This window comes from Tetrao urogallus (assembly GCF_951394365.1).
Source record: "Tetrao urogallus genome assembly, chromosome: 1".
NCBI classification, from domain to species: Eukaryota; Metazoa; Chordata; class Aves; order Galliformes; family Phasianidae; genus Tetrao; species Tetrao urogallus.
In genome coordinates, this window is record NC_136813.1 from 160,521,293 (window position 1) to 160,809,650 (window position 288,358).

Below are 288,358 nucleotides of genomic sequence, written 5' to 3' on the forward strand. Positions count from 1 at the left end.
TTGCATCTCTCTCAGAACACGTGCCAAAAATCATGAGATTTTACATTCATTGAGAACCTGGCTGTGTGAGTTTCTGAACTGAAAATGTAATGGCAAGTAACTGAAGAATTTTTGTTTTAAAATGGTAAAAAAATTGGTCCACGGTATTTATGTAGTCCCACTACCGATGATGCTGGTTTTGGACTTCTATGCGCTGTGATGGCTAGTCTCCTTCCAACACTAAAAGACAAAAATAATGGGGAGAAAAAAACCTTCAACATCCAAAAAATTTTAAACATGGCAGCTCTCAGTTCCCAATCTGAAAACAAAGCATTTACTCTAGTGCCCTCTATTGCTGAACACCCGAAACACAGAGTATAAAGTTAATTCACAAATTATCATTTTCTTTCGGCTTCCCTTCTCCTTAGCAGAAACCTGACAAAAAAATATTCATCAGTATGAAAAGTACGGCTTACGTGTAGCTACCCAGCCTGCTAAAGAGCTGTGAGCTCACAGCCAGATCCAAGTTACTTAACTCCCTCTACTTGGTTCAGTTGGTGCAATGTGAATTCGGGAAAAGGAGAAATCAAACCCTTCAAACTACAGAAAGCTCAACTGAACAACATTTGTGCTTGTTCAGTTGTACAGAATGCTGTGCAGAGCATTCTGTAGTGGTCATTTCTTAACACTGAGCTCAGCCCAGCTCCAAGCATGCTTCTGGATGCTAAGGTACTGGGCTACAGTGTTACATTCTCTCTTTAAAAGAGTTAATTCCACACTACTAATTTACTGATGTTCTTCTGCATAAATGACCAACTCATAGCTTTTATTTCAGTTGTTATGAGACATCATTCCCACCTTGATAATGGAGACCTTGAGACATGTATCTTGGGGAGGTGCTGAGTTTAATGGCATCCTCTTCTCTTTTGGTTGTCTTCCTACAAGCTACCAGGGCAGCAAAAAAGAAGCAGCAAAGAGCAGTGACATCTTCCTACTGCTATTATTTGACATTGGCAAAGGAAAGAAATGTGGCAGTAAAAAAGCAGAAAGTAAAATTGAATTTTACTTTTGAATTGAATTGAATGATTGTAACAGTAGTTCCTGGTGACCTTAACCCCTCATGTGTTGCAGATATTCACATCAGCAGTGCTGATCCACACAGAGGCTAGGCCTGTGAGATGAAGTTCAGTCTTTGAACAGTTTTGGTTTTTTTTACCTTGCATTTGTAACAGACATACGAAGCTTTTAGTAAGGGTACCAATCAGGACCTTTCTTTGGAAGAGAAATAAGAGTTATGGAAAGAGGTTTCTCTTGTTCCATTTAAAACTGGCAGAGCTAAGCAAAAGACATTTTAGTGGGATGCCACACTCACTTCATCTAATCATCTGATAATTGGGATAAAACAATGTGTGATGCAATTAGTAAAAGCTGTGTGACTGCTATGTGCTGTGACTGGTGACCACTACCGATAAAAACAGACATTATTATCTGGAGCCTAACAGAATGGGTCTTGCCTGGAAAAATACAGACTTACAAATATGAGGCAAACTGAACAACTATTTAATAGATGTTGGAAAACCCAGAAATCAGCAATAGTGAGAGGGGCTCTCCTATTTTGCAGCTTGTATTAGTATTTCAGTTGAAAAACACAAGAACAGCTGGGTTAGAGCAAGGAGCCACCCAGGCCACTATCCTGTCCTGGGAAGAACCTGTGAGCAGGTGCACAAGGAGCACGCATGACAAATAAAGTGAATTTTGAATGATATTTCCCCTTTATGACCTCCTTTCCTCTGGCACTCTGCAACTTAAATGAGCCAACGGCTGAATCTGCATCTGTTTATTTAATATCCCTTTGTGGCTCTCTCCTCCATGAATTTATCTAATCCTTCCTTGAATACACTTACACTTTAGTCTCTCAAACATCCTGTTAGTCAGCTCTCCAATTGAATTACGTCTGTGTGCATGTATGTGAAAAAGCTCTAAGCCTGTCGTATGTCCAGTTCATGGTGGGGTGGGTAATGACTTCTTATGCCCACCTCCCTGGGCAATCTGTTGCAGTGCCTGACCACTCTCTTAGAGAAGAAACGTTTCCTAACATCTGACCTGAAACTCCCCTGGCAGAACTTGAGGTCATTTCCTCTTGCTCTATTGCTAGTTGTACAGGAGAAAAGGCCAACCTCCAGCTCAACACAACTTTCCTTCAGGTACCTGTAGAGAGCAATAAGATCTCCCCTGAGTCTCCTCCAGACTGAACGATCCCAGCTCCCTCAGCTGCTCCTCGTAAGATTTGTGCTCCAGACCCTTTGCAGCTTCGTTGCTCTTCTTTGGACACGCTCCAGGCCTCAATGTCTTTCTTGCAGTGAGGGGCCCAAAACTGAACACAATACTCGAAGTGCGGCCTCACCAGTGCTGAGTACAGAAGGATGATCACTTCTCTGCTCCTGCTTTCTGATACAAGCCAGGATGCCACTGGCCTTCTTGGCCACCTGGGTACATTCAGCCGAGTGTCAACCAAGTTTTCCAAGTGATGAATACTAAACTAAAAGCCACTGTTCTGTATATGCAGTTATAGTGTTTTCCTCATATTTTTTGTACATATTTGTCAACAATGAATTAAGTTTCACTGACCCATCACTCAGCATGATGTGTTTCTTCCACAGCCTTTTTCAGCCATCTCTAAAGTACCCAGATGACCTGCAACCACCAACATCTGGCATCCATCCTCTTTTTCACTTTGCTAATATGCATTAAGTATTTTGTACAAAATAGAGCTTGGAACAGTTTCCTCTAAAGCCAGATAAATGCACTTTTATGCAATTTGTACAAGAAAAATTACACACATACTTAAAATAAAAAGAGGTAGCAAAAGTATGTACATGTTTTTGAAAAGAGGACCAGAAATTAAAACCATGTTTTCACAACACAAGTGATTTCTAAATGGCATATTTCCATTAATAATCTGTGTATAGTTATATGAACTTAAATGAACACATTAAATGATGACTGGGAATCTTCAAATCTAATGAGCTGAAATGTCCAAAGCAGATGAACAAATAGGAACTGAAAGAATTGCATCCAGTCCTAACACTGACAGAAAATCTGTCTGTATGATCCAACTGTAAAAGGCTAATGTATTCTACCTGTTTCCAACCTGCTACAGTGCCATACTCATCCCTAGCACTAGGTGGGTAGTAGCCTTGAAGTAAGCATTTAGGAAACAAATACAGCAGTCCAGACAAGCTGGTTCCAAAGTTTTGATCGCCCACTCTAGTAGGTCCCAAGGAGATACGGCCTTTTGTTACTGGATTCATGCTGCAGAAGTGCACCTTGTCTGCTGCTTCATTAGTTTTCAATATAACTGATTTGCAACCACATAGGTGTCCACTGAGACAGTGTCTTTCTGCCCTCTCTCCCAGATACAGTTAATTAACCCTTCAAATTATACTCAACTGCTGGCAAACATCCACCTATTTGAGCACGAATGCTTCAGAGCTGCAGCTCCCAAATGTTCCCACACCCCATTCACCATCCACCCTGGGACAAAACGCTCTCCATCAGCCTGGAGACAGAGACTTTCCCTTCAAACTCTGCAAGCACCCTAAGCCCTGACTTGGCCTCACGATTCCACCAGATCATGAAGAATTGTCCCCAAGCACAGAGCAGCTGATCCTAAGAGGAGTCTTGATGAACTACGGGCTCATAGGAATGAATCTTCTTACAAAAAGCACAGGACATGTGATGTAAAGCTCCAAGGTCAGCTGCAGGCATCCGCCAGGGAGGCTGGGAGCAGACACTGAAAGGCTCAAAGCTGCCCAGTCTCAGCCACTCCCAGCAGACACAGGCAGAGCACGCTGATAAACACACAACCCATGGCTGACCAGAGGAGTCCCAGCTTCTACAGCTCTAGGACCTCACCTTCATCCTCTGTGAGGTTTTGTTTGAGAAGGCACTGCTCAGTTAGCTCCAAAATTTCAGACAGATCGCTCACGTTGGGTAAGTGTGATGCAGACTGCATCAGGCAGTGAGCTTGCCCTGACACCAGCATGCACTGGCCATGACAACCAGAGCCAAGCAGCATGCCAGCACCATCAGCAGTAGCCACCCCTGTAACATGTACAACAGGATCCAAAAAAGAGTCACTATATCCATTAAAAAATCCACTGCTTGCATGCAGCAAGCCATTATCTTCTACACACTACTCCATAATGAGCTTTTAAATGTGAAAAAATGTCTAGCTCTACTAACATTAGAGAAGAACTAAAAGGCTAAAACACTACAGCAGAAAGATCATGCAAAAAAAAAAAAATAGTGAAGAGTAAAAATCAACTTCCGACTATGGGAAATCGGGTTAGTTCAAGATCTTGTCAAGAAGGTCTCTCTTTCTGCCCTCTGAAAGAGCTTTCCTATATGCCCAGAGGGACAGTAGCTCAAAAACTAGAGAATCATCACTATCCAACAGCTGAGAATAAAGATTTTCATGAGTCAGTTGCCTTTGGAAAGAAATGGCCACCAAAATCGTCTGTGTCAGACTACTTTATCTAAAAAAATGATAGGAAGCATTGTGTTTTTCATCTTCTCATGTTCATTATCACAGGATATTATGGGATGGGTTTTTTTTTTTCTGAATCTGATTTTTTCTGTACAGAACTGAAAAAGATTGTAAGGGTTTAAATCATTGCATATCATAAGGCTGTCTCTGCTAGGAGTAGGCATCTGTTGCTTCCAAAGAAACTACAGAAAACAATTGTGGGGTCTGAGCCAGAAATTATGTCAAACTAATCTGTAATTGGTAAAAATTAACTTAAACACTGAAGCAAGATGATTTACATCTCTTTCAAAGCTTTTCTTACAGCTTCAATTGTCATATGATTGAATATTCTTATTCTTCCAGATCCTCTTTAAATCTGGTTACATTCTTGACCTCAGCAGCATCCCCTGGTAATGAGCTCTACAATTTAATTACATTCTGAATTAGAAAAAAGAAAAAAAGTAAAGAAATTTCCTTTTACCTACTTTCAATTTGTCACCCATCACTTCAATGCTCTGCTATAAGATAGGGAAAATAGAAGCCATTTGTCTGTTGTGTCTTCATTGACCATAAGTTTCCGTAGTTTTATCTAGGCTCTCTCCAACCCATTTTTCTAATTCCTTTGTATTTCAGTTCTCCTCCATGACTGCTCATTATGTACTGGAAGATTTTTAATCATACAACTTGTCAATACAAATTCTATGAGGATGTTTAAGGAAAAAAAATTCAAACGCATTTCAAAGAAATAAATGCTGGAGAACACTAAATTAAAACTACAACAAAGAGTACAGTAACACTGTTTGATAGAAAAGATTCTCAGCTACAGAACAGCGTTTTTCCACACAGTCACCAATATCAGTTACTCATTTTCACCAGCGATGAACGAGAGCCTGCATGCAGTGCTTGTAAAAACCTGCAGCAGCAGAGGTGCCCCACTGTCACTGTCGTCACTGCAGGAACACACCACCTACTGCCTCACTGTGCTCACATCCACTGCTTGGTCTCCAGAAGCATTCAGCAAACGTCAATGAATATCAGTGGGTGCCATTTCTTCTGCATGCAGGAATTCAGTGACCTACTGTTGCTTCCTATGCACTTCCATGTCAGACACCATTGTGTCAGACTGCTCCTCTGCTGCCATCGGTCACATAGCAACGTGTAGTGGACACTGGTGGGAAGGCTCTACTGCAGTACCACCAGCACCCACCTCTGATGCTGTGGGCCAACATAACAAAATAGGAGGCATTACTCTCGCGGCAGCCCTTGCAGTATACTCTGAACTACATCTAAGATATTATTTTAATCTTTGGTATGTAATTTAACCAAAAATAGTTACTGAGCATTATCCTAGAATTTTTTTTCCATCTTTAATGATGCAAAAAGGGGTATCTTAGCTGCAGGCAATAATCCACAGCCAAAGCATCCATCCAAAGAGGGGCTGGAAAACAAAGGACTAACTAGATTAGAAATCTAGTTATGCTCTCACAGATAAAAAATGCACGAAATACAGCTTTCTGAAAACAACCATATACAGTAGTACTAAACTCACTCTCATACTTAAAATCTGTTTTTGTACTTCTGCAGATTTTGTTTCTGGACAGGAAAAGAGGACAAGGACCCCTGAGACATGGAGTGACCAAAGTAGAATGAAAGCAAGTCTGTTCAGAGGCACAGCGCCCACCTCTCGACTCAGATGACAGAAGATATCACAATGTCTATGGTAAAGCATACTACAGAATGCCATCTCCACTCTTTGTCACACATCCAAATCATGAAAGTTTCTTTCTTGTTGTTAAAACATTATTTGTTAAAACACATCTAAAAACTATCAGTGAGTCTTATAGCAAGCTTTAATTATCAGCTGAGTTTTTCATCCACGGAACAAGGCTAACAGCACACAATTATTTTGCTGGCTCATCCTGGCTGACCTAACCAGAAAATCCTGTTAGTGCCAATACAGGAACAAACGCTGGCAGAAAAACACAGAGGCGGAGATAAAGCTGAAAAATCTAGAATTATGCATAGTGAAGCACTTTGTTCACTGTGCAGGTGATGGAGCACTGGCACAGGCTGCCCAGAGGCGTCTCCCTCTTGGGGATCTTCAGAAGCCCTGGCACCCTGCTCTGGTGACCCTGCTTGGCGGGGGTTGGAGCAGATGGACCCAGAGGGCGCTGCCAATCTCAGCCACTCTGTGATTCTATGATTTATGAGGGTAAGTTTCCCTGTATAAGAATGTAAATAGATGGTAATTCTGCTTGGACTTACGTACTAGAGAACTTTCTCAGTAGGATGGAAGAGCAGCTTGGTTAAAAGAATTTTTAAAATGTGGTATTTCAGAATTAAAGAAGCATGTGAGTAATTTTGGTACTTACAGAATCAAGAATCACAGAATCACAGAATGTGCTGCTAGCCTTGTTCCATGAATTAAATGATCCTTGGAAGGGACCTCAAGGACCATGAATCTCCAACCCCCCTTGCCCCATGCAAGGCCACCAACCTCCCCATTTAATACCAGACCAGGCTGCCCAGGGCCCCATGCAATCTGGCCTTGAACACCTCCAGGGACGGGGCATCCACAACCTCTCTGGGCAGCCTGTTCCAGCACCTCACCACTCTCTCTGTAAAGAACTTCCCCCTGACATCCTACCTAAATCTTCCCTCCCTCAACTTAAAACCATTTCCCCTTGTCTTGAAGTTATCAACCCTTTCAAAGAGTTGTTTCTCCTCCTGTTTGTAGTCTCCTTTTAAGTACTGAAAGGCTGCAGTGAGGTCACCCTGCAGCCTTCTTTTCTCCAGGCTAAACAAGCCCAGCTCCCTCAGCCTGTCTTCATAGGCAGCCCCCTGATCATCTTTGTGGCTCTCCTCTGGACCCTCTCCAACTGCTCCCTGTCTTTCTTGTACCGGGAACTGCAGACCCGGACACAGTACTCCAGATGGGGCCTCACAAGAGCAGAGGGGGACAATCACCTCCCTGTCCCTACTGGCCACCCCTCTTCTGATGGAGCCCAGGATACCATTTGCTTTCCAAGCTAATTAGATGTGTCATTTAGACATGTAGTCCAACAGCATTTCTGTGACAGATTTCACATTGTTCAACTTGTCCTTCCTGTCTCAGATTCGTAAATCTGTTATCTGGAGCACAACACTACAACCAGAAATTGTTCAGCTGCAGAACTGATCTGAATCCCTCACAAACCGAAATGTGGTATTAATGCCGTAATACTTGCAGAATAGACAAGTTGAGCCATTTCAGTCAAAACAGTCCTTGTCAAAAGAAATTCTGTCTTGTATAATTAGACCTTTAAAAATAACAGACTAAATGCAGCTTCCTAAACTGCAGAAGTGCACATTTCTCCAAACTCCCTGAGAACACGCCTCAACCCCAGTTTTAGGCAATTCTGAAAGGACGCAACCATCTTTGGGCTTTACAACTATTTAAGAGGATGCAAACACTTCCCCATTAGGAGCGGACAAGGATCAAGGATAAATTGTCTTTAGAAGTAATAACTTTTACTAACTGATGAGCTGACTGGTACTTTATTTCAGCTGATAAAACGGATATTTAAGGACAGAGTATCACTGCCAAACACAAGCCCTCCCCCCATTCCTCATTGCTTTCTGTGAACAACACAAAGAGCCAAGGTATTTAGTCACCTTTACCTTCACAAAGCCTTCGAGATAAATGAACAGGTAAGGCAATTTGAAATAATTTTCTGGCAAGTATTTGAGGTGTATCAGAGCTCCTGTGTAAGAGAGAAAAAAGGTCTGTAAAACCGGGATGCCAAATATCTCCAACATGACTGCTAATATGAATAAATCACAAGGCTGCAAGAGGGTTCTCCATCTGAGGAAGCCTAACTAACCTTCTGTTGCATCTGCAAAATGCAAAAAATTTTTACAGTTTTACCTAATGAGCCTCAGAGAATGGAAAAATGCAGAACAATGCTGGTCCGGGAAAGCTAACCAGCTGAATGGGAATACATCATTTTTCTCTTTGAATTTCTTTTTAGCAGGAAAAAAATAAACATCTTAAGAATATACCAGCAGACTTACCAGTAGACTTCCAAAGAAGTTTTACTGTCCTCCTCCTCGAGCTGCCCAGTGATTTGGGAAACCGGTAAAAGAAACGTGCTATCCTTCTGATGGTTTTGCTGAAGTCGCTTCTTATTGCCATGTCTGAAAGGGCTCCACAGCTTCACATCAGGAAGAGCAGGAGCACATACCCAGACTGCGAGGGGAAAGCCCACGAATGCCCGCACACAGCCGGCTCTGAGCTCAGCCTCAGCCAGTGCGTCTCGAGACCACCTGTTAGTCCTAAATCCCCTCCCTCCCTCCCAGTCACTCAGTTTAGAGCCCTTTAGACCTCCCTCTTTACGACAAGCAGAGCTATATTAATAGATGCTCTGGCTAAAGAAAGACTAATGCTTCAGAGCCTTAACCTGGTGCTGTGTTTTCAGTGATGTTAAAAGAAGACTTCTTTTCCACACAGGGTTTTTGGAAGGTTCATCTCCAGCTACCTCTTCTAGTCTGTGAGCAAATCAATTCCAAAACTGATAGCTTAAGTCCCCTTTCAAATGCCCTTTATTTAAACTGACAAGATTTTATCTAAATATCTCAGAAACTCTCTTTCAAAAGTTCTTAGCAATACACTGAACAGATTTCTATAAATACACAGGTTTTCAAAAAGCAACTTTTACTCGTAATAGATTCTAAGGTAATTCAGATAATTCACTGCCACAGTCTGAATCAAGCATCTATTAACATTCAGCTATCCAAAGAAACTACTTGCATGTCAGTAGTCACTAGACTACATGCTTCAAGCAAGACACATATTGAATTGTAAACCCAGAGATGCAATGAACTACTATACCCCCAATTGCTTTAAAACAAATAAAACATACATTTATTTGTAGAATTCTAGCATATGCATTCGAACAGCAAGACAATTCAACCATTTCCCAAGCCTAGTACGATCTCCTCAGCTGTGTCACAAGCTTCTCCTCAGCTTCTCACATTTAATTTGATTTTTTTTTTCTTCTGCTGAATCTGGACAGCAGAAAACACTGAATACCAAAACTAATGTCATTACTAAACAAAGATCCTTCTATCCTAACCTTTAAATGACAGTAAGGAAGGGCTCTGTTACATGAGCTACGCTCACAGCATGCAGTTAATAACTCTTCTAGAATTCACTGTGTATTTCTCTATGCTAAAATACGTGAAGTATTTAGCCCCATTTTATATGTTGGACATTTTTAACATACTGCTAACTTCTTGGGTCCAAGTTAGATAGACGGCATTTCCTCTGTTTAGGTTTAGTATGTCTCAGAAAACAAACATTTCCACTTCTACTGGATCTGCCACAATTCTTCAGTCAGCGTCAACAGAAGAGCAGACGTCGGGGCTGAAGCTGCCAGACTCATCTCCTCACTGAACTCCACCCCACCATGCCAGCAGGAATTTCACAGCAAAGTGAGGGTTTCAGCACAAGAGCTCTGACACCCGGCTCGGCAAACAGCAGAGCTAGGGCCCAACAGCTAACTCACAGCTTTGAGAACTGGAATGGTTCTGAGCTCTTAAGAGCAGCTGCCAAATACTGAGTTGAATGATTGAGGCTTTTTTTCCTGAAATGGGTCTGCACAAAATGTAATGAAAACCAAAATGGCTTATATAAAAATACTTGATATTTCAGACTAGAAGTGAATATATGTTAGGACTAGTGGGTCTATAAATTGATGAAGAAGTATTATTATCTTTAGCAGGATGTGAAGGGCTGGGGAATATACTCATCATCCAAACAAAAAATATCTATACTGTATTTTTGTTACAGTGGTATTTTATAAGGCTTAAAAGAGCACTCAGTAAAATACATCAGGGTATAAAAACATAAAGAGGCAAACTGACTTTGCTGGTAGGCACAACAAACCTATGGAGGATTACGCCTTGCAGTGTTCCGTGCCTTACTGGAACAACACAGAATTCAATTAGCACACAAAATCCTCAGTTAAATAAACCAGACAATTGCGCTGTGTGACAAACCAGCTTGCTGAACAGTGGGTAAGCCTCACCCCCGACCCCAGCAAAGCTTCTCCCTGCAGCATACTGACATCCAGCTCGCATACCTCAAGCCCTGTGGGCGCACAGACCTGGCTCCACGGCCCTGGGTGCTCTCTAGGCCAAGAACTAGAGCCAGGCATACACATTATCCCCCACAGCGCCCACCCTGCACAGGGAAACCTGCGCCTGCCAGACAGAAAGCAGCCCTAGTGAGCTCCCAGCAGGTCCCCCAGGCTCTAAGGGCTGCAGGCAAATCCCCTGAAGCTGAGATGTGTCACTGTCGATGCCGACACGCATAGTCCTGCAGGCTGGTTCTGAGCAGGGCTACACAGGGTGTAGTGGCTGCTGCGCCAAAGCCATTCCCATGCTTACTGCTCGAGATGCAAAGCTGGAACAAAAAAGCATAAAAAAACCCTCACTATTATGTAACATACTTCATGGAAAACAAGGAAATGTAAATAACCAGTGGTGTCTGTCTGGGAATCACAGAGTCATAAAATTATTAAGGTAGGAAGACCTCTAAGATCATACTCTCCAACCACCAATCAATCCCCTCCATGCCCACTAACCACGTCCCTCAGTGCCACATCTCCACATTTCTTCAACACCTCCAGGGACTGTAACTCTATCACCTCCTTGGGCAGCCTGTGTCAATGCCTCACTGCTCCTTCTGAGAATTGCATAAGAAAAGGTAAGCATTTTAACGAGATACTAACATATGCTTGCCTCCATTAGCAAATACCTCAGTAGCTGAGCTCAAAAGCAAGTTTCTATCTTTTTTTTGTAGTTAGAATAATACGGTTGGAAAATTATTTTTTATGCCAATGGAGCTTGAACTTCCAGAGAAGGACAAAGGCTTCCAGAGCTCTGTAGTCCCATGCTTCAGCACTGCTGCGTTTACACAAGTGTCAAGACACAATGTCACAGATTTCATACTACAACATAATCATAACATTATCATGTGTTGTCACATTTTTCACACAGAGGGTGGTGACGCACTGGAACAGGCTGCCCAAGGAGGTTGTGGATGCCCCGTCCCTGGAGGCATTCAAGGCCAGGCTGGATGTGGCTCTGGGCAGCCTGGTCTGCTGGTTGGTGCACATAGCAGGGGGGCTGAAACTAGATGATCATTGTGGTCCTTTTCAACCCAGGCCATTCTATGATTCTGTTATATGATTCTATGTGTGACAATGCTGTACTGTTGCTGGGAAGCTCATGAAGAACACAGTGCATTTCCTGTGATAAAGAAACAAAAATCTGCTGCACTTGAGCTTTGTTCAGCAAAACTGACATAATACTTCCGATTTCCAGCTCAGCTGTTCATCCATCCATAATCCAAATAAGGACCTATATTTTGAGCTTTCTAAAAAAACATCTGATTCTCAGCAGCTGCGCATACACAAAAAGAAGGGATTAAAAATGGACAGTGAATGACAATCTGCAGCTTCCAAAATCTTGCCTCAGCTTGCAAGATGGAAATTGAAGAACTGCAGCGCTCAAACTGATGTAAAACACATTCATGTTCAGATATCGTGATCTATTCTTTTGCAAATAAATCAGTAAAGTTAAAATAGGTTGTACAGCCCTTTAGCTGTCAATGGCATTTTGCATCTAATCCTTTCTTATGAATTTTTCCAGTCATTTCTACACCAGCAGGTAATATACAACAACATGTGATACAGAAATAAAGAAAAACAACAAAGAGAAGGGGAAAGATACTGAAAATCTTACATAACACATTACAGATGCATGAAAGGCATAAAAATGGAATAAAAACATAACGCAACCAAAACCCAAAACCTCACCTGACAGTCACTGCACATCAAAGCGAACCACTCCCAGATCTATATCACTAGACATTCCCATCCAACAGTCTTTTTCTGCATAAGAATAAAAAGTGCTTCTTGACCAGACACATTCCTGTGATGAGAATGACTCTTAAGTAAAACACCACGGAATTGGGACTAAGCCTCTCCAAAGCAAGCGAGCATTAGACAAGCAGGAGCAGTTTCAACCCTTTTTGCTAGCCCTACGGAAATCTCTCTGGATGAGCAGGTAGTTGGGATTTGTCTAATTGAATCCAGCTGTCTGCCGCTGCAATGGTTGTCATGGCTCCCATCTTTTTGGCAGAGAAAGAATAGTGCCTCTTGGGCATACTTATTCCCATCCTGCAGTGAATTTATAAAACAGTTCATGAGATGAACTGTGGTCTGCACAGCTTCTGAAGAAGCCAGGAAACTGCTGTGGAAAGCATGTGAGGGGCTGTGAGAGCCTCCTTGGAGCTGGCTGTAAGGAGACAAGCAGTGCTCTGCCTTCTCTGTGGGACATTGAGAACATCTTAATTGAAAAACCTTGAGAACTGTCTACTTCTACAGGCTCTGCTGGAGAACATCTGGATTTCTGACCTTAGGGAGTGAGGAGCAGGAAGTTCAGAGAAATACTTCCAATGAAGCACATCCTGGACAGAAATCTAAGGAGAGAAATTCGGGTGTCAAAGCACATTTAGTCACATCTTAGTTAGTCCTTACTGCATTTCAAAATGAAATGCAAGGTGCTGCACGTGGGTCAGAGTAATTCCAGACATGTACAGACTGAGAGCAGCCCTGAGGAGAAGGACTTTAAGGTTTGGTCAGTGAGAAGCTCAGTGTGAACTGGCGGCGTGCATTTGCAGCCCAGAGGGCCAACCATATCCTGGGCTCTCATGAGGTCCCATCTGGAGTACTGAATCCAGGCCTGAGGCCCACAGTGCAAGAAGGACATGGAGCTGTTGGAGTGTGTCTGGAGGAGGGCCACAAGGATGATCAGAAGGCTGGAGCACTTCTGCTGCTGAGAAAGGTTGAGGTAGCTGGGCTTGTTCAGTTTAGAGAAAAGAAGGCTGCAGGGAGATCTCATTGTAGCCTTCCAGTACTTAAAGGGAGCTTATAAATGGGAAGGAGATCAACTTTTTACATGGCCTCCTAGTGACAGGGCAAAGGGAAACTGTTCAAAACTAAAAAGAGAGGCTTAGTTTAGATATTAGGAAGAAATTTTTTACTCAAGAGGGTGGTGAGGTGCTGGCACAGCTGCCCAGAGAAGCTGTGGACGCCCCATGCCTGGAGGTGTTTAAGGCCAGGCTGGATGGGGCCATGGTCAGCCTGAGCTGGTAGGGGGCAGACAGCCCATGGCAAGGGGTGGGAGCTGGGTAGGCTTTAAGGTCCCTTCCAATCCAAACTGTTCAATGATTCTGCAATTCTATGGAAATATATGGCACTACTGTGAAATATCGTAATACTCTGTTGCATAAAAAGTGTTGGTTTTTTTTGTGTTTTGTTTTGTTTTTTTTTTCCATATTTCAGCAATATATCTGCAAGATTTTTTTTAGCATTGCTCATTCGCCTGGGCAACGGTCGTTCCCTGTTTCATTTTGAATACTTCAGCCTGTAACATTTGTTGTAATTTCTTTATGTCCTTTTCCTGATGGTGCAAATGCGCAGAGACAGATGTGCCTGATCCTGTACCACGGGTGAGCTTTTATACACATAGATTTTCACTTCAGAATATAGAGAAAATAAAACTCTAAGCTAGAACTGAAGAGAAGATACTGAGTTGCCTTGTAACTCATTTTGACACATTGGAGTTGACTCAGCGGATGACAGACAAACATGCCTGTGGGCTTTGGGTGACTGTGCCAAAATTAGTAGACTTCTCATTGAGAGTTTGCACAGAACCATCTCTAAGGGAAATCAGAATTCAGAAAACAAAAATGTGCATTAGATGTTGCTAAAAGAACACATTTATTCATGCATCTTAGCATGGTCTATTTACATCAAGAGTAGCCTGATTTTTAGGTTACAGTAAAGCTTAGAGAATCCTTCATTAGATCTCTGCACACTGTACAAGTGATCACATGCTGTTTGCACCTGAGATTGACGGTGTCCCTTATACACATGTTCTCAGAAGAGTAGGATGTTTCTCATTCCCACTTTCTTATTTTAGCCATGGCAGCTAATGGAGCACAGAAACTGGAGTGCAATAGAAAGAGATGTTGCAGCGCTCGACTTTCACTGTATCACTTTATACTTTCTGTGCTCCTGTGCTCACTGTCAGGGCATTGCACCCAAGCTACTACACAAGATGTGCTCTTCCTTTATGGAGAAAAATCAAAAAGGCATTTGTCTCTGTGCTGCACTGACTACTGACAACAGACATGCCTTGCAGCTCATAAAGCCATCCAGCTAAAAGTAGCATAACTCCTTCCGTTCTGCACACTGCTGACCTGCATTTAACTGTCTGGATACAGAGCTCCATCCAGTCATGCCGGGGGTTCTGGTAAATGCTGCTTAGCTGCAGAAGGAAGGGATGACTGTGAGTGCTGGACATGAGCTAAGGTCTGATTGAGGCTTGGCCAGTGCCCTCTTTGATGACAAAGAAAGCCAGTTCTCCTCTTGGTGCTTTCCTTGGCATCTGGTTCACTCACAGCACTTCAGAGCAGGGTCTGCTTCTTCCAGATGAGGAATTACTGTTCTCTGCAAATGAGAGGAAAATGGGCTCAGAACAGCAAACCCATGGGAACACAAACCCTGGGCTGCAGCGTGCTACCATTCCTGCCCATACAGAGCCTGAGAAATCCTGGTAATCTTGGACTTCAAACAAAATAAAGGAAAATCTGAGAATGGCAAGTCATTAAACAACTACCCAAGAAAGAAGGGGAAACAAAGAAGAGCTCCACCTCCAATCTGCTCCACAGTACTCACTCATTAAATGAAACTTCAAGAAGACCCTGGAACACAGATTGTTTGGTAATACAAATGGTAACTCTAGGCATAGATCCAGCAGTACAACCCTTCATCACACGTGATTAAATACCAGTGAACTCCTACTGCTGGGATAGCTGACAAGGTCTATTCTCTTTTGAAAAGCATTAAAACGTATGTTCCAGAAATTGCTCGCCAATAAAATATCCTTTGAAGGAAAAAAATCACCAACACCTGCACTTTCTTCTTTTCTCCATGTTTTACCTCTCTTTCTGTAAGGAGAAATAGATTTCTTTAAAAATGCCGCTAATTAGGAGCCATTTAGATAACATACTGTAATTTGTTCTAAGAGGCTTTGTGGGTTTTTAAAAGATGATTTAGAATGCTTGTAATAAAGAAGATACATCACACGTGATTGTAAAGCCTCCATCCTTCACTTTCTTCGCAAGCTGGCACCCAGAAGATACCCACTTACCTGCATTCTCATTTTGTCTTTAGAAGAGACTGTGTCCATCAAAATTCTGATGGAAATACTGCAGTTTTTCCTTTAGTAACTTCACAAATACTTGTGAGCTTCTGTGCTTCCCAAGGTCCCTACAGAGTTGACCATCAGCCCTGCCACACAAACCTGACCCACACACCAGCACACAGAGCACTACTTGGGTGACTATAGCTGCTAAGGGCAGTAAGTATCACTGTGTCAGTCTCACACTTCAGCGTAAGTATGACCTCCCCATCCTGTCTCATCACTTAAAATTGAAAATAAATGACCTATTTTGCATGGTACCTCTAAATTCCATCTGATTAAATAACTTCAGAAAGTTTGAACCGGAAGTCATGCAAGCACTATAATTTCTCTGTGTCCTCTTAAATGAAGAGCAAAACTCCTGGAAAGGCAAAGCAGCATTTCTATCTGGCTCAGTGAAAAAGTGAATCTGAAATGAAAGCGTCAATATTCAAGAGAAAAGAAAAGCTACAGAACTGAGCTAGGAAGCATAGGGCAGGCGTGCACAGAGGTGTTACTTTTACACCCCTGCCGCCTTTACAAACACAGCCCACTGACCAGGCAGGTTGGAAGGAAAAGCTGCTGAGGAGCAGTATTCCAAAGGCTGGCAGCATCAACATTTATCTAAAACTCTTAGAAATGCCTCACTTTCCAAATGCCAAATGATAAGGCGAAACAACACAGCTACTTCAGGGCTTCTGTGCGACATAATGCTACATACCATCAAACCATCGGTGTGATATAAGACACTGACAACTATCACTACATAATACTCTCAGACTCCAAGAAAATTTGAATACTAGGAGAGAAAATTGCTCTTTCTGCACATCATTTCATTGGTTTAAACCAGAATAAGCTGGACTGTTTCTGCTGCCACCTGCTCTGTAAGGAGCAGTCAGACTGGGCAGCAGCACTCTGCACCTGCACAAATGAATGTTTTTTCCCCCAAAAATAGAGGTGAAAAGGTGAAGGGCCAAGAAAGCCAGGAGCGCTACTCCAATTAAAGTCCCTTTGGAAAGTAATCCAGAATAACAGCAAGAGCTCAGATACTACCAAGCATCTTTTTCAGAGGTATCTCATTACACTCGGCTTTCTTCCTGGGCTGAGGTCCAGAAATTCTGGTATTGCCTTATTTTTTCCAAGAAATATATTGCTTGAATAATGTGCACCTTGTGCACTGCATTTAACAGATGGTCATTGATCTCCTTGAACTCTTTTTTTCCACTCTGATCATTCTTCCCTGAGTTATATGAAAGTATTTTTCCAATTTTTAGCAGAAGCTGGAAATCCAACTGATGAATTCCACACCAAAATAGCACGAGAAGCAGAAGGATCCTTTTCTTGGTGGTTCCTCATTCACTGCACTTTATCACACGTATCAAGAAGCACATGGAACCCCAGAGATGACCACAGCCCCCCCCCCCTCTGTGAAACGAGGATGGCAAAGCCCAGCCCTGCCATAATGCTGTGCCACCACCCCTTAGGGACATCGCAGCTCTTTCCTCTGAGACAGAGCTCTGCTCATCTCAACTTCCACATTCTCCCCCTAGCATCCCCTCTGACTGTCCCCATGTCCCAGGAGGAACTCCTCACTGCTTTCAGTGCTTACCATCCTGGTCAGCACCTCTGACTCCGGTCTCATCTGAGGGCAGCTGGCTACTGAGTGCTGACTCAAACAGGGTGATCTAAGTACAAGTAATACCTCCATCTCTCTGACTCAGAATCCTTCTGACAATTCAGTGCGCAGTTTCTTCTTTATCTGCTGCAGGCTGCCAGGAAGATGCTGACGTTCTGCTTTTTAGATGAGGCAGCGAAGCTCCCTACCACTGCCCAGAACTACCTGGAGACCTCCCAGCACTGCCGCACCTGCCAAGCAGCTCAAAGCCTCTGCCAGGAATCGGCATTGCATCTCCTGCAGTGGCTTCTGCTTCTCAAGGGGTGCTGACGAGCACCACGGCTTCTCCAGCAGGTGTCACCAGCCTTGCTGCAGCCCTGCAGCCTGCTACCACCCCTACAGCCGGGTTAGATGAAGAGCCTTTGAACTGGGCTGGTACAGGTGGGGATTTGTTGCTCTGCACCAATTTTTCAGCCATTTGGGTCCACCCACTCAGAACACGGGGTGCCAGCAAGCACTCGGGCTCAAGCAGCGGTCTATGCGTGACTTCGCTCCCGCTCCCTCTCTTCTCCGTACCACTTTATGGCTTTTAAATGTTATATTCATGCTAGGCTATAAATGTTGAATGCTCCCTCTGCTACTTCACCAGAGAGCAGCCGCAAGGACTACGGCTGATAAAAATGGAGCTTGTCACGGAGGAGAAAGAAAAGCAGTGTGAGCCGTAATCGTGCTGAGAAAACACTGCTGGAAGATGCATAATCCAACGTGACACTTGAGGGCTCTTGCCACAGAACAGTCAACCGTAAAAGAAAATAATAGGATTCTTAAGGTCTACTTTCACATAAGTGTACTCACACATCCTGTCAGAACGATGCGAGAACTTGAATAATAATACATTTTTTAAAATTGTATTTTCACATCACTAGTATTTCCTTTCAGAGTATTAACTGTAAGAACAGAGCTGCAGAGGGTAATGATAGGAACCTTGTAAGAGGAATGTTGTACCTTAGCAGAGGACAACCTGAAGTTGCCACATCTCCTTAAGCCAGAGCATGCAGCCTCTTGCCCTGGGCCAGGTGTCAGCGCCCACCTCTAACAGTGAGGACAGAAGGCAAAGCCCACCCCCTGTCACAGCACTCTGCTATGGGCAGTGCTCGGTTATCCTCAAACACGTCCTTACGGAGCTCTGGGGGGGACTGAAGCTATGAAGAACGTCTCACAGAGCCCTCAACATGGGAAGGTCTTTTCCCGCTGGACTTTTTCCTTACGCTTGGCGAAAGCACCAAAAACAAAACAAGGTGCGTTTGGCTGACAGGTAGATGGCTGCAAAACAGGAAAGTTGCCTTCTGAGAGGTGAAAAAAATGCCCACCTTTGCCCGCCGCGCATCCCAACGGAAGGAAATACCCCGCCGAGGCGCGGCCCGAGGCACCTCACGGCGGGGCAGGACGCGGCCACCGCCGCTCCGTTCCCGCCCACGAAGCACGCGAGCCCCCACCCGGTATCGCAGGGACGGGACGGGACGGGAGAGAAGGGAGCGAGGGGTCGGGGGCCGCTCACCCGCACAGCGCAGGCCCTGCGAGACGACGAAGCGGCAGCAGAGGTCGCACCACGCTCCCGCCGCCGCCGGCACGAAGCGGTGCGGGGCGCTCGGCGGAGCCGGACCGCCGCAGGAGGTGCCGGGGTCGGAGCCGAGGTCGGGGCCGGGTCCCCCCGGGGCCGCCGCCATGCGCGCTCCTCCGGAGAGCCGTCGAGCGGAGCGGCCCGGCAGCGCGGCTCTGCCCGCCGTCCCCGGTGCACGGCTGCGTGCGGGAGGCGCGGCGCCGCGCCCGGCGCTCCTCAGCCCGTTACAAGTGACACCGCGCGCGGCGCGCAGGGGGCGGCTGCGGAGCATCGCGAACATCCCATAATACGCCGCTTTTAGCGAAGGCGTTTTTCGAACCCGGGTTCCCTTAGGAGGGTTCCGGAGAGTCGGGAGCGGTCCGGCCCCGCAGCCCTCTCTCTCCGCTCCGCAATGCCGCAGCGGTACCGCTGCTGTGCCCAGAGCAGGGGGAGGCGAAGGAGCCCGGAGGGGCCCGCACGGACGCCTGGGAGCCGGTGCCGAAGGAACGAGGAGCACCGGGGGTGCGGCGATTGCTGCGGCCAGCGGAATAAATACGCAGAAGTAAGATTAACGCACCTCCCCTCTTCTAGATTTAGAATTCTCTTCAGGATTTAAAAAGAACGAACAAAAAAACCGCCCACCCTTTTCCATTCAGCCTTTTAAACCCTTATCGTAGCACTATAGCCGATGTTACTCTGATGACCGCTATTACAGCGCTTTAGTCCAATTAGAGCTGACAAGAGGACTTCACAGCCTAAGAATTTTGCCGCTCTCACAGAGAGCTCATTTTCATCAGAACACGTGTTAGCAGAGCAGTTATAAAGTACAAGGCATGACTGGCTCTCCTAGCAGCCCTGCTAGTCATTCTGTTGTTTGGGACACCACTTCAGGACAGCCGACTAATGCCAGCTCTATGCTGCACTTCGCTACGTCAGACTTGAGGCTTATGAGGATACGGGGAAATAAACATTAGAAGGTAACACTGAAATGGAGAAGAAGCAAAATTATGGAAAGACAAAGAAGGACACGCTCCACGGTAAGAGGCTGATGATGTATTTAAGTCATTCACTCATGCATTTTCACAATTCATATGACGACAGATTTGTTTGAGTAACAGATAATTAATATACTATGCTAAACCCCCCAAAAAGCAAACCAGCTTCAGGAGGAAGAACCATATATTACTTTCTATTACTTCTTTTGGCAAATCAGTAGCATGGCTGATAGCATCAGGACACTTAGTATGAGCCAAGAGTTCCATGGTATCATATGCCACACCTCAACAGGAAAAGTATATTGATTTCATAAGAAGGTAATCAGTAAATCATGAACTGATTACTTCTTTAGCTAGTGCTTAGTTAAAATTACTTTATCTAAAGTAATTTTAACAAGATTAAGATCACCAATGTATTTAGCAACACTAAAACCAGCCATGTTTAAAATGAACATAGTAGAACATAAATCAGTTTCAACCATAAAAAAGAATGCTGCATGTATTTCAATATACAGACAATATTGTTATCACAATGAGCTTTCCTATTCAGATTGCTTCAGTATAAAGGACGTTGAGAATCACATATCCAACTAACGCTCAGTTTCTTTCAAAATTAAGAGCCTTTGAAACTGCAAGGGGTTATCAATGTAATGTTGAAAAATACATAAGTTGGCAGTGGGTGGGTTCATTTTTCCAAGATCTGGACTGGTTACGTTATTTTTTTCTAACGTTCAGTTGCCACTGAGGCATAATGCTCTCTATTCTACTCACCACCTAAAAAATCTCTGTAATACCTGTTTTTAACCTTTAAAAATTATGTCTACAAAGAGGATCCTGAAAAAAAAATATATCTTATTTTAAGAACCCACTTCTCTTGTAGTGAGCAACAAGATTTCAGGAACACTCAAAGTACTGTACTCTACAAAAGGAGTTTCTACATTCAGTCTGACACCTGCAGTATCAAACTTCCACATACAGAGCAGACAACGTGGCACTGAATATGGGTAAGGACTTAAAAACAAAAAATACTGTGAATTTATTTTCCCATAGAAGAGAACTAATATGCACATGAAGACAAATGTGTTTCCACTCTGTCCTGTCTTGCTTTTAGTCTCCATTCACACTTTTTAAAGAGAGATAATTTAGAACAGCTCTCCTGTTTTGGGATGATTAGAGTCATTCAGCTAGTTTCCAAAGTAACAGAATCACAGAATCATAGAATCCCCAAAGTTGGAAAAGACCTCTAAGATCATCCAGTCCAACCGTCCACTTATCAGCAGTATTTCCCACTAACCATGTCCCTCAGTACAACATCTAAAATGCTTCTTGAACACCTCCAGGGACGTTGACTCCACCACCCAGCAGGGCAGCCTGTGCCAATGCCTCACCGCTCTCTCACAGAAGTATTTCCTAATGTCCAACCTGAACCTCTCCAAGCACAACTTGAGGCCATTCCCTCTCATCCTATCACTGTTACATGGGAGAAGAGGTTGATCCCCACTACATCACAGCCTCCCTTCAGGCAATTGTAGAGAGCAATAAGGTCTCCCTGAGCCTCCTCTTCTTCAAACTGAACAATCCCAGTTCCCTCAGCCTCTCCCCCTAAGACTTGTGTACCAGACACTTCACAGCTTCACTGCTCTTCTCTGGACACACTCCAGGGTCTCTATGTCTTTCTTGTGAGTGGTTAAAGGAAATCCAAGACACCCTTTAAAGATTAATCATGATTTTTAGACTTCTATAGGTTACTCTTGCAATAACGAGTAAACTGCATTCTGAAAAAGGGGCAATATTAAAACCAAACAAATGTCAACTTCACCAACAATACTTTAGCCCTCTGGACTACGTCAGAAATCCTCCAAGAATTAAATTCCCTGCCAGAATTAATTCTACCCTAAACGCTGACAAAAAAAGATATATATTTCTTCTATATTTACATATTATACATATTTACATTTTTTTTTAATACTACAGTTGCAGAGAAAAAAAACTGGATACAGATTTATTATCTGCTTTAAAATGTCCCAACAGTATTTTTTCCCTTTGAAAAATGTACAAATCTTCTTCAGGTCCTTCGAAAGTTAGATACAGTCCACATTCCTCAGGCCACCATCTGCAGTCAAAGCACCAAATCTAAAAGGAAAAAGCAGTGTGTTCTTAGGTGATTGAATAGATCAGAATACAGAATCAGTTAATCCTTACTTCATTGTAATTTACTTATGGGCTTTTCCTCTCCCTTGTCACATGCTGACACACGCATTTGTATCTAACTTTTGTCCCTGACAACAAGACAGAGAAAGGCTACTATGCTCCAAGTACAGGACTTGGGTAGGGAACAAAAAAATTCATCTTGAAGCTAAGCTCAGCTCTACCAACAATTTAACCTGAAACTTTTAAGAGATCATTATTTTTCATATATTTTATCACCAGTTAAAAAAAAAGCACAAGCATTCTGTACATGATGATGAAAACTCCTCATTATATTTAAGCAATCTGAAAACTGCTAAATCATTGAGTCACATTGGTAGAATTTCACAGCTGTTAAAAATGGTATCTAAAAGGGAAAAGTTAAAAGAACATACTGGGCTGCTGCAAAAACACTACGTTTACATTTGGAAATAACCTCTGTGCAACACGTATTTCTATTAGCTAAACCTGTGTGACATTAAAAAATGTCCTGGTTGCTATGTCAGAATGTTTTCACAGCTATGTTTCAAAGTTGTGAAGAATGGCTTTTGTTGCACTTCAGATCAGCAGGTGAACATTTATTTACTGTTAGATTAGGGGACAGAACTGCCCCTTAGTCTGCATTTTTGATCTACAAACTGTACCAAATTAAGCTTGCTCCTACTAACAGCCCCAAAATGAAAAACAATTGCTTGCCTTTCCAAAATATGATTGTTCTCAGCCAGCTCTTTAACAACCCCTTCCATTTCCTCCTTTAGTTTCTTCATCCTGTAGTAAGAATAAGCAAAAGGTTACAATTTATATTTATAGAGACAGCTGTCTAGTACAATCACTCATCATCACAAAACTCTCAGCAACTTGTCATTACATACAAAACAAGAGACACAGATCAGGTTGGTTATTTACTAAAAGTAATGGATGATTATTAATGTTGTCCTTTACTCATTTCCAAATCCATACTGCTGCTTCAGCAATACAGTTATTTTTTCTGCAACAACTGAATAATTGTATCATTCTTAGCCTTAGCAGAGCAATCACACAGCCAACTGTAAGCATTCTTTTCAATCTATCTGTCTAATAGGTACGGAATATGATGGCCATTCAATTAATAAATTCTCACCCAAGAGTCATTTCTACTAATGTATTTGAACTTGGATAAACTGTATTCATGGTATGTTTCATCCCAGTGGAAGCTGCAAACATTTTCTGAGGCAGAGCATCTTGTAACTGCAATAGATAAAAAGGAAGTGTAAGTTAAAATACAAGTTGTGATATGTTTCTTGATATTCTCCATTTTTCAATTCTCTGTTGCTGAGATACTTCACAAAATCACTGCAGCAGTAAGGCATGAGATCATTGTGGCAAGATCTTTATAGACATGACCTTCAGTTTTCTGATTTGTTCCATCTTCTTAAGAGCCTCAAGCTTTTGTAATAAACTCATAAGGAAGAATTATTTATTTGTTATGTTCTTAGATATCCTAAGGGAAGAGGATTCTAATGAATAACTGGCTTCCTTCTTCTTGATTGCAAGAAGGTACTCTTTTAGGTTAGACTGAGATTAGGTTTTGATATGGGAACATGATACTAAGTCTGATTTTCACATCTCATGAAAGTTACACAGAAAAGAGTAAAGGTTTTTCTCATTCTTTCAGTTTTGAGGTAATTCTGGTAAGTTTGCATCCAACAGAGCCACTGTCCAAATTTTAATGGAACTTTTTCTTCCATGACACCAGCAGCATTACATTAGCATGAGTCCTTGAGTGTGTATTCCCTGATCTTGAATGAGAGTAGTGTTTTCATAGAATTATGGAATCACAAGGTTGGAAACAGCCTATAAGATCATCCAGTCCAGCCGTCTCCTCATCACCATTGCCACCACAAGCACTAAGCCACATCACGCAGCACGTCGTCCAGACGCCTCTTGAGCACTGCCAGAGACGGCGACTCCACCACCTCCCTGGGCAGCCATTCCAGTGCCTGACCACTCTCTGAGAGAAGAAGTTCTTCCTTATGTCCAACCTGAACCTCCTCTGATACAACTTGTGGCCATTTCCCCGTGTCCTGCTTGTTGCCTGGGAGAAGAGGCCAAATCCCTCTTCACCACAACCTCCCTTCAGGAAGTTGCAGAGTGCAGTGAGGTCTCCCCTGTGCCTCCTCTTCTCCAGACTGAACAATCCCAGCTCCCTCAGCCACTCCTCATAAGCCCTGTGCTCCAGACCCCTCACCAGTTTCGTTGCCCTTCTCTGCACACGCTCCAGCACCTCAACGTCTTTCCTGTAGTGAGGGGCCCAAAACTGAACACAGCACTCGAGGTGCGGCCTCACCAGTGCTGAGTAGAGGGGGATGATCACCTCCCTGCTCCTGCTCGCCACACTATTTCTAATGCAGGCCAGGATGCCGTTGGCCCTCTTGGCCACCTGGGCACACTGTTGGCTCATGTTCAGCCGAGCATCAACCATCAAGCCTATATTTTAATGCAACTGCATTAAGTACAACTCGCTATAAACAGCATTAATATTAAACAATGTAAAATAATCTTATTTTTGCAAAGCCTTTCCATAATTTAGAAGAATTTTTACCTCATTTATATAATCCTGGTATTTGGATACTTCTTCTTCAATATCAAAACACTGGTTGGTGAGAGCTAGCAACTGCTTTCTTGTGTGAAGCATTTTCCTAAATGACAAAAGTAGTAGTTTTCTTTTAATATACATATATATATACATATATACATATATATACATATATATATATACACACATATACATATACACACACACATATATACATATATATATAAAAAAAGGAAAAATATATATATGCATATGTATATGTATATATTTTTTTAAAAAAAACTGACGCACTTTACCAAATACTAAAGAAATTAAAAAAACTTGCCTTGTCCAGTCCTCAGCCTTGTCCAGAAATGCATCATACTTGCTGACACACTCATCTTTGAACAGAGCTATGGCTTTGGTAGCATGCAGATACAGCTTCTGCCTGCAACACAGAAACGATTAAGACTGCCATACTGCTTTCAGAACTTCCTTCAAAACAACAACCAACAAGAAGTATGCAGACTTAAAATCCCTTCAGATCAACTTTATTCATGCCACTGTAATGTATGAGAACTCAAAAAGCAGCATGAACTGACAGATTATCTCAGAAACATTCCTTGGCAGGGAGAAATTGCAAGTATTTGCATATGAATAATTGATCAAATGTGTTTTTGCAGTCAGCATTTATCTGAGCAGGTATATTCAAGGGAAAGGGACTCTGAATGGAAAGAACAGAATCCCTTATTATTTAGTTGCCTTCTACAGATACTTGGAACATCCAACATTTGTAAATAATCCTTTGTGCTGAGTGATATCCTTGGAATAAATAAGTTGGAGTTCTGTATTAGCTTAAGGTAATGACAAGAAAAAAAACATCACATAAAGACAGGAGAACAAAACAAACCTGAATACTGGTTAGCACTGCAGACAGTAGTTCCAGTGGAACTGCCATACTATCCTAGGCATTGCACCGGGAAGTAAAACTAAGGGATACTGGAATACTGAGGGGTACAGTCTAACAGCTGCTTCTATTGCTTCATTAACTGTTGCATGATAACCATTGGAATATTTTCATCTCAATAGCAAACAGGACAAAAACGAGTTCTCTATAAAGCAATTATGCTCTGATAAAGAACATCTGCATTCAAAAGGAACGTATGTGAAGGAACTCCATGCCAGAAAGCATCACACTGAAGTATGCTGGCATTCCATGTATTTAAGATATTTAAAAAATACGTATCTTTTTTAAGGAAGAAATTTTAAAGAGGATATAACGTGCAGCAATAATCCACAGGAGAAGTTATCACCAAGAACACCTGAAAGCAATTATTTCCCAAAGTTAACTTCAGAACTTACTTGTCAAACTTGTGAATTTGTTCTTCATTATAGGGAAGCCCTAGGATCAGAGCAGACAAGAGACATTACTAGTTTAGTTCCGTTAGTTGTATTTACGTAAAACTTCACTTAGTTTATCCACTTTCGGTATGTTTTTCTTTTGTTTTGATAAGTAAAAGCAATACTTTACTTTTTTTTTCCTCCTCCTTTGTTGGAATTCAAATCTCTAAGATTAAAAGCAGCGTTTCATTCATATGGGCATTAAGAAGATAACTAAAAAAGGCCTACACACACATTTACTGTTGCTGACTAACTCCTTATTGTTACCACAAATATCCAAGTAGAACAAGGACTGACCTGCTATTTATATTACAGCTTACATTAAAAATGAATCAAATCAATTACTTACTTCGTTCTTGTTTGTCTTTTTTGAACTGATAGTAAATTTCTGTGATGGAAGATAGCAGCGTCTGCAGCCTTTCAGGACTAGAATGACAAAAATAACAAAATATTCGATCTACAAACTCAAGTAGCTACTAATGAGCTTTATGGACTGCAACTCAACATAGAATTAACCTACATTAAAAGAGTCAATATAGTTACTCACTTTCTGTCTCTTGGATGTGTGCCTTCTTGATTCACCCAGGTGTCAGCTAGTAAACCACCAGGAGAAAGTTTGGTCTTGATATCTTGAAGACTTGTTTCTATTGTGCCCTGAGAGCTGGAGAGCTATGTAAGAGCAAGAAAGTTCAAGCAATCATACTCCTGGGCCAAGTGAAAAATTAATTTAGGCTGAAAACAGACCGAGTGCCTCAATATCCATTTGTTTAACTTCATTAAAGAACTACGAAGCTTTCTTCACTGAAGCTGGTGTTTCCATTAGTTAATACCTAGTTTTGTTCAGAGGCTTTAAGAATTTACCTTTCCTAAATTCCCTATTTACTTCTCCACTAGTTATTTTAGTTTGTTAAGAGTTCACATAATGACTACACGTCGTTCATACATTTCCTTCCCCACAGTTCAGAAAACCTCCAAAGTAAAAAAGTAATCACCTTTTTCTTTCTGGAATAGTGAACTTTATAGACTGACATCCTGGGGAAAAGTGTGAAGTTACTTTCAATTTTTCCTCGTCTAAAAACTTAATACAAATTTCAAAACAGAACAAACATTCTGAAGCGTGCCTGTGTGGGTATCACATCAGAAAGCCAACTAGCAGTTCAAAATCATTTAAGGAAACAGAAAAATACATTTAGTGGTTATAATTTTTCACTTAAGTGAAATGTAGCAAATGGAATTGGATTGTCAGGGATGACACTATTTTCATTACAGTGAACTAATGACAGGATTTAGTGTTTGCAGAAAGGTATCAGTATCTCAGCAGAGGCATCTTAACAATCTTCAGCAGTCCAGAAATTACTTGGAAAATACAGAAAAACCTGTGTTACTGGTTTGTAATTCTAGACCACCATTTTGAGAATAACGTGGGCTTTGTAAAATACTTACACGCAACAATTTCGTGTTTATCTCTGAAATTTCATCTACTTCTGATGATTCCAAGTTGATCTGCATCAAATTCTCATATCTGATCATAACAAACAGCATGTTTATAAAAAAAAAAATCGAATGAGTAACGGATTCACTCAAAATATTCTTTGAAATTAAATATTAAGAATAGCTATCACATCTTCTATATGAAATACAGTATTTATCAAACAACTACGAAAGACAGACAACCTAAAGCAACCATTAGAAATGAAAACGTTTCTCTTAAGAAAAAAATAATTCCTTGAATTTTTTTCTACCTTTGAATTGCTAAAAATGAATTTGAAACTTTTATTCAGAAATTCTTCATCATACTCCCATTACCTGCATTCAGAAGGCAGCAGAAAACTATTTTTATCATCAAATCACTTTTAGGAAGTCACCAAACTAAAGATTCTTAAGGTAGTCAATGGTGCAACACATCAGTGCACCAAGATGTTCTTCTGCAGAAACATATCTGGAAGGGCTGGGTTACCAAACATTAAAGGCTGGGCCAAGCAATTGATACTTTCCATATGACCATAGTTCAAGTGTTTAATAAATCGTTCAGGAGGTTATTTGTTCCTGCTGAGTCTTGATTTTATTAAGAACACCATTAGAACCAGTTCAGCTACTTTCAAACAATGCATACTTTGCTCAAGGCGAATACTGTTTACCTTTCAAACAAAAGCTCTGCATTGTCATGCTTTGTGGCAGAGCCTTGAGAAAGGAGAACAAGAGGATTTGTCTTTTGCTAGCTCTGTGAGAGTCCTCTAAAGTGAAATCGACTGAAAGCCTGCTGAAAAAACGTGCAACCACACAGCAAATTTCTATTCACAAGAACTACTCCAGTCTGCAAAAGAATGTAATTTTTGTTCAAACTGCTGCTCTGAGGTTTCACTGAATACATCACAGTCATATATCAGAAACGACAGCGATTTCTTCTGAATAGCAAGTGGCATTCACCTGCAGGACATGGCTGAATACTGGAAAACATCTGACCCAAACAGAGTAAACAGGAACCAATGCTGTTAGCTACATAAACTGGCTTGAAGGGAGTTTGCAGTACAGCCCTGTTGATTTGTAACAAGGCTACTAAGGTTTACCACGGTCTCACCAATTACCAACTTCGCTGTTGTTTTTTTTAAAGCAAGATCCTCAAAACTCATAAGTGTTTGGCACATACAGATCAAGCCTGACAAATCCTTTGGTATTCACAATTACTAATACAAGCCATTCAATTTGCAAGTGCAGAACACTCTAACATGACTGTACATGTGGGCATTAATTATCTTGTGGGCATTTCTATTTTCAGAGCAGCTGGGAAGCAAGCTTACTGAATCCTGTGGGTAAGACAGCATTCAGGGAACACTGCCAGTAGGTGGGAAAACTACTAGCCAAACTGCTAGCTTGGCAAGCTACTGCAAACTACTAATATCAAACTGCCTAGGAAGAATACATCCAACTGAAGGAGCCAAGAAAGACTGAACAAAATACTTTTAAAAGGTGTCGGAAAGAAAAGGGATAGAATTGGACACTGAGTGAGATTAAGAGATGCAACAAAAGTCTGGACAGAAAAAACGGAACTTGGAGAATTCAATGCTGCAATTCCATCTCCTGGTTACTATTTGAAAGAGGTAGGACAGAAGAGTCTTTGACCACTGGAAAACATTTGCTTCTAGAGCTTGGAAGACAAGAAAAGCAAGTGTCACAATTCTTCTGAAGTCTTTGAAACTTGGAGGTCCTGTCCCTTTTATTCTAGAAGATATCAATATATTAGCTGTCCCTTTTCATAAGCTTTGACAGTTTTAAGGATAGTGCTCTAAAGAAACCCTTGTACTACGTACACCTAAATGAAAACAATGGTGAGACTCTGATGCACGCCTCTGTCATGTGGGTTAACCAAAAGAGACAAACATGACTTAATGGTATGGCAATTAAAAAGGTGTAAGTTGTATCTCCTGTGCAATTCATTTTGGCATCCCTGTGTGCACGCTCTGATCTCATGACATCATACTGCAGCTATTCAATAGGTTTTCATATCAGCTACATGTTATATTTCAACATGAAAATTCTTTCTGAAAGATCTTAAAGCTGTGAATGTGGCAGTACTCAAAGTCATCCTTCACATACAAAACCAAACTCAATGACAAAAGCACCAGAGCACCCAGGAAAGGAGAACTACTAGATCCTTCGTTCAGGCTCTGCTATAACTCCTAAAGACAACAATAAATGAGCATGACTAGGAAGAAAGTAGAAAAAGGATGTGTGCAACTACTATTTAATAGTAGTTACTTGTACCCACTAAAATAAGGAGTAAAATTAACACTAATTTGAGTAAAACAAATTACTAAATCTGCTGAAGTGAAAGCAATGCATCGGTACAGCCATGCTAATTCAAATTTAATTTTAAATGCAAAAAACCCTGTAACTGTACATAACTTAAAATATCATTGTCATTAAAGATGAGGAAAATCAATGCATTTGGTGTACTGTTTCTACTCACATTTTCTCTGCTTTTTCAATGTTTCTGCTGCAGAAATCCAGTCTGATGACAACCTTAGTCTTTTTATGAACCATTTCATTGTAATCATCCTTGATTATCTCACTAAAAAGCAAAGCATCAGTCTATAACAAAAGGCATTCAACTGTCACCTTACCAGCAATCAAGTTATATAATAATATACCTACAGTAATTAACTGCTACTAAGAACTGCTTTCCTTTAGAGACATATTGGTATAATCCTCATACAAAACTAACTTGTACATGCATCTTAACAAAGGCTGAAGATTAACTATTCACGAAAGAAAGTGAAATTGCAAACACTTAAATATTATTGTTAAAAAAACAACAACAAAACTTTGTTTCCTTTATGATCTAAGAAGCAGAAGGATGCAAGGAGAAGAAGAAACCCCGCAGGGCAGCAGATCACAAACCAAGGTACATCACAATTAAATCACAATCACGTTCACAGCAGTTGAATCAATTGCTTACTTCAGCCATCGTATTCCTTTTCGCATCAGCTCCTGGTAAAGCAGCAAAGAACTGGCAACTCTACAGGCATAACACACGATACGTGTTACTTCCTGGTGGAAAACACAGGTAACATTAGTGCTAACCTGACATTCTCTTTACAGCTGTTTCAAGTCAATCACAACAAAGCAACATCGATTAATAAAATAAAGAGCAACGTGAAGCTGGTAGTAAAAGATGAATAATTCTGCCCAAACTTCAGCCAGGAAATAATGGAATACTGATTATAGAGGCAGAGCTAAACATAATAGTGAGTTTTTCCAGATATGCTAAAGTATTTGTTAGGGATGAAAATAAGCCTCTTACAGACAAAAATCACACCACTTCCTCTTGGGATTTACTTTCACTTCTGTAAAGGGACAAGTATATTTCCTCAGTAGTTTGGGAAATAAACTAAAAGAAACTAGTAAAAATGATTTATTTTACAATTTTAAGGCTAGGGGTTCTTTCACCTTACAATACCTTTGCTGTATCACTGAGAATTGTGAACAAAGTTTCATAATAGACAGTTTAAAATATTCTTAATCATATGAAATAATGGCCTTCTGTTTACTAATTTGAAAGATGGTTGGTTTTCAAAGAGACAGGTGCTTTTAGAATTACCATAGTGGGAAAAAAAACAACTCCTCAGCAGCCACATTTTAAAGGCATGGCACAAAAGTGTTTGTGACAAAATCAAAGCATGGTAATGCACACATTCAGTAGTTTTAGAAGACTTGAAATTGGCAAGCTCCTTTCCTCACATTACTAAATTATGCTGTAGCAAAGAATTTGAACTTTAAAAGACTTTGTTTTGTTTTTCAAATACAAAATTATTTGAATACAAACCCTGACTTTATTAAAACATATTTCTGGCACCTCTCATTAGCAAATACACTTCTGTCAGTAAGAATTCTCACTACCATGTAAGAATAGTTTTATTAACATTGTTCATCTGAGAATAAAGTAGTTTTCATTTCAGTATCGTTATGTGAGACAGCTGTACACATTAAAAATCACCATTACTCACTTTAGCCATAGTGGCATCCCCATCCAAGTCATAACGTTGATGCACTTTAGGAAGCAGAACTGAAACAGAAACGAAACATCTGTACTTCCTATCATCCATAATAGACTTCAAAAACCTTAATAAAATAACAGATATGCTAATATGTTTAAGAAATATTACTAAAACTCAAAAGCACAACTGAGTCAGAAGCAAGGAACTTCAAAAGTATCCCATTTTGTTTCCCTACATCAAGCACCTCCATACAAAAAAGCATAACTCTATTACCCAGCTCAGTATGTTTCCTCCCACAGCTGACAGCAGCAGAAGCTTAAGGAAGTGTGTAAGAATAGGACAAAAATCTAATTTCCCCTCTTATTCTCCCAGCTTCAAACTATCTGTGTTTCAAGGACTTCCTGAGATCTGATGAAATTTGTGCTTAATGAAACCCTCAATATTTTTTTCTTCCATTAATTTAACAGAAGCCTTCCAAAACCTTCTGAAAGCTTTCACATTCAAAACCTACAGCAAAAAATCTGCAGTCTAAGTATGCTTTGTGCGATTGAAGCACCTCACATACAAGTACAAAACAGCCACTGTAACAAATGAATTTGGCATTTTATGGTTCTTCTATTGGAAGAGAAAGTAAGCAATGCTTACAAAGATTCTATATGCTGCTCAGATACCTATGCAAATTGCTCAGGCTTCTTCTTCCTCTGCTCCCCCGCTGCCTCTCTCTTAGCTGAAAATTTATCTATTTTACCAATTTTTAAAGTTATCCCTGTTGCTTTTCTCAGCATATGTTTTAATGCTTCTGTACCACCACTGAAAGAGAAGGAAGGAGGGCCTAGGACTGCCCAGGAACTCAAAGGTCAAAAGTAAAGGCACGTAGTATGTCGATGCTGAGGGATTATGACTTAAGCCTCACTGAGCATTTTCAGCTTTCCTCTTGCTGTTTTGACCACTGCAAAGCACTGAGCAAATGATTGCATTGAATTCTCCATTAAAACTCTATTAAGATCTTCCTGAATAGAAAAGCAGAAAACAGTAAAGCAGAGTCCTTCCATTAAGCTCAAGCTGCTTACCCTCCTCACCCCGTCCATTATTTTCATATGCATTTACATGGAGATTCATCTAACCTGTTACTGCCAAGCCTTTAAATATTGCATGGTTTTCACACACAGCTTTAGTCTTACACACCTTAATGTGAAACTTAGAGCAAAATGCCCTTCACTACCTTTTTCAAGTTACTTTTAAACATGCTGCACAGCACAGATTTCACGCAGATCTCCACTAATGATCTCTCTCCACTGTGAAAGCCAACCACTTATTTCTGCTCTTCAGTCCCACGTTTGGCCCTGTGGGAGATCCTTCCTTCTTATCTCATGATTCACATTCATGGAGAGTCCGAAGGGCTGGGCTTTACTGAATAGCTTTTTGAAACCCAGGGTAACCTCCACCAGCTGAATCTCCTTTGTTCTCACGCTCATGGACTCTTTCAGAGAGTTCTGACACAATAAAAAGGCCCTGCTGACCCTTCTGCAGACAGCGCTCCTACCCACGCTCTTCAGCACCTCTGCATGAGCTCCAGCTGGCCCCCGCAGTCAGTATGTAGGACATAATGACAAAAGCAGCACTGATCTCTCAGCTGAAGGCATGCCCTCCAGCTCATCTCTCATAAAGAAGTGCTCTGGCACTGGGCTCACTGTGAGCCTCAATGATAGATGCAAACGTAAAAACTTTTGTTTGTTTTCTTCCTCTTCAGCATTATCTTCTAAGCAAATCTAAGTTGCTAAGACCTCCACTGTTAACAGAAAGAGTAACCACATTCATGAGGAATAAAACAGAGCAGAACTTGAATTTCCACTTGGTGAGAAGTGTAATAGAGCCAGCTGTGAATTACATTCTGTAAACTTCCTTTCAGCTTGTTACAAGCGTCATCTTCAAAAAGCTTCAGAACTCCATATGCACCACTACAGATGACCACACACACACACTCAGGTTCACAGCACTAGGTACACTGCAAGCAGCTACTCTTACTGTAAAAATGCTGGATACTCAGCTTTATTTTTAATCGGACTGCTTAATTAGAAATTCAGATATTCAAGGATAATTCTCTGAAACTCTTAGCCATCCCAGACATAAAACGATAATTAAATAACACTATTTAAGGTACTTATAAGAAGGAGGAAATAGGCATTTTATACCTTCTTCATAGACTAATCCAACAATGTTCACAGCCTCTCTGCTTACTACAAAGATAGGATTCTCCTCAGTAGTCCTGGGGAAGTGTTGTGCCAGTCTGCCAGGTTCTAGTATCAAACGCCGACCTTCGTATATAAGTTCTTGATTCTGAGATGGTATCTTCGTCTGTTTGTAGACCAAATCATGAAATATAGCAGCTCTACAATACAAGAAATATATACACTAGTAGTTGGAGTCACTACAGTACAATACTTCAACAACTCCAATTTTGTGTTACTTAAGTAAAAAAATCCTTTTTACTTCTATTGAATTAAGTACTGGTTTGATACAGAAAGCATCTGACCCGGAAGACAAAATAGCACTGCCCAAAGCTCCAGCTTGCTTTGTTACAAAAACAGATGCTGCTTCCTGCAAAACATCACACTTCTGCATTTATCTCTGATTTTCCACCACCTTTTGTGAATGTCTGCATAAACAAAACCTGCTTTGCCCTGAACTCTGAACGTTGGTAAAAGCAGAAGAATGAGCACCTCAGGCATACTGATTTCTTAGCAACATATGGATGGTCTCTCCAAGAGAAAAATCTAGTAATTTTACACATCAAAGAGCATACACCCAAAATTCAGACTTGAAGTGAAGAGACAGACAGATTTCCCTTCTGAAACAGCAGAGATTGAGATGGCCAAAAATACTCTGGTGTTTCAAATTCAGCAGTCAAAGGATACAAGACAAGAATTAAAATACAACACAAGAAGTACAACTTCAAAACAACAACAACAAAAAACAAACAAACAAAGTAGGAAGGACCAGTTTGTTGCAGTGCTGCACAGGAGGCAGTGTCACCTCTTAATACTACAGACAGCATACAAATAGTCAGAAAAGTAAGTTATAATAAAATAAGTGAAAAATAAAGTACAAATAGCAATTAGAGCTACAAGCAAGATTTCACTGCAAAAACAGTACTCAGGCAATACAGCGTACTGAATAGAAAAGAAGAATTAGAAAAGACCAGAAATTTATGTACAAATTTGATGAAATAACTGCATCTGTTCTCTTATTAAAGAATAATTCATTCTTCGCATTATCTGCAGTAAGGCAGGGAAAAGTAATTTATTTTTGCATCATTCTGTAAGTCAGACTCTATAGCTTTTAATATCAGTGCTTTGTGGTCACGAAGTGAACTCCATATCACTACTAACTTGCAGCAATACAACTCCAGAAGCCTGCAAGAGTTTTTTTTTTTACATCAGACACAGAGACTACGCGCATTTTGTTTCCTTGATGACAAGAAAAGCACAGTGAGAGCTGAACATGTTTTGTGAAAAATTATTTAGTAAATAGGATGTATGGAAAACTTAGCACAGACAAACCTGGGCTGAGTTGGTATCCACTATGAACACAAAATCACTGTAAAAAGACATAGATTAAATCTGTGCTATGTCACTGATTAAGTCCAATCTAAAATCTGCTGATTTGACCTTCAAGCATTTTATTTTTGTTAGAAATGCTTTTATGACCAACATATTTCTGTGCACTGTGAATACACACAAGAATTACAAGGTCACACTTCTCAGACACACTGACAAGGAAAGGCGACCACATATGTAACATTGCTGCTCTCGGGTCACAGTGCAGTTTGCCTGAGTAAGAGCAAAGAAATGAATAGAAATGCAAAGAAATGAAGTGGATAACACTTACGTATTGTAGCTGTGAATATAAACTTTGTGCAAGGTCATCTGCTGGAGCGAAAAGATGTGGATTATGATTCGGTGCAGTATGTCACTCGTCTCTGCAAAGAACTGATCGAAGCCCCAGCATTTCTCTTGGTCTGCTTCCAGAATATTTGCAAGGACAGGTGTGAGCAGTACTTGCAGACCCCTAGAGGACACCAGGAAGAGATAAAAACAACTTGGACCTTTCCATGTTTTACTTGCCTCATGAACATAAGTCAGTCTATTATGCCCTGAAGAATATCACAGAATCACAGAATTGTAGGGGTTGGAAGGGACCTCTCCAGAGATCATCGAGTCCAACCCCCTGCCAAAGCAGGTTCCCACTGCTTTTTTTTTTTTTTAATTTCTTCTGTATAAAAACAAAACATTTAATGGCAATGCCCATTGTTCAATTATAACACACCATTTGAGGCTTGACTATCACCTATTTTTCCTTGGTATATAACTAATTTCATACTCACTGGAAAAAAATATGACAAGCAATTTAGGAAGTCTACATCTTAGAGCTAAGTTAATGTTCTACCACTGCTGGGAATGATCTTTTACTGAGCTCTCATCAACACTTAGAGCAGCCTATCACTTCAGAGGAGGTAACTGCCAGTTAAGTTTGCTGATTGAGCTGCTTTGCACGTTGCTTTCAGTCAGAATCAGCTTGGTTAGCAAAGATTTATTATTTGAATTGTCAATTGCCAGTGCTAACAAAAACACACCTTGATTGAGATGGGGCCAAACAAGCATTTGATACATGCTGCTCACCATCTGCAGAGGAAAGTGGGAAACTTGCCTTACAGCCTTTACTATTCTATAAAAAGGCAAATGTAAGTTTCTTGGCATTTTTACTTTGAAAAATCTGACTTGTAAGGAAGATTAGGGACACTGCTTCTGTGTTATCATGGACAGCTTCTTCAAAGCTCCATTTCACTGCAGTCTAAATATGCAACAATAAATGCTGTTTAAATGCTATTTGAAAACATTCCTCTAAGTAGACATCTAGTGAAAAAAAAGGCTTCTTTTATTATTTAAAACATATCAAATTATAATGGAGTAAACAGAAAAAACAACTAAGCAATACCATGAATAAAGCGTATAAATGGTAAGTTCTGGATGCTGTAAATCAATAAATTTATCTTTATGAACTAATGAATTAATAAAAAACAGACTTCCACACTACATTCCTTGTGGATCAACATATTTGGCTTTCAGAAAGTTTGTTTCTATAGTCTGTTCACAGAAAAATTTCATTTGCCCTTCACCATGAAGAACAGCTTTGAATAAACGTTCAGCAAGGTACTTAAAAACACCTGCAATTTTACATTGCTGAAGACTCAGAAGGGTTCAGAACAGATATTAGGAAAAAGTTCTTCATCAGAGAGTGGCTGGGTACTGAAAGAGGCTCTCCAGAGCAGTAGTCACAGCCCCAAGCTGCCAGAGTTCATGGAGAACTTGGACAACACTCTCAAACACAGGTTTTTATTTTGGGGTGGTTTTATGTAGAGCTGGGAGCTGGACTCAACAATCCGTGTGTGTCAGGGTTCTTGTGAAACCCAGGATATTCTGTGACTCTATGATTCTATAAGAAATATAGGTAAGCAAGTTATGGAGATGTGAAAATCTGACCTCAACGTGATCTTAAAACATTATGCTTGCTAAAGAAATTTGTTAATCACCTATGAAACACTGAGGCATGGTTATATTGCAATGAACATGTGTCTTCCCTTTATGTACATCGGTATCAGTAAGAATTATTCTTTGTCTAAATCAGTCTTGCATTGCTCCTTCTATGAAGTATTTTGAAATAAGAAATAAAAATACCAATAAACGATTAAAAAAATAGAAGATGTAAAAAGTTCATTTTGGAACTGTTTTTCCATATCATTTTCTGTTGCCTAACCTTTGGGATTTGTTACATCACATTCTTTCAGAAAGGAAGGAACGGAGAACATCAATTCAAGGTTTATTAAGTCTTCATATTCCTTTCTGAGGGAGGATAAAAATAGTAATAATCTTTATTCTACTCATAACATTTCAGATTCTCTGGTGCTCATTTGTAAATAAGCAATAGTATAAATATTATAGAAAGATGGAAAGAAAAAACACTTGATGACCCAATCAGTACACTATGTAGAATTATACAAGAGTTCAAAGAAAACAACTGCAACCAACAGTCAGATCTCTGTTCTGAAGGACCGGTGCTGAGAAAGAACTGCAAAAACACAATTAAGTAGCCCTGAAACACTCTGAGTTCAAACTTACTTTGAAAGACTGCAAGAAATAGGCATCTCCCAGCTCCATTCAATTGGTCCATTTGCTGCTTTCTGTATTCCAGAAATAGCACCAGAAGGCTTCCCAGTGATTATTTTATACCTGCAACACATTATTAATACAACATAAACAAATTGTTACCTCTTATACACAAGTCTAGCAAACTGACCTTTAAAACAGAATCAATAACATAAATTCTGAAGCAAGAGTCAGTGTTAGGCCAGCTTATTGTTTTGAGGTGGGGCAATAATGAGGGAGCTTCACTTTCAGGCTGGCACCAAGTAGTGTTAAAATAGTGAACAGTGAAGAGGAAACGCTCTGAACTATGTTGGAAAAGAAAGCAGTTTTTTTTCTACCTTGGATTTGAGAAAAAAAAATAGAAGAAATCTCAGGTACTATTGTAAGAAACCACAGTTTGTTCACAAGCAGTAATTAATCAAAATCAGATAGCCAAGCCTCTAATGTTGGAATTCACTTGACTAACTTGTAGCATGTTCCATGGCAAGGGATGACGCTTAACTACCAAAAAGTCACCTGAGGATCAAAAAAGGAACAGAAGGTGGGCTTTGAGAAATTACTGGAACATGGAAATATTCAGCAATTTGGATGCAATTCAGCACTGTCTAACTTTGTACCTAGCAGGCTGGTATTTCTCAAACTTCTTATGAAATACATCAGGAGCAATAGGCTTTGTGCAAAACGAAATTTCAGCTGTGCTCTTTTCTCAGAGGATGAACTACACACAAAACTCCTGCCTGCTTGAAAGAGAAGCAAGAAATGAGCACGAAACAGATGAGAATGCCTGTGGGAGAAACAAAGCATGGGTAGTTCCTTAAACTAAGAAAACTGAAATCAGCCTCAACAAGCATTACCAGTACAGAGGAGCTTTACAAGTATCAGAGTCTCCAGCTACCATCTTGATTTGTTTTTTAAATGTAACATACAGAAGAACACTAGAATAAAATGAAAAATGAATCTACTCCAGCCAGCATGTTACTATCACAAGTTCTGTTGTGCATTTGGGAGCTACCTGTTATCTTTAGCTGTAGTACCTGGTTCCATGAAATAAGCAAAACAGTCTGACAAAAAAAAAAAAAAACATTAGCCTGATGTGTAGTGTATGCATTCCAGGACAGTCTGGAGAGACAATCACATAAAAAGACAACAAACTTTTGCAGCACTGAAAAAACTGAAAAAAAAAATAAATAAATAAAAATAAAAATAAAAAAATCAGAGTACTGCAACTTCATACGAATATTCAGGTTACACACACCACACTGCAACAGACCAACCTACTGCAATGGGGAAGGAAACGTGTGGAAAAACACTGGTATTCTGGAGGAGCTCTGATGCTTAATTCAAGTCTGAAGGCCTCACACATTAAAATCCTTGTTGAAGGAGAATTTTGAAGAACATTATGCCTTAAATATTTTCACTGTTTCACTGTTTACAACAAATATATAGGATTTCTTAAAAAAAAATAAAGCATTTAATGTACATATTTTTTATTTATGAACAGATAAAATTAACCTTCTAAATTACCTACATCACTTCCTTGTTTCTACGAGGCCCTTCAAAGGGTCGGAAAGGCAAACTCCCCGTTGCAGCATGGTAAAAGGTCACCCCTATACTCCACAGATCAACTGTGGCTCCATACTTTTTCTGATGCTCTTTCCTCAAAACTGCTCGCTCATACATATCAGGATGCTGGAAGGAAAAAAAAGTAGATAAAAAGAATGTTGGATCACGTTATGAACAATGTCAAGAACAAAACCACAATAATTTCACAGCAAATTCTTTAATCAAAAAAACAAAGTTAGCTGGCATCACAGAATTTGCTTAAGTTATTCCAACAGATTACCACAAAGTGCTCTTAGGTATATGATAGCTACTTCTAGTTTTGACAATAGTATGTTAAAATTCAGTCAAAACTATACTACTAGAATATAACAGCACCAAAGAAGAGAATTACAGAATAATAGAATGGCTTGGGTTGAAAAGGACAACCATGATCATCTAGTTTCAACCTCCCTGCTGTGGGAGGGTTGCCAACCACCAGACCAGGCTGCCCAGAGCCACCTCCAGCCTGGAATCATAAGGGTTAGAAGAGACTTCTGTAGATCACCCAGTGCAACCCCCTGCTAAAGCAGGTTCCCTGCAGTAGATTGCAAAGGAAAGCACCCAGCTGAGTTTTGCATATCTCCAGAGGAGTCTCCACAACATCTCAGGGCAACTTGTTCCAGTGCTCTGTCACCCTCAAAGTAAAGCAGAAAACCACTATCATCCAGGTGATAGTGAAGCAACAAAAGCTAAATTGGAAAAAAGTCCATAGCAAAGGAGAGTATCAGTTACAATGCTACACATAGAAGAAAACTTTCAGGCAACAGGAAGACTACTACATCTAAGATGCTTGAACTGGTGCTTCTCTGCTCATCTCTCTCTTTTCAACCACCATGTCAAGTAATAAATTTTAACTACACTCACCATCATGCACTTAGCTCAAATACAAACTGAGAAAATATCTACAGGAATAAAGACAAAGATATTCATAACTAGAATACTGTTGTTACTCCTTACACCTAAGGAAACCGAAAAAATTAGACCTGGAAATTCCTTAAAGTTCTGCTGCCACGTCAGAACTGGTGTGACTCAGTAAAGAAGGTGTAAAGTTCTAAACACGAGTGTAAAACAAGGATTTCATTATTAATTTCTAATAGTCTGAACTATACCTATACAACTATTGCCACAAAGGATCCCAAGCTTTAAACAGTTTTTCAGCAGAAAGTAAAATCACACAGGCTTACTAAATACTCCTCTGTGCCATAGAGAGAAACAAACTGTTCATCATCTTCAAGCTCCCTTGCAGCACCGAAGTCTGTCAGTTTGTAGACAGACTGACCATCTTCACCTATAACACGCATGATGTTGCCTGGTTTGATGTCACGGTGCACTATTCCGTTTTCCCGGAGATGATTCATCCCAGCCACTTTGATTAAAAAAAGAAAAGAAAAGAAAAGCAGAATTTGATATGCATCTCAGCACTTACTGCATAAATGCTGACGTGTAACTGAAGCTAAGAATACATGCGTGTTCACTTTCTCATTGGGAAGTGAAAACAAGAAGAGAAATAACAAAAAGACCAGAAAATTTTCTAAGCATTTTTCCTTTTTTCTTTAAATTAGAAAACTTACTTTATTTCTTGCCCTCAATAGCATCCTTTCCGTTAAGTACTGGCAGATGTTTTACTAATGACAGGCAGACACAGGTAAAACTCATTTTATTGCTAATTTCCTCTTCTGAGATTAATGATCACTAGAAATCAGTCAAATACAAAGTGACAAATAATCTTGAAACTGGCAAACAAAATGGCAATTATCTGAATAAAAATGTTTAAAGCTTTGCTTCTTAATTCAGCTACACCAACATGATGCACACTCCATGACTCCACATGGCCAATTAATTTGCTGAATTACTTAACTAATTCAAACTTCTCATCTCTCGCTATCTGACGATAAACAAAACGAGTACAAGTTTGTTTAATTCAACAAGGCTGAAGAGCAAAGGGTACATACCTACATCTCTCAACACAATTAAGAACTCTGATTCTGGCAAACCAAAGGCATTGGATGGTTCCTCTAGAACTGTATATAAACTTCCACACGGACAAAATTCCATAACTAGCACTTTGTGTCTAGTTGTTGTCTGGAAAACAATTACAAAGGACAAGTTTGTGAATACTATGAAAATAATGTCAGAAAGCACAAGCAGAACAGGAGCACACTTCCGAAAATGAAGCAAATCAGTAGCAAAATCACAAGTATCATTCTAGAGATCTTGAAAAGAAATGCAGATCACTTTTGTTTCACATGTTCTAACACAGAGATGAAGAAAGCCTTGAATTCTAAGTCGTTAAAGGGTATACAGCAGTATTAACAGGTGGGCAAACAAAAAAAACTAAGGAGCAGAAGTGCAGACAGCAGCAATTCTCCTCCTTTCTTATCTAGCAGTCTCAGTATCCGAGTCATCTCAAGCGGTCTCAAGTTTTAGCACTGTAATTCATACTGCTAGATAGAAGTACTATGTCATTATTTCAGTTGGTTATAAAACAAAATCATAAACCTGCCAGAATTACTGAAACATCTCCAATTTTTGAATTTTTACTGTATTTTATCTACATTCACCTTGCTTAATGCTTCTACATCTTATCAGTACGTATTACATATTACATGGATAACTTAAAAATGCCATTTCACCATAAGCCTTATCACAGCACCTTCTTGAGATGGCTTTGAAGAAACAAAACCTGTATCTCAACACTGAAACAAAGTGTATTGTTTTAACAGTGACAAAAAGAAAAGAAGAAAAGGGTAGTCAGAGTACCTGAGTACTCAGAATACCTGACTATTATATTATCACATAAATTACTGTTCTTAAAAATGTAACTTTATTGTATCTAAGTGAAGATAAAGCAAAAAGACAAGTTACTGTGGTTACTACTGTGTACCTTGGTTCCCAACTACAACAATTCATTACCTCTTCCTCAATAGCAAACAACTTGACAATGTTTTTATGGTTCAGTTTCTTCAATACTTCAAACTCTCGCATCTGAACATCCACAGGACGAAGGAAACTTATACTGTTAAATACTTTGACAGCATATAAATCCCCAGTTTTCTGTTAAAAACAAAACAAACAACCAATGGTTAATCAACCAGAAGCCTAAGACTGTAAATATACACATATCCATTATCCAAGCATTCTGAGATCTTCTGTTGTTTGAGCTAAACCAGATTAGAAATACCTCCAAATAGTATTTTGCTTTAAATGAAAGTTAAGATTCTCCTAAAAAAAAAAAATTATGTATTGACTTAGTTTAACGTAGGCTAGAAGTAAACAGACTAGAAAAATGGAAACCCAGATTTAACCCCACAAATCTAAGTGCTTTTAAATAAAGAATAGTCAGCATAAGAAAGGCTGCACATGGAAGAACCAACAACGAACTCCACTGAAAATAATTTGTCAGCAAGAGGTCAACCACTTGCACATCCTACAGATAAGAGTCTTCACTTTCTACAGTTAGAAGACAACTTTTTGTTTAGTGCTTTGCTTATATTAACCAAGTAATATCGTATTTTACCACAGAAGGCAGCATCAAGCACTACATATCACTCATGCAAAATCCGGAAGAGATTCAAACCCACCCAGCAAGCAAGTCTTGGGCACGGTCAGGGGCACAGTAACAGACTGAAGTTATCAGGTGGAATTAAGCCCTAGCACGCTCATGCACCCACAGCACCAGCTTACCACATAACTCCTGGGGCAAAGCAGTTCCCTGCGTGCACTCTAAGAACAAGCTTACACTGACAATGTCATTTGTGAGAGATTTAAGACTGAAGCCTTCCTGTGCTTAACCTAGGGAAGTTGTACAGCACATTTACATGCACTGCTGGTGCCTCAGTAAAGGTTTTCTGCCATTGACACAAAGCCGCAAGTCATGTTATCAGAACAGTGAGAGTGATGAGAGGTGCAACCATGAAACCATAAGCTTTACAGAGGAACCGCTGTGCTGAAATTCACTCACCCAAAAAAGTACGTAAACTGCTAAAATACTGCTCAGTGTTGCTTCACACAGATTGGGGATTGTAGCAAACTCTGTAGCTTACATATAATTTTATAGCTATTTGACAGTGTTATTACTATGTAAGTGAATGCCACTTTCACAACTAGGCTTTTCTTCATTTGGGGAGACATACCACAGAATTTATTGGAATAGAATGACCTACAGAAAGGTCATTTTAGCTCCTTGGGTTACAACACAGTAACAGAGCAGTACATCTTTTATATGGCAAAACTGCTCCAAGATGCAGTGCTTTGTGCTGATTACTCAAGGCACATCACCCCAAAAGACAGTGTCCAACATACGTTGGAAGCACTGATGTAAGGATGAATATTATAGCAACTGAATCAGATGATGTACGGGGCTCCTGAATCACGGCCTGAACCTCTGATTGATCACCTGAGGTGAGCAATGAGTCAGCCACAGGAGCACAGCTGAAGGCAATTCACCTGTGCTGCCGAAAGGGGTGGAGCCTGGCTCCATCTCTCCTAGACCCATTTAAGAGCTGGCTAGCAGTGGGGAAGGATCTCTTCTGGAGATTCACTCCACTGGAATTTACCAGGTGAGCCCAGGATATGGATGAATGTCCTACTTTCCTACTCTAGTATAATAATTACATCAGCCAAACTGCTGGATGTACCATATCATCTGTATATTCACTGATGGTACAGATGAGAACACGTTACAGATATTGTGTTGATGGTACGAGATCAGAGAAAAAAACATGAAAAGAGAATTTAAAAGCGACAAAGAAACTAAAGAAACTCAGGTAGCAGAAACTGACAAGACTTTTATTTCTATTTAAATTCTTAAGCAAGGTGGAAGGCAAATTGGTAAGTGGAGAGATTAATTTTAACCATTAGTATTTTACAAAGATATATGAATGCAAATATATAATACAAAGATATATTTAATATCACAAATCCTCAGAAGTAACTGTATAGAACTCAAATTCAGTGGAGAAACAGACAAAAAATATTAAGAACTAGGTGCAAAAAAGTTAGAAAAATGCATCTGCTCTAGGCCTAAAGATTTAACAGCTTTTTATCAGTTCCATAACACTTATGGAACTTCCATAACCATAAGGATAAAAATTTCAGTTTTATGTTTCATTTCTATTGGTAACTCTTCACAAACCTTATGTCGTCCCCGGAAAACGTTTGCGGTAGCTCCTTGTCCTAGAATGTCAGACAACAGCCAGAGATAATTCGAGGTACTCTGCATCTTTGCTTTCCTATTAGACAGCTTTGGCTTTGACCTTAAAAACAAAAAGGTTAAATATACCAAAATATACTTTAAGAAAATGCACAATGGGGACTTCATAATTACAAGAAAAAAAAAAAAAAAACCACAAAAAACACCAAAACAACTCGATAACAAAAGCCAAAAACCCACACACAAATCCAAAAACATACAAAGATAATTTAAAAGAACCAGGTAGAAAATTAAGAGGTAAAACACAGAACCAAAACCAAGCTCAACACTATCACAAATCAAAACGAATGCTTATGACACAACGCTTCTATGCATTTGAGATCCTTCCTACTCAAATACTGTTTGAAAGATCAGCTGCAAAAGCAAAACCATACAATATGCACACATGTTTTTAAATGACCCAGCAATGGAAATTAGAAGAAAGAGTCAAAATGAGCACCAAGATCAGCAGGACAATCCATTATTCACTATGTAACACCAAAGAACACACAAGACAAAAAGGGAAAGCAGATAAAGGCACATTTTGGATCAACTTGGTCCTAGTGACAACTCGATAATGGAAGCCTTGTGCTTGAGTACAGCTGTAGGGAAACTGCACTAACTACTTACAATGAGCTCCCATGAGATGAGCTAGGTAAGAGTCACAATTAATATAAATATCAGCTCTTTGCTGAGCCACTGATTATCACTGGAAGAAATCAGAGGACACTTCTCTCATTTCTGAAATTCCACATGTGGTATGCCATGTCATCTTTCAATACCACCGGGCTTCCCCACCCTCCATCGACTACAAGGTGTCAAACACATCAGCTTTCACAGATTCAAAAGAAAGAAAAAAATTTTGATTAAATAAAAATGATTAATAAAACAGAAGCACAAGCCTTCCCCCCTTGCCAAACCAGCAGGAGCTGCAGTTGAACACCTTTACCTTTCTGGTTTAATCAAAGCACTAACTTTGCTATTAAATTGAGCAAAAAGATGGAAGATTAAAGAGGCAGCTTCCCCAGACCTAAAGAATCCTAGCAGCAGGACACAGACCAGTGCAGGGGCAGGTCCCTCAGTAGCAGCCTCTCTGCACTGCCTGCAGCAGAGCATCCCAAGGGCAATGACTGAAGCCAGTCAGCAAGCAGCAGCATGCTTTGCCCCTGCTTCAGGCCACGCACCTGCTGTGCAAAGAGGCAGAAGCCTTCTCTGGCTTTGGGCACATCTTTCCATGCACAACAACTACTGATTTTATGGTTTTATTTAGCTATTGGCTCACGTAAGGTGTGGAGCTTCAGGTATAGCTGTCCCAAAACATCAAAGTAATGTCATGGAGTGCACAGAATGCAATCATACAATGTAAAGACATGCCATTACTCCACACTAAGCCCAGAATCATTCAGCGATAGCATTTCTAAACCTAGTTCTTTATGCCCAGAGAAGGAAAGAAGGGTTCTCTCCCAAATTTTAACAAGAAAATCCTGAATTTGAACAAAAAACCACACCTCTCTACACACACAAGACCTTAAAGTTCTGTTAATTCTAAGATAATCTCCAGTTCTGAGTACCAGCTTCTTCCAGAGGCAACTCCTGTAGATGAATCCTATTTAAGCAGATAGTACATAGATGAATCAAATCAACGAGTTTCTTCACTGATATCCACTCCAATACTAGAAATGTTAGTGGCCTAACAGAGTCATCACAGTGCCCAAAGTGAGAAATGAAGCAGCTTACTTATAGGCTGGCCCTCCCCCTTTACCCTGTTACTTCCTAAATAAATTTGTGTTGAGGTCACTGAGTGAAAACAACAAAAGAACAAGTTCTGTGACAGGTGAGCTTGAATATAATTCAGTGGATTAAAAAAAAAAACAAACATAAGTCTAACAGGTTCTCGATGTCTGTCTTTTTAACTTATGGAACTAAAGATATAATTACACCAGTGTTAGCACTAGGTACCTACCAGTGTCAGTGTTGCACTACTATGCCTCTTGTCAAAACAGTATGTTTATAAATAAGAACAAAGTCCTTGCTCTCTTAGCACAGTCTTCTCTTTAAGGGCATAAAGCCTCACGCAGTTTTGATCAGTCTTCAAATTATAAAAAAACAGATTTAAAAACTTATACAACATGCTAGATCTCCACTGATCTGACGCTTTTCATTTCTCAGACTGACTCAGCACGGATCTTCTCTAAAGACACGGTATTGTCAAGTTTCCTTTTCACATCTTCTGTTATCTTCCCAGGTCACTGAGCTTCACGTTCACAAAACACGTGCACATCTATCCGTAGGACTAGTCCTGTTACTAGATTCAACACCAAGTGATCTATTCCTTCAAATCTCACGGTCACTTTGTTTAAGCCTCGCACAAGATGAGTCAGAAGTTCCTCACACGGGCCTTAAAGTCTCCTATGAAGCACTGATTTATTCTCCCCACGGCTTGTTAGCAGGCTGCTGGGTCAGGGTCTGCTTTTTGGTGCCTTGAATACTTCTCAGTGTCTGGCTACTGCCTCTTTACTTGTCAGCAGCGGGGCAGTAGCAGAAAAAGCTGCACTGATGATATGGAGAACGGCTGCTGCGAACTAACGCAGAGTTACGGGACGGCTAAGCGAGCAGCAGCTCCGCCAGCAGCCGGGCACGGAGCTGAGCGGGCCGGACAGGGCAGGGCAGGCGGCGGGGCTCTCGCAGCCCGCACGCAAAGTCCCACACGCCACCAAGGCTGCCAGGCAAGGCGCCGAGGCTCTTCACAGCCCGTAAACACGTCAGCGTTCCGCCCAGTACCCCTCCTGTTATCTCTCAGGAAGGAAGTTTCCTCCCCTCAAGTTCCCGCTTCCCCTCGTCGCCTCCCGCCCCTCCGCTCGGAGCTCCCTAGCCGCGCAGCCCGCAGCGGCCCGGCGCACAGGGCTGGAGGCGGCGGCGGCCCCACCCGCAGCTAAAGCCTCCGCAGCGGGGCAGCCCTCCCGCGCCGACAGCCGCCGGGTGCCGGAGCGGCTGCCGGGCGCACACCGTTAGTTCCACAGCCGCTCGGACGGCCGGCGCCGGGGCCGCGGCCACACAGGCCGTAGGCCGCGCCCCAGACGGGGCCGCTCCGCGGGTGCCCCGCTCCGCCGCGCTCCTCGAGGTTCTCGCAGCTCCCGGGAAGGCCCCGCCACCGCCCGCGAGCGAACCGGAGCCTCCTCCCCAGAGCAGCAGCGGCCCGGTATAGATGTTCCCTCCGGGCCGCAGCCGCCCACCGGCGCGGCCTGACCTCTACCTTTCCCTTTCCCCGCCCCGCCCTGCCCTGCCCACCGGCCCCGGCCCCACGCACCCAGCGCCGTTCGCCAGCCTGCCCACCGGCCGCTTCCGGCTTCCTGGAGCCGCGCTGGGGAGGCGGGGCGGGCCGCGCCGCTGCGTGACTGACGGAGGCGCCGGTTCGGCCCTCGCCGCCGGACGGCCTGAGGAGGAGGGGCCGCGGGAACACCTCGGCGGGTGAAACGCGTCCGCACCGCTTGTGGAGTTCAGCATCGTGCTTCGGGAGCGTCACAGGTCTTATGTTTATCATAGATTCATTGTTGCTTTCACAGAATCACAGAATGGCCAGGGTTGGAAGGGACCTCAAGAATCATGAATCTCCAACCCTCCTGCCACATTTAATACTAGACCAGGCTGCCCAGGGCCCCATCCAACCTGGCCTTGAACACCTCCAGGGACCGGGCATCCACAACCTCTCTGGGCAGCCTGCTCCAGCACCTCACCACTCTCTCTGTAAAGAACTTCCCCCTGACATCCAATTTCTTGAACAGCTGGCTCGGAGGAGATAGTCAACTTCTGCTTACAAGCTGTGTTTCCAGTTATTATCTTAACTTGGGCATCATGATTCTGACACTCCGCTAGTTCTGTTGTTACAGGCACTAAGCATGTTCCAAAATACCGCTTAGTGAAACTGATAAGTCAGTGAGAACTGAGAGCAGTAAAATCTCCTCATTGTGGTCCTTTTCAACCCAAGCCATTCTGTGATGCTATGAATGAAATTGTGCTTCAACCGTCCTCAGAGAAAAGGGCCACAGGTGCATGCTCCTTCTCAGAGACATGTGATGATTCTCAGTCAGAGCTAGGGCAGGCAAAGAAGTGCTTACTGTCTGCATAGGAAGAGCACATGGGTAAGCCTTCCAAAATAGATTTTCTTTGTCTGTACCAGCTAGGTGCAAAGAACTTCGGTTTTGTGGAGCCTGGATTTTAGTAGTTTGTTACTTTCCCACAGCGTTCTTCTAGAGAAACTGGCTACTTATAGCCTGGACAGCTGTACAGTTCAGTAGGTGAAGAACTGGCTTAATGTTGGGATCAGAACAAAAAAGGAAAACTTCCTATCTTTCCATAGGAGGGTTGTGTCCTAGGCACCAGCATTTGACCTACACATTGAGGAAACTTGAGAAAGTTCTAGATTCTCTGCTAAGGCTTTCATGATTCTCTGTACAGCAGAATTGAATACACCAGTGATGGCAATGCTTGTCAATCCTTGGTGTGACCGGATTGCTGATTGGAAAATTTTGTCTGGAGTTCAAAGGTCTGCAGTTGTTAAAGTGATGAGAGCAGGGTGCGTTCCACACTGAGCATGAGAGGAATAGTTACACTGGTAGTCAAGCATGTATTGCTATTCCGAAGGACTCTTGGGAAAAATACCTCTGCCATAACCTGCCTACTGGTCACTAGGGATCCCAGAAGGGTTGGAGGTTAAGTTGTGCCTTCCACCAATGTGGATACCCAAGTAAGACCTGCTAATAATAGAGGAACTACTGAAGCTGTTCTCCAGTGTCTTTTTGACCTTTTAGTTGGGAAGGCCCAGGCAAAGGTGATATTTGCTTCTGTGGGGACATCTGTTCCTGTCCATGGCTGTTGGCCTGTTTGATGTGAAAGTGGTATCATGTTTGCAGGAGTTCCATACTCTGGCATCCTGTGGAACTTGGCTGACAGAGAGTACATCTTGGGTCTTCTTCCTGGAGAATGCTGACTGCCCATTCTGCACGTGGATCCCATTTGTGTGCTCTGTGTGTGACGCAGATTTTCTGTTTTTAAAGGCTGCACTGGAAGAAAGGAAGCAAAGAAGCAGGACTGGTTGAAATGCCCTTTGGAAGTGGCTCTGCCTCAGGAAAGGGCAAATTAGATTCTTAGCCTTGCAGACAAAGCTTTTACTGCCTGCCTTCATCGCCCACAAAGTTTTTTGTCTTGCCTGTCCTGCATATTCATTTGAAGCTTTGAGCTATTTTATTGTTATATTGTTATAGTCAAATTGTTTTCTGCATTTGATTTAAATACTTAAAAGGCACAGCAACTAAATCAGAGTAAGCACATCTATTAAGCAGTCAGCTTCACCTGGAACTACCTTTCTTTGTTCTGCATCATTTAATGCATTTCCACTTTTTGCACGTTTTGCAGAAGGGGAAGAAAAACAATTCCATGATATGTGACAGCTCTCATTAGCTCTGCCTTTTTTCCAACATGTCACCATAAAAGTCATTCAAATCAATTTATCAGAAGTACAAGTTGATGCTCCCAGGCGAATTTTAGTCCAAAAGTATGTTAAGTAGTCCACAAATTATAGTCTTCCTCTTGTTAAAAAGCCTCTAAGAGATTTCAGTGGTACAGAGGCTAGTGCTGACAGTCAATGACATTACTAGGTCAAAAAAAGAATATATAGAACTGTTCTGGAGCCTGCTATCTCCTACTTTTCTGAACTGCCTGGTATGTAGTGAATAATGAACACATTAAGCAAGAACAGAGGAAAAAAAGGTGGGAGGAAGAAGCCTTCTTACTAGAGCAATATATGCAAGAAGTGTGCCAGAGCACTCTCCTGCCATGTGCCTGTGTAACATGCATCATCCATCTCATCGACAGCAACCCACCTTGTTGCAAACAGCAAATATGAAAAGTAATACTCATTACATTACAAATGTAATCTTCCAAGACAGTCTGTGGGCACATACAGACACAAAACAAAATTGCATCTATTTTGTAGGATTAGCTTTCCACCATGAACAGTCTTGTTACAGCATCAGACAAGTGAGGGTATATGGGCAGATTGCCTTTCTGGGCAGCAACCAGTTGGTGAAGTGTCTGAACTGATCACAGCCATGCTGTCAGAGGAAGTGTCTCTCACCTCTCCTGGCATGGAATTTACTGCTGTTACTTCACACCTGGAAAAAGCCTTGCAAGCCTGAAATTGCCTTTAATAACAACACCAGCTTGTGAATAAAATATTCTATCTCTAAAATGTGCTTTTTATCTTTAAGACTTGCAACCGTGTTTCCTTACTTAATAATATTTTAGTCTGCAGTGGGAAGTACTGTTGCATACAAAAGGAAGAATTGTTACCACAGTGATGCTTATGCATTTTTAGTCTAGGCAGGCAGGTATACAGCAATCGTACATCATACATTAAAAAGCATCCTTAAAACATCACCACGCTCCACTCAAGGTTGCTGCTTGTGATCCATCTCCTCATTTGCTTTCCGTTTCAGTTAGATAAAGAACCAACTACCATAAACTATAGAGAATTACAAATTTAGTTACATTGCAGCTCAAGGAAAATATTAAATCCTATGCAAATATCCTAGCTCATTCCCCACTCTATTCCTTGAACAACAGCTTTGAATGCTGTTACATCAAAGAATAAAAACCAGAAATGCAAAGAAACAAACTGACAGATACATTTTGAAAATATCAACACACCTAAAATCTCTTCACAGACCACTAACCCCTCTGCCACTATGAAAATAGCACCTCCTATTTATTCCATGGAAACTAAAACAGATACAAAGAGCACACTAGCACTATTTGATAAAGCGAATTCTCAGCTACAAAACATTGATCTTCAATATAGTCACCACCACTAACTGCATTTTTGCCAGCAATAAGTAAGAGCCTGCATGCCATGCTCATCAACATCAGCATGGTTGTTTGGCATGTGGCTTGTCTCACCTTGCTATCCCTGCTGCTGAAACACACCACTCATTGCCTCACTGCCCTCACATCCACTGTTTGGTTTCCACAAGCGTTCAGCAAGTGTCAATGAATGCCAGCCAATGGGTGCCATTTTTTCTGTATAGATGAATTCAATGACCTGTTGTTGCTTCCTGTGCACTTTCATGTCAGACACCATTGTGTCAGAGTGCCCCTCTGCTGCCATCTGCCACACAGCAACATGGAGTGGACATTGGTGGGAAGGTTCAGGCTCTACTGCTGTACCTGCATCTGCCTCTGGCATTGTGGGCCAAGATAACAAAATAGGAGGCATTACTTTTGCAGCAGCCCTCATATTTTCACGAATGCAGTTCTTTCTTTCTGCCAGCACCTTCCACATGCAAGACTGATACAACTTACTATCCAAGCATCACTAAAATTGCCCAGTTCTATTTAAACGTAATAGCCCAAAACCTAAATGCTCTAGCTTGTTAAGATTAAGAAAATGATTCAGACTTAATATTTCACTGAATAAAATTTTATTTTTATTAAAAAAAAAAAAAAGACCAAGATGCTACTTTTAAATGAAGTCATTTATTAAACCAATCTGTTTATAGGAGGTATATATATATATTTTATCATTAAGACAACTTTAATGAAATGACTATCTACAAAAATGACTTTGATTGTTTTATTTTCATGTCACCATACATGAACAGATGAATTTTATGTCTTATGAAAACATTTTACTCAGTATCAAAAATGTACATATTTTAATAACCATTTCTATGGTCTGAAGGGAATTTTATATTTAATTTCAAAAAATAAGTGTCATTTTATTGCCATACATGTTACAGCATAAGCTTAATTCATCTTATACATAACAGAAGTGTTGTGTAGGGATACAGGCAATTTTACATGTTGTCACATACCTTCATGTTTGAGACACAGAAGTGGGGTATTTGCATTTTTCTTTTTTTTTATGCAAAGGCTGAAAGATGTACTGATGTGAGCACAAAGCAACGTTTTTTAAGAACAAAACCAGTTTGAATGGCACAAGAGTTAGCATTTTTTATAAATTAACAACCAGAGTTCTTGATTATGGAAACAGATACGTGAGATTCCAGTCCTTTCCTTAGGGTTTTGCTCTCTGGAAGAACACCTGTTAAAATGTATTATTTAAAGAAAAAAAAAAAAAAGAGGGAAATATGAATTTAAGACATGGAATGGTGTAAGATAGTTTGTCAAAGCTTACTTTCTTCTTTAACATAATGAACCAAGAGTTTCAAGGATGTGTCTTGTGCTATTTGATTAAATTCACACCTACCAAAATGAAGTCTTCTTACACACTGACTTTAATTACAGTACGTTTGTTTTTGTTGTTTCAACTAATAAGCAACACAAGCCACAACAATACTGAGCTAATGAAGAAAATGGCAGGGTGCAAAGCACATGTGTAGTTCTACTGATGTAGGGCTTTTGTTGTTACCGCTCCTTCTTTCCACGCAACTGTTTGTACAACTTGGAGATTAGCTAAAAACTTATCTAACAGTTGAGTCTGATGTTTGAGCATTCTATATTTCAGCTTTACTTCAGGTCACCACCTTGCCTGAATTAGGTGTCAATGTTCAAATGGAATTAAAAGCAATTTAAGAAACAAAATCTTTACCTTTAAGTAATTCTTAAAAACTTTAGCATCAGGCTGCTGAAGTGCTTGACAGAATTCCTGTAAGGAAGAAAAACTAAATGAAGCACTAGAGAACCTGAGATACATATATAATGTATGCTTTGTATAGTTTGTATTTTCCTTCATGTACAACCCAAGAAAAGCATAGGAAAAAATGAAAAAAAAAAAAAAAAAAAAAAAAAAAAAAAGCACATTCTGGGGTGAGAAAAGCTGTATTTTCAAATCTAGGCATCAAGTTCACTTCTAAGTGAACAGACAGAAGCAAGACTACCTAGGAGGAGAGCAGTCAAGGAGCTTTTAAACTTTTCACTTTTCTTCTAAATTTTGGTTTCTTTGAGATGAACAAGCCTAAGTAGCATTACACATCCACAGAGTGACTCTGGGTTACAGTTCAGCATTTCTGTCACTTTCAAAAAACATTATAAACTTAGACTAGAAAGCAGCACTGGCGCAAACAACAGATAGTATTTGATGCCTATATATATTTAATGCCATCTGAAAGTTCTACAGTTCAGGAGACATTTGTAATCATTAGAAAACTTAAAAAAGCAAGCCCAATTACTATTGTCTCCAAATTAATTGCAATTAAAGTTTTAAATTGTCAGAATAGAGCTAACGATCTCTTCATGGCAATGGTTACCACATGGTTAGTAATGATAAACGTTGACACAATGGTCAAGTGTAAAACTTCACTTTTCAGAGCCCTTTTACACTGTCAGCTACTTCAAAAGAAACAAAAAACCCCACCTGTTTTGATATTGTATATTATTTTGACAGCAGAGCTAGTGCTGTGGCTTAGCAATGAATATGGCCTTTATCTTCACTGTTCTTATACATTCAACATTCTTCATCTTTTACTTTTAAGTTGTTACAAGTATTTGTAGGGGAACTGTTGGATCATGGCCTGAACCTCTGACTGACCACTTGAGTCAGCCGTGAGAACACCGGTGCAGGCAATTCAGCTGTGTGACTGGAAGGGGTGGAGCCTGGCTGCACCTCTCCTAGACCCCATTTAAGGGCTGACTGCCACTGAGCAATCTCTCTGGAGATTACTGCTTGTGAGCCTACAATGCTGGTAAATACTTTCTATTTATCTCTGATTATCTTTCCCAACATGATAATCTTACTAGCCTAACTTCTCTGTATACTTACTGATCATCCAATACTTTACAGCATCACTATAGTTATTGATCTTACAGTATTCTAATACTCTGATATTTCTGGTAGTCAAGTAAAAATTAATTGCACTGGATATAAAGAGGACTTACTTGGATACACTCTTTCTTAAAAGATACTCCTGCAGTAACTTCACTCTTTATGCTAAATTAATTCTATTTCAATATGCAATATTGGAACAACTTGTACTGGGGGACAGTAAAACAGTTTTGTCAACATGCATTTTGTTCCCATTTAAAATTTCTGTGTTTTAAGTTTTCCAAACGTTCATTTGGGAATTCCTACCTGAATTATCTCAGGAGCTACTTGCAAAGAAGGCAGATAATCTTGCTGAAGATACTGAATGCACTCAGGACCCTAAAGAAAAGCAGCACACAATTTGTTCAAGTGTAGTTCTGTACTGTTTTATAGCAAGTCATAGCCCTGTACCGTATGGCACACAAGAGTTTTAAAACAGATCTGTACTTCTCAAATGTTTGTTTAGATATCTCTTCAACTCACATTTGAGAGAAATTATCCAGCAAGTTAAAGGTTGCAGTAACACAAACATAGAAACTATTTGGTTTTCCATTAAAACTGAAATATGCTGTAGTGCTTTAGGCAGTAGCCAATGAAAAATTCTTTTTTTTTTCCATAAATGTTTCTTAATCTAGTCTCTCAAAATCTGAAAAATAACCTTACTTCTTTTCAAAAGGCCTCTCTCATACATCTTTAATTGCTCTTTCATGTTAGCTGAAGTAGTACATTTAAAAAGGAGACCAAAGCTAATTGATCAGTTAAAGACAGAAATGGTAAAGTGACCAGATTTTTCTCCCTTAATTAAAGAGTCTATATTTAGCAGTGAATTATTAGTGACTTAGCAACTTAATTCTGTTCCTAACAAAGCACTATAGCCATCCTGTTAAAATACAGAAAAGCAGAACAGTTAATGAATCTTAGAAAACATCTGATTTCTAGAAACAGATAAAAGCATTAGAAAGAAACCTGCAAGAGTTACTCCCTGCAAAGTATTATGAAGCTTACCCTTTTGAGATGAATTGTCTTTAATGTCACTGCACACTCTGATAAAGCCTGTAATGTAATGCATAATATTAAGTTGTTCAATTAGTATAGTGGTTAAGTATTTCCATCCAAAGATTCTAAAATAACTTCCAAAACAAGGGCTAGTTCATGCAATTGTTCCTTCCTTTCTCCTCATCCCATTCTAAGTCAGCCTCAACATTTCCCTTCAATTTTTTGTTCCCCTCTTACCAAAGAAGCATTTGTCACAGCTAAACCCAAGACAAACCAAGGAACAGTTATCTGTGCATTTGCTTTCACTGAATATTAGTTCATAAGCAACGCAGATCAGCATCAAATTCTCAAACCTGCAATTCTATAGCTTGATTTTGAGCATAGGTGACCTAGAGAATATAGCACTATATATATATATATATAGTGTATATATATATATATATATAACATCTAAGAACAAGCTATTCAGGTAGCCCATTAAAAAATCATAAGATATCTTCTTTCTAAGAGGAGACAACCTTTAATACCAAGGGACCATTTCACTTTTCCTTTCTTCTATTGAACCTGCCACATGGCAATGCTAGGAAGAACAACAAAAAGCCCAATGGTGATACATACCAATACTGTCTGGGCATCTGCTAAGTCAAATGTTTGCTTCAAAGGTGCTAAGAAACATGCAGGGACAATGTGCTTGTAGACAAAGTCTGCAAAACCTACTGGTCCATCTTTCCCTCCTGAAAAGAGAAATAACATTGCATGTTCTACCTGTGCTTCAGAATTAGTAGCAGCTGTGAGGGAATCATGGAAAGACAGTCTTACCCCAAAGTTCCACCAACTTAGAAAGAATAATAAAACAAGTCTTCTGTGCAATAGGGTCTGGGTAATCCACTGCTCCTTGGATGACAGTGAACAACACACGCTCCACATTCTCTGCACCTTAAACACATTAAAGTGAACTTGTCATTCAAACAACACAAGAGTTTCTGTAATCTTGCACTACTGTTGATAAGAGTTAGTTAAAAACTCAGCAGCACTCAAGTAGCTCACTTCCAATACATTACAATATATTTATATCACACTTCACAAAAGCATCACAGAAGCTTGCTTATTTTTGATTTCTTTAAACTTTCTTGGCCTACTACAACTACCAAGATGCCTCTTTTAAGAAACATCTTACTACTTCTAAACATCATCCTTTCCTTTTCCACGCGTAATAGTGCATTTTAGGATGTGGAGAGTAAGTCTAAGTTCTATCTTCCACCCGAGTCACCCTGAAAATTTTCAAATCCCTGGCTATATTTGTAGAATACAGGCTAAGAGAATTATTCAGTAAAAAAACCCCACAAAACTAGACTTTTGACTTTTCATTCCTTTTATAAAAAGTGCTGATTTGTATTTGGGAAAGCCTGGTAAATGTAATAAGTTGCATGATGCATTTTAGCACAGTTATTAAGATAAGGTGAAAGTAAAAAAAAAAAAAAAAAAGTCACAGAAGTCACTGATGTTTATCTTAAAAAATGAGCAACACAGAATGAAAACAGGGAGCTGAAAATGGCTTTGCCCAGCAGTTTAAATACAGGCACCTATTTTTAAATGCTTTTCTACTTCAAAATATATGATCTCTGATTCATCAGTCAAATACATGCATGAGGCACAATCAAGAGAAAGAATACATCTACTGTATCTGGATTTCACATACCCAAATTCTTCCTTGAACAGGTAAGTGTAGTACAGTATTTCAATTAAAGAATCACGGAATAGTTTGGGTTGCAAGGAATCTTAAAGCTCATCCAATTCCAATGCCTGATGTGGGTAGAGCTGCCACCCAGCAGCTCAGGCTGCCCAGGGCCCCATCCCACCTGGCTTTGAACACCTCCAGGGATGGGGCATCCTCAGCTTCCCTTGGCAGCTGTGCCAGTGCCTCACCACTCTCTGAATAAAAAAATTCCTCCTAATATCTAATCTAAATCTCCCTTCTTTTAGTTTAAAACCATTCCACCTTGTCCTATCACTATTAGCCCATCTAAGTTTTTTTAGAACGAGCTAACATTAACAATTAATATTGCACGGCAGGAATTAGGTTAATGATTTTAGCAGAGAAAGCTTAAATGAGAGCAACTATGGTGACATCCTTTGAGAAACTGAACTACTCACCTTGATTAGCTATGACTTCACTCATTCCACTGCCAGTTACTGTCTGCAGAAAAGCAAAGTAACTCCTCCGTAACATTTGTTTTTCTAAAGCAGCAGACTGGTCGTTGTCTTCTGCTGGAAGAAGCAACACCTCAAAAATAGCATGAAGTAGTGGCATAAACATCTGTTGCAGAAAAGGTGAAACCTGTGTCTGTGGAGATTAGAAGAAGCTGTGAGCTCAAGCAGTTACAGAAAATGAATACTTGTAACGAATGAAGTTTTATGAAGACGAATGAAGCCATGAAGTTTTAATTTCCAATTCCTACCTTTCAAGATAAGCCCAATGAAGCTAGATGATTTATTTCAACATGTTGTAATAAAACAGTACAGTGCCATAAAAAGTTAAGCATTCCACTTGAACAAGTTATCAAGTCTTGTTCCTGCATATTTTGTTTAGGTTTTCTTCACTCGACACTCCTTTTAACTGTTGTGAATTGCTTGTAGTGTAACTTGTGAGAAGGACTACAGTAACAGAAATCTTCCTCCCTCATCTCTCAAATACTTCATTTTTTTTCAAAAATTCCTTGCCCCCCCCCACTACATTCCAAAGATCCACACACCAGTTTATTACAGTCATATTATGGTTCTATTTAACTGCTCACAAAACACATTTCTCCTTCCCAGAAGTAATTAAAATTTTGCATTCTGCAGAAAAATTTACTTCAACCTATTTGTAGGGCTTTTTGGCCTTCTCATACAGCAATGACTTCCTATATCACAAGAGCTGCTCCAAAAGTAATGCCTCCTATTTCATTATGTTGGCTTACAATGCCAGAGTCTGATGTTGATGGTATGGCAGTAGAGGTTGAACCTTCCCACCAGTATCCCACTGCATCTTGTTGCCAAGTGGCAGATAGCAACAGAGAGGCAGTCAAACAGAACTGTGTCTGACATGGAAGTACTTATGGAGCAAAGGCGTGCCACTGATTTCTCCATGTGGAAAAAATGGCATCCACTGAAATTCACTGACACTTGTTGAACATTTATGGAGACCAAGCAATGGATATGAGGATAGAATCATCCCAGACTTTTTTCAGTGGTGCATGGCAATAGGACGAGGGGAAATGGCCACAAACTGAAGCCTAGGAAATTCTGCACAAATGCACATAAAACCTTCTTCACAGTGAGGGTGACAGAGCACTGGAACAGGCTGCACAGGCAGGTTGTGGATTCTCCTTATCTGGAAACATTCAAGACCTGCCTGGACACCTACTTGTGTAGCCTGGTCTAGGGAGCCTGCTTTGGCAGGGAGGTTGGACTAGATGATCTCTAGAGATCCCTTTCAGCCCTACAACTCTGTGATTCTGTGACACTGAGGTAGTGAGTGGTGTTTCAACAGTGGCGACACGACATGAAAAAGAAGCCACATTCTGGTTGGCCATGCAGATTTTGATAAGCACAGCACACAGGCTCTTTGCTGGCAAAAATGCACAGCTAAGGGTGGTGACTATGTTGAAGAATAGTATTTTGTAGCTAAGAATTTGCTTTATCAAATAAGCTAGCGTGCACTTTGTATCTGGAGTAGTTTCCATGGAATAAGTAGGAGGCATTACTTTCAGAGCAACCTACATGTTTGTGACTGTGCAGTATTGTTGTGGTAATGCTGAGAAACGAACCACCGTTAATAGGTTAGTTATTTAAAGTATTTTATTGACTTCACACTCAAAATCTTTGAAATTAGGACCGGGTAACTCTTAAAGGCAGCATTTCAACCTTTGCTTGATCCTTAAGTCCCTCTTTTAAAACCTCAGTATTTTACATCTATTTTGAATAATAAGACATGATGCCTCAGTATATATTTTAGTACAGCACTCCAGTAAGATCTTGTAAATTGTAAAACTTAATATTTTTGTGCTTCAAGTAACATTTCATTTCCAAATATTAACTTTGAAAGTTTAGAAATAACTAAATTCTGAGATTGATCAAGGAAAAACACTCTTTTCAGTACTGAGTCCAGCAACGCGCTCCTGTGGTTGAAGACTTGTTTACTAGTAATACCATACCTTAAATTTAGCTGTTATTTGGTTTATAAGAGGAATGAATTCTTGAAGATCTTTTGCTTCACAATCTTTGAGCATGTGTTCGGAGGCAGAAGGTATGAATGGAAGAACTTCTTCCTCTAGGCAAATAATCATACGGTGAAGGAAAGTGCGAACGCCACTTCTCAGGACTTCCTTTTGTAATGGACAGCTGAGAGCTGGCAAAAATGTCTGTAAGCAGTCCAGATATACCTCAGAGCAGCCACACTGTTTTACAGTTTGCTTATTGCTGAAAGCCTTGCTGGTTCGGCTGTAAAAGCAACGCACCAAGTTTTATATAAGCTCGGGATAATGGAGAAGCAATAACACTGAGAACAACGTACATATGCAGCCCAGACACTTAACTAGAACATTATATTTTGTGAAGTGGGAGCCAAACAACAGAAATAGCAATTATCCATTAAGTAGTAGTTATGCTTTGACAGCTTTTAGAGAATTAAATTCTAACGTACCACAAACATCATAGGATCAGAACAGCCCCAGACAATTCTTAGAGGAAGTATGTATTACGCACTATTCTCTTCATCTACATCCTTATCATTCTTTTTTTTTTTTTTCTTTTAAAGGGACACTGAAGTTCTATAACTGCTGGGATTTTCTAGGTCAATAAATCACAGATAGATACTCAGCCTCTCCTCCCAGTAAACTCTTCAATTTAAATTCTTTAAAATAAATCCCATTTTACTCCAATCAGAAACACACATACAGACACTGCACAGTATTTACCTTGCAAACCCAACAGCATGATTGAGGCAGTCAGCCAGTGCCATCTGTCTGTCCTCATCTTGTGCCATCATCAGTTTTTCTAACAATACCTTGAACTTTTCCATCAGTGGAGTCAACAAATTCCTCATTAGAGCTTGTTTTCTTTCTGCAGAGTATTCGCTGTTAACTATTAATACTCCAGCTGTTTCATAAATGAAAAGTTGATCATCGCTACTTAACAGAGCCTGGTAACCATTCTCCTAAAATGGAACATAACAGGTATAATTCACTAAGTATCCTCTATCAAAGTCATCTTCTGATAAAAAAGTTGAAATTATTACTTTTTCTTTAATCATGCATTTCTTTTATCTTTCTAATACAGTTACAAATACTTTTATTCTTTTCCTGCCCAAGTAGCATTACTGTGTGGATGGTAAAATGTTGTTGAAGGAGCAAGTATTTTTATACAATTCAAAAAGCCTTCTATACATCTCTCTTTACACACAGAAATCCAAATATTAAAAGTTAGGCACAAATACAAGCAGGTGATCTCACTCTTTAAATAAATAAATAAATAAATAAATAATCAAGACAATTATTTGTGTTTAAATGTTTGTGTACTACTCACTATTTGGGCACACTGATGAATAAGCACAAGACTTATTTATTACAAAAAAACTGCTGTTAATACTCACAGGAGGAGAGAGTTCCAGTAGATCTTGTATCCTATTCAGAACATCTTCAATAAAGGGATTCATTTGCTTACTGAAGTAAAATACAAGAACAAAACACTATGTAGAAGTGGGTTGGGCTTTTTTTTCCTTGTTTTGGCAAAATTGCTGGCATTTTCCTTAAGTTGTAAATCTTGACATTAAACTACCTGCCCAGTAAATAACATCCCTTCAAGTATCAGAACACTGTTGTAGACAAGTCTGAGTTATGCATACGGTGCTTGCAGTGGGTAAAATAGATACACTGCAGAGTGAAAAATACACACTTCTCTGCCTAATTATTTTAAAAAATGCAAAAATAGCATCACTTTTCTGAGTATTTTCATTAAGAATTAAGAAATATGATCCTTCTGAAATCTGCACCACCTTAGAGGTTCTCCTGCCTCTACATTCAAACATGCCTGTTAAACGAGACCAGCAAGACGGGACTATTTGAAAGGCTGTAAGAGCCTGAGTAAACTCCATCAATATAAATTTTGTGAATACTCAGAATTTGGTTAGATACAGGGAAGTTACACTTGGGAGTCTTCAAATCCACTCACTATCAACTGTGCTTACTGAGGAGAAGCAATGCAGATACTTATACAGTTGATCAATTTTAACATCTTGTCAAAATAAGTTAAGAATATGCATTCAAGTTCATTATTCTATGGTGAACTTTTCCCCTACTACCTTTGATATTAAAGAGCAGGACAACTCTGTACGAACGTTAGTCTGTTTCACAGCAGTCCGCTTAAAACCCTGCCTGTTTCAAACATGCACTGAGTTTACTGCACATATGTTTTTTGCACCATATGAATACATCTGTACATCTTTTACTCACTTAAGAGACTTGACAAATCTGGAAAAAAGGTACGCTGTTCGACTTCGTACTTTTGGACTTGAATGGCGAAGACCACGATGATCTAAAAATGCCATCTGCAATTAGAAAGCATTTCAGTCTAACCAAGGAGAGAAAGCTAATCATCCAACAATACAAGATAGCCAATTTCTTTAGTGACCTTTAGAAAATAAGTTCTTAAACCTGAACAACATATCTAGACCTATCTAATTGAATATGTGAATGAGATGAAACTTACTAGAACAGTTGGAATGTGCTGAGGTTCAACAGCAAAGAATTTTTCATATCTAACCACTGTTTCAAAGAATTCCAGGGTCACTGATGTATGTTGATAGGCACTAACACCAGAAGTCACCAGCTACAAAAAAAAAAGCATTAGCAAGTTAGCACTTCAACCATTTATAACACCAAACTACAAAGCATTTGAAATGCTGGTAATTAATATAAGCCATTTGCACTGAAATGATTCAGTCAAAGTTAGCATTTTCAAATAGTTCCCAAGTAACACCTGCTTACCGTTCTCATCATGTCTTGCAAAGCTGTAGCTTTTGTAACATCACCAGAGAAGTGAGCACCATGAGATACAGGAAGAGCCTCAGCTAACATATACAACAGCCTTATTGCAACTTCTACTTCCATAAATCGTGTAGTTTGCCAGTTCCTAAAAATGAGAAGATCCTCTTAGTCACTATGGATTGTGAAATAATCACAGACCTACCATGTTAGTATTTTCTTGTGAGCATTCAGATGTATAGCACAAATGAGTAGAACTCAGCAAAGAAAATAAATGCTGTATTTCAGGATGCTTTTGAAGATCTTATCCAAAGATGTACCATCTCTCCTTCAGAGTGCCACCAATCTTCTTTCACCAATTTTAACTTGAAAGCTACAGATTTCTCCAAATGCTTATTTAGGCACTATCATGGTTTTATGGTTTTTTTTTTGGTTTTCAGTATTCTGCATCAAAACATTGTGTAGGGCACTGGGCATTAAAATGTTAATGCTCCAATTCCAGGTACCTATCCCTGTACACTACAGAAGTCACGGGATCTGGCCCTTCCGGGTTAGGCAGTCTCTTACTGCCTGGCAGTGGGTGCTGGAGGCTGCTGGAGGCTGCTTTCCTGGCCGTTCCAAGCTTTTCAGGTTTGACTCGGTTTCAGGAACTCTCTCTCTCCTCTCTGATTTATTGTGTTATCTTGCATTCCGATATCATAGTAAAATAAGTTTTCCTCCATAGATTGTTGCCGCTGTTTTTTTCTCCCTTCCTTCCTTCCCATTTTTGTGGGGCCGGGGCAGGGGGGGGAGGCCAGGGGCGTACTGTCACAGGCATAGATTGAACTAGTTAACTCCGTGACAGGCACAAAACTATCTACTTTGATGTGTTGACAAGTCATTCAGTATCACTTAAAAAGAGGGCACAAGAAAAAGCAAGGCACAAGGAAGGCACAGACAATACTAGATTTCAGCCGTTCTCTTAGTCAGGCACCTACTTTATTTACATGGTTTTCAGGATTGGTCCAGTTCTTTTTGTAAGAAGAAAAAAAAAAATCTTCACTGTTGTTTCTTTTCTGTATCCAACCTGTTTTTTTTTGTGTTTTTTTTTGTTTTGTTTTTTTCTCCCTGCTAGCAATAGTACATGAAATAACTTCCCACGTGTCATTAACATTTCCTGATGGCGTAAAGCAGCCATTCGGACAAGCGCATGTCAAGAAGGCAAGTGAAAAAGATGAAGAAACACCACCAGAAGGAAAAAACACAAACAAAAACTAGCTAATAATAAAGTTACAAAAAGAAAGCTGCTTCTTCCTAAGTAACTGGGTAAGATTTTTATCACGAAGCTATACAAAGTCACACTACCAAAGTTGTTACCAGCTTATTTTATCAGTAGGCTTTGCTGTGGTACTTCACACTTACTGTTAGTGCAACGCCTGACAGAAAGAAAGGCAAGAAAGCTATGGGTATTTACGTAAACAAGCTTAAAAAAATAATAAAAAAAACTTACTGAAGTGTAGTGTTAAAAACTCTGCGGACAGATGCCAACAGTAACTCTGGTGAGACCTGAGCAAGTCTATCCAGCAACAGCTTCAACTGTTTTCTGTACTCCACAAACATTGCTTCATCTTCACCCTGCAAAACACTCACATCAGCGAAGCACATTTTCACCCTTAAATATATCCAGAACCACTTTAGACAGCTGCATCCTAAACAAAAATGTGTATATGTAAGAACCATACTTCATGTTTGGAAAATTTAGTAATATCCTCGCAACATAGCAGCTAGCTCCCTTACTGTCTGGTTGTGATACACTGGGATGCACCGCATTCAATCCAGAAACACATGAAAAACACAAATTTTTTCCCAAACAGAAAACTAACCAAAAATACAAAAGTGTGGCTTCAAAAGTAGTGTCTCCTATCTGTTAGCTCAGGATGTCAGAGATGGATGTTGGTGCTATGGCAGCAGAGGTTGAATCCTCCCACCAGTATCCCATTACATTGTCATGTGACAGATGGCAGCAGAGGGGCACTCTGACATAACGGCATCTGACATGGAAGTGCTCAGGAAGCAAAGGTGTATCAGTAAATTCCTCCTCTATGCATAAAAAATGGCATCCATGGGCATTCATTGATGCTTGCTGAACGTTTATGGAAACCAAAACGTGGATGTGAGAACAGTGAGGCACTGGGTAATGTGGTTCCTGGTCAGACAGGAAGATTTTGATGAGTGCGGCATGCAGGCTTTTGTTCATTGCTGGCAAATATGCAGAGCTAATGGTGGTGACCATGTTTAAAAATAGCTTTGTAGCTGAGAATTTGCTTCATCAAATAGCATTATTCTGCTCTCTGTATCTGTTGTAGCTTCCATAGAAATAAATAGGAGGCTTTACTTTCAGAGTGAACTATGTACAAGAAAGAAAATGCTCTTAGAAAAGCATTTTTGACCCAGTTCTTGAAAATAGACTCATTCCTCATGAAGATGTCCCTCAGCATCTAGCTGATTTTTAAATTAATCTGACAGAAACATTTAACATGTACTACATATAGTCCAAGTTCACCTCTAAGATCACAGCTCTCTGAATAGCCCAGAGCAGAACTGCCTAACATATTCAGCCATTACTGCTGGCTAGAAGAGATGCAAGGGGAAGAAAGAAATCAAAGACTTTTAGCTTATTTTTTTGCAGAAGTTTGACCTCTTCCTAATCTAAATCTAAAACAGGTTGAGCAGTATTTCTTAAATGTTTCTCAAATGGTTTTGCATGACAGCAGAAACATGCAAACTCACTCTGAATAAGCCAGCTCAACAGCTATGCTTAGCTAACAGCACAGTCATATTTGTCCAGGAACACCTCTGCACAAAAGCAGACAGAGTTATTCTGTTAACCAAACTGCTTGAATATCCTTTTACTACGTTGCTTTGTCCTATGAAGACATGCTCTTAGGTTTAAATAAAACAAAAGTTTTCCCCACAGGAAATATTTGTCTACAGACCTTAGCTTCGCATATTCAAATCCTTAGCCTAAGAAAGGTATGAATTTTTAGAATGTGAGAAAGTTTTCTGACGTGCAATTCAAGCTGCATTTGTCTGTTTATTCATACAGTACCTCATTTTCAAAATTATATTCTTCATCGTATGTCAACTTCTTCATAACAGCCAACATGATTGCCTAAGATAAACAGAACTGTAAGTGTAAAAGCAGACAAGCAATAAGAAGCAACAGTCAAAATCCTACAGAAAAGGAAACATTACGGCAAATGTTAAAATATTTGTAAACATTTACATCCCATTTGAATTACTGTTTTCAGAAATTTTGAATTCACAGTGCATACTGAAACAGACAGATTCTATCCAAATGATACACATGCAGTTTCAGATACACAGTATAAATGACTTTGAGCCCTCCACCTAGCAGCGTTATTTGGCTTTATTCCTGCCTCTAACCTGTGCAGTTCAGTTCACACTAAAAAAGAGCAATTAGAGATGACTGAACTAGGCAGAGGAAGCTGAACAGCTCTCTGAGATTACATTTCAAAGAGGTAGGTCAGCTTAACCTTAAATTTTTTTCTCTGGTAGCTCAGCCCCTTCAAAATTGGTCGTGGGCTTTGGGTTTGTTTTTTCTTTTTTCCCAGGTTAGCAAGCTATGTTGGGTCAGCAAAAAGATGCTTCCAAACATTTTCATTTTGTGAATTGAATGAAAGAAGGAAGGTTGGTACGACTGTTTCTCAGTCTAACAAAACCCCTCAAGATGTGTTCAGTGAAGTTGAGAAATAATTACAACAGGAAGTTCAGTAGAAAAGCAAATTCAACATAATCATAGATTTCTAGATAGAAACACATTCAGATTTTAAGTGTGTTAAATGTGCTGCAGCAGTAAATTGATTTGAACACAAGATACAAAGTTTTCCATTTCTAAAACTGGATGCAAACATATTTACTTATCTTAATGCTTAATGCATAAAATTAAGCTTATAAACTTCAGCTTAATGCATTGCTTCATATAATACTTAGCACATAGCTGCTCATCTTAAGTGCAAATGTTACATCTGAGCAGCAGCTTCTTCTGTAAGTTTTACTCACGAGGGTTTATTTTATGACAACCCTTCCCATATTCCTTCCAATTCTTAGAATGAGGGAAGGTTTTAATACAGATAAAAAATTTCAGGAGAAAACATCCTCTGTGTTGGTTAAAGAACATTTCATCAAGAAGTTGTCAAGGAGCACAGCAAGACAGACTTACAGCACTGAGGTTGCTTGGGAAGACCAAGCACTTAAATCGCTTTCACCTTCATATACAATTCAACATAGGTTACATAGGTTTACTATTTAATTTTAATTACTGTCTCACGGACATCCTAAAGCATATAAATTATATACAACTTGTTGCAACAAAATGAAAAGTTCTGATAAAATGTCAATAAGAATCCTTAGTAAAAAAAAGTTAATACTTACCTCTACGTTAGCTTTTTGTTGGTCTGAAAGTGCAGAAAGCTATAAAAAAAAAATTTCAAGTGTTATTTCTTGTATAGTAACCTCTTTCCTACTAATAGCAAAATACGGGTTTGCTTTTAACAACCATATGAAGCAGGCCTCTTTTCCACTTACAAGGATTTAACTCAGTTGCTACAGATTTCTAAACAAAACTCTCTGAAAAGTACACCCACAGTCTGTGAAAATACTGAACGCTAATTAGTCAAAAGACTATTTTGCAAGGCAGCTTACATAAAGCATTAGCTTCATATATTCCCACAAAATCAAAGCAAATAATATATATAAAAAAAATGTTAAACTGAAGTCAGGCATACTTACCTGTTTCAAGATGTGAAGGTAGTCATAACAAAAGCCAATGATATTAGATGAGATGTCATCATCTTCATGAATTAGCAGTTGCAACATTAGGGACACTTTTGCTTCAATGGCTTGCAGAGCATCTTGAGCACTCTTCATATCACCACTTTTTATCAATTTAGTCCAACTAGCTATTAATGCTTGCCCCATCCCATTGACCAGCTTAGAAAATCTGGCCAGAAAATCCACATCATCTTCCTGTAAGAATCATAGAATCACCAAGGTTGGAAAAGACCCACAGGATCACCCAGTCCAACCATCCAGAAATGACACCTGATTAAAAATACTAGCAGAACTCAGGTCTACGTGGCATGAACTTAAGGAATTATGCATTCTCCATTATACAGCAGCAGCTTGTTCCATGCCCCATCTCTTCATATTTGCCCTTCATGTGACAACTTTAAAAAATAGGCAGCTGCACCTCACTTCAGAAATACTAATAACAAGCAACAGGCAGTACTGCCTGCAAAAGTGAGTGACCATTCAATATTTATGGCTTCCATTTGCAGAAATACATTGATTAGAATGGAGGGAGACTGCTAGACCAGTCATCTAAAACAAATGGTTTGCTCCCTGTCAGAATTATACTAAAGCAGAGGAATAACAAGGCTCTTAAGAGACTGAGGTAAGATTTTTAGAGAAATAACTCCTGAGTTGATGATTACACATTTTTGGCCTTCCAGTAGGAACATACATTTGATGAAGACTTCACAATAAAGAGATAACTGCCTTGCAATCCAAGAACCACAGCTTCATCAGGACTAGGTTGCTCTTTCTTCACAGCACATAGCGAACAGCTCTTCCTTAAGCACTGCTACTGCACAGGGAACATACGTTTAGTTGGTTGGTCCATTTTTCCAGTTCCCAGATCAGCATTTCAAGACTTGTGTTTGCTGGTGCAGGCAGGTATAACAACGTACATGACCTTAAGAAAGCATGTCTCCTGTCTCACCCTAAAATACTCTGTCCTGGCTACATTCTTAAAATACTTTACAATACCTGTTGCAGAGTAATTCCTGAAGAAGGATACCAAGGAACAAAACATAGGAACAGAATAAATGGTATGCAAAACACACCTTATGAAATAACCAGTGATTTAAATGAATAAAGAATATTAATAACCACCTGTTAATTTCAGTATGAGGAAAGTGCAAGCATTTAACTGTGACGAAGAAGAACAGCTGATTCTCCCTACATCTGTGCACTCACTTTCACAGTTTTCTGCGATCTGCTTGTTTGAGAACTGTTTGAAACCCATGACTCGTTGCTACTGTAAAATCAATTTACAAACCTGATCAATACTGAAGAGGCCAGCAGACTGTAACACTTGACATAAAGATTCAACCAATTTTGTTTTATCAATTGGGTCCATTCCCTTATTTACAATTTCAAACAAACAATCACAGGCTTCTTCCCGGAGAACTTCCACAGACATGTGACCTAGCAGCATATTTATAAACCTTTGGGAAAAAAGAGAAATTTATACTTGGAAGTCTGCAGTAGCATCATACAAAAGCTTTGTACTATTCATATGCAAAATTAAAAATGTCTTACAAGAATGAAATCATGATAGTCTGTTGTACTGATTAAATCCAGTATTTGATATATTTTAAGGAGAACACAGCGAATGGTACAGTGTCTGTTTTGGTCATTATATCAGCTTGCTTGCAAATTCTATTACTCCATTAAAACAAAAAACTCAATTATTTATATATAATTAAAGTCTCTATTCTAAGAAAAGTTTTCACGTGGTTTCATGGAAACACAGGCAGCATACTAACAGGTTCTGTTGATGCTTCTGTCCCACCTAAACGTTCCATCAAAAATCATACCTTTCATTGGCTATCAGGCTCAAATCAATCCAGGATACGTAAGCTCCAACAACTTCAAGGCACTGGCACGTCAACTCCGAGTTACTGTACTGATAGTTTTGTAAGATTTGGTACCACGATTCCACCAAACTTGGAATGCACTGCTCCCTCATGGTATCTTTTAATAAAGTATTCCTACGAGCCTCCTATCAACACAATAAAAACAATAAATTAATACTGTCATTCACTAATAGCATTTTTTCAGGCTAGTAGCATTCTTTTATCCACTACTAGAACTTACTTGTTCTACCAAGATGAACAATTCAAATCAAAAACCCAGAAAAAGCACCTTCATTTTTATTGCAGAAAAGAAAAAAAAATACTATAGCTTTTCCTTCTTTTTTTCTACCATGATGCCCAGACACTGAAGAAAGGCAGGCAAGGAAGAAAAAAAGTTCTCTATATAATTAAATGGATTTTTGACATTAGGACTCCTTCAAACATGCACTAGAAGATACTACCATTGTGAAATGAGTCAATCTAACACGAAGTCAGCTAACTCAGCCCATTAGTTTTTGTTTGCTAGCTATTCAAGCAAAAAAAAAAAACAAAAACGCATTAACTTGTAAGAATGAAAGCATAAAAAGCATTAAACAACATAAAGCTTTTGGATCTAAATCCCCTAATGACTCCGAGGCAGAGATGCCATAGGGAAAAAACAAACAAACAAACAAACAAAATCTCTCTGCAAATCTTGTACTGTAATTGAAGTAGAGAATTTTTTGGAACTTCAAAACAAATATTAGTGTGAAATAATAACTTGCCTCTGATGTATGAACAACATCCCGGTCTACCAGCTCAGCATCGACAGCCATCAGGATCCTGAGGTACATATCTACGCCTCGTGGATTAAGGTCAACTACTGATAGAATATCAAAAAAAAACTTGGGCCATTTTGTGAGATATTCAGTAACAAAAAGCAGTGCAAAGACTTGCGCTGCTTTGTTGCGAATGAAAGTCTTCTCAGGCTGGGGATTCAGCATCTGGTAGAAACAAGATATTATATTTGTTTATTCTTAAGTAGAGAAAAATCATACATGCTCATTGATCTCTGCAGAGTGATATGCAGTACCTCTCTTCTGCCTTACTGGTGAGACTAATAAAAAGCTTTACCTTTCTAATGATTTTGAAGAAGCTCAATTGTAACAAAGCAGGGAAAACATTCTTTCTGGGTCTTAAGTCCTAAATCTTTCATTCAAGGCAAAAATATTAACTGTGCTATTAAAAAACTAAAATAAGATTTCTTAATTTGTGGTTTGAAGTAAATAAGAACTTTTGGGAAAAAAAGCTATGGTTCTCACGTAGCTGGTTTTACCTAAGTTAGATGCTAGTAAGAATGGTATGAAGTTCTTCTAGGTCTCATTTCTTTAGGGAAAAATGGAAGCTGTTACTATCAATCATTCTCCCTCCCTTCTCTTTTACATAAATTCCTTTGAAATGGGACACCAAGGAAAAATTTAAAAAAAAAAAACCCAAAACAATGTAATCCACTTCACAATGATCTGTTCTTTTTCATGTTGCAATATATTCTATTGATTTTCAAATTTCTACAAACAAAGCAAGTATCTTAGTAGCCAGTACAGGATAGGAATAATAACTAGATAGTGGCAGGAAGAGACAAAGATTTGCACCAGTTTGCTTGAAGGTTCTACATATTGCAAACTCTTGGGTCCAACTGTTACTACAAGTTTAGCTACAGTAACTACCTCTGCAAGAAAGAGTAGCCAATGCGCTACCATAATGTTACCAGAGGGGTTAATTCAAAAGTCTTTTCCATTCGTTCCCAAATGTCTGCCGGTACTCCAAATAAGATGGATTTAGGCCAGGAGGGTTTTAAAAACAAATTACCATTCCTATTCTAGACAGTCAACAACATCGGGAATCTAGATTATATTTCACCACAGGAAAACTGTTAATGCTTCTTACTTCATACACAACTGATTAAACCACAACCATTATCTGATGTAAGAGTTTTCTATTTAGAATTAATTTCAAGCACAGACTTTCTCATAACAAACATTTGAAAGGATTTCTAATAATGATTAGCACATTAGAAGTTTTTCACCATCAGATAACGCATATCTTCAGGAAACCATCTTTAAACTCAAATGACAGATTAAACATTTAGCCTGCACTCAGAGCATTATGTCAGCCTGCAGTGCAAAACTGCTGTAAATACATTTACCTGGGCTTGCAGCCATGTTATGAGCGTTTCCCTAATTAACTGCTGCTGGACTTCAGTGAGCTCAGAGTATCTGAAACAGAGCATAAAGAGATCAAAATATGACTGCTTCTTTACAAGAGCATTTACATTCAGTAAAGAAAAAACACATTTAATAGCAACATTGCATATTAACGTCAATGAAAAATTCCAAGGAAAAGGAATTTACAAAGCTGTTTGCATGATAAAACTCTGAAGGGAAAAAAAGAAAAAAAAAAAAAAAAAAAAAAAAGATGTATTAATGAATTACATTTCCAGGCATTGAAGCCTCTCCTAAGCAACCTGAAGTTCTGTGGGAAGGCTGCCCTGCTTTAAGGACAGGATCTTAAGACCACATTAACACACATTTGACCAGAAACCATGGGACAAAGGATGGACATTTGTATATGCTGAAATCTGAGTTCTACACTCTTTGAAGATCTCAAGGAAGTTTCACTGATTTGGCCCTACGGTGCATTTACTATCAAACATATGCCAAAACAAGAAAAACAAAACAAACAAGGAACTCCACTTTACATGGTACATACACAAGCCTTGCCAGAATTCTGTGTTATCACCAGCTCAACTCTAATACTGCCCACACATATTCCATCTAAGGACTAGAAAAGTTGAGAAGAAACTTCCTGCAATTACTTCTCCAAGGTGCTATAGTCGTGGTATGGCCCCTGACAACTGCTGAGTGGGATTTCAATGTTCCTGTTACTTTATAAATAAGTAGAAGAAAAAAAGCAATTCCACTGAAAACACAGAAAAAATGAGAAGCACGAAAACAGAAAATTTTCTGCAAAAAGCAAACAGAAATGGAACGTGGACATAAAGGAGAACAGTGATGTAAAACTAAGTAAGATCTCAAAGAGCTCAGCCTCAGATTTTTGGTCCACTATGCAATTGTGAACCACAGCTGCAAAATACAGCTTATTCCTACCTACAGCTTGACTCAAACATTCAGTGCACTGCAACCAGTCGTAATGATATCCCAACAGGCAGGCAGACACCTCTGGTGAGATGTTCAAGCTCACACCAAAGGAGTCCAAAGTATGGAACAAATACAGTTCCATGCAATGAATTTTCCATTTTAGATTGTTTTTTTCCTAAAATTACCATGCTACAGAAACACAACTCAGTGAAAATACTCACTCATCACAACATCTTTGCCATGCTTATTGCACAAGCAGGGCTTTGTCTAAGTCCAGAGTGCTGTACTGAGCAAGGCTGCTATGTGCAGGACAAATTCTTCTCTGAAAATCAGTGGTAGTAGAGCAAAGCTTGAAGGAAAGTGCTAAGTTTCATCCCATACTTAGTGACCAGGTCTGTGTTGAGCCAAACAGAACTGTTGGACTAGCTGAGTAAAGTGCACTGCTTAAACACCAGCTACTTCTCTTCCAGGAAAAGCAAAAGGAATAAAATAAAGCCTTGTGAACTCAGTTAAAGCTCATCAACAACACTGAGGTACCAGTTTGGAATAAGGGTTCTGAGAAGTTTTACTCAAGAATAGTAGGAGTGACATGCCATTTTATTTGCAAGCAGAATAAAAAGGGAAAAATCAAAATAGATTTACATGGTTGGTATCAAGAAAGAATACTAACTTGAACTTAACTTGATGTTCCAGAACTTGAAAGCAAAAGAACTTGATGTGATCATCACTAGAAAAGAAGAGAAAATTCTATTAGAGGAAGCATTGCAGTACACTTCCCTGTCAATGAAAAAAATCCTCAAATATTACAACCAGGCAGTGCCTTTGGCAAATCAAGAATTATGGCACACTAGAAAAAAAGGCTAAGGAAAAATGGTGAATACTCGAGCAATTCATCTGATAAAAGTGAGAATTAATATTGATGTTCCCACTTATAATATTCTTTTCTAGGCCTGCCAGTTTATTATAGTCTGAGTTTGGTACTAAGCACACAGAACTACAATACCTATTCTACCATGTCTTTCAAAAAAAATCTACAAATTGTGTATCTTGGTCAAAAGGTGTTTTTCAAATTTCTCAGTTTTGTTAATGACTGCATACTACGGGTTGGAATCAGGGAAGCTTTGAAAAATCATCTAAGTATTCTCCATAAATCGCCACTGTTATTCCATAGATACACATCCCTGAATTTCCTTCCAGCTTGCACTATTCTACAATACAGCAATAACCTATTATTTGAGATCTGAATACACAACTTGGTGCAAAAATAGTGCTGACTGCACAATCTTTGCATATGGAACAATGGGATGGTTTGCTCAGTAGAACTATTCCTGAGCTTTCTGTATATAAAGTCTACATCACCAATGAAAATAAGTAATGATTCTTATTTACATTACCTGTATATACTCTTAGCTAATGCTTCTGCACAGACTTGCCAAGCATCCTGAGATATCTTCAGCTGCTCAAAGTAGGCCAGCGCCTGTAAGCATCCAATTAAGTTTCATGTGATAAAGAATCGACGCAGAAAATGGTAATGGAACAAGACCCAAAGCACACAGCAAAACATCTTGTTCACACTTAGACACACCTCTCCTTCAAAAAACATGGTATTTGGAAACTTCCAAGTTTTTGTTTGGCTCCCTCATTTACACAAAGCAAGTGTTCCTCCAAATCCAAACACTACAGGTGCTCGTTTCCACTTAACATTTTGTTACTTGAATAGTGAAAAAGTCACAGTCACATAACTGGCAGAGTTGGAAGTGAATTCTGGTGACAGACCAGTGCAAACTGCCTGCTCAAAGCAGGGTCAGCTATGGGAATTCGTTCAGGGCCTTGTTCACTTGGATGTTGATTACAACTTCCAGGGGTGGAAGTTCAAGTCCAAGTTATAAATTCCCTCCACAAATTCTAAAGAGCAAGAGACTTAGAGGTTTTCACTGAAACAACCCATTTTTGTTGCACTACTTTGCTTGTATTCTACATTCCAGGCAACATTCAAACACAAATCTCTCACTGACCAGCTGACAATCGTCAGTTTATGAACCCATTACAGAGGCTGCTAAGAAACGTATATTTCAGGCAGATTTTAGATGCCAAAGTTGCTTACCAAATGTTTTAAGACTCTTCTAAAAACAGTTACCTTGACATAATTGCTTTCAGATTTTGTGTGGTGTGTTATACAAAACTGTAAAATAATTTCTGAAACTCAGACGAGATTGACAACATCATTTTAAGCCTATAAAGACTTGCACTTCAAGAGGTTTCTCTAACTATCATGACTGTTTACATTCATCAAAATAATTATTCAGAGAGTTGAATTAAGTTCTTAAAACAAGAAATCACTGTAGCCTGCACTAAATTCCTTACAGTGAACAGTTTAATTAGCTAAGGTTTGATACTTAGTAAAGTCAAGTAGTATAATGTCACTTCCTGCATGAGGAGTAAAAAATTACTCACCTTTCACCACGAAGTATTTTAGAAGTATGCAGATTGCATGGTTAAAAGGTCAATAAATCTGTGAGCTTTAAATGTACGGTGACATTTTCTTGACAAAACGTTACAGTTCAGCCATACTCATCTTTTCAAGGACAAGCATCCCCAACAAACAGATTTAACAGGCTGCTTAGCAACGCCAGGATGCATCAAATTACAGTTTTAACTTCCTTACACATTTCAGGGCTGCTTTATGAACACCCAAAGAAGATGCTCGTATTCTCACTTCTGAAAGGCTTCACTGAATGTCATCTTATATGTATTTGAATCAATTTGATAAGTAAGCATTTACTCATTAAATAGTTTTAAAACTAGAAATGCCTTCCCAAGTGAGCATCTCTCATATCATCTAAGTCCCTGCTTATCATGACTTTAAATTACTCTAAGCTTTACCACAATTTAAAAACCTGTGTTTAAAGAAGGCTCTCAAGGCAGGTAATCCATTCAAAACAACAATAAACGAAGATAAATAAAAAACACAACAGCCTGCCCCCCGCCCCCAAACTGCCACCCAAGATTTAAAAGGAAATCACGAGCAATTTGGCATTTCCAGGGACTGATTTCCATCCCACAGGAATTCACTTAAAGTGCTGAACAAGGACTAGAATTGAAAGGACTGAAAAAGCCAGAGCCCAGAGAAACAAATTCTATACAAGTTAACCATAGTTTCACTGGACTGGCAACATGTCTTTCAGCTTTGATACACACTTGCAACATGGCACTCCGTACATACCACCACAAACCCTTCGTGCATAAATCAAGAAAGCAATTACAAGACTTCTTCACTGAAGCAGCACCCCAAATTATTAGAGAAATAAACAAGTCAATTACGTACTCTTTGTCTGAAGTCTGCATCAGCATTTGGATTCAGCCCCAGAAGGGCTTGCTCATCCATCTCTATTGCTATACTCTCCGTTTCCTACTCCTGCTAACAGGTTTGCCCACTTCTTCTAGAGTGGAAGCTACGATCATCTGAAAATAGAAAAAGAAGTTTTCTTCGCTCTGCACAACAATAAAAATTAAAAGCAGGACAGGAATAACCACAGAATTGTGTACACAAATCTCAAACACATTGTATGCACTGCACCAAAACATGACCATGCTTCTGATACAGATCTCAGAATCCTACATCTTTTCATCCACTTTCAGTAACAGAAAAATAGTACAATCTATACTGTTCTAAGGAAAGGTTTGAACTCAAATTTCAAGCACACAAAGGACGTTTCAATAAGACGTGACATAAGCATAGACGAGCTACTTAAGTGATAGACAGCAGCTCAGCCACTGCAAAAATAAGCATTTCTGCTCTGAAATGCTGTTAAAATGCTTCATAATGCCATTTCCTCTAAGGGAACAAAAGCATTACCAGGCCTTTCTTCTAAAGCAAGCACACATTAGAGAGGTATCAGACATTAACCACAAAATAAATCATACTGAGCTGTTAACAAAGTGGTCTGTTCCTATCAGTGGATGATAATTTAGTAGAGATGATTTCTATTTAGACACATCAGTGTAAAACTAACAAGGAAACTGGACAAGTGTTCTGAAGATCAGGTGTTTCTACAGGCCATACTGCAATACGCTGGATAAAAAAAGGGAACAAAAAAAATCTTTGTTAAATGCACGGATGCTGTTGAACAGCAAGAGAGTCCAAAAATGCACCAGGACATCAAAGCATGCCCACATGGCAACAGAGTTGCTCAGGCCCTAAGTAAGGCCTTGTTATATAAGTACGTAGGAGGTAGGGGAAAAAAAGCACACAAGAGGAAGAGACGAAACTCAAAGGAACTGCTGTTTCAAACTGCCTGCAGGTAGAATTTCCGATTTCTGAGCATTGCGTGCCTGGTGCATGTGCTGCCATCACCTCCCCCACTGGAAGAAAGGTGGCACAGCGACAGCTGAGGAAGCAAGCCTGAAAAGGACAGCTCAGCAATCAACGCGACATCAGGCAGACATTTCTGTACAATTCATTACAGAAAAATTGTAACTAAATGCAACACGAAGGGCAGCTTAGTAGGGAAAATCTAAAGAATTCATACAAAACGAAAAAAAATGCAAGTCGTGGCAGAAGAGGAACCAGAAAGTCTGGAACAAAGCGAAGAGTTGTGGCAAAACAAGCTCTGCACTCTGCCTGACAACACAGAGCCGCCCTGCTCAGGGTCAGAACCTCCAGGGATTAAAGCTGCTCTCCCCATGTTTCCATCTCTGCACCCTCAGCTTGTTTTCCCCATAACTGATATCCAGAGTAGTCAGACAAAAACAAACTCTGAAAAATACTGTAAGAATACTGTGCTTTCTTGTATGTCTTTTTCCACTTGGGGCCTGGCCCACAGTTACACAAGTAAAACCATCTTAACCAGGCCATTGTTGGTTTATTTTTCCCGCTGATTATCACCAGAATCTCTGTCCCCCAAGTAGCAATATTCTACACACTGGTGACAAGCCTCGCTATTAAAAGTACCGTGGCTCAGAGATGTGCTCCCTTCACACGTTCAGCTCACAGCAGAGCCAGCCAGCTCTGTTACCTCTGCACACACGACATGAGCACATTTAACATTTGATCTTCGACCATATAACCTGTTCTAAGGGTTTCAGCTTGACTCGCCCACTCAGAAGGCCATCACACAAGGAACAAACGCGGTCACGGCTCGGGTGGGGGAGGAGGACGTGTAACAGCATTAATGGTCAAAGGCATGCGGTCCTCAGAGCAGGCAGGGCTGAGCCATAAGCGTGCTGAGAGCACGCACTACAGGTGATGAGCATCAGAACAATTAGCGATTAAAGCCCCTCATTTACACCATTCATTCGGGGTATTTACAAGGCCGTGTCAGCAGGCAGAGCCACGTCCGCGCTGCTTTAATTCGCTGAGCTTTCTGTCCAACCCTACGCGCTCTTTCTGCTGCCTGCTCTGCTTGCCGCAAGCCTCAGGCACTCGTAGGACCCGAAGCCTTTACGCCGGCTTAACGTATGTACGAGCAGCGCCGAATGACGGCCGTTCCCACAACTTCTCCGGTAGCCTAGAAAGTTCTCCGGGCAGCACGGCGCTCCGAGCCGGCCGACAGCTCCTCGCGTCCCAGCTTTTTTCCCCTTCCCCCCACCGACGCCGCGCGGCCCTCCGGCACAGAGGCGCAGCCCCGTAGGTCTGCGGGGTACGGAGCGCTCCCCGCAGCCGGACCGGCAAACCGGCAGAGGCCGCCGCCGCCGAGGTGGCGGCCGCCACCACGGCCTCCGCCCGACAACGGCCGGCGAGTCCCGGCTCCCGCCCGGCCGCCGTTACCTTCCCGGTCACTCTTCCATCGCGGCAGTGCCGGCTCCCGCCCCGCAGCTCCGACGTCGCCACGAGCATAGGGAGCGGGCCGGGCAGCGCAGGCCGCGCCGCCTCGGCTGGCGGCGGGAGGAGCAGAGGGAGGCGGCCCGGGGGAGGTGGCGCGGCCCAAGCGCGTCCGGGAAGCGAAGGGAAGGCGCCTCCGCCCCTTCGCCGCACCGCGGGACTACAGCTCCCACAATACCCCGCGGCACCTCGGGGCAACCCGAGCGACCCGAGCACCCCGCGGCCCCTGGGAGCTGTAGTCCCGCCCCGCCCCCCTTCGAGGGCGAACGACGCGTCGCAGCGCACCCGTGCGTGTTGCTCACAGGGGTCGGGAGCGTGGTTCCACATCCCCTCCGTTAACGGGTGGAGGCAGCTTGCAGTGTCTGCCTCGCGAGTGCCGTTACCGCGGTTACCCTGTTCTGAGAATAACGTGAGAAAGTGCCCCCGGCCGCCATCCCCCCGTTACAGGACCCGGCGGCACCGACGCGATAGAGACGGGGCCGCACCCTTAGGGGCACCGACGCGCTGCCGAGGGGCGCCCGTCGGCCGGCCGCCTGGATGCGCACCGCCAGGCGGTACGGCCTCCTCCTACGGCCACGCGGACGCCGCCGCCCGGAAACCAGGGCCGACCGTCGCGGGCGGTGATTGACAGCCGCCTTGCCCAACCGCGCCGCGGGCCAATGGGAGGGCGGGACGGCGGCGGGCGGTGCCGCAGCGGGCGGATGACGTGAAGCAGCCGCGCGTGCGGCCTTTCCTTTCCTGCGGGCGGCGGTGGCGGCAGCATGAAGGCGTCGGGCACCGTGAGTGAGGGCCGTGGAGCGCTCTGACTGCGTCCGTGTCTTGCGGCGGGCCCGAGGCCGGCCCCGGGCGTTGGGAGTGCGGCTGTGCGGGCTCGTGGCGCTCGAGAGCGATCTCCGCGCTCCTGAGTGGGCCCCGCTCGGCCGCGCATGGAGGCGAGCGGCCAACATGGCGGCGGCGCTCCGGCACGATGCGTGAGGGGGGGGCCGCCATAGGCCGGGCCGGCGGGCGGCGCTGCCGGCCTTCCGGAGCTCGGCTTCTCCTCGGGCGCCGGGAGGCCCGGCTCGGTGTGGCTCCTCGCCTCCGGGACCTCTGTCCTCTGCCTTTCGCCGAGGTGCCCGTCCCGGGGAGTCGTTTCGCAGCCTCCGCATCGCGACTCACGCCGCTGTCTTTCCCTGCAGCTGCGGGAGTACAAGGTGGTCGGGCGCTGTCTGCCCACGCCGAAATGCAGGACTCCTCCGCTCTACCGGATGCGGATCTTCGCTCCCAACCACGTTGTCGCCAAGTCCCGGTTCTGGTATTTCGTTTCTCAGCTGAAGAAGATGAAGAAATCTTCTGGAGAGATTGTGTATTGTGGCCAGGTGGGGGATGACATACTCGGTAATCTGGGCGATTTCGAAGGGAATTCCTGCTGGTATATATAGGATAAAGTTACACGAAGCACTGCTGCTAGGAGTGAAGTTAAGCTCAGTTTACCTTTCAGTTGCTGTCAAGTGAACCAACGCATTCTTCTTTTCAAAATGGCAGTATATATCCAGGGAGCTTAGGAAACAACAAATGGTCAAAAAAAAACAAGATTAACTTGCTATGATGACTTAAGTCATTACTGTACTCTGCTGTTTTCAGGGTCTAGCGTTCATTATTTGGGCTTATACTTCTTAAGAGTTATGTGGATATTCATAATTCTTGGAGAGTATATGCTTACCAATCTGTTTATAGGATGTCCTTTTCCATTTATTTTCATAGTGATGTAAAGTTGAATTTAAGTATTTTCACCAAAAATTATCAGTTTGAATGCAGCTATGTTGTTGTGGGAGAAGAGACAAAATCTTTTTTCACTAAAACTGTCCACAGTGTTTTCATTAGAGCTTCAGTGTAGTTAAACTAAAATACTGATGACATATTTAACTTCTTTTGTCCCTTTCTCTAATTCCAGGTGTATGAGAAGACCCCTCTGCGGGTAAAAAATTTTGGTATTTGGCTGCGCTACGATTCTCGTAGTGGAACTCACAACATGTACAGAGAGTACAGGGATTTGACCACTGCTGGTGCTGTCACTCAGTGCTGTAAGTTTGTAATTGTTCAAGGTAGAACGTGTATATAAGCATAAGCTTAAATCTTAAACTGAGCATAAAGTCTGGGTAAGAATGCTGTCTTAAACTACGAGAAACAAAATTAATCTGTAGGAAATGAAATCAGGAAGCTGCTGGAGAGGTCTGCAGGTGTGATCTCACACTCATAATATGTTTTTGTAGATAAAGATATTCCCTTTTGATCACTATGTAACATTGAGTAACTGGTAACAAGTTTTGCTCTGTAGGCTGAGTTTCTTAGTCTTTGAGGTGCTCTAGATGTTTACAGTATATAATGTTTCAGAACGGCCTTGTTGAGGGAATGTTTCAGATTAGATCATCTCAACTTCTGTTATGTAAAGTGCTTGGGGGATACACCATTTGTATGGCTGACTCTGTTGATAGTTGAATTTGGAACTGTACGTAATGCACACAAAAACCCAAAGAATGTTGTTCTCTGTAATGATGTTCTTGTCGTGTGTGCAAATATTATATGGATCTTGTCGCCTTTCCAGAGCTGAGGTGCTCTTGAAAGTGAAACTTCAGGTTCTACATTAACTTAATAGGATATTTTCTGTTAATTAATGTATTGAAAGATTGCTTAAGAGGCCTCAGAACTCAAGTTTGCCATAATGCAATGATTGATAGCTAAGTATCTAGTCTGAATAGTTTAGGAATTTTAAGAATGTTTATCCATTAATAATACTTCAGTGTGGATTCTGAATCAACTCGCTTGTTTTAAAAAGGTAAATCCCATCTTGATTATTTCTGCAAGCGCATATTTTGAAATCAGGCAAGAGTAAGATGGCATTCTTTTGGAGACATTGAGTTATGAGTTCTCTCGTTGCAGACCGTGATATGGGAGCCCGTCATCGTGCCCGTGCTCACTCCATTCAGATAATGAAAGTTGAGCAGATTGCTGCTAGCAAGTGCCGTAGGCCAGCAGTCAAGCAGTTCCATGTGAGTAAAACTGCAGTGCCTGCTGGGTCCCAGTCTGGTAGAGGGCTGGAGGGAGGGAGCTGCGTCTGGTACAGGTTTGCTTTGCAGGCGAGAGTGTGGAGGGGGAACCAAACTTGCACTCATAGCTTCACAGATATTTTACTTTGTGGTAAAGTTCCTTTTGTTAAAGTCAAAATATAACGTGTATTACATTACAACAAATGTGCCTCTCACAGACTTCTTGTTCAAAAACAATTGCAGACCTTGTGTGTCTTTTCAGTATTGTGAAGTGTAGAGCAGTAGTGATGTAGTATCTTAACACAAATATTTTCCTTGCAGGATTCTAAAATCAAGTTCCCTCTGCCACACAGAGTTCTGCGTCGTCAGCACAAACCACGTTTCACCACCAAGAGACCAAATACTTTCTTCTAAGTACGAAAATGTGCTGTCTACTCAGTGTAATAAAGGTCTATTTGAACCTTTCATTCCAGGTTTCTTTGTAAACTGTGTCTCAAATACCCAGGAAGCCCCTGTTCATATCCTGTTTTCTGTATGTTATCTGCAGCCCAGTTGAAGAGTGTAGTAGAAATACTGGCCAGAGGCAGCTGGGAACCTTGCTGCTCTGGGACAGCAGCAGGGGAGCTCTGGAGCTCAGTGCAGAGAGAAGTGGCTGCTAATTTCAGTAGAAGGAGGTGGGTGGGACAGAGCTCTGATGTTCCCCAGGAGCTGGAACAGGCAGTGCTGTCACAGCAGCCCCCTTTCTGTGGGCTTGTGTGTCACAGCTCTGCTTTGTGCTGTACTCATCTTTCCAATCTGTTCAAGGAGTTGATCTGTCCAAAGCTTAAATTAGTCCTTTTCAGTGGGTTGAGCAATTGAGGAGCCCTAAAATGGCTGCAGAGATGTCAGGTGGGATTGGAAGCTGCAAAAGCCACGGCTTACAAGGTGGGAGATCATGCAGGAGTGGTGCTTTAGGGTCCAAGCTAACGTTGCCCAGAAGCCCTTGCGTTTGGACGCTTAATGGAGAAAACAGTGGAGCATGAAAGCGGTCTTCTGATTTAAACCAGAGAAAACAATTCAGGAGCGGAGATCCCGTGCTCTGCGCGCTCCTATTTTGCAGCGTGGCGCGGACGGCCAGCGCCTTACGCAGAGGAGCAGCCCCTCCCGGCATGCCCTGCGCCCACCTGTGCCCTCGCGCCGCATGATGGGGAGGGCCGTCGCACCTCACGTGACCGCGACCCTCCCGCCCGTCTCTCCCCGCATCACGTGACGAGGACTTCCGGGGGCTGCGGCGCGAGTGGGGCTCCTCGTTCGGCTGGGAGCGGAACCCGGAAGCGGCGGCGGCATGGGGGAGTCGATCCCGCTGGGCGCGCCCGTGCCGGTGGAGCAGGCGGTGCTGGAGACTTTCTTCTCCCACCTGGGCATCTTCTCGTACGATAAGGCCAAGGACAACGTGGAGAAGGAACGTGAGGCCAACAAGAGCGCGGGGGCCAGCTGGCTGGCCCTGCTGGCCGGGCTGGCGCACCTGGCCGCCGCCGAGAAGGCCTACCACAGCATGACCTTCCTGGGCCAGAAGCTAGGTATCGCCGTCCTCGGGCCCCCACACGGTCCCGGCGGGCCGCCACGTTGCTCCGGGTCCCGCCGTGGCGGGGTGGGGGGAAGCGGGCGGGCTCGCGGGAAGCGCAGGAGCGCAGCGCGTGAGTCGAACGCGAGCACTGGGTCCGCGCCCTCCGTGCGCTCTGACGTTCGCGTTACCCCGAAGCACGTCTTGCGGCTGGCGCAGCCAGTCCTTCCGGACCTGTGCCGGGGAATAAGCAGCCTGGCTGCGGTTCCCGAGCTGTAGCCAGCTCTGTTTCCGGGCGGGTGTGCTCTTGTCTGAGATTCTGGCAAAGGTGAGCTCAGTGGGGTCGCCAAGAGCTTCTTTCACGTTATGGTTCCAGGCCCTAAAACTAGAACAGTGTGTGTGTCAGAACGTGTGTAAGTACTCAGGGCTGAAGATTGCCTCCTGAAAGTTGTTATTCATGTAGATGCTGCACGATCTCAGGAAACCTTGGCTACAATCTTAGCTGCTTCTCTGAATACAGAAAACTAACTCATGCAGTACAAGCCATCATCATGCTGTCCTCTGGGCAGAACTCCTTGTTTTCTCTTTGGACTGCAGACTGGCATGGAAATTGAATCAAGGGATGCAAGTCTGCTGCATAATGCAGTAAAGCAACAAGAAAGTTCTGCTATGGTGTTTATGTTGAAGTGGTGACTTTAAACTATTTTATAGGAAGAATTTTACGGAGGGAAAAAGCCTACTGTAAAGCAGACTTCTAAATGTTTGTTTGGTTCTTGCAGAAAGAGCAAAATTGACAACATAAGGGACGTGCATAGTTTTATTTGCTTGCATACTTCAAGTACAGCAGCAATGGGTGACTGTTCCCCTGCCCTGATCCAGGGACAGCTCTTGGCTTGGAGCTATTTTTCCATGATAACCAATTCTGTGCTTTTCTGCTACAAATTGCTATTGAAACTTTTGAACGTTACATGTGTAAAATAGATGTGGAAACGACTGTATGCCACTATGAAAGTTATAAGCAGCTTCAAAATGGAACCTGAAGTCTCTTAAAAATAATAATAATAATAAAAGTTCTGCAGGTTCATTCTTTGTGATCCTTGTTCTGCTGCAGCTCATGAGTGCCGCAGCAGCACATAAAGCCATCTGGAAATGGAAATGAAATAAGAATAGTAGTTTTGTACAGTCTTTTGGGAACATCAATGAGGAATATCCTTTGTCTGTATCCCTGGTGGTAGTGGGGTTGGAACTAGCTAATCTTTAAGGTCCCTTCCAACCCAAACCTTTTCACAATTACTTTTTAAAAAATTATTTATTTTAAAATAATCATAATGTCAAACAAGTGGAGGGAAGCATTGACTTTGTTTTTTCTCAGTTTAATTATGAATTAGCCTGCACTGTGGTCCCACTGAGATAAACTGCAGTTGTTTTCCCTTTGAGTTCAGGTTGATGTTAAGATAGGGTAGGAACTGGAAACATTTAGTTTGTACACATAAATATCACGTTTCCCATGTAAAGGCTGCTGTCCAAGTCTGCGTGTTCTGTCTTTGAGGAGGTGTTATTAAGGGAATTCTCCATTAAAGTTTTGGAGTTATTAACAGCAGCTGAGCCTATTAAAACCTCATGTTGACTTACGACCTCCACAGATAACAGTGTATCGTAGTAGCAGAGTTAACTAAACCCTTGTTAAAAAGCCCATAGTGCAGCTAACACAGGCGTGAAGAATTTGAAGACATTTTGCAGCAGTAGTTGGCTGCTGAAATAAGAATTGGGGCAGGCAAGACTTGCATCAGATTACACAGAGTGCTTCTGTGTGCAATTCATACCTGCAAAATAATAGGCTGAAACTGATTTCTTGATGAAAAACCCATAGGAACACCTGGGGAAAAACAAACGTGGTTTTGTTCTCCAGTATTGCTGTCTATCTTTCCTCTCCCTGGAATTTGGTAATACCTCCATATTTATCTGAACAGGTGGTCAGTCATTCTTCAGCCGAAAGGACTCCATCCGAACCATCTACACATCCCTGCATAATGAGCTGAAGAAGGTGGTGGCGACGGGTCGCAATGCACTAGGAGGAACAGCTCCTCACTTGGAAGAGCTGCTTTCTCACCTGTCTGAACAGCTCTGTTTTTTTGTTCAGGCTCGGATGGAAATTGCTGACTTCTATGAAAAAATGTACACGCTCAGCACCCAAAAGTTCATTAACTCTGAGGAACTGGTAAACATTTTGGAATCCATCTTAAAGAAATATAGCTCAAGGTCAGTGCTTATTTGCTGGCAGTAAGTACTCGGGCATATGATCTGTAATAAATTATATTATGGCTGAAAGCCTAAAGATTTTGCTGTCTTTTGATTGCTGAGGAGTTCCTTACATGAATTCATGCATGAAGTGAATGTTGGTGAGCAATGACCACCCTTGAGCTGAGGGCTCAAAGTAAGGCTTATCAGAAAAACCCAGAAAATTCTATTCATTACTTTTCAGGAGCCATCTTCTCTATTCCTTAATTCATACTCAGCAGAGAGCAAAGAATGAGTGCCAGAATTCTGTTCTTATGTCCATTGCTGTGCTTGTAGGGTAAACAAGGACTTAATTCAATATGGACTTGAGTGAAAAGGGCTCGAGGCCTGGAGCACCTCTCCTATGAGGAAAGATTGAGGGAATTGGGATTGTTTAGCTTGGAGAAGAGAAGGCTCCAGGGAGACCTCATTGTAACCTTCCAGTACTTGAAGGGAGCTTATAAGCATGGAGGGGAACGGCTGCTTACAAGGGTGGATAGTGATAGGACAAGGGGGAATGGTTTTAAACTGAGACAGGGGGAGTTTAGGTTAGATATTAGGAGGAAGTTTTTCACCCAGAGGGTGGTGATGCACTGGAACAGGCTGCCCAACGAGGTTGTGGATGCCCCATCCCTGGAGGCATTCAAGGCCAGGCTGGATGTGGCTCTGGGCAGCCTGGTCTGCTGGTTGGTGACCCTGCACACAGCAGGGGGTTGAAATGCAATGATCATTGTGGTCCTTTTCAACCCAGGCCATTCTGTGACTATGAAATTGGTTTAGGAATAGAACAAATATTTGTGTACTAATTTTAGTTTTAAACTTAGAATTGAGCCAACACATTCTAAAACCCTGCGTTAGTTTGTGCCTGTATCTGAGTAAATTTCAGATTAATTTCACAATATTGTTGGCTTTTAATATAGACTATTATTGTTTCTGATCCTCCTGGAAGGGTTTTATGGTGTTCTGTTATCACTTCTTTTGAGAGCTACTGGAGTTAGCAGAAGGAGCACAAAGTCTTTGGTGGTCTTGCCTTTCTTATATTAAGATCTCTAAGTCACTCTTGGTTGAGTATTTCACAGGTAAAACATGATCTGTGCAAGTGGTGGCAGTTTAAAAAGAAAAGAAATTTTGAGTAACTTGACAGCAGGCAAAAATGGCTGTAAAAATGCTTATATTTTAAAAGCCAAACAAGGTAGCTGTTTTAGGAAGATAGTTTTCAAGTGTAGTTGGGTTCTTTTTAATCTTTGTTGGTGAAATAGCATCTAAGAAGACATTTGGGTGAAATACTGTGAGGTTTTTTTATAGTTAAGATTTTTTAAATGTACAATAAAAAAAATTCAGTGCTGCTGACAGTGTTTCTAAAATTCCAAACCTAAGCACTGCAGCTGACTCCCCTTGCTTGTGTTAATAATTTTAAGGAAATTGTTGTGTAACATTGTTATTTGGAAGTCTGATTTATATGATCTTACTAGTAATTTTTGGCAGTTCTTGGTTTGTAAACCCTTACAGTCTCAGGGTTGTTAGTCCAATGAAAGGTAAAACGATGGAGATGTTCTGAGATGCTACTAGAGCTGTGTGGGTAGCTTGGTTCTCCCCAGTGTTGTACTGGATATTTCTGAAACAAAGTCCATCCTTTATTCTTTCTTTTAGTTGTGTTGTATCTCAGCAGTTTCTGAGGGCTGCTACGTGGCGTGTGTTTGCCACGCAGCATTTCTCTGTTGTCTCTCTCAAGTGAAAGGTCAGATAAACTCACCCTGATGCTGTCTGTTCCCTCTGGGAATATATCCTCACTTATAGGTGCACCATTTTATCAACACTTCTAAGCCAAACGGGGCATCTGTTTTCCAGCAGGTTCTGGCCTTGGTTTCTTTCCTTTACATCTGAAAATCATCAATCTCTGAACAATTGGAAGCTATTTTGTTAGTGCTTATTCCTGGCTTGTGAACAGCCAGTAGAAGACATTTTCCTCTGTGTTTTCTGTAAAATACAGCTAGAAAATCACCATTGCCTGAACTTTTTGAACTTTTTTTTGTGGGGTGAAGGAGGCAGTGTGTGGGAGGAGAATGTTTATGTTTCTAATTGGAGAAAGTAAAACAGCCTCAGGTCTATAAAAGTTTAATATATAATCAATAAGTAATCCGTTTTGATGTAATTATTCTTGTGTCTTGTGGCTTGCATCTAGTCAGTGTTTTGTAGCTTTGTATGCATCTGTGATCTAGAGAAAGAAATTAAGAAGTTGAAGAAAAAATGTCGTCTTTGTAGTCTGGAGAACAGAACCATCATCCCTGTGCTCTCATGAATGATTAGGGGGGAAATAGACTGGTCTACCACATTCATCATTTAATTGTTTTTAATAAATTTGAACTTATGTCTTAGAAGCAAATCCTTTCAAAAGTGTGTGTTGTGGCTGTCAAGAAAAAAGGGGACCCTTGAAATATGATAAGGCTGTCAGACAATTTTTACAGGCTGAAGCGTTGATATTTTGGCAGCAAGCTGAGTGGAAAGTCAAAGAAAAAGCAGTGAAGAGGAAGAGGGAGAAAAGCTTAACATTCTTATCCATTCTTTTGGTCTACAACAAAATGAAATGTTTTGGTTTTGAACCAAGTATTTCCAAAATTGATTCTGTGGATTGTGACTGGAGAGTTCAGGGAGATAATGAGTGGAGCTGCTTTCACCTTGTCTGTCGATCACTTATTAGAGGTGTGAAGAATTCAGTGTAAACTTGTTTGCTTTAAAGTAGTGTCAAGGATCAACCCAGGATGTTGGAAGTGAGGGCATCAATCTGTATTGATTTCAGTCAAGTCTTGTCTTTGAAGTGTTGGTTGCTCTTTGATGACGATCTCTTTAAGAGGTCACCTAAATGCATGTTATGGGAATACACTTATTAAAAAGGCTGCTTGTCTTAGCTGAAGTTCTGTTTTTCAGAAGTTGAGTATTTACCTACTGCAACTGGAGCAGTTCCGCACAATTTGAATTAAAATGTATTTATCTCCAGTGTTACAAATCTATGAGTTTGAGTGATGAGGGGAAGGAAGTAGACTGGTTCTGAGTGAGGTTTTTTGTTGGGTGGTTTGGCTTGTTTTTTTTTTTCCCTCTGTGAAGTTAAGATAAAATAGAGAAAAGCTGGGAGGAGAAGAGAAAGCTGTAAAATGGCTCTATTAAAACTCCATTTCACTGAGACTTGTCCTAATGGTACAATCACTCTAGTGAATAAGATGTGCATTGGCACTTCTGTCTTATGAATGAGATTTTTGTAGCATCTGTTAAACTGAGAGCTGGTCTTGCCCTGAATTCTTAGAGGGGGAGATGTGCTGACAGTTAGAGAATCTTTTACTGTGAAAGTATGAGATTCTACTGAATATTTTTCCTCTTCATTGCTCCTGGCACACCAACATTCAAATTTGAGACTGGGTTCAACAGTAAATACAGTTAATTGTGGTTCTACTGATTTATTTCCCATCACGGTTTTATTGTTTTATTGTAAATTGAAAAGGAAAGAAAGCAAGCTCAGGTTGGTTTCCTCATAGCTTCCCTACATGAGCAGTGAATTTATAACATAACTTTCTTTATTTAAACTTAATATCTTAGTACTATTTGACAGCTATCAAGGCATATTACTATATTAGATATTAGATTACATATTAGAGATTTAAAATTGAAACAAAACCACTTGAATTTAAAGAGGAATGGTTCTGTAATAGCTTGTGAATCAATATAGGCTGATGTAGGTATGCTATATACATTATACATTCATTAAAATGTTTGTCCTAGTTATGCTAAGTAGGAATTCTTAAATTAACAAGATAACTTGTTGGCTTACGCTTCAGCCTGCCTTGATGTGTTGTGTTCTGTCTGTGAATTGAGAAGCACTAGCTGATAACTTCACTGTTGTCTGTAGAGTTTCTCATGTCTTGAACAATGTTGTGTTTTCTAGATTTCATCATCCAATCCTCAGTCCTCTTGAAAGCAGTTTCCAGCTGGAAGTAGATGTGCTTGCGCATCTCTTAAAGGCTCAGGCTCAGATCTCAGAGTGGAAATTCCTTCCATCCTTGGTCAACTTGCACAGTGCTCACACAAAGCTACAGACTTGGGGCCAGATATTTGAAAAACAACGAGAGACCAAGAAGCATCTGTTTGGGGGGCAGTCCCAGAAAGCCGTACAACCTCCTCACCTCTTCCTCTGGCTGGTGAAACTCAAAAACATTCTCCTTGCCAAGTTCAGCTTCTACTTTCACGAGGCCCTTAGCCGACAAACGACCGCGTCTGAAATGAAAACTCTGACTGCTAAAACAAATCCTGATTACTTTGGGAAAATCTCCAGTTTTATTCGGAAATACGACGCTGTCAATGTTTCCTTAATCTTTGACAATCGTGGATCGGAGAGTTTTCAAGGACACGGTTATCACCATCCCCACTCTTACAGGGAAGCTCCCAAAGGAGTGGATCAGTATCCTGCAGTGGTGTCTCTGCCCAGTGACAGGCCTGTTATGCACTGGCCCAATGTAATCATGATTATGACTGACAGAACCTCTGACCTCAACAGTTTGGAGAAAGTTGTTCACTTCTACGATGACAAAGTCCAAAGCACGTATTTTCTGACTCGCCCTGAACCTCATTTCACCATTGTAGTTATTTTTGAGTCCAAGAAGTCAGAAAGGGATTCTCACTTTATTTCTTTTCTCAATGAAATTTCACATTCCCTTAAGAATTCCAAAGCTTTTGCAAGTTTGAAGCCTGGATCCAAAGGGTAAAACACGTAACACAAATTGTCAAGGCAGACTGTCAGCCTTGGGGTAACTGCAGCTTCCAGGATTACATAAACTCGCGATTATCGTCGTCTAATTAAAAAGGAACCATTATTTTTAATGATATAAGTTCAATTAAAAAAAAAAAATATGGCTAACTGACTCTTGGGGAAAAAAAATATTTTTGGCAGTATTCAGTGAGATAACTTAACTGTGGGGTGCTAAATGGCAGCAGTGAGAGTTTTTTTGAGTGTGTCTGTGTGTGTGGTTTCCAATTTGCAGTGTGATTTATTTTTTCAGTCCACAACTTAGTTGCCTGTATAACAAAGGGGAATATATGCACTTTATTATAGTCTGATCTATAGAGATTACTGAAAATGTGATGAGGGTGGAAAATGTGTATTTTCCGAAAACCAAAAAACTGTCTGACAGGAATTACTTCTGGGAACTGTACACTGATGGAAGGGAATATTGAAATGTGTGAATCTGCAAGAGCACATTTTGAATAAATAAGATACATGAATCACAAAGGAACTCGCTAATTAAAACACTTTAAAAACGGTTGAGAACTGATACTGTCTGTTAAGCAACAGTTTATTCCAAACAAGCTCTGAAGCATAAAGCTGCTTCAGAACACAGGCTCAATCAAATAAAGCTGAAGCGTGTTTTGGGGAGTAGAGCGTTCCCTGCAGTGATGAGACCCTGTGTGTATCTGACTCCAACTGAAGCTGAAGGAGTTTGAGCAGGTGGTTTAGATTGGAATGGTTCCACAGAAAAGCAGCAAAGCTCTTTAAAGTTGTGCTTTTGTTCAGCTACATGTTAAAAAAGCGTGCAGGAGGAAATACCCTTTGTGAGTTATTTTACAATTTGCTGTCAGGGCCAACTTGGATATACTTTCAGATTTTTGGAAGTTTGTTGTTTTTATTCTGTTCTGTTTTAAATGCTTTCACAAGTAAGCTAAATAGCAACTCTTGCAATTTTGATTTTCATTCCTTTGCAGTATGTTTTCCTCATTCTGAAATGTCTGTTTCGCTGCTTCGTTTTTCCAAATCCGGAGGCTAGAAGTGTGGTTTCTGATTATTCTGAAAGTGCTGTTCATTTTGAGAATCGATATTTCCCTGTGTCACACACGACTTACAGGCTTATACTGTGTATTTCTTCTGACCACTATGCAGTTTCTTTTATGGGAATTCAGGAGGGAAGGATGTGGCTCTGACACACAGTTTATGCTGGTGTAGTCAAGTTAGATCCTTAGTTAACACTGTTGAAGCTATGAAGCAGAACAGATACCCTTGGATTTTAAGTTTTACTGAGTACCTTCCTCTCTTGCAAAGGGTTTTGGTAGCTTGTCTCACCTCTCCTGCAAGTGCTGGTTTCTTCACAGTCACATAAGAATGCTCTCATCTCAAAGTCTGAGCTTCAGTTTTGCATTTTGTGCCAGAGAGAGTCTTCCATGTTTTGCTATAATTAGGTGTTGGTCTGTTGTAAATATCTGCTTCTTCCTTTTTCCTAAGTCTTAGTCTAGCTGCAGTATCACCCTTAAGATTTTGAAGAGGCTCCTTTTTGTCACTGGAAAAGGAGTGGTAGATACACTAGCAGCAGACTACCACCTGGTTGTAGCAATCTTGCACTTTGCATCTCCTGTTGTCCTTTTGTCCCAGTGAAACTCTAAACCCTTGCAAGACTGTCTTTTGTGTGCTTGCCTTCTTTCAGATAGTGGCTTTGTAATGTTGTCGTGCTATTGACTTCCTCAGCCTGAGTAAAAGAGAAGAAGCTGTCACCTGAACCGATTCCCAGTCTTCAGCAGTGTAATAAAGTGTTGCACGAATTCTGTCTGCCTCTGCAGTATTTTCCTGTGAGACCAGCTATCGACGGTAAGGGGAAGAAAGTAGCTTTGGGAGGAGAAAAGCATATGAATACAGTCACCTGTTTCCAATCTTTAGGTAGCAACCATCTTGGCAGAACAGCTCTTTCTGGATAGATGATTTTGAGAGTCTTAGTTGGTTTACATTATTAACTAGGACATGCTAATATGATGCTAAGAGTTAACATTTGAAGCTTGGGGCAGTGCAGTGCTTGTTGTAATTGTGCAGCTCGCTACTGGTCTCATAAAGTATTTAGTGTCACTAAATATTTGGCTCTGTGTTACATGCATCATTTGCTACCAAAGTACTGGGAGGTTTTTTTTGGTGTGTGTAAGTCAAATTACTCAGAGCTGCAAAGAGAGCATAATTGTGCTGAGTTGTTGTGGTCCCATGTGGGGATCTACAAGTTGAATTAAAAGTTGTTAAAAGATTTGCTTTCATCAGCACCACTGGCAACTGCAGCAGGCTGGAGTTATGTCCTCTCTGGGTATTTACTAGATCTGGTTCTTCAGGAATAGAGCAGTGCTTCTCCAAAGACTTCCTGGGTCTGTGTAGGACTCTAGGTAAAATTGTAGGAATACTTCAAAGGTGAAAGGTTATGTTTTGCAACTCCACTTTTCACCTAAAACTCAGTTAGACTTGCGGTGGGGCATCTGAGGCTTTGCCCTCATCAATACAGCTAAGTAAACTAGGCACCCCCACGCTGGAAGATGCTAACTCTTATCAGAGAGATGGGGTGGGAAGTTGTGAGCACTAATAGGCTGTCGTCTTTGAATCTGATGCTCTAAATCTGCCTGCATGATTTACAAATTTGACCATTTAAGTCCCATTGTAGGTGTGGAAATCATTTTGTAGAGCTCACCTCTGCCTGGAATGATGCTGAAGGAAAGGTTCAGAAACAGTAAAAGTTATTTTCTTCTCTTCATATGTATCTATCTAGAGAGAGCAATAGGCAATTATTTTCAACTGTCATTGAATAATAGGCGTTTGGGAAAAGCAAGTCCTTTTTTATTGTTGCTTATGTAGGGAATGACTGAGATAAATGGAGTCCCCACCCCAGCTTCCTAAGCAATTTGTCTACACTGTTTTGCCTGCAAATTCAATATTCTTAGGTGTAGTGGATCAACCATTTCCATGCTGAAGTTTGCAGTCTGCATGCAGACTTATTGAAATGATGGGATGACTTATTGAAACGATGGCTGCTAGATTAATAAGGGATCAGCCTACTTGCTTCTGAGAGAAGCAGAATAGAATAGAACAGAACGGAACAGTGGAGTAGAACCAGAACAGGACAGGACAGTTGGAAAAGATCTTTGTACAACATCTAGTCCAAGTGCCTGATCACTTCACAGCTGACCAAAAGTTAAAACATATTACTGAGGGCATTATCCAATCGTTTATTGAAAACTGACAGGCATGAGGCATCAGCAATGATGTTGGTAACACACCAATGTCTTAGTTTTTGCACAGCAGTGCTCACTTTAAGTTAAGAACTTTCTAGCTTTCCCCAATAGCTTGCCAGCAAGGAAGTTGGGGAGATCATGGGAGGGGACAAAGCCAGGAGAGCTGATCCAGACTGGCCAAAGAGGTATCCCATACCGTATGGCATCACTCTGGATCAAACTGGGGAGAGATGTCCAGAGAGAAGGACTGCTGCTCAAGAAGTCCCTGAGAATCTCCGCAGGTGCCGAGCAATTGCATTGTGCACCACTTGTTCTGTGTATTCTTTTATCATTATTAGTTTTCCTTCCTTTTCCATCCTATCAGACTTTTTTTCTCAACCTGTGGGTTTTACTTTTTTTCCAATTCTTCCCCATCCCACTGGCAGGGTAGGAAGAGTGGATGAACAGCTGTGCAGTGCTTAGCTTCCTTTAGGGTTAACCCACAATGAGTGTCTGGCATTTATCTTTGATGAACTTCACGCTATTGCTGACTGCCCAGCGTTCTGATCTGTCTGGATCCCTCTGCAGGCATGCCATCTTTCCGAGGAGTCAACAGAACCTCACAGTTTAGTACCATCAGCAAACCTGCAAAGGATGTTTTCAACTCCTGCATCCAGATGTCTGACAAAAATGTTGAGTAGAGCTGGACCAGTCCAGAAGCATGCTGTCTTAAAGGCCTTACTGAAAGCCAGAAAGGTTCTGTCCGCTTCCTTGCCTTCATCAGCCGAGCAGGTGGCCCTGTCACAGGAGATCAAACTGCTCAGCAGGACTTTCCCTTGATGAACTCCAGTTGACTATGCCTGATAGCAGCTTTGTTCTTTAAGTGCTTTTCAAAATCACCCAAGAAGATTTTCTCCGTGACTTTTCCAGGAACTGATTAACAGGTCTGCAGTTTCCTGGGTCTTCACTCATGCCATTTTTGTACATGGTTATGACATTGGCTATTTTCCAGTCAGCAGGGACCTGCACAGGCTTTCATGACCTTTGGTAAATTGTTGAAAGGCGTCCAGCTATAGCAGCTGCTGACTCCTTCAGTACTTCAAGGGTGAATCCCATCTGGACCTATGGCACATTGAGCTGATGTAGTCCTTTTATATATGCAGATGGAAAGTCATCGCTTCTCCAGTCGTACTCCCCCAGTTGTGAGGCCAAGATCTGTCAGTACTGTTAAATACGAAGAAAAAAAAAAAAGAAAAAAAATGAGAAAGAATTGAATTCCTCTGTTTTTTCCTCCTCCTTCCTCATTAGGTGATCTTCCACTCCAAGGATTAGTCTGATTGTGGTTGATACACTTGAAAAAGTCTTTTTTGTTGTCTGACACCACATTGGCCAGTGGCAACTCAAGCTGGGCTTTGAGTTTTCTCATTTTCTCCCTGTAGATGAAAACCTAAGCTCCATAGGCTCCCTATGAAGACAGACCTTGCTTCCAGAGATCATGTATTTCCTTTTTCAAGCCTAGTTTCAGGTAGAGTTCCCTGTTCAGCCAAGTTGGTCTTCCAGCCCATTAGCCTAACTTGTGGTGTAGTGGGATTACCTGCTCCTGAGCTTTTAAAAGATGGTTCTTGAAAGGTGACCAGCTCTCGTGGGCCCCTGTGCTCTCTAGGGCAGATTCCCAGGGGATGCTGCCTACCAGCTCCTGGGAAAGAAAGAAGGAAAAGGAACCAAACACATTGATGGTTTTGTAGTATACCCAACTACACGAGAAAGAGCTGAAATTTCAAGAAACAGAACTATTTCAAGTTCTTCTATATTTATCTTCAAAGCTGCCAGCTGAAATGTCTTCAGAGAGTTGATACAGTAATCATATGTTAAAAGCACAGCTTTCATGCTTCAGAGTATAATTTGCTCACCAAGCATGGAAGAACTTACGTATCCATCTGAAAGGTTATTCTGCATCCATGTTTTATAGGGACTTACTATTTTTTTTTGCGCTTCATGATAGTATTTCCTTAGACACTTATTTCATAAATTATATTTAGAAATAAACTGGACAGAACTTTTCCCAAAAATGGCATTCCTTCAAGAATGCCAAGTGTAAGTGTTCTGTCCAGCTCAGGGAAGAAAACAGCTGAATCCAATTTTTGTACCATTTTTCCATGCGTAAGAGCAATGCGTTAATTACTTTTGTACTTTGGTAAGATGGAAAAGCTGCCACTAGAGGGTGGTGTTAATATTAAAAGTAAGTAGTTTTGAGCTCAGTCTGTATCCAGGATAGAATTATTGTTTGTACTCTCCTACACATTTATCAACATAGCTTTTAATGCTCTAGTCTGATTTGTTGTTTTAGTATTGTTGGCTTTCTTCCCCATTGAGTGACTTACGGAGTTCTGTTTTAGCTGTAAACAGCAATAACAAGTATTTTGTTTCATACCTTAGTATGTATGTGAGCACTAAAATGATTTTGTTTCATTCATCTTCTTCATGAGGGGATTCTCACGCGGGAAGAAAAAAAAAAAAAAAGCAACTTAAAAAGCTTTTACAATTTTTCTGTTGAAAACTACCATTTCATTTAAAATTGCATTGCATTTTACAGATTTATTTTCCTCATTCTTACCATTTTTTCCTTCCTCAACAGTAGAGGAACAATTTTTTTTTTCCCCAAGGCATTGCAACATGATCTAATGGCTGTTACAGCCCAGTGAGAGAGCTGGATAATATCCCCATGCCAGTTTGCTCCAAACTCTACTCAAAGAATGGTCTCCCCATTGGGGCACGACTCCCCAGGGGGGCATAGCTATCCAAGGCAACATCTTTTGAAATGTGCTCCTGGGACGATTTTTCACTGTTTCTTTGGTGGGGGTTATTCTCTGTTTCTCTTCAGTGTGAGTAGTCATCTGGCAAGGCAAGCATGAGCTGGTGTTCCATGCAGCATTCCTGAGGAGGCTTCTTGCAACCCATTCTGATCTTCATCAGTCTGTACTGACTGACCTTCCCCAAAAGGGGATTTGTTTTGGGAGGGAGAGGTATTCGAGGAGACCTTGCTGGCAGACAAAGGTGACACCAGGCTAGGGTTTAAGCCTAGTGTGTTAGAGACTGTGTTAGAGAGTTTTGGTAGTGTAGCTTGGTCACAGCCAGGTCTGTAGGAAGTGAATCTCTGCCAAGAACCTACTACAGATATCTGCTCTAACCACCAAGCTCTTCCACCACCCATGTTCCACTTCCCACCCCAGTCTGGGTCAAAACACATTAATAGTTGTATTTTTTCCTCCTTTCTCCATGCTGGAAGATATTACCCCGCAGCAAATTACTGGACTTTGAAGTCATCTTAGGAGTGTCAGTTTTTGTTCCCCCTGCTGATGCCGTACATCACCATGCACCATGACCAGAGAGCCCGTGACTGTGACTGAACCAGCACTAGAATTACCATAATGAGGGCTTTGGTGGTGCATAGTAAACACATCTTTCAGTGTGACTGTGTTGAAATTATGACTGTTCAGGGGATAGGACAGTGCCTTTGAGCTGATAATGTGACTGCGTGCATGGGATGCAAATGCATTGTGAACAGCCACCCTGTGGTGCACGGGTTTAATAGAGCAGATCTTCATTGACTCTGTGTGAAGATGAAAATTTTCTAGTCATGTTTAATCTTAGCCTGATAAATCACTGGGAAAACAAACAAACACGCAATTAAATGGGCTAAGCGTACAGTTGTGGCACTCCAGCAGGAAGATGGGCTTGGTTTTGAAGAGCTGTCAGTGGAGGGCAGCTCATCCAGTGGCTGGGAAACACAGAAAGAGATGGACTTAAAGCCCAGAGGTGGGCTGGGTGGGACTGCCAGCAGCACAGAGCCCAGCACCCACTGTGGTGGTGGCTGTGGTGGCTGCAGTGGTGGCTCTTCCTCAGTGGTGCTTTGGCCGCCTGCTCACCGCGTGTCTGGTTAAGAACTAGCAGTATTCGTCTGGTTACTATGGCAATGAGGCTGCATGAGTTGTCATGGTGACAGAACAGATTTTTTTTGTCATCTTTGTACTGAAGAGTGAGAGATGTAATCTGAGGGGGTCTCTGGACATGACAGTTCACCTCATATCTTCTTCCTGGACAAAGATATTCACGCTCACTCTGGACAGTGCATGTCCTTCCCATATGACTACTTGCTTTTTTGCATCCTGATGATATGTTTTTCTTTCACGTTTGGGAAGAAAAGAACACCTCTGGTAAACTGTAAGTTGTTAAGCCTGGTGTAATTATCTGCACTACTGTCCAAGGTGTGTTAATAAAATATAATTCTGCTAGTGAGGCTGTTTCCAGGCACTTCTTTAATCTTGTGTCTGCTATTTATATTATTTACATCTGTACCTGCACATGATACAGTAGGATACTAGGTGTCCATTTGAAAAAATAATTTTGAGCTGATCTCTGCAGAAAACTTGCTTCAATTTCTCCCTTTTAGTACATTACAATGTTTTTGTTTTTGTCTTTGAAATGCAGTCTTGATGCATCTTGATGCAGTCTTATTTAAATTGACTGCTTTCTCTTATTTTTGGGACTCCGTGACCAATACACAATCGTTTTCTCTTACATGTGAGCTTTGCACCAGTATCTCCTGGTGCTGCCTTTTTTTTCTTCATTTTTTTAATATAGTTCACCAGCAGGACAAGTGCACCGTATGCATGATATAGATTATATTGCTTTCAGTAGTCCTTTCCCTAGGAGAGCTAATAAAGTCCTATTTTACCCTTAGAGAAGCAGAGTGTACCAATCAATCATCTGTGTTTTTTCGGCTGAATGAGAAATGAAATTCCTGGAGTGCAGAGCATTCCCAACCAATTGGTCATGTCAGAATAAAACCCTCAATCACAGAATTGTAGAATCACAGAATGGCTTGGGTTGGAAGGGACCCCAATGGTCATAAAGTTCCAGCTCCCTGCCACAAGCAGGGCCACCAACCTCCAGATCTGGTACCAGACCAGGATGTCCAGGGCCCCATCCAATCTGGCTTTGATCACCTCCAAGGATGGAGCATCCACAACCTTGCTGGGCAGTCTGTGCCAAGCACCTCACCACTCTCCCTGTGAAGAGCTTCCCCCTGACATCCAAGCTAAACCTTCCCTCCTTGAGCTTAAAAGCACTCCCCCTTGTACTATCACTGTCTGCCTCTGTAAAAAGTTGATTTCCCTCCTTTGTTTAATTCTCTTTTAAATACTGAAAGGCTCAATGAAGTCACCCCACAGCCTTCTCTTCTCCAGGCTGAACGAGACAATCTCCCTCAGTCTATCAATGCAAGAGAGGTGCCCCAACCCTCTGATCATCTCTGTGGCCCTCCTCTGGAATATTCACCTTGCCTCAAGATTACAGCTGTTTCTAAGAAAACAAACGTTCTGCTCATAATCTAAGTACCCCTAAAACCTTAACTGCTCTGAAGTGTCCCTGCTAAGCCAGGCACCTCAAAATGAAGCCTGAAAATAGCATTGGGAGTGTTTCTTGACAAGGAGTCCAGGGTGCTTTCTTTGTAGTCACCAGGAAGTCTGGAAGATGGAAAATTTGAAAACTAGGTGTGCAACTTAACATCACTGATACTTCAGAAATGTCTTCAATGCTTTGTGATGTGCTTTTTAGAAGGAAGTCGTGTGTGTGCCAGTAGCCCGACACTCATTGACAGGAAGCGTAGGAAGGATATTGGCTGAGGAACGTGTTAGGATTTGGACCTGAACAGTGCTGGGTGGGAATCTGGGTTGTGCCTGACAGTCCTAAATCTTTGTCATCACAGTGATATTTTTAGCATCCTTCATGCTTTATAAACCACTGATCACTGTGTGCTTCAGCACACAACTTGTGTGAGGTGTTCTCACTGGGGCCACATGCTGGAGGGCTTGTTGCAATTCCTCAGAACCAAGTCCAGGTTTCACAGCATCACTTTGACATCTACAAATAGTAGTTCTGTTTTCTTTCTCTCCCTTGTCCTCAGCTTTGTAATTACTTCCATAAATTGTGTCAAACTCATTGACCTAAGGAACAAAGTTTTCAGAAACTCACATGGACACGGGGTACCCAAGTACTCATTCAAATACAGAACTGCAGCTTCTGGGTGAGGTAAACTCTCGACTGCAAACACTGGGAAGCAGCAAGGTGCTACAAGGTGCTGGCTCTGCCTTTCCAAACTTTCCCTTTGAATCTCCAGAGGTCCCTGCTAGCACCTATAGGCAAACACAGTGCAGCCCTCCTTGGCTTGCTTCTAACTCAGGCTTCTCAGAGCCATTTGCTTTACAAGAAGCTCTGAAATAATGGGAAAATGCTGCTCCGTCAAAATAAAGATCTTGCAGGTGTGACACATCTACTTTTGCCATCTCATCCTCCTGCTGTTCATTGGTTTTCATAGAAAATATTCCTTGCATGCTTTCGAGTGCTGGAGTTAGATGAGAACCTGGTTGGACTGCCTTGCCAACACAAGATGGGACACTCTGCAGTGCTCGTCTTGTTCTTCAGGTGTAAGTTGACCATTGGATTAGATGTTCTTGAAAGTCTTTTCCAAGCTCAATATTTGTATGATTCCGAGACACTCCAGAGCTCTCTGCTAGATGTGACCAAACAAATGTTTTGTAAAAAGCCAGAATATTTTGGAGGACAAGCCTGTGCCCTGCATTTCCGTACAGGTTACCTTTCTCAGACTGGATACAGGATTTCCTAGAATCATAGATTGGCTTGTGTTGGAAAAGACTTTAAAGATGACCCATTCCACCTCCCTGCCATGGGCAGGGTCACCTCCCTCCAGCTCAGGCTGCCCATGAGTTCCAACCTGGCCATGACTGCCCTCAGGGATGGGGCACCCACAGTTTCTCTGTGCAGCCTGTGCCAGCACTTCACCATGCTGAGCATGAAAAAATTCTTCCTAATGTTTAATATAAACCTGCCCTCTTTCACTTCAAACCCATTACCCTTTGTCCTGTCACTACACGCCCTAGTAAAAAGTATCTTCATCTTTCTTATGCTTACATATTCATAGGCTGCAAGGAGGTCTCCCTGGAGTTTTTCTGCTCTCTCCTCTCCAGGCTAAACAACAGATTTTGGTGCTGGAGCCCCAGAAGAGAAACAAAACCCTGAAAGTGCTCTCATGCCATGGGTTCACCCTCCTCCTCTGCCCTGCATAGGAAGTGAATTCCAGCAGTTCAGAGGCTGCAGTTCAGCTGCAGAAGTAGTGGAGGAGCAGCACTATGGCTGGTCCAGCAGCATCCACACCGATGGGGCCACAGGTGGGAATGAGAATGGAAAAGAGTTTAGAATTACCTACGTGTGATTTGCCAGTCCCTGATCAGCTGTGTTTTGGTTCATTATTTTTGTCTTGTGTATAAATGGGTTTTGTTCAGGATAAATGGGATTTAACCACAAAATTAGCCCGTGAGGTAAGTGAAATTTAGAAGAGAGGTTTCGATGATAGATTTGAAATTAATTTTGGACATGCTCTTATAGTAGCACTGAGGAAAAAAACATCTGAAGAGTTGAGAAAATTGTTGTGCTGAAATTCTGCTGGATGTGAGAGTAGTGGTGGCAGCTGCTAGGTGCACTTTGCTGGCTGCCAGCCATGGAGTTGATGTGTGATCACAACAGGCTGCTCTGCAAACACTGCAGTCAGAACGAAAAACAATTAAGAACCAATCTGATGTGTTGAACTGGTTGGTTCTCAGTTCTCAGTTCTCAGCATTCCTTGGTCAAGGAATCCTTGTGAAGGATTTTAGATTTCACCCGTAGCACACTTGAAACATACACTCCATGACCGACAACAACCTCTTTAGTAATATTCTTCCATTGCAATCAAAAAGCCATTGTTAGAAAAATGACTGCTTCAATGACCATTTTATTTCCCTGCAGGGCAGCGCTTGTCTCTGTGATTTGGCTGACCTGAAAAGTAATCATAGAATCATAGAATCATAGAATCACCAAGGTTGGAAAAGACCTAAAAGATCACCCAGTCCAACCGTTCACCTATTCCCAATAGCTCCTACTAAACCATGTCCCTCAACACAACATCCAGCCTTTCCTTGAACACCCCCAGGGTCGGTGACTCCACCACCTCCCTGGGCAGTCCATTCCAGTGCCTGACCACCCTTTCTGAAAAGTAATACTTCCTCATGTCCAGCCTGAATCTCCCCTGCCGTAGCTTGAAGCCATTCCCTCTGGTCCTATCACTGATGACACGAGAGAAGAGGCCGACCCCCAGCTCACTACAACCTCCCTTCAGGAATTTTATAGAGAGCAATGAGGTCTCCCCTGAGCCTCCTCTTCTCCAGGCTGAACATTCCCAGCTCCTTCAGCCTCTCCTCATATGGCCTGTGTTCCAGACCCCTCACCAGCTTTGTTGCCCTCCTTTGAACACGTTCCAGGGCCTCAATATCTTTCTTGCAGTGAGGGGCCCAAAACTGGACACAGTACTCGAGGTGCGGCCTCACGAGTGCTGAATATAGGGGAACAATCACCCCTCTGCTCCTGCTTGCAACGCTGTTTCTGATGCAAGCCAGGATGCCATTGGCCTTCTTGGCCACCTGGGCACACTGTCGGCTCATGTTCAGCCGAGCATCAATCAATACCCCCAGGTCCATTTCCTCTACGCAGTCCTCCAGCCACACCACCCCAAAATGCATTTAAATGCATTTAATGCATTTAAATAAATGTATAGCACTTTTTAACGTTGTTTGGTCAGTGTTTACAGATGCCAGTGTGCACTACAGAACAAACACACAGCAGGTATGAAGTGGGGCACCAGGCATGGGATGCTGCAGGGCATGGGTCCATGTCAGCTCTGGGTGCAGCAGCTGCCTGCCTGCTGCGATCTGTGCACGTGTACTCCTGCTCTGGTAACCTGGGCAAAATGAAAGTTGCTTTAATTTCATAGAAAAAGTGACATTCTTAACATAAGAACAGTACTTTCCTGCATCAATTACCGATTGATGCTTGGTCTTGGTTTCAGTTGATCCCCACTGATCAACACCATGTGGACCAAAGAAAGGCTCATTCCTCTGAGCAGTGGCTCTCCCACACAGGGTCTCAAGGCAACAAGCTCCACACCGTACCAAGGACACCGTGAACACTGCAACAAGTTTGCAGCAGCTCCTGAGCCCCCGGTCTGAGCAGAGGTTTATGCCCCTCAGGACAGCTGTGCCTGGAGCTCCCTGCAACTCCAAACTGTTGTTTTCAGAGGTGACCAGAGAGCTGAATGTTACCACCTCTACCACTGCTCATTTTCTGCCCTGCTGACTTTTCTCAGATCAGCAACCCCCACTGCTTTGCAAAGTGCTGTAGGGTCAGCAGACCCCTTCCTCCTCCAAACCTCTGGGCTGCGCAGTGAAGGCAAGGGCTGCTCTCACCGCAAGGCCTGTGAGCAAAGAGCAACGCGGCACCGGGGCTTCAGTATCAAGTTAAAGAAGAGAAGGGTTCTCCTCAACTCGTCATTTCCCTTTTGTTTTAAAATAGGTTGAAAGCTGCCACAGAAGCCTCTCTGTGCGGCAGCTGGCTGCAGGAATTAGGTTACACTTCCTCTGGGCTACGCAGGGCCCCGAGTGAGGGATGACCTGTGCCAGCCCTTCCTGCAGCCCTGAGCCGGCTTTTGTGCGGCAGAGGACAAGAAGAAATACCTAAAGTCACTGGGTGCTGGAACGCAGAGCCTGGCACTGCAGGCTGACGGATGGGCCCACCAAGAATGCTGCTGTGGGTTTGCAGGACCTGAATAGAAAGTGGCGCCGAGGGCAGCGGCACAAGTCCAAGAAGCCCACAGCCCAAGATGGCTCCCACAGCTCTGGATGGCTCCCCTCACTCACTTGGGTTTAAGCAAGCATTCAAAACGCTTGTTTCAAAATGGCTTTTCTCCTCCTTCAAACCACTGTAAGTTGGAGGGACTTTGGTGAGCGTATGGGGATGGTGCTCGTGAATTAGGAAACAACCGGTCTGGGAACAAGCACTGCTTCAGGCCAGGATGGCGGTCTGATGCAGGGTGGGGGTGGGTGGCGAGGGAATGCTGGTTATTCTCTCATGGGGAAGGTAAGGAGAAGTGAGAAATCCACACCAGACGGTACGGAGGTTGACCCATCAAAACTACACGCACAGACAGAACTATCTTCTTTATTATAAAGATACACTATGAGGAACAAACCTGAATGTATACTGAAGCTTGTAATGGTACATGCCAAAATGTACAGTACTATACATAAAAGTGCATTGTCACAACAGATTAACAGTGCATTTCTCTTCCAGAACCGTGAAGTGTCCATGTTTTTGTTTGTTCTTCGAGAATGGAAGGAATGCAATGGGAATGCAGCCATACACGAACAGGAAGGATGCAATGGAAATGCAACAGTACAAGAGCAAGGCTAAAGCTCCTCTAAAATTTAAAGGCACTTTCACATGTACATACTACAGATGTACATTGACACAAGTAGGTAACAGTCAACAAGCAGGAAGCTACCAGTACTGCAATTCATCAAACTTGACAGTAAAGGACAATACTGACTCGATTAGGTGTGCAGGAGTTACCCTTTAGTACGTCTGTAGTTGTAGCAGTCTTTCCTGTTACATATCCACTTACTATACTTTTAAGTATCTATAATTACCATCGAACTACACATTTAACTGTGTGAATGCACTAAGTGGATGCATTCACTAAATGCACTGTTTCTAATATTTTCTTTTGCTAAACAATTTCTAATATAAGCATTATGGAGTTCAGTACAGTTATTTAAACATACAAAATTCCCTATGCAATTTAAAGATACAGGAATCCATCTCAATTATGCCAGGTAGGTTATTTTAAGAATGCTAGACTACAACTGCATGTCAATGACAGCTGGAATTCCAGTTTGTTTCACTGTTTCTAGTAAACTGAGGAACCACTGGCACTTATTTCCTGGTCCCAAACGAGTGTGCAGACCCCAGAGAGCAGCACTAACCCGGCAGGGGAGCCACTGCCTGCGCTGTGCTCTGGGAATCCAGACTTTGCTTCTCAATGGGACAGACGACAGCCTGCAGTGGGGCTGATGATGGGTTTGCACATAGTGGGAGAGGTGGAGGAGCCCAGATGGGTGGGCTATCCAACGCATTTAATGGGATGCTTTTCTTTGGAGCTTTGTGTTATCTCTCTACAAAGTGTAAATCACAGCAGAAGTAAGTTGCTCCTAAATTCCATCACCTCCGTAACTGTCTGTATCAAAAGCTGTCACCACTCTTTCTCTCCCAGACTGAATTATGTGTAGTGAATGGGGCAACTTAAAGCTCTCCACTGGTGAGGTCCTAAACAACGTATGGAAAGAGAGATCTCAAAGCCTGTTCTACTCCCATAGCTGGACTACTATGGATTTTTTTTTTCCCCCATCCTCTTCACTAAAACTTACTTTATGGGTTGGATGTTGGAAATCTTACTCGCAGAAAGCATCTGATAGCTTACTGCTGCAATGTGCTGAGCAGCCGTACATTTAGTCCACGTGGAGCAGAGCTCAACAACAGAGTGCTAAGCAAAGCTGACAGTCTTCACTCACACATAGGCATAAGAAAGGTACTGATTTCTGCCGTAAAGAAAAAAAACAAGAGGGGAAAAAGTGGTTATGGAAAACCTGAGTCAGGTTGAATCCAGGTGGTAGAACAGCTGCCTGTTCTGTGGGTGAGCCCAGCCCTGTGTGGGGCAGCCCGCCTGCAGAGCGCCCATGGGGCTGCAGTCAGCACAGTGCTGAGAGACAACCAGCAGCACTGGGGCAGCTCAAACTCTGACTGCTGCAGCTCAGATCACATTTTCAGTCTGCCACTGAGCAATGAAGTCAATGGGATACTTTGCTGAATGACTGCGTAGCTGATCCTTTTAACTGCCTACCAGCCTGCCAAGCGGACCAACAGCCTCACGCTTCCCAGAGCCTGGCTCGCCCAGCTAGCAACTTTAAATGAAGTTAGCTTTTGTGAAAAATGCAGTGTCAGGGAATCAAGGTCTAGGTTGGTGGCGAGAGGAGTTTCTTGATACTATCCTGGAAATGCGTTAGCTGTGACCTGGGATGCTGCTTTTTATCAGTGAGAGCAGAGCAGTGTGATCTCCAGGTCTATTCAGCACCTGTCCCAAAGTGAGACCGACAACAAGAAAGCTAAAAACTGGTGCCAATTGTGAGAGCTGTGGTGGCTTTTTTTCTTTGTGTGTGTCTTAAATAGGAACTGTGGCCTGAGATGACTTAGACATTCCACACCGACACTTAACCCTCACATGCTGTATTTCAGCTCTTCCTAACTTGCTTCAGAATTGTTTTGGTGACCCAGAGATGAGAGGTTCCACCTCTCTGACACCCCCCTCCCTGCCCCTTACTTTTGTGCGGGATCTGTTATTACATAGTTACAGTAAGACTGTGAAATACGGTACAACGTGGCAAGCTGTTTGTGATCCGTGTTGATTTTATTACAAACGGTGCAGCATCAAGTTTTCAAGTAAGTGTATGTTTGTTTTCTTTTAAAATGATGCACAATCGTCCAGTTCTTCTTTTAATTGAAACCATACAAAATACAAATGCCCATGTTAATGTAGCTACTTTCAGACAATACATTCAAGAACACTGAAAAACAAAGCCTCTCCAGTTATAAACATGAACAAATGATGTCATGGAGCCCTGACTTCTATCGTTAATCCATCTCTTTCCCTAGCATACTCCAGCCGGGCACCGTGGGTGGCTGAGCTTCTACATTGTGCAAGATTTGTCTGCCGGACCCTGGGAAGGAGGGGAAGGCCCTATGCTAGGGTTTGTTTTTGGAAGAACAATAGGTTTTGGCCTAAGAGCGGGAGGTTTCAGCTGCACTCCCATTCTAGGGGCCACCATGGGCTTGAAAGTACTCATGGTGTCACTGGAAGAACTAGTGCTACGGCGAATCTGAGGCTCGGAGCTCCGTAAAACCACGCTATGGAGAGGGCTCAGTGACTCCGTGGAGGTGGCGGGAGTGGGGCTGTTCTTCATCTGCTCCAAGGTGTCCAGCACGACGTCGGGCGCGTGCTTGGCGGAGCTCTGCCGCTCCAGCTCCCGGAGCTCGTTCAGCGCCGTGTTCATCGTCTCCTCAATGTCCTGGGTCAGAGCACAGAGACAGCGGCACGTCACTGGAGCTGCTACTGAACGCACAGAGCAGGAGGAGCAGGGAGGGGTGCAAAATGCAGCGATTAACTTGCCGGCACTCCTCTCTTTAATGAATATCAGAGTGCTAAAGCCAATGTGCGCCAGATTTATGCGAAAGACGTTACAACTGACAAGTCTGCGGTCTGGCTGAACGCTGCAAAATTTAACCTGCTTACGTGACATTCATCAAAATTCATCTCAACTGTTAAAAAAATCCATTAAGCCCAAACCTGGAAATAATTTTATTAGGCGACAGGGCAGTGAACATCTGCTTCATGGCATTTTTATTTAACTGAGATTTCCTGCATCTTTGGGGTAACGCCAGCTCTTTAGATTTTGTCCCATTTGCTGGCTCTTAGTTGGCTGCAACCCTCACCACTCAGGTGTTCAGCATGGGTACTGCCTACAGGGGTTACGAACCACGCTTTCTAAGGAAGTCGTGCCTGCATGTCTGCCAGCTCTTCTCTCCTGTTTCTCTAAGTTAAATTTTAAGCAGAAAAACTGCAAGATATCATTGTTCCATGAGCTTATCTTAGAAACTGATTGTTTTCTATTAGGTTTTCCAGCACAAAAATATTGAAAGAAAGCACCAGCACTGGTTTATTTATTCTTAGTGGTATTGAGATAGAACTGAGGTTAAGTATCTAATGTTCCTTGCTTACTCACAAGAACCTTCACATAGGTTAAGCAAAGTTCAGGTTCTTTCACAGCCAAATTATCACCAGTTTAGGCATGAAGAATGATAGCTTGAGCCAAACAGCACTACGTGTGGCTCAAGAAAAGTAAATAAACAACTTAGAGTAAAACAAAACAGTAACAACATCTAGATTTTCTAACTCTCTTGTATTGGTTCAGCTTTCTGAGCCAACCATGACAGTTCCCTGTGTCCCTTGTTGGAAGCTGAGTTTGAAAGCAAGCGTTGTCAGTACATGAAATTTTAAAACATGAATGCCAGTGTTATTGGAAAATACTTCTGCAATCATATTGTACCCTCAGGGTGCCCCCAGTAATCATGTTATACTATCTAGACAAAACCTGAGTTTTGAAGACAGCAGTATTAATTTATTCAAGAGCTCCCTATTACCAGTTTTGCACAGTCATAGAATCATGCAGTGGTTTGTGTTGGAAGGGACCTTTAAGATCACATAGTTCCAACCCCCTGCTATAGGCAGGGGTACCTCCCTCTATACCAGGTTGTTCAAAGCCCCATCCAGCCTAGCCCTGAATGCTTCCGAGGGGAGGCATCCACAATCTTGCTGGGCTACCAGTCCCTCAGCATCCTCACCACAAAGCATTTCTTCCTACTTCCACAATGACCAATGTGATGATCGGGTGCTCTCTTCCACCCTTCTTATCATTTCACTGATAGGAATGACACTGTTGAAGGGTTCTCATGGGGACCATATGGATTTACAACAGGGCAACTTCTTGCATTTTACGTTCTAAGGAACAACTACAAGCACCAAATAATTGTACTGCAGAACCACGTATGATCTATATGAAAGCTAAATATGATCTACACTTCACACGACTCCAGAACGTAAATCTGTGCTTTGAACGGCAAAGGCAGCTACTAGCCAGTCAAAGCACTTTGCTGCGTACCGTTAACACTCAGAAATAATTGAACACTAATTACATGCATGTTAGATTAGGCTTGCCTTCTTCAGAGCACAGAGACTTACGTAACCATTGCAATCATTTATTATCCTAGCAGAGTGTGTGGCAGAGGCAATTTCGTTATGGTGTAACAGGAAATTATCTCTTTTTATTGCTTGTGCAACATCTATTCCCCTTGTGCTTCTCCATCAGGATCTCTTAATGCGTTTTCCTTCACATGCACTGTTTAGAAAGCTAAGTAGGATATTCTCCTGCACACTCATACTAGTGTACACCCCCCCTCCACCCACGCTATGCTGTTCACTGAGATCTGCCCCTATTAAAAGCAGAGTGAGTGGGGAAAAAAAGGTACAAACCTGAGCTATTGACTCTGGGTCCAGTGGCTTATGATCATTGAAACCTGTATACTGACCAGACGACGTAGATCTTCTGATTGGAGGGCTATCAATCTTCTTCAGAGAATCATGCCTACTGATGTTGGTGAGACTGCCATGCCCAGGCCTACGTCTCCTCTCAGGGCTGTCTGCATTGAGGTTGCGGTTCTGAAGGAGGGCTCTGGGACTGCAGTGAGTCGCCAGGTTGGGGGATCCCAGCTCCACGGATGAATTGGAGAGAGGGTGAGGGGGGTGAACTGGGCAGTGACCATCACTGCTTCTGCCGGGGCGCCTTAGAGGAGGTGGAGGTTCTGATCTCTTTCTTTGCCTGTATGAATGAACAAGCAGTCACAGTACGAGTTGTAATGATCCACCACAAACATGTCCAGAATTGGTGTATCATCTGAGCTGTGAGCAGTGCCAGTAAAAACCTGTTATGCTCAAACTTACCTTCCTAAATATACGTCAGAATGACGATCTGTGGGAGAATTCATGTCCTTTGATGATGACTTGTCCTCAGTTATAGGTCCACTGCTGGCCTCGCTGTCTGCTTTTTGGCTCAGTGTATCGGAGAAAGTATCATCCCTGAGCAGAACACACATAGTGAGATTAGAGGTTGGAGAATCAGGTGTGACAGAGAGCATCTTGGCACTCCCAGGTGTTAATCCCCTTTAAGAAATTCCAAGCATGTTATAATGCACTGCAGCCTCTCTGAGTCTCCAAAAATCACTTATAATCCTTCTGATTACTGAGCTCTTTCTGTCTGCATGCAACCTTTCCGTAAACAACAACCTTGTCATCCTTGGCGATGCACGTTCTTAATACTGTAAAACAAGAGCTCAGGGCTGCTCTTCTCCACCCCCTGCTATTTTGAAGTTAACTATTAGCAACTGCTAGAAACAGATAGGCAGATTAAAACAGGTGCAGCAGCACCTATCTCTTAATGAACTGTGAATTGAGGTAATAGAGACAGAGGGATGCTGCTTAGAAGGCAAATGTTTAACCTATCTGAGCCTTCAAAGCACTATCTCATTTGGAAATGACTTGTTAATTGCTTCAGTATTTACACCCCACCAAGAGCCCTGTTGTACTAGACGCTGCTTACATATCTTGCACCACTATGTACTGGTGAGGGACAAGGCCATCGATCCCATTGTGCCTTCCTTCCCACCAGTCTTCAGATGCTCGATGATACAGGAGAAGGGAAGCTCCTTTTTTGAATGAGAGTTCTCGTGCAGATCTTCCAATGTAGTCAAACTTGGCTATAGCTTCTATGGGCTCGCACTCTGGGTAGGGAGGGAAAAAGAGTGGTTATCAGATTCCACAGAGTGCACTTTGGCTTCATCAAACCCACTTACTGCATTTTCTTCATGCTCACTCTTACTGAGCAGAGCTGACAAGAGCTCAGTTGAGCTAAGGCAGACTTCAAGCAGTCACTGCAACGTGTCCTTTACGATGAAACACCATCTGTGCCCAAAGCATGAAACATTTGGGTACATAACAGCAGACTCCAGTGGCACAACAGCTGTTGGTGGCAGAGAGGGCTCAACCTACAGAGCAAGGGCTCTTTCATGGCTGGGTGTGGGATGGAGGCAAGGCAATGAGGACCTCTGAATGTAAGATGAACAAACTGAATAACTGGAGATCTGAGGAAGCAGTGTGATAAAGACAATGAGAATGCCTGAAGACAATTCTGCAAAATACCATCTTAAAAATTAATACACTGTTGGTTTGAGTAACTCAAAGTAGGACCTCTGAAATAACCATTTTTTTTTAATACAACCAGAATGAAATTTAGGTAGAAATTAACAGCTGGGCTAATGACTAGCATAGCAACTTTCTGTCTGGTGAAAATTGAAATCGCTGAGGCAGTAATTCCCCAAAGGGCCGGGGTGTAATAAAAGCCACTGTCTCTTTATGACAACATTTTGTACATTTTAAAATTAACTTCATCCTGCAGTAAGCAAACATAATGACTGTACCTTTATTGAGGCCACAGTTCGCAGCTATTTGTTTTAATGACTTGCCCAGCCCACAGAAGGCTGTCTGGTGCCCTGCTGTTTGTGTGGCCGCACTGTAGCAAACTGCAGGGTGCACAGAGTGGACATAGGAAAGTGGACATAGTGTGGTCAGAGCTGTAACACCAGGAGCTTTCCTGAGGTAGCACATAGGGGCATGGGGAAATAACTTCTACAACACAAAAGTAGTGCACACTAGAAGAAATCAATTACATAAATGCAACTAAGAACTTGGCAATAACAGAGTTAATTCTTCAAAGCAACCCCACTGGTGGATGGCTCACTGGCAGGCATTCCCCAGGGGTGGTGAGAGGTTTCTTTTTTTTTTCCTGTCTTTAAGCAAAGTGAGAATAAAGGGAGCATAAATGGAAACAATCTGGGAAATCTGGAAAAATTTAATGCTGGTGTGTACATTAGTAATGCATTCTAACATAAAATCTTGTTTGTGTTTCTAGATATTCTACCTATTCTACCTTTAACATGAAGTACAGATGTGACAGAGCTGGTACAGGCATGGAAAGACACTACTACCATGGGAAGAGAAAGCAAATTAAATGTTCCTGTTTATCTTGCATCGTGTTCTAAGAAAGCAATATTAAACTGAATTGCAATAACCTAACACTGATAGAAGGAAACACTGTTTTTACATGTCATGCATATTTCTTGTACAACTCATTACACAAAGGTATTACTGAATTCAGGTAGAACTCAAAAGGACAAGACTGTATGGAGATGACTAAGCCAACAAGCAAGCTAATGGGCTATGGAATAATGGGTCAAGAAATCAGAAGCAGAAGCGCCCAGGTTTCAGAGAGTGACTTGCTCACTAATGGGTAATAATTGGAAATGCTAAAAAAACAACAAAACAATTACAAAAAAGAAACCCAACACCCCGTCAAAACAAACAAACAAAACAAACCAAAAAAACCACCAATTTTTCCAGCGAATAAGAAGATCCCAAGTTGCCCAGACATGATTTTCTCTGACATTCTGTGAACTGATAAGGGTCACAAATACTGGACTGACTGATAAGCCCCTAAGTTGACTCATTATGGGATTTCCTGCTTCTCTGCTAATTTCAACAGATATCGTATAGTATCCCATACTAGAGTGTGCAGGTCTAAATGTCTTCTTCTTTACAATTAATGGACTGAACCAGAATTAAGAGTATTTCCCTCAGTGGAATTACGCTAATGCAAGCATAGCACACAATGGAAATCCGTATCTCCATTGCCTGCACCTCACTACAGACTGACATATTTTTATACCATCTTTTGAGTTGGAAAAAAAAACCTCATTGCAACTCCCTGCAATGAACAGGGACAGCTACAGCTCCATCAGGCTGCTCAGAGCCTCCCCAGCCTGACCTTGAGTGTCTGCAAGGATGGGGCAGCCACCAACTCTATGGGCAACCTGTGCCAGTGCCTTAGCAGAATCATGTCAGAGGTGCATGAACTGGTAATGTACGGATAACAGATGTGACTTTTGAGATGTCTGACAGACTTCAGAAACAAATCCTGCTTCTTCATGGAGGAAATGCCAGTAAATCTCACAGTTTTATTAATGGAACTGAAAATACATTCAGACAGGTGTTAATGTTTTGAAAGGGGAGTTTTCCTTGCTTGAATATTCCTGTTACAAGGATAGAACTTTCCTGTAGCAAACCGCATTCAGGTTTTATTTTTTGAACAGCAATTAATGTTAGCAATTCATATAGGTCAAACTCTGATCTTCAAAACCAAAGTATCATCACAGTTACTCTTAGAAATAAATGCATGTTGAGAAGCTAAGCCATTTAATACCAAGGTTACCGACTGGCAGACAAATATTTTTCAAAGAAAGCAAAGGCAATGAAAGCTGAATTTGGGATCTGTATTTCAAACTCTGCGTGGTACAGAACTGCAGTGTCTAACAGCAAAATTGACAGCTTGGAGGGAAATGTAATTGCACTGCTCTGTCAATACCTGGGGGCATCTGCCTAGAGCAGCAAGGAGCATTTGGTGACACATATGATCTCACCAGCAATCATCTCCAGTGATTCAGTCAAAGATAAGGCAGTGAAAAATTAGGACAAACCTAAGTACTGTGGGAGAAGCTTTAGGGACTTGATTACAGTCAGCTTTGTTCTCATTTCTTTATGATCCTGAGTTCTGTTGTGATTACTACCGTTACGTTGTGGTGTGCTCAGAAGTGAAGGTCAGATGGACACTAAGCAGAGCTGTCCAAACCCAGAAGTTCTCCAGGGGAAAGCAGAATAGGCATAGGAAACATAAGTGCTAATTTTAACTCTGCAATGTCAGTTCCAGATGTACCTCCCTGCAGTGGTGACAGCGTTAGGGTGGCATCAGATTGCTCTCTGCACCTTGGGCCATGAGGAGCTAAGGCTGAGAGGGACAATGACTCTCTGCACTTTTCAGGAGGGTCGCCGCTGCTGTACACATCCTCAGTTACCCCGGGGGTACCCTGCCTGTGGGGAATACACTGTGTCCTGACATCCTCTGGGAAGAAGCTATCTCCTATCTCCTGATCTCTTCTGCCTCTTCTTTACCCCGCCACAGAAAAGTAGCTTTGCTACTGCAAAATCTTGTCCTCAGGACAGCAGTGCAAAGAAATGTTGGTAGGAAAGGTTTTAGCAGAATGAACTACTGAAAAATAATACAAACATTACATGGTGGGGACACAGCAATAACTCAGAGCCTTCCACGTCCCTTTAATTTTTGTCTCCTGCAGAACTACCGTCTCAATTCTTATCCTATGTTTATGAGATATCTATGAACAGCATGACATTAACTGTATGCATGTTTTCCCAGGAGAAATGACCCATCTGTTTGATTTCCTCAGGAAATTCTCATTTACTTCCTTTGAAAACAAATCTAGTTATGCCTTTTCATACATCCCAACAGGAACAAAAAAAAATCCAGCAGGTAAAAAAAGTATTCTAAAGACTGCTTGAGCAAAACATAAACAGCATCCTTCATTGTTTGAATCTTTACTGTAGAGGCACTTTCAGGAAAATGTTCTGTTGCAAAATTACAGATAGATTTTTCAGTGTTTACGCGTGAGTACAAATGTTCCAAACTTCACAAATTAGACTTTCATTTCCAGATTTAGGAGGAAAAAGAAAGGTATGTGTTTTCCCTAATAGGGATACTTTACCCATATTCACAAAAACCCAGAAACACTACAGTAAAATGCAGCACAGAATCATAGAATGGTTTGGGTTGGAAGGGACCCCAAGGATCATCTGGTTCCATTTCCCCTGCCACAAGCAGGACCACCAACCTCCAGATCTGGTTTAGTATCATGCACTGTAATGCATCATGAAATGTAATGCATAATTTTCTCCTTTTCTTTTCCCTTTCCAGTGATCAACAGAAATAAACAAAGACGAATGGCCTCAGAAAAATGACTACTTATATGCTTAAAACTGAGCAGTTATGAAGTATTTATATGCTCAATTACAAGTTGCAGCCATCTTTTCTCCAAGCCTCCAGATGTTACCTCTGTAGACATATTAAATCTTTTAATTTTTAAAGTCTGGTTGTTCTGTAAATTGTAATTAAATACTCCTAGTGCTGCTGAACTAGCAAATACAGATGGGTTTGTTCTCCTAAGAGCAGAGAGATTCACATGCAGTTCAAGTTTATATAGCAAGCAATTCTTAAAGCAACAATAACAGAAAAATAAATCCTTTAGCTTTTGATCATAGCCTCTGGATTATGTTTCAATAACCCTGTAATTCCTATGAGGTTGGCTCCTTGGTCTTGGGTACACACAGAACATTTCAGCATAAACCTCATCAGATTTTCAGCGTTAATTGAAATTTACAGAATTTGCTTCTTTCATCTCCCAGCAGGGTGTGCACCACGTGTCTGATCAATACAACAACCCCATATCTCCCCTTGTCCACACACCAGTGGCAAATCCAGTCTATAATCAATGAATCAGTCACCCTCGATTCCCCCAAATACTCCAGGCTTTTTAGGTCCACCACAGGTTGATCAGTGGCCCTCATGAGATTCGACATGCAAACTGCACTATTCTCATCTATTCTCACATTTGGTACAAAGAACATTTAATAAAAAGATCTGTCTCAAGAAATATGTAAATATGCATGTTGGAATAAATGTGAGATGGTAAATGCACTTAATTTAGTGCTTGTAGCCTACATTAGAAAAAGGAGCTATTATAACTGAAAGCTCCCATCTATGGAAACGAAAAAAGTTCAAGCTTGCAGGCTGAGTGAGAACTGAAGGCCAACAGGGCTTTGTGTGCAACCCAGAGGCTTGCTAATCTTTGTCTTTGCAACAGTATTTTGCTAGATTAGAAATATTTTTGTGCTAACAATTATTTTGCTGTAAGCACAAATGTCTGCTTCCTTTCAATACTGAATGCATTAAAAAGGTGTGATGGGACAACTAATTGCTGGCCCATCTGGTGAACAAAAAACCACACATATCCAGCAGCTTGATTTCTCTGTTCTGTTGACAGCTCTTTTCTTCAGGGTTTGTTTCCATCAAGGACACAGTTGTAATACAAGTAGCAACAGAACAGTAATGTAAAACTGCTTCTATGACAAATGGTGGGGTAGAGCCCACAATTACTGAGCCCCGGGTGACACACTACATATTTTCATAGCCTCAATAGGGACGTTCTTACTCCTCTGATGTTTTCATCTTTCCTAAGCTTGGTTTGGAGGTAACCACTTCCATCTGCAGATGAAAAACTGCACTTTTGTTCCCTGCCCATTTAATACTGTCTGTCATTTTGGCCATGGGCCCCCACAGTTGGCCCTTACATACTGCTGCATTTCACTGCTTACTTCATTTATGCTCTAAATGAGAGGCAGATGGAATTCTTCAGCTTCTGATCTGGCTTGGTACTTCCAATAGAAGGATGTATCCCAAAGTACAGCTATGCTGCCTTGGAAAGATAAGGTGTATTTATGAGTTTGTTCACATCATTTAATGGTGCTGTACTGTATAAAGAAAGTTCTTTTAGCTCTACATAGGTTAAGATGATCACATGTACAGGCTCACTCATAAACACTATGTGTAGGCATGGGCATAAACACAGGCAGAAAAATAACATGAGACTTTTATTCTCCTTTCAGTTTTTTTATCCCTATATGATGCTTATCCACTCAACTGTGCTTCCTCTCCAAACAGGTGCATTGATAAGACTCTGCCTGCTTCTCCTCACCCCAGCAAAGGGAAGAGACAGGCAATCTGTCGCAATCAGACGCAGCCTGTCTCCATGACAAAGCAGACAGACACAGCTACACTGCCTGCATGTTTTGTGTGCATTAGGACCAATGTAGTTAAGTTTCCTACAGGAAACTCTTACTGTTTCCCTCCTCTATGGCAGTTTTCCCAGCTCCTATCTAATGTCCCTCATATATTACTTTTTAAAAAAAGAAATAATTTCCTTTCTTGCTGTAGCTTCCTTCCTCCTCTCCCTCTCCCCTCTCTACCTCTTCCCTCCTTCCATGCATCCTCTAATATGGTAAAGAGGTACCTTTTGTTTGCACTGGCTATAAGTGCAAGTGTCCTTATTACTCTCTGAGTTGCCCGCTGGACACATCTGCAGTGAATTCACACTGCAGCTCTTCTCTACAGGAAGCAATATTTTATTCCTTCTCCTCCAACTGGCTACTTAACAATTTTGACACCACCTTTCATCTGTTACAATTGCTTGTAAACCAGGCAGAAGTTTATGAGAGGGATGGTTCAACTGAAGTATGTCACAGTCAAACAGATCTTTATTATTTATGGAATCTAGTTAAAAAGAATTCATACAAAATGCATCAAATTTTTCATGGATATCAGTGATATCTGAAACTTTCATAGTGCCTATGATCAGTATTGTGAATAACTTGTTCAGAAGTTTTACTTGGAGTGAATATATGTTTTTCAGTAGTTAAAAGTCTCCTAGATGGCAGCAGCTTTTACACCTATATCAAAATAGAGCATTTTGAATGACAAATAACCCTTAAATAAAATATTTGAAGATGTACTTTTGCTAAGTTTGACTTTTGCAGACAAAAAACAATCACAAAAAATGTTACATTATATCAGAAATGGTATAATAGTATTTGCTGACTGAAATAGTTTCTCTCTTGCCCTTCCTGTGACTGCAGGGCAAACCAGAAGAGAACAAGGAAACAGCTGGCCAAACACAGATAGATCAGAGTGAAAAAGAACACAAAGACTAAAAACGCTGGCTTTGCTACAGCACACCAGGACTGAAAATCTCTTCTTTCAAATGAGACACAATTAGGAAGGGAAGAAGGCTGCCTGCATGAAACACCTGTAAGACTTATTTTTATCAAAGAAACAATAACAAAATGGGCATACCGTCTTCACTGGTATGGGGCTCTGTGCTAGCATCCTGGTCCACTTCCTCTAATGTACCATGTTCACTGTATGGGCTGTCACTGAAAGGAAACAAAAGGTCAAGCAGAGAGAGAAACCAGACCATGAAAAGGATGCTTCAGTGAGCATTCAACTCCAGCCCCTCTCCCCTGTAGTCCACCAGAGGTAACTGACATCTTCCACATATATCAGTGATATGCCACTCCCATGCAATTACTTAAAAGTGTTCTTATAATGTTATAAAGTAATGTGCAACACAAACTGCATGACATGCTATGAATATACAATTTCAGAAGAAGTCTACGTACCTCTCATTCAGACAACATCTTCAGTTATTAAGAATCTGTTAATCCTTTCATTTATGAAAAGTGTGTGAGAGGAGGGGAACGCATCATAAAAGAAAATTTGTTGGAAGTGTTTCACCTCCCTTCTGAACTAGTGGTTCTCAGCCAGTCAGCTATTATCCTATCTGGCAGTGAACTCTGATCACTACACTGTGAATTCTGGTATCATCTGGCTGAGTACAGGGCTAGCATCTTCCATAAAATGTAGTGAGCCTCATCGTAACTGTCTTTGCTTCACGTGTTTTACACCTAAAACCTTCCCATATGAACCTAAATTACATTCTCATTAATCTCCACACTTCTTTGAAAGTGATTCTTTATCATAGGAGTTACCCAGACAACCAGAATAATGATTTTATTAAGGAGATAGAAGGATAGTGTTCTGACTTACCAGTAGTCATCTCCAGCCATGCATTTTTCATACACTGGGCCATCAAGTTCCTTAGCATCTGGAAAAATAGCCTCATGATGGATGATGATCGTTTTGATTATCTCATTCACGTGTGCCTGACAAGACACCTGATCTTGTATGTCTGGAACAGGCATCAGGGTTGGCCCAAAACAAATGGCCAGATTGTACGGATCCATCATGTTTTCATCACTATACTGTGAAAGGCTGTAATAGAAGAAAAATCAAGAAAAAATGACCTTTGCACTGCAACTAACCTTATTTAGGAAACTGGAGAAACTTAATTTTCTGTCTCCATGCAGAGATTTCCTGCTCTCTGACACAGTTCTATTTAACACAACAAAACAGAAGAGTGAATTTCTTCACCAGTTTACATACATTACAGAATGAGTACATAGCACACATTTATGCACATGCTCATAAACTGTTATATACAGTACACACTGACCTAATGGACTAATGTAAAATGCACTGACTGCTGCTGCATCCATCTCATCGGTGTTTATCCCTGGAAGCCCAAGTGGACTGCATCCTAAATGGGTATTACAGGCATATCATTTCTCATCTGACCTCGATGTACATCTCCCATCCACCTGCCATGAACTTAATTCAGACTGAATTCTCTTCTTGAGGTAACTGAGTCCCGTGATCTTGCAAAGACTCTTCTGACTTCTAGTTTCTGTTTTTACTATGCAACACTTGTGTTGTGCTCAGAAGCTCTCACAGAAGTTTCATTTTGGAAGCAACTAAAGGAAAGGTTTTGATTAATCTTATTAATCGATTTTTGCTAGCTCTTCTTTTCTATAGAAAATTAAACTGACTAGTTTTCAATATAATTTTTTTGAATGACAAGTTGCTCTTTATCCCTGTATTCAAAAGCACCAAAATTTCTAGTGGACATTCTAGCTTTTGAGTGGTTTGGTGCAGGATCAGTTGAAAAGAATTGGAAATGCTGAGACATCCATTACCTTAGTGCTGTTCTGTACTCTGAAGCAGCATATGCATTAGCATGTCTGGTTGTATTTAAATACAGGAGTATATTCTCTTTAGAAAAGGAATTTTACGACTGTTTGCCATGTACAAACAATACAAACTGATGAGGCTTAAAATGACTGCCTTCATAACTACTTTGTAAAATTAATCATGGTCTCCATATTTATGCCATGATGTTTTCATATCTTGTGCACTGAATGAAGTAGAATGTTCTACTGACATGTAAGCTGATTAAGACTTCGTGAGTGTACAAGATGCTTGCGTAAAAAACACATAAAACAAATATGGCAAGTTCTGCTGGTGACTGGTATCACCCCATACTCTTCTGGATTCACTACTGTGGCTGATACTGTTCAACGTCTCCATGAATGACCCGGGTAATGGGATGGAGTGCACACTCCACCAACTTGCAGATGATGCCACTCTGTGGGGAGCAGGAGATACACTGAAGGGTAGGGTTGCTATTTAGAAGGACCTTGACAAAACGGAGAGATGCATTAACATGGACTTTATCAAGTTAAAGCAAGGATGAATGCAAGGTCCTGCTTCTGTCTTGGAATGCGCTACTATAGTCTGGAGCTAACTGCTGTGTAGCAGCTGTCGGTGGAAAACACCAGGGTTTTGCTGGACAAGAAGTTGGTTGTGATTCATCAGTGTGTTCTCTGGTGATGATGATGTAGTTGCATACATAGCTGTATTAGGACACGCAAAATCAGCAGGTCAGGGAATTCATTATTCTACTCTACGTAGCACTCATGATGCTAATGATGCTATACTGGGCATGAGGTACTAAGTCTAGTTTTGAGAGACTGACGCAAGTCCAATGAGATGGTTAGAGAGCTTGAGCATAAGGGGTTCAAAGCAACATTGGGAGAACTGGGTTTGTTTAGCCTTAAGAAGAGAAGACTAAAAGGAAACACAGCTGCATTCTTGTACCTTCAAAATCGCAAGCATGAGAGAGAGAAACTCTTTTTGGAAGTATACATCAAAGGGATAAGAGGCAACAGATACAAGGCACAGCAAGAGACACCCCAGCTGAGAGCAGGAAGAAAACTGTTCACTGTGAGGCTGACCAAACAATGGGTCAGATTACCCAGAGAGGCTGTGCGTTCCCTGTCCTTTGAAATACCTGGCTGGTTATGACCTTGGGCAACTTGATCTACCTTTAGAAGCTTTGAGCAGGATGCGAGACCAGGTGACCTCTAGTCATGAAATCTGATGAGTTCTTGGCCATATGAACATATGCAAAAAGCAGAACTGGACTGCAGAAAGTCAAACTATGGGAATGTTTTTTCTGTAGCTGCAACAAGAGCAGTTTGGAGGCAGTAAGAGATTTAGCCTTCCTTCTGAATTGCATTGCTGTGTAGGGAGCATAGATTTAGGTAACATGACCACGTACCAAAAACCTTGTATAACTCTGGTCAGTCTATATGTCTATTCAGAGGAGAAGCTGCAACATAAGCATTTGAGATATTTACACCATGTCACTATTGAGTGATGAATTCATGTCTTCAATGAATAGCTGCTTTCACAAAACTTTGGATCTCTGCCCCTCTTTTAAATATTACCTGAAAGAGGTTCATGAATTACTAGAAGAAAGGAAACATGAACAGCTGTTAATACAAGCAGACACACAACCTGTCTGAAAAGAGCCTGCTTCTATAGGAACAAACAGAAAGGATTAAATGGGGAAGGCAGCAAAGACAGAATGAATCAGCAGAGGGCAAATGTAGAAGAAAAAGAGGAAAAAGGTAATACAAAAACAGATATAACAGGAAATAGATAATATGACAGCAGAAGGAAGAAAGAATCAGGTCAAAGTGCTCAACAAGAAAAGTTTGCAGTGAAAATATTGGACTCAGCAAAACTAGAGAGGGCTATGAAGAACTGGAGGGAGACCAATTGCCCAAACTATCTTTATTTTTCCTTCAAGAATGAAGTAGCTTTTCAAATACAATAAAGACCTTTCCCCCTTTCTCATGCAACCTTCCTTCCAGCAGCTGCCTGTGTTTTGTTAGGTTTCAAACAGTTTATATCAAAGCATACATGGATGATACATGTTTTATGTACTTGTAGCCCCATTAACAGAAAACAGAAGAGGCAATACACATCTCATTCTGGCACTGCATAGCATTAAATAGGCTGCAATAGATATATATGTATAGCCTGCAATGCCTGCGTTATTTTAATACACCGTTTACTTTTTCCATCAGGAGATCAAAATCAGATTGAGGGGAAAAAAATTCTATATTATATAAATTATTTTAAATGTAACTAAAGTTTGCATTAGTTATTTTTCTTGCATTACTGCTGTAGACTGCACTCTCCATTTTGGACATTACTTTAATCTGTCTTATTACAACCTTGCTCACTGTAGGACAAATGCAATATTAATTTAAACAGAAACTGGCGTTTTCCTCCTATTTTTGTTGTCAATTAAAAGATCATCTTTTGCATTAAATGCAACTTAAATGTAAACTGTACACTGAATATGAGTAAAGAATACTGATACCAGTAGAGCAAAGCAGATAAAGACACGGTATCCCCAAGAAGTATAAAACACTTACTGATTGAGGAAGGCAAAGAGGTATCTCATCACTATAAGGACCGACCTGGGCAAAGTGAGGAGGAGTTTGCGGATGTGAAGAGCCCTCTCATAGAGATTGTCTATTCCTGTAAACAGAAGAAAGTACTTCAAATCACATTTCTTATCAGTCTACTTAATTTGACCCTTCCTACCACATGCCCGTGGACAATATCTTCTTATATTACGCTATTAGAAAAGTAAGACCTGAAAGACTTCTTTTCTCTCATTAAAATCACACAGTTTAAAAACAGCATATTTAAATATAGAACCTGATAAATCTGCCCAAGTCAAACCTTGGGTCATTTGCTCAGCTAGGCAGTCCATGAAACCAAAGTAACAGAACATAAATAACGTGAGGGAATCAAGGAGACATGTTTGCCACCAGTTTCAAAAACAGACTCATTCTGTATGTAAGTTCAATGTATGTAAGTATACATACCAGCAATAACTTTCCAACCAGTGGGCTTGTCTAATCAGTTTTCTTAATGAACACCTATAATTCTATTAAAGCCAAAGTAGAACAAAGGTCTTAAGTTGTTTGAGATGTAAACAGCAAACACAAAGATCCCATGTACTTTCCTGGTTGATTTTATAGCAGTTCACCACCAGCAACAGTAGAAATTTAAAATAATTGCTTTCATAACAATGTTAACTGTAAGCAGAGTTCCATGTGTTTATTTGTTCTCTTTGGTATGGCCAATTCTACCAATAAGAATTTATTTGCAGAAGCAAAATGTGCGGTGACTTCTGTTTCTTAGAAGAATAAGTGCTGTTTAATAATCAGTATTTTGGTACCAAAATCTAAGCGTAAGAAGAGAATCGGCAGAGAGACATCCACTGCATTTCATTAGGATTACCTAGTGTAGTGAACTGAAAGGCAAAAACTGTTCCTACGTCTGCACTCATGGGAGATCCCACTGGCTCCGCACCAGTAATGTGCTTGGAAACAGAAGATTCTGGGATGTGTCACTGGTTAAGAACAGGGGTCCTCTGCAGGGGCCTTGGAGATGTTTGCACACCTGAGATCTACAGAACAATTGCAGTTCTCTCCCTTTCCAGCACACACTGTATCTTGGACATGCTAATGCTACGCACCTTCACTTCTGCACCAGAGTGCCACGCTGCTCTTTTGCCACTGCTCATGTACACTGCTTTTAGCCCAAGGCCTTTCTCCACCTGTCTAAACTTGGTGGAAGGAGCCTGACTACTCTTTCCAATAAATGCTGCTGCTATTACTGCTAGTGATGCCTTGTAGTCTCTACCTCACCTTACCTCCCTGCCAAACCTATCTGTGAGTCTTCTAAGGAATGAGGTTTGGGGAGGAAGGTCCTGAAGTGCTTCAGTTAGTTCCTAGAATACTCCTGTCTCAGCAGCATGTCTGCATGGTGCTGTGACACAGCTTCTCCAGAGCTTTCCCACCCTGCGTACTGGATATGGGAAGCTACAGGGAAGCTGTAACATAGCCAGGATCTTTTTTCTGCATCAAAGACTTTACTTGGTAAGGCTTTGTGCTGCGGTTCTGCCTCTTCCAAACAGTTCTGGAAACCTGCCCTGAAATAGGTTCAGTTATCACTGAATTCAAATCAGCAGTGAACTGAGAAATGCACTGGCCTGACTCCCAGGTGGGTCCAGTGGCTCCTTCCAGCTGTGTGCTGCCAACGTGGATGCAATAGCTTTGTTAAATCTAGGAAACTAAACCCAAGATGGGGCACGGCCCTGAATGTTGGCATGCAGGTACTGCATAGAAACCTCCTGGTCTCTGTCAACTGCAACTCTTCCGAGCTCTTTCCAGACATATTTCAGAGGATGTATGGGCCAGGAACTAGTCTCTACAGTCAGCACAGACAAGGCACAGGAGGCACAAAGAATTTGGATGTGTGGTCATGTGCTGAGCTACCTCAGTTGCCCTAGTAGGGGCATTACTGGTACCAGGAGGTCTCCTTTGCAATGAAGCTGTTAAAAACTATCCACACAAGGCTGAAATGTGAGTATTTCTAATTCCTTCCTGGTAACCCAGCCCCAGCTTCCATGAAAGCCTCTTTATTGAAAATCCAAACCTCTGCCAAGTGGTAAGTTTGCTTGCTTTCCATGTGATTTCAAAGGGTTTGTTTGTCCTTCTGAGCACTGATTTGGTATAAATGAGGTATCTAGTAACATCATGTATTTGCGTGCTGCTTTAGAGTGAGGAACCGAATTTTAGAGCTGCCCCTGTATCAAAGTGCATGAGTGTTTGGACATGTCAGAAAGAAGGACTGAATACAGAGCTCCTTCTGCATCCAGGAAAAAAGAATTTGCAGCTCTGCTGCAGAGGAAAAAGGAAGCATTGCCTTATCACCTCTGGCCGCGCTGCTAAAGAGAACCTGAGGACCAAATGGTCATCCAGGCCACAAGCTGGCAGCTGCAAGGAACCACTGGCAGTGCCAATACCAAAGCATATTAACACCATTTTTCCAATACCGAAGCGTATATGCCACTGTGCTCTCTCTCCCATGGTGCTTCTCTTGGAGGCCTTATTAGTCTGATTTTGAAGAACTGTAATTATCCTTAGTCATCCTTAGTTCAGCACTCAGTGACCTACTGCCCATTTTTTAAGAAAACTGAAATATTGATACTATACAACTTGTTCAAATACTGCAATTAGTTGCATTAATGGAAAATGGAATCAGAATGTGAAAACTGATTTGTTACTCTAATTACATGGTAAGACTCTAATTTCCAAAGACAGAGAATGGAATAAGCTTCTGGCAAGGACAAACATACTGAGAACCAACAAGATTTGTCTAACTATGGCAGGAAAGAAATCCATGTGAACAACACACAAATATCAACATCATATGAAGATTACTACTAGGTAAAAACAAAAAAATACAGATGGTTACTTATTTAATAGTTCCTGTGCTTCAGAGCAGAACAAAACTTCTGGAGCTCTTGACTGACTGACACACCTGCCTCCTAGACCTGTCTAAGCTATGAGGATCAAACTCACAGCCAGGAGAACAAATCCAGCATACCAGCGTCACTGCAGAAATGAAAGAGATTATCAGCCAGCTGCCTCTTCGTCAGCCACAAGCAAAGGAGCACTTCTCGATAGCAATAGATAGGCAAAAATCCTAGCAATCCAAGACTTACATAAAAGGTGTGATTTTTGACCTCCACGACAGATAAAACACTGGTGTCTGTTTTGGAGAGGTGGTGTCACTTTTGCTTATTGCAGAGACAGTGAATGCACACTTTTCTCTTTTTTAAGAAATAACACATTTTAACCATCTGGCATCTCACAATGAATTTTTCGCAAAGGCAGACATCAAAGTGAAACAGGCCAGAAGTGAATTATCAGCCTCAGAAGAGAGTAAGAAGCATAAGAGAGGAGAAAACACAATTACTAACAGAAGCCCCCCAAATGCAAGCAAAACAATAATAACTTAAAAATGAAGACAAGGATACATTCATCTTAAGTAACATTAAGAAAATGTAAGGCAAACTGAAGTTTAATTAAGCAATAATCCTGAAGTAGTGGGACACGTAAAAGGCAATAAGTATTTGAATATATAAATTCAGTGCTTTGGTGACAGAAAACGAAAGGCTTTTGCAAGACAGCAATTGCTGGTGTTTCCCAAATCCTCTGGGCCATTTGGCCACATGCCTTTATCGTCCCAGTTTAGTTAAAGATGCTACAAAAGCACCACTCATTTCCTGGTCATGGTCTTACATATAACCTCTCCTTCACTAGTGGTGAAATGCTCTACGGAGAGAACTTCAAGCCTTGGGAACAGTCAGAGCTCAGAAACCAAAACTATGGATTCTGGTTTGTGCTCTTCTATCACCCCCTGTTGATATACTTCTTGGACTAACCTCAGTAGTAACAAAAGAAATGCACACATTTTGCAAAAGGAAGATATTGATTAGAACATACGGGAGGCAAAGACTAGTGTTAGCAATGAATGAACTGTGCTAACCTAATTGCCACTGCTGTGCAAGCTAAGCATATTTCACAGGCAAGGTCACCACAAAGGGAGAAGAAAGCCATAAGCGGTAACATAAGACATCTCTCACCTTTAGGACCACTGGTTTGAAGGACAAAATTCACTGCAGTAGCTCTGCGAGGGGATCTCCCACCACTTAGAGTGGCACCTACTATTAACAGAATGAATGCTGATGCTTATTTTACACTTCCACTGAACATCAAATGGGACTGAGTTACACTTGCAGATGTAGTTTTTATGGTCAATTTGCAGCTGACAAGTAGTCTACATGAATATGCATTAGTGCTGAACTTCACAATTTGTGTGCCTTTCCACTTCAGTAGATGAGTCCAATCCAACTCAAAGATATGTATACATTAACTCAGCAACGCCATTTACAGCTCTTTCAAATCTCTTTCAGAAGGCATTATAGGAAAACAAACACAATGGCATCCACTGTCACTTGGTTAAGAAAACAGCTATTGTCATTTGGTTGAATATTTTTCAGGAAAAGCTGACAATTCATAGTTTTTTATTTTTTAAGTGACACTCTGGAAAAGCGGTGAATAATATGCATACGTAACGATCTCATCTGGAGCTAAATGCACCTTGCTGGCTGCAAAGGATCAAAATGATACACGCTAGAAGGAAAAAGTTCTCACCATCCTGGCATGGTAGTGTATCAAATTTAGGACACAGGAGATGAAATCCATAACTATAACGAGCTGAACAGAAGCTGCACTGTCTGGACAGGTGAGATGAGCCTGCCGCCACATTGCACAGTTATGTATGTAGATGTCAACTATAATTCACATGTATGAAAATTCACTCCAGCAGAGGAACTGTAGTCCTTAAGTAGTGAACTATGGCCAGCCTTCCGCACAGCTTCAAGCACCCTCTGCCTATGCATAACTCCTCTTACAAATCCTTTGTTTGTTTGGCCCAATCTATTTTCAGAAAAGGGCAGAAGAGAAGTACAGCACAACTCTTCTCCTTCCCCCACCACTGCGTTTTACCTGCTGGATTGTTGAGTGCTGCTCTGAGTAATAGCAGTCACTCCATTTGCTAAGAATGCAGCATTATGGCCCATCATGAAAAGGAATCATTATGTTCTATCCTACCTTTCCTGCTTGCTTTAGAGAAGTTAGAGTTTGGATGCAATTTTACTTAAATGATCCATAAGCCCAAACAGAAAAACACCACTCTCATGAGCCTAATTAATACAAATTGCCCTAAAAGCCAGTCATTTTGCTCCACTTTCAACATATTTCCAAAAGCGAAAGCATTAAATCACAATGCTCTATTTCATTTGAAAATGTATGCATAGATGCAAAGGAATTCCTGAGTGGCTGTACTGAGGAAAGGTTCATTTTGCAGCTGTAACCTCAATTATGCTTGACATCCATAAGTAAGTACCTCAGATTCAAGGGTTTTTTCACTGGCAACATCACATTTCCATATAGAATGCGTGACATTCTGCCCTTCTAAAATTTTACACGAACATTAACTTCATTGATTTGTTTTTCTCCCTCCCAACTCTTATAACAAATTCTGCCACTAATTAACAAAAGCACATTGGCATTTGCTTCGAAAAATTATTTGAAAACAAGTTAATGTTTAATCCTCTTCTTACTGTTCATCAGAAAGCAAATGCAGTAAGTACTAAGAGCACCTACTTCTTAAATAAAAACGTGAAAGCTTTCTGGACTTTACATACTCAATTGTGATTTAAAGAAGTTACATAAACTTCTGCTCTCACGGAAGAAACAGAGTCTGGCCCTGCTCCCACCAGCATGAAGGACAAGACACTTAGTATGTGACGGAACTGTCGGGTGTACTGGGCTACAAGGGTACAGAAAAAGAAACTAATGCAACTATGACAGGTTCCAAGTCTGAAGTGGGAGAAAAATCTTGCCTAGACTGTCTTCCTTATTGCAAGACATATGAAGTATCAATGCTGAAAGACAGCAATACAAAAGAGTCTTAGAGACAGACAGTTTCTAATATGATGTGCTACATAGGTTCCATGTAAGCTAAATAGTGACAGGTTAACGTATCCTGAAATGCTTCTTTTTTTTCCCAAATAAAAAGCATCTCACTCCCTCACAGTAGTGCACCACCTAACAAGGCACTAGGTACACAGCTGTAAAAACTCTCCACCCTGGGCTTCTCTCAGATAATCAGAAGATGCAGACACACAGCTCGCTATTCCCAGTGTGTGACCCCGCGCTGGCTGTGGATACAAGGCACAAGAGCTGTTTTTTTTTCTCTCATCACATTCAAGACTCCCACTGTGACAACACAAATAAAACCACCCCACCATGTTCAAAAATAAAATCCCTTTCTTTCAGCCAAATTCCAAACTTAAGTCTTCTCCCTTCACTGAAGGGAGGCAATGGCGTGTTATTTCAGAGTGCCCCTAAAGATAACCCTGAGGAAACAACAACAAAATCAAACAACAACAAAATTTTGCTTTTGTAGATATTTGTCTTCCTTCAAAAGCTGCCAAGAACACTTGGCAAACATTATTATAAAGAAAATTCCTATCTTCTGCAAGAGCAATAGTACAAGTCAAGTCCAGCAGAACTATTCAGCCAGTGTCCTGGTTTCAGCTGATACAGTTTTTTGTTTTTTTTTTTCTTCAAGGGATCCAATAGAATATTCTATTTTAGCTTTGGGAGAAAAACAATGTCGATAACACAGCAACATTTTAGTTTTTGCTGAATAGAACCAAGGACTTTTCAACTTCATGTACTTCTTGTACTACTCTGCCAGCGAGGGGGGCTGAACAGGCACAAGGAGCTGGAAAGAGACAGAAGCAGGACAGCTGAGCCAACTGGCTAAAGGGATGTTCCATACCACGCGACTTTTGTGGAAAAAAAAAACTTCAAGAACTGTAGGGAGTTGGCTGGGGTCAGACACTGCTCAGGGACTGGCTGGGTTAAACCACAACATCACTATACCTTGTTTTGATAAGATGCCGTGGAGGTGATAATCCAGATTTAGGACAGCCTCAGAGAACAGGCTGGTCTAAGCCAGGATCAGATGGCAACATCTCATCTCCAGTAATGATCCCACTAATGGGAAAAGCAGTGAGTTTGTTCAAAATTAACCAAAACTAAGGTCTGCTGGATGATTACTACTAGTTAAATAAAAAAGTTGTTAACTCTTGGTTGAAAACAATCCAATTCTTAAACGCGCAATAGTTTGACCTCCTTCAAGGAAACCAAGGCCTAACGCTAAAGTCTGTATTCACTGCTACTTTTCTCAAAATTCTTGATAACAGAAGATCCCTTTAACATAACTGAACTTGATCACTCTCAGAATTGGCTAAGAGGTCGGTGAATCACCTCCAACTGCAAAGATGCCATGTACACATGCTCAGTCTGCTGAACTTCTGATCTCCTTCTACATATCCTATCTTGTCTTCAGAAACATCAACGGTGAATGGAATTTCTCTGAAGCCATCTAGGTTTCTCTTCTTATAATTAATTTAAACAACTGATTCTGGCAGATATTTTTCCATCTTCTAAATACATCACTTCTGTAATCTTTGCAAGCTGAACAATACTTGGAATTTTAAGTTTCTATTAAAAGCTCTTCAACACAGTGGAGTGCAATTCCACTTACTTTACTCCATATAATAATGCATACAGTATCTCCACATATAAGAACTGCCATCCCTATTTTTCTTACTGTTTAGTAAAAATGATGAAGTCGTAAGGAGATCCAATGGACAGAATCTGAAAGCAGAAATTTTGAAAAGGAGATCTTGTGCAAATGTTAGACGATGAAAGTGATTAACCATCTGAACAGCTTATCCACTAATGTGGTACATTTTCAGTTAACTGAAGCTATTAAACCAATACATTTTTTCCAGCAGACATGCTTTAATTCATCCAGAAGTTATGGAAATCTGCACAGAATTAGTAGGTGAAGTTCCATCATCCCTGTAATGCAGAAAATCACTCAGTCAAAATGATCCCACTTTAAATTTCAATTTCTATGACTTGCGAACATTTTCTGGCCTGTAACACTGCAGTCAGATAAAGCTAAGCTCAGGCAGGACAAAGATTATGCTTTCTAAAGAGATGGTGGCTCTCTCAGCATCCTCCTTAGGGGGGAATCAGACCGTAAAACTGCTGAAAATTGTGCAGGTCTGTTGGACAAAAAACAAAACACTGCACACAGACCTGATCCCAGCAATCTATATATTTCATAACCTCCAGGCTGAATAACTGCAATCCTCCCTAAGTGGGAAGGAAACTGCACATGTAGGGTTCCCTCTGGCACAGAGCAGAACAACCCATCTGCTGGCCAGTCCAAGACAGTGTGCACACATCAGTGCTGTCCTGACTGCTGACTGCCTCTTTTGCCAAAATAACACAGTTCAGAGAGCCTGTCCTAATTAATATCCTCAAAGGACTAGCCCTCATTACCTGTGAAACTGTCCATTGGCTCCATTTGGCTGAAGCACGCAGTTTACAAAGGAAGGGTTCAGAGAAGGAAGTTCCCCACACAGTGTGGACTGCTCTGACTACTTCTAATGGACCCACAGGGAACAGTAAGCCTACTAATGGTTGGCTGGGCCTCACACCTCCTGAATATCTGCAGGGATCTGTGAACTGGAAAAGGCTCTGTGCATGCCAAAGCAAATCAGCCATCCACTAATTCCTAAATTACTACAAGCTCTCAGCATCCAGCTATGAACACCAGCAGCACGCAGGCTAACACGCTCCTCTTCTTGGGCATCCCATTACAGCTTGACAACTCTGCGAGTTGGAAGGCAGACTGGGCTCTTCTGCAGACAACATTCAGCTGCTTCCTCCTGTTCTTGCATTGAATGGTTTTCCAGATAGTTGGATCTGGGCTTGTAAGCTGAGCACAACAAAGGTCCAGAACCACACAATGCTGAGCAGTTTGTTACTTATTCACCAGCACCGACCCCAGGCTGCAGGGCATAAAAACCTCTGTGAAAAGTAACTGTTTGCACAGTCATGACTTCACCCCCTTCCATCTGCCTCAGTGCACAGAAGAAAATAATAATGCTTATAAATTTAACTATCTCCTGTACACCAGAAGATTTTCTTCCCTCCCTATTAAACAAAGAGTTGTACTGTACATGAATCCCCCTGGAAATATGGAACAACCACAGCTGCAAGTATGACTAATAGCTGACCCAGACTGCTACAGATGGCAAACAAACTGAGAAAAAAACTGTGAAGTTAGGTCTTCTTTCACGCTGCTATTGTATGTATGAAAATAAAATTATATTGAGAAATAAATAGATTTCTACTTACTGATACAAGAAATAAGATCATTAAATCTTTCCTTAGGAAAGACAGGATTTTCCAGCCCTCGGAAATAGAGCTTCAGTACTCCAGCAACTGAGTTAATGTCATGGTTACTTTGGTCATCTGCCAAAGGATTTTCACCTTGAAAAGTAAATAAAGTGAATTAAAACATGCATAAAAAGGAGTCTTTTTTCATGAAGCATTTTAATAAACGAATGACATTTTTTCTTGTTGTTTTTACTACGTAGGAAGTGGCAATGCAAGCATGCAAGATAATAAACACTGGCTATCCAATAAAAACTAGGCTATGATTAAACTGAAAATGTCAGCTTAAATAAAACTTCATTTACAGTACAGAACCCAGCAATCTCTTAGGTCCTGAACTTCCTAACAGGCATTTGTGGACATGTTATTATTTACAATTAGTAAATTAAAAACGCTGTATGTGCTTAATTGAATAAGGTTTCTCAGACTATTTTTTGAGAGCTTACATAAAAAAATGGAATTAGATAATTCTTTGAATTGCAAATTTGCCTTAATTCTGAAAAATTAAAATGTTCAGAAATTTATGGAACCATTTGGTGAAAGCACTGCATGGAAACTGAAACTCTAAGGCCCATGACTGAACTATGTTTAATTCTGAAAATTTGGACTTCATTTTGAAACACTGCAGAACGTTTGCACCTTCCAGAATAACACTACCTAGGAGAAGCAGTGAAAAATAGGGCATATGCAGGAGTTGGCAAATAGGAGAATGTGCCTCTACTTCACAGATAAAAACAGCTCATTTGCGTATTTTTTCAAGGACCAGATCAAGTGTAAGAAGATATGCAACTAACACCAGGGAGAAAAATATTGTGTGTATTCTTTCATGCTTCCAGTCTTAAGATTGACTGCCCCAAGGGCTTTCTTAGTAGCACATGATCTGTAAAAGGTTCTTCTGGAAAATGAAAAAAAATAACCAGCTTCCAAAACCCAAGAAAAGAGAATACAAGACTAAAAAGAGATAAAATTGTAACTAGTGTTAACACAATTAGGGGATTGTTGGACTCTATCTCCTATGAATCCTAAGCTTGCTGCTGCAAGCCATCCATGTGCAAAAATCTACTTTTCCTTCCTGTTGTATTTTCCATAATTCTTCCTCTGGGGCTGAAGATTCCTTCAGGAACAAAAACTGAAAATGGAATGACTCATTCACAGCCTGCATTTGCATTGACCTGTATGTCCTTTGATAGTGATGCCACTTTGGCACAGGGGGTAGAAAGTTAAGCACTTATATTCCAGAAAATCAAATAGCATCATTCTCAAATTGCTTTAAGCAGTCTCTTGAATCTAATTAAAAACATAATATTTCCTTTTCAAGAACCTTTAAAATAAAGACTAAGTATTCCTTGCTTTTTAGCCTAACAAAACCTACCTCAAGCTCCTGGGACAGCTGGGGAAAATCACGTTCATGTCATCATTACACTTCACCTTTAAGCACACGATGGTGCAAAGTTTTAGGTGTAGTACACAAAGTGCATACAAACTGCTTAAGTGGTCAGGAAAGTAATTAGAATTTAAAAGGCCTTTATATATCAGACATTAGAGTGCTTGAATAAACAAAAATGCAATTACCTCTCTCAAATGAATTTTTAATATCATTCACCTCCACCTGGGAACCAGACACTCTAAAAATTCCCTGATGCTGAAGACCTGCAGCAAAGACAGGAGACAGCGCTGAGAAATGAATCTACTTTCTAAACAGTTTTCATCCCTATTTTTAAAACAAATCAAATGCTTTATGGGAAAGATACATTCAAAGGCTCAATAAGTCAAGTACATAACGTATTTCAGTGCTTACCATATAAGTTGATAAATCTGATACAGCTTTCCACGATGAGAGGAATGACTTGTCCTGAATCCTGGTAAAAATAAGAGCAGAAAAAGTACACTGCACATTTGAAAAAGGGAAATTCCCTTCTCTGGACTAAATACAAGAAAAAGATTTCTTTTTTTTCTCAATCCAGATGGACATACAGTGCTGCCAAAAAAACACATAAAAAATATCATTCAGGGTGGGACGGAAAGGAGCAGGTGAAGAGAAAGGATTACGGTTCTTAATGAAAATCACTGAATCAGGAAAATCATAGACTTCATTCTCTGCCTCTGCCATTTTATCTGGCTAACACTATAGTGACATCTAAGCTCACGCATCTGGTTTAGATTTTTGAAGCAAAATGAGCTAAAGCAGTGAATTTGCCTTTTTAGAAGTTTGTTATTAACAAGAATACTTCATGATGAAGATTCTGCACTCATTTAACCTATCTTTTTTTTTATCTGATGGAGAAAGTCTTACATGGGTCTAATGACACAGAGCCTAATTCCTGGAGGTGCTTTCTCTTTGGCTAAAAGTTACGACTGAGAACAGTTGACCAAGCCTTTTCTGGACCTGTTAAGACTATTAGAAAAGTTCTCGAAGAGTCACCAAATGACTCTGCATGGGGTAGTGGCTGTCTCCCTCCTGACTCACTCCTGATCCGTGTACCCTAAAACACAGTGGATGATCTGCACGTTATTGCAGGCTACACAAAGCACATAGTGGTGAACTGAGGCCACTTCCAGCCAAGCACAGTGCCCAGCTGCCTCTTCAGCACGATTGGGGAATGGGGAAGGGAGGTCATGGCCTACATCTCACCACCTTCAGCTGGCAGAGCTCATGGATCAGAGCTATTGGTCTCAGAAATCACAGAACAGCCAGTTTATATGAACATTTTCAATTTAACAGAGGTGATTTTAAAAAAGGAGAAGAAATGCTTGTGGTGGTAGGGGGAGAAGAAGACCATATACACCAGCTTTCAGTGAGCTGTATTTTTCCTTTAAACTGCTTGTTTTCCAAAAGAACTGTCATAGTCCTTTAGTAGTGTGTTTTGGCACCTTAAAACATGGATGTCTTACCCAATGCACTTTAATGACTACAAGTCACCAGATATCTATTAGAGTTATGAATCATATGATTAAAAATTATTTAGAAAAGTTAGTGCTTATGCTGGAAAAATTATTATTTCATAAATAGTAAGTACCTTCAAAATTCTTGTCTTAAAAGCTATAATTTTTCTTTCCAAACGAACTTCAAATATGCAAGCACTCAGGGAATTGACTAATTCATAAGTCTAGCATAAATGCAGTTTGTATTATAAAACCATGAATTCAAAACCTGAAACTCAGAATACACATTTCCTCTTACAAACTAGTTCTTCACATTTTCATACTAAATTACACTAAAGGGAAGTTTATGAATTGAGCTCAAGTAGACAAAAAGTCAAGTGCTAGAAAAAAATGACTGAAAAATAACACACTGAAGCAACAAAATAAGTACTTCCTGAGACAACCTAACTCTTTGTTTTCTGTGTCCTACATATTGTTTTAGTGGGCCTCAACAAAGAGAGTAACAGTAATTTCACTATTTCAGTTGTAGCTTGTTTGTCTTTTAAATCAAAGCCTAGTAAAACTGGCTAGCCAAGAACCAATAATGTCTGGATGATCACTTTCTTTTTGAGAAGTCTCATGACTCAGTAAGAGTTGAATAAAAAGACACGGAACAAGTCAATTGCTAAACCAGAAATACTGTAATCTTCACAAACATCGAGCACTCTAGTCCTCCAAAAAAGCAGAGTATTAGAAAACATGCACAACATGCACCTGTATCTCCTGTTAGTACACTGGTTCATGCAATGAATGTAAAGCCTCTGAAAAGATAATGTTTGCAGTAAGAAATTACAAACAAAAAATTACTTTCATACTCGTTTGTGGAGAATCTGGTAGAGAACCACACACAACTTTGTAGTGAAGGAATTCCTTTAAGTATCAAACAGAAAGCTTATGGTTTTGGATCCAATGACAGGGAAAAGATATGTAGTAGCAATCTGAGTTGGTGAAAAGTCAAGAACAGTGTGACCCTCCTGCTGCTGCCAGTTTGATCTGATGTGTGCAGTCAGCGAATGTAAGTTTGAGACTAACTATCCTATCTTATGATACAAAAAATAATAAAAAAATAATAAAAAAAATAAAAAAAAACTGGGCTAACTCCCACACTGTCAAATGAGGCTATGTACTTTTTGAAAGACTGCAGAACTCTCTCCACTTGCAAGTAAGCTCTGTCACCCACACTGCACGTAGCGTAACCCTCTTCAGCAGGAGGGAAAATGACAGGACAGCATTTCTCCTAACTTCCTCTGTTCTTCTCTAATCCAGTGGCTTTCTGCTGTGGGAGTTTCTGTTTCTTTGCTTACTTTCTTGAGCAAAAAACAGTTCTGTTGCACCATGTGATGATTTCCTGAAAGTCTCTGCCACCACTCATATAACAATAACAGTTTTTCCACATAGTTGCACTGGGACTGGCTGCTAAACAGTTACAACGCTACCAGCACAGAATTAGTTCTGCAAAATATTCTGCTAACTGCGTTGCAGAGGGAGAAAAAAATAAATAATCATGTAACATTCTAACTCAGTTCACAGGGCTTGCAGTCAGGAATTCTTTTCACTGTGTATCAATGTATTGCTACATATTTTTTTTTAAGCTGGCTTTCTTTTTGCTCTGTCAGCTATTGTCCAAAACCACAAACTAACTGGGAGGGGTAGCAGCTTGTTAATGAAGAGGGAATATCCTCATCTAAGGCTACAATCATTCCGTTAAGCCATGGTTCAGTTTTGCCTGCTGTACTTTAATAACATTTCTTAATGCAAACTTTTCCCTTCAGTTTAGTGAAAGAACTAATTTTGAGCCAAGGGTGAATGAAGCCCAACAGTGAGGCAGGGATGGTTCTCTTTTCACCAGAACTATACCTGATGTCTTGCGTGAGAGTTCCTTCGGCCTCGGCTAGAAGCATTATTAGAAATAAAAGTATGAAAAAGAAGAAGATAGTAATTACAGCAAAGGTACAAGATCCAGAATAGTGGTGATCATAATTTCACACAATATAATAAATTCCTAAAGTCACAGGAAATCAAAAGCTGGATATGAAACCCAGGCTAATACTGCTTCTTCGCAGACTTTAAATACTGAATCTAACTAAAATGGCAAGCTAGAAACTGTGCTAAGTGTGAGTTACACCACTATACTCTATCTTCTACATGATGCTATGTTTCCTCATAAAACCAAGCTGTCGATACTATCCCTACGCGATTAACAAAATCACAGGAAGACTAAGGCTGAGTAATGAATCCTCCTCTTTCCCTCTGACTTCAGGAAGTATTATATTGATCAACTGGGAAAGACAAGAACCCCAGGACAGACTTACACATAATGATCTGCCTCAGCTCACATGAGGCTGTGACCATTATAGTAAGAAGTGTTGAGATCAGCCACTCCAGTGGCTGGTGCCAGTACCTTAATGAATGACTCCAAATCACCATTAAACAACTTAGCACTATACTGTGATCGGGGTCTGGACCTCCTGTGTTTCTGGGGCTTAGGGGGAAGATTTGGAGGCCTAAGGGAAGGGAATATGATTACTGTGAAAGGTAGAATTAAGTCAAACAATAAAACGAAATGTCTGTAAACTCAGCAAAACAACAGAGTATTGTGAAAGGAAAAATAAACAAAGTAATTATCAGGTACAGATTTTCCAACAAATTTAACTGTAACATGTGAAGAACACATCCATTAACAATGCATTGCTTACGCATAAATAATGCCATTCTTTATCAATCCCCGCTTTGAAGTTGCACCACATACATTTATTCCGAACACTGTGCAAGTGGAACAACCATTTCTTGTTGCTGCCATCTAAGATATCTACAGCACCACTGGAATTCATCCTGCCAGCCACGGCAGAACAGAAGGTACTCTAAGCACCTCAAGCAGGAAAGTTGCTTCATGCTGGAGAAGCTTCACATTCAAGCTGCTGAGCACAATCCTATGACTCTTCAAGACCAAACTGTCTGCATCTTCAGCCACAGTCAGTAAGATTAATCAGCTTTAGCCTTTGACATTCAACCACCAATATCTTTGGAGAGTGCTCCAATTTGTCACTGCTTTTCAACTGGAGCCATCTATAGAAGAAAGGTGAATCCAGTTGATGGAGCTACAACGGCCACAGATCAGTGGGAAGAAAGGAGCTCTGAAATCCGCTGAGATGTCTCTAGGAATACTGGGGACCAGGCAGAAGAAATTATATAAAACCAAATGGTCTAGGCAAATACAGAGCTAGAGCTGCATCCAAACTTTTTAGCATAGAGGACAAAACTTTTGTTGTTGGTGGTTGTTTTTTTTAAATTCAAGATAAAGGGCAGTGGCAATGCCTCTCCTATTTGGGAAGCAAAAACAGAAAGAGGAGGCACTGACCAGGGATGGAATAACTGAGAAGGACGAGGAAGAATAAGATCAGATAGGCTGGGCTGGAAGTTCCTACTCTCACAGGGTTGGGAAAGGTGGTGCCTGCAGCAGTGATACAGGCAAGTGGCAGCTGCAAACCCTAACAGTTGCCATTGCCCCCCACAGCCTGGTAGCCCTGGGGGCTGTAACGTGCCTGTCTGTGTTTATGTCTGGAGGCAGCCTCACAGGTGTGGCATTACACAATGGAAAAAGTATGTGCTGCACAAAGAAGGGAGACCTAACATGGCCTCTCTTCTCTTCTGGGAATGAATAGGCCCTCTTAAGCATCACATACATGGATACTGAGGTAATCAGGTACTCCTGTGCAGAGGTAAGTTACCAAAGATGTGGCCTATCCCCTAAATTCATGTCTGTATTAGTTTCTTCTGAGATGAGCATCTTAATCAACAGTTTTTCCTAGCAACAAATATTCCCCTCCAACTCACAAATTTAACGTGTTTTCCAATACACAACTATTTTCAGTGATTTCCCTGCCTCTTCCACCCTTGACAATGGCCTAAGCAGCTCACAAGAATAGGGAAGACGAACAGGCAGTTCTTAATCCATCAGCATGTGGGAACAGAAAACGCTGCATGTTTAAACACACAGTACCTGCATACAGTTTAGGTAACAATAACAATAATGCTATACAGCAGTAGGAAATTGCTCTAAAATTTGTCATTTCTTTTTTGTTTTACATTTGTAGCTCTGTAAATCCAGTTAAATAAAAATGTCTTACCTTGTTGTCATATATTCAGCCCTGTGACCTACAGAAGTTCAATAAGCAGGAAACAATTATTTGCATGTTTTAGGTAGGTTTTTAGCTTTTTGCACCTAAATTATGCTTGACAAATAGCTTTTAACCCCAACTTTCATATTAACAGCTAAAGATAAACAATTATACAATTAACAGACAACGCAATTATCTACCATCTCCAGAGTTACATTTAGAATACAAACACAACCCACGTTACCAACAACTAAGAAGCCTGCCCACAGATTAAAGGATCATTTCATACTGTAAATAATTTGAAGCAAAACTCCAAACAACACATGTTGCTTATGCTCATGTGCTTTTGTGGCTAAATCAGTATGGAGATAGAGCCGTGCCAATATTAGATTATACCTCCTGCTATGCTTTGTGTCTAAACCTGTTCAGTGTTGAAAATAGAGAGCTCTGTTTATCAGTGGCTTGCTGCTGAAAGCCTTTACTCTCTTTCATTTGTACACTCTAGGAAAAAAATACAGTGCTATCACCAGGACATGCAATATAGACATAAGAACTGTGACAATTGCACAGAATAGTCCAAAAACAAATACTGTACTCCAGAAAGGTTTAACCTTTGTAGAACAACAGATCAGTAAGTTACGCATGTGCTCCATGCAAATGTAAGATAATGGCAAGCAAAATAATCAAACAGAAGGAAGGTCATGATAAGGTATGTTCCACCAGTCTAGTCTTCCCCAAGGGAGACTGTGCTCTATTAATTTACTAGAATTCTTTACACATCAGTTTAATACCAGACAAAGGAGAATCACTGGAATTTATTTATTTATAAGTTCTCTAATCAATTTCTTCAGGAGAAGCTACTGAAGTAACTACGCAACCATGGATTGAAAGCAAAAATAAAATGGCTCATCAAGAAACTAGTGAATAAAAAGGAAATGGGATTGAATTAAACGGTCTGTTTTTATCATGTCAGAAGACTAACTTCTGAGTCATTTACTCAAGCCTTCCCATCACGGCCACTTATGGAACACACTTAGTAGTGTCTCAGAGAGATCACAGCAGCTAAGGAAGCAAAAGATTGTGCAGGTAACTAAAATACTTTTGTATCACGTCCTGACCAAACTGTGAAGTTCTTTAGAGGGGTTTAATCATGAAGAAGACATACAATGGCAAATTAAAGTCAGTACTGACAAGTTCAAATAACAGATACCAGAGAAGAAAGAATTAAACACTTATGGAGCTAGTAGAACTACATATAACTATGCTGACTCAGAAAATCATTCCGAGCATCTCTTGGACTACAGGTCTAAGGTCACTGCTCAGTTTGAAAGTGACACCAAAAAAGCTCCCTAGACTGCACAAACAATGAATATTGGCGATATACAAAAATAATATTGCTATGTGGCAATGTCCTGTGCAACTCACATATTGTGTGGTACAATTTTCTACCACATTCTGCAATAACAGAAGGCTGGGGATCCACTGGAAGTGCCACAAAGAATAAGTTCTGGGGAAAAAAATCTCCAGCATTAACAGGATGTGTAAAGATTACTGGCCATTATTTTACAGAGGTGTAGAAGAGGCATAAAAGAAGAGCATGGTTGATAATAGATGATGTGGAAAAGGTAAGCCAGGAACTACTCCTTTCCATGTCACATAACCACAGGAAATTAATCTCAATATCTCAATTATTAGTAAAACAAAAGATGTTAAAAATCCTAAGATTGGAGGGTTTAAAAAATATCTCTGATGTTTAACAAATTATGACAAAAACTATGGGACACAGAGTCAATTTCTTTTACAATCGCTTATTCCCTTTCTTGCCTTTTTCTTTGCTTTGCTCAACAGATAAGCCTTAAGTCTGAATGAGTGTGGGTAAGCATGCTTCCTATGTTTAGTACTAACATTGCTTGAATATTTCTCATTTATTCTTCCAAATCTGCAGTTGCACACTTAGCACAGAGTATTTCACCTATCTTCCTTGTGCAGATCATGAATATGCACCCAGGAAGCCCATGAAGAGCAATGGACGTAACAGCTATGTGATTGGTTGGAATAGAATCCAAATGCTGTCAGTGCTGTGGATCACATGCCAATCTGGATTTATTCTGCCTACGTCTTTACACTGTACAGGTTCGAATAAAAGCTAGAAAAACTTCCAGTTCAGACCATCCACTTCCCCTCCTCTTTTATCCTTCTTCCCTCCTCTTCCTCTCCCTCCTATTTTCTCCTGCATTGTGTAGTTTGGCACTGTGTTATTTGTCAGCTGTCTTGCTGACATGGAAGTTTCCAGAAAAGGCAGAAAGACAGTTTAAGTAGAGAAGGAGAGCTCACTTCCTAAAAAAAACATGTCTATAGTAGCTACACTAATCATGTTCTTAACTTCACAGTAATTCTACTCTTTCAATCTCCTCACTCCAGGCACACGCAGAATTCAGGTTTTCCTTCCCAGGCACGTACACTGACATGTCTCAAAAAATAGGCAAATGAAGTTTTTTTACCTACAAGAACAAGGGCTTTTGCTCCAAATACCAGCTTTGACTGAGCGTGTCCACATTTCAGATACTATTTGCATGTGCTACAGCATGATGACAGAAAAATAACTAAGTGGAAAAACACTGTGGGCAACAAAGATAAACAATTTGGGGTTACAGCTGTCGGGTCAAAGGGAACTCTTCAAACCGAATGGTCCAAGCACGTCTGAGAGAGGCTAAACATCCCTGAGTCTGACGGAAATGTATCACTTAAGTCATGTTGCCGAGCAACTTTCCTTTGATACAGTTCTGTCCTCATATCTCTCCAGCATGCATTAGGCAAGGGGTTCTACCGTCTTTTATCGTTCTCCCTTCTTCATATATTCTGCTGGGCTTCTAAATAACAAATATTCACTTCATTTTTCCAAATACATTTTCTGTGAGCATTTGAAGGTAAATATTTCTAATTTTTGATCAACATAGATGCATACTGTTTTGTGGGAATAAACTGCTTAACACATGCAACTAAATCCTACTGAGTGAAAACTTTCATGAAAAAGAATATAATTAGTTGCCTGAAAACAATTACTATCTTCTACAGTCCAGGCATACATGAAAATGTTGCCTATTTCATGCTCAGTCACTCCCTGAACCTGGGCTTTATTTGAGTCACAGCCATAGAAATGCTAAAAGCTCTTTAGGAACCTTCACAACTGGATTTGTGGAGCTGGAGTTTTATATCATAGGCACGACGAGATCTGATTAACAACACATTTTTGGCAGTAAAAAGAAAATAAACTGACACATCCTGTTGCTCTTCAGAGAACAAGCTTCCTTTCTTGTGCCTGGACTTTGAATTATATAGTCTTTAACCTTCAGGAGAGGGTTTTTATTCTTTCTGGTGTAATAGACTTCTTCCCAAGTATGTAAAGCCTGAGTGGCTAGTCCTCAAGGCATGTGGGACAATTCTCCTTTTCCCTTTTGGTCCACAAGAAAGTGCTTGCTGGGAGGGCTGGTAACAGGTGGGCTCAAACTACGCACAGTGCCCAGTTCAGTACTGCCCTAATTCAGCTCGTTTGATCATGAGCATCTGCTGATTTGGTTTATATTTTAAGAGGATGTATTTTTAATAATTGTGGAGTAAGTTTAGGAGAATGGATAATTCTCTGCCATCACAATATGTAAATATTCAAATAATTTTATGTGCAATACTGATAATTACAGGTATTTCTAAATGCATTGCTATGTCTATAGGTATAGTGCTATTCATTAAGTTTTCGCTCACTTCACATTGAGAAAATATTATGTAGAATCCTACACTAATTGTGTCTACAAGAGTATGTCTAGTGGCAGTAGATGAGGAGCTACAGCATAGCAGGAATGACAGCGAGGTCTGGATGTCACCTACTGCCTTTCATAAATGCTCCACTGAGTTATAAGGCTGCAAGAAGGACATTCGTGCCCATGTGTCAGACATGTTGCACTACTGAATCCATTGTAAATTATGCATGCTGGGTAATTTTACATGCTAATTTTTTACTTTCCTCTGACTCTTAAAATAACCAAAAACTTGACACAAATCACTGAGACACAGAAACAGTGCATTTGTTACAGCTCTTAAATCACCCTGCATTGATTGTATCAGCTCTCCTTTCAAACATGAGATTTTTCATTCAAGTGTTCCATCTTCACATATAGTCACTTGTCTAAACATTTGTACAGTGGAAATAAATATCTGTTGAAGAAATAAAATTGATTTATTCTCTGTATTCTTACCACTGTACGAAAACTATGACTGGTTAAAAATCTACGCTTAGTTGACAATTAAGCTTTAAGTTTCTACATTTTCTCCTAAATATCTCCTGCGTTTCAGTGGGTTCACAGTCTAGAAACACATGTACATATATTATATAATATTTACCTTCTCCAAGTGCCCTTTGCAGCAAGTCATGTTTTGCTTGAAGTTTTGTGATTAGATTACTACCTTCCAGATATTCTCTGAATTTCTGTAAGGGTGAAGATCAATCTATTACTATGCATGTGACACAAATTCCATGAATTTCTGCACAACGTTTACTTTAGGTGTTTGATCTGTTATCACACGAATGAGGAAGCACCCAACATACCATGAAATAGAACTGCTCAGTTTCCTGCTGGTTAGCCCTTCTTTTTGCAATGCTAGGTTTACTTAAGTATGTCTCAGAGACTGTTGACTTCACAGATTCTGTTGAACGACTATGCTGAAAACATTCGGACACATCATAATCTTCAATGGTGACCATATCTTGTATTGTCTGCAAAGTAGCCTCTGTTGTTTTCTTAACCTGGTATTAAAAAGCACAACTTACCGAATGAGAAGATAAATGCATACCAGAACAGCTTATAATGGAAGTTCATTATTCATACTAATTCTCTGGCACACTTCTCTGGCACACTCTCCCAAACAAACTGTGTCATGTGAATGTGAAAAATAAGATGTTCTATAACAGATATCTACATAACAGAAGAATGACATAATTAGATTTCACATCTAGCTCCCTGCTTTACCACAGTACAATCCACAAACATTGATGTACTCTTCTGATGACTGCATAGCATTCTCAAACATTTGTTTCCTGAAATTAGAAATGTGGAATGATTTGATTATGATCCCTAATTTGGGACAACAAACAATAAATGTGATAGGCTGTTCTGGAGGGTCAACTCTCCAGCATACGGCTAATCTGCTAGGCTGAATGTGTACATTAGAGGGTCTGGTTGGCAGAACATGTTCCTCTATGACAAAAATCTGTGGCACTGTTATGTAGAGTGCTGTGGTGTGAAGCATAATGATGTTTGCACTGCATAAGTACAAAACACAGCTGGAAAGAAGGCTGGAGAAAAAAAAACAAAACTTAGACCAGCCTCACAGCACTTCCTACAAATTGCAAAGAACAGTCATAGTGGAAACCAGGGGATGGATGCCATGGAACAGGGGATGCAGTGTATCCACAATGCAATAACTGGCAAGATTGACAAGGATGTCATTTACCTCTCAGTTCTGCTTCACTCTCTAGCAGAGATAAAAGACTCATGTACACTTCTTATGTAGGAAAATATCTTTGTACCTGACAACATGATTTCTCCCTCTATGCCCTTGTACTTATTGGTGAAAAAAATTATTTCCTTTTGTCTTTACTACCTTGAGACACTTGGTGAATTCTAGTTTATTTTTTAAGACCACCGCACAGGTCTCATAGACCTCAATATTTTGTTCTAGGCATTCAAGATGTAACATAGAATGAGAAAAACCTGAATCACAAAAGTTTATCAAAAAATTACACCAAAAAATTAAATAGCCTCTATGATTTAATTTAGGTCCAGATATCCATTTAAACTGAAGGCCTTTAACACTGCCTTAAATTGGATAAAAGTTCAATTTCTACCCATAGTGGGGCCTCTTTCTACTGCTATACCAGACGAAAGAGAACAGTACCGTTTTTTTGCACTTGACCAAAACAGCTTTTTATTTTACTAGGTGAGCTATTCCCACGACAATCATTCAGTATTCCTGTTTATAAATAGCTGCAGCTGAAAGCATAGCAGACTTTGACTAAGCTACCACAAATGACAGTCTAAATTCCTTTGACCTTCAGAAGTAGCAATCTGGGGAATGGACAGAGGGTGGTCACAGACGACAGACACCAGGTGTGATCAGTAGCTTTCTGCCACAAAGATGCAAAAATAAAATATGTCCTACAAGTTTTCACTGACGCATAAAACTCACTACTGTGACTGCATGGACAGGAAAAAGGCGAAGTTCACAAATACCTATAAAGCAGGCAAGGATCTAGCTATCCTTAAATGATACAAAAAAAAAAAAATTCTGTAGCACTCTGAGTAAATGTAGTGCTCACACACACACCTTTACATAGTTAGATACATCAGGAGTCTTGTTAGAGTTTTAAATGCATCATACAGGTACCAGCTGAACAAGAAAGACTTCCAGAAAAGCAGACCTTGGTGACATTTGATGACACTTCCTAAATGGTGCTCTCTTAATACCTCTGGAAATGCCCCCAAATTCAACACATTCGAACATTTTGTAGCAGACATGAAAAGTGGTAGTTTTGTATCCGAATGCATATTTAATCTCCAAAGAGTTGAACAACTGAAAAAGCTTAGTGCAGATTTTGTGGTTTTCCATGCCTATCACATCCAAAAAAGTGGCTACAAAAGGAGGTTCTACATAGCATTCTGCCAGTGATCTTCAAAATTAAGTTCTATGCTAGGATATCTGGGTTTCAGGAAGTAAACCAGAATGAAAGGCATGTAAATGTAGGAAAAAATCAGCATGTTTCAACTCTTTCCAGTTCAGTAGTTCCCTAAAACTGGACAGAGAAGTTATCAGGAAAACAGTGATATCAGTAATTCAAAAGCGTGCTAACAGAGTAACAGTAAGTAAGAGTAACAGTAATACAAAAGAGTGTGTACAACCAAATATTTGGTAAAAAAAACAAAAAAAACCAAAACGCACCAGGTAGAATACAAGAGTTTCCTTAAGGAGTAGAATTATGTAGAATTACTCTCTGAAATACCAGGGTGAAGTAAATACAAGTGTTAGAAAAAAACAACTACTTATTTCTGCTGAAAGACATTACACAGTTTATGAAGTTCATTTTCATATTTTCATACAATTCTTCACATTTATGAATTGCTAAATATAAACGTGAAAGCAGAATAAAATTACAAAATTATGAAATGGTGCCTGACGCATAGCCCATGCACACACAGACCTTACCTCCTCATTTTCAATTTTGAGAGTGGCCAATCGTGACTGCAGTTGCTGATATCTAAGCATAAGCTCTGCTTGCACAGGCTGCTGGGCAGTGACTTGACAAACCTAACAAGCAATCAGAAAGAGCTGTGAGATGTAAGGAAGAAAAATGAAATCAATTCTTCAGTTGCTCTCCTCATCGCTATGGAATTCCCACCGAAGCCACTAAAATGTAATAAAGCAGACAAAGTGTATTCATCTAAATTTAAAGTATTCATATGTTACAGAGTATGGAACTATATACGTCTGAGGAATACCAAACATTTGCATGACTGTCTTGTGCTGTTGACTCTCTGTCACATAGAAATGCAAACCCTGGAGCTGCCTTCCCCTAAAGATGTATGTTCTGCATCCTGCTTTTCTACCAGCCTTTGAAACAACAGGACAGAGTGCAGCTGGGGAGCACTGTGTTCTTGAAATAATCAGATGACAAAATGAGAGAGGAAGAAGGGGAAAGGACTACATTTCAGTGAGCACAACTTGGAGATCTGCAGTTGCCCTCGAACAGCAATCACAAGTGCCATTATAGGAGAAGTAGGTAGTGAAGACAAAGTCACTTTGCACGTCAGTGTTGGGCTGAGCACAGGCTGTCCAGAAAATGTCCTGGTATGTCATAATGGGTAATACTGAATATTGTAACACACAACAGCGTTTACTTTAGAACTCTGAAGAACTCCAGAACAGTGCTGCAAGTTTTGCAAAAGCTTACTGCTGACCATTTGCTTCTGGACAGCAACAGCAGCTCTTACTGAGCTGTGACTTTGTAAAAGGTGATAAAATCTCTGTCTTTTTCTACAGGAACAAAAATAATCTCTGGGGGGATATTTGTCACTATACAGACCTCATCACCCATATGAGACTGGAACTCAAATTTCATTGGTGGACAAAAAGCAGTGGGGAACATTTCCATGAATCTCTGCTTGTCACTTCGAGGCTCCAAGCTGTCAACTGCATTTTCTATGATGTCAAGGCCCTCATGCCTGGAAGTTTCAAGGTTATACTCTGCAGAAAGATACGTTCTTAGGGCTCTGTTCAGACTTGCGTGGTATCCAAGATCACAACACTAATAACATAGTAAAGGGAGAAGAAAACAAATTAAAAAGCAGGAACACTATAGCCAGGACTGCAATATCAGAAACACAATAAAGAGAGATAAAAACCAGTTAAAAAGCAGGAACACTGTTCCAGTACCCCAGATCACAAATTATCACTAAAATTTTCTGTCTAGGAGCTTTTCTGTCTTCAAAATACTTTATGAAATACCTTGTAATTTTAGTATTAGGGTTAAGACAGTAAGTATTTTGCATTCTCATCCTACTGCAAAAACTAAAGGACTGTTTTAGAAAAGAGATCAAGTGTACAAGTATGGCAATTCGTCTTCTGGATTCAGATAAGCTATGATCACATTTACAGAGAAAAAGTTTGGGACTTCACAAAGAAGTGAGCTTTTCAGTATAACTGTCAGGTCATCTATTCAAACAGATTTAATATTCTCTACCATCTAAGTCAACGCTAGCACCTAACTGAACATTAACCATTTCCTGCTAATAATGGCTGTGCCCAACCAAAAAGCCCCATATCTGTTTCCCACATTAGTGACCCATTTAAGATGCTTTTTGATGCAGTGACAATGATTTAACATCCCTTCCCTTGGCAGTACAGGCATATTTACCTTATGCTCAGACAGAGGCAGCAGTGCACATCATTACTAAATACAGAAAGTTATAATTTATGCCTTTTTTTTCTAGGAGTGAGAATAACACTGGAATGTAATTGAAATCTAATTGGTAAAGTTCTGTTTGTTCGTGAATTTTAAGTATGCTAGGTTTGCATTATTCATGATTGCTTAATATTTTAGAGGAACAGCTCAATATATTTTTAAAATGTCACAGCAGGGGTATATCAAGTAGCTGTTTTCTTAACTCCCCCACACATTACACAGTAAACAATATCTTCAACTTCTACTCAGTGAGCTTCCAGGTAATGGCACAAGTAATGCAAACCTTCGTGTCACATCTATACTCGAACATCAATCTGCTAACAGTTGTATACAAAGCAATGTTAATCTGAAACGTGTCTTTAGGCTTGGCTCAGTACAGAGTGAAACTGACCAAACATCTGTTGGTACACAGTCAGCAGCAGACAAAAATATCCAGCATTTCCCATCTCATAGAGTGTATGCAGGAAATCACTGCAGTTTTAGGAGAGATCTGTCCCAGTCAGAGGACAATGCCTCCCTGGCGCAGACAGACAGCACGCTGCCTCCACTCCCCTCTTCTTTCCCAGGTGATCCCCCACAGCTTAAAATCATCCTTCCCTGCAAGTTGCATTTGGGTAAAGAAGCAATCTGAATTCGGTCCACTGTCTATATGCAGCCCCCCTTCCCAGCTATTACAAACTCCTAGGCTTCATTGAATCCTTCCCATTTTCCTTTTACAAAATAAACAAACCACTCACACCTTGCCTCACATACACTCATTATGAGTGATTAAACTGCTCTGAAATCTGTCAAGGCTGTCTGTTGAACTCAATATGAATGCCAAAACTTCCAGACAAACTTTTGGGCTTAGCAAGTATTCTGGGTAGTTACTGGCAATGAGACACTGTTCTACCCATAAACTAGCTCTTGAACTATTTACAGAAAAAAAAGAACGTCATGTTCAATCAAACGCACGCAGCTTATCCTCTTTCTTTTGCACTTATACAACAGAAGAGCCACTCAGCTTTCATACTAAAGGCCATCCATATTTCAAAGACATCCATTCTATAAAATACTGTTTCTAAAAGGAAAAAAATCTCCTGGTGTTTTTCTCTCGTTCTGCATCAACTCAGATCTCATATTTAATTCACTACCTTGGATGAAAAAGACAGACTAAAAGTGATGATAAGAAAGTGGATGAGGACAGCTGTTTTATTTCATGTGCATTAGTTTCAGAGAGACCTCATGGAAGATTTAACTGAGAGGAAATAAGGGCAATGCTAGCTTTAGTATGGCCAACTACCCATGTGTTATAAAACTACAGGCATCTCGAGCCTGAATTTTGGAGGATTAACAGAAAGCTCACTGATTTACAATCATAGATGTGTGGGTTTCTGAAGCAGCTGTTTCACAAGTTGAAATATAAGCTTGCAGCCTTGCAGCTTTATGCAAAACCTTCTCCATTTAACCCTTAATCTACTCAGTAACTATCGCCTCCTCATGAATGAAAACCACAGTTATTTTTGAAAGCAGTGACAGCTGTACAGAGTAACAAATACGGCTTCTCAGCCAAGAACATGGATTCTTCAAGTGAAGCAGAGCAATCTAAGGTATTATAGCAGACTAAGGTATTTTCCTGCAAAACTAACGCCAGTGGAGCAAACAGTAACAAAATCTAGAACCTGAACTAATGCCTCATCACCAATGGCTCTTTGAATCAAACTTAAAATGCTGGGATTTGGATTTTGACTTCAAAAAATTCAGTAAAAGTTGAATTTGTCTGAGTAGCATTATATTTTTAAAAGCAAAATGAACACTCATAAAACTTGGCAAGTCTTACTTCTGCCAGAAGGTAGTTCATTTTCTCTAAATTAGGGAGATATTCTTAACCTGAGAACAGCTCTGTAACAGTATCAACTCACAGCTATTCAGAGACAAGAGCACTCGTTTAACCAGCTAGTACTAGCCATGGTTTAGAAATAGAGGAGGCTACAATGGAGAAAGAGCTTGATACATATGCTCATTATTGAGAATAATGAGGTAAGGCACTGCTACTAAACTGTTATCCCCACAGCACTGGAAAAAAAAGCCAACAACAAAACCCCAAGCCTTCAGGTGCTGCAAAAGAAGTATGCATGCACGCATATGTATGCAAATATACACACATTCATGCATTAACACATGATTTTCAGGAAAAAAACATAGATCCAAAAGACTTTTAAAGCTTAAAGAAGCAACCACACTGTTAATCAAAAGATCAGCACAGCAAGCTGACAGCCTGGATGGCTAATAAGACCTGCTATCAATCTACAGCCTAGAGAGAGATGGTGTCTGCTGATGCAGTAAGAAATGAAGATGAGAAATGAGAGAATGAAGTCACAGACTATGAATTTTATTGCATTTCAGGATTCATAAAGACTTTTGGTGAGGCAAAGTTGGGGGAGATGAGTGATGCATTTGGGATATGTGTGAAAAATTAATTTTGTTATTTGCATTTTACACTTATTTGGAATTAAATCTGAAGCAGTCTCAAGAGCATTTACTGTCTTTATTGCACCCCAGAGTATACTTAGGCTTGAACAAAACAGACTGCAGTGCTTAGCACAGAGCTGCAACCAAGTATCCAAGATGATCTTCATTTCATTTCAGTAACAATACTAAAATACTAATGCCATGGGTAGAGAAATTCATAAAAATGTCTTAACCTCTGAGTAAGTCACATTCTAATCATTTGTCTTACATAGACATCAATGCTCAAATCAAACAGATCTGACTGCACATGTCCTATTTATGAGAATTTTTAATACAGACTGAGCTGCACAAACTCTAGCCTAGTTTTAAAATTGCTTCCATCGATGGTTAACAAAGAATCTTTAACCAATAAAGTTTGTGACAGCGAAATATTCTCTAGCTTCCTAACATCCAAGGCATGCAGACTGCAATTAGAGATTTGGAAATTCCACTCTAAAGAAGATAAAAACATAAACATTGTATTTATTCTAGAAGCAGAACTACAGTCAAATTAGTTTTGACCACTGTTTCCTTGTGCTCACCTTCAGACCACACAAGTGTATGGTCAGCCTGGAAGAAAAGGTCCCTACCCTCCTCTTATACCCATAAGATAAGGCTAATAAATGCAATTACATGGACATCTTTAAATAAACGAATAATAATTTCTGACATATGGACATATCTTGGCATCAACAGTCAGTATGGTGTGTACACTATTGCTCATCAAAAATCCAGAATTTAAAAAAAATTCTATGTGTTAAATAAAGCGTATTCGAGGTAAAAAGCACTGTGCTGTTTTCTGCATGATTCACATGAAGAATAAAATTAATCCTATTCCTCACTTGAACTAGAACCTACTAGATATCCAACAGAGAAGAAATATTCAACAGAAAAAACAAATTCCTCTAAAACAATATGGACAGGGCAGAAACATACTGTGCACATCAAATCCTTCTCATCCCTCCATTTCTTTGCAAATAATGGTCACAACCCTCAGCTTACTAACATTAAAACACCTGGCTAAGACTCCAGCAATATATATATATATTTTTAAATCACAAGGGCTTAAGATGAACGCATCATTTTAAATAAGAAGCCCCAAGTTTTGTTAATGAAGTGAATGAGTTGAGCAGTTCACATTGAGCTCAGCCATGGAGCTGCAATTTAGGATTTTCCACACAAGTCTCACAAATCAAGCTATAGAGGAACACCAATGAAAGAAAAATAAAAAAAAAATAAACCCCACAATCCTCCCCAATCTTGCTGCAAACAGTATACTGAATACTTCACTGAGTTTCTCCATGTCTTTATCTAATTTTCATCAGATGTACTTATCAGTAAAGTTGGAAAGCATTCAATATCATTTATGGGCAATGCCAACAGCTCAGAGTGATCTGTATCCTTTCCACGTTAGCAGGAATTCAGACACAGAGGGTATGTAATCCCCTCCTACACAGACAAAGTTCATGGAAGCACAGAAAAGAAGAAAGGCAGATAGACAAAGTAGAAAAGGTAAAAAAAAAAAACAAAACACCACTGCTCTGACAACTCCGAACTGTTCAATTACACTAATAGATTTACAGAACGAGATAGTTTGGACTGTTGCAACATATGGTGAGTGGGAAGCATGTCTCACATTCCAATGATATAACACAAAAATCCTGCCAAGACTCTTTCATTTACAGAAAGCATTTCCTTTGTGAAGTAGTAAACATTCTGTCTAGATACCAGTGCTTTCACAGAATATTCTGATGAAATACAAATGCCTGCAAGACACTTCATTTAAACAAGATCACAATCAGATTAAGTTGGCTCAGAATGAAATTCTAGTTACACATTTATTAGCCAAGTATTACAAAACAGTAATGGAAAGGGCAGTGTGGGCTTACAGCCCAGAAAGCCAACTGTATCCTGGGCTGCAAAAAGCAGTGTGACCAGCAGGTCAAGGGAACTGACTGTCCTCCTCTATTCTGCTCTTGTAAGAACCCATCTGGAGCTCCAGGGCCTCCAGCACAAGAGAGACATGGACCTGTTAGAGCACGTCCAGAAGAAGGCCACGTAAATGCCCAGAGCGTTGGAGTACTTCTGTTACAAAGAAAAGCTGAGAGCCTAAATAAGAGAAAACTCCACAGAGACCTTATTACATCCTTTCAGTGCTTAAAGGGGCTTAAAAGAAAGATGAAGAGAGAATTTACTTGTGTGTGTAATGACAGGACAAGGCGTAGTGGCTTTAAATGGAAAGATGGTAGATTGAGATTAGTTACAAGAAAGAAATTCTTCACAACAACAGTGGTGAATCACTGGAACTGGCTGCCCAGAGATGCTGTGGATGCCCCATCCCTGGAGGTGTTGAAGGCCAGCTTGGACAGGACTTTGAGCACCCTGACCTACTGAAAGATGTCTCCAACCACAGTAGGGGATTGAACAAGATAACCTTTAAAGGTATTTTACAATCCAGATCATTTTATGATTCTATGAAAAGTTTTCCTTCCTTCCAGCAACCTGAAAGCAGCAATAAAGTTCACAGTTATCAGACATGCTGTAACTAAAAGCTAAAAATTCATCATTCTTTAAGCAATTATCAGGAAAATTATCGATTATGTAAGGATAACTTCTCACTTGGGTGGCACCATAGCAGGTATGCCATTTGCCCTTAGTTTTCTGCCTTCATTAACTATTTGTTGGCATCTTGTTAAATATTTTCATTTCCTGGGCAGGACAGGTGGGTTGAGCAAGATGTACAGATGTAAGGCTGTAGATCATAGAAAGACATGTGGCAAAATAAAATAGAAGAAATCAGAGGAGGCAAAACAGGATGAAACTGTGAACAGGAAAAAAGAAAAACACTCAAAACGCAAAAAAAGACACATCATCACACCCTATAGGAAAGAAGAAAAAAAACCAAAATCACTGGGAGGGAACAAAGTTGGAAGGTAAAAGGATATATTTACAACAAAATTGACAAGTTTTTAATGAATGTAGGTCATTCCAGAAGTAATGCCTATTTGTTTCCATGGAAACTGAAACAGATACAAAGAGCACATAACACTATTTGATAGAGCAAATTCTCAACTGCAAGCACTATTTTCAACATAGTCAGCACCATTAGCTATGCATTTTTGCCATGTTAGTGCCTGCATGCTGCACTTGTGAAAATCAGCACCAGTGGAGGTGACCCGTGGTTTCACAGCTGCTATGATGGCGCTGTTACTAGGAAAACATTACCCACACAGTCAGAAGGCATCAAATCCAGACTGTACGGTGAGTGTGGTGACACAGTCCAGCCAAGACTGGCCATGTGCTCCACAGTCTTTAAACTGGCATGGAGCCTTGTTGTGTTGCAAGAGAAAGGTTGTCTTCTTCACTGGCCTGACTCTGGATGTTGTCAATGTCACAGTGCAGTAGTCAGAATTGATGGTTTGTCCTCATTCCAGGAAATCCAGATGGATCACTCCTTTTGTATCCCAAAAGACAGTGCATATCACTTTACCCTCTGAGGGCTGTGTCTTGAACTTTTTCTTTGATGGGGGGAGGTTGGTGGCCCTGCATGTGGCAGGGGGGTTGGAGCTTCACGATCCTTGAGGTCCCTTCCAACCCTGGCCATTCTGTGATTCTGTGAATTCACATGCCACCACTCTACGGACTTCCATTTTGACTCTGGCTTGTAGCGGTGGCATCACATCCTGTTATTGGTAATGATGCAGTTCAGGAAACTGCCACCTTCAGCCTCACAGTGGCTCAACAGGTCCTGACAAACTTGCCTGCAGTGTTCTTCCTGTTCCTGTGTGAGCATTCTTGTGTCCCACACGGCATAAACTCTCTGATAATGCAACACTGTCATCACTGTTTCCAATGTGTTGAAGCTGATATTCAGCTCCATACACAGTTCCCTGATTGCAATCCGCTGATTCCTGTGGATGAACTGATGGAGATGCTCTTCATTTCTTGGTGTGACAGCTGGGCCATCTGGATCATGGCAGGTCTTTCACATGACTGTTGCTACTGTTGAAACACACTACCTACCACCTCACTGCGCTCGCACCCATTGTTTGGTCTCCATAAACGTTCAATAAGCATTGATGAATGTCAGTGGGTGTCATTTTTTCCACATGGGGAAATTCAGTGACGCACCTCTGTTTCATAAGTACTTCCATGTCTGATGTAATTTTGTCAGACTACCCTTCTGCTGCCATCTGTCACATGGCAACAAAATATTATGGAATACTGGCAGGATGGTTCAACTTAGTACTGCCATGTCACCAACATCTGCCTCTGGCATTATGGGCAACATACTAAAATAGGAGGCACTGCTTTTGGAGCAGCCCTCACGTTACTAAAGAAAGCAAATGACAAAGAAAATTGACTCTCAGTATTTAAAAGCTACAGAACTGTACATATATACACATATTCATACACAAAAATCTAAATCTATGTACAAATATTTTAAAAATATACGAAACAATAGAATCACAAAATCATTAAAGTTGGAAAGGACCTCCGAGATCACCTAGTCCAACCATCCACCTACCACCACTAAACCACATTCCTTAGTACCACATCTACACATTTCTTGAACACATTTAAGGATGGAGACTCAATCACCTCAGGCAGCCCATTCCAGAGCCTAACAACTCTTCTGGAGAAGAAATTTTTCCTGAAATCCAACCTGAACCTCCTCTGGTACAACTTAAGGCCATTCCCTTTTGTCTTATCACTGTTATCTGGGAGAAGAGGCCAATTCCCACCTCGCCACAACCTTCCTTCAGGTAGTTGTAGAGGGAAATAAGGTCTCCTCTGAGCCTCCTCTTCTCCACGATAAATAATCCCAGTTCCCTCAGCCATTCCTCTTAAGACCTGTGCTCCAGTCCTCTCATAAATACAATAAAATGCAAGCAACTATTTTAATCCATTCATCTCAAGAAGGTATCTTCCCCTTTCTCTATCAAGCTTTGCAACTGCAGACAGTAGAAATAAAAAAAATTCTTGTAAAATGCTAAATTAATTTATACTGTACAACAAACCAAAACCTGGCTTATCATTGCACTGAACCTCCCAACAGAAATGACAGTGGGTGAATACTATTTGCTCTTATAAGTAACAAATGTCATTGTTACGGGAGAAAGCACATTTAAGTATCAGTGGTAAAGCCACTGACTCATTTAACAGAATCACAGAATGGCCAGGGCTGTAAGGGACCTCTAGGATCACGAATCTCCAACCTGCTTGCCACATGCAGGGCCACCAACCTCCCCATTTAATATCAGACCAGGCTGCTCAGGGCCCCATCCAATCCAGCCTTGAACACCTCCGGGGATGGGGCATCCACAACCTCTCTGGGCAGCCTGCTCCAGTTAACATAGTGTTGTTAACACTATGTTGCTTCCTGAGGTTGTATGTGCTGTAACCAAATTTTCTTTAAAAATATATGATTGGTTTACAAAGAGGGTGAGACACGACAGAGCACGGGTTCTGCCCTCTGTGTCATCTAGAATGTCACTAATACATGTTCTGCAGGCAAAACGCTGGTATAGATCAGCATCACTGTATAACCTCATACTCCTAGGATGTTCTCATGGCCTACTGGAAATCAGTAACAAGTTCTGTTGAAAATATAGAGAACTGATTCTGCGTGTTCTGCAAAATACATGAAAAAAACTAGCATGTAGCCAATTTAATTACTAAGTGAATGAATCTAAATGATTTTGAAGACACAAAAGAAGTTATTGTTATTGAGTTGAATACCATCATTACATGCCCACTTAAGATGTTTCTCTACTAAGAAATGTTTATACTCCAGAAATACCTCTGTAGTACAAAATGGAATATTCAGCTTTTTTTGTGTGTTATTCCTGTCACATTTGTTCTTGCCACATGGGGAAGAAACATAATGTTCTAACTTTAGAGGAAGGTTTAGCATCTTATTGGTTCTTTATTTTGTGAAATGTTAAGCTAACAGGAAAATCTGAAACTTATATTATACATGATGAACATATTGGAGGCAATCCATAAGATCTATTCCCTTTGAAAATAAAAATAGAGGATATTAAAAACAAATGTGCAAATACTTACATCAATTAAATCTGAAAGGTCATGAATATAGTACTTGAAAACAGAAGCATTGGTTGCTTCAAGGGTGAGCAGGTATTCGTTACGGGCCTTAATAGATTTCAGCTTGTTTTCAGAATATTTTGCTTGACGCTAGGAAAGAGATTGTACATTAGTGTCTTTGAATGACTTAATTGTTGCTATCTAGCAAAAGCAGTAACGACTCAAGTGCACATTCCTATTAACAAAAACAAACCTTAACTGTCAGACTATACGTATAAAGAATGTAATATATAGTAAGAATTGTACTGGGAATAAAGTATTCCTCCCTCTGAACTGCAATAAATTGTCTATAACCCACTTCTAGCTTATTTGGTGTACCTTGCTTAATTTTATTTCCCAGTTGGATTTCCCTAATGTCGTGCTACAGAACATCAGAAATGCACTGAATTTATTTCAAATGAAGCAAAATAAAAGGACTACTTACTTTTTCCTTCATTTTTTCAATCTTTTTCACAGAGCTCCGTCTTTGGTGCCTGTCTTCTAGTCGTATATGAAAAACAGGGTCTCCTGACCTCCCAATCTGTTTTTCTTCTTGCTTCTCTGCTTCCTTCAGTTTGCTTTCTGCACTGATGCTCTCGGCATGATACATGTGGTATGTTTTCATGACCTGCAAAAGACAGAATGAAAAGGGAGTTAGGAGAAAGTAAAAACGTACAAATAGAAAAATGACAGGGGCCATTAAGTAAAATGTTCTCCTACAAAGATGGAGCTTGAGTAATTCTCTTGGTCAACAGAATTGCCACTATTCACTTTAAAGTAATAGTAAGTATATATAAAACTCCAAATGTTCAGAGTGCTTCAACAGGCACAGTGAATAAAGAGGAAGATGATGGAGAACTAGTCATCATATAAGTGTCTGAGACTGTCTTGTGTTCTGCCTTGCTTCTGCTGAGAAAGGCGCTGTACCTCAGAAATATTTTAGTAGGTGATTAAGCAGAAAGCTATGAAATATTTCAGTCAGTAATTGTATAAAATATTTTCTAGGATTTTTTTCTTATTTTTCTATCAGGAAAGAACCAAACCCTTGTTATTATACTTCAGGACTTTCATCTTTGTAAAAAATCAGAAATGATGAGCAATAAAACTAAATATTAGAGCCAAATCTATCTCACCTGCTCAGTACTTTGTTAATGATGGCCCAGCTGGGGACATCAAATGTTTGAGACTGGGAGGTCCATCTAGCTCTGAGGACAGGACAGGGAATCAGAAGCAATAGGAAGCTTCAGCCTGGGGATACATCCCTAATTAGATGGATTGGTATTGAAGGCCCGGAAAGAAATTGTGTTCAACCATGCAGGCAGTGGATTAGGCATGACATAGAACTGGCCAGCTCTCCAGACATGATCTGGAGAAAGAGCGGTTTGATAGATAAGCCTTAAAGACAGTCCCTCATAGCCCCAAGTTAATAGCAGCATCCCTCCCACACGCACACTTGCTCTGTAGCTGAGAAAGCTTGGGCCACCAGACTACAAATACACACAAGATACAAGTTAGGAACAAGGTGGGGAGGCATCCCCAGGAGGACAATGTCTTCCTCTCTTCTTCACAGGATGCTGGAGCTCTCTCTCCAGCAGATGTCACTTTTGGGATCAGGCCACGCAAACACTTGCCTCTCCTGCAAAGGATGCAGCCATGGAGGAGTAAAAGGGGCTGTTACACCTTCAACAGGGTTTTGCATGGCTGCTGAAGAGACAGACTAGTTTGGGAAACTGCCTTGAAAATGAGACAAGTAACTTTTCTGAGAAGTTAGGGCAGCCCGTAGAGAATCCAAAGACTGACAACACTAAAGGGTGTAAATTAACCTTTATCAACCTTCAAGCCATCCTGCATGTGGCTTAGCATGGATCAACACAAACCAGTAGAACTCCACATCAGGTGAGTGGTGAAGAGATCCATAACTGAAGTCCTATGCAACAGGACTTTACACATGTTCACACTTCTCTGCCAAAAGGGTGCACAAAGGGAAAAGCTGGTGACTTCAGTCTAAATGGATGGGCATAAGCAGCTGGGCTGGGAAGAGGATGCAAGCCTGCAGAGCTGAGATCTGCCCTATTTTCAGGTTAACTACATACCATGCTTGGCTTCCTATATCTGCACTGATATACCTCCACTGATATCCATCCCCAGGGACTTTAACTCACATAGACATAAGGAAATAATTACTGAAAAGGAATGCACTTCTTAAAGAAATTATGTACGAAATAAATAATAAAAGGCACAGAAAGAGATATGGCCCTATTAAAAACAATAGGAAAAGGCAATCAAGTACAATGATTTCACCCTTCTGTTTTGGTCTTTGTATTCAGTTCTTAAGTGCTTATTTACAGAATTGTACAGGTATTTCTTTTTTTTTTTGTTCAGTGTCAGATCTGGGAACTTTTCAGTTGGTAGGAGACGAAACTAATTTATTTGTCTTATCATCTAGAAAAGTTATTTTGTTTTATACTCTCCTTTTTTTTTTGTTTGCTTGTTTGTTTGTTTGCCATCAAAGAGAAAACAATAATATCTCTGAGGTTGCTAACAGCACATCTCAAAGCACTTGACTTTAGAACAAATCCTTGCTCTGTCACTTCTTGATAAAGGCAGCAATGAATGCTGAAGTTTGTGAAGTGTTTTTTTTGAGTGCTACATAGCTCAGCATACTAGGACATACTACATAAGTGACTTTCTGAAGTGGCTATGACATTTCAGCCTGCCTCATTGTTAAGTGAAAGAGCGTAAATATATCACTACCAGCTCTCACCAAGAAGTTTCAGAAGTCTCTGCACTGACTCCACTAACCCTGCATCACTGAAGATCACTTCTTCCACTCACTGCATGCTCATAGCACAGACAACCAAACCCAGTATCACCATACACCCTGACTGAAAGCCAAGTTTTGTGTAAGAATCACAGAATCATTAAGACTGGAAAAGACCACTAAGATCATCTAATCCAACCATCAATCCATCACCATCATTAGCTTAGAATTTGCATGCTGAGTTACATATATACTAATCTTTCCCTTAACATCACATCACCTTTTCTCTCAGAAGTATTTAAAAGATTGTTAAATTGTGTAAAAGACAGTAACAGGCTTGTCTAATTCTTGAAAACAGACTTACTGAAAGAAGAGTTCTGAGATCCACAGATCCCAGGGCTGTAAATATGTAACAAATCCATAGATCTGCTATTCAAATGACAAATCAACTAATGAAATAAGTGATATAGCTTTTCAAATGCCCACCAAGCTCTTGAACTGATAGACTATCCTGTGGGAGTATCCATCACTGAACCAACTTTTATTAGTCTCCAAAGTGCTTATTGATCAGCTATCAGGTATACACCGAAAAGAGAACAAGGTTGTAATTTTGCAGATGCTGAACTGCCATCAAGACAGACAAACTGCACTTTCTGCTGCACTCAGCAAGCATTGTTAAATGTATGCTAGTCCCTTTCTAAAATCAAATGGTGAGTTTATCACTGACTAATTTAGCAAGTCTGTTACTGCAGATGGAAAATGTAAAATACAGATTTCTGATAGATAACTGAGTCAGACTGCAAGTAAATGTTATACAAACTATGTACCCTCCTACTTGCAGGTGACACACTTTACGCTTAGTGACATAAACTTTCATCATTTCTATGAAAGGGCAGCACACAGCACTTAGAACGGTGAAAGGAACATTAGACTCAGCACTTAGAAAATCAGTTTATTTAAACTCAGAATAATTACTGGGACAAGTGAAGCAACAGGACAGCAATTAGTGCCTTACTTTCATGGGCTACAAGAGGAATGTTCCTGTAGCAAGGCTGTGGCCTTCATTTTATACATGAAAGCTTCTTTTCTAAAAAATTTTTTAACCTAACTACTGGCTGAATGTTTCTAAGTCAAAACACATTGTATTTATCATGAGTAGTCAAAGTAACATGCTTTATTTGTGTAATAAAATGGCATAATTAATAGCTTTTTCATAGCGTTTCTCAGGAAATAAGCATTTAACAGAGCAGAAGTTCATCTCTGTTGGAATTACTGAGTCTGAATAGTTCCAAAATTGACTCTGGTAAGTAGTGAATTCTATTAGAAAGTGCAGTTGCAAGGAATTCATCATATCAGATCAGCTAGCGCTTTCCCCAGGAAGTAAAATCTTATGCCAATTCCACTACATCATTGGCCTCTAGCAGTTAAGCAGGCTTAATATTTAAACGTTTTCAGCATTCTTATCACTTCCAAGACAGCCTCTGATGTGGCTGCAGGAACAATCACTGATTTATTACTATCAATGCAGAATTACCAATTTCACCAGCTCTCAGATGTCTGATGTACTACAATAAATTGAATGTAATTTTTTTACAAAGAATCCAGATTCCACGTTAATGAGTAAAGAAAAAAAGAAAACCTGGCAGCAATGACTCTCAAAAACTAAACAGCCAAAATTTTAATGAGTGAGATAAAACAGTGGAAAATGCAAGTGGGACTGCTGCCTTAGTCTTACTTAATATTAAATTGTTTCTTTTGGATTGTACCTCGGACATTTTTGTTTTTCTGCAAGCCCTATATTTGTACTCCTGTATTTCTAAAAGTGTGATGCTGGGAAGTATAATTTGGAAAACCAAGTAGAAGACATGAAGATATTACAAGATACTGTAATTTTCAAGAGAAATGGAAGAAGAGTTTGGGAAGCTTTCTCTGCAGCAGTGATATAAAGTGTAAAATGAGTGATTTATTTCCTCTTCCATTCAACATGTAACAAGATTTCTAATCTCTCAGTTCACAAAATACCCCAACCCAAACCCTTATACTCTTCTGTTTGACAATCCTTTTTTTTTTCTTCTGTAATTGCTAGGAACAAAAATTCATTCTTTGACCACCTAGAAGTAGGCTCCTCTTTTCTCATTCCTGCTTGCTCCTTATGTAAAATATAGGACTAATAACACTGGCTGAAAAAGTAATAGAGAGGAATAAGAGATGAATGCAGTTGCTAGGATGTTGCAGACCTGAAAATACCAGTTGTCCGGCACAGCCAGAGAAAAGCCATGCATAAATTAAAAGTACTTGCCACTTATAGTTTACTGAACTTGCAAGGATACAGACTGAAGCTTAGCTATTCAATTATTTTTAGCGTAATGTTTTGAGTAATAACATTAGGAGCAGAGCATAAAATACTGAGACCTAAAAATGAAAGAGTCTTAAAACCTATTTTCACTAGTAATGCGAGTAACCAAGAAAACATACAAATATTTAATGTAACATTTAAGTAAATCTTTTCTATGGAAGAGAGGTGGAAATTAGAAAGGAAAGTTTGCCTTATAAAAAATTCTGATTACTCCAATAAAATAAACCTACTTCACTCACAGGTTCTTAGAACACATTCTGCAGCCCTGGATCATCTTCTTTTTATATTTTTTTATCAATCCTGTATGTGATGCATAATTTTAATTAAGATGACACAAGACATTGAATACTCCAAGGGAACAAATACAAGACCTATCACACATATCTCCTACTTTCAAGATAATTTCTAGTGATGCGAATGGGAAAAGAGGAATTACTAAAGTGTAAGCATGGAGAAAGATCTCCTAATGGAGTGCACTTCTAAAGAACAGTTATTTAACGTTCTAAAATGTCTGGGTTTTGGACCCAGATGTCTGTTTTGCTTTGGACATCTGACTGCAGTTCTGAGCTCTCCACACTCAGTAAAAAGCCAAATCACTCTGTAATTTCTTGAAAGACAGACTGAAATTTTCACTTATCTCTGAACAGAAAGAAGTTTTTTAATTGGAAATCACTGTGCATTCTCAGTGGGAGGTGGTAAGTACTTTCAACTTCTCAGTGCTTTATCTTTTAATTCCCTTGGAACAGTTTATTCTTTGCAAAATCTAGAGCAGGACTTACTGACTTAAGGAACTTGACCATTGATGCCGATGGACAGAACTCCTTAACTACAGCAGTATTCAGATATGACCCATAAAGATGTTAATAATTATGAGGAACTTTGAAGGCATAAATGTAGTCTATAATTTCAGAGAAGAGTCATGAAATCATCTTTTATATCTGGCATCTTCTGTGATACAGATGACTATCATACTTGATAAGTATCATTGCGAATAAAGTTTATTATTCTGATCATTAGTAGGTTGTGCTTGAATTCAACCATTAAAAATACCATCGACAAACTGATATTTGTCCCCTCACGCAGCTGCTTCAGGGCATTTAAACTTCAGTAAGGCTTTACATTTTAACAGTTACACGTTATGAAAGCACCATTCCTTTAAAAAAACAAACAAAAAAACCCCCCAGAATATATTGTACAGAGAGACTTCAATATTGCTGTGCTTTTTACTGACTTGAAATCCTTTTGATTTCTTTTGGACAGAAAGATTTATATCACAACAACAAGACTAATTTTGCTTTTTTTATACTTCTCAGAGTTTAAAACTGTTGATATTTGTTTAGGTAAGGTCACTATCACTTCATTCTCTAAACAGTAAATGTTACACAGAATTAAAATCCTATGTATGAGTGTTTCCATTTGTCTAGGTATCTTTCTAACTTCATGTACAGAAAATTACACAGATAAGCTGATGATCACCCTAATGCTGCAAACAGTGGAACAGATGCTACTCAGCACCATCCTGCCACTTTACTATGCAAGGCTTGCATCTGGCTAAATATAGGCACCTACAGCTGATCAAGTCCTTTCCAATCAGTAAAAAGCTGGACAACAGAGCTAATAGCGTAGTAAATTTCATCTGAAGCACACACTTGCACCTGATTAGATGAAGGGTTCTGATCTCCACATATTACATTTTACTGACTGTAACTGGAAAACAGATGGCAAGATGTTTGCACCTATGCTGCAGTTATGTAAAAATTAGATGTAGTTAATTTCATACAAAAAATCAATAATTCAAATGGCACACATACTCTGTATTTTATCTATTTCAAAGAAACTATCTAGTTAACAAAAATCTTAAAGTCTAAGAAAGGAGCTGGTGTTCACTGAAAGACATAACATGGAAATTAGTATCTGAATAAATTTTTGCAGCTCTCAGTGGGAAGACGTAGCATGAACATGAGTGAGACTTCTAAAACACAGTCCTGCAGATTTTCGCTGGTAATTCAGCCAAGGATTTCAGATCATGCATCAGTGTTTCCCTATGCTGGGAGCACATGCGCTAATCCCATGCCTTGCCAGGCACTGGAGTTATGTAAGTGTTTAATTGGAACAAGCCTGTATCTTCAGGACTTAACTCACCACTGAGGTCCTGCTTGTGCAATGGCTCCTACAGTTGCTGATTCCCTACAGCTGTGTGAATAGTCTGAGGCTACCTCTACTTTACAGAAGCTGATTCTAGCATGTTTAACAGACTACAAACAGGCCTGAGGAAACAAGGCTTTACAATATCATACCCTACAGAATCAGTGGCTATTTTAAGAACAGAAAGCCCTAAAGAAAAACCCTCTAAAAAAATGAAGTTTTAGGTATATTTTAGAAATTTCCACCCTGAACCACAGTCTGAAAGAATCTAAGGCAGTGGTACAGATCCACATTCGTTTGGGTCTTTTTTTTTGCCACCTAAGTTGTTCAAATGTTTGTCAACCCATCTACAAGTAGTGCACAATTTTTCCTAGATCAAATGAAAAGGAAATCAGAAGGACTCAATGTTTGACTGATCACTGCCTCAGGAGGGCTGGTCTCTGATGTTTTCCTAAACATCATTAAAATCCCAAATTGTTTCTTAATATAAATAACACGTTTGTTGTTGTTGTTGTTTTGCTTTGGGATTTTTGCTTTTTTTTTTTTTTTTAATTTCTCTCAAATATCATGGATAGGAAAGGGAGCAATCTAGAGACTGTTATGTAAGGTACTGGAGCATACAAGTTTCAGCTCTTTCAGGCTGAAGATAAAATACAGACATACTATTTCCCTGACAAGCAGGAATCAACAGACTTCTGTAAGAGGTGGATATTACCATTTTTTCTTCACTGTATAACTATATTTAAAAAAAAAAAAAAAAATCCTTGCTTTGCTCTTTCTTAAAAAATGTTGTTGGTACCTACACCCAAAATATTTTGGGAAACAGTTTTCAGACTTCACCCTGTACTGAGCTGTGTAGGTGAGTTTCAAAACTCTTCCTCAGATTTTCCACCAGCAGCAGTTTGCCAAAAGGCAGAAAAGAGAGAAGCCTTGCTCTGGTAAGCTCTGAGTAGAAATGTCTCATTAATAACCAATGAAACTTATAATAAACTGGCTTAGCGTAGTCTGGGAGGAGAACAGGCTGAAAATAAAAATTAATCCTGAAAGCATTAGCATATGTGTTCTAAACAAGTTAGTGGTCTTTCTGCAAGAGATAATTCAGACTTGTGTAAGAAGACAAAAATAAGCACCTCCACTGGGGGTAACCTGCTAGATAAAAGAATACTTAGCCCTTACAGAAGTAGTTCAATACACAACTTGAATAAGATAAAGTAGGCAAGATACTGTACTTACTGTGTAAAGCTCGTTAAGAACTTTCATTAAGTCTTCATGAAGCTGGAATGCAATCTCTTTGCTCTGTAATTAAAAAAAAATCATTAGAAAAAAGAATGCAAAAACTGCAACATAAGCTTATCTCTTACTGTTAGCATTCATCGTTCATGCTAGTGAATGTAAAGGAGCTCACAAAGACATCATTCTGACAGTTACAGTGCACTAAAAATAAAGATTCAGGGAGACAGGGGTAGACAGACAACATCTAGACAGAAAACTTCTGGAGGGAAACCCAGAAGTAATTTAAGAGATATTCTCATGAAGCATTAGGAGACTAGGTGCCAACAGAAAGGGTAAAGTTTGGGATTAATGTTATAAGCCTTTTTAATGGAACACATTGTGTACTGTTTTACAACTGCTATACATAAACTAAACCACATGGAATGCGATACTCTAGAGGGACGTCCCTCTCAGTTCTAGATCTAGAATAGTTTTTGTTTCTCAGCACATGCAATTATCTAAATATTTATGCAAGAAATAATTGTGGCTCCTCTTTGAAACAGATACTCAACTCCACAATATTTCACAGAGTGGGCTGCTGAAACAGCTTTGTTTAGCTTTCCTGGACTCTGGCTTTACTTTCATTCTGACCCAGAAAAAAGAAATGCTTGGCAGCAGTTATTAACAAAATCAAATATGTCAAAATAAGAGCATTTAATTAGAGTCTCATTCAAATATATTCCTTTGTCAGTTGTGCACAGCAGTTCAATCAGATGCAAGATTGAAGATTGACGATTTGAAGGCATTTGTACCACAGCCTTTGGAAAACAACTATAGAACAGAACTACGGCTTGTTAAACAGTCTAGCTACATCTTTTCTGCACAGTGTATAATTGTAACATACATGCTTTTTCCACGCACCCCCTCCTCAGTGAATGTACTGATGATTAGCCCAACTTCTAAAAACTCCAACTTCGTAATAAATAACGACATCAGCTATGAGAAGTACTTTGTATTTGGATAGAAGCCATAGGAAAATCTTCTGGGGCAGCTAATCTCCAAAGCTGCTATCACATACTTTGCCATCACTAAAACACCTGCAGGAATAACAATTTCCGAATGATGATTTCCAGTGTAACACCTCATACGAAAAGAAGCCACAGCACACATCCCATCCACTACGTCTTCGAAAAGAACAACCAACACACACAGTAGCTGGAACAGACCACTCACCAGATTTTTCTCCTATTTGTGGTTGGACTAGATGACCTTAAAGGTCTTTTCCAACCTTGATGATTCTATGATTCCAATCCTACTGTCATACCCAACTCCAGGTAGTATGTTAAGGAATCTGCCTTTCCACTTATTGATATTCACACCAACTTACCAACTTACACACAACATGATTTTTAACTGACAAGAAACTAGAAATACAACCATGGAATTGCAGAATCATAGAATGATTTGTGCTAGAAGGGACATTAAACACCAACCAGTTCCAACCCCCTTCCAGGTACAGGGACACTTCCCACCGGATCAGGTTGCCCAAAGCCCCATCCAAACTAGCCCTGAACACCTCCAAGGATGGGGCATCCCACAGCTTCTCTGGGCAGCCTGCATCCATGCCTCACCACCCTCACAGAGAAGAATTTCCTCCTAACATCTAAACCTACCTTCTTTCAGTTTAAAACCATTACCCCTTTTCCTATCGCTATACCCCCTGATGAAGAATTCCTGTAGGCTCTATTTAGGCACTAGAAAGCTGCAAGGATGTCTCCCCGGAGTCTTCTCTTCTGCAGGCTCAATAACCCCAACTCTCTCAGCCTATCTTCACAGGAGAAGTGCTCCATCCCTTTGACTGTCCCCATGGCCCTACTCTTGGCTCATTCCAACAGATCCGTACCCTTCTTTTGATGGGGGGTCCAGGAGCTGAACACAGTGCTGTAAGTGAGACCTCACAAGGGCAGAGAAGAGAGGGACAATCACCTCCCTCAACATGCAGGCCATCCCTCTTTTGATGCAGCTTCACAGTAGACAGATATAATTGTACGAGTGTCAATACCTTTAAGGTAATTGTAGTACAGAGATTTACATCAAAATTGATGATTGTGTTTGGACTTTGAGTATTGTTCTACCTTAATCTGACTGAGGGGATTTGTGAATCCGGTTACCCCTCCCACTCTTGATGGTCAGGACATGACAGCAGCCCAGGATACAACTGGCTTTCTGGGCTGCAAATGCACATTGTTGGCTCATGTTGAGAGTTAAAAAAAACTTCTGAGAGATTCTTCCTCAAATTCTTCAACTGCATCAGCTGTAGTAACCAAGGTCCAGTAAGATAAATGCTCTGAAATTGAGTTATGCAGTTATGTGAAATTCCGCCTATTATTTATACTTGTAAAAGTTTGGTATTTTTCAAGATGTATGTTTTTCTACTGCAGTAACTTGAAAATTAAAAAAAAAAAAAAAAAAAAGAAAAAAGCTTATTACTTAAATTTCTTTGCAAACATCAGGTTATTTCTATCAAATATTAAGGACAAAAATCCATATGTATAACAGTGCCTAGACTGCATGTGGAGACGATTGGAGGAAAAGATTGGAGAAAGACTGCAGATTCACAAGCTGCTGTAGGGAAACACAGTCAAAGCTTTAACAAAAATTCTGAATCATTTTTCATTGCTTTACATTGGCACCCTGCTTTCAAAAGTCAGCAGTGCAGCTCTGACACAGCTTACACATCTCCTCAAAGATCCAAGAAATGGAGACCAGCAGTTTTTTCTTGGAAAGCTGTTCCTATAGCATTGAATATAAGCAGCCTATTTTTAAAATTACTTCAGGAGAAAGAAGAACAAAGCCTACAAGATAATAGACATTAAGACTGTTAGATGAAAACATGTTCACAAGGGAAAAAAAACTGAACTCCAGCTCCAAGCAATTTATCCCTTCCAACTGTTGGTGAGCCGCCACCTCTTCAAAGCTGCTGACAGCTCAAGCCCTAAATACAGCGAGGTTGATTCTAAGCATTCTTCATGATTTAACTGGACAGTGCAAAAGCTTTTTTTTTTGAAAGTGAGACAGAAGAGATTTTCTTTGCTGGGTTTTTTTTTTTTTTTTTTTTTTTTTTTTCAGACTATTGTAAAAACAAAAAACAAACAAAAAAACAAACAAAAAAACCCCAGCCAACCAACCAAAAACCAACCAAACAGAAAACCCAGTAAAAATCAGGGAGACACAGAAATGCCACATGATCACAAATGAGTCATCCTTCCATCAGTTCAACTGGGGACTCAGCCTTCAGTACTTGTGTATATTATGTCAGTTTCTGTCTTTTTCTGATGAAAGATTTTGGTGGAATTGTCCAATAAAAATCAGGAAATTTGGTTAGCATTGGCAGCATAAACAGGATTAATTTTCAAGAACCAACACATTTTACATTAACATTTATAATCAAGAAATACTGACTCAAGTGCAAGCAATATGGCTTTTAGTGTGTGATATGCAGAGCGTTAGAGCACCAGATAAGAAGAGCATTTATTTTCAGTGGTTAATGGCTCTCCTATTTCTCCTTGATGCTGCCTATTCCCCACAGTAGTTCAGCATGCCTAGGAGCTTCTCCTCAGGGCAGCCAGACAGAACGTAAGATGCAACATGCATTTTTCTGGAGTTAAGCTGATAGCTCTAATCAGGCCATTAAAACCTGAGGAACAACCACTGAGATGCTTCTTTATTCACTGTGTCCTAGGAAATGTATTAGCATCTATTAACCGAAAGAACATAGACGGTAATAAAAATGCTAGAGCCCATGCAAATTGCTGTTAAAAATATATTGGCTACCAATCTGGTTCAAAGCATGAAGAGACATTCTGAAGAAACTGCCATAGTGTGAAAGTTCTGGGGTTTCTTTTGTTGGTTTTTGTTGTTGTTTTTTCAAATATCTAAACTACTGGTAGGATAGATCATGCCCGTGCAGCAGACACAAGTGAGTGTACTTAAATCAGCCTTTCAGCACATGCTCAATTTTCATGCTATTAGCAGTCCTCCTGATGTTCTCAAGATTAGTGTTTATTGAATAACAACTGATAAGCTTAGGATTTTAGTCCACATTAATACCCTTTCTCTGGAGACTGTAGGGAATTTCTGTCCATTCTGTCCATTGGGAACCCAATCTTTACTCATCTGTTTTTTTACTGAAACTTTAGGCAGTGGAATTGTTCCTGGAACTCAATATTGTCTGTATTTAGCACACACAGTACTACTATCAGTTACATCATTTCGGGAAAATATTCTGTGACTATTCCTTTTAAATGAGTCTGCTGCTGGTCCCTGGGGGAAGTGATACGCAAACCCTTGTTTAAAAGAAGCTTCTGTAAGCTGCTGTGACACTGACACAGCTATTGTGTCACAGTAACATTCTGTCCCAGATTTGCCAGTTTATAGCAACAAATAGCTTTGCTATCCTTTTAAACCTTTAAACGTTTAAGAAAGTGATATGAGAAGTCTCTATGTACACCACAATTCCACAATTTTCATAACTTCCAAACAGATTTGGCAGGTAGTCATATTCCCTGCTAATAGTCAGATTATGGAACTAAAATATTTATTGTACTTGGCTTCTCCAGCATCTTTTACTGTAAACACTGGAAGATATGTTCATCTTGCCTTGTTATGGTTTCTGTCCAAAGAAAATATATTTTTATAAATTATAAATATACAAATCTGCTTAAGGATTTTGTGGCTGTGTGTTTATACAGTTGATTATTAATGCTGGGGCAACCAGAATCGCTGCATGAAATGTTCTGCATAATACTTTTCCCTTCTGCTTGACATTTTTCCTTATTGCTTTATTCTTTAATTGTCCCCATGAGGCCATCTACCCCACCTGCCTGAAGAGATGTGCAAGCATGCAAGATCTGAACTCTGCTACTTTATGTTTGCAATTTTATGTGCAACAAGAAGGCAGGAATGAACAGCAATCTGCACTGCTTTTATATGCCAGCAACTGAAAAATAGAAGAGCTTAAGTGCCTCCCTGGTAGTAAGAAGCCTGACATAATATCATCAGGTAGATGCCTTAGTATCTTGAACTAGATCCTATCTTTGTCCTACATTTAGTAGATTTAAACAGAAACTGGTTCCCGATCTCTGTAAAACAGAATGACAAATTGCTCCCAGGAGAACAAAAATAACAAGTGTCCTAACATTAAGTGGAAAGCCATGTACAATCAGGAACAGGAAAACAATTTACTTTGGGCCCATTGGAATATGCACGTTAGAGGGATCTTTTCACCAGATCAGTTAAAATATTAAAAACAATGAGAATGAGAAGCAATAACGTACAGATCAGGAAGAACAGAGAGTGAGCTAAGGGCAAGGCACAGAGTCCAAGGGGCAGAGACACCACCCATGACTACATTTCATGTAGAACAACAGTGGATACCATACACATCTTCATAAGGACTATAGCAAGGGGTTGCTACACATACCAGACATGAGTAAAAAAAAAAAAAAAAAAAAAAAATACTTCTAGGCACAGCCAGGGAATGAAGATATTGTTTGATATTTTCACTACATAATTTTAATGAGAAAAAGTGATGGATGTCACATTTCTCATTCTAAGTGCATCTTCTATTTGCTCCTGCAACCTCTGCCTGCCAGGTGAACATGTGCATTTTGCACCTTATCTCTCTCTGGTTTCTGGTGGATGTCAACTAAGCAGTCCTGAGATGCCAAGTACCTTAAGTCACACAGATCATTACCATCAGACAGAAATTATGGTTGAAGCTGCCCATTTGAGCTAAACCTAAGTGTAGGAAGCTTATGTTCTTCATGAATAAAACAAGACAATTTGCTAATAGCTCCACTTCCCGTACTGGTCTTGTTTTTCTCTCTGTTCAACATGGTTCACCTCATTTCATACTTGCTTTCACTTTTACTCAGAACTGGAACTTCACCATCATTAGAGTTTTAATCAGTTCTGTACCTGGGAACTAAAGGCAAATTAATCACCTCACTAGCACTCTGCAGCAAGCACTACAGCCCGACCTGTCGGCACAAGCACTCAGAGGAAAAACCAATTTCTCCAACAAGTACTAACTCCTGACAGACTAAAGTCCAAACATAAGTGCTCAAAATTAATACTGGTGAACAATCATTGCCACATTGAAGATGCACGCTTGTAAAACTCATTTACATCATGCCGAGGTGCTATGTGTCTTCCTGCCCACCATTTCCCTCACATCACAGAGCCTTGCTCACATTCCTTCACGCATCCCTTGGGGAGCTCGCCGTGCCTGTGCTCCAAAATATCTAATAGCTTTTTGATGCAACAGTATCACTCTGTGTTTTAACTAGAAAATCCTGCTGAAAGGTAGGATAGGGTTAGTTAGGATATGGGCTCCACTAATGTGAAGGGTATGCGTATTCAGTTTTTCTTTCCCCTGCAGAAGATTCATATTATGAATAAAAATGAAAGAAAAGCTCCAAGAAGCTATGCTACAATGAGAAGATCTGAAGTGTTACGTGTTCAACACATCTGGAGAGTAGGAAAGCAAAAGCAAGATTTCTAGTGCTAAAGACCCTCAACTATGGGCTAACCTAGTAACACACATATAACAAAACATATTTCTGAGCAACACAAGCGACTGAAAAGCCATTCATTCCAAACTCATTACTGAAAAGTTTCTACTGTTTCAAGCAAGTCTGAGACACCTGCACACAGATTGTACTGGAACATTTCCACATCACTTTTCCATCATCTTTTCAACTTCCACAATGATTTATTAGTAAACTTACTGGTTTGTGAACTACAGCTTTACACAGACACAAGTTAACAAACCATTAGAGATTGAAGAACTAGAAATTTTGATCCTATTACTGTTACATGTTTTAATTCACACCAATAAAATTGAGTCATGTTTTTAGATCTTTTAGATCAACTACAACCTATGCATTCTCTAAATCATTCTTCCCACTCTATTGTTATCTGTCTAGATTACAGTAGGGTATATGTGAAAAGAGTCTCCTGTTTTGAATGTATTAACCTATTACCTGTTAACCTGTCTCAAGCCTTTGAATCGGTAGATAATAGCAGGACAAGGGGAAATGGTTTTAAGCTGAAGGAGGGAAGATTAGGTTGGACGTCAGGGGGATGTTCTTTACTCTGAGAGTGGTGAGGTGCTGGCACAGGCTGCCCAGAGAGGTTGTGGATGCCCCGTCCCTGGAGGTGTTCAAGGCCAGGTTGGATGGGGCCCTGGGCAGCCTGGTCTAGTATTAAATGTGGAGGCTGGCGGCCCTGCATGTGGCGGGGGGGGTTGGAGTTTTATCATCCTGGACGTCTCTTCCAACCCAAGCCACTCTATGATTCTATGATGATTACTCCCTGCTAGACATACTATTGTTTAGTCACATACTTTATATTCTGTAAAATTATTGGAACTCTTTCTTGTACTGAATATGACCTTTGCCTACAAACATCACAACTGTGGCTGATGGATATGCATTTATATTCTATTTTTATTTCAGAACCTAGTAACAATGACTGCAAACACATTACATAGATCTCAAGCTAAGACACCTTAGAGTGCTTACCCAAAGAGAGATATACATATAGGTCACTCCAGAAGTAATGTCTCTTATTTATTTCCATGGAAACTACAGCAGATACAAAGAACACTACACTACTTGATAAAGCAGATTCTCAGCTGCAAAACACTGTTTTTTGACATAGTCACCACTATTAGCTGTGCATTTTCACCAGCGATGAACAAGAGTCTGCACATTTGTAAAAAGCTGCACCAGAAGAGGTGATCCACTGTGACTGATGCCACTGCTGGAACGCACCACCCACCACATCCCTGTGTTCATATCCACTGTTTGGTCTCCAGAAATGTTCAGCAAGCTTTGTTGAATGTCAGCAGGTGCCATTTTTTCCACATGAAAGAAATGTAGAAAGCCCTTTGCTTTGTGTACACTTCCATGTCAGATGCCATTTTGCCAAGACTGCCCTTCTACTACCATCTGTCGCATGGCAACAACATGTAATGGGATTTTGGTGGGAAGGTTCAACCCCCATTGCTGTACCACAACCATCTGCCTTTTACGCCACAGGCCAACTTAGTAAAATAAGAGGCACTACTTTTGGAGCAGCTCTCATACACTCTATGGCTATGAGAAACATGCAAAGGCCATGTACAATGACAAACACACAGATGTAATGCTTAATGACCTAACAGAAGTAGTTATGTTATCAGAAATACATGTTCATACCTGACATTGGGGAAAAAAAAAGAAAGTCCTTCAGGAGAGTCACTGTATACACTAAATATTTATGCCAATGCAGAGCTGCAAGGCACACCCTCAATTTGGCTTGAATCACAGTTTCTCTGATGACAGGCTTATAATAAAATACAGTTTTTACAAATAATTCATTAATTCAGCATGGCTATTTTGGGAATCCTAAGTGAAAACTATTTCCTTTCTGCATGGGTAGACAAACGTGTTTCTGAAAGAAGAACAGGCTTTTTTCCTTGCCTCTTAGATATCTGCAATTCAGTTCTTAAGGTCAGCAGCTTATATAGCAGGTTTCCAAGCATTTCAGCGCTAAGGACTTGCTCCATGAGAACTGTCATGAAGGATTTATGTGTGCTACACCAGACTTTATGCTACATATGCTGAACCTTCTCTTCAGGTGCTATTGATTGAGACACGTTTGCCTTCCTCATGCATGTGAGGGGCCCCAATGCAGAACAGGCTTTACCTTCTTGAACATTCTGGTGGAGTCTTCGCTTATCTGCATGAAGCGCATGATGACGTTGTTTAGGTAGATATCGCTCAACGTTGCATGGTCTTTGCTTTCTCTTCTCACTTGGTTCAGGAGTAAATACCAGCAATTCACTGGTGATAAGAGGTTCTGATCTTTCCTAAGGAGGAGAGATACATATGTATTATGTACAGAGATGGAAAAGTTGCTTAATTATCACAATCACCCCCCTGACATTTACACTCATAACTTGTACATAACAAGTGACTACTTTTGAAAACTCAGCCTATCCATTCTTGGAGTAACTCAGACCAGGCAAGCTTCAGATGATTCTTTTAAGACAAATTTCACAAATCCCATGAGGCATGGATACAAAAATACCAAAAAAGTGCAAGAATTTAGAACACTGCAAGACAGCCAACAGTTTAAAAACCCTGCCACAAAGCTCCAGCTGCTTACAGACTGTGTACATGTAAATATGCAAAATTAATAAAGGCTGCTGCTGAGAATAACATCAATTATTTTTTTTACATTAGAAATAAGTAAGGACTGTAGGTGCATTCCAAATCCTTCATGAGAAAATTGTAGCTATTTCACAGTAACGGATTTGTATGGAATCATAAGCAAAAACAAGGAAATGTCACAAGCTTATATATATACATATATATTCTGTGATCAGCATTCATAAATCCACAGCATTTATGAACGCACTGCTTCTGCCAGTCAAAGACTACAACTACAAGGCCAAGAGAAGTACAGACATTTTCCCCAATGATCCAGTTCTGAACTTCCTTTACAGATTTTGTTCTATAGGCCCAAGTGATTAGTGTTGCAGATGGTGAAATCACAAACAGCTTCTCATTTCTTAAACACAAATAGAAATGTACATAATTCAACAACTGTCTCACAGACGATAAAAACCTATTTGTGAAATTTGCCTTATCATTTTACTTAAGCTTTAAGTTTGCTTTCATCCATGTGGCCTAGAAGATCGCTGCTCTTTCTTTTTTCTTGTGTAGGGATTCTCATATAGTAATAAAGGATCAGGCACATGGAGATAACATAGTCAGGGGTGGCAATAAATTGAGGGAGAAACTCCTTCAGCTCTTGGTAAATTATTCTAATAATTAACTATTGCCACTGTTAACAATGTGTCTTTAATTCCTCATCTGATTGTCCAGCTTTAGCTTTTACCCCCAGAATGAAAGCAACAATGAATGACTAACAGACAAAAGCCTTTTCTTAATCATTCAGTTGTGAATCAGAAGCATGTTCAGGAAACTTCTCCATTTTGTCTGAGAGGTACATCTTAACATAGGTACTCACAGCATCAAGATTCAGGGTCTTCTCACTTAGGTCAGCCAGCTAAGCATCCCTGAAGGGCCATGCTGACATTACTTGGTCTGCACTGCTTCTGCGTGTCCTAAAGGTAATCCCACAGGATCCCAACTTCCCATAGGAAGGTACTTCCACCTTCCAGCCTGTTCTGGGAGGGAATGGTGGGAACAGCAAGGAGACCACCTGCTTTTGCTACGATCACTTCTCAAAACAACCAGACAGTTGCACAGTGAAGTAGAAGACAGGACTTTAGTCATGATACCCATGCACACAGGCTATTCTGGATTTAGACATGTTTAAGAATGAAAAGATGTATCTGTATGCACAAAGCAGAAGGATCTTGACACAAGCTGTGTAACAGCCTGGGCTCCCTCTGAAGCAGTGACATGCATAGCTTCGTTACTTCGTAGAGCTACTGAGTCACTTAACAGAACTTTTAGAAATACACAGCACTGTTCTTTGAATCGTGTGCTATATTGAGATTCATCTCTTCTGTGTTCAATGCGTTTGGAGAAGATTTTTGTCACCAGACAAAAAAGTCTGTGTCTACAGCACAGTACTAGCTGGATAGTGGAAAAAAATCCAAACACAAAATTTTGGGTTGTATCCCTAAGCAAAAAAGAGCCAGGCAGATGCATTCATTAATCAGCTCAACTCAGGAAAATAAACAGATGACACCATGCTAGCAAATAACACATTTGAAACACTTTCTAAAATACACTGTAAACTCTTTTTGACAAATACTTCTGTTTTGTCCCAAGTTACTATGCCATCAAAGGGATATATTAAATTGGAAGCAAGACGTAACAGTCACATCCTAGTCCAGGAATAAGAGTGGCAAAGAGGCACTAGAAGTTCACATGCAACAGCAAATCAAAATAGCTTTCTCTCTCAATGCCTTTTTGCCAATATTTGTGGCCTTTTTTTTTGTTGTTGTTGCTGTTGTTGCTTTTATAATATTGATTGACCTATTTAGACACTTTTAAAATCTGTCAATCACACTGCAACAGATCAGCACACAACTTTCAAGCACTTTTGAGGCTCTGCTTCTCTTCCAGATATAACTGCATTTTGGATGGTTTACATTCAATGTGGTAAGTGAGGAATATTTCTGCAATATACCTTTTAAGAAACTGAAAAATGTTCTATGAAATTTACATGAATAACTGCAGTGGTCCAAATCAACACAACAGTATTCAGGTGACCAGCTACCTTCAGCTGAAATGAGAACTGCTATGCTGCTAAGCAGGGATGAGAATTTTTAATATGCCTTTGACCTGGCTCCTACCAAACAGTACTCAAAACCAGCAGAGGCAAGGAGTGGGGTAGCTCTCCAATAACCCCCCAGAGGCTAACATGGAGATGAGAAGGAAGAAATATCTTACTTGTACTGCTGATGGTCTTTCGTACTTCTTGTTTTTGCCATGAACCTCTCTGCCAATTTTTCCAGGTTTCGGGAATACTCCATCTCTATTTCCGACTTCTTGCGGAAGAAGTCCTGCAGATCCTGAAGAAGCTGCACTCTCATTTCAGTCTGCTGCTCCAGGCATTTCTGCTGTTCTATGAGTTGAGCTCGGATCTCTAATAAAAGAAGCACATGCCACTCAAGTCAGTGAAAGTAAATGAGAACTGAGCATTACGAATCAAAATTACAATCACTCCGGACAACTTCAGCCTCTGCAGCTACATCAGCTGGACCTGAATGTCAGGTCTTGTGGGGTGCAGCCAAGGTAGCTCTCATTTCTGCCATGACACACGTATCACAGTGTCCTCCCACCCACTGTCAGTCTGCTGGGCTGCTATGAGCAGATCTGCCTCCCATTTCCTCTCCCAGCCTCTGGCATTAGGAAGACATCTGGCTCAGAGCTATCTGCTTGTGGGGGGGTGGTGTTCAACTGTTTGAGCAGCAGCTCCTGCTATCCCCAGAAATGTCAGGCTAAGCGTGCACCCTTTGGGCTGCAATCAGCTTACTGCCAGGTGGACCGTGCCAGCTCATATCACAAAACACAGCATGGAAATAACTCTGCAATAAATTCTGGAGGCATTATCCACCATAACTGTGCACAGATGACCTTCCACAGCTGCCCATCTACACTGGAGGGAGAACTGGTGTATTATTCACCAATATGCTACAGTGAGCTTAGAGCAAGAAGTGCAGTCCTATTTAGAAACAGCTATTTGAAAATAAAAAGTTTGAGTGTAAGAAGTTTCAGGCATTGTGGTACATTTATTAATATAAAACAAAATTAGTCCGTTTAGAAGAGAATGTATGTTTATAGAGTATCTGGAGTAACAGGGAAAAGCCTCCAGATTTCTTACCACCGTATTCTGTATTGTTTGCCATATGTACAGTTACTATGAGTTTTTATTTAGGTATTTTTTTTTTTTTTTTAAACACTTCTATTTCTTCAGTGCTAAGTTGATAACCACATTCTGGAAAATCGCAGTCTAAAAAAATCCTTCTACCTCTTTTGAAAGGCTGGTTCATTAGAGGCTTAGAATTTGCCCATATGCACTGGAATCCAACACTGCGGAGTAAACACTTTGCAGCCATTATTTATATACATACAGTTTAGCATTACATGTTGATAATAAAACAATATGTCAGAAGTGATGCTCATGAAGTTGTGGATGTTTATTTCGTCACACAATCACTGAGGTTGGAAAAGACCATTAAGATCATCAAATCCAACCATCACCTAACACTACTGAATTCCATCACCAAACCACAACCCTTAGTGCTACATCTGCACATCTCTTGAATACCTCCAGGGATGGTGACTCTACCACTTTCCTGGGCAGCTTTTTCCAATGCGTAAGCAGCCCTTCACATAGAAATTCTTTCTAACATCCAGCTTAAATTTACCCTGAATCAATCTGAGGCTGTTTCCTCACGTCCTTAGGCTGCCTCCTCATGTTCTACTGATTTAACCACGCTGTGGGTGAAAAGACATCAGAAATCTTAGATGCCTCATTGGACTGAAGTAGAAAAATCTTTCTGAAAACCACCACTAGCATCACAGGGAACAGCAAACCAGTAAGCAACAATAAAACTGCAAAAGCTTATCTGAGGCAACTAGGAACTAATGCATCTTCACTCATTTTAAAGCAGGTCTAACAGCAGAGATCAAGTCTGCAGGGATTCAAATGTGTATACTGAAATAAGGTAGGATGAGCACTGAAAGCTGTTAAGTCAATATATTTATTGGAGGAGACAGATACTGCAGCACTTTCTTCCAAACCTCCTTTGAGCTACCATCTGCTGTGTTAATCATTAATGAGACCATCCATTTTTATACTCTGGTAGGTGAATCAAAGAATTCATGTTTTGGTTTTCATTTCATTTAAAATCAGCTCATCAGGAAAGGACCATGCCTCCAGCAAAGCTGAGCCACTGTAATACAACACCCTATCAATGACATTCATGTACGCAGAGGAGAAAAGCACACTGAAGCTGGAAGGTTATTAACAGAAATAATTTTAAAAAAAGCTTTTTTTTCTTGAATGCCCACTACTTTGTGAATGTTATCATCACAGAAAATTCCTTCTTAAAGGAAATTGGTTGTACAGATTCACTGATCAGAGGCAGGAGTTTTGCATCAGTCCAAATCCATGTACATTATCCCTGTACCCTGGTCATGTCCCATTTCCATCAGAGATTTTTCACTAGTGACTTCAAAACCAGAGCTCTGTATGGAGCAGCTACCTTCTCATTATTTTGTAGGTCAGTGGATCTTGCTGTTGTAATTCTTCCTTTTTAGGCAAGCTTTTACCATAGCAACAAGAAGAAGAAAGAGTGTAGAAAAAGGAATACATGAACAGAGATGCAAGAAACAATGAACATGGGATGACAGATTCCATATGAGAAAACTACTTGACAGTGGCCTCCTTCAAGCTTGTATGTTCAAAGTCAAAATTGAAGCATGACCACTGTATGCTGATGGTGGCTGGGCTCCAAGCTCTATGCAAGGCAGAAAGCTAGTGATGAGGGACAGCAGCTTCACAAAGGATGTCTCACAACTCCTGGCTGGCTGGATCTCAGCAAGGAAGAAGATTGTCAGTCCCATAGCTATGACTCTCATCTGCAGCAAGGAGAGAAAGGGGAGATGCACGTTCTGTTTGAGCCAGCAGACCAAGATCTGTTCAGAAGAGACTGTGGCACAGCAATTCTCCTTCTAGCCCTTCATGTCCTTCTGCTCCTGCTCCTTTGAATTCTACTTTTAGTAATAATGTGTGTGATGCCACGCTGCTAGACTGGGGAGATGGCAATGAATAAGAAATCGGATCAGCAAATGTTGTGATTTTCACTTTCTGATAAGAGACAACTGTGGATTAAAAAAAAAAAAAAAGGAAAGAAAACCTAACAAACACTGGCACAACAGCCAGCCAGCCTGAGTGGCTGCACATCACAAAATCCTGAGTAACTGGCATAGTACCACTAAGGAGCACAGTCTGTCCATCTCCTCCTGTTACGGAAAAATTTACCAAGGCAACGCTATTGTCCTTAACAAACCCACATGTGTGACTTCCCTAGAGCTGCAAAGAGCTGTGTGGAATACTGTTGCACTATATTCAAAGAAATAACTATCCAACAGGCTGAGATAGTGCCAAGTAAAAACCAGTAAGCCCAACCTCTTTAGAGGCACAGACAGGTGCAGCAGGCAACAGAAGACTGCCTGTCCCTGCTCAGTATTGCAGGCAATTTAAATTGAAAGTCGAACTGACACCAGCTGTAAGGGACAAGGACATTGTCCTGCTCTGCTCTGTGGAGTAGCTGATGTGAAATGATTGTCAAAGCGTTCTGTGCCAGGAATGCACACGTTCTAACTGTGGACAAATTAACACCTTCACCTTCTCTGCACAGCAATTTTCAGTCGTAACCACTGCTTTTCTGGCCAACCAAAGGGACTCCCATCCATTTACAATGCAGCTTCAACAGCCTGAACTCCCATCAAGTGGAAAAAACCCACTTGACTTGAACACATGACCAAAACCTGGAAATGGTTAATGCAACTGTAATTAAATCAATAACCTCTGAGTAAACCTTTGTTCTGAAGATTTTCATATTAAAACTCATTTCAAATTTATGCTCCACTCAATAATGTTTCCTAGAATTAAAGCTTTAAGAAAAAAATGATTGTGTTTGTCGTAGCCTTTAAGATACTGCTTTAACCTTTAGCATATTTTCTTCTGACAAGACATTAAAGCAGTGCACTACAGAAAACAAAAGCAGACAAGATTAGAACTGTTTTGAGAGATGTAAGGAGTAGATGAAACTGAACTACTGACAACTTCCAAATCATAATCAGAAATACACTCATCAAAGTTGCCTCTTGTACACAGTGCAGCATTACAATGACTTACACAGCACCACAGTAAGATGCAGCCAGTGACCCATCTGAAGGCACCTGCAGTGAAACACGATGATGCGACACACAGGGATCATGCTGGCCACACACCAGCAGGGAACACAACTCATTGCTTTTACCTCCATGAACACCCCACCACCATGCTCCATCAAGCATCCTGGAAAGCTGTGGATATCCCTCTCCTGACCTCAGAAGGCAAGAAGCTGGACATCTCATAGATACACAGCATTCTCTGACTCTAAATTTAATATGAATTCTGAAACAAAACAGTGTTATTTTAGCACTTCCTATGAGGACTACCCAACTGCCTCACAACCCACTGGAACATCCATGTTCCTCGCAGGTGACGCTGCACTGCCCACATCGTCAGGCAGGCTCCAGCCACACCACTCTCAGAGACCTTCCAGACCACTGCAAATCCTCACTACCAAACTCTCAACCCAAATGACTCTAATGAACCTTTCACAGCACTGTTATATGGCTGCTTTTCACTAGAACTCCCTATAAGCTGCTGCAGCCTGCCATCCTCAACTCCCTTCTAACTCTACCTAGATGGAAATAACTTCTGTGCTTGTGGAACAGCACTGGCATGGTTCTTGCTGTTTGCTCAAAACCCCGTAAAATGCTGCATGAACTGGACCCTGGTTTGCTCCTTGGGTCTGCAAGCCTCCCACTTGCTGCCTTGGCACACTGAAGTTGTGTGATTACAAAATACAGATACATCCATCCAGCAGTATCACTGGATAATGACGCAAAGAGCCCATCCTGCTAATGGTGATAAAAGCAAGAAGCTTATCAAAATTATTGAAGAGTACAAATATGTTCTCACAAGGCATGTTTGTGTGCAGGTTTGCAGCCACTTGGTAACTTCAAAGAAAGCTGTATCCCCTACCCACCTTTTTCAAGTATCCCCCTGACAAAAAAATTACATTTTATATTAGCTTTAAAACACTGAGTGTCTCATCAAAAGCACTAGAGTGCTTTTTGATAGTGTTTTAGACTTTCTCTTTCCAATCCACTACAACTCATCCATTTTTTTACACCAGTGAGCTACTGACACACACATTTCTCATTCTTACGTTTATGCAGTCCAGACCATATTTCATAGGAAAAGATTCAGAACTTAAATTCATTCTAGATATTATCTAATGACTGGCACGTGTTTGTAATTAAGGAGATACTGGTGCCTTATTCATTTTGTAGTTCCTCCTTACAGACACAATCTTACATGATTCTCACTATGCCTTGGTTACTTCATAAAAGACCGGCTCATGTCTAAATTTGTTAGTTGAAGCTGGGACACTACAAAGAATCACAGGCTTGTGTTGGAAGGGACCTCAAGGGTCATAAAACTCCAACCCCCTGCTTGCCAGCCACTACATCAGGTAGTAGATCAGACTGCCCAGGGCCCCACCGAACCTGACTTTGAACACCTCCAGGGATCACAGAATCACAGAATCACAGAATTGTGGGGCATCCACAACCTCTCTGGGCTGTCTGTGCCAGCACCTCACAGCTCTCTCTGTGAAAAACTTCTCTGACAACTAATTTAAATCCCTCCTCCTTCAGTTTAAAACCATTCCCCTTTGTCTTATCACTATCTACCTGTGTAAAAAGTTTATTTCCTTCTTCAAGGGATCAACCTCCCCAGTTCATTATCATTTTCTGTCTTTGCGAGGATCTGCCTTTGGCTTCTCCATTGAGATGAGTAGAGCTTTGGTTTAGCAGAACACAGCTGGCCAACAGCTGCATCAGTGCAGACATTCCTTATCCCTGTGAAAGCACAGATAACTTGGTTTACAGAGCCAGTTTTTCCCATGTTTAGATATTCTCAGGAAAGTACTTAGCTCCAGCTGGTCAGGTACAGTGTCAGCAGAGAAAGAGCAGCAGCAACCATCAAAAGGCCCAAGGAAACTCCTCCGTGCACAGTTAGGATTAAGTCACCCCTACGATCAGCACTCCCAAGCCTGCCTGGGATGTTATCCTGCCTCTCAGCAGACAAGAAGATAAACATTGTAAGAGGTATGAGCCCTATGGTGACTCTTCTGGCCCAGCTGCTGATACTTGTCCAGAAGATAAGAAGCCTAAAAGTACTAGTGCTGGACAAGCTTTTATTTCTCAGAGCCGTAACTAGAAAGCTGTCAAAGTGTTTCTATGATAAATCATGGGAGAAGCAGTGCGGTCAGCAGGGAGCTTGGCTCATGCTCTGTTCCAGCTCCATTTTCTAGGACCAGAAGCACTTTCAAAGCCAGGAAATCCCAACTGTCTGACAGCTGATGAGAGGTGCTGGAGTCAGGCTCTCTTAGGTTGCTGCAGAAATGCCTTTAAAGAGATCAAAAGTCTATTCCACAACATTAACCTTCTCCAACAAATGAGTGATAATCACTTCCCTGTCTTCTACACGCATATAAGAAATGTGGCTGCATAGATGGTGACAACCTGGAACTTCTGAAGGCAGAATTTTTGGGGACTTTCTTCTACTCCCTAGCTGATTTCACTTAGGACATTCAGCATTTGCCTTATGCATGCTTGCACTTAAAATGAAACCTCTCCAACGCAAACCCCAATTATAAATTTATTATTTGGCCGCGTGTCATTTCCCAGAAAAATCCATTTCAGGTTTTTTGTTTGCTTGGGGATTTTGGGGATGCAGCTGAGGTTGCTTCCTAGCACACATGTTTCCAGGCTTTAGGAGCCTATGGAGCTGGAATGGGAGTGAGAACCGTGACTGGCATCTGGGGGGCTGCACGAAGGGTCAGGGATCTGAAGGCCCAGTTGACATCTGTACAACTAACTCATTTGAGCACCTCAGCCTTAAAGATCAGTCATTGACTGTTCATTAGCAGAAATGCTGCTCTAGAAAACATTTCCATCATGCAGACAAGTGCTTACAGCTCCGTTTGGCCATCACAGTAGAAACAAAGAGCAGAGAAATAACAGATTCTCTCCTTGCTGTAGCTGAAAATTTCAAGCAATGTGTTCAAGCAAATACTGCCCTAGTCCTGCTTACTACAGCCACAGATGGAGCAGCAACATGCTCTCAGCCAGGACTGGGGAATCCCAGTGGATGGGGTTGAAAAGGGATGGCTATATCCAGGCACCTTGCACCTTCCACCTTCCAGTTACCTTCAGACACGTCTCTGGAAGAGCCGCAAAAACCTCCAGACATAGCTGAAGAAGATTTTCATCATGTTGTTCTTGGAATAACGCCCTCCTGCTTTTCACAGCCACAGCTGTTGGTCACTTGGCTGCCTGCAGTCCAAGCCTGAATGGAGGGCGGTTTGCCAGCTCACAACTTGGCTGGGCATGCTTCTGCCATGGTGCTGCTGCCAAGTGGCCGTGGGTTTGGGCAGGCAGGCTGCCTGCATCACCTCTCAAGTGCTGCTGCTTCTGCACTGTCTGCTCCCATGCATCATGGCAAGACATCGGCCATGCATCCTACCTACACCTGAGGACAGCATAGGTCAACTTTCCCATCCTTGTTTTGCCAGAGCTGGGACTAAGGAAAACCTGTGACTCCACTCAGAGGAGAGGGGACTTTCTTTTGCTCAACAGTAAAAGCCCAGCTCATCCCAGAACACTGCCGATCAGAAAAAACACCAAAGCACAGGACACCGCCTGGGCCTGGAAGATTTGCAGCAGGGCCCTGCAGCAGCCTCTCTCAGGGTGCACGGTGATGCAGGCAGTGGGTGCCCTCCGCCTCCAGACAAATCCATCAGCTCTGCAAACCCTGGGCACACAAAAAGAGAGGGAAGAACCCACATCAAGCAAGCCACAAAACACATTTCAGAAGAACTGTACAAACCAGACATTGCCCCAACCAGGGCATTCATGACAAAGGCCTACAGCCTCATAAAAGAAAGAAAAAAAAAGTGAGTGAGGGACAGACAAGGAGTCTGTGGGCATCTCTGTCTGCCAAGCAGACAGAATATCATGCAGTAGGTGTCCAAAAACCCATTTAGGGCATCTAAACTGTCAAGGTCTGTGTGGCAGCTCATTTTGATCCTTCCAAAGGGTTTCCACTGTTCAGGTTTTCTAATGTTTGTTACAGATACTATCAGCCTTTCCCTGCAGATCTAAACTCTAGGCACAGAAGAATATTAAAAAACACACTCAATACGCCCAAATCTTTCTTTTCTTACCAATGAGGTATCTGTCAGTGGAACAGAAAAATCATTCATGACTCTCCTTTGAATAATTCTTTGCAGTAATGTCTGGAATGCTGGGTTGACAAGAGCACTCTATAAGAGAAAAAACCCCACCACCATACCTCTTCCTGGCCACAGATTTCTATAGATATACTATTTAATTTATTTATTGTAGGCTGCTGTGATTGCTCTAATCATAGCAGATGAAATGTATCCTTCCTTCTGTACAGAAAATTCTCTCCTTACAGAATACAGAGTGTTTTTTATCTATTCAAAGAGAATTCATTCATCATACACATTATGCTATATCCTTCTTACATGCTTCTTCAGTGTTTATATTGTAAATTAGATTGTAAATTCTACATTTTAACTAGCACCTGGAGAAATGTTATTTCAGCTTTACCACTTCATAAAGCAGACAAAAGAACCCCTCTATTCCTAGACCTTAAAGCAGTTTTAGCATTGACCGATGGTGAAATTCATATCTCCCAGAAAATTAATGTCAGCATAAGATCGAGACTTTTAAAATACATTTTTATCTCCCTGAAATCAGTAGAGATTTGCCACTAACTTTACGCATGCTGGGATTACTACCTAACTCACTGCTTGAACTCAAGGCTGAAGCTCAGACTCACTAACATTCATACTGCTGTCAAAGGAGGCAGTACCTTTTTCCCCCCTTACATCCTGGCTACACAAACCTTCCAGGTCATCGTGCTTCAGTACTGCCCCTGCAGACAGAACAAATAAGCCATGGGGAGAAATGAAAGATTTTCTCAGCTGTTCTCCAAAGATACTGTCAGACCAAGGAAAAAGAAGGAAGGTGCAGCTCAGACTACTTACGTCATTGCCACTACAGGTCAGCCTCTCTATTTCAAAACAATACCAAAAGTGGGTAGTTACAGCAAAGTTTAGTTCCCAGCAGAAGTTTACATTGAAGAATGAATACCAAGTTCCCCACCAGGCTTGGCAGGAGCAGACTGGAACTTTTTGGGAAGTCTGATCTGAATTTTGCAGAAATTAACCAAACTGATTCCTACATTAAACCTGTCACAGACAATGGGAAACTCTATCCACAGCAACTAACAATTCATAACAGTCACCAGAACATCATCTTGGCACATCAACATCAATTCGACGGGACTGGGACTTGGAGATAAAACTCATCCTTACAGGTGAATGATTCTGCTTCAGGGATTGGCAGAAAACACTTCTGAACAAAAATACCATTCTGTACAGATCTTACTGCTCTTAAATCATTGTGTATGGTTCACAAACTACAAGACAAATATTTTCTGGATGGCAATCAATTCCCCTGCTCTTTACAGACAAACTGCTGGCGGCTTTTACCTTTCTGTATGCGTACCACGTATCTCTATGCATGTATTTCAGCTCACCTGGATCTTTCAAAAAAAGACCTCCTTGCTTTTGTGGATTCTCAGCTTATCAAATCACTCTCTGACTACTTTAATGAAGAACGCATAGGATTTACTTTTTTAAAACTACTGTAAGAATTTCTCCTTGGTTGCGTTTTGCCACTTACTTTTAAAGCCAAAACGATCTTGAGAACATAATTAAGAAGTTTCACAGTGCACATGATACTGTTCACAGAGCTAACTACCTGCATAATGAAACAACAAATATAACAACCTATTACTGATCCTCTGCCAAGGTAAAATGACCTCAGGAGTGAAAAGAAGTCAAGAAATTAACAAGTTTCCAAACTAGTCTCATTTCATTTAAATTTCCAGGCTTGGCATCCCACCTCTGCAGGTGTTTCCAAGCCCACAGCCTTATCATTGACTAAACGGCCATGGAGGCTCTTGGCACTGTGCTGGGTGCTGCTGACATCTGAAGGGCACCTCCGAGGTAAGCGATACACTGGTCAGGCAAGAGCCACAAATGGCAAGAAAGGAAGAACAAAAGGGGCAGTAGCTGGTAGTCTTAAAATTGATGGTACAACACAAAATCAAATGCTGCTTGTATGCAGTTTTTACATACCTTGGGATCACCATCATCAACTTCTCACTAAAATGCAGGCAAGCACTTCTGTTAGACAGTCTCACTCTTGCCCTGGAAGACTTCTGTATCATCTTTTCTTTCCCAGGCGAGGAAATTGTAAGGCAGACAGAAGACACTGCGGTCTCTCTTTTTTTTTTTTAATTTGCACTTTAGAGACAGCACTGTGAGCAGGCAGGAGCTGACAAAGCGCTGGGGAACCCTCGCATCCTGTCTGACGCTGGTTTATTATCTCAACTTGACAGATTTAGGTTCTCTTTTTCCCTTTTTCCACCCCTCTCCAGAGCTCAGAAGTCATTTTATTGCTTCAGTTCACTAATTCTCTAATTAGATTTAGATGGGAAAATAATATGTAAAACTGATTAAAGTCATAATTACTATGACTTTTCACAATAATATCCAATTGCAGAAGAAAAAATGAGATTTGTTGTGAAAGCAAGTTCTCAGCTACCCTGGAAATAACTCAAGACAACTCTGCTTCAACACGCAGTGCATGTATGCTCTTGCTGTGGAGTCTATACCATAAACACAAAAGATACTCGGTACATGCAGTAGCATCTCCTTTAGAAGGTTCTCCTAAAATTTTCAGGATGCAGAATATAATATGCAGGCAAATATGGAAAGAAAAAGATCTGTAGTGGATTTTCAAGAGCAGAATGGTAATGAAAACCTGTATGACCTTTATCAGGTAGGTGGTGAAAGCTCTGTCTTGGCTTCTGCACGGCTGCAGACAGGCCTGCATCACCACAGCACCGCGCCATCCGTCACCGACAGCTCCTGCAGTGGCACCAGGCTTGGAGCTGACATGTCCTTCATCTGCAGAGAGGACAGAAACCTCCCCACTGCACGGACCACCATTTTGTTCTGCTAAACTCCACAGCAATTGAGCCCCTCCTTCTTAGTATCTCAGGTGGATAGCTGACAAAAAAAAGCATCTGATGGCATTTTGTATAAATTAAATGTTGAGAGATGTGTCGTTTTTGAACAACAACAAAAAAATTATCCTCAGCCTCCGGCAGGTGACATGGCTCTTAAAATGAGAGTCACGCTGGTAGCAGCAGAGGCAGGAATTCCTGAGCAGCAAACGACCAGGAAAGCCACGAAACCCAACGCTGCTATCTGCATATCCATCAGCGCGCTGTGCATGGCCTCTCCTGTACTTTGATTACTATCACTGTGATAAGGCTTAGGAATTAATAACTACAGAAAATGCCCTCTCTGCATCCTCTGGAAATGATTTCTCATGCGTGGCACATCTTTGAGAGGTCAGTAAAACATTTTTAGTATGACATATGCCCCACTGCATGGTGTAAATCAGACCACACATTCGACCCAGCCATGACTTTCAGGGCAGCTTTTTAAGTCCCAAGGTAAAGTCACCATCCAGTTAAGGACAAGAGGAAAATTGCAACTCGTATTTTGTGTGCAAAGTTGCTACCCCACCCCTTTTCAGTTCAACCTAACACATAGCAAAATACTTTCACCACTGCTCCTTTATCTTTTACACATTAAACTCCTAAAAATTGTAAATTTAAAACCCAGCACTTTTTACCTAAAACAGTAATTTTGCGCTTTTTTGCTACGACATGTCCATGATGTTCCCTTTCTTCACCGAGACAGCTATGCTGCTGTGATGCCTTCAGTGCTAATTTTAAAACATTCTGCCCAAATCCAATGCTAATAATATGCTCAAGTACATCTTCCTCACTGCATGAGGCCTTATCTACCTCCAGTGAACCAAATGGGACAGAGACCCAGCCATGAGCAGCATGCCAGAGCTGCACAGCCTGCCGCCACTGCTGCACTGGCCCCTGCCCATGAGCCCCCTCCTTCAGACGCGGCCTGGGCAGGGGCAATATGGCCCAGGGACCATCCATAACACCCTGCATGGGTGTGGGGTCTTCATGGCAGTTGGAGCTCCAACCTCACCATGCACCACTGTGAGGGGGCTGGCATCTACCACCCAAGAAATCTTGGAGCTAAACCACATTCTCAAGATTCATACCCCTTCTAGGAATATATCTGTACAAACGCAAGCCCTGCTGGGTGGCATGTCCTTCAGGCAGGCAGATGGGCCTTGATCTGCATCCTTTTGTAATGGAGACACGGTCTGAGTGTCTGAGAGAGACAGTTCCCAGTCTGCAATTACTGGCCCTCTGAGCATGACTATATTACCTGAAAATACATTCCAGTGCCTTGGCTCACTTTCACATAACAGTACTGAATTTGAATGAATGGATGATACAAGAAACAGGACAACACATTCTGGGAATTAACAGAAAGTTTCATATGCCAAACTTTGAGTAGAAAATGTTAAAATTTTTACAATTTAAACAAAATAATAATCCCTATCATAAACAGAAGAACAACAACTGTCTTTTGGAATCTGACAAAACCATTAAATGATAATTGCAGTATTGGCTCAGTATAACTACTAAACAAACAGTGGTAGCAGTCAAGTATTTTTATGTGTTACTGAACTAATAAGATGATATAAATTCTACCAAGCTTCAAGTACATTGTTTATGTACTGCTCCGATCTGGTAAAAGACATAATTTCTAAGTGAGAAAATAAAACGTCTACCTCAAAGGAATGTTTTCTGACAAGTTTGAACTCAATTACTCAGAGCCCCAGCTTCCACTCACTATCAGCAGTGAGAAAAAAAACAAATCCTTTAGTGTCACAAAGCAGATTCTTTGTTCTGTCTTTCTGCTATGGGGAAGCATAAATTGGATTGTGGACCACATTTAATTAAATTTAGCTTGAGTTGTTATGGCTGGAGGAGAAGAAAGCCCCCCCGAGGTTCATGCTAATGGGGATAGAAAAATACATCTACTGCTGAGACTGTAGGTAACTGCTGCACACACACACTCAACACTAAGATGAGGAACAGTATCTGCTAGTAAGGGATCCCTGGGCTAGAAGCATTTGCATATTACCAGATCCTCTGGAAACAATTTTTAATCTGTTAGAAATTTAAAAAATAACTTTTCTTTTTTTAAAATGAGATTAAGTATTAGAACCAGTAAAATAAAAACTTGATGATTTGCAGAACTCAGTACCTGCATTGTCTTTCTGCAACTCTTCTCTAATCTACATCCATCATGAAAATTGTCTCTTTCCAAGAGACATATGGATGGTTATGGCTTCCAGGGGGCTCTGATCACTGCACTATGGAAGCAAAAGCATTGAGAACAGCTGTAGGAAACAGATGTGCCACTTTGGGCACTTTCAATGGAAGGCCAAGGGAGGAATCCTTCATGTGCTACTTAGTGCAGGATCCCCTCATAAAAAGACCATTAAAAACCAATGATTGCCTCTATTTTTAGGCTGTCGCAACTTGGAAGCAGATATTCTGATAGTAAAGTCCTTGCTGGAGCAAATAAAGGAGAAGAGTTGCTGCAATAGGCAGAGCAGGAGCAGTATCTACCAAGTCCTTCCCCTGGAAAACTGAAACTCAATCTGAGCCACTGAACTTTCATAGATACAAAGTGCCAGCTATAAGAAGCATGTCAATGGTCATAGCAGTAGTACAGTTCGGTAATTCACAGAAAGCAGTGAGACAAATGAAGAAATAAAGATGCTGTACCTACATCAAAGAAAAGCTTGTCCTGTAAAAACCTATCCGCCAAGCCTGGGTTAAAAAAATAGGGGAAATTTTCTTAAGAACAAATGCAGTAAACCCAGATACCAACTGGGTCAAAAAGCAAATGCTCTCAAAAGGACGAACCAGGTATGCCAGCAAGAAACGAGAGAAGCAAAGGACCCCTCATAGCTGGCTACACCCTCCTCAGGTCAACCATCAGTAACCCAGCTTCTACTTCTAACTTACTGAATGCCCCCATAGTGCTGAGCACAGTGCCAAGCCTGGATGTGACTGCAGACAGTAACACAACACCCATTAAATACTTGTGGTGAAGCCATGGCAGTCATTAGTAGACACACCATTTATAGGCAGCACCATCTGTTTGTGCACGCAGGCACTAGCACTAGTCAAAAACTGTATGGTCCTAATCTTTCACAGTGGCATTTCTAAATACGATGGTACAACAAAGATCCGAACATCTTAAGGCCAAATGCAAGCAGCAAATTCTAAACCATAAAACTGTAGAAAAAGTAGTATCACCAAAAATTTTTAAGATACATTTTTTCTTGTTTTTTCACACTGATTTTCATGTTCTAAGTAATCAGCCTAAAATAGCTGGTAGATGCAATGAAGGGCTTTGAATATAATTTGCCTTTATCTACTTTAAAGGAACAAAGTGCTAATAGGAGAAAATTATCTTTGTTTTTTTCCACAATGGAAAGCAATGACAGAAAAAGCTCCGATGGTATTTGAGTTCTGCAAGTCAAGCCTTTCTGATGTGCTAAACAGCTCTGTCCTTGTCTGTAAAACACAGTTTCATTCCTGATTAGTATTAGTTTAGTCCCATCAGAAAACAGATGAGCCTGGTACAGGAAGAAAGGGTGCTCAGACAACTCGATGGGACTTCAACATCCAGACACTGCTGTGGATGGGCCCAGCAACCCTCACCAAGAAGATCCCACAAATCTAACTAAAATTTACTGAGAAGTTGCCATTACTTTCTTCTTTTCCCCCTAAGGCTGGATTTAGAAAATTGCTGCAAGGCCTGATACAGTGTGAGAGATGGTGGTGAGTGGTACCAGCCAGACAGCTCAGCCCAATCTTCTCTACAGAACCAGCACTGTTCTTTCCAGAACTAGTCCTAATGATGCAAGTGCATGGCACTACCTGACTAACTTGGCCATTCTCAGCCTCTCCAGCTGAAGCTCTTTCCTTCTGTATAAATCATGGAACATGCATTATTACAAGGCCCAAAACTGTGCTGCCTTTTGCCAAACAAGCATTGCAGTTACTGTGCTGGAAAGCCAGACATTGTCACTGGTCCAACTGGTCTTAGAAAGTGAGTGCTTTAACATCTTTCAAATCTGTACTCAAAACTATAACAAGGCTGGTGCCCAAATATGCCTGGTTTTTGAACCCCTTTGAAGTTCCATTCATAAAAATTCCTTTTATGACTTGCTCCCTTTTCAATTTCTTTACACACTGGAGATAAGCAAATTTCAGATCAGAAAAGCCAGTAGCTTAAACAGAAAGAGGTGGCTGTAAGCCAGCTTGCTAGGAAAAAGTTTTCTAGCAAACCTACAAGCACTTCACACTCCAGCCAAACAAGCTGCTGAGCTCCTCAGAGTGGGTGGAAAAGCCACCCAGAGTTAGTGTAGTCTGAGCAACACGAGGAAATGACTGGAGGCAAATCTCCTGTCCTCTGAGAGAGAAGCACATCTGCAACAGTTTAATCTTATGAATAATTGCTTCTTGCATCATCCTTAAGGCTAGACATAAAATGGATTTCGATAGAAATGTATCAGGTTTCATTTTTATTGTCGGTCACTTACAGTTTTGTGAAGCGATTCTTTCATCCAAAAAACCTCCCATCTGCCCTGCAGTGAGGAACGCTGCTCAACTCAACTCACTCTCATCCCAGGACTCTGCTGGGACAACCTGCTGGGACAACCATGTCCAGCCAAGCCCCCTCACAATGCCTGGAGGCTGACACCCCCCGGCAGGTTCTGTGGCCAGGCTCATGCTCTGAGCGGTACAGGGATCACCTGAGGTGTGCAGGCATGTAAGAAAGATGCATTTAGAGCCTATTGCAGCCCAAAAGGCAGCAAGGACAGGATGCATAGAGGTCGTCTTAAAAAAAAAAAAAAAAAAAAATGACCACAAAACTCAATAAATCAGAATAGCCCTCAAGCATTTTAATTCAAGAAACCCAAGTCAGTTCTAAGAACTTAATGATTTTAATTAAAACTTTCCTCCTCCGCAAAGTTTTGGTCTTTTAATTTATTGAAAGAGTCTAATTAAGATGTAAACAAAAGTTCAAACATTCTCACTTCCTGCAGAAGGGAAACATTGTGGATTTTTTTCCTAAAATGACATTAACCAGCGTGATTTAGGAAGAATATTTAGAATTTAAATCTTCCAATAAAAAGAACGAAGCAACTGCTGCCAAAGAAAATTCAAGAGAAGACATAAAAGCTTTGGGCACCATCACCACCATCAGTGCAGGAGAAGCAGCAGCTCTGCAGAGGCTGTACCTGATGGAGGGATGCCTGACAAATGTGTCTGCTCGGGGACAAAAGGGAGCTTCTTCATTATCTTTCCACGCATGCACTATGGAGAAACGTAAAGCACTGATTTGCAAGATGCTCATCCCAATTTACCAATATGTTTTACTCAGCACACATATGCTCCCTCTGTATTCCCATATGTCTGAGGAGTTTTAAAAATAAATTTGGAGGAATGGAGTCATTTGCTTTATTGTAGGCAGCTTATATGAGGGGCATTCGGAAAAGCAGAACAGAACAGAGAATTCTACCTGATGGATTCATGAGAACATATTTAATCTTGCAATACAAAAACTCTTTGTTAAAAATACAGAATAAGGTTCTGAAAGATTAAGGGCATTCCTTATTAATGCCTACAGACATAAACATCTGAATATAATGTACTATTTGAGTAAAAAATACAGTAAAGGGCAGGTCACCTCAAAAAGCTGTACCCTTCTTTCACACAAAGGCACAGTGCTGCACCCCCTTCAACATGAGACTGTTAAGATCTAGCCAAGGAAGCCATTTCCAGCTCACAGCAGCAGCTGTGCTGATCAAATGCATTCACACCCAGCTGTGCTTACTCTTGTCTGTTACGTACCGGAGACCTTTCCGTCAGCCACGTACACAGAAATCTCAAACCATCATTTGACAAATGCTGCACACGCAGGAACAATGAGGTTTTCGTGCTGCATTTAGAGTCCATGCCTGAACACACGCAGGCTAGACAGAAGCTGGTGGCACGATGGGCAAAACAGGGTATGGACACAACACCTGGGAAACAGAGGTTCTATACTTTTTTGAAGAACTTCTTGTACTCACTAATTTAGAGGATAAAGTTGTTGGGTGTTGCAGCAGCTGCAGCAGCTGGGGAGTTGCAGCAGCTGCAGGGATGCCATGCCTGGCACTGCAGCACCTTGGAGGGGGGTGAAAAGAGCAGCATCACATCAGGGCAGCAGCGTAAGAATAAAAATACTCTTCAGATGCGTGGTCATGTGTTAAGAAAAAAAAGGGGCGAGAAAAGCTCTTTATGCCCTGCATGACATGCCGTCATCTGATCACAGGCTCCATTATTTCCTGCAGTGACTGGCAGAGGCGCTGTCTTGTCTGTCAATTCTGCATCAGACACCCCAGTGAAGTACTTGCAAGGATACAGTTCCCAAAAAACAACATTCTGATGCCTTGGCAAGAGCAATGGCACTACTGCCGAGGGCTTGCTGCCTTCCAGTCTAAATCCTCCAGCACGGGGTCGATTTTTATTACTGTCAGCCACAAAGTACAACAGATATTGTCAAGCACTTGAGTAAAAATGCACGTGCAAAGCATTAACAAGAAGGACGATATAGCTTTCTCCCTGATAAACGGCTCTGCTGCCTGAAGCCTGCAGCACATACAACCACATATTTCACCTTGTTTCCTGTGGAAGAATTTCCTCTTTTAGTTTTACAGACCAAACCATCATTTAACACGTCTATACCACTAATGGATGTTCAGTGGTATGCAGCAACAATCCATAGGAAACCATGTCTCAAGTGAAGGCACCTATGTTAGCTAAGACATACCATGGTATCTACGTTCAGGAACCTAATTCCTCATTCAGTTGACTATGAGTGGAGTCCTCCTGCACAGTGGGTATGATGCCCCAAGGCTGCTCCACCACCAGCCCCATGAGGGCTACCCATGTTGAGGGCCAGACACCTGTGCTGGGGACAGACCCACCAGGGCACCAAGGGCACAGGAACATGAGGCAACTGAATCACAGAGGAAGCCAGGGAGGAAGTGGTATTTCATGTAATTGCTTCTTCATGTGTGTGTTAAGCCTGAGGCACGGAGGTGTCAGGATGTTACTCAACCATGAGGAAACGGAAGTATCTTATTCTGTAGGTTATTTTTATTTTTTTTTACTGTTACTTTTTTTGTTTTGTTTTGTTGAGGAAGAAAAGACATCCATGACAGGAGCTGGCACTCCAAAACCATCTGAACCAGACACACCAAACTATGACACTGTACAGGACTCTCCCTTTTGCAAAGTGCTGGATGCCACACCAGCCATGGATGAAAGGGACAGATTTGCCAAGCAAGAGCTTGACCAAGTCACCAGCTGGCTAATACAGATGTGCTAGATAGCGGACATGTGCTGACCTTTTTGAAGGAGCAGAAACATGCCTTCTTGCTTTGTGAACAGCAAGCTGACTCCTTCAACACTGGAATGTCTTCTGTAAGTACAGCAGCATTTTCCTTCTTACCACCTCTCCTTCCAACTCTATGCTTTCTGGGTTAGGAAGACAGGATGCAATATATTTGATGGCGGTTGCTGACATGAGAGCTCTATGGAAGAAGATATTGGGTACATGTTATGGACCAGGGGCACTTACTAAGGACATCCAAGTCCAGATGTTGGAATGCTAACAGAAAAGAAGCTATGAGCTCTTACAACCATACTAGTCAGGAAAGAGTGTAGTTATGGGAATTAAATAAAGAGCAAAAACAAATGCTTCCTTGTTCAAAGGGACTTAAAAGTCTGAAGAAAATACATGAGGGAGGAAATGCTATGGCAAAAAGCCATTCACAAGAACAGAACAAGGATCTGTCTCAGGAGGAAGGAACTGTAACTATTATAAATGCCACATCAAATGCAACAGATAAGTTCCACAAACAAATATATTTGAAGGAATTCTACAAGGAACTCAATCTTGTGTTAATTATTTCCAGGTGTAAGATGATAGCTAGAAAACCACAGTAATGACCAGCCCTTAACGATGGCAGAAAAAGAAGCTCTAACTAGGAGGTAAATTTTCCCAGAATGGCCTCCGCAGAGTTCAGCAGGCCCCTCCAGCTTTCCCTTATCATACGTAATGAAGGCGTGCCACTAACTCAGCTAATCTCTAGGCTATTGGTAGGAGTCACAAGGCTGGGATCTGTCATTTTAACCTTATGATTTTTTTTTTCCTGACACATTAAAAACATTTCATTCAAATCCCAAACAAAAATCAAAAAGCTCCTGGAGAATCAATTTCACAGGAAAAAGGAGAAAAATTAAGTGCAAGATGCACAGGTCTCCAAAACACAGAATGGCTTGCGTTGGAAGAGACCTTAAAGATCATCCAACTCCAATTCCCTGCCATGGGCAAGGTTGCCATCCACTAGAACAGGCTGTCCAGGTTCCCATCCAGCCTGGCCTTGGACACCTGTGGGGATGAAGAACATTTCCCTCCAGCCCCCTGAGCTAAACACATCCCTGAAGGAGTCACGATTGCCACTCTTGGGTGTTTGCGTCGCCTATGCCCAGCTGCTAGCACCTGAAGCACATGTACATCAGGGGCTTCATCTCCAAGCAGCCCAATCCCATATAGATCCCACAGGCTGTTGCACTACTCTTCCCACCTCCTCCTATCCCCAGTCTATGCCTCAAGGACACAGATGTCTTTCTTTCCCAAACCCTCGTTTTCAGACCCTCATGCTTCCTTCTTTTCCTTCATTTCTTCCTACTTGACTACTCAGGGACAGAGAGAGAGTAGAAGATTTAAACATCTTATATTTGCCTGTCTTTAAGCTGCCAGGGAGCAAAAAGAAGGGGTTGTAGGGGCTCTCTTCTGCTGCCATCACATGCTGAGGAGGGGACAGTGTTTCCACCACTCTACATCCACTGCAACAGGAAAGGCTGAGGTCAGACTATCCTCATTCCCCCTCCTAACCTCAAAGTTGAGCACAGGGGACCAAAGAGCTACAGTGACTGTTGTACATCTCATTCTCAGACCTGGCAATCCATGCTCCTTTCTTGGCTTCTCTCCCCACCACAGTTCTATTCTAGTCATGAGCTTCCAGGTGACGGATGCTTGTCTGCTACAACTCACATAGGCAGCCCTTATTGAAACAATACACAATTAGAACAGCATTGAGTTTCTCTACTGCCTTTATCAGTCACTGCATAAAGTGAGATAGTTATCACCATACCTGTGTGACAGCTGAAAGCTAAGACACAAGCAGAAGGAGGTGTCTGACGTCCCACAGCAGGACACAAAAGCACAGCTCTGGGGAAATGGCTGAGCAGCAGGGAAGGAGTGACAGCAGGTTCCTGACACCCAGATCACCGCCAGCTGTAGGTTGGCCCCTCCATAGATGGACACCCACGGACACAAGCGTGTCACTGATGGTAAAGGAAATCCAGGAGAATAACAATTCTGGTACAGAGTATATGCGATGCATTTACGCCCATACTAGCACTTCTGAAATAGCTCATTTGAGAGTTCCGTTGAGGGTCTGCATACTAATAACTTCCTCCTGCTTCCTAAGGAAAACATTTTGTTCTAGGTGTCAAGAAGCCCTTTTTGAGCATTCAAATACACAGACATCTGTAGCTAGGATGAAGAGAGGAAACTGTGCAACGCTGCCTTCAGCCTGTAAAACTAACATCTGCGAGGTCACAAGGAGTTAATTGTTCAAGCGTAAAGCAGGAGAGCACAGCAGCTGCCCCCATCTACTCCCAGCAGTTGCAGGGAGAAGAGGAAGTAAATGCTAGCTCTGAGAAGAGTGTAAGGGGTTCCAGTACAGAAGGTGAAATGCTTAAAAACAAGTAAAGGGGAATGACACAGCTAGGATGTAGTCTTGTAAAACATCTGAAGTATGAAAAGGTGCTGTACATTTTCTGTCAATATTTCAACCAATCTACGGTTTATGGAAGGATGTTACTCACCTTTGAATGCTCCAAAATGAAGCTTTATCTAATCTGTATACAGTCTAGGATTCTAATTGAAGGAATTTAAGAAGTGCTTTTGAAGAGTAAAAAGCTGCTTTATAACTTTTTGCTTCCTATCTAGAAAACAATACCTCATCCTGAAAGTAGCGTACTTGTGCATTAGTAAGATAAAAAACAGCAGTTAAACCTGATGTTGATATACAAATAAAATTTACTACCCAACTACCCTGCAACTTTTCAGTTTGCTTGCAGAAACTCAGCATAATGACTGCATTTTGAAGTGTGGTGGAAATACTGTGGAAAATCCCTAAGCTAGATTTCAAATCCTCAGACTTGGAAGAAAATGAGCCTCGTGAATCTCAAACTAAGAAGAACCTCTAAAATGTAGGGCGATGCTCTCAGCGCATCCAAAACAGGAAAAATGTATTTGCTTCAAAAGTAAAAGGCTTTTTTTCTGGTTACAAGTTTGCTGATGACTTGCTTGTCAGCACAAGTTGGCAGTAGAGCAGCAGAGTTAGTGCTTGGGTCACCGTACCTCTTAATAGCGCCTTTGGACAAATAAGCTTCCTGTCTGCCATTCTCAAGCACACTGCATCTTTACATCCTAAGAACTTATCTGCACGTTTCAAGCTAGCAGACTATCTAATAAGATGTATCACCACACAAACACACCCCCATTTTAGAAGCCATTATTTTTCAGGAGATCCCCAGCTGGAGGCTACTGACAGCTCAGCCACAGTGTCTGCACAACAGACAGAAGCCAAGAAGATTGAAAAGCCCTTGAACTACATCTCCTCCTTGAAAATCTTGACCTCACAAAACAAAACACAGGCGCAGGCTGACTCAGTTGGAGCTTTTAGAAAGATATTATCAAAATTCCACGCTCTGATTTTAAGTCTTACAAATTTTATGGCAAATTCTGACCAACTGTGTAAGGACCTTGTTCAATACATTGCAAAGTAGAACTGCCTGACCTTCCTGCAGTGTGGATAATCCTTTCTACAGATGTTGGTGTGACAGACATGAGTAAAAAACATTCAGGATTCTGGACTCCTTTGCAATAGAAATAGGATCAGGCTTAAATCTCAATTTTTAGAGGCATGAAGCTGAAAAAATTCAATATCTTTTGGTGTTCCATCATCTGTAGCCGCGTATGTGACATCCAAATCTATCAAGCTAGTATATCATTATGGGCATACTTGCCTCAACCCGTAGTTATGCAGAGCAGCGCTGCTCTAAATTCTGAAAATCTCAGAAGGAGAAATGTCATATCCATTCCAAATTCTCTTAAGGGAAGGTGTCCTGGATTTCCAGAAAGAGAATTAATCAGATAAATACCGGTCACCATATACAGCTTAAACACGAGGACAAGGAGATTTACCTATGCATTTCCTCTACCAAAACTAATATTATTGCTCATCATTTGACTCATTTGATCATTTAAGATGCTTCCTGCCCTCTTCCTTTATCCCTCCATGGAAAAGGTAGAAGCTATCCCACATTTTTATTCTACACATAAATATCGTGAACAGTCTGTAAATTCTCTATGTTGAAGGCTATGATGTGGTGACAAATGTCTTCAGGAAAGAGAAATCCAGAAAATATAATCATCCGTTCAGAAGCACAGTAGTTTCATGGGCTTTCAGTGTGTACAAACCAGATGCTTAAACAATCCCTAGCTAACATACTATATGTATGTAACACACTGCGTGATGAACATGGTAGTGGCTGAAGTGAGACTGCTAATGTGGAATAGGGATTCTGATTTAGCTAATTACCAGCAGGTAGCCCTTCCCAGAAGGCTGGCTAGGGAAACATATCTAATGAAGAGGCTGGAGAACACGTACTTAGCTATCAGTCAGCTGGCAAGAGTTAACAGTCAACCCTAACAAAAAAGAGGAGATAACAGACTGTAAAGTGCTTCACAGATACACTTGAGAGTAGAAAGCTGTCCTTAAGCTCCAATAGGGCTCCTCACATATGACGGGCTTGGCTATAAATCTTAAAATGCAAAAAAGTTCATTCCTTCTGTGACATCTTTTTCTTTAGTTTTACAATACTCAATTCACACTGATGAAGTTCCGGAAGCTTTTCTCTTCTGTAACATGAGTTTGAAGCATTTAAAGCATGTCATGTCCCAACTTCTTTAACCACAACAGAAATTTTGGAGCAGCATGGCCAACCAGCGCTGAGTGGTACAGTTCTGCACGCCCAGTGACCCACACACAGTATGGTTGCAAGGAAATGCTGCGGGTCAGGCACCAGCGGAACACACAGGTTTTAGATATTTTTCCGGGAAGTAAACACTATGGGAGGCAGCGCTGAGAAACGGAGCCAGGATATTAATTAAAAACCTTTGGGCCTTCCATCCCAGAAGAGTCCAAACTCCACTTATCAGCATTTTGCTAATGGCGAGCCTGTTGAAGGGTGAGCTGATCTCGTTGATGGAACAGAGCAATTAACCTGTGCTTAAAAACATAAAACTTACTTTTCAGACCAAGAAAAGCAGGAAGCAATAAAAGCTGAAAGCTGCCCATCTGGAGTGTGATATTTGTTGGAGTATAACTTGCATTTTACAATAATACAGTTACAAAAATTGAAACCTATTTTTATGCCACTATGCTTGCAGAGAGACTAACTCGTTTGGCAGCCCAAGACTGAGCACAGGGAAGGACCAGCCTTTCAATGAACCAAAGCTACAGCCAAAACTAAAACGCTGCATTTCCTAGCAACTGCTAAATACTCGTATGTGTTGCTAATATATGGCACCTGGAAGCCACAATCACATTCTCAATCTAAAGTAGAATTGCATTTTTTCCAGTCAAGTGAAAATAATGTACAGTTACTGCTACGATAACAGGTCTAATCGTTTCCTTAGGCTGTCTCCATTCTCCATATGTTGGCTGTGCATAATTCATAGGTTGTGCCATATGTTGTCTGAAAGAAGTGTCCCTATAAGTGTTCGTGGTTCTGCTCACAGGCACGTCTTCATAAATTACACTGTGATATATTTGACATTTAAAAAAAAAACAAACAGGGAAAACAATTCAGTGAAACATAATCTGCCTAAAGTTTGCCACTTAGCCATTTGTTGAATGTTCGGGTGATTAACTCACCGGAGTACATTGGGTTTTCAGTGCGCGCAGGCTGCTGCTGGCGTGAATTTCAAAGGCAAGAAACAATTCAGCTGGCTCTCAAAATAAGGACTCAATCCAGCTCCTTACACACAAGGAGAGACTCTGCCGGCTTCCCAGAGCCTGAGCACACCGATGAGGATCATTCACTGAGCAGAGGAAGGCAGGATCAGGCTTTACAGCGAGAGCAGCCCTGCGGCAAGCAAACATCCCCCCAAAAAACTCCAGTTTCCTGTTTCCTGACAGACCTTTCAGCCTTGATGCCTTTTGTTCTGTGCCTCCCAGCTGGCCTCCCGACAGCATCTCTAACAACTTCTAGGCAAGCAAGGTTAAGAAGATAAGCAGCTGCAGAGCAAAGACGAGAGCAGTGGTCAAAATAACAGGATGACGAACAGCAGGCCCTCCCCAGAGAGCGGCATTGTTCAGAGAGGGGAAGCGAACGGGAAAAAGTAGAGACAAGGACAGAGGAAAGGAAAAAATAAGAGCGGAAGTGATGAAACCTGTTTGCTTCTGTCTCCTGCCTTCAGAGGCTTCTGATAGCTAATGAAAGATGAGCTAATTAACACAGCCTTTAGCTGGAAAAGCCATGATACCTCTCGCCTACAGAAGAGCTCTGCAGATTTTACAGACTGAGAGGAGCACCCTGCCTTGCCGACTGCTGACACTCTGACCAATCTGGCCCAAAACCTGCCTGGGGACTCAGAAAGTACCAGAGAGGAGAGCAGTGACGACAGGCAGGAGCTTGCAGCGATGGTTCCTTAGGAAAACGGGTTACAAGTCTGAAGGGTACAGAAAAACAAACAAGCACATTCCTCTTGCTCCAACAGAAAGCAAATTGTCTTCTGAGGCTTTTAATAGGGAAGTGGGAGCTGGATGGAAAAGAGAGGTAAACAAGAATGGAAACAAACGTGTCTATTTATGAACTCAACATTTTAAGACAGCTTCTCAAAATACCAACTGTGTTAGTAAGGTCCCAATGTGTAGAGGAAGTCAGAAAAGCAAGCATGAAATTAAAATCTGAAGTGATGCACATTTTCTAAATCACAATTTCTTTCTTATGCTCATAGTAGCATTATCACCAAACCTCCAGGCAGTTACCACACCAACAAGTTTCATACATAAAAACGTCTTATTCTGCCACAACCCCATGAAGGCACACATTTGCAACATCAGTAACGCAAGCAATTTCATCTGAACCTGCAGGACAACCGACACTTACAGCTGAACACAAGCTCACGCCTGTGACTCGGATAAGGCTGACACTCAGCAGCCTTCCCCAGCACATGATGGTTGCTTTCATCGTAACAGTTAATCCAATCTGCTCCTGTCTTTACTCTGAGAAAGCAGATAGATTATACCATGGTGACCTGAAGTTGGTACAGGTCTTGTGTTACACAGTGCCACGCTCCAGTCTGGTATCTCGCTGATTAAATTACACACAAAGAGAAATGAGTTGTCTTGGTGCAAATCAGCAAGAGATTTTTGTAGAGGAAGTTAACCAAGAAGCTTGATTTCGCTGGAAGCACCTAGAAGACTTCTACTATTTTGTTATTGGACAGAGGTTTTTTGCCTAGTTCTGTAAACTGAAAAAACTGATAGCTCACCTGAATTATCAGTGCCCCCTCTAAAGAATGTCTCTGATGGGAAAACTTGAGGCGTTCACTGATACTGACAGCATGCTGACACTATTTTTCTTTTAAATGAGATTTCTGAGGATCTCTTAATAATCTAACTCTTGCTACATCAGAGGAGTGTTCTTTCAAAGCAGGTTTTGAGTGTAAAGAATTTGATGGGATATTTCTGTTCAAGGTTAATATTCATCAGTTTCAAGTGTATATTTAAATGAGTAAGAAAGCTAAGTGTATTATTTCCACAGCACAAAAAAAAAGTTTGCTGTCATCTTCATTTTTCTGAACTTGTGCATGGCGTAATAATTGAGGTAGATAAAATTAGTCTATGCCTTAAGCAGAAAAGCTTCCAGAAAACTCAGCTAAGAAGGAACCCCGCTGTGCTAAATCATGTGTAAATACAGAGTAACAGACAGTGTTCTCCCACAGTTTTACCATCAGGAGGATGAAAAAAAAAAAAAAAAAAAGCACCATCCCTGCTTTACACTGTGGAAGCAGACCTAAAGGAAACTACAAACCAAGCAGGAAAGCTGAAAAAGCAATCCAGATCTGCAGAGATCTTAGGCAAGGGACTTAGCCACAACATGATGTCTTCCTCCAAAAGGACCTAACTGAGGCCTACCCTCTAGTAATGCTCATTAAGTATGATCTTCTTCATCCTTTTCATGCCTCTATGTTAATCTGTTAATCTACCTTTTTTTGGCAGGATGGGGTCATAGAATCATAGAATCACCAAGGTTGGAAAAGACCTAAAAGATCGTCCAGTCCAACCGTTCACCTATTCCCAATAGCTCCCACTAAACCATGTCACTCTACCTCACTCAATTTTTGTCTTTCTGGAGTCACCAATAGTTCACTCAAAGTTACCATTAATATATAATACATTTAACTGGGATTTTGCCATGCTCTGTTCCAGCTGCAAGTGCTTAATATTCTGTTCTGAGTGGCTTATTTTAGTGGTTACTGATGTCCTCTTCACTGGACCTGATGGAAGCAGTCTACCCATAGAGGTAGGTAGGGCATTAGAAAATGCACAGAGATCACTATTGTCTTTTTTGAAGATAAAAGTACCACCTATTTTGCAAAGTTAAAGCACACTGTGTTTATTTAACTGCTCTATCACGCTTGTTAGCAATGCTATGATAGAATGATATTCTGCCTCTGGAGTAATGCATCAATCTATCAGCCATAACTCAGAAGATGGACATTGTAAGCTGTGAAAGAAGCAATAATATACAATATAACAGTAAATAAAATGAAAGCTGCTATGAAAAAAAAATATATTCATAACACTGCAAGCATAAGCAAGTTGTTGATACTCCATTGCGTATCACTGTCTAACAGACCAACTATTGTATGTCTTAATGACAAAACTCAACAGGGTTGTGTGAGGAGCACACATGGAAGTAACAGAGTGAGTACCCAGATAAGAATGTGAAAGTATACACCTTAAATACAACGGGGCAAGCTGTTTAGCATCAAGAAACTTATTTCCTTTCTCTGCAGTTAGGCGCAGATCTCACTTTGCAGGAGCCAGCATGACCAGAACACTAACTTTCAAGAAAGACTGAACAGCACCTTTGCTGCAAAGGCAGAATAAGCTTCTATGGGCTCCCAAAAGTCAGCACAAGGCAGCTGGAGAGAAGGACCTCAGCTTATTCAATGCTGGATAAACACTCTGTAAACTCTAAATGCATTTAAACCATTCTGTTTTTTAAAGCTAACGCTTATTTTTGCATGGATTTTGTTCCAAATCCAGAGAGTCACTTCAAAAAGTATAAAATTACACAGTCTAGGGAATAAATTAGGCCTGGTGAGTAAACCACAATCTATATTTGGAGGACTGAAACTCAGGGCACCGCCTAAGAGTGAGCGAGCTGCAAGCTGCCTCACAGAGACAGCACTGCTCAAGGCCTGTGGTTGGGACAGTGTGCAACTGGAGGTCCCAGCAGTGCCCAGATGCCTGGCCACCACGGCACAGGCTATGGCAAGGCTTTCAGGGATGCTCATTTTGTGGCAGTCACCACATCCTAACGTATCATCCAAGGCAAGTAACATCAGCACAAACCTGAAGTCTGTTATACACGTGTGTGGATGTGAACTGACTGTAAGCTCAGTGTAGGCCCACATGAAGAAAAGCACCTGAGGCACAGTCTGTAAGTTCCAACAAAAGCAATCTTCCAAATTCAGTACCATCCCTGATGTCATCAGAATTTGGAGCACAGAAACTGTCTATATAACAAATTAACTTATAATGTTTACAAATGACTCAGTAAGGTGACAATGCCAGTCCACTCCTTTTTAAACTGTTTTCCCTACTAAGAAAGAAGGCAGTAAAGAAACAAATGCTTAAAAGGTGAAGTTAACAAACCAACCCAATTTCTTCTATCTTAAAACTCTCTGAATCCTATAACCTGGCAAACTGATGTCTTACAAGCATATTAGTGGAATGACAGATTTATTTTCCTATGTTCTATCAGAAAGTTTTTGTCTCCGAGAACATAATTTCACTGCCACGATTAGAAAAATAAAAATGTCTCTTAAGTCACAGGCATTTCCTTCTATTCTGTGCAAACAACATATTCTTATGCAATTCTGCATGCTTTTTATGAGCATTTTGTTATGAAGCTAAAATATGAAATGGTACAGGATGTATTCCCCAGCACATGCAAGGATATTTATTTGCTTAGAATGGGTAGAGATACCATTAAATAAAGACATACTATACCTATTTATGGACGCCGCATAAAAAGATAGTTCCTACTCTTGTGTTTTGCAGCTCTACTATGAATACCCAACCCAAGCCAAACCAAACAAACAATCTCCCTCATACAAACTCCAAAGCTCTGCAAATCGCATTAAGTTTGAAAATACACTGGTTTTTTTTTAACATAAATAAAAAATTAAGTTCAAATCATTTTCTTCTTTTGTGCAGCATGGAAGTTCAGTATTAAAATAACTTCTATTCCCAGATCCAAATCAATTCCTTCTCCAGAAACTTTCCAAACTTATATTAAGCTTGATTTAACGTGAAAAGTTTCAGTGTAACAGCAGACATGTTCTAACCTGAAACTAAGATTAGCACACAGGCAGGTAAGTTTGCCATGTAACCGAATGAGCACAGTGCTAGTAGCACCTTAAAACAAATTAATTATGAGTTTTAAGGGAAAATTCAAAATATTAGAGATAGCTCACAAAGTCAGAATGAAGACAAACCCTGTAAACAATGACATCTCTATCTCAAATTTTCTGTACACTAACAACAATGAAAGGTGTATCAGTATAACCATTCAGTGCAGTGGAACATGCCATAAAGACACCATCCTTTAGTATTTTCCTTGTACACGCTGCTGGTCATTGCTCTTGAACAGGTACTTTTCTCCTCTCTAGTGTTACACCTAATAGTGACACTAGGCAAATGATACACCTGATCCAGGTCATTTTCTAAGGCCTTCTTTTGCTGTTTTACTCTCATGACAAACGCTATTCCAAGCTCCATCCCTGCAGGAGCACAGTTACCTGCTCAAGCCTTCCTCCACGCATCATGTGCCAGCTCTTCGGGGCATAGAAGGGGTACTGGAAAGGCAGTGATGGGCATCACTCAGTATTCAAGCAGCATAGCCTACAACCTCACAACTTGCCTGCTAACAGCCAGACGCAATCAGAGAATCATAGAATGGCTTGGGTTGGAGGAGACTTGAAAGATCATCTAGCTCCAAACCACTGCCTTGGGCAGGAACACGTCCCACCAGCCCATGTTTCCCTGGGCCCCATGGAGCCTGGCCCTGAGCACCTCCAGGCATGGGCCATCCACAGCTTCTCTGGGCAGCCTGTGCCAGCGCCTCACCATTCTCACAGTGAAGAACTTTTTCCTAATATCCCAATTCTTCCACTGTAAAACCACTATCCCTTGTCCTATCGCTACACACTCTAGTAAATGAAGTCTCTCCCTGTCATTTTTACAATCCTCCTTTAGGTACTGGAAGGCCACAAATGATGTTCCTCTGCAGCCTTCTCTTTTCCAGGCTGAACTAGACCAGCTCCACCTCCTGTGGACCTGCTCCAACAGCTCCACATCTTCCTTCCGCTGGGGGCCCCAGGCCGTGACACAGTCCTCCAGATGGGGCCTCACAAGGGCAGTGCAGATTGGGTCCATACTCTCCCTTTCCCTTCTGGCCACCCCTCTTCTGATGCAACACAGGTTGGCCCTCTGGGCTGCAAGCACATTCTGCCAGTTCACATTGAGCTTCTCATCAACCAACACCCGCAAGTCCTTCTCCTCAGGGCTGCTCTCAATGAACAGGTCACCTTGAAGACACTTAAAAATAGCATTCACTGTAGTACCATCTGATTTATTGCAGAATTTAAAGAGCTCCCTGCCCCAGAACAAACCCCAACAATCTCTGCCTGCCTGTATTACACAGCGTTCACCAGCACCAGGCCAGTGAAGCCAGCTACAACACACTGCTGTGCCTTTCCCAGTGGCTGGTTCCATCAATACCAGCCCGACCTACTCATCAAGGCCACAGCCCCAAGAGCACTCTTTGCAAATGTTACATAAGAAAGAGCTGCTGGCTGTACCGCTGCCTTTTTGTTTAGCCACGCAAATTAAAAAGTGTGGTCATGCATAAGGTAATCAATAGCAGAAAACAGCTATCCCTACTTCTTATCCCACATGGCCTATTTATTGCTCTCCATTTAAAAAGCAACGATAAAAAGGCCACAAACCAGATGTCAGATAACTGGAGAACAGCAACCGGTGTGAGAGGAAGCCAGATTGTGACTGCCGTCATATTTCTAATAACCCAAAAATAAAACTGGCAAAAGTTACGGATGCATCTCAAGCCAACAACATACATTAAGACCTATTGTAACGCGATAGAATGAAGTCCTGAGCACAGCAAAATAAACTTGGAAGAAAGGAGATGACCAAAACGTATGAAGAAGCAGATGCAAAGTCACTGTATTTCAAGAAAGCACTGTAAGAAAATAAAAACTACAGGAAAATTTCTATAACTACATACGTCATATCCACAATTTGAGTGTTTCTAGGAGAAACAGGACATTTGCATCCAGCTGTCAGACTTTGGCAAACGATGGAAGAATTATCCCAGAATTTGCCAACTAGACATTCTGAATTTCCAGCATCCCTTTCACTTAATATTAGTAGGAGCATTGTGAAATACTTCCTCCCAGTTTACAAGCTAAGAATAAAACAACCACAACACATCCTCGGCATAACATCAAGCTTTGCATCTAACAACTATGGTTCATGGTACCCAGAGCAGAAATTTGTCAAGATGCAGATGTTACCTAAAAAAAGAGTCAGCACCTGCATGAGGTGACCTTTTATACATTAAAAAAAGAAAGAAGCTGCAAGTGTTAGACTGTGGATTGATGGCTATGATGCAGCATGTATCCATCACAAACATTTCTCACAGCCATCTAGTATCCAGACAGCACATTCTGAGGTTTGATATCATTATAATACCAGCCTCATTCTAGCCTTACTTAATATTGTGTTTAACTTTTTTGCACAATAAAGAATTAATTTCTTCTTCCTTGCTCTCCATACAGTCCTTCAAAGCTGCACAGTGTACCTCAACCACTTTAGCCATTAAAAAGTTGAAATGCAGGGGGAAAAGAACTGTAAGGTCCAAAAACCTGTTAATCGAAATGGAATGTCCCTTGGTGCTCTCATCTGACCTTGGGATTTTTCAGGATTTCACTGGTCTCCCTGGTGATAGTTGCTATGAGCACTTTCAGTGTGTCTCATGAGAAGCACTGAAAAAGACATTTTCAGTGCCCTCACAGAGTCCTTCCAATCAGAGCTGTATTAACTTTTATCAGCGTTGTAACCTCCATAAAACAAGCTGCAAAATTCTTATAACTCATTTTAATGCCCTTGGGAATCCAAGTCTGAGCAATGGACGAGGGCTTGTCTTTGCCAGTCACCTTCCAAAGACAAAAAAACTTTCCCAACACTTGCCCTCCAAGGAACAAGCTGAAGAAGCAGCTGGTGCTTCAAATGACTCCAGGTGAAGGTCTTTTTAAAAAGCTCAACAGGTGTGATGCCAACTACATTAAAGTTATCGGGTTATCTATGCTCATCAACTTCTAAAATCAGGCCCTAAGAATTTTACTGCTTTACACACCTGAACAAATTGAGTTTCCCTGTATAAGAAGTAACAAACACTAAGCCTTCATATTTGATTCTCTTCCCTTTCTGCTGATTTGAAAATACTAATGCTTGGTTTTAAATCTTATAAACCTCCTAGCCAAAATGCTTCTTAATAAATCTTAGCAGGTACAATCATCTCATTTAAGGTGTGTTCCATATCATCAACTCAGTAACTGCTTTGGTCACAGTACTGCAGAATGTCTGCTTGTGCATGGTATGTTTTGAGCAGTTAAAACCATCAGAACGGATGTCAGAGCCAAACGCCACAGTAAAATATAGCAACTCCTCCTGTCTTTTTCTTTTGTTCTGTTTTCTGGCTATTCCAAGGGAAATTCAAATATCTGGAAGAGCAAAAAGTAAAATCAGCTTTTAACTTTGCACTAATTGCAAATGTCTGGTAGGAAAGAAAAATTAGTTATTAAAACAAGGAAACAACTCCAACCAAATCAAACTGGGGTCCTTGCTGGCTTTTCCTTTTCTGAGAGAGTCCTATCGGGAGCTTAAGTGATTTAAATAAACTAAGTGAAATCAGCTACTCCTGAACGTAGTAAACACAGAGCTCTGAAAATGTGTAAGAACCAACTGATGGAGATCATTAGGTACTCAATGAGAAAATAGTACAGAACACTGTCATAATTTGTTAGGATAAAATGAGGAAAAAACATTGAGTTTATTTTACATCTTGATCATACCTGGCAACACCAGAAATTGCCACAACTTCAAATATAACAAATATGAATTTTCAGAAGGCTTGGGAAACACAGTTGAGGCCACCATTTTCAGAAGACACTCAAATACAATTCCTCTGGCAGCAGCAAAAATGCATCCAGATGCACTAAATATGTTAAACATCTGCTCAAAGGCTTTCTGACAAAATTAAGTCAAAACCAAATTTTATATCAAAAGGCAAAGCTCAGAATTTTCCTACAAGATTTCTTTACACACATGATTTTCATATTTTGTTGGAAGAAAGCCTGAAAGAACAAAACACTTCAAGTTGAATGTATCTGGATTCAAAATGGAATGCTCAGAGAGATGTAATGCAAGTGTTCTCTCTGTGGTTTTCATTACTATTTAATAGACAAGTTCAGCTGAACTACACTCCCTTAAAGAGGAAGGGAAAAACTCCTATAATTAGAAAATTCAGCTGATAGATGAGCTCTGAGGCAAAAGACATTTGTATTACAATTCCCACATGAAAATAAAACAGCAACTTGATTTTTTTTTCCCACTTCTAATGACTGTCTAAAATACAGAGGGAGATATCAGTGCTCTGCTCAACCCAGTGAGAAGGAATACAGAAGACAGATGATTCTGTTCCCAGAGGTGTATTGTGACAAAATGAGAGGTAGTAGAAACAAACGGCAATACAGGAAGTTCTGAGAAGCTGTAAAGAAAAACTCTTCTCTGTGATGATGGTCAAACCCAAAAATAGGTTGCCTGGGAAGACTGTAACTATCTTTATTTGATGTGCGTTAGGCTAGATTAAAAGCTCTGCAAAACATTTTTAATATGACAAGGTCAACAGTCACTCAGTCGTGCTGCTATACCCATGATACCGCTCCCAAACTAGAGACCACCTTTCATGCAGAACGCTTTCAGGAAAGGCTAATTATTGGTCTAATCCCTTCCTAATCCTATACATACTTTGTCCTCACTGTCTTAAGGAAAAACATACTCCAGTGCTTTACCACTTCAGTCACTCCCAGTCATCTTCTCCATATTATTTTGCTGACTTACAGCTGCATACAAGTTCCCCTTTCCCTCTCCAGTGATTTCTTTCCAGACTATCTGGAATCATTTTTGCACATAAGTGGCTGCATGCTTCTAATAATCTTCTATATTCCTTTAATTTTACTTCTTTATTTCTGAGATAAAGTGACTGCCACGCCTGCAGTGTTCAAGATGTTGTGCATCGTGGATTTACACAGCAGGCTCTTTGACATGTACCATACTATTAACTTTGAACACTTACAGACACCACATTAAACCACAGCCATGGTTTAATGGTTTGATCCATAGCTTAATCCATAGTTTATTACGTATTTTACCCTTTGAGCTGCTCCTTTTAATATGCCTTTGATTGTTTCCTCATTTTTATCTACTTCCTTTCTGAAACATTAAATGGGGAGTGTTTTTTTTGGAGGCTTTTTCATTTTTAATGAGAAAATTGAATTCAAATACATTACATTGACTATTAGAACTCTTCAGTGGATAAACTGTGAACAAAGACTCGGGACAAAAATCAGATTTTCTCTTGTGGGTTCTCCAAGAAAGTAATTTGTATTTGACCACTACTTCCACATCATACATTTTGAGTTCTTTGTGTTGCAAAAGCAAATAGAGTCTCTGGTCATCACTGTTCTCTACCTGGCAGCAATCCTCATTTATTTTTGTATTCTACATCATTAGAATTACTGTGCGAAACTGACAGTGTATTTACAGAACAGCAGAACCACAGGGGTTGGAAGGAACCTCTAAAGATCACTGAGTTCAGTGCCATGCTAAAGCAGGTTCCCTATGGTAGGTTGCACAAGTTTTGAATATCTCCAGAGAAGAAGACTCCATAACCTCTCTGGGCAGCCTGTTTCAGTGCTCTGCCACCCTCGCAGTAAGTAAGGTCTTACTCGTGCTCATACTGAACTTGCCATGTTGCAGTTTGTGCCGGCTGCCCCTTATCCTGCTGCTGGCTACCTCCAAAAGGCCTGGTCCCATCCTCTTAACATCAACCCACTAAATATTTTTAAGTGGTTGGTGAGATTCCCTCTAAGTTTTCTTCCCCCGGGATAATTTCTATGCATACACTGAATTTCTGTCAGTAATTTCTGTCATAATCGCTTGTTGATAAATTTGGATTATTAGTGCAAAACAGTGTCACTTTCCTCAAAGAACAAAGCTATTCTCCTAATAGCATAACCTACTCTTATTTTGCAATACAGATTAATATTTCACACTGAAATATCCTAATTGTTACTTTAATTACTATTCTAATAACTTTTAATTAATTAGGATATTTCAGTGTGAAATATTAGTCTGTATTGCACACCAATATATCTGTATTAGCTAGCATTTGATATTCGTATAGAAACACAGATTTGGTCTTGGTTTGATTATCTATTTTTACGTGCTCTGTTTAAAGGAGATAGTTGAAAGTCATTTGTCATTACTGTATACCTAAATTAGGGTCTCTTTCACATATATCTAGTCTTTTAACATGATGCCATCTATCACCCGATGGTAGAACCCTGGCATTTTGTTGGCAGAAGTCTCTTGGGATGGAAGGAACTCCACTGAGATCCATGATGACTAGTCGTGGCTTGCAGCTCACTCTCTGCCTGATCCAAAAGAGAAGGTGAAAAATGCTTGCTGTGGACTCTGGAAACTATTTTGGTAAACTGAACATTCCTAAATAAGAGTGTTTCTAGAAGAAAATCTAGCATCTCTTTTTAATAAGCAAACTACTGGAAGATAAAATTCTCACTGAATGCATATGGTAACTTTACTTTCTTTCAGGAGCCCACTTTGCGACTTTGCGACTCCAGCTTGCCAAAGAAGTTTTGGCATCTGACAAGCATGAACTCTCTGAAGAGGCACAGGGAACACTACTCTTCTTGTCATGGCTGAAGAATAATGTAACCCATCTGACCAGACTGCCAAATCTAGAAACATCTGTGACCAGATGCACCTGCTGCTTGTTATTTATCAAAGCACATGAGGAAGAAAGATCTTGCACTTTCTAAGGCAGAATTTGCTGGGGATCTAATGGCAAAATTGGAAATTGGCAAAAGGAAATAAACAAGGTCCACCTAAACAAACCAAAAGTAGTGACTGCAGAGGTAGATCAGCTTTTTTTTGTTCTTACTGTTGCTGAGAGCAGCAATAAAGAGTCAGCGGACATAGCGGACATGCAAAGAAAAAGCAAGTATTAATCCAGTAAAGTCCCAAAACCCTTTCCAAGTGCTTCTGTATAATCAATGGATATCAAGAGGTTACAATCACAGTATAATCAAGAGAGTTAGGCAAAGCGGACAATGGTAACAAAAGAGAATAAATGGAAAGCTTACCCTTTGGCTGGGCTCACCTACAAAACACCAGAAGAGGTGATCTCCAGAAGAGATCCTTCCCTACTGGTAGCCAGCTCTTCAATAGGTCTAGGAGGGGTGCAGCCAGGCTCCACCCCTTCCTGCAGCACGGGTGAATTGCCTTCAGCTGTGCTCCTCTGGCTGACTCATGGCTCGCCTCAGGTGATCAATCAGAGGTTCAGGCCGTGACTCAGCAGTTCCCATACAGCTTCCAAATCAACAATTCCTTGTTTGTTAGTATAGTTTTTCCTATTTGGATGTGTTCAACACAGAGATGATGGTGCATGCAAAAAAAGAGACTCCCTTTTCATCAATTCATCTATTAACTCTCAAAATAAAAATAAAAAAAAATCTGTTTTAATTCCGGCACCATGTCTTTATTAATCCCTGTAAGCTAGTCCAGGGATATTCTCTTATCTTAGCAGACCAGTTGATGACTGTTGATGAATCTATTTGTTTACAGGCAGCATGAAACAATCATTGCTCCTACAAAGTAAAAGCAATGATTTTATATTTTCCAACTAAAAAGGCTCAAAATTAAATTTAAAATATTTACTGCCTTCTTCCCACTGTGTCTATATTATTGATAAGCAATTACTTCCCTTGCAAATAATTGTGCTATCTCAGAGATGGGCAAGAGCAATTAACTGCTTAGCAGCAAGTGGAACAGTCACTGACAGATTGGCTTCTTGGGCTCCCACTGAAATTTGTTCCCCAGCAGGTGAGGGGAAAAACAAAAATACAAAGAAAGGTACGCTGGAATTGCTATCACTATCTCTCCTTCAGTGTCTTTGCAGCAGGCATTAAACATCACTGCTCTGTAACACTCTGATATCCCAAGGACATCCCATCTTCCCCTTCACACCCTGCAGGCACACAGCCTTCAGAACACACTCACGCCAAGGGCATTGAGAAGGGGCTGATGCAGCAAGGTCAGAATATGGCTCTCAAGTGCAGTATGCTTTTTTAAACTGTTTTTCACTCTTACCACAAACTTAGCAAGCCATATGCATTTAAAATGCTATTTTCATCCTATATGCGTAAGTATGCATGCATTTAAATTAGGTATCAAAAGGAAGCGTGGTCAGTATCTCTGAGCAATCAAAATGCCACACAGGAAGGCCATCACATTAATATATAATCCACTGCTTCATTCATAGCCCACAGATGCAAAACTGTTCTTCACAACTCATTCATTCAGCAGTACTGAAAGAATGGCCCACAAGCAGAGTAGTGAGCAGTGATGTTTTACACAAATTTAGTGCATGTGGTAGGAAATATATTGCAGAAATTGCCTCTGAGCCAACAGGGCACACACATGCTTGTATACTCTGCAGTTCTGGATAACTTCTTTTATCTTCTCTTGTACCTTATCTGATTGTTGGTAACGGCAAATTGTACTTCCTTAAAGACATGCACTGAGCATAATTACTACATTATCTTGGTACATAGCTGTAAAACTTCACTAAAGTCAAATTATCATACAGATAAGAGCATGCCAAGCAGTGTCTCCTGTTGCTTGTAGAATTGTGCAGGAATTGTCAAGCAGAAGACCAGAAGCTATAAATTTAAAAGAGGGCTACATGACCTCTTTCTACAGCTAAGCTTCCGTTCAATGTGAATGTTCAAAAGATGTGCTATAAATGCTATAGGTATTTTCCTACAGACTAAGCGAAACATGTTACTAAAACTCATCTGTGTTATAATACAGATCAAAAGTAAAACAGATTTAGAGTGAGATATGCAGCAACTGCAGACCTATATATACTGGAATTTAGTTTTGGTTGTGCTGTGTAAATCCATAAATATTGTTCAGAAGAGGAAATTACTTTAATAAATATTAATGTGAGACTTCAGGGGCCCAAAGAAACAGGGAGCTTGGAAATCATGCCAAAACTAGCGAGACCCTTGGAAGATTTGAGAAAACTTTATTTTTCTCACTTAAATACTTGTAAGATGTACCATGAATTGCCAAACAGTTCCTGTTGGACCAATAGTGCCCACAGTCTTACTGAGATCTAGCAGTCAGTGCTACTACCACCACACAGAGCGTAACATTCAGTAAGATAGCAAAATCATGGGAGAGCAGTGCTTCCTTTTAGGTAAAAAGACAAAATACCACCTCAATTTTCAAACACACTGCAGGATATACTATATTTTTAAGTTGTTACCACTTTAAAAACCTGCGACACATTGAGTTCTAAGTAATGTGCATATTTGTTAAAGCTGTGCTACTTATTCCCTGACACAACTCAAAATGTTTTATAATGAATTCAAGATTAAAATATAAATCAATCAATCAAAATCCGTCTTAAACGATCAAATTCCATTAATAGGCAAAATTTTGGCTACAATACTTATTCAAGAAAGAACTGAGGAAAGAGAGAAAACAAACCTATGTATTGTTCAGAAGTACCTTTAAGTTTTTCCTTACTTAATAGATGATCCAACTGAGTGCAAATGTTCTGATGTACAAGTTCTATTTGCTTCTGCAAACAGTTTACATACCCATCTGTGCCTAGCAGCTCCAGGGTACTGTTCAGCTCTTTCATGATGAATATACAACCGAAATATATGTAAAGTGGCACAGGAGGAAGTCCTCATGTAAAGCATAGACACAAATTCCTTAATAGGTTTTCCCTTATGATTTTTCTTTGAGATTAAAACATTTAATTGATTAAATCAGTGAGACGTACAAGATCCAAGCCTGCCCTCAGTAACTTACAACTGGAAATCCTGACTTAAGTACAAACTGAATTGCAGACATAACGTAGGAACAGCTGATGTGCTAGGCTGGCATGCATAGCATGAAAACACGTCAAGTGGGACTGTGTTAAAAAGCAGATGGAGCCTATCCATAGAGGCCTTTAGAATATATTATTTATTAGCTTCCCTGACAATAAAGGACTGCAGGACCAGGCTATGAATACTTTGGAAAAAAATGAAGTATAGACACCCTACCAAGTAGAAGCACTTCAGGTATGCCATGAGATGACTTATTTCTCTTTGAAAAAAAAACCTCTTAGAACAGACATCTCAGAATTACTAGAGAAGTGAAAGCAGTCCAGGTGTAACAAAATTTTTACTTCTTAGACCAAAACCAATTTCACCATCCAAATCAAATCCAGATGGCATGGAAGTAATAAAGATCACATCGTTTGAATAGAAGTGAAAAATATACAGGAACAAATCTCTCTCCATGTGAATGCCATGCCTGGGAAGAAGACCTGTGCAGAGTTTGGCAGACGACCAGAGAGAATAAGCACACTCTTACCCGTGTTCCAGGATGACATCCGACTACATTTGAACTAATGAAGAATAAAAAAAACATGTTGACTTAAAAGCACTGAGTCCAAGTCAAGTAGTACTAGGTGGGCTGTGGAATTTTAAGATCATCTTGACCACCATGACAGAATAGTCAGGAGTCCATTTTGTCAGCATGGTCTAGGGCAAAAATAAAGCTGTTCCTGGTACATAACATAGCTCATGCAGAACATCTGCCATCAGACTGGGGGAAGAAGGCTGGAGAGCAGACTTGTGGAAAGGGATCTACGGGTCCTAGCTGACTGCAAGACAAATATGAATAATCAGTGTGCTCTGGCAGCCTGCTCTCTTCTCTCTGTGACAGCAACAGGACTCAAGGGAACAGCATGGAGCTGTGTCAGGGGAGGTGTGGTGGGGGCTAGGGAAAGGGTCTGCACCAGAGGGCGGTGGGCATGGAACAGGCTGCCCAGGGCAGTGGGCACAGCCTAAGTGACAGAGCTCAAGGAGCATTTGGACAATGCTCTCAGACACAGTGTTTGATTTTTGGTGCCATTGCGTGGAGTCAGAAGTTGAACTTGGTAATCCCTGTATGTCCCTTCCAACTCAGTATATCCTATCCTAAATGGTAGGACTTGAGGAAAAGGCACATACTGTTAGCCCATGCTCTGAAGATTTACTGCAAACTTTGTGATTATCTTTTAAATAAGAAGAAAAATACGTGCACTTTATCCTGTTAAAATCAGCTGTGTAACCCCAAACTGCATAACTGTTATGGCAGGAAACTCTGGTTGCACTAGTCAAACCCTGGGAAACATGACCAGGAAGACAGTGTTACAAATCAACAGCAGAGGGGGGAAAAAAAGAGAAGTTTACTTAGCCGATATATTAAAAAATGAAGTTTAATTTAAGGAAAAAGAACTATTTTAAATCCTCTACAGTTTCAGCAGTGTCGAGTCAAAATTCAAGAGTGCTGTGTTTTTCCACGCACTTCATCAATTGCCTAATTCATTCTGATTAGAGAAAAAAAGTGTAATACCAAAAACAATGAAGATTAATGCAATGTTTGTATTACTTTTCTTTATTACTGCAATGAGATAGAATTTCTAGTTACTGTAAAACATATTTACCCTTAGACTTTGCGAGTTCTCCCCTGTACAACTATTCTCTCACGAGGGTTTAAAAATGTGATTAGGGACATGTAGGCTTTATTGTACTAAAGGGAAACAATTGTGTCTCGCAGTCCTCTTGGCATCACAGTATATCCATTAGCAATTGCTGATTTAAGCTTTTAACAGGGACTACAGCGATATCAATTCATGACGCTGACCTCTGTTTTTCTGAATGAATTAAGAGGAAGAGAAAAACGTGGCTTCCACTAAGCTCCCATTCCAGCACAGGAAATCCTGTGTGGTTAGATACAGTATGTGTCGTGCTCAGAGGTTTCATTCTGCTCCCCTTTAAAAGCCAACATTAGCAGCATGTCACAGGAAATTCTTCCTTATTTTCAGTAGCTGATAGGACAAGGCTTCTTTGGAAACAAGGTCAGCATGAATAGAGCATTGCTTTCTTATCGCTGCTAAGCAGCTGTGTTGAGGATGCAAGACACAACACTGCACCCTGTCCCTGAATCCCTCTTTTCATAAACTTTAAGCATATTCAGCTCCAGCAGTTAGAAGTTCCTTTGTGCATTTCTGCTCTGAGACCTTAATAACACACGCTTTCCAAAAATATTTATTTAAAAACGCACTGAGCTACCTTTAAGGTTAATCTCCACTGAAACAAAAAAATAAAAATCAACCTTAAGCTAGTTTGAAGACAGCCAGCCAGCACCACACAGCAAGGTGGAGAAAGAAATGAGGCCCTTCTGGAGTCAAGGCGATGAAAGACAAACTTACAAGCACAGAGGTTTGGCCATCACTCCAGGAAGCTGGGGCCCAATTCCAGCCCCACTGTAAAGTATCGCTTTCAAGGTATTAGTAGAAGTCTCATGCTCTTAGCTACGCCTCAGTTTCATGTAAAGTTCTGACTGTAATTAGTCTTGAACTTCAAATGCAATTTATGAAGGAATTGTACAGTTGCAAAATAAAAGTAAACTTCAGTTCTTCTTTCTACATAACCTCAGAAACTGTGAAATTGATTTTCTGCGTTCTCTGTACTAGCATGCAAAGCACCCAAAATGACAACAGCAGTCCAACCTGGTGAGAATACTCTCAAGTACTCTGATGAATGAGGTGTTGCTAATTTCTTTTAGAATGCCTTAAAAAGGTTTGCATTTATAACAACCACAGTACCTGAAATACTTCCATTTCTTTTTCCGGTATTTCTGAAAGGCAGTGAAGCAAGGAGAAGTAAGCTTTAAAAGCAGAAGCAGTTTGCTACTCGCAACTATCTAACTGGTGACACATACCAAACACCCCCAAAACACAGGAAGGCCTTTAAAACTAATATGCTTAACGCCCCTCCCTCCACTGCCACCAGACACAGGCAGCAGGCAAGGCTCAGCAACACCGCAGAAAGACAAACAGAGCAGTTCATGCTCTTGGCAGGGAAAGATGCAGAGGCAGCACAGTTGGTCTCGCAATGCAGACTATCTGATTAAGAATTTAGGTGGAAGAGCTCCGAGGTGAAGATCTGCCAGCATTCCTCAGGCAAGAGGATAGCAACAGCTATCTTTGAGAGACAGGATTCAAAGCGAGCGAACATAAAAGAATGGAAACATCACAGAGTGGTGAAAAATGGTCTCAGTAGTTAAAATAAATAGTAGGCTGAGACACACAGCACCCTGACTGCACTGCATTTCAGTTCTGTGAGCTGAGCAATTCTGCAAACATTTTCCAGAAGAGGTACAACAGCAAATGTGAGCCCACTGTCAACAGGTTTGCCTGCCCAGTTTTCTGGCTGCATCCCCTCTTAGTAGCTTTTCACAAAGTCCCAGGAGCCCTCAGAAAGCTCTCATCTAGTGACAGCCCCAAGCTGATGAATTCCAGGATCCTCCATTCCCGATGCCAAGTTGGAATGCCAAAGCATCCCTCAGGCTCCCAGATAATATAGAAATGGTCTGGGCAAACATAATTACCTTGGGCAGAATCTCTCCTTTTCTTGCAAAGAAAAGCCATAATGCAGGATAGGTCGCTAGAAATAAGTGTGTTGAAGGAAATTATGATGGCCATACAGAAAGGCTGTCAGATGTTTAAAATCAGTCATAGATCGTGGTATTTCTCTAAAGACTAGGGATGCTTTCAACTACTATCCCATATCATTCTGCTTTTGGTAAATATTCAGAAATCATTTTACAACCAAAAAGTTTACCCATGTATTGAATTGCAAACTAAGTTTTAAAAGCACATTCATTTAAAAGCACTAAAAATGGAGTTGCATAGTCAGTAACACTTAGATAAGTAACATTTTAAAGCACTAAAATAATTAAGGATGTGCATATAGAATCACATTAGATATCTAAGTAGCTAAGCATTCCTATGAAACTGGGGCAAACGAAAATGAGGTTCATTCTGCAGCATAAACAGCAACAAATTGACTTTACCCTAACATGGAGAGAGCAGCTTTTCAGCTCATGTCCTTCCTTGCAAAGTAGGAAGGTTTCTCTTCAAGCATCCAAATCTTTAGCCAGTTTGTTTTTTCAGAAGGCTGCTGTTACCTTAAGCCTCAATATAATTTATGAAGTAAGCACATTTTTATTAAATGCTATATTTCCTGTGGAAATCTATTTGGATAGACTTCTTTATTTGTAATGTAAAGCTGAAAAACAGAAGGAAACAACAACACAAGCTACACCCAGCCCCTTAAATCTTTTAACAGCATTTTGAGTTTGTTGTTACATCTGACTGTAGCCATATCCGAAACCATTCAGGAAGTACCACCACTAGTCTAAGTGTTCTACAAGCCTAAGTGCACCAGGAACTATCCCCCAGCAGAGCTACCATATTCCAGAATCAGCTCCTTCAGTTATCCTTAGATACGTGCAAAGCAAGTCACAAAATACCACCTTACAATGAAACTCGGTAAGCACTTACGGTTACTCATGGACACATGTACAAGATCCTTTCCCTCATTTCACATCATTTGGCAGAGAGAGACCTCAACTCCTTCCCAGCTGTGAGGCTGAACACTTCTGTTCAATGAGTGACTATGAAAAATCCAAAGCTATTCTCTTTCAGCATTACCTAGACTAGAAATTAAACATGACCTGAGCCTGAACAGTTCACTGATGGCCTAATTTCCAGTCCCAGGATGCTGAAATGAGTCAGAACAGTGCATCCATACACAACGTCTGACAGGTCTGAGTGCTGCAGATAAGTGATGTGACCCACAGCAGGACTGCGTGCAACAAGGGCTGCTGAAGCAGCTATGGCTATTCCCAATACTTACAAAAGCTGATTCCATTTCTCAGTGAGGCAGCAAGGTTTCAATTCAAGTCACTTGAGCATCAGACCCAGCTCCCTGCTTTCAGGCCTCACTGCTCTGCCGTCCACAGCCTACAGGGGCCAATTATTTCTGTGCTGGATTTTAAATTTGTGAAATATGTATTGCTTGGCTCAAGAACATTTACTGCTTAGTCTAGCAGCACCTGTTATAAAAGAAACAATAGGGAAAAGCTCCTGCCTGAGTCATATACAGCATAAAGTACACTGACATCATGCTAAATGCTGACCAGCTATGAGAAAGGAAACTACCAGTCTAGAAGCTGCCCTCACCCCACACCTGATCAGGACGCAGCTTCCAGGAAGTCACTACTGACAAATTTAAATGATTTACATAGTTTGCCTAGGGATCATTTGCATGCAGTACACTGTAAGAAAGGAGAAAAATAACACTCACTAGAGCACAGCCCTAACAAGGCAGCAGAAAGCAATGACAAATGAAGCAAGGGGACATTGACTGAAGTCATTAAGAATGACTGGTTGCTTAAGTGACCCTGCTTCAGGTCAGTGTCAAATTCCTTTTGGTTCTTTCAGAATCATGAAAATCATCAATATCCATCTCTCTCCTGGCAAGAAGTCTCATTCTTTAGATTCTCCTGTTAACTGAATAATCCAAGCAGAAGAAAGTTGGAAGTTTCTTTCTGGAACAGCCAGACCCACCCTTGTGCAAATGATTTTCATCTTATGGGAAAAATATTTCTCCTTTGCCGTTCCATCTTTGGCACAGGAATATTTAATTCTAGTAACTGCAAGCCAAAGTACATTACCAGGTTCAATACCTCTCACATACAGAAATATACTCTTTGTAACTTAAACCTGCCTGGCTGAGACATTTCATGTAACAGCAGACTCCCAGGCCAGATGAAAGGACAAAACGAACAAACAAACATTCATGTACTCAGAGAGCTATGAAATTCCTGGGGCAACAGGCCATTCAGAAGTCATAGAGGGCCTCCGGGGGCTGAAAAATTCCACTACAGCACATGAGGCTGACCAATGGACAGCTTCTGGTAGGTTAAGGACGACAACAACAACAAAAAAACAACACACAGCCCACCCTACTCTCACATCCTAATATTGAAGTACAAATTCTAAACATTGGGGGGTGAATCACTGAGCTAGTCTCCACAGAGGTCTGATATTTCCTGTCCAGAAACAGGCAGCCATTTCACCACAGTGGTCACTTGAATTTTAAGGGTTCCCTTGCCAGCAGTAAACTGATCTGTCACAGGCCACAAAGGATCCTATACAAGAGAAATCAGCTTTATTGCTTTTCATTGTTCTTTCAGGCAAGAACTATTTTAATCTTACCAGAACCTTCACAGGCTGCCAACAAACACAGACTGTTTGTATGGAGGCTTTCAGCTCATCATACTAGAAAAAGAGGAAGATGGTAGTTAATGCTTTGAAGAAGCAGTTCTGTTTAAGGACAAAGCAAAACGCACATTCACATAATCAGTAAGAATGACTTGGAAGATTCACTAGGTCTAACACTGAAAATGTTTAAGCATGAAGTGTAAGGCCTGTGGTACCTGGTCAGTCACATTAGATAACTCAGCGAGACAACTAGCTGAGCTCCTTCAATTTGTGTAAAGACACCTTAACATCTGAGGATTAAACATAGAAACTGAGCAATTAATGCCCCTGGTGTTTTTAACAGTGTACAGTCAAAGAGATTTTCCTCTAATGGAATTATAGAACAGAAGCATGCCTTGTTTAGCACGTTAACAAGCTTGCATTTACTGCTGTCAGTGTTAGGCCTCCCAGTACTGCCATCATCCACATAATCAATGAAAATAGTTTGCAAATGCCACTCTGGTATTAGTCAGACAGCATTATTCACCCAAGGAAAGATCTCTAAGTATAGGAATAAGAGTAGCATTTTTTAGCATGGAAACTGGTTTGTCAACAGCTATTCTTCTCCTGCACAAAACCTTCAATAATGCCAGCTTGGAGCAACAGTAGACTCATTTATTGGCGGGAAAAAAAGGCATCCCTTTGTACCACCAGTTTTGTGCCCTTTCAATAGCAGCTCCGGTGGTAGACTGGTGTGGACAATTGCAGTGACCATCTGTGACCATGAGATAGTTCGATAGCTGCAGGACTAACTTAGGTTCAACATCACCACATCTTACCCCACTGAGTCTTTCATACTGCTTTGAAAAACTTAATAAAAATGGATACATTCAGAGCTGAATAAAAAGAGGTCTCAGCAGGCTTGACCCTAGATCTAAACAATGGAACTGTAATGCCGGCACCATTGTAACAACATGACAGATGTAGGTCGTGCTAGCTTTCATCTGTAGCTGTGACTGATAGCTTGCTATTTGCTGACAAGACGTGTAAAGTTTCCAATTTCATTTGGTTTGTAGGCATGAATTTCTAGGGCTCAGTTAACATGGAAGATGCACAGATTACTATTTTTTAGATTTTCTTGTTACTCCCAGAGAAAATTCTTGCAAAGATAATAGTGCATGTCATTGGGACGCTCTTGTCTTAAATCCACCTTGCAGAACTTATTCCGGAATTATTCAGTACAAGATCAGTTTAAAAAGCTTACAGAGGAATATCACTGCTCAGCTAAAGAGGTTCATTAACAAATTTTTTTTCAATAGCTATGTACTAGTACTTACTTGATTGCTTCAATATTTAATCTAAGTTGAATTATATTTAGTTAATTTGCTCTATATATCCATCCATCCTAAGCACATGTTCTCTGCTGGTATATCGGCATCACATATTCTGTTCTGTTTGGATCAAGGAGAGAAACTGATTTTAAATTGGAAATCTAGGGAAAACCAAACCAACCAAATCTCCTAATCTAGACAGATGACTTGAAGAACAGTCACTGGGAGTTTTATAAGCAACATTAATCTTTCTCAGGTCTTTCCAGAAAGATACAACAGCAGCACAGCCAGCTTGTGTTTAAGCTGCCCTGGTTTGACAAAATGCTTCCAGAAGAGCAACAAACACTCACCAATACATGCCAGCCATCAGTTCTAAGATTGTAATCCTGGTGTTTAGATTGGTGAGCAGGGAAAAAATTGGCAGACCATGAATCACTGGATACAAAAGGACATCAGCAGAGCTTCCTCAGTCTTCCATGTTCTCCAGTAGGGAGAGTAAGTGGTGCCACTTTGTACAAAAACATCCCCCAGGTTGAAGGTAATCTTCAAGACAGATGGTAAAAGACTTGGGCAACCTTTAACCAGTTAAGATTGTGGAAATACATTTGCACTTCCTAAGAAGGAAAAAAAACACCAGCAAACAAAAAGGTTCTTAAAAATGCTTCTTCCCTGCGTGGATGACTGAAAAACGTAACAGGTTGCCCAGACAGGCTTAAAGACTTCCTCCTTGGGGAACCTGAATCTCAATTTAATTTAAGCTGGTGGCAAGAGCATCAGGAGGCAAAACCATCTCTGGCCAACCTAGCAAGGAGTGCTTTGAATCTGAAGCTACAGGAGAATCTTCAAGCAGAAAAAGGAAGATGATCCAGGAAACTACAGCTCATCCAATTTCACTTTGATCTCAGGGAAGGAGAAGCAGCAAATAATTCTGGAAGTTACTTCTAAACATAGTAAAGAAAAGAAGGTAATTACAGTCAGTATGTATTCATGAAAAAAAGAAAAAAAAAGAAAAAAAAAAGAAAATCAGGCCTGACCAATCTCACAGTCTTCAAAAATGAGATTACTGGCTTGGCAGATGAAAGAACAGTGAACGTTACCTTGACTTCAGTAATGCTTTCAGTACTGCCTCCTACAATATCCTCATGGAAAAACTGATAAAAGTCTGGGTTAGATGACTGGACAGTGAAGTGAACTGAAAACTGGTTGAATTATTGATTTCAAAGGCTTGTGATCACCAGGATGAAGTCCTGCTGGAGGCCAGTCACACAACCCAAGAAGTAATTCTGTAGCCAGTACTATTTAATATCTTAGTAGCCTGGATATTTAATCGGAATGCTCCCTCAGCAAGTCTGCAGATGACACAAAATTGGGAAGAACATCTGATACACCGTGATTGTACTGTTATTCTGAGGGACTTTCAAAGGCTGGAGAAATTGATAGGAACTCCACCAAGTATTACGAAGACAAATGCAAAATCCTACACCAGGGAAGGAATAACCCCAGGCACCAGTACACATACCAGCTAGAATGAAGCTTAGAGAAAAAACATCTTGAGGGTTTTGGTGAACACTACGCTGACCATAAGCCCACAACATGTCCTTTTGGAAAAAAAATCTACAGCCTCTCAAGCCTGCACTAGGAATTAATGCTATGCCAGCAGGTAGCACAAGTTGATCCTTCATCTCTACCAAGCAATGCTAAATCACATCTGGAGTGCTGTGTCCAGTTCTGAGCTCCTCAGTACAACCAGCATACTAGAGCAAGAGTCTTCAGCAAAGGGGACACAAGAGCACAGGAACATCTGACGTAACAGGGAGGCTGACAGAGATGGAACGTTCATCCTGTGCAAGAGAAGGCTCAAACGTATCCAAATGATGTCTATAAAACATCTGATGGAGGCTGGGGAGGGGCAGCACAGATGACTGATTCAGACTCTACTCATTAATGCCCACGGAAAGGACAGGAGGCAATGGCCATGAACTGATATTCAGAAGAAAAAAAAAAAAAAGAAAAAAGACACTCTAGACTTACCCTCTCAAGTTACTAGCATCAACCTCACAGAAGTTACGTTACCCAGCCTCCTTTTGACAAACAAGTCATGGTCAAGCCAGGCAACAGCAAGAACAATTTAGCTGCACATTCTATGAATGCAACAAAATGTCCCTGCCTCTTTTTAGAGGTAAAGGCTCCCATGTGCCAGCTGAGGTCGTTCCAAGGGGAAGAAGGACAACAGCCTTATTCTGCTAATGAATTACTTGTATAAGATCCAGCAAAAAGAAAGCAAGATGTGGGTCAGAGCATTCAATTTTTAAAAGTTCTCAGTTCACTGTTATATATCCTTTGCATCTCCATAAGCAAGATGCACTGCATTCCTCACTTGAAGCAGAATTTTCTGTTTATTCCATAAAACTGGAATGCTAATATTTTTAAAATAACACAGAATAAGTTTTGACTAATGAAGTTCACATCAATTACTTGATACAAAAGGCTATGCCTTTCCTCTGCAGAAACCCAGCCAAAAGTCCACTGAAATCAGTGCCAGCTTTCTCCTGAATTTACTGTGTTTTTATTAGGTCCGCCACAGAAACACTATGGATTTTGCTCTGGAAAGCACTGTCTAGATAGAAATGAGCATGAGGCTGTACAATACTGGAGAGATGGGTAATTAGGAAAATGGAGCATTTTAACCCATGTCGGAGAGTTCTTTTGCCCAAACAAGGAGCAGAATCAACAGAAAACTATCCCAGAAAACAGCTGTCTTTTGTCACTGCTGGATTTGGCACCCAAACTGCAGAGGGCAGGCATAGCACAGAAGGCCAAAGCTTCATCACAGCCATCTTTTTAAGGTGCTCCTTTAAAAAATTCTTTTAAGACAGGAAATTAATGCATTGTCTAATTGCACGCAATAAGCCAATAAATAAGACATAAAAGCAAAACGATTTCAAATCTGCCATGCAGGCTTTCTCTCACCAGTGACTGAAATTAAGAGGAGACTACAGTTTGCATTTTTGCAAAGGGTCATTTCAGTGACAAGTTAAGAATCCTTTGAACCTACTGAATATTATTCCTTCAGTGCCAGTCTCAAAATTTATTGCACACTCAATTTGCTGAGACTGTGTAAACAGTCTTCAAGATCTCTGCAACAAAGAGCAATGCAGACCCCTGAAAAGGCCAGAAAAGATTTACTATCATACTTCAATGTTTAGAAAAAAAAAAAAAAAAAAAAAACACCAACTGCATTGTATTTTGACCATATAAACTATTCACAGAGATGAGTAAGAAGGAACACAATTACAATGCATGTACGAATCTGGAAAAAAAAAAAGCATAAACAGAGCGCTATGAAATTTACATTGCAATGAAGGTATTTCATGTATGAAAAACTGAAGTAAGCAAGAAAAACTCCAAACCTGATCACTGAAAAAGCTGAAAAATATTTTCTTAAAATATCTTTTCTTACTCAGGAATGTGGAGAAGGAGAATCCTATTTCAAGAGTTTCCAGAGTAAAAATTACTGGTTTATTGTCAACTTGGCACTTAACTTTGTAAACAGATGTGCTTCTTCCAAATTTCCTCCACCCTATCCATTGTTTTATTTATTTATCTTATTTAATGCAAGTTTCACTTACACAAAGCAAAAAAATGCCATTGAAACTCCTATCCAAATCAAGGTTTCTTTGTTCTATTGTGAATGTTACTTCGCTGCACAATACCATTACCCAGAACAATACACATTTAATGCCCACAAGGGAGAGAGCCCATTTGGAGCTTTGAAGTGGATAAAGCAAACTGGCCTGGGGATAAAATATTGTTAAAAATATGTTAATCTACACTTTCTTCTTGAATCTAAATGCACTCCACACACCCTGCACACATTTATCTTTACTTTTCCAATGTTCTGTATACTTACATTTGCATGCAGCTGCCTCTGATACCAGCTCATGAGGTTGTGGTAAGGGTAGCAGCAGAAACCAAAAGAAGTATTTATTCAGAAATAGGTGTAGTGTAAAAGCATGCAACACAGCTGGTACTAGTATCCACAATGCTGTTGTAAACAGAAGGGTCTTCCACCAACAGCTTTATTTCTCAGAAACTTTAGTAGAGATACTCAGAGACAAGACACACAGGACAGCAGCTTTTAGACCGGCTATCGTATGTAGAACTGACATTTGCATGCAAGATAAGAATGACCAGAAACCCCAACTCATTCACAATAAAATCATGAGCGCCTTTTCCAGCTCAGCCTTCCAGAAGCCTGTAGCTAACCAAGCTATTTATCCTGCAGAATGGCAAAGAAGCTCAGAATCAGTGATATCTGTAAATTCCATAGGCTCTGGAGCCATTGACTGCAAGTGTCAGGCCTCCACATACCTGCTTGTTAGAAATGTGCAGATACCTACAGAACTTGGGGTGCTCCAGAAGGAAACACCTTACAGCTCCTTGTGCATCTCCTGACCAAGCATATCACCTTTCCACACATTGCAAGCATGGTCGGAAAACAAACAAGTGTGCAAACAGTAACAGGATGGCACAAGCAAGCAGAGTCCAGCTGTACAACACTATCTGGTCACAACAAGGAATTGTATTGGACTGTGATGAAGAGGGGCAAAAGGCAGAAAGGAAGATCTTGGTCACTGAAAAAAAATAATAATCATTAGAAGAACAATTTGGCTCACAGCTTGCCCCAGATCCTACACAAACCAGCTCTCCAGACAGAGGCAGTTCTCATAAACTCTTTCTGTTCTATGGTTCCCAAGCTCAAATAAACGTGGCCTGACTCTTTACCAGATGTTGGCTTGGCCATTCCCAGTTATGACCAAAAAATGACGCTCACAACGGCGTTGTGGTTTAACCCAGTAGGCAGAGTCTGTTCAAGGCTACAGAGCATCTTGCCTACAGATTCAGTGATCTGTGTTAAAAATAAAAAAATTATCACTTCCCAGTTAGTGATTTTTGTTTTACACAATATTCAGCAACACCATCCCATCACCAGAGTGCTTTCCCTGTGAAAATATTTAGGGAAATAGCATGCAATATCTGTACAGCAATTCAGCAACCTTCTTTCAAATACGATTACAAAGCTTTTAAATATTTACACCTCTGTTGTTCACAATGCAAATATCATTCAGCTCATTCACTCTTCTACAGAACCTTTATTCCATCAATATTGCAATTTCACAGCTAAACATATTAATATGGTCATAAATATTCATATTATGTAATAAAGGCAGTGGAAGCAGCCAATAAAATGCTGTTAACGTTCATTTACAGCAGCTGGGAAGGCCCTGCCAAATGTTGTTTTACATAACAGGTCGTGATGCTCTGGCTACACTAAGCCTTCTGATCACTCTTCCTTTATCTGCTATGATTTTGAACACAATATGAAGCAGCACAGAGTATCCAAAGGATTTAGAAGTCCTTTCAAGCACACCAACATTTCAAAGGTTTAAGAGATTAAAATATCAAAAAGTACCTTGTAGTTACCACATTTGTGCTTTTGCATTTTACAGCACGGGAACAAAAGCAACATTCACATCACTCTTCTGCATTAGCTCAACAACTCACTGCCTGCAATAAGTTTTAAAAGTGACCTTATTATACAATACTTGGTTAAGCTAAAGGTACAAAAAGGAGAACAACATTCTGCAAATTTAAGAAATCCCCACTGCAGTTTTCAAAAGGCATCCTGAATGCTGTAGAAAAAATTCTGTAGCACGTGTATAATCCTTGCAGCAGCCTAAATTAATTCTGTCCTGTGAGCTTTGCTTCAGCATACTTATTCACTGTTATGCTTCCTTTGTTGCAGTTCACTCTTACTCCCATGAAACCAGGATTCCCAAAGCATGGACAGAACCCACCAGCTCTCATGCAAGCACCAGGCTGGCACATGGATGTGGGACTAGGTCAGAACATTTGGCTGTATGAAGTGATGACTCACAGTTTGATTCATTCATTTTGCATATTTCCATGCCAAAATTAAGCCCAATCCTGTAGACATTTATGGAGATTAGTGGCCCTGGGAAGGTTAAGAGCCCTGGTGAGGTCAACAAATTCATGTACGTAAAGTAAACAAGGCTGTGCATAACAGGACACACACAGCAGCTACTATACTGCTTAGAAAAGCAATACTGCTTCATTCACTCCTCTAGCCCTGCGTTTGTTAGCAACTATTCACAGCACTGAATGAACTACAAAGCCTAATGCTTTAACTGACTGAAATTCTACAGCAGCAGGTCTCAAGCTTATCTCATAACCAAGGCTCATTACAGAGAGTTGAGATGTCTATACATATCTATACTCCCCATCAGTTGAGGCACAGCTCCAGCGGTGCCCAGGCCACCAGCTCAAAAACCCCAAGCTCAAATAAACACGGCCTGACTCTTCATCAATGACCAGATGTTGGCCATTACTGCCATTTCCAACTATGACTGGAAAATAAAGCTCATGAAGGTGTTGTGATTTATCCCAGTAGGTAGCTAAGCATCATGGATTTGTTCACTCACACGGTCCCCACCAGTGGGATGGGGGAAGAGAGTCGGAAAAACAAAGTACAACTCATGGGTTGAAATAAAACCATTACTAAGATAATAGTAATGATAATGATACACACACACACAGAGGAAACAAGTGATGGACGAACAACTGTACATCACCCACCGACCAACGCCCAGATATTCCCCTATCAGTGGTTGCTACCCCAGCTGATTCCTCACCATTTTCAAGTTTTTTTGCATGATGTCATATGGTACAGAATATCCTTCTGACCAGTTTGGGTCAGCTGTCCTGGTTCTCCTTCCAGCTCCTTGTGCTCCCTGCTGCCCTCTCAATGGCAGGATACCATGAGATGCTGAGAAACTGAAAGGTCCTTGGCTCTTTGCAGCACTGCTCAGCAACTAAAACATCAGCACGTCAGCAACACTGTTTTTCTCCTAAACCAAAACATAGCATCATACCAGATGAAGGTAATTTCCATTATGAAGGAAAAATCAATTCTGTCCCAGCTGAAACCAGGACTAAAGGAAAACATGAGTTTCACCAATACTCATTTAGCTCTATTAAGTCTGCATCAAAATCCAAGACTACCTTCAGCCACCTTCTAAACTCCTGCAGACTTAGCAACTCTCGTCAGTGCATTCTGTCACCTGAAACAAAGATCCTCTTCACTTCAAATTAAATGCACTTGACCAAGTTAAAGAATAGTTTTGTCCCAATCTTGGGGAAGGAAAGACTCAGTGCTTTTTCCACTGCCAGGTCTATTTGCACAAGAATACAAAAGGTACTTCTACCCAAAATCTCAGACTCTTGAGATGAAGTTCAAAAGGATAATTCCAATGTTATAAACACTGCAATCTGAATAATGACCCTTATGGCCCCAGTAATTGATCTGAATCCCCAGCACACTATAAAAGGTGCAAGTTGCAACTTATAAAAAAAGCATCTCCTTCAAAGCATCTCACAGATAGGCATATACACAAGGCAAAGGCTCCCCAGAAGAAGTTAATCTCATGGTCTCACATGTTACCGATATCTTACTGGGGAAAAGGTAATTTCAGAGATGGTATCTAAAAAAAAGCAGTTGCAGTTAATTTTGTTTTCAAATCCCCTAACGCAAGCAATGCTAAGAAAGAAAAAAAGCCACATAATTGTAACAAGCACGTCTGCTTCAAGTCTATTGTTACAACTCAAGAGATCAACGTATTATATGAAGTTCAGGAAATGAATTTCCTAGTAGGTCTTCACATACATTTATCTTCTATTTACAGTATTTCTAATATGCTTGTAAGCAAAATTCTTATCCAGTAGGAACCATTACGGATTCAGGATGCATTACCTCTTCATTTAATACAACATTCAATTACAACTGGAGGAAAAAAAAGAAGTAATCAAATGAATAACTCCATAAATTAATTGGAAACTTGGTGGCACGCAGGACAGAGCTAAATACAAATCATTCTTTCCAACACAATACACGCCAGTGCACAAGTTCAAAAATATACCCGAAGGGTCTTAAACTCCCTTTCAAAATTAAGTAGAGAAGAACATGGACATTTCCCACCTCCTCCACTGATTTGGAGCTACAATGCTTTGCACACAGCTGTTCAAACAACCTGACTTCATCACAGGCAGCTGAAGTAGTACAGGTAAAGAACAGGTATTTTAATATACCCACGTAAAGCCCAACATCTTTAGGTGCTCTGGCTGCCTGAGGTGCTGCCTGCTGTCCTATAAAACAGTTCTGCAATGGAAATAATCTGATCAACCATCATGACCAATAAAGAGGTGCTCAGTTTTCTTCTTCTTACAACTGTATTAATGGCTCTATAACCATTCAGCTTATCAATAACCCCAACATATTCATTGTTGTTTGATTAACAACTGCAGATTTGCCTCAGCAATATCTGCAAACCTACTTCCCTTCTTTCCTCCTTAAACATTAGTTGAGATAACTTTTTAATCCTCAAAACAAAACAAAAAAAGCCAACAAAAAATCACCAATAAAAAAAAGCACTACTCTTTACAGATATAAAATAAGTCAGGAATATTTCTGGGATAAGTTCTGGTGGCTGCAATGAAAGCTGACTGCAAATCTGCAACTCAAACAACCAGAAAGTAGAATCACCATGTGATGGATCATCAAATGTGCTGCATTAATCCAGTACTGCAGAAAGAATAACCTGAGCAAAGGTTCATGCAAACAAACATTCATTCATGCACTTTTTCAGCAGCTCTGAATAAACACTTGTTCATAGAGGCAATCTTCCAGAGATTGCCTTATACACCTGTAAGACATTAAAATAAAAATCCACGCAAAGGAAAGGTTTGGTCTTTTTTTTTTTTTTTTAATACTATATGATCGCGTGCAATGAAAGAACAAGGTATTCTCTGACTATTTCCCTTCCAGATAAATGAGTATTCTCACTTCAGAAAGGCAACAGACATCTTCTTTTATAGCTGTTCCCCCTTTCACCTTTTTCATTCGTTAAAAAATTAGAAGAGAAATGCACGCTTGCTGGAATACACAGTGAAACCCATCTCTTCAGTGAGTGCTTTAACCACCAGGCAATGGATTCATGTTCACCCTGTAAATAATTAAATATTCATTAAGTCTGGGGAAAAGCAGAACACTTCACCAACCAAGAAAAGAGGGGGAGATTTGTCCCTAAATACTCCATTACCTCATTCTTGGAGCAGTCACTTGCAATATGGGAGATCTGGGACTCAGGGCTCAACACTGACTAAGATAACAGCAGTGAAATATGAAGACAGACTCCTTATGCTCTGATCACCAGGAAGGATGCAATGATCAGGCTCCTAACGTCACAGTATCGTATGGATTTCCACATGGCCCAGCAAAAGAAACTTTAACACTTCAGGTCATCGCTGGTGGCAACTCGGATTACGTCAGGATGGGGCCAGCATTATCTCTTCCCTCTGCCAGCTGGAGGCAAAGCAGCTTCAAGTCTATAAATAAAAGGAACTACCCTAAAGAGGCTCTGCGCCTCAAATTATAACAGTGTGCAGAACAAACATGTAGGCCTGTATGCACAGTCACATAAACATACCCACAAGCACCTCTGTAGTGAGACAGCAGCTAAAAGGGAAACTAACCTTGGCATCTGAACAGCAAACACCAATCTAAAATTCTTTTATGGATTTAATTCCACAGGATACTTTCCATCCCATGCCTCTTGAAGCCCATATGGAAGAGTGTGAAAACTGCTGTGGTCCCCTGAAGTCTGCTCCCTCCAACCTGAGCCAAGACTTCCCTGGTTACACAGCAGCCATCCTGTAGCAGTCAGGAAGCAGCACAGAGCTCCACTGAGTGACCGGCTGCCTGCCAGCATCTCCTTGACCTGTCCCATTGCCTTCCTTTCTTCTCAGTAATCTGCTGCGCTGCCAGGCAAGGTGGGACAGGCTGAGGAATTACCCTTCGGTTCTGCTGTCTGTCCAGAAAGGTCTCCCAGGGACGCTCTAAGATAGAAGCAAAAGCCAACAGGCAAATGTTACACGTTAGCTACTTGTTCTTCGCTGGCCAGTTACCCACATTCTCTCTTTAGCCTTGAAGTGTTCCACGCCTCACTGCAGCCCACTGTGATATGCATAAACTGGACCAGATTTTTTAAAAACACATTTTTAGTCTCATAACTAAAGCACTATGTTTCCTGTAACTGTGTACAACCAGGCAGAGCTACACAAAATTCAGTATTCAGTTCCCTGTGTTCTGCTCTGTTCACAGGTAGATGAAGCACTGCAGCTTGACACAAATACAGACTTCCTCCTTATCTCCAGTTCTGTCATTAACTTTTTTATATTTTTCTTCACTTGCAGTACTAGAGACATCTCTGCAAACGCATGCTTTGTGCCTCCCAAAGATGTCTTTATTCAGAATGATTAACATGATAATGCCTTCGCAGAAGACATCTGAAGCAGTGAGGAGACTCAAAGGAGGGCTGGAGCAAAACCAGTAAGCCCCCCAGCTCTAAGATCTCCTAACCTCCCAGGCCCAATAGAAACCTGATAAGGTAACATTTTCATAGTCACATTTTATCAGTCCTGAGGGACCTCAAGTAACCCTCCAGTATTTAAAGAAGACCTGCAATAAATCTAGAGAGGGACTTTTTGTTAGAGTGAAGTGATAGGACAAGGGGTAATGGCTTTAAACAGAGAGCGAGTTTAGATCAGATAAAAGGAAGAAATTCTTTACTCAGAGGATGGTAAGGCACCAGCAGAGGCTGCCCAGAGAAGCTTTGGAAGCTCCATCCCTGCAGGACATCAAGGCCAGGTTTGGCAGGGCTTTGGGCAACCTGGCAAAGCAGGAGGAGTCCCTCCTTGTCCACGGCAGAGGGCTGGCAATGGGTGAGCTTTAAGGTTTCTTCCAACCCAAGTCATTCTGTGATGCACAGGTTTTGGTTTTAACAGCAGTTTGTTGATAGACCATTTGGACTTCATTTAAATGGACGCTCAGTATCTTCAGTCAGGTATATGGAACAGGGTAGTTCAAGGTACTCTTGGCTGTTTCTCAATTAAGCCATCTGATCAAGTCTGCATGGGGACTCCATCCTCCTCCAGGTAAGGTTAAAGACAGCAATAGTAGCATTGTACAAGCAGCACAGTTATGACCCATACCTCAATATCATGACACCAGAAGTGGCTGGCAATTAAAGGATTACAACAGAGTCACTGTAATCCGATGAGCTGAGCTGCTGATGCACACGGACTGCTCTCAGCAGGCTGTCCGGGGAAGAACTGAGGCAGGGCTGCACAGACTGCTCACAGCAGGCTGAACCAAGGCAGGGCTGCATGGACTGCTCACAGCAGCCTGCCCAGGGAGGAACCGAGGCAGGGTGTGTGGTGGCTGAAGGCTCCCCAAAGCAGCTCTGGGGGAGCAGCGCTGAACAGGTGGCTCGCCATCCACACTGGGCTCCCCATAGATTTGCACAGTGCATCTGCTCACATTTCACATGAGCTTTGAGGAGAGAGAATCTGAGATCAACGCTTTTGTTCTATTTTCTGTCATGCTATTACAAATGTCACTAATTTTATGCACTGTTCTTTGGCAGTTAGGAATGCACCAATATACAACGGCAGCCTTAAGAAGGCACGTAATGCATACAATCCTATTATGCTGGTTCTTAACCTCAAGTAGTCTGTTGGGAAGCAATGCCATCATAGGTTAGGAAACAAAATAAACTTCTTAAACATGCCACTACCTCCTTGGAACACAGAGCAAACAAGCTAGCTTTCTGTGATATAGCTGGGTCTCCATGAAACTGGTGCCATTTATGCCAACAACACAGAGACACCAATTTGCCAAACGCACAAAACACCTATTAACAAGAGTTTCTGCATTTTCATTTCTACTAACCAACAAATCAGGGATTTCCAAGAGAAAAAGCATGCCGTGCCATCAAAACGCAAACAGCAATGCTACAATCTCAGTGTGTCAAGTACCCTGTGTTAAGGTACAAACTTTTTTGTCTTTAGTATACATTTTAAATGTCTCCATAAATACTGTCGAAGGATGAAGAGTTATTTTCTGCCTGTCAACTTAATCACGTGTTTTGGTATAGAGGTTTGTACTGCAGTGCATCTAGGAAGCAAGGACAACAATGACTGGATGCACCTTTAAGTAACACAGGTAGTTAAAGTTAACAATGGAAATATAAAGGTGTTTGGAATCTGGAAGAAAACAATGATAGGTCTTTTTCTTCCATAATAATAATCATAATAACAATAAATAGAATATAACTGAAGTCTTTTCATTTACTCTACTACTTTCCAAACAGTAATTTAATTGCTGAGTTAGTTTCGGTTCAGACTTCTGCTTATCTTAGTACTGAATGAACACTTTTTTTTTTTCCTTTTAAATCTTGTATCTGACCTAGCACTTAAGATTGTTTATCCTCTTTACACTTAAAAAGAAGCAGAGGGGAAAAGCTGAGAGCAGCAAGGCTTGAAAGAAGACAGGTTGTTGAAAGAACAGAGCCATGCAAGAGGTATCACTGAATGTTATTAGACTTCTGTTGTACTCTGTAAACATGAGCAGACTCCTCTGCTTTTCAGGAAGCAGATACTTCGGAACTGGCTAGCACACAAGAGACTGATCTTTTACCATATGAAAGTACAGACAGTGGAAAGTGAAAGGGGATCAGCACATCTCCTTATTTAGTTTAACACATGGATAGAGCAAAGCAAAAAGCGTGTGCTAATCTACTTGCAATGAGTCCAAGCAGCACCTTGAAGACTTCTGACAGAACACAGAACCAGCGAACTGCTGGTAGATCCTACACATGGAGCAACTCAGATGAATAAGCCCTGAGTCAGTTAAGCAGGCTGGACAGTCCGTTTACTTGAATGTGCAGGAGTCATTTTTGCTTCCCACAGCAGCCAATTATGTGAAGGGTTGCAGTCATTACTTCCTGGAAGTCATCGTTCAGTAAGTCAGCTGTTCTTGCTTCTTATTTTCAGTATGGTTAACAAGAAATGGTACACCATAAATGTAGTTCCTCTATAACTTTTGCAGTACTTATTATATAATTTTGTATTTTTGTATAATTTTTGTAATTTATTTCTATTTTACAAGCTAAAAAAACCCTTCATTTTGCACCATAATAAGGTGGCTCAGGAGACTCCATCTGAAATTCAAACAGGTTTTATCACTCAATAATAAGTAACATAGCAAGGTTAACAGGGGTAGTGTAATTGATGAACGCATGACTGTAGTTCTAAGCAAGTTCTACTGGAACTTTTCCTAAAAAAAAAAAAAAAAAAAAAAAAAAAAAAAAAAAGTGACAGGCAAAAAAAAGAAATTCGTTCCTTCTTCAGCACTCAGATTTAAAAGCAACCTTCAGACGCATCTAACCATGAACACCATGATCAAGAGAAACACACATCCATACACCTGCACAGAGTCTTCATTAAAATCAGGTCAGCTGCACCGTCCTGCGCTGTACAGAGTCAGAAACTAATGACACAGGTCATCCAGAACCATTTTACAGGCATGACTATTACAGTCAGGTCATAAGGCACACGTTTCCTCCAAAGCACCTTCTGAGAGAATTTTTTGCTTTGCTAATGCTTATTTTTCCTTGAGATCTGTCTGACCTAGGAGGCTGGGTCCTTTTCCTGCCCAAATGTTTCAAGTGAAAGACCACAAAGGGCCCTTTCTTCTCCTACCTGCAATACCTGTGTCATGAACGCGCATCTAGAGCTGGGATGATGAACTAAACCAAGTAGAAGACATAGAAGACAGCAAAATTAAGCCAAAGCCAGGTCTGTACACAAAACAGAGTATCAGATTTGGTTGGGGTTACCTGCACAACATTCTCATGCTTTCCAGATGGCACTGCAATCTCAAGATTTATTGGACACCTAATTCTTTTAATAAGGTAAAAATCAAGGCTTTCAGTGGGTTGTATGATGTGAGATTGAATACTGCCCCCTGAAATTCATACAGCGTATGCTTGAGAAAAAGTCACATGAACAGAGAGAGGAGAGGGAAGCGAGTACTGAAGAGATTTTCCTTTTTTGGTTACTGAACTGTAGGCAACAGCAAACAGCTCTGGGGTACGAGCATTTCGCTCTGGACAAAATGAATCACTGGGCATATCACATAGGTAAAACATAACAGATCACCTTTAGCCTGCCTGGTGGCCACAACTGGATTGTGACATACTTGCATGTCTACCAGAAGATAATTTCCACAGGCAGCAGAGCACAGCAGATTCCTGAGGAAGCGGTATCTCAGGATTACCGTTTCCATTACAACAGATCAAAGTGAACTGTTTGTCTTGGAGTACTCCCACAGGAGCAAACCATCATACAAACTGCTACAACAGCCTACAGTTGTTTAAATTCTGGCAACAAAGGAAAAAGAGCAGTGATAACCAACTCCTCTTGTTTTGGTCTCCAACATAGCCTTAGTAATGTAAAAGACACACAGCAAGCAGCTTTCCTGTGCAGACAGCTCTGCCTCTTGCCCAGAACACAGCCCCATGCTCCCCATAGTCTTCCTCACTGCTACACCCTGCACAGCCTTGCCTACTAACACATAGTAGTTCTGTCAGCCCTTGTGCCTCCAACCACTGCCTCTGGTATTGGCATTTCTCCTCCTCCTGATGCACCCGCAGCCCCACCACCTCTCTCCCTCCAGGGTACCTGAGAGACAGGCAGTGGGACAGCAAAGGGTGTGAAAGAACACCGGGCCACAGCCCACTTGCAGCTCATGGACTGCATAGCAAGGAGCCAGGCCTGGTGGCCTTGCCTGGTCCCAGAGGTCCCTGAAAAGCCTCAGAAAGGTCATCAGCTCAGTAGCTGGCAGAGCAGGAGAAGCAAGTCACAGGGCAAATGCTGCCACAAAAATGAAATCTCCAAAAAGCACAGGGAGCAGCACATGGGGAGCAAAGAGAGCAATACTAATTGCCCATGAATGAAAGCAACCCCAAAGGCAACTCCTTTTTTACCCTGTGAAAGCCAAGCAGTAAGAGCAGATTAGACTTTAATAAGGATTAATACAAGCTAAGGTAGCACTGATTTCCACTACAAAGATCAGAAAGATCACGTGTGGAGTACTGCACCAGCAAGATGTCACAGCAGCTTGAAGAAGATCTGAGAAGTGCCATCACAGGAGCACCTACTGACAACTCGTCCAGATCCATCTATGCTCTTCCTGATGTCCAGCCCTATCCAAAGCAGAGATCAGACACGACACGCTGTCAAGCCATGGTCAGTGATTTCCAATAGGCTGTAAAATGGTTAGAAGGGGACTTCTGGAGCCTCAGCAGCACTGACCTGCTTCCTTCCAATGCTACCATCCATCACTCTGACTGACAGGGAAAACAATTTTAATAAAAGGCAAAAGCCAGCCCAAGAGAAGTTTGAGGCAAAGAATAAGATGAAATCTGGACCCCACCGCATCTTACCACAGCCATTTCAAAGCTATAAGTTTAATTTTATTATCAACCAGTACTTCAGTTCATAAAAAAGTGACCAATAAAAGATAATGGCAGGAAATTAAATGAACCTTAGCGTGATTTAGAGCCTTACTCTGCAATAGTGCAACTGCACAGAAAGTAGATTTGAAAAGGAAAAAAGCCCTAAAGAAGTAATCATAAATACATCCAAACTGCAGCAGATGCAGAAACAAATTAAACCTTTCTTAGAGAGAATAATGGCAAAGAAGTGCAGGTACAGACAAATCTTACACATTAAGTATACATTATGATCAACATTTTTCCAGAAAGAAATACTGGTCAGACAACCCACTCATTGCTTGTCCTTTCATGTGTGCTATAGCAATTAGGATTTCACTCACCTTTAAATTCAATTGAAATACTAAATGCAGTTTCTCTGCAGGACTGGGGAAAAGCAGCTGCAGTGTGTAGTCACACCAGGAAAAAAGAAAGATCTTCATAATTCTTGGTCATGTTTTCAAAAAAGGTACCAAAAAATGAATTTGTTCCTTAATTACAAGAAAGATTAAGAGATCTAAACATCTGAAATTATTCCCTCATGACCTTCTGGAAGGGGGCTCTATTCAGGTTTATCCACCACACAAACAATTTGCTGCACAGCACTGAACTAAAACAAGTTCCTTGGATTGTATTCCAAAACATCTATTAGAAAGCCAAAAGTATCAAATATAAAGATAATAAGGTCTGTTCATATTCTGACGGAACTTCTTAAATCTGCAGATACCTCTTCCAGATGCATATCCAACTATAGCCACTGATGTTTACCCAGAGAACTCAAGATTACTGTCCTGTAGAGAATAAGAGACCAGCAGAATGTAGAGGGGGGAAAAAATAAAAATAAATCTAAGGACCTATCCTTCTCTATTTTCTCTCTCAAAAACATATAACTCCAATTCATAAGCAACATGGAAACCAATATCCATTCCAAACAAGACAGCAGTTATTGGGGCCAAGTTTCTTGACCAGAAAATTTTCTACCAATCGAATGATACCCGACAAGTCTAAATTGTGGAAACTGGAACTTTCAAATAAAACTCAGGAACCATCTACAGCATTATCTATACCTTTTTTTTTCCCCCCATCACATTTTTCAAAGTAGTGATTAGACAACTTTACTAAAATCTCAACCCAACTTCAATTTTACAACTCAGCCTTCCTCCAAAAGATATCTAATGCTGTTTTAGTTCTAGATTGCTTTAATCCAGAACAAACTGAAATTCACTTTCATAAGCCTTAATTCCTGTTTTCCTTAGAAATGAATTGGCTATTTAATACAGAGTTGCAACTAATTGGTTTTGGTGGAAAATAGGTGTTTTGTTCAGGAGAAATCCATATATACGTGTATCTTAGGGAAGTATTTCTTTTCACAACATTGCTTTAGGATCTACCTTCTGAAAGCAGCATGTTTCCACTTGATCACTTCCAACTGTAAAACGAAGGTCGGACAAAGGAAATGTCCAAGTAGCTGTTCTCTTAGTCCTTTTCAGTTGAAGATATGGTTGGGTAGGAAGGACAAAAAATTCATTGTCTTCAGCAGTTCAAACAACAAGAGGACCTTCACCTAATAGACAGGCCCAAAGGCATGATGCTTACCTACTAGAAGCACATTTCTCTTGTAGCCAGTTCTAAGTCTTAAAAAAGTAAACATGCCAATTTAGCATGTGAATCACCTGTAAGCTACTGAGGAGCACCCCCAATCCTCTACTATTACTATATATTTCTTCTCTGGGGGAATGTGTTTCTGTAGTGAACCAGGTATTCAAGATCTCACTAGCTCACTACTCTTCATACCTGAGATACTCACAAAGACCTCAGAAGATGCTCTTGTATTTGTTCACTGCCATGGATTGCTCATTAAGTTTACTAACAGACAGTATTTGACATTAGCCATACCAGGTTAGACTACAGAATACAGAAGATAGGATAATATAGTATAACAAGGCTAACACAGTCACTTGAGTCAAGGAATAGCTTTTAACTAAGATACACTGTGTTTAAATCTATGCTGTGTATCAGAAGGGTAATACTCCAAACTATACCACCAGTCTGCTGCTTATTTAAATAGAACTCTTTCCTTCGTAGCTCCAGGCCTACCACCAACTCCCTACCTCCATTCAGCTTCATGGCTGGAAAGAAATACGCCTCTAACGACTTCAGAAGACGTATAAAATTACCACTTTCCTTAGAAAAAAATCACATGCAATTGACAGTCTGAATGATCAGAGATATCATAAGAAGCTATTTTACTCAGTAATCCAATACAGCCTGCACATTGCCCAAGCCACTTTAGAAATAATTTAAGTCATTCCTCCAAACTGTCAAAATATTCTTGACTAAAGAAGCTCTTGATGCTTCTTCTAAAGCTTTTGCTTAAAAAGTGGAACACCGCTGAGAAGTAGGTGCTTCAGCAAGATTATGAAGCAACAAGGTCATACTGAAAGAGAAACATCTCAAGACAGCTCACTTTCACATAGTAAGGAGTTTCAGAACCAAGCAGTATTTCCCATCTGCCTCTGTGTCTTTACAGATTAAGATACCCACATTGTCATAATTACCCTGATATCCTCCAAAACAATGGCTATAGGTATCCATCTATACAGATCTAGCTTTAGTATTTTGACATCCTTAAGAAATATCCTTCTGCCTTCTACACAACATGCAAGGAAGGGAACACGATTCCTTTATTTCTAGTGTTGGTCTAGTTCTTGACAGAAGGTAGCCAAAGAGAAAAAGAAAAAAAAGAAAAGAAAAAAGAAAAAAGAAAAAAGAAAAAAGAAAAAAGAAAAAAGAAAAAAGAAAAAAGAAAAAAGAAAAAAGAAAAAAGAAAAAAGAAAAAAGAAAAAAGAAAAAGAAAAAAGAAAAAAGAAAAAAGAAAAAAGAAAAAAGAAAAAAGAAAAAAGAAAAAAGAAAAGCAAAATATTCAGCCCACAAGTCAGAAGCATCTTGTCTATTCATGCTTGACACACAGCTATGCAGCTCCTGTGCAACCTCCGTTAAAGCAACAGCCAACCTACTGGTACTGCTGTAAGAGTACCCAAGAAACCCAAGGAGGCCAGTTTTCAGCACCCAGAGATTAGACAGAACAGTTAACATCTGTTACTCCTTCTCATTTGAGGAGTTAAGAGCAAATAAGCTAGGTGAAGAATGGCACTGTTAAATCCTTATTTCCAAATCCAGCACCACATGCATGCTCCACTACCCATGTACAAAAGAGGCCCATTTTCCTTCAGTATCAATACTCAGACCCCTCAGAACAAGATTTACAAGAGCACACATAGGGGATGTGGCGCACTGAACCACCAATAGAGATGCACCGTTTGCTGAGCCGTGTGCAAACTGGTGAAGTGTTAAGGGATGTATTGGTGCTATGCTCCCTCACACACACTTGTCTAAAGGACACCAAATGGCCAGCTAGCCACCAAATCGCCATGTCCCTAAGGCAACCAGACGTGCCAGCAGCAGAACCACTAGCCAAGGTGAATCCCAGAAACCACAAGCAGCAAAAGCCTTCTGGCCACACCCTTTCTCCTATCCTCATGCATGAAAGCCTGGTAGGATGCAGGGACCTGGGCTTCCTGCATTTACAGTCTCTTCAGGTTACCTAGCTGCCTAATGAGGACTGATTCCTTAGCCCCTGGCTTCCCAATATCAAAAAGATTCTCAAGGTATCACATAAAGGCATCACAACTTTGATGTGTTATCACTGTGCTGACATCAAGCAGAATTATCCCTTAATACAAACGGTTCTTCTGACATGAAAGAGCATTGTAGTGATACTGCTCGAGGACAGAGCAGCTCTGGCTACAATTTCCAGCCCAGCACGTCTTACCAAACAGCTGTTCACCAACAACCTAAGTGGGATGGTCAGGACCAGACTGTACAGACACCCACAGAGGAGCAAAGAAAGTCAGAATTCCTACCAAGCTATGTTTACAAATGCCACTTCCCCTTGCAGTTACAATGGGGGACCATGACACTGAAGGAGGGAATGGTTATCAGAGGTGCTTGCTGCCCAGGTCTTTGTTGTCCATGAAATGAGCCAACGCACTTTGCTGAAGGGCAGAGTATTTCTTTATTTGTAAGAAAAGAATGGCTTACAGAGCAACTAGCTGTAATAATAAACATCGTGAGCCTGTGACAATCATGTTAGAAGGAGGCAAAGAGCAGCCCGCACACTCTGCAGAGGGGTTTGGATCATGAGCATTTTTCCTGCTCAGTGAGCAGGACAAGCCCAATCCATCTCCAGAGGCTCATCTGCCTCAGCCCTTCCCAGCAGGCATCCAAGCCACGGCTCGCCAGCCAGCTCACAAACCCCTCGCTGCCCACCACCCCTCCGCCTGGCATCTCTCCTGTTTATTTTAAGCCTAAATCTAACCCCGGACCCAAGAAGCCTTTCATAGCTGACAGGTACTCACACGTACACACACAAAAGTTACGCTTGGAAAGAAGAATGATAAAACTACCACTTCAGGTAAAACAACAAAACCGCAGGAATCATTTGATCCCGCAAGATCGGTTCTTCGAGATAAGGGGATAAAAGTGACCGCGGGGTTACAGCAAACCCACAGACCTCCGTGCAGCGGAGGGGCCGGGCTCCTCCCGCCCAATGAAGGCCCGTAGCCCCGGGCGCTGCGTGGGGCGCGCTCCGTGCCCGCACATCGCACACCAGGAGCAGCCGGAGCGGGGCCCACCCCGGGTACGGGGAGCGCACCCGCATCGCTGTATGACCGGAGTCCAGGTGGAATGCAGCCTTTTGGGTGCCGCGTCTCAGGTTCACACCCATCCCCGAAGTACGAATTTATTGCTGTTCGTGCCTTATGTAAGCCATCCGCCGACAGTACCGGGAAGAAAAGCCCCGAGGAGCTGCCACCCGCCACTTTCTCGTTCCTTGCTGCACGGAGGGCTCCGCAGCGGGGAAACGCCGCGCAGAGAAAAGGAGACCCGGGGCTCAGCCGGCACTACTCCGGCACGACGCCTGTATGCGGCGCAGCCCGGCGGTGCGAGGCTGAAACACTTCCTGGGATGGCTGGAAAGGCTCATTCAATACCCGGCGCTCACTCTTTCGGAGCCACCCGGCGCAGAACCGCAATCCCCAGGGCTGGGTGGGGGCAGCCTGGGGAAGGGGCACTGCTCACCATTGTCTCTCGCCTCGATATCACCGCCGGAGGCGTTCTGCGTTTCCCCCGACGGTACCGGCGGAAGGTGTCCGCCGCCGGGCCCCCGCCGCGCCACCGCCCCACCAAGTTCGGGCAACGAGCACAGGGCTGGGCCAACCTCCGCAGGCCGAGCCCCGAGGCCGGGAGCCGCGCCGCTTACCTTTCACTTGACTTTCATACTCCGCTATAATCTCTTTGTCCTTTTTGAATCTGCTCGGGGTTGACATTATCCACTCGCTTCTTCCGCTTCTCCCTCTTCTCCTCTGCTTTGATTATTATTAATTATTAATTGTTATTATTTTCCGGACGGGCTCGCCAGCTGCCCCGGCTCGACTCGAGCCCAAGCGAGCGCGGCGGAGGGCGCTGCCCCGCGGGAGCGCCGCCGGCGGAGCGGCAGCGAGGCGGGAGGCGGCGCTCAGACCAAGCCCGGCGCGGGCACCATCGCCTCCGGCAGCGCCGCCGGCAGCAGCAAGGCGCTCCGCGGCCCGGGACCGCCGCAGGGCGGGGCGGCGGCGGAGGGGCTGCCGGGGGGCACCGCTTCCACTAGGCGAGGGCGGGGGCCCGGCGGCTGTGCCCCACCATTGTTATCTCTCCTCGCGCACCCAGGAAAAAGGAAGGGAAGCAGAGCGCGAGCGGTGGGAGGGAAGGAGCGGGGAGGAGAGCTGGCTGGCGGCCGCGCTCGGCCCGTACGCCAGAGGCACCGCTTACTGCCGCCGCGCTCGCTTGGGTGGGGACTCGGGGCCGGCGCTCGCCCCGCCGCCGCTATCCCCACGCAGCGGCGCCCAGCTCGTGGCCCAGCCCCGGCGCGGGGCGGCACCCAGCCGCGCCCCGGAGAGGTGTCTCCGAGAATAAACTTCTCCCCGCCCCCCCCCCCGCCGCTCTCTCCTCCCTTCCCGCCTCCTCGGTCGCTCGCCCTGTTCCCGGTGGCGCCCGCTCAGCCTCCCCCCTGCCGGCGGCTGGGCCCGCGGGCTCCGCCGTGCCCCGCTGCCCCAAGGCGGGAGGCCCGGCGGGCGGAGAAAGGGATGGGAGGGAAGGGAGGGGGCTGCCACCCGCCCTGGCGAGCAGATGGCGGCCGTGTGCCGCCTGGGGAGCGGCGTGCGAGGGGGCCGCGAGGTGACGGAGAGGCCTCAAGCCGCCGGGGAAAGTTAAAGCTTCTCACTGCCGCCTCCGCAGAGCTGCGTGGGGCGGGAGGGGCCGGGAGGAGAGGCGACCGCTGGGGACCCCGCGTTCCCCTTGCGGGCAGTGCACGGCTTCGCCGCCGCTTTTCTATGCGGGCCGCAGCTACCCCGTGCCCGCGCACACTGATGGGGCGTGGCGGCATTGTGGACAAGCTGTGGCTCCGTCCCGAGGGCTGTCATCGGCCGTCGTTGCAGTTCTCGTGGGGAAGAAACAAAGCGGGGTGGGAGGCTGCCCGAAATCTTTCTCCCTTGAAGTGCTGTGCGTGGTACACGGCGAGCGAGGCCCTGCTAGGAGAATGCTGCCAGTGAGCAGTGGTGTACGGCTCTGCCTGCAAGCCTCGTGAGCCGAGCGCTGCAGTGAGCAGGAGTCTGTCTAGAAGGGCAGAAAGAGTTGCAGGAGGGAGTGCAGCCCCAAGCCCTCGCTCTGGGGTGACTCCAGCAGTGTGGGGTCAGACTCCATCTCTGTCTGCGGAGCTGGCACCAGGCTCAGCCCTGTGGGGTTGTGGAGGATGAGCGAGTTGCCAGTGCTGCAGGCTGAGATGATGGTGTGTGTGCCAGGAGCTGAGCACAGCAATTAGCAGAGCCAGTAGCCATGCTGTTTATAGGTCCCATACTCCAATCTTGGTGTCACCCACTGAAGGAGTCGGACGCGGCTCAGGTTGTAAAACCCTCTTCCCTGTCCCCTGGCTGCCCCGAAATTCAGCCTTTGAGAAGAGTTGCAGGGGAAAGAAAAAGCAAAGTATGATGGGCATTGCTACCATTTGATGGGCAAGGAGTGTGGCTGTCATTCTTGGAGTCAAAGTGAAATGTGAAATTCCAAGGTTACAGATGCAGACTTTGGGCTGCAGGGAAGTCAGCCTTGAGGAGTTTAAAAGCAGGCAGTGGAGTTATGGAGACATGGAGTGCTTTGCTGACTTCATATATGTCCAGAAGCATTTAGGCAAAGTTTTCAAAGGTGGCTCCTGTGTGGTGGTAGTACACAGTGAAATAAAATACCTGTAGATCCTGGACCTGTAGATGTCATGGATAGGCAGTCCTGACGCGGCCAGGCCTGACCCTTTAGGGCAAACTGGGGTGAGCAGTGGGATCATTTGCTCTGGAGTGGCGTAAGCCAGCTACACAATAATTTTGCTTGATTTGAGCTCTAGTGCTATGCGGATCTGGCCGTCAGAGGGAAGTGGCACACTTATTGTGTTAATGCTGACATTCTTGCTTGTGTTCGTATTTAAATCTTAATAAAGCATTGCCTAAGCATTGCAGCTAATCATTTCCAAACCTCTACCATGTCTTCAACATGCTAGTAGTAAGTGTTCACTTACTAACCTGTGCAACTCATCTTTCAGACCATGAAGCACCATTCTCTCCCCTGCTACTGGACCAAGGGCAGCAGGATCCTTCTTCTCCTTACTATTTTCAAGTGTTGTTCTATCTAATTTTATTATGTCTCTTCCTCTTGCCCTGCCAGTACAGCCTCTCCTAGTGCTGATCCAAATCACCTGAAAAAGGAAAAAAATAATCTGAAAGCCAATTTAACTCCAAGCTGGATGGTTAAATTACAAACTTTGAATAAGATGCCCTGAAACAGAAGAGCAGTCATCTTTGTAATCTCTCCTAACTCTGATTTCCATCTCAGCTTTTGATGCTTACATCTTTCTTTCTGGCTGTTCTGGTCCATCTGTTAGCCTGGGGACTGGCTGATCAAGACAGTGGGCCACTTTCCTGTAGGACACGGGATACTAACAGAAAATCAGCTGTGCACCTCGCCTAGTTGTGCAGAGCACAGTATTTCTGCAGTTGGTGAGGGTGGAGAGTGTGGTCAAGTTCTCTCGTGCCCCAAGTGAGGCTTTGCAGGTTAGTGTCTCAGATCAGGCCAGTCCCCATCTCTCTGGTCTGGGAGCTGGGCGCGCAAATCATGCCCGAAATGTGGCACGGATTAAGAACGTGAAGTTACTTGCTTTCTCCTCTATGGAGACTGAAGGATGAAGACCTCTCTTGCCACCAAGCCTAGGATGGGAAATACTGCCTGGATTTTTCTGACTGGAAAGGTGCAGGGGACTGGATTTCCATGTTTATACCATCCTTTTTCTTCTGTGCTAGATGCTGCAGTCAGAGAATGTGCCTATCTGTGGAGCAGCAGGTAGAGAATTCCTGTTTCTCTGCAATTGCCTGTGAAGGTACAGAAACCATGGTTTGCCTCTGGAGACTGCTTTCTTTTGTTTGGTGTTGTTTTGTTTGTTTGGCCTGCTCAGTTCAGGGCTGCCTGTCTATGGCAGGATCACTGGCTAGGGATGGACTTGTGTTCCCAGCTGGCTTGAGCATGGCTGACTCAGAGCATGGCTGCGCGTACTCTGGATCCCTGAGTTAGGGTTGGCCTCCAGGACAACCAGGATTGAGCTGGTTGAGAAATCTGATTTCCACCCTCCCACACCCCCTGCTCTTCTTTAGGGATTGCCAAAGGATTGTGCATTATTACATGGTTGTAATCTTCTTTGAAGATGTTCGTGGCAGCTCAAGTCTCTGGACTCAATTCCGCACTGATTTATACAGCCTGCAATCCCTTGGCAAGGAGGGTGATTGCACAGGAATAGACCCTGCCTGGCCCTGCGACACCACATTTGAGGTGACTTACAGGACAGAGGAGATTATTACAGAAATTCCTGTCCTTTTTCCTGAAAGGGTTTCTGCAGGCTTCCTAGAGCAGCAAGCACTGGAGGTGTGGAACAGTCCTCTTGTATGTGTATCCATAGATGGTGCTTCAGAAGGCTTGGTTATCCATGATGTAATTCTGTGAACTCTAAATTAGTGCATGTAAAGCATATTCAGGTCTTGTCAGGGGGGACACTACAGACGTTTAAATGTATTAGAATAAAGCTGACTGGGAACACATATGTTGTTGGAAGAGGCAGAGTTGTATAAAAAATGCAATGCAGTGCAGTTGGGTACTGCAGCTGTACAATATGGGAGCAGAGTTTGTGAACCATACCTCAATGTACAGTTAGATAATCGACTCCATCAGGGAACTGGAAATCCTGAATTATGTATGATAAAGCAGAGATGTGTTTTTACAGAGAGCAGTTCCTACAATACTCGATGCACTCAGTGCAAAAAAAGGAATAACATGAGCAAGCTGGATTCAGCTTGCTTGAGGACTTCGTTATTGCATTTCATTTACACAGCCTGATGAGCTGTGCAGTATTTCATTTCTTGTGCTGCTAATAAAAATAGACCGTATGTAACTGATGGCTGGAATATCACCGAGCTCTGTGAGCACATAATGAAATGCAGCCTTAAACAACAAAAACCCAGGCTGATTTTCTTTAGGCTGAAAAGAAGACAGAAATAATTCATCATGCTTTACAATTGCAGTCAATCAGTCATTTAACTGTTGGGCAGTAAGTCTCTAAATGAAAGACCAAGCATTAATTGAAACAATGAAACATTTGATTGTTACTGGAAAAAAACAATAAGAAGCTGCATTCAATGGGCTTGTTCAAATGTTTGTCACTGATAAGATGCACATTTCTATAGAATCAAATCTATTTGCTCGGGAATGAGATTATTTTAGTAAATATAGTTGCTTATCTAAGGTATAAAACCACTGAAGCTTTTTTCTCCCTCCCGATCAGTGCAGCACTTAATGCTGCTCTGTGCTCATAAACTCCTGAGACGTGGAGACAAAATCTGGGATAATGGGGTTTGTCACTGGCTGTAGAAGAGCTGGGAATTCACCCTGTCTGACCTGAAAGTGAGTGGCTTTAAAGCATTCAGCTGAATCTCTACAGCTATGAAATGAGGCTCTGCGAGCTGTCTGAACTTTAGTGGTTCAGGAAAGGCATTTCCCTCACCTAAGCTACATGAGGCAAAGCTGTCACTAACCTTCCATTTCAAGGAACAGTACTCTGACCACTGGCACAGGAGCATTGCTTGTGAGGTCCTGTGCACCTCTTCTGGAACAGAAGTCCTAGGGGTTTAATGTGTACCTCTTTGGATTACTGTTTTTGTCTGTTGACAAATTGCTGGGTTTCAGCACAATGATCCATGTGCCCATTTTGTTAGCTTTACACACCTAAATTTAGGCAACTAAAGGCACATGCCTATTCTAAACATGTCATTTCACCTCCTTCAGAAGTCAGCCAGGAGATGTGGGCACGTCCTTGGTGGTGATTACTGCACTTCACTTATTTTAGATACTTATTTTAGGATGGGTTTTGTTCCATTTTTCCTTACTGTCCCAGCCAGGAATCATACCAGACAGGAGGGACATCCTCTTTTGAAAACCCGAATGTAACATGCTGAATGTTAACAACAGTCTATTAGAAATATGGGTATTAATTTTAATGCCTTGCTCCCAATTAAAATGCACAGATAAGCATCTGCAGATTGTTTGTTCATTTACTATTTGTGGTCATGTTGGAAAGGAATCCTCTTGGCCTGCTGTTTGAAGGAGGGTTCAGGAAAAATACAATTAGGTAACTTTCTATATATGTGTTGTATACAGCCAAACTGGCTGTGTTCAAATGCATGTGACAGCTTTGTCAGCACAGAATACATAGATCTTCTGAATCCAGTGGGGAATTGTTGATATCACAGAAAAAATATCTTCCAGGTAAAGTCACTGGCTTGAAATGAAAGAGAGCCCTCTGTCTGAATAAGGTAAGGTAAGATTCCAGCCTCGGAGGACTGGTAGTGTCTGGTATGTGAAAAATCATTTTATTTCTTGTAAAACAAAAAGAAAAGTACCAAAGCCAAACCTCCTGACATTAGTTTAGTTGCTGCTTTGTTTGAAGAAATTCATGAGACTTAAAGCAGTAATGGGTATGTCAATATTTAGTCCTCTGGCTTTAGCATCGTGAAATGCAGTTGAATGTTTCCTTGTTAGTTTCTTCATTTTGAGTGGTGCTAAATTGGACTAATGACATAACTGATATATGGAAAGCTATGAGGCTAATTTGTGCCTTTTACTGTTACTGGGAACATTATCCTTTTCCCCATGGTGTTGCTATTCACTTCCCAACTAGCAATTATGAAGAGGAATGAATTTGGGGTAGTAACTTTCTCACTTAATGAGAAGAGACTGAGGCAGCTTTGCTGGTTTGAAGGAGAAGACACATCCGAGCAATTACATTCCCAGTACAGGCACTGCATTATCTGTAGGGCTACTTTCAGCCTGTTGGTGGCCTTTGAAGCCCCCATATTCCAGTTCTTCTCAGAATAATGATCTGAATGTCCAATGTGTAAGCATCGCACACCTAAATTTAGGCAGCTGCACGTGCCTTACACCTGCCAGCTTACAAACACCAGCATAATTCTGGATGTTTTTCTTACTTCTTAAACATAACAGCTGTATTGTGCAGAATAGCGTCAGGAACTTTTATGGTTTAGCTTTTCTTTCCAAGCCTGGTGGGAGAACACCGGTGTGTTTGAGAGAGCTTTTCCAACTGAGCCTGCGGGGCCAATTCAAGTCTCTGATGAGCAGATAATTGCAACTCTGATAATTAGCTTTTGGTTTTAAATTTTCCGTTTGCATTGTTTATGTTTGTTCAATCAGTTCTCAGCTAAAAATGAAGTACTTCTGCCACTTCATTACTCCTGACCTTCTCATGCTAATGACTGTGAATGGAGAACATTAAAAGTTGGAGTAAATTTAAAAGAAGAGACTGTGCTTGAAGGAACAGCAGAGAATTGAGAACACTGTATTTTTAAACATTAGTCCTATATACTTCGTCATGCTGTTGCTGTCTGACTTTAATGAGAATGCTTACATGAATAAGGCTGCTGGATTGCACCCCCAGCATTTAATAGGGGGTACATAACTCCTAGTCTTGCTATCCTTATATGGCCTAAATAGGCCAGCTAGATCTTTTAGAATCTCAGCTTTTGGGGCTGCTTCTGTCTGTGCCAGTAGCTTAAACGTTGTGAACTGCCCTTATTTGACTCAAAAGGGCATTAATTTTGAAAGCCAGCAATGACACTTCAAATGTCAGCCCTGTTCATTTTGGCAAAAACATCCGTCTAGTGTGCATATTTATTAGTTGTGGGCCAGAAGGGTGGGAACAGCTGCAGCCTATCAGGCTAAAAAAGTGCACTGCTATTAATGGTCTACCCAGGATGCTGCTGTTGCCCTGATTCAGGCCCTTGGCCCACCCTCTGGCTGTGCCCTTCTCCAAGAGCAAGGCACATGTGAAGAGGAACAAGAGTGGAAAAAGAAAGGCTATTTCTGTAATATTGTCTCTAATTATGAGTAGCAGCAGTGTGCTCCATTTATTTTTTCCCCCAGGTACATTCTGGTAGCTTTTGTGTTGCAAAAACATGAACCAGGATCATGGAGGAGGGTGTCAGATGGCCAGACCTCCAGACAAGTGGAGGTAGAAAGGGATACAGGCCCTGACATGCATTTGAGACCTTGTGTTTGTACATTTTGCACCCAGCTGCTAGTGTGAGCTGGGCGGTGGCAGCTGGAAAGGCTTCAGGCTGCAGAATGAACTGAACCGAGACCTCCTACTTCTTGGGCAGCTGTTCACTGAATTAAAAGGCAACGTGATGTCATTCTCCTAACATTGTGTTTTAAAAGACACGGGTAATCCAAGAACTCTTCCTTCAAACACCTTGTACTTGCGTGATCCTCAAGAGGGAAGGTGGTCCTTGCTGCAGTCTCCCCCTCAGAATATGGAACACAGAGCCCTGGGCTAGGAGGAGACTTCAGACATTTCTCTGTCCTTAGATTTTCTTATTGCTGGCTGTAAGAGGATCTCTTCATGTAACACGCAAAGTTCGGCATGAATTTAGAGTTGCTTATGTTTTCCTAAGGCCGTGCCTGTTTCCCTGCAGCAGAGGCATGGGTGCACCAGGACCTGGGCACGCAGGAAGTGCTGTGGGATGCACATCCCTTATTGGACCTGATATCGTGTCATATCCTCAGGTTGCAACTGACCTTCTCTGCACGTTTGGGCCACCAGTTCTCATCAGCTGGAGACACACAGAAGTTTGAAGGTAAAATATGATAAATATGATGACCTTAGCTTCACAACTGTGGCTTCAGAGTAAAGCTTTCAAGTTTTCATCCAGTTGCCCAGGAAGACATCCTCTATTACAGAGAATTGGCAGGAAATTGAGGGAGTTTGAGTTATTTTTTCTTTTTTGTGAGGGGTGCATTTCTTTGCACATTTCTTAGTTTTAGTTTCTTTTTGTTATTTGTGTTCAGTAGCACAATGTCACAATAACAGGGTGCACAAATAGTACAAAATGCATTTTTTTCTAAGTGAGTAATATATAAATATATTATATACACATATGCAACAGAGTATTTAGATATTACTGCTTGTCATGTTTCTCACATGCACACATATAACCAAAAGCTTTATGTTGACAATAACTGCTTCAAAAATTATTTTTCTGAAGACAATCTCTGTTTAACATAATCCCCAGTTTTCAGAAGCGTAGAAGGCAAAGATGTATAGAATACATTTCCTGAGGGCCTCCAGTGCAGTTTCCAATTTAGAATTTTAAAATATTTCAGATGTCAGAGCTCCCTCAAGTGGAAGGACGAGGAAAGCGAACTGATGCGAGGTGGAGGTTTTCTACAGACCAACCACAGCTTCTAAAACTCAAAAAGAAAACATTTACAGCAGACATTTGTTCACGTTGAGTTGGGCAGCATGGATTATACAACCACGACGAAGATTTGTTATATTAACATCCTGTCAATGTCATTCTCTGAGATTGAATAGCTGCAGCAAATATAACACAAAATACAAGCTGCTTGTTTAAATGTATGTGAACAGGTGCAGGTTTGCTGTTATAACACAGATTAGCATCATTGCTGTCTATCTCCAGGAGCTGCTGCCTCCTTTTACAGGCTTTCAAGTGTGACGGTGAATGAAGACATGTCCACACAGGTAACAAGGTCTAACCCAGGCTAAGTAACACATTCACAATCACTCAGCATAATTATTCATGAGGTTTCCAGTATTTCTAATTCTGGTTGTAATTCTTTCAGTGGTTTTCATATCCCAGAAGTCTTCGTTGTTTCTGGGGAAGTGATACACTATGCATTTTATAAATATCTTCAATTATTTTTCCTGAATGTGGTTACAGCTGTCATGTGTATTAATAATTATTGACCGACAAGTTAATATTATTACACTGATAAATTCATACAAGAACAAAATTAATTAATGGAATTTAATGTTCCTTTCTAACCAACTTATGCTCACATACTTGAGAATATTAAGTAGTGATTCAAGTTGTGGATTTAAAAATGTGCTGGCAGCAGATGAATAGTGCTGGTAAACCAAGAAGAGTCAGCATGATGGCTGTAGTTTGATGGCAGCTCAGCCTGTGAGAATCTGCATCAGAGGTGATGGTATCAGATGCAACAGCAGCACAACATAAATCATGTGCATTGTTATACATTCTCAAGGTACGTAAGATGTTGCCTGGCAACTGTGTTTGTCCTTGCTCTGCAAAGTAAGTGATTTTAATTATTTCTCTGATACTGCATGATCATGGAGTTTAAAAAACTGGCTCTGCATGATCACTTTTAAAATGGTATTAATTAAAAAATAAAGTTCCTTTCCCCAATCATCCATGTGCCTTGTCTTAATCAAGCATCTTGTGCTTCTGATGTTCCTAAGCATACATTACAGTATTGCAGTTCAATTATAATTGTACAGGAGCAGTTTTCTTTCCCTCGAGTTTTCGGGATTCACAGGATTTATAAAACATCTTTCACAGAATAAAAGGATGCTTTTTTTCTCTGTCAGTTTGTTCATTCATCTGTGCCCACAGAGACAAGAAATTGAGGCATTTTCTTTTCCTGTTTCTTGGACCTCCATTGTGCATAAGGGAAGCTACAAATACTCAGGCTGTCTTGTCTCGTGTCAGTCATTTACAACATGTTTCATCTGGATTCGATATCTAAATACACTCTAAAAATTAGATCCAGTATGTACTACATTGCCAGGTTTCTGCTAAGAATAGGATGTTAGTAAAACACTTTAAAATCACAGACCTGATGCACACTCCAGTCTGTAGTCTTCAGTATGCTGGACTCTGTGGAAAACACACTCAGAGAAGGAATTGCAAATCTCATGAATCTTTACAGGCCCAGCTTCAGCAGGAAAGGAAAGCAGCTTCACCAATTCCCTGTACCACGCTGGCAGGTACTGCTGGGAGCCGTATGGGAGCCACCTTGCTCTTCCTGCTCACTTTGATGGGGTGAATTAGAAGTAGCTCTCCTATTTTGGGAGTGAATTCTTTAACCAGAAGGTGGGTGATAGAAAAGCTGTTATGATTTCACCACATATGTTTTGTGGACTTCTGCTTGTCGGAGCATCTTAAACTCTTAGACTGGACCTCTTAAGAGACTTAGGTATTGACTTCTTTTCTCTCTGGATTCTGATTGGTTTTAGGCAAGAGATGATACTGAGTTGCTCAAAGGTAAGAACTAGATGGATGTGGTAATTCAGCTATGTCAAACAAATATTTTCAAGTTGCATGAGCGAGTTTCTAGTGAGGCAGGGGGCCTCCAACGTTACTAGCCACCTGGTGCAGTTTTCCTTGAGTTGAAACCATGGAAGAAGGTATTCAATGCAGTTCTACTTATTTCTATATTTATCAAAAACCTAGTTGTTGTGAGGCGGATAGAGGGAAAGGGCAGGTGTGGGCCCAAGCTCAGCCATTGTGCTCTTTTGGTGTCTTTACAGCTAATTGCCCATTAGAGAAGTCTCAGGAAGTAACTGAGTGCTACATTGCTTCTTTTAAGAAAATAGCTCTGGAAGATGATCTAAGAGAGGACAGCATTAGTAGTATCCCTTCACATCATAATCAGCTCACTACAGCTTTTTTTTTCCCCTGCATGATTACATGAGAACAAAAGCCAGATTCTCTGGGGCACAATTCCTTAATACTCAGAATGAACACTAAATTTTTGTCACATTATTTTCTACTGCGTTTGGACTGGATTTTGTTAAACTTACCATCCGTATATGTTATTAAAGATACAGCGAGGTGAACTTTATTAAAACACACAGCTAATGGGTCTGTCCCTTCTCCCTGCCCCCAAACCTTCTTACCTAACTTGAAAGTACCTACAGGGACAAATAAAGAAAAAATTCTAAAACCATGGCAGTAGGACATGACTCAGCAGTTGGAAAGTTCAGTCTTTGGAGTAGAGCAAAGAGCCAGATCCTTCAGCCTTAGGTTAGCTCCTAAGCAGCTGCAGTCGGGGGGTGGGGGGGTCTGGCAGCTGATGCCTTCCATCTGAGCAGTCAGGGCAAAGCAGGACAGAGCAAACCTGGCACAAGTTTTTTTGCTGTAGTTGAACGATTTCTTGCTTTGGTGCAAAATTGTGTTAAACTTGTATCTGTTATCATAAAAAGAGTCGTGAAGGATTGACTGAGGATTTTCAGTGAAGAGTGCACTTCAGAGAATGTCTTTTAGGTATATCATATTGGCCCAGCTTAAGATTTTAGTCCCAGTAGATAAACACTACAATGCCTAATGCCAAATGCAGTCTTAGCTATTTGCTTGTCTTTTTCAGAGTGTGTGGAGAAGCAACAGACCAGAAAATCCTGTGTGCTGTCCAGAAGCTGCCTCGTGCAGGCCACAAGACTTGGGTGTGGGCAGGTAAGCTTGGGATCCTTCTTCAGCTTTCTGACATGGAATTGGGTGTCCTGGCCATATGGGGCAGATAGCTCCTGGTGCCTTCACTTGCCCTTTTAGAGAACAGACCATAGCTGAACCTTTTCCATTGTGTAAATCCTGCTGGTAGAGAGAACTCTACCAGAAAGCATACCTTCCATAGCCCGAGGGATTCACCCCTGTATCTCACTGCCCAAGAAAGTGTCCAGCCCACTAGACTGAAGGCAGTGCTGGCTGGTGAAGCAGTCTCTGCTCTGCTCACTGAACTGTGTGGCTGGGCAGAGAAGTTGATAAGATTCACTGAAAGACAGACAGACAAGATCACAAGAGAAAGAAGGTAAGTGCAAGTCTCACTCCATAGTAGTAGGAAGTGAGGTTCCATCTGCTCCATGTTGATCAGAGGATAATGTGGAAATGAAATGAAGAGATTCTTTGATTAAAAAGTGTTAAGGATGGCTTGTTTAACATTGAAAGAATGCAGCCTGCTTTATACCTGTAACCTTTTTGCAGTAGCTAAAGGGAAAATTGAAGTTACAGACAAGCTCTTCATTATTTTACAAAAGCAGAAGTGCAGGCTCTCATTAGCTAATCCTGACTGCACTGCTCAGTTCCTGAAAATAGGTCATGGAGAGAATCTGTGCTAATTAGAAAAAGTTGGTAAAGACAATCATTGCCAGTTAAAAATGAGTGCCAGGTTCATTCTACTTGCATAGCTGATCTGGAGGTGATGTAATGAATGCTTTTTGTACCCAAACTGCACATGCTGATCAGAATGACTCAGCTCTGGGAGCTGCAGGGAGCAAGTCAGATCAGGTTCTCTCTGCAGAGCTGCAGCTTTGGCTGACTCCTCAAGAGCACCAGCAGCTGTACCTCCTCAAAACGCCCCACAGCATATTGACATTTATCCATGCGATCAAACTTTTTCATCTCATATCCAATTTTCTCTTTAATAGATTTAAGCTGCTACTTCCTTTGGCTAAGCCCAACAGAGGACTCGAGTGCCCGTGAGTCAGATGATGTAATGGCCTTTAGGGATTTGGCATGCAAAACAGAGTCTCAGAGCTTGCGTCAGGCATCTCCCAAGTTCATACAATGTCAGGTATGAGGCTATGCAGCCCCTGAGGAGAAATAATAATATCAGAATGGAGAGCTACAAAACTGATATGCATGCAGGCCAATGTGGCCAACAGTATAGGAGTTAGCAGGAGATAGGGAGGATGGGTGAGCTGCTACCATGAGAATTTTGGCAGGAATGTCACTTGGTTTGGGATGCAAGATGAAATCCCCTCTTATTCCTACATCCTTTGTTCCCAAAGCAGGTTATGGCTGATCACTGAGTTTTAGTTATGGTGAAATCCACAAGGAGCAATGGAAGCTGAACGCATGGCTCGTTGTCAACCCCTGGCTGAGCTCCCAGCAGTGGCTGGGTCCTGCCTGGAAGGTGGCACTTTGGTGCCAAGAGGATCAGCTTTTCACAGGCACTTCTGTGTTCAGCTTCTCCTGCCGACTCACAGAGTGACAGCTGAGACTTCATTCTGGGGCCCAGGCAACAAAAACTAAGCCCTGCCATGCTTAAGTTGGAGTTCATTGTATAAATTTAGACGTTAAACCTTTTCTTTCCTTTTCTTCTCTTTTTGGCTAAGCAGTCTTTGTTTAATATAATGCCAGAGTGGCTGTGTGGCTGCTCCAATGTGTCTGATCCTCTGCATGCCCGAAAGTGGGAACTGAAGGGACTGCTAGGACAAGCAGACAAGTGTGTACAGAGCGAGATAGGTGTCTGGCCAACCTCTTAGTGATGTTTATATTACACTATAGAGACAGGCATCTGTTGTCTGCTTGGATCCTCTTGTAAGAACAGCATTGTGCCCAGGCTGTTGTTTAGGGCAAGACTTTTTCCCAATTTACATTACTTTGCTGTTGAAACACAAGAATTATTCTTTTGACATCTGTGTCAAGTATTTTGCCTACCTTCTTCTAGAAGAACACCTTGGATAAATCACCACTCAAAGCAGGCAATAATGTGGAAGGAAATTTTGAATTGATCTCCAAGTACATATTCCAAAGCTTCTGAAGTCATTCAGCACTTTTTGCTGGTTTGAGGAAGAAATAAATCTCTGTACCTTTGTGAGTATCTGGATAATGTGAGAAGCTGCATTTCTTTTATTAACTTCCAGCATTATTTCATTACATGAATCATTCCAGTATGCAAACCTGTCATGAAAATTTACAAGCCCAGGCACACAGTCCTACTTGTCCTATATTTTCTATAATGAAAAGAACTAATGATACCTTACTCACACATCAAAAAATTTGTTTGCCTTGGGCTAGCAGAATTTCAAACTTAAACACTTTGTCTTCCATTAGCTCTTCAAAAAAGATAATGAGAAAGCCCTCTGTCACTTTTTCTTATGTTCTTATGTTAGTTTCTGATTAGTCAATCCACAGACACTCTGAAAGAGTGACTAAAACTTACTCTGAAGTGGGAAGAAAGGGAAGGTATTCTGACTTGATGTCCCTTTCTAGAAAGGAATTCAATAAATCCATATGCAGTGTTTAGAAAGCATTTTGCCTGAAGTATTTCTCTCACTGCCAGAAACCTCAATTTTATTAACCATTGTTAGTAATGCAACTAAAATTTTTATGTGATTGTGGAATTATTATTCTGGAAATGAAAAGTTCATACGTTGCGCAGCTCAAGCTGTAGGTGTTTGTTTTGGGTAACTTTGCCAAGGGAAAATGAAGAAAATGTCTTTTACAGAAAACAGACTCAGAGGTGAGAAGAAAATTGCATTCTGATGAAAACAGTCCTCTGCTTGTCAATATTCTGTATTCTCTTTGCTGGGAAAAACAGATTTTTACCTCTCACCTCTGTTATCAGTAGCTTGTTCAGTAAGATATCAAACCAGACATTAAATGGTAACCATAACGTCCCAGCTGAACTTTACTGTCAGACCAGAACGTGGGAACTGCAGCACTCGTGTGAGCTGATTCTGTTGCATCAGGGCTCTGGTTTCACCTGGCTTCATAGTTACCTGATACCTCATCTCATTCTCCTTTCCTGTGCCCTGCCACAACAGTACAATTTTCATGTTGCACTTTGGAGTTGTTCAGATATTTTCAAAGTCTGACTCTTATGCATGAGCCAAAGGGTATCTTCATCACACTAAGTTGTTTTCCATTTTAAATCTTGTCTTTCAAGATGGATTCCTGGTGGGTGAGTAGAGAGCAGACGAGAAGTGAGACACAAGATCCTATCTGTCTAGCACTACACTTCCTTGTTGCTGTATGGAGGTAAAACTGTGTAGGTCCCTTGGCATCATGAAGGAGAAGACATAAGAAAGCTCTCTCTCCTCTTTCCTCCTGACACCAGCCAGCTGAGAAGCAGAGCCTTTGTGTGGGATTTGCAGCACTGTTGGCAGTGGCACTCTATTCCATAGACGGAGTCCTGCTTCCCTTAGACCTTCCTTTGACACTGCCCCAAAAAAATTCCCCATCACTGAGCCAGAGTGGATCTTGCTGTGCCCCTGGATTCCTGCCTTCCAGACTTGCCTTTCGGACTTGCTGTATCTGCAGACCCCTGTTTCTTCCAGCTCAGAGAGCCTGGGGTAGCAGTCATGGTGATCCTGTGACCGTGAGCCAGGGACAGGGCTTCTCTGTGTCTGGGAGAAATGCAGGGCTGAGTTCCAAACTGGATTCCAGCTGGGGACATCAGGAGTTTTCTGAGGAGGATAAGGAAGGGGGATGATGATGATGGGGTTCGGCATGTCCGGGTCAAAATACCTCTCTGCATGCTTTCTAGAAAGCAAGAAAAGCAGCTTAGATGATTAAAACTGAAGTCTCATTACTGAAAGCAATAAGAAAAAGTTAAAATTACCAGAACCTGTAATTCAGTGGGGGTTTTTTATCCCTCAAAAGGAAGAAACTAGAAATGACTTTGGGAAGAAAGCAAAGAATAAGTAAATAGTTATAGTGTTCCAGATCACAACAGAACCCAGAGAAGTAAAGCATATTAAGTGAGGCAAGGTCACATTTTTAAAAATCCTTTTTGCATAATACATGTCAAGAAAAGAAATGTGATTCAGCATAGTTGCTAACTTTAATGAAGAAGACAACACATATGCTTTAAATAAGGAACTCCTCAAGGTACTAAGGTAATTAGAAAGAGGCAGCTTTACCTATACTTCTATGACAATGCTGTTAAGGATTATTGCATATCATATTTAGTCCACTGTACCCTGTAATTTTCTCAAAACGAAGAGTTATTTAAAGCTGTCTGATGATAAAATGATGAAGTAGAGGAGGAATAGATTTTGAATTAAAATTTGGAGAAAGAGAACAGCCATGGACTGTTTCTGAGTGGGTGATATTCTAAAATTTATGTACAGAAACACAACAAAGTCTCCAATACCTTTCTGCAAAAACCCACTGAAAGTCTCCATGCACAAAAATTAACCTTTTGAAATGAGTGTTTAATATTTTCTGTGCTTCTCTGTGGTCCTTGGGGAGCTTGTAATGAAGGAACACGGAGAGGAGAAAGGTGACTTTATTCTCTGCTGCTGCAAGACCTTCATAAACAGCCTCAAAGCAATTCAAAAAGACTTTGTGCTAAGCTGTTGATAAGTTTTGTTCCACTGTGTTCAAAAGGATCCTTCTGCAAGTTAAGCTTTTGCTCACAGGAGGGGCAAAAGTCTCATTTTATGTGTGTATCATTAATTATTGCAAATGCATGCAATAAGCTCCTTTTTCTTAACTCGTACTGTGGGGACAAATAAGATAATTTTTCTCACAGTATCAGGTAGAGATTGCTGTGACTTAGCTAAAAGTTCATTAGGATATTAGTGCGGATTTCCCAGCTGAGCACACAGCGATATCCTTTATCCCAGCATCTTCTCATATTTTAGTAACTTCCCGCTGTAGTCGCCTGAGAGAAGATAAAAAATACCCTTTGAGTTGAGTCTCATGAGTTAAATGAAGAACAGTTCCTCTTTGTCCCAAGAGCAGGTTACACTTTTCTCTTGCCCACTGTGTATTTTCCATTCTAATAGGTGACTGCACCTCTGTGGGCACACATCTGATGTTCTTACTCTCCAGATCTGTTTATTCCAGGTCTGGGAATTCTATTCTTCTGACCATTCCTGGACCAAACTCTGTCTGGCCCACCACACATCTCTCTTGCTTGGTGTCACAAAGGACTGTGGGGGGAGGAGAGGAGGAGTCATGTTAGGGGTACATGAGCTCTCCAGCTGCTTGCACTGGGAGTTGCATCTATCATAGCAGTGGCCACCATTCTTGTTTTCCAGGTACAGGAATGTTGAGCAGAGCAATGTCTGTGTTGCTTTACTCGTCCAGCTTGTTTGGTGCACAGAAGCTTAAGTGTACAAACCTTCAGAATCTGCTGCATCCATACTGTTGGGAGTGTTGAACATGTGTGAACCAGTCCCATCCTCTTCTGGGCTACGTGAGTTTTATGGAGGGTAAAAGCAGTTGGCTCTTTTCAGAACAGGGCACAAGAGTGAGGCATAGCACAGTGTGAAGCATCAGGGAGCTCTGGCTGACTAATGCTGGTGCTCTGAGCTAACATGACAATGCAGATGTGCCCAAAGCATCCCCAAAGGTCTGGCTAAAGTCACAGACCTTTCGATGCAGCAGCACAGGTTTTCCTCATATGATCTGTGGCCTTTTGTTCTGTCTGCAGGATGTCAGGATACACACAGCCCTGATACACACAGGTATTTGCTGAGACAGTGGCACAAAGCAGGCAACTGAAGCAAACTCCACATTTGAGGAATAGTCCAGTGTAAGCTTTCAACAGCTTAAGTATCTGCAGTACTTACCTGGTCCATTCATGAAGAGCTTATAGACAGGCTTGTATCAAAGTTGTTGTATGCTTGCGGGTGAAAAGTAGCAGTCTCCACATGTGCAGACTAACCTGTACTTCAACTTAAAAACAGCATGCCTTGTGTCTGCATATAGCAGTTTATTGCCAGCTTTCTGGAAGTTGAGCTTCTGGCAAGATAATTGAAGCCTTGCTCATGATGAACATCCTGCACTGTACTGTTGGGGTGTAAATGCAAGTGCTGAGCAAGAGCATCTCCTGACCATGCAGTGTCCTTGTAAAAGCCAGGGCTGGAAGCCAGGACTTGGTAAACAAGAGATTCCACCTCTTCTCCTTCTTGTAAATGACCCGGACTCCCTACCTTGTTTTCAGTGCAGTGGTTTTACAGAGCTCTGCTAATTCAGCCTACATCTATTGCCACCTGCTGTCCTCTGGTTTCTGTTCTCCAAAGGAGAACATAAGCATGTAGGGGTTATCCTCTTCCAAATCTTATTTCTGTGGATGGATTTGTAAATTTTCTGACAATAAACAACAACTCAGCATTAATTTTCTCTAAACAAGAACGTTGAGGAAGAACAGAGAAGATCAGAGAGGGTTGCTGCCCTTCTAAATCTGTCAGAGCAGTGTGCTGACCAACGGTCTCACCTTGTGCATCATCCTGCAGTATAAACACAGTCTAACAGGAATAGGAAGGAAGGAGATCTTTTATGTAGTCTTCTGAACCAATTGTTTGAAGCAGTTATGAAAGGCAGCTCAGCATTCAAGCTGTAGGTGATTTTTTCCTTTCTTCTTGGCAGGGCTTGTTTTGATCACCTACCCTTAGCAAAGAACTGCATACGTTAATTAGGAACAAAATGTCATCTCACTGGAACAAAATGTCATCTCACTAGAAAACCACCTGCCATGTGGAAAGTTGTGCCATGAAACAACGTCTACAGTGAGAATGCAAATTTAGCTGTCTTGAAAATAGAAGCAGAGGGAGAGCTGGTGCAGTCAAATCACTTCAGCACGTCAGCCCAGGCATGGTGTAGCAGTGCCACCACGTTCACTGTGTCCACTAGCCCAGTCTTTCTCATCCTTCTGAACAGCTGCTGGACTCCCGCTTACTTGAACCCTGTGCTCATGAAATGAGGTATGAAGACATCTCTAAAGTGTAAGCTCCTTCTGCAGACACCGCTAAGGCTGGAGCTTCGCCTTGCACGGCTGTGCTGCGGATATGGGCCTGCCAGCCCTGCGCTGCGGGGGAGCCAGGGGCACAGCCTGGGGCGCTGCCATCCGTGGGCCTGGGCTGCAGGGCAAATGCACCAAGTGTGTTTGGTGAGATGGCACATTATATCCTGTCATGGTTTAAAGAGGAGCATTAAGCTCTGAAGAGGACTCGAGATGAAGAATATTCCTCAGGTGAGGAAATTTAACAGTTCATCAAGTCAGGCTCATCAGCTGAGGCCCATAGCCACCAATTACAGAAGATGGTTTAAAATAAAAACACAAATAAAAGCATTGTCAAATATACTGCCACTGGGACTCAAGAAAACCTTCTGAGCATTGTTTCTATCAGAAAAGATGAAATCCTTTTTCTTCCACTTCAGTGTGAATTTACTCTCCCTCCCACAAATGTCCTTTCAGAAGCCCTGCTGAGCACAAATCAAAATTCTGAATGCACTTCAGTCCTATCTTAAATCTCCCTTCCTTTTTAGTCTTTTATCAACATACTCCTGGTTATTCCAAAGTGGCTTAACTCTGGTGTTTTGCAGAAATCTTTGCTTTCCTTCTTTTTCCTGTGACAGGATTAAAATAAGAATGCCTGAGGACGTACAGTTGATGAGAAATCTAGGATAGGGTATTTTTAGAAGAGTCAAGGCACTGTTTCCTAAGGTGAATAGACTGAGGGATACACCAAGCAGTGTAATTGTTGTTTTTCTTTTTTTAAGAAAGGTTCAAAAGTTCCATGCAAACGAAGACCATTTGGCATTTTGATTAACTCATCTGATAGATATGATCCATGTTTTGCCTGCAAAATAAACACAGTTACTCTGCTAACCTTTCAAGTTCCTTTTGATATTTCCTGTGCAACAGTGAATCTCACATACTACTGATTTCATGATGTTGTGTAAAATCTGGGAATCTCAGTGCCAAACCAGAACGAAAACTTGTTTGTCCTCACAATGCTGAACCTACCTAAAAGAAACCTAATTTTTTTCTTTTTTTTCTTTTTCTAGGGGAAAGATGTGATTTCCAACATTTCATTTTAGTGCACTTAATATTATTATTGTCGTAACCATCATTATTAGTAATAACTACCTCTTATTATTCACCGTGGTAGCAGAATACATAGTTTCTAAACATTCTTATGAGGAGTGGCTGAGGGAACTGGAAATATGCAGTCTGGAGAGCTGGAGGCTCGAGGGAGACATATAGCTCTCTGCAGCTGCCTAAAGGGAGGCTGTGGTGAGGCAGGAGTCGTCCTCTTCTCCTGCGTAACAATGATAGGATGAAAGGAAATTGCCTCAAGTTGCACCGGGGGAGGTTCAGATTGAATTTTAGGAAAAATTTCTTCTCTGAAAGAGTGGTCAGGCACTGAGACAGGAGGCTCAGGGGGGTGGCTGGGTTACTGTCCCTGGAGGTGTTTAAGAAACGTGTAGATGATGTACTAAGGGACATGGTTTAGTGGGGAAATATTGGTGGTGGGTGAATGGTTGGACTAGATGATCTTAAAGGTCTTTTCCAACCTTAATGATTCTATGATTTAGTTGCACCTCTGCAGGCCTGATGCTCTGTCTTGACCAGGAGCAGGAAAGTGAAGCTGGTAAAGGAAAACAAAAATCAGATGACAAAGGAGCTCAGGTTCTAGAGCCACTCAACACCATGCCAGCTCCTCCACTGCTTTCATGAATATCCTGACTTCTGGTCCCTGGGCATATGTGTTGGTGGAGTGTTGGCTTTCTGGGCAGTAATTCCCTTTTTCAAACCTAGTTATGTGAGAACAGTTCTCATATTCACCATTACATTCTACATTATCTAGATGCTAGGAAATACTGCTGATCTCTGTCTAAGTAATATATAGCATATATAGGAAAATGTAAACGGAGTGCCTCCTACTGAAGACAAAATTTTATAAAGAGACATTACAACTCATTTATTTTTAAAGATTAGCTTACAGTTTTTACACTGAGAATACCAAGAGCTTGGGTATCTGGCATCAGCAGTAAATTATGCCCCTAGCCTATATTAATGCTTGTACTTATTAAGGCTAGAAAAAGCCACTATCATCTCCTAGGCTGGTCTCCTGTATTATGCAGAGCATAAGATTTCAGGAACTAATGGCTGCTTTGGGTCCTTACACAGAAAGGAGTATTTTCTTTCAGAACAAAGTCCAGTCTTGATTTAGGTATTTTCAATACTAAACCATATTCCTCCCCACTCTTAAAAATGCCAAGAACAAAAGTGAAAACCTTGACTGAGTTGTTTCTGTGGGTAATTACCAAATCTGCAGCACTGAGGCTGAGGTTCTGCTGTGTAGCAAGCACTGAAACATGATCAGCATAACGTAAACAGTGATGACTTCTTTTGTCACACAGTTCATTCTTCTCTCCTTCAATACATTTTTTTCCAAGACTAGAAAGCCCCAATATTGGATGCAGTATTATGCTAACTAGCACAGCATCATCTGTAATAATAGTTTCAAGAGCATTTCATTCTGGCTTTATGAGTCCCATTCTTAAATCACTCATATTGAGATTCCTTACAGTAATGCTATTCTTTTTTCCCTGCGGATGTTACAGACAGCTGTTTATGTGCTGGTTGTTGTGTTTACCAAAGTGATATGATACTCAGTGGCAAATATCAACTCGTGAGTCTCTGTCTGTACAGAGCACTCATCCATATGTAACCATGGCAATCTATTTTCAAGCTGTTAGTGACTCAGAAAGCTGGTGATATGTTTGACACAGAGACCTACCCTATTTTCCTTTTTGCTGTCTCAGTATTTCTTAAGCAGGCCATAAGCTGTGGCTTTAATAGCCTCATTGACGGAATCACCAAGCAAAGCAGAATTTATGCTCTTAAAGGAACCTTGTACCTTCTCCTGCTGATCACACAGCACAGACAATCAGTTCCTTTCTTTTCTTCATATTCCTTGATATATGGACCAGACCTGGGAATTGCTAACAGGGTTGGTCAAGATGGAGTATGTGACAGACCTCATGAGCTCACGTGGTGAGTTGTACAGCCTGTGCTCAGCTTCAGTGTTGTTTAGTTTAATCTAACTCCTTAATTGTCAGTTACAAAGATTAATCTTGGGCATAACTGAGCCACCCAGTAGGTCTGCTCCATTTAGTCTCATCGGGTTACCCCACTGTATATACAAGTTGTTATCTGTGAGAGCTTTCAGCAATAAGCAGCTTGAATTAACTGTGTAAATAGGCATTAGATAAATGAGGATTGCATCAAAATATGTACTGAAAGAGGATTTCTGTAGAAAGGGGAGGAAAAAAGCACTGTTTGGCAAAAAAAATAAAAAAGAAAGTGCTTTATGAAAACTGGCCTGGCTACACTCCCACTCCATTCTTTTAACTAATCATTGTGGAAATACCCTATTTGCAGATTTTGGTGGAAAAAGAAACCCAAACCATCTGCACTTTGTAGCAATTCCTAATTGCTATCAGCCTGTAACTGCTGAAAAATCTCTCTTCTTTCTTTTCATACCAATTGGAAAAACCTGTAAACCAATGCCCTAGTAGTTGGAGGGACTCCCCCCAGAAAAGGATCGTACAACACTGTGAGCACTTTCATAAAGAACAAAAAACAAAAAACACATATATATATACATATATATAAAATTATCATTATAAATCCTATTCATAAAACAGTTCTGAAAATACCCTTCATGTACTAGTGTGGTTCAGCAGCAGGCCCCTTATCTGAGCTAAGAATTAATGGGGCCAACTTTCATTTGCCTTCTTTAGAACTATGAAGGCAAAGAACAGCTCTTCCAACATTTTGCAGAGGGCTCTTAATACTGTGGGCCTGTGCCTTGTTAGCTTCTCAGTGGTTAAATATCAGTAAATGCAACTATCAGAGGGAAATTACTGGACTAAACTTGAGTAAGTGGTTCCAGCCACCTGCTGCTTTGAGGAAGGCATTGTACTCATCAATAAGTAAGGTGCAAATTCAGTCCTTTTTTAAGTGTCTGCATGATCTTACTGGAGCATAATGGTACGGCTAGTCATAGCTGCTCAAAGTAGTCCAGGGGAAATCTAAAAGACAAAACAGGATACAAGTGCTCTGTGCATGTCCCTTACCACTGCTGTCTACAGACAAGTTACTGTCAGTGTAAGATAGCAGATGTGGGAGAGAGAATAAATGTATTACCAGTATGGAGATAGAGGATATGTTGCTAGATAGAAGCTCACGCTTCGCTGGGTAACCTGAGGAGCTGCAGAGAGCTGACTAAAGCAAAGTTTGAGAAATAACTGTAACTATGCAGATCAGTAGTTCCAAACTGCCAGATACTACGTGCAGTGCTCTTCTCAGTGCTGCAGTTCGTCGCTTGGCAATGAAGCGGCTGAAACTGTGAATGAACTCTCTGGGAGATTTACACTTCCCACACTGAGGTGAGATCTATGGAAGCGATGTGCATTCATTCTAAGACTCTGAATCAAAATTGTTTCCTTCAGCATCACTACCCCTGTGAATACTGAAAGGTTTCATGCTGGGATGATTCAAAATGAAGGCGGGCCAACTCCACACCGACACCTCCGGCATTTATTCTTCTGGGAGCTAGAACACACAGGTTCAAGTTCTCACAAGTGAAGAAGGGAACCAAGCCCAATTCTCATATGTGCTAGGGAAGCGCTCTCCCCCCACATGGCATGAAACAACAGGCACAATCCACTCCTGCTTACACACTGCTCTCTGAACAGAACAGTTTGCCTTTTCTTTTTGATGGGTCCAGCCTAAGAGGTGCGCATCAGGCATGCTGCAGACATGTAATGGGCCCCGAGGGAAAAACACAGCAGAACACATCGTCTGAGAAGAGGTGTTTGGCTGGAGATAAGCTTGAAGTCATTCATCCCCGACCTGACCAGGGAATCTATCAGAGCTGGAGGAGCAGAGCGGGAGGGGTTTCCTCTGATGGAAGCGTGGGTGCTGTGGAACATACAGCAAGCTTTTGGCTGAGGAAGCATACGCTCAGTGGGGGAATGGGGAAGAGACTGTCCTCCATCACACCTTACAGCACGCTTTGATGATGGAGAAAACAGCACTAAAATACTCAGCACATCAAAAACATTATCTAAACCCCTCTGTATTTCATGTTTGTAAATGCTTTATTGAAAATCAACAGCAAAGTGGTCTTTTTTCCACCATAAATACTGGCAGCAGTGGGAACTGCATGTGGGGAGTGTGTGTGGCCGCTGAGGGCCAAAAGAAGGAATCATTTCATGCACCTTTGTGGTGGTTGTCAGCTCACCAGGTGGCAGAGCATCACAGGCTGCATCAAAGTAGTTCAAAGGATCGATCCTTTCAACCAATCTTAAGCTTTGTTCAACTGCCCAAAGTCTTACACTAGATGTGAAAGTCCTCTGGTGGATTTGGTCCCAGGCAGTTTATGTTGTGAGGAGTGGAAGTCAGACCTCAAAAGTCATGAGCCAATGCCAAAGGCGGTGTCAAACACCATAAACTGTGCAGGTATGTGTAGCTGGATGTGAAGTTTCACTCGGAACAGATAACATTTCCTGCTCTAAAATGGAAAGCAAAGAGACATTTGAAATTCACCTCTCTCTTCTGCTCCTGCAAGTGCAATCCTTTTTGCTCTTTACAGTGGCAGTCAAAAATCTTGAACAAAAGACTATAAAGGTTTAAGACACAGCCATTCAGGTGAGGTAATATCCTACAGAGAGGTATTTGGACAGCACACCGTGTGACAGTGAGAGCTTTGCTGAGGCAGAAATTCAATAAAAGCCTAATTAAGTCTATGCTGGGATTGGGTACCCCAAGAGAACCTCCACAGGGCCAAGAAAATGTTATTTCTACTAAATAGAAGGCAGTTTGCTATAATCTTAAAATAACAGCAGGGAAAGAGGGTCATCTGGGTAAAATCAGTTCAGCTCGTTTTAGAGGGCACAGAGAAAGAAAAGAGACGTACATGAAGAAACAATCAGTGTCTGATTAGACAGTGAAAGGAAAGAAAATTGGTACAAGTTGGTGTAATTTGCAAATTCCTGTGTGTACGTTCCCCAGCTGGTTTGCTGCCTTCAGCTGTAGCATGAGTCAGGCTGCTCGAGTTTTATGGTAAAACAACCATGATGCACTGTACAATCATCAGCAAAGCAAGTCTATTGCAATTGATAAATTGCTATTAAATGAATAAAGTGAGCCCTCCAGCAACAGGAATATACAATTAAAGGCTGCATACCAGAGAGGACATGTCATGGGCTGTCTTAAATCTCTGCTGGCACTTGAAAGAAGAGCGAAGCACTATTTAAATCCCTACAGAAATTAATCAGTACGTTCTCACCTCTGTTAGGGGAAACACAGCTGTCCTTGATTCTCTCTTTCCCCCCACAGGATTAAAAAAGTGAATCCATGAGCAGAAAACCACTGGAGTGTGGGGAAATTAAGAGGAAATTACAAAAGGCACCTTTTGTAACGAATGTATGCTTTCACATTTCTTGATGAACAGAAGACACACTCTTATAAACAACAGTGTTGCTTCTCCTGTAAAATCCCTCCATCAAACCAAGGTCCTTACATAGCTGCTACGTTCCACCATTGCCATCAATTCACATTTTCACACTGTAGGCTTCAGTGTTCGGATGATTTAACTGATCCCAACACAGTGCGGCTTAGAAGAAATGCCATTTGACAGAAAGTGCAGAGAAAGAGAAAACAAAAATGAATGAGAGGTGAAAAAATGATCTCTTTTGTTGCTAAAGTCCCACCCAGGTTATCTGAACTCTTTGGGATTTTCGAGTTTGTTGAGCAGAGTTGGTTGATTCTTTTTTTCTACAGCATAGAAATCTTTTTGTATCTCATACAGAATTTCAAGATCTGTATCTTATTCCCAGCTCTCCACCACAACAAAGGATACCTGCATCATATCATCACGTCACAGAATCATATCATAGAATAGCTTACATTGGAGGGGACCTTAAAGCCCACCAAATTCCAGCCTCTTCTGTAGGCAGGATTGCCACCAACCAAACAGGCTGCCCAGGGCCCCACCCAACTTGTGCCAGTGCCTCTAAGTAAAGAATTTCCACCTCACATCTAACATAAATCTCTCTTCTTTTAGTTTAAAGCCATTTCCATTTGTCCTGTCACTATTAGACCATGTAAAAAAAGCCGCTCCGCCTCCTGCTTGTAAGCTTCCTTCAAGTACTGGAAGGCTGCAATGTCGTCTCTCCAGAGCCTTCTCTTCTCCAAGGCCATTTTGCTCAACCTTTCTTCATAGGAGAGGTGCTCCAGCCCTCTGATCATCTTTGTGGCCCTCTTCTGGACCCACTCCAACAGCTCCACATTCTTCTTAGCTGGGGAGCCTGGACCTGGATGCAGTACTCGAGCTGTGACCTCATAGGGGCAGTGCAGATGGGGAGCAGATGGGGACAATCCCTTCCCTGGCGCTGCTGGCCACCCCTCTTTTGATGCAGCCCAGGACACAGCTGGCCTTCCAGGCCGTAAGCACACACTGCTGACTCACGTCCAGCTCTTTGCTCCTCAGGACCCCCAAGTCCTTCTCAGCAGGGCTGCTCTCAAGGAGTTCTTCCAGTCTGTTTTCATATCTGGGACTGCCTTGGCCCAAGTCCAACATCTTGTACTTAGCTTTGTTAAAATTCTCATGTGTCCACTTTTCAAGCCTGTCCAGGTTTCTTTGGATCGCATCCCTTCTTTCTATTGTGCCAACTGCACCACTCAGCTTGGTGTCGTCACAAACTTGCTGAGGGTGCACTTGATCCCATCCTCTACACCACTGATAAAGATGCTGAAGAGCACTGGTCCCAGGATGGACTCCTAGAGGACACCACTCATGACTGGCCTCCACCTGGACGCTCAGCCATTGACAATAACCCCCTGGCTATGACCATCCAAACAATTCTTTACCCACCAAATAGTCTACCCTTCAAATCCATCTCTCCAATTTAGAGATAAGGATGTGGTGCAAGACCATGTCAAAGGTCTTGCGCCACTCCAAGTACATGACATCAGTTGCTGTGAACAGCATCCCTGTTTTGCCCAGCCCAGCCCCAAGGCTTGAACCTGGGCTCCTCACCTCTAAGAGTATTTTGTGCCTTAGCACTGCAGCAGCCTAACTGCTGATGAGGGTTGTCAGGTGCCATGATCACACAAATACTTGAATGTTCTAAATGGAACTCGGTATGTCAGGATGATGGTTGGACTTGATGGTCTTGAAGGTCTTTTCCAACCTAGATGATTCTTTGATTCTAAATAAGCAGCTATGGAGGAAAACATTTTAGTCTCCCAGCAAAAATATCAGTTGAGATGGATCTACTGTCAGTCATGGCCAGCAACAGCTGTTATTCTTCACATTTAAAACAAACAAACAAACAAAAAAAACTGCTACAGAAAGGAGGAAAAAGATTTCACTAACGCACAAACTTTGCATTTTGGGCCCTGAACACGACTCCTTAGATATAGCAAACTTCCAAATACAATATTTAACAGCTCTGTACTGCTTGAATAACTTCATTTGGAAGAACTGGGCTAATTTCAGCCATTCAGAGACTTGTTTTCCTTTGTATGTGGCCACCTGCACAACTTAACTTTTTTGTATGGGCCGTGTCCTCACCTGGATCTTAGTGAATGACTCGTTTCTCTTTGAAGCACTTATTTTGCATCTCATCTTTTGAAAACACGCATTTCATGGAAGCTGTGTAATACTTCTGTTTGTTTTCAGAAAGCAGCCCAAGCTAAAAATAACAAATTCCTGAAGATTAAAAAAAAAAAATGAAGATCATAGGAATGTCAGCTAAGGAAAAACAGGAATTATGGATTGTCAGACTGAACTGTGGAAAATATCAAACAGGAGCCATTTTAAACGTACTCTTCTGCCATTAGGCTGAAAGAATCTCTGCCCAACCACTTTGTCGATATGTCATTTCAGTGCTCAGATGCATTTTCTTTTGCAGTTTGAATGAAATGCATCAGAAATGCATGTAGGTTCATTCACCTACTGCTGATGAGCATTTCTTTCAGCCCTTGGATTGCACCTTTACTGCCTTTTTCAGCTTTTAAGTTCTTTAGAACTAGAGTCACATTTTTAACATTCAAGTGTTCTTCGGATCTGTAGGAAAGATGTGGAATTTAAGATATTTATATTGGCAAGATAAAAGTACAGGTCATTTTACTGGTTTTTATTGTTTGAGAGGCCCTGAAAAAATCCCAAAATTTTACCCACTCAAAGAATTTAAGCATCAAAGATAATCAGTAGCATAACCTCCTGCAAACTGTTTCCTTATCAGGATTAGCCTGATTGTTAGTCATGGTTTATGAGCTGGTGATTAAGAAGAAATCTATGCAATTCTCTGTGACTGCTTAAGTTTCTGGATGGAGAAGAAAGAACAAGAGTGTGGAACTACTGTTGCTTTTGCTGCACAGCATGGTTTTTATAGCATCACTTTTGGACTGATCCCAGGATGGCTCACTGCACAAACAAACAATTTAACTTTGTGGACTCAGAAAGCAAAACCAACACAAAGTTCCTGGGATCCAGTGTCAACTGTGTGTCATCCCTTCAGGCACATTTTCATCAGATCAGCTTTATTTCTCTGGCTGATTCATCAAATCCTTTGTGTAGGATTCACATCATTACATAAACATTGGATTCCTTCTTAGCTATTGGAAAACAGCAGTCCCAACATGCTTTATGGTAGCAGTTTTCCTGGAAACAAGTTCTGCAGTGCACAGTTGGATTTGGATTTGAAGTAGATTAGTTTCCCCCATCACTAGTCTTCACAAACATGCCAAAATCAGTATAATCTTCTTCTGTTGTCTTTCATTTCCCATCGCAGTAGGAAGAATATCTGGAAATATTTTAGGTCTCTGTAGAATGGAAGCTGCTGCCACAGCTGCTGAGTTTGCTCAGCTCCGGAGGTTTTACTAACTTGGAAAGTTTGCTAGGAAGAAACAGGATTTTATTTCTGTGGTTTTGCATGTGTATTGGTAAGAGAAAAAGTGGTGATACCAGCACATTCATGTTTAATAACTCCTATGGCGAAGCCTTCTATAAAAGTTTTAGTTGCAGCACTCATATAATTTTCAGTCATTGAAAGACAGTATCTAAAAATACAGAAATACCTAAATACTGAAACACATGCAACTTTAATGTCCAATACTGGCCAATAATCAGGAGCCTGACTCTTTGCAAGCCACCGCCTTATCTGCAGCATTATCAACAGCTACAAGGACTGGTAACATTTTTCTGGAAACACATTGCTCTGGAGCTGACCTTTTACACAGCTTACAGTGTACATTCACAGCTATTCCTAATGGGTTCAGAATTATGTAAGAGAGACAGAAGTACAGTAAATCGTGAGAAGCTAGCTGTTTCCTCTTATAGTAAGGCAATCCAGCTTAATTTGTAAAGTCTTCTTCAGTAGGGAACATCTCTGATAATGAAACTGCTAGAGCTACCAGTATTCAGTGCACAAATCAGCACATATGCAAATTACTGCCAACTTGGTCATCCATACAGTATGTGATGTTACAGTCAGCATCCTTGATTTAAGAAAGGCTCGAGAGTGCTCCACACTCACTTTCTGATAGCAGTGGGACATTTGGTTGTGCCCTGCAAAGCCTTACATCATCATCACAATCTCAAACCAGAGGGCTAATTCCTAAAACAGAACATGCACCTCTCTCATAAGTTTGGCAGTGTAAGAAGTCTCTCTTGGCTTAACCAGGGTTTGCTCTCTTTGCTTCATTAACATTAGAAATAAAATGAAAAAAACTTCTAGCATTAATTTCTTTTGGACAGAAGAAGGTGAATATGAATCACAGAATGGCTTGGGCTGGAAGGGTCCTCAAAGAACCATTCCCTCTTGTCCAATCACCATCTATCCTTGTTAAAAAAAAAAAAAAAAAAAAAAAAAAAAAAAAAAAAAAAAAGGATATTTCCCTCACGTTTATAAACTCCCTTTAAATACTGGAAGGCCACCATGAGGTCCCTGCAGCCTTCTCTTTTCCAGGCTGAGCAAGCCCAGGTCCTTCGTTCTGTCTTCATAGCAGAGGTGCTCCAGCCCTCTGATCATGTTCGTGGCCCTCCTCTGGACCCTCTCCAACAGCTCCACATCTTTCCCGAGTTGGGAGCCCCAGACCTGGATGCTGTACCCCAGATGGGGCCTCAGAAATGCAGAGTAGAGGGAAACACTTACTTTCCTGTCCCTGCTGGCCACCCTTCTTCTCATGGAATTCAGAATACCATTGGCTTTCCAGGCTGCAAGCACACACTGCTGCCTCATGTTCAGTTTTTCATCAACCAGAACCCCTGAGTCCTTCTCAGCAGGGCTACTCTCAAGCAAGTTCTTTAAGACTTGGCTAAACATAGATGAAGTGAAAATTACTCCTCTTTGAGCTTCAAGAACACGCGAGTGAGATGCAAAATTCAACTCTGATGCACCTACTGCCCTCCCTTAAGGTGTAATTGCCACGAGCTCAGAAATAAGCTTGCATATTTACTTAGAAACATGTGAACAGCACTACAGGTGATCACGTACTGAACTATTTTTCAAACCTCAACTTGCACACCACAAATATCTTCTAGGAGTTACCAACCTTAGATATGAATCTAGGCTGACTCTCTCTGTTTTTGGTAGTCTATTGAAATTGTCCATCAGTGCCTAGGGAACTGTTATTACAGTTTGAAAAATACTGCTATGGATCACTACTCCCCAGTACTACGGCTTGTAGAGAAAGGTTCTAGTAGAGGGAAACTACAGCTATGACACTTCACTACTGCAGTGAGCGCCATTCTCTGGCCTTCTTACTGCTGCATATTACTGCGCAGATGGCCATCTCAGATCCTCAGGATGGAAATGTACTGGAAATTCATCCTGATCCTCCTCTCAGCAGGGTTCATCAATTCTGTGCTGAATGGTGATAGCTGTATTTATTTCCAGTCTCAGCTGAAAGGAGTACATATGCATTCTACTGCAATTGCACAGTGCTTCAGATAGAATAGGAGGGTGACAGTCACAGGAAAACTATCATAGACATACAGCTCAGATCATCTGGATTTAGTTTACTTGTCTTCTGAGAACATCTGTTTCTCTATTAACTGCACTTGGAATGCAAGCTCCCCAAAATCCAGGTGGTCTGAAACATGCATAATTGCAGATCTAGAACAGCCACTGTGAGTATCACCCACTGTCAGTGAAGCCAATGATTTTATGTGGTTTTCTTCTTCAAACAGAAAGCATGCAGGAAAACCTGAAAAGAAGCACAGAAATGCTCTCATATGACATGCTCCAGAACTAAATAGTATCATTACACTAATGAATATTATTCACCAGTACAGGCTTTTAAACTGCTACATGAGAACGAACTGATATGGCATACCAACACTCAAAGACACAAAACTACACCACCCTACATCTGTCAGTGCTGTGATGCAGACAAACAGCGCAGCCAAACACACAGAAGATAACAGCAAATACTCATTTCTCCTGCACGAGAACAATAACAGATCCCTTTCACTACATTTAATGAAATCTGTTTGTTGTGTCTGTAGTGTCACAAACATGCACTGCTTGTATTCCTGCCACTGTCTGGAGCTGACAAGTTCCAGCAGATTTTTAGTAATCAGATAAATGACATGCAGGTTCATGTTTAAGGCCAAACATTCAGCATATGCAGCTGTAACTGCAGAGAACAAATGCCCTATTAGCAGAGCTTCAGAAAGGTTCATCCTAAAGCTAAAGAGAAACGAAAGACATTTTGAAAATTAAAGACATATCTGAAATTAAACAGGAAATAGATTGCAACGAAAGAGTTCTCTACTTTCACCTGGAAATACACGTTTTTATTCCACAGTGTTTAATCAGCTTTATGACCACTTCCATGGAAATGAAACACGTCAATCAGGTAAACAGTTCACATTGTCAAAGTCAGTACTTACCAGGAGATCCATTACTGACTGCTAAACCTGGCAATTTTGCTACAGCCATACTTTTTTTTTTAGGTCTCATAACACATTCTGAACAATACAGCTTTCCCTTCCTGTTCTTCAGAAACAACTGCTGTTCTCATGCCGCATTTTAGCAAGCTCACATGCTCAAAGATGGTTTCCTTAAAAAAAATTACCACATCACACATCAACATGGAACTTACAAAACAGTCATAAAATTGTTGTTATCCTTACAGACTACCATCCCTCTAAATCAACATCTTCTCTGAAAATTGTCACTGATGGAAGGCCAAACATAGCTCTTGGTTAAGCTAGCCCAAATCTGTTGACTTCAAACAGAATGCACCCACCTTTTGGGATTTTTTTTTTTGTATAAAAGCTTCCTCAGAAGGTTAATGAAATTGAGCTTTCAATCTATTCTAGATTTTCAACATGGAACATTTATCCTTTATCACTGGGCAGAAATGAATTTTCCAAAGTATTAATGAATTTCTGTCTCATCCACGCTTTGAAGTTTTGATACCATTCTATAAGTTTTTTTCTTCTTTGAATTTTTTCTTGTAAGCTCATTTTTTTTTCTTTCTCTAAAACAGCAGGAAGCTCTTTCCAGTTTTTAATAAAGATAAACGGAGCCCCCATGGTTTTTAATAACTGTAATGGAGCACTGTGGTACATTGATGAATTTCTGCAATCACCAAGTGTCATTACATCTTCTATAACAGGCACAGATCCATATGAACAAGCTTCATAAATTCTGTAACATTCTGTATTTATTCCCACTGGGCATAACGTCAGATCACTCTGCAGCAAGGCATCTTGATAGTTTTTGAAACTTTCATTTGTTTCCTGAGGCTGCCACCTAGGAACATAAAGAGGTTGAAGATTAACAACTTCCCCACATGCATTACAATGAGAAGCAGAGATATGCTTTAATATCAATTGCTTAGAGAACTGAAAACGTGGATGTAAAAAAAAAAAAGCTTTTAATCTTCACTATACTTAAGCTTTATTGATAATACCACTGTTAAAACCAGATTACAACACTTTTTAGATACGGTCCTTTTAGTAGCATACAGAAGTATGAGGGGCTAATTCAAACTCCCTGTTCAATATTTTGCACGACTCAGATGACGCATGTGTCTACTTATTCCACATCTGAGTTCAGAAAGAGACTGCCCAATGAATTTTTTTTCACCTGAAATCCTACAAATTAGTGAAGGCTTACTCTTTACATCCCTCTGCTCTAGAACGTACAGCAATCCAGTGACCCTGTTAGTATGCCTGGAGTGTCTCAGAATGTCTGTGAGATAAGAGTTATGCCACAGACAGTGTTCACCTCCTGAGGCTCTTCATCAGGGTAGCAGAGGTCTTGCTAAGCACTGCTCTGCCTACTATCAATCATTTCACTATTGTTCAGATTAAACTCACCCCTGAATATGGGGATAAATGGCACTATGGAATAAAATGCCACTACCTTTTTCTTATGGAAAGATTAAGACACACAAGATTGAAGACAAGTATTTCTTCTTCCATTATAATCAAATGTATATAAGAAAAAAAAAAAATATGATGCCTCTACATGCAGGATACATACATTTCTAACTGAAATATTATTAAACCTTACACAAAGAATTCTAGCAATGTTCTCTTTAATCATGACTTTTACCTTTATTTGTTCTATTTTTTAACATTCAAGAAAGGACTGGTATTAATAAAGCAGGCAAAAATTCAGGGTATTTTCAAGAAGCGAATCAGTGTCTTACTGTTCTCTGGCTGCAATCCAGCAAAGCTTATCAAGCCCATCCTGCTTCAGAATTTCCATCAGGGTTTCTCTAGAAGAATTCTTGTAAACTGTTCCTAAAAAATTACAGAGATACGACCTTGGATCGTGTAGCATTGACCAGCTGGGCTCTACAACTGGAAAATTTCTGTAGCTGTAAAGAGAATGTACACATTACACAATGATATGCTTTATGCTGAAAGAAAATACATTTTGCACCATGTTCACTGTAGCATATTCTAAGATTTAAACCATTTTTCTTTTTCAAACCAATCAATATCTGTAGCTATAAGCAAGCCAGTACAAGTTTTCTCCTAAAAGTTGGTCTTTATTCCCTTTGTCCTGACCACTCCCTTCTGGAATGTCTCACAAGACTTCTGTCCTGTTTTGACACCACAGAAAGTATGCATGCACGCTACAAATATCCCTTAGAAACACACACTTCCAAAAGCAGCTGTTCTCTATTTTACTTCGCAATGATTTAATTCTCATTAATACATCGGTTGTCCAAAAATAATGCCTCCTCGTACTCCAATGGAAACTACTAACAACGAGCAAAATAACACTTTGATAGAACAAATTCTCAGCCAAGAAACAGTATTTTTCAATATAGGCATCATTAGCTGTGCATTTTCACCAGTGATGAACAAAAGCCTGCCTGCCATCACATAAATATCTGCATGGCCATCCATAAACTGACTTGTCTTTCACGCCAGTGTTGCCACTGCTGAAATGCAGCACCCACTGCCTCAGCATGCTCACATCCACTGGTCGGTCTCCAGAAACATTCAACAAGCATCAGTGAATGTCAGTGGGTGCTATTATTTCCACATGGAGGAATTCAAGGCCATACCTTTGCTCTATATGCACTGCCACGTCAGAGTGCCCCTCTGCTGCCATCTGTCGTACAGCAACAACATGGAACAGGATATTGGTGGGAAGGTTCAGCCTCTACTGCTGTACCACCTCTGACAGCATGGGCCAACATAATAAAACAGGAGACATAACTTTCAGAGCAGTCCTCATAATTTGGAATATCTGCGCTCACCTTCCTCACCTTCCCAGATTTGGATGAAGCAGCCCTTTCCAAATTCTTCTCCAACGTGATGAACATTAATTCATCTACTCTCACAAAACCAATTTTTTCCCCATGCCAAATATTTTTACAGCATTCTATTTATCTTTCTTTTCCTTCTTCCCTTGGAAAATCTGGACCATTTACATGCCTTTAACAACAAGTTTTCTAACTGGCTGCAAAGCTCCATCCTGACACCTGATCTCTCTTTCTACATTCAGCTTCACAGCGCACGTTACTACTCTGTTGTTTCTTTCTGTTTTGTCACCTTAATCTTGACATCTCAAAACTCAACTTCTTTTTGCTCATGAACTCCCAATATCATCAATTCTCTGAAGCTGTCAAGAATCCAATACTTCAGTGGCACCATGTATAATGCTACATATAATCTGCAGACTGACTCCAACTCCATACAGGATGCTAAATTCAAGTGCAACACAAGCTATGAAAATAATCCTGAGTTCTTCTGTTCATGATACATAGCTAAAACACTATGAACTTTGTTAATAAGGATTAAGGTAGAAAACAAATGCATTTAACTGAACCAAACACATACCTATTTCACATAAACAGCCTGAGCACTATGCAGAACAAAGTCTTGTGAGTAAGCAGTTAAGCCAGCTTGTTCTAAAGTGATGCTGGAATATACTAATTCCAAAGGAGAGGCGTATAATTCATTTTTGAGAGCCAAAATAGGGGTTAAAAAAAAAAAAAAGTATCACCAATAGTACCCCATTCCTGTCCTGAACAGACTGCAGTTGGAACCTCATTACATTAATACCTTTTAAATCCTTGTGTACATATTACATCAACAGTTATGATAAATTTCAAGAGAAAACCTACTGAAGAAAAATAAACAGAAAACTCCACTAAGCACAAACTGATTTTTTTTAGAAGCTAAACCCTGTACTTTTTTTCTGTTATTATTTTAATTGATAGATGTAATTTTGAAGACTCCAACGCATCACGTAGAAAATCATTAATAGGACCATGTTCTACTGTACTCATTTCGGCTATCAGCAGTAATATTCCAATTCTATTTCCAGCCCTCATATAGAACAATTAGGTTTCAAATGTAAACCTGTGTCTACAGCACTTACGTGGCTACTCCTAAAGGCCACTGGAAAATATCTTCTTCATTTACCAGTGCATAGTCGTACGTCACAAAGAGCAGATTTACAAATCCTCCGTGCCTTTTCAGGTATGGCTGAATCCATTCGTTGTTGCACTGCTCATTCCCAAGCAGCACAACTGCTACATGCTGTATCTTGCGAGTCTGAAGCAACGTTTGTGCATAATGCAACCACTGAGTGGCGTAAGCGATCTTTGCTTTTTCTCTTCCATTCAGAACTAGCACGACATTCTCAGCTTCAACTGAGAAGTAGCCAGGAACTACAGATGGACCAGTGATGAAGCTGTGAAAACCAAAATACGAAGAGTAAACACCCTTAAGGCAAATTATTGACCTTGATCTTCTAAGCATCCTCGCTGCAAGCCAGAGGCATTTTTCTTCAGTAAAGTAAATGCATACACCTATGTGAGTGCAACCACTTGTGCTGTTAATATCTATAGTTATAACAAGGAATATAACCACTTTCAGCTTTATTTTGGAGAAAAATAAAAAAAGATTTAGACTTAAATGGAAATACAGTATTTTGCCAATAAACCAGAAGTGCCATTGTGTTTGAACAAAATGTAGGCAAATCAACTTAAAAAAAAAAAAACAACCAAACACACACACACACACACACACACACACACACACACACAGGACACATGCTTTGATGATCATTAAAAGTCAAGCTTTTTATTAATTCCAGTAATAACCAATGAATAATGCATTAGAACAACAAGAGGAAAAACTTGTAAAAGCTTACTAAAACAGATGTCTTAATAAGGGACAGCTGGCTGGCCTGGTGTTTGTTTTGCCCTGAAATTTTGGTTATGTTAAAGTAAGCCCAGTAACCAGACTGCATCATCTGATACTCAGTAGAATCCCTAAGGTAAGAGATATGTATCTAAAGATAAACTCATGCTGCTTGTGTGACCCTGGTCAAACCACAGGCTTTGATACAGGCCAGGTTGCACAAAAGTTTTAGGTATGAATTAGATCTATCACAATATATTGAATATTGGAATTGCAGCCATGTAGCAAAATCATTACATCAGCAGTCATTAACAAGCATGGGAAGTGCAAGTACATAAGCAGCCCTTTATGAACTGCCACGAAGCAAACCAGTGTTTGCCAGCTCCTGCTCTTCCATCACCTGCTTTGTTAACAGTGTTGACTGATCTCAAAGGATTAGTGATTACACACCATGGGAAGGAGTGGAGGGGAAAAAAGGCTCGGTGTTCAGTTTTTTCCCCTCAGAAATCAATTTAGTATTAGTGTTCCAGGTTGAAAAACAATACTGCATTACTACAATTTTTTTAAGTACAATTTAATTTAGAATAAACATCAGTTTTAATGAATTGGGAATAAGCATGTGGTATAACTCACAGAATACTGAGACTAGCAGTTTCAATTCAAGCACACTTAGTGAGAAGAAAATTCACAGCAAAGCTGTACAGACTTCATCACTGAAGATACCCGAAACAGGCTGACCTTTGGTAAGTATACTCTAAACCTGAATTATGCTGCCATGCTGCTCGTTCAGTGCCTTATTTTGGAGCCAAGAAAACTCATGATTAGGAATTAAGTCTGTTAAAAGATTTAATGTAAAGCAGGCCAAGACAAAATCTAAAGTTAAACATACAGTGAGAAAAGACTTCATAGGGCACAAGAACAGTGACAACCTCATCACTGATATTTATAAGAGAACACCCTGAGCATCAGAATGCCTAATACAGAAAATAGGATATGCAGGTGATAACTTTGTGAAAAGAGACCGGGGGGAAAAGAGTTTTATCTGCAGACAGTGTTGTGAGGCTACCACTTGTACAGGAGTAACATGAGGTACAGCTGGGGAGGGAAGGATGGAAGGAAACATGAATTTCAGCAGCACGACATTGTGCTGGAGGGAGAAAACCAAGAAAACACCGTACTTCAGTAATAAAAACATAGTACTAAGATTGTACTATTAACTACCAATCAGAATACAACAGTGGTTAGGAAACATAAAGGAAGTTACAGAAGCTGCAAATTCACTATTCACATAGATTATATCAATACCTTATCAGACCGATATGTGGAGTTTGCATTTTGGACTCAGTAAACAACTCACTTCCAATGAAGTCTTTGTTTTTCCTTACTAGTCTGAAAACTTCTACAAAAAGACAGTATTTTAGATCTGGTTTTCCAGACCTAGTTGCAAAGGTAACAGCCGCTCTGTAGCAGCAATATAATTAGGTTAAATATTTTAACAGAGGAAAAGATGCCAAATAGGTCCATGATTGGTGAAGGCTTTTAAATATATAAAGAACAAATATATGAAAAAATCCATAATAAAGGGAAGTACAGAACTAGTGGGACCACTTAATGGCAACGGTTTGAAAAACATACTGAGAGGTAACAAAGTCACAGCAGAGAACATTTCCATATCTACCTCATTCTCTGAAGAGGAAATGGAAATCAAAACACATTAAGCATGATATCAAGTGAAGTGAAGAAGTGCTAAATAATACAAAATATGCTTGACTACAGTCTTAAAATGTGCACAGTCACAGATCAAAATTCAAAACAAGCAGTGCTTCAAGTGTCAAATTCCTTTATAAATAATTTTTTTCTTTGCTTATCAAGTGGTTAACCAAAATGCTGAGTCTGGCAGGTTGTTTTTGTTAAAAATAGAAAGAAGTTCCTGTTAATGAATGAGCAGATGAAGTCCATTTTCCCTAAATACAACAGAAATAAAATGGCACAAGACATTTTCTTGCCTCACATCTCTTTCAGTCAACTCCCAAACTCAAGCCTCAGTTTTAACACATTTCCCAGGGCTGGTTCCCTCGACTGGTGAGGTCTCTTTGCTGCCATCTTTCTCAGCATTGGGAGTCTTTTCATACTTTACAAAACAGTTGATGGAATTGCTTCATAGCTTTCGAATTTTTTTATGGTGATGTGTTTAGGCTGTTCTTATGTTTATATTTTATTAAGTATTTTTAGCTGTTTTTATTAAGTATGTTTTTCCAAATGTGACTGTTTCTTGTGATCAAAAGAGTATCAAAAGAGTATCAAAAGAGTATCAAAAGAAATATTGTGTGCATATTCCTCAGTTATCCATACACCACGAAATTAAAGTACTTCCAACTTGTATTAAAATAATTCCAACTTTGATGGACAAAATTATGTACCTCTGAATCTTACCATGCTCTTTAACAAACTCTGCACTGGAAAGCAAAAATCAGTGAGCAGGAGGCTTGTTAATTTAGGCAGCTAGTACCTGAAATGTGTTTTTCCTGCTTTTTGGCTTCCTTCCCTCCACTGCGCAGTCACATCAGCTGGCTCAAGATGCCCTCCAAAAATATGCTGCCATAGGTAAAGGCCTACATAAAAGATGAAGATATGATGCTAATTTGAATGCATATCTCTACATCACCAGCAAGAAAAAAAGAAGGAAAAAAAATAATGTAGTTTTAGAAAATAAAAAAGAGTAAGTACCTACTCAGAAAAGAAATACGAAAATTTCTATGGACACTGCACCCCCAAATTCTCTAAGACTTGCAATTAGTTAATATAACTTTTTTACACATCAGGCATTTGAAAAGATTCTTCTGCTTACTAAATGAAAATATACCACATTAGCGTTTCTGTTAACATCTCTTTCTGGCACCCCTAACACTTAAAAACACTTAAAAAACACGTATTAATCAGTACTCCAAGCACAAGCATATTTCTCTTAAGCTTCTGCGAAATACCCAAATTTTATGACAGAATGTATCACCATGTAATACACTGTGTGCCCTGTGCTAAGTAAAAGTTTTAACTAAAGCTGGAAATTCTACATTTCTAAAGAAACTTTAAAAATAACAGAGGGCTACAAAAGTGATCCAAGGGATGGCACAAGTTCTATAGGGACAGGCTGAGAGAGCTGGGGCTGTTCAGCCTGGATAAGAGAAGGCTTCGAGGTGACCTGATAGCAGCCTTTCAGTATCTAAAGGAGAGCTATAGGAAAGAAGGGGACAGACTCTTCAGCAGCGTCTGGTAACAGGACAATGGGAAATGGTTTCAAACTTAAAGAGGGGAGATTTAGGTTGGATGTAAGGAAAAAGTATTTTACAGTGAGGGTGGTGAGGCACTGGAATGGGTTGTCCAGGGAGGTGGTAGATGCCTCTTCCCTAGAGACATTCAAGGTCAGGCTGGATAGGGTTCTGAGCAACCTGATCTAGCTGTGGGTGTTCACTGCAAGGAAGTTGGCCTAGATTGCCTTCAAAGGTCCCTTCCAATTCTGAGGATTCTATGATTTCTATAAGAAAAATGAAATGTCAACAGTAGCCAAAGTCCAATTACAGAGAGGCAACTCAACGTCTTCTTCACCAGAACAATTTCCCAATTCATCAATGGTTGCAGCAGTACACAAAATGGTCTATTTCTCACTGCACAATACTTTAGTTCATTAAGGGTAAACATGACAAAAACCCTGCTTTAATCAAATAAGACGCCTATCCTCTGTTGCACTGTAAGTTTTGCGCACAGTGTGATCCTGTTTCTTGGCCATTTGTACTACTCTTCTTTGACAGATGTGAAAAGCAACCCTGAATAGAACTGATACAAGTAATAGTTTTATATTGGTATAACACTGAATAACTACCACTTCCTTAATGCTTCTCATTTACAGATATACACACATTTCAATATTTCAATCATACGTATAATATTTGTACGTATATAACATTCATTTATTGAAAAGCAGAGGAAAGTGTTCTACCAGAGAAGTTGTGATGAATAATTTTTCATTATATCTGCTCACCAATCGCTGCTTTTCCCCAGATCTGTACTCTGAGCCTGGTTTGTTCTAGCTGAGACCTTGCATTTTGTACCAGCTTAAGAATATTTTCGTATCTCTGCTGAGCCGCAACCTGTTCGCTTCTCTCATCAGCTTCCCACGGGTTCCACTCTTCATTTCCCAAAGGAACGTGATCGATACCTGGGATACCCAAACACACAACTTACACAAAACCCTCTCCTTAGACGTTTACGAAGCGTACACCCGTCGCGGTCGGTACCCCAAGCCCGCATCTCGTCACGCCCCGCCCCAGCCACAACGGCGGCGGGAAGATGGCGGCCGCCAGCGCGGGCGGGCGGGCAGCGGTGGGGTGTAGGCACGGGGGGCTCCTCGGCCCCGCTCTCCCCTCAGGGGCCGCCCCCGCGCCCCTGCTCGTCATCCCGCAACGGGGACGCTGCGGGGCGGACGCTGCCGCTCGCCCGCGACGAGGCCTCTCCGGCGCGGGCCGCCTTTCCCCGGCGCGGTCTGCCGCCGCTCTCACCTCGCGGGCCGCGGCGGTCCCTGTGCGGCGGGCGGGAGGCGGCCGGGCGGCGGGGTCGGAGGAAGACGGTGTAGGCCGCGTACAGGGAGAAGAGGCCGTAAGCGACGAGCAGGGCGGAACAGAGCCGCTTGCGAGCGCCCCGCATGCCGCCCGGCGGGGAGAGCGCCGTGAGGCGGCGGCGGGAGGGGCTGCAGCCGCGGCCCGGCGCTGTGCGCGTCCCCGCGTACCGGGGTTAATGACGGCGCAGGGCGCGATGAAGGGCAACCGTGAGGGTTTTATCTCATAGAAAGCTGTAGGCTGACTCAGTTGAATCGTTTTACATAGGAAGTTGAGCCACCAGTCTTTACTAAAGCTAGATGTTACAATTCCTGGGAAGCAACCGGCAGCCTGTTTTCTAATGCCACGACCCTAACAACAGTTGAAGTCCAGTGACCTTCATCCACCCTGAGCACAGAGAGGGTTTGCAACAGTACAGATCATAACATGACGCACAACCCCACAACCTGTTCTGGCTCTTTTTGATTGATTCCTTTTAAAAATATATATATAATAATAAAATAAAATAAAATAAAATAAAATAAAATAAAATAAAATAAAATAAAAATACCCTTTCGAGCACTAAAATTTGCTCTTACACAGACTGAAAATTTTTAGAAGAGGCCTCTGCTTGCTCCAAACCAAATGGTACCTGGTTGCCTTAGCAGGCTTTGGGAGATGCCAAATCTCAGATCTAACTTAGTCATCTACATACGTTCCCAGAACTGGAAACGTATCCTGGTGGCCAACAGTGATAGCAGTGATACCTTTATTCTGGGTAACCTTTCTGGTGGTCTACATTAGCTTGACTTATCATTTTTTTCCAGCCCAGTTCCTAATCCTGAATGTAGCTGTGCTTTTTATCCCAGCCAATTCAAACCTTCCTAATACACTTATCAGTGCTAACAGAACTCTGTTGCAGAAGTGAAGTTCCTTTTGGGAGTCATGACCACTTCATCTTGGCTACAGTGATTTATAGTTTAATGGGAGAAGTGTGCCAGATAAAAGCTTTCAGAATAATGACTGGGTTTTATTCTTGGTTTTTTAGCTTATTGCTGTGTGAATGCACAGTGAAGTGCTATATTCTCAAACTTTGAGAAGAACAGAGATGTGATATCTATAGAGATTGATATCATACCATTTTCAGCTCTAACTGTAGCCTGTTTTCTAGACTGTGTCGGTAACTAGGTTCACATACTGAGCTGCAAAAAAATATAGGAAATCAATGTGCAAAGAGTTTACTATTTAATTTAAAACAATGCAGTAATAGAAACTGTAAAAAATAATTAGAAAATTCTCTCTTCTTCCCACACAGATTCAGCTAACTTCCTATGCAGGGGAGAGGCTTTAAAAAAAAAGTCAAGAAGGACTAAATCTAAGAAACAAGTGTGACTTAAAAACATGTAATATTAAGAATACATGAAGAGAGGGATAGAATTAACAGAATGTCTAATAAGTAAGGATCTTAGAGTAGGAGCTTTGTCTAGGGACTATATGGTAAGACTAACAGGAAGGTAAAACTGGAAAAAGTCATCTTAACCATGGGGATTCCTCGAAATCATGAGAAACCATGCAGTAAATGCCAAAGTCAGGGAATGCCTGTACTTCCTACGCAGTGTCTGTGGCAGCCTACAAAGGCCTACTAACTTTCTAGTACTCTGTAACAAACTAGATATGTTTTTGAAGACCTAAAGCCCACCAAATGTTGAGAAGAGAGGAGGAGAGCACCACTAACGTCCTAGACCTTTGCACAAAGCAAATACTTGAATCTACTAGGTGATGCTAAGAGGTAGGCTCACCTCTTCTACACAGCAGGACGTAAGGCATGAGACATGGAAGAATCCTAACCCAACACAAAAAAAAAAAATTGCGTTTTTAGAAGAAGTGTAAAGTGCATTCAACAAATGCCCTTTCTATTCAAGAATTGATTTCAACAAGTGAAAGTTAGCCTGGCGTTTTAAAATTATTATTATGAATGTGGCTGGAAGTCAAAACATTCTGATAAGCAGCTGTAGAAGCAAGCTTTTTGTTTCTGTGAAAAATATATTTTTTTCTGTGAGGAAAAAATTAAGATTCTTTCTGCTATTTGCTTTTTAATGCTCATGACTCCTACAATAAATTATTCTCTAGTCTCCTTTACACCCTTCACCCTTGATATCAATGAGAAGTTGTAGAAAACTGTGTTGGTCAGTATGTAATGTGGACAGAGCTGAGCAAGGTTTTGGGCACAGCTGGGAATGAAAGAAAGGGTCTAACTGACCTCATCAGAACAGAGAATCAGAATGGCTTGGGTTGGAAGGGACCCCAAGGATCAACAAGTCCTTCCACCCTGCCACCGACAGGACCACCAACCTCCAGATCTGGTACTAGACCAGGCTGCCCAGGGCCCCATCCCAACTGCTCTTGAACACCTCCAGGGACAGAGCATCCACAAACTCTCTGTGCAGCCTGTGCCAGCACCTCATCACTCTCTCTGTGAAGATATCCAAACTAAACCTTCCCTCTTTGAGCTTGAAACCATTCTCCCTTGTTCTATCACTATCTACCCGAGTAATATGAAATGAGTAATGTGGAACGAATACATTTGTTGTCAGTAACTTTCTACAAAGCTTTTCTGGGTATAATTACTGCTCTATTAGTCTTGTTTTCATCAATTAAGAAGCCTGTAGGTGTCTTAGTGCCATCTGCAGAATGTAGGAGGCAGCTGCTATTGCAAGTTCTTTTCTGCAAAAGCTCAAATCTGCTAAGCTGCTTTGTACAAGTCTGAAAGAAAGGGAAAAGTCTGCAGGAGGCAATTAAAGAAACATAGATGGAAAGAGGCCTTCATTCTAGCTGGAGATCACAGCACCTGTTCCGAGGCTTTTCACAGATTCTCCTCTGGATAGAACTCTTGTGGAGAGAGAATTGAGAGGCCCTGTTGCTCATTAATGGAAACAGTGCTGTCTGTGCTTCGTGTGAGAGCACCCTAATATCATCCTTCAGGCAGAAGCAGATTGGGGTCTTTTTTACCTGGCTGAACTTTTCCCTTGATGGGGTGATTCCATCTGGCAGAGAGGTGGTGGTAGTAACTGTCGATAATGGTGAGGAATTAATGGCTGTGACTTTTTTTTTTTTTTTTAATTACAGCTAGGTCAATAGGAGGGAGTCCATCTGTGGCCTCGAAGCCTCTTAGTTAAAATGAGAGCAGCTCCCTCTTGAGAAACTGATGTGCTGCAGGTACGTCAAAAGAGGTTGGTTTTTTTTTTCTTCATTCTAATAAAAAGCCAAATCTGTCAATCTACGTTTCTCTCAGGTACAAAACATAAATAACTGGAGATGTTTTTAGGTATTATCTGGTTTGTCCTCCTGCATTTCATGCACTATTTGGAACACCTCCAGGCTGTTGTCTGTATGGAATGTCAAAGTACAAATCCGTCTGAAGCATTGCCTATCAGTAACACAAAGAAAGAGCTGATGGCTGTTGCTTCCAAGTCTTACATATTTTCAACGGCTACATCAGGACCAGGGTAGACCTTTCCAACAGTACTGATGGGTCTGGCAATGGAAGCCTGCTTTCAAGTACGGTCTGCCTTGTTCTGCAACTCTTGCACTGCCATAGTTTTGATATACGTAACAAAAACAAGCAGTAAAGTCAGTTTCCCGCTCCTTTAAAATTTATTTCATGTTTGCAATGAGATTTATTCCCAATTTGCTGTCACAATAGGCCAAATAAAGTCTTCCAAAAAACATGGTTTGTACAGTCTTTTGCTATTTTAAGTACAAATCTAAGACATAAATATTTTGAAAATATTTATAAAAGTATCACTAATACATTTTCCACTTGCATAAATCTCTACATTTTTTTCAATAGTATAAATTTCTGCTTTGTGGATAGAAGGGATTATAAACCTCATAATCTTGTTTTAATAACATCAAGAAACATATTTGGATATCACATCCATCTAACAAATTTCTAGTGAAATAATTTATTCTTGTAGGAAGAAGTGTAGAAGATTATATACTCACAGGAATTTTGACCACATTTTAAAATAAAAGTGTATGGGCATCTCAAACTGTGGAGTCATGCTGATTTTTTCCATCACATGATCTATATGGGAATGAAGGAATCATGTAAAGTCTTCAGCGTTAATTGAGGTAGTTGTGGTGCCGTTTAAAATTCACTTGAAACTGCAGTTTCTTTGAAAATGATTTTTGGAGAGCAAGCATTGTAATCTTTCATGAAGGAATTCTAGTGCTTTGCTTAGTGCTTACCTCTGGCGCACTAACAGTTGTGCTTTTGGCATTTGATTTGAGTATATCCTGTGGTATTCATGTATGTGCCTCAATTACATGTTAGTTACATGGGTGATAAGGGTAAGAAGACAGAGTGCTTGGCAAAGGGTGGCAGTGTGTGTGCTGTCTGAACTCTTCAGCTGAGCTGCAGTCTACTCAGGAGACCACAGGTACGTGTGAAGGCTGTTCTAGCCCAAAGGATTATAGGATGGGTGTCACAGATCTGTAGGAGGCTTCTTTCAATTTAGCTTTGGAAACTTCAGTTAGCTCTGAATGGAGAAAAAAATCTGTGAAATGGATAATTTTGTGAAACTGCATTCATGTCATGTCTTGGTTTGCGGATTTGAGGAATCTAATCTTTCTTTGTCCGGTGACTGAAGAATTTAGCTTAAGGATTTTTTTGTTTTGTTTTGTTTTTTAATTTTTTTTTTTTTAATAAATATTTGAAGCAATGAATTGCTTACAAGCTGGAGGAGAGTTCAAATGTTAAGCAGTGGAGTCAAGATTTTGGTCTTCAGGAGAGCAGACCTCTTTTCTGAAGGATAAAAAAGCCAGCTGGATGACCGGGACCAGAAAGCAGTAGTGAATGGGATTAAATCTAGCTGGTGACAAGTCACTGATAATGTTCCTCAGGGGTTGGTATTGGGGCTGGCCCTGTTTAATATCTTTATTGACAATCTGGACAAGGGGACTCAGTGTACCTTCAGTAAGCATGCAGATGACTTCAAGTTGGGAGGAAGTGTCCATCTGCTTAAAGGCTAGGAAGGTCCTACAGAGGGATCTGGACAGGCAAGATTGATGGGCTGAGGCCAACTGTATGAATTTTAACAAGACCAAGTGCTGAGTCCTGCACTCGGGTCACAAAAACCCTACACATTGTGACAGACTTAAAGCAGAGTGGTTGGAAAGCTGCATGGAGAAAAAGGATCTGGGACTGTTAGTTGTCAACCAGCTGTGTGTGAGCCAGCAGTGTGCCCAGGTGGCTGAGACGGCCAATGGCATCCTGGCTTGCATCAGAAACAGTGTATCCAGAAAGACTAGGGAGGTGATTGTCTGCCAGAACTCATCTCCTGTGACACCAAACCTTGAGTGCTGTGTTCAGTTCGAGTCCCTCACTACAACACTCTGAGCCCTTGGAGCATGTCTAAAGAGAGGCAACAAAACTGTTGAAGCTCCTAGAGCACAAGTCTTATAAGTAATGGCTACAGGAACTGGGGTTGTTTGGTCTGGAGAAGAGGAGGTCCAGGGGAAACCTTATCACACTCCATGGCTATCTGAAAGGAAATTGTAGCAAACTGGCCTCCGTTCACAGGTAATTGCTAGGAG

The 288,358-nt window shown here is 41.1% G+C and overlaps 6 protein-coding genes across 8 annotated transcripts; 2 read left to right on the forward strand and 4 right to left on the reverse strand.

The window, feature by feature from the left end:
* Nucleotides 1-22,093: 22,093 nt before the first annotated feature.
* TBK1 (TANK binding kinase 1) lies at nucleotides 22,094-44,675 on the reverse strand (the record flags this gene model as incomplete). The annotated part of the gene is made up of 20 exons (XM_079549380.1): nucleotides 22,094-22,145; nucleotides 22,896-22,967; nucleotides 23,320-23,426; nucleotides 24,781-24,877; nucleotides 25,100-25,201; nucleotides 26,116-26,155; nucleotides 26,504-26,580; nucleotides 26,702-26,823; nucleotides 27,598-27,676; nucleotides 30,122-30,223; nucleotides 30,611-30,702; nucleotides 31,659-31,717; nucleotides 33,842-34,038; nucleotides 35,538-35,717; nucleotides 37,826-37,936; nucleotides 39,381-39,541; nucleotides 40,639-40,820; nucleotides 41,407-41,536; nucleotides 42,368-42,508; nucleotides 44,589-44,675. The coding sequence occupies 20 exons, from the start codon at nucleotides 44,673-44,675 to the stop codon at nucleotides 22,094-22,096; spliced, it is 2,190 nt and encodes a 729-aa protein (XP_079405506.1).
* Nucleotides 44,676-52,716: 8,041 nt separating this feature from the next.
* Nucleotides 52,717-75,703, reverse strand: XPOT (exportin for tRNA; the record flags this gene model as incomplete). The annotated part of the gene is made up of 24 exons (XM_079536705.1): nucleotides 52,717-52,743; nucleotides 53,251-53,307; nucleotides 54,730-54,801; nucleotides 55,468-55,515; nucleotides 56,077-56,192; nucleotides 56,278-56,394; nucleotides 57,613-57,802; nucleotides 59,655-59,940; nucleotides 60,417-60,655; nucleotides 61,091-61,160; nucleotides 61,950-62,044; nucleotides 62,206-62,325; nucleotides 62,484-62,628; nucleotides 63,970-64,094; nucleotides 65,569-65,631; nucleotides 66,915-66,953; nucleotides 67,272-67,508; nucleotides 68,602-68,770; nucleotides 69,143-69,327; nucleotides 69,946-70,164; nucleotides 71,367-71,436; nucleotides 72,989-73,045; nucleotides 73,713-73,795; nucleotides 75,644-75,703. The coding sequence occupies 24 exons, from the start codon at nucleotides 75,701-75,703 to the stop codon at nucleotides 52,717-52,719; spliced, it is 2,889 nt and encodes a 962-aa protein (XP_079392831.1).
* A 3,635-nt stretch (nucleotides 75,704-79,338) lies between these two features.
* On the forward strand, nucleotides 79,339-81,626 carry RPL18A (ribosomal protein L18a). Its single transcript, XM_079547849.1, has 4 exons — nucleotides 79,339-79,497; nucleotides 80,073-80,202; nucleotides 81,059-81,168; nucleotides 81,487-81,626. The coding sequence occupies exons 1-4, from the start codon at nucleotides 79,387-79,389 to the stop codon at nucleotides 81,577-81,579; spliced, it is 444 nt and encodes a 147-aa protein (XP_079403975.1). The 5' UTR covers nucleotides 79,339-79,386; the 3' UTR covers nucleotides 81,580-81,626.
* Nucleotides 81,627-82,489: 863 nt separating this feature from the next.
* Nucleotides 82,490-89,736, forward strand: KICS2 (KICSTOR subunit 2; the record flags this gene model as incomplete). 2 transcript variants are annotated; one of them, XM_079549644.1, is made up of 3 exons in its annotated part: nucleotides 82,490-82,724; nucleotides 84,679-84,967; nucleotides 88,920-89,736. In XM_079549644.1, 3 exons carry the CDS (start codon nucleotides 82,490-82,492, stop codon nucleotides 89,734-89,736), a joined length of 1,341 nt encoding a protein of 446 aa, XP_079405770.1. The 2 variants fall into 2 exon arrangements, with proteins under 2 accessions (XP_079405770.1, XP_079405771.1); XM_079549645.1 differs by having other exon boundaries at nucleotides 82,490-82,565.
* Nucleotides 89,737-105,666: 15,930 nt separating this feature from the next.
* Nucleotides 105,667-241,881, reverse strand: SRGAP1 (SLIT-ROBO Rho GTPase activating protein 1; the record flags this gene model as incomplete). Of its 2 annotated transcripts, none has more annotated exons than XM_079549702.1 (22): nucleotides 105,667-106,044; nucleotides 108,066-108,411; nucleotides 108,534-108,668; nucleotides 109,189-109,369; nucleotides 116,458-116,537; nucleotides 117,211-117,435; nucleotides 120,789-120,894; nucleotides 130,071-130,205; nucleotides 131,682-131,759; nucleotides 131,908-131,968; nucleotides 134,889-134,922; nucleotides 137,159-137,186; nucleotides 141,545-141,629; nucleotides 141,750-141,947; nucleotides 144,404-144,505; nucleotides 145,281-145,502; nucleotides 154,719-154,847; nucleotides 155,182-155,364; nucleotides 163,232-163,294; nucleotides 171,965-172,127; nucleotides 174,691-174,886; nucleotides 241,815-241,881. In XM_079549702.1, the coding sequence occupies 22 exons, from the start codon at nucleotides 241,879-241,881 to the stop codon at nucleotides 105,667-105,669; spliced, it is 3,195 nt and encodes a 1,064-aa protein (XP_079405828.1). The 2 variants fall into 2 exon arrangements, with proteins under 2 accessions (XP_079405828.1, XP_079405827.1); XM_079549701.1 differs by lacking the exon at nucleotides 134,889-134,922 and adding an exon at nucleotides 135,433-135,535.
* A 32,009-nt stretch (nucleotides 241,882-273,890) lies between these two features.
* RXYLT1 (ribitol xylosyltransferase 1) lies at nucleotides 273,891-282,869 on the reverse strand (the record flags this gene model as incomplete). The annotated part of the gene is made up of 6 exons (XM_079549831.1): nucleotides 273,891-274,308; nucleotides 275,213-275,383; nucleotides 277,405-277,719; nucleotides 280,681-280,783; nucleotides 282,208-282,384; nucleotides 282,725-282,869. The coding sequence occupies 6 exons, from the start codon at nucleotides 282,867-282,869 to the stop codon at nucleotides 273,891-273,893; spliced, it is 1,329 nt and encodes a 442-aa protein (XP_079405957.1).
* Between the last annotated feature and the right edge of the window lie 5,489 nt (nucleotides 282,870-288,358).

Coding starts and splice junctions, on each gene's coding strand:
- RPL18A (XM_079547849.1), top strand. CDS start 79,387: ATGCGGATCTTCGCTCCCAACCACGTTGTCGCCAAGTCCCGGTTCTGG. Junction 80,203..81,058: donor TGGTGCTGTCACTCAGTGCT/GTAAGTTTGTAA, acceptor CTCTCGTTGCAG/ACCGTGATATGGGAGCCCGT. Junction 81,169..81,486: donor CAGCAGTCAAGCAGTTCCAT/GTGAGTAAAACT, acceptor TTTTCCTTGCAG/GATTCTAAAATCAAGTTCCC.